We start from the raw sequence: 288,358 nt of genomic DNA on the forward strand, positions 1-288,358 counted from the left end.
TTAAGCACACAAATCCCACGCGTGCCCGTCTAGAAGGTATGTGAGCGTCAAGGAGAAAGGCCATTGCTGCCCATCGCGGGCGGCCAGCCCCGCCCTACTCTCGGTGGCTGGGGGGAGAATCGCAGGGCGAGAGCCCGGGAGTCAGCCTCAGCAAGCCCGGGAGCGAGGGGCGGAGACGGGCGGGGCCGCGAGAGCGCAGGCGCAGTGCGGGCCTTCGCGCCGCCGCCGCCGCCGCTGCTGCCGCCGCCCGCGCTGCACCACAGGCCCGAGACAGACAGGGCCGGGAAGAGCTGGAGACTGAGGAGGAGGCGGAGGCGGCGGCGGAGGCGGGGCGACTCCGGTGACCGGGAGCGCCGCAGACTGGCAGCTGCGGCGACTCCCCCCTTTGTGTCTGGTCTGCTCGGAGCCTCTGGAAGTGCTTCCCGGAGGGGCGCGGGGTGTTTCGCCGCCTCCCTAGCCACCTACATCCGCCCTCCCGCCGCCCCCCGCCCTCGGCCCGCGACACCCGAGCTCCGCCCGGAGCCTAGAGCTGCGGGAAAAGGAGGCGGCGGCGGCGGCGGCTTCCTCGGGGGAGGGGGTTGTGATTCGCTCACAGGAGCCCTTGAAGGGAGAAGACGAAGCTTTTACGGTGGAATTTACCTCAGGCAAGATGGAGCGGCAGCAATAAAAAAGAGAAAGAGCGAGGAGCGCACCCGGGAGAGCTAGAAAGGGTAGTGTGCCGACCCCTCCCCTCCCCCGCTTCCCACCGCCCCTCAGCCCTCCGGCCGGGACCTGCCCAACCCTCGCAGGATTGTTCCGCGAAGGCGTGAAGGCGGTGGGTTTGTCCATGGAGGCAGGCACCTTTTTCGATCCAGTCAAGGAGGAGGATTTGCTGTGCTCAAGATCGGAGTAAGGGAAGCACCGAAGCGAAAGTTAAAAGGATTCTTGCCCTCCCGGAGCACAGGCGATGCGCCTCGGGTCGCCGGGCGCCGCCGCCGGCCGTCCGGCTTCGCCCTTGCTGGCAGTCGGGAACTTGTTCTGATCCTCGGCGCCCCTCGAATGCCCGCTGCCCACTCTTCGGCACCCTGGATATGTTTTCTCCCAGACCTGGATATTTCTTCGATATCGTGAAACTACGGGGGAAATAACTGCGGGGCTTTTTTTTTTCTTCTCGTCTCCGTGCTTCTCCCCACGGACATGCCTTCAGTTTGGGGCGCCAAGGCACCCAGTCCTGGGCGAATGAACACCCCCAGCCGCGAGGGAGAGAAATGAAGGGAATTTGTGCAGCGGAATGAAAACTCTGCCGCTCGGTCCTCTCATCTGCCATTTGTCCTTTCAAACTGCATTGTAATACGGGCCGGAGAAGTCCGACGAGAGCGAGGACTAGCCTCCCGGCCGCGTTTCTCCGCCCGTATTCACTTTCCGTCTTTCTTTTTCTCTGCTCTCCTCGGCTGACCTAGGGATGACTTCGTCGCCGCGGCGGCCCCGGCGGGTGCCCTCGCTGCTGTGGACCGTCCTGCTGGTCAGCGCTGCGGCCGGTGAGTCGCCCCGGGTGGCGCGTCCGGGCCACTTCCCTGCGGCTGGCGGGGTGGGAACCCGCAGAGGCCGAGGCCTGCGCTCGCCCTTCTCCGCGCGTCCCCTGATCGGCCCGGACCTGCGCCTTTCCCGGTCCTCCCGGAGAGCTAACCTGTCACGTTTTCATGGAGTTTCAAATCCCCACACCTCGTATTCCCCACCCCCCACTCCCCCCACCGGGGCGGGGGGGAAGAAAGACACGTAGGGTGTGGTATCTTGACATTTTTAGCTGTGAGGTAATGCAGGGATTAAAAATAATATTTTAATCACCAGTGAACAGTGCCTATTAGGAGATCTTTGGGAACAGACCTGTAGTTTTTTTTTTTTTAATATAAAGAAGCAGAATTGGCTGTAAGTAGAAAGGACATCCACTGTAGAACACACACTTGAAGCTTATTTTTAGATGTAGATCACTCTTTGAGAATCCCTGGTACTTTGATTATTCCAAAAAATGTTGAGGAAGGCAGATCTGAGAGATTCTTAATACATTGTATACTACTGTTAATCGTTATTACCATTATTTTGTTTTGACGTATATTAATAATTTTCATTTTTTCAATCTGGACACATATTTTGTATACTTTTGGAATTACTTTTGGGCTTAGAAGTGTTTTCGGTTAAGTTTTCATTTAGTCATCTGGCTTTCTATTGGCTTTCCTGTCATTGAGGCAACTTTGACCTCACATCAAGACTTCTAGGAGATTTGAGTCCTGAAAGTCTTTTGACATTTTACTGAAGCTTAAAGGGAAGCTTCAGTAAATATCCTTTCTTTAGGATATTTTGTTCTTTAGTTCTCAGACACCTTTAGGAAAAAACCTCGTTTTGTTTGCAATTACTTTTCAAGCAGTCTTTTGGTGATTTGCTTTTAGAAATTTTAGGGAGTGAATTATGCATGTAATTCTTAAATTGGGTTTAGGATGGCCAGATAGATTATACATTTAGAAATGAATAGAGGACAACAACGCCTTTCCAGTTATTTTTTCTTAATAAGTATAATTTTCACATTCAATAAAATTCTCAATGCTGTGATAGATTCGGAGATTGCATATTTCCATTTAAAAACTGCATATTTTCACATTCAGTAAATTTCTCATTTCTTGTGTTAGATATGGAGATTTCATATTTCCATTTGGAAAACACTGAAAAAAATTTTGAACTTTTGTGCTTTTGATATTGTTGATTGATGTCTTATGTTTATGATAGTTGTGTTAAAATGATATGAACTGAATTTATTTTAACACTGATATTTTAATATTACTAATCATCACAATTCCTTTTGGGGAAAAGTGAATGATTTTTCTCTAGATTACTTTATATTGTGTTACCTCTTTAAATTCTCTAGTAATAAGCCATGTGGTTGGTCCCTGTAAAATAAGAGGACAGTAAAAGGCTTTAAATTTAAGCAGTCATTCTAAGAGCAGAAATCTCAGAGCGTACACTTTTCAGTGTTGGTTATTCTTGACTTTTGTACAACTCAGATTCTAATTTATAGTTGACAAAATTATTATTTTGTGATTAGAACTGGTAAAAGTAAGAGAAAGATCAATTGACTTAAAAAAATGTGATTTGTTTTATAAATGAAATATTAGAATAATGGTCCTTAAAAGGGATAGATTAATCACTCTTTAAAAGTGATTTTCGTCATCTTTTTTCCTTCAGTATTACTAATTACCAGATGCTAAAATTTGTGAAGTTGGATTTCAGATCTGTAACAATAATAGTAACAACAGTATTTACTGGGTGCTAGCTATGTGCCAGGAACTGTTCTAGTAGCCTTACATGTAATTTCGCTTTTGATCCCCATGACTGTTCTTCACTCCAGGTTCAGTTATGCTCCTTTTATAGAGAGTGAAGTACTCTGTTCATCCCCATGGACTTTAGCCCACCGGGCTCCTCTGTCCATGGAATTCTCCAGGAAAGAAGACTGGAGTGGGTTGCCATGTCCTTCTCCAGGGGATCTTCCCCACACAGGGATTGAACCGGGGTCTCCTGCGTTGCAGGCAGATTCTTTACCATCTGAGCCACTTGGGAAGCCCCGAGTGAAGTACAGAGAATTTAAATAACTCACCACACAGTAAATTGAGCTAAAATTACAACCTGCACCTACCATGTTACCTACCATGTTAATGAAGGCAACAACTTCTCAGTCTAATTGGGAACATGAGATAGGGTTAGTGTCTTCAGATTAACCTTTGAAAAGAAGCCGGGACTCTTGACACGATCTTAGTATAGCACTTGTTATAAATATCATGGTTCTAAATGTGTAAAACTTTGCCTAATATTGGAGTGGTTAGTGCAGTTTCATTAAGTGTAAGGTAGCTAGAGAGGACCTGTGTGAATTTGGGATGTACAGATGCAGTGATGTAACTAGACAGGTGCAAATGGTGCAGCTGAACAGGAAAATAACACTGGAAGATTGACATCACATCCCTCTGTGGGGTCATGGATAAATCCTATTTCTTTTGGGTCCCTCTTTCCCACTTATTCTATCTAGTTCTTGGATCCTTAATTCTAAGAACAGTTAGTATGCGGAAATTAGAATTTATAGAAAATACATGCTTGTTTGGTTTGTAAATGAAGTCTTAATTTTAATAAAAGGATGTGATACAATGCAGTACTTATTTAAGAGTCAGCTTCTGTTAAAAAATTTTTTTTATTTAAGTTGCCAAGCTGTTTCATTTAGGTTGTAACGATTACAAAAAACAGATCTAACCCTGTGTCCTTCTCCACCATATGAGGAACCAGACTCAGCTACTCGTTTTTCCTCCAGTCTTTGTACTTGTTTTCATCCTTCTTGTCCTTCCTGCCATCTTTGTTGGCCTCGGAGGCCAGGGAGTCCATGGTATTTCGAATGGTCTCATTTTTGGGATCCAAACCTGGAAGGTTCTCTAGGACCCAAAGGAGTTCAGGAGTCCTACATCCTTTCTTAATCCTCTCTCCTTGTCTGGCTCAGTTGTGTCCATGGCTCAGTTGGCACCCATGTTAGCTGATTCTGCCTCATCGGTGTCAGCTGATTCTTCCTGCATTTGAAATAGTTCACTTGACTAGGTTTCAGTTTTACATACATCTCTTCAGCAACACACACGTTGTCTACAAAAGCTATCATGGCATGTGGATTGTAGTGGTGGTATTGTTGGAGTGGGTGTTGGTGTGTGTGTGTGTAAAATGTGGGGCGAGAGATGTTTATTCCAGCTTTACTACATTAAAGGCCCAACTTTCCTAACCGTGAAAGATGATGGGTAAGTTTTAATTATAAAAGGTACAGAATGAAGTCAGTGTAAATCAGTTAATTTTATAACTGGCCATATCACTTTTTAAAAAAAATAGAAGTATAGTTGACTTACAGTGTTATGTTAATTTCTGATGTAGAACAAAGTAATTCAGTTGTACATATTTCATATTCTTTCCCATTATGCTTTATTATAGAATATTGAATATAGTTCCCTGTGCTATACAGTTGGACCTTGTTGCTTATATATTATATATATAGTTGTTTGTATCTGCTAATCCCAAACTCCTAATTTATCTCTCCCTCACTCACTGCCTTTCTCTTTGGTTCTCTAAGTCTTATCAATCTGTTTCTGTTTAGTAAATAAATTCATTTGTATCCTATTTTAGGGTCCACATACAAGTGATATCATATGGTATTTGTCTTTTTCTTTCTGACTTAAACTTCATTTAGTATGATAATCTCTAGGTCCATCCATGTTGCTGCAAATGGCATTATTTCATTCTATTACCAAGTAGTATTCCATTTGTATATATACCACGTCGTCTTTATCTATTAGTTTGTTGATGGACATTTAGGTTACTTCCATGTCTTGGCTATTGTAAATAGTGCTATGATCATTGGGGTGCTTATATCTTTTCAAATTATAGTTTTCTCTGTATATATGCCCAGGACTGGAATTGCGGGATTATATGGCAACTCTAGTTTTTTAAGGAACCGCCATATTGCTTTCATTAGTGGCTGCACCAATTTATATTCCCACCAGCAGTATAGGAGAGTTCCCTTTTCTCCACACGCTTTCTAACATTTATTTTTTATGTTCTTTTTAGTGATGGCCATTTTGACTGGTGTGAGATGATACCTCATTGTAGCTTTTGATTTGCATTTCTCTAGTAATTAGTAAAGTTGAGCATCTTTTAATGTGCCTATTGGCCATCTGTATATTTGTTTAGGTCTTCTGCCCATTTTTGATTTTTGTTGTTGTTGTTGTTATTGAGTTACATGAACTGTTTATATATTTTGAAAGTTAAGTCCTTATTGGTCATATTATTTGCAGATATTTTCTTCCAGTTCTTAGTTTGTCTTTTTATTTTGTTGATGGTTTCCTTTGCTGTACAAAAGCTTCTAAGTTTGATTAGATCCCATTTTTGCTTTTATTTATTTATTTTTTTGGCCACAACATGTAGGATCTTAATTCCCTGACTGGGGATTGAACCCAACCAGGGATTGAACCCACATGCCCTAGAGTAGAAGTGTACAGTCTTAACTGCTAGTTTACCAGGGAAGTCCCTATTTTTGTTTTTATTTCTGTTGCCTTGGGAGACTGACCTAAGAAAGCGTTGTTAGGATTTATGTCAGAGAATGTTTTGTGCATGTTCTCTTCTAGGAATTTTATGGTGTCATGTCTTGCATTTATGTCTTTAAGCTATTTTGAGGTTATTTTTGTGTAGTGTGAAGGAGTGTTCTAACTGCATTGGTTTACATTCAGTTGTCTAGCTTTCCTAGCACCACTTGCTGAAGAGACTCTTTTTCTCTGTTGTATATTCTTGCCTCCTTTCTCAGAGATTAATGACTATAGGTTTGTGGGTTTATTTCTGGGCTCTCCTTCTGTTCCATTGATCTATATGTCTGTTTTTGTGCCAGTACCATGCTGTTTTAATTACTGTAGCTTTGTAGTATTGTTTGAAGTCTGGGAAGGTTATGCCTCCATTTTTTTTCTTTTTCTTCAGGATTACTTTGGCAATTCTGGGTCTTTTATTGTTCCTTATAAATTTTAGGATTATTCTTTTTAGTTCTGTGAAAAATATCTTGGGTAATTTGATAGGGATCTCATTAAGTCTGTAGATTGCTTTAGGGTAGTGGCCATACCACTGATTTTGGTGCTTACTCATGTATTGCCTTGCTTTTGGTGATTAGTTTTGTGTATTTGTCTTGTCCTCCTAGGGCTTCCCTTGTGGCTCAGCTGGTAAAGAATCTGCCTGCAATGCAGGAGACCTGGGTTCAATCCCTGGGTTGGGAAGATCCTCTAGATAAGGGAAAGGCTACCCACTCCAGTATTCTGTCCTGGAGAATTCCATGGACTAGTCCATGGGATTGCAGAGTCCGACATGACTGAGCAACTTTGACTTCACTTCACTTGTCCTCCTAATTGATAATTACCTCTAGAAGACAGGGTTCATATCTTAAATTGTTTTGTAATATAGCATTTTGCTAGGCACATACAAGAATTTAAGAGTTACTAAATGAATTAATAATAAAAAAGAATTCTAAAATTGCTCAATACAGCAGATTATGTATTAGTAACATATTCTTTCTTTGTCTCAGGCCTTTTAACTACAAAATAGTTTAAATGATATACTAGGAAGAGTACTGTCTTGAGTTAAGGAGACTTGCATTCTGTGTGATTCTGGATAAATAGACTATTTAACATAGTATTCTTAGTTGCAGTATTATGGCATTGGACAAGATTATATTTGAAATGCAGATTCCTGGACACCAACCCAGACCCACTTAATATTGAATGGCATTGAGTTTTAAGAATCTGCATTTTAAACAGATTTCCCCCAAGTAAAATTTATGTACCTTAAAAGTTTGAGAACTACTGGATCTAAGATTATTTTCTGAGATTTTACTTTATTTATTTTCTTACTTTTTGTGCCAGTTGTAACCTATTCTGGACCTTCTAATCAGTCAGTACTGATAACCAAACTTTTCTTATTTTTATGCTCTCAGTAACTACCCAAAACCTTTTTCTTAAAATTTGCACAATTTTTTTTATTGATTATTTTTAGTCCTAATGTTCTTGCCTGGAGAATCCACGGATGGAGGAGCTTGGTAGGCTGCAGTCCATGGGGTCGCACAGAGTCAGACATGACTGAAGTGACTTAGCAGCAGCAGCAGTCTTAAGGATGATATGTTATTTAATTAAGTGTTTTACTCACCTCGTATTATATTATGTTTATTTAGTTTGTACTTTTATTTGGGCCGTTTTCCTTTTCCTTCTGCCAAAAAGGAAGAAAGAAGTGGTTTTTTTCCTAGTAAATTTAGGTGAGAACTGTTGATGAAGTTTAGAAAAAAGAACTAGTGCTAAGCTAAACTAGAATATATTAATATAACATTGTTTGGTTTCAGTTACAAATTAGTAATACATGGAGACCTTCAGGTGGATAAATTGCATATATTAAATTTCTGTCCACCAGAGAAGAAATATGTGATTGATATCTTCTGGAAGAAAGTAAGTATAGGTGAATATGAAGAAAATGAATATAGTATCTAGAAATTCATGAGATTTGACCGTCTTGCATAGCACTTACACATGCCAAAGAGACTCATATTATCAAAGTATTTCCCCCTCTTAGTTAAATAATCTAAATAGTTTTTTAATTGCTTTCTAAAAGGTGACTTTGGTAGACATTTGAGTGCAATAGACTTAACTTTGTTTTTTTTGAACTTTTGTTTGGTCTGTGAGATGGATATGACAGCTAAGATTACAACAAAACATATATATGTAGTCTATGTAAGGTTAGAAATAAGCCTGTAAATAAATGATATGAACATTTTGGAATACATTACCTCATCAGGAATACTAGAACACAACATTTATTGCTTGCTCTTAATTGCAATACAGTAATTGTTTGACTGGAAGTGTTTTGTGTTAGACCCAGTTTCTATTACAATATGCACTCATGGGAGCAGCTGGAAAGGTATGGGGACATTAATAGGACAGATACAGGACTTTCGGAAGGAGAACTAAAGTGTCCAGCTAACAAATATTTATTAGTGCTTCCTTTGTGCATAGTTCTTTTCTAAATGTTGGTGGAGTCAAAAATAAGAAACGCTGCTTCCCTTCTCCCAACTGTCTCATGCCATAACCTATATCACTTTATGAAAGGGAATTCAATCCCATGCTGTTGTAAGCATGGGTAGGTATTTCGCTATCTTGTAAACCCTTTAGCGTTGTATTATTTTCTCCCTCTGCCTGTCTTTCAGGATGAGAAATTCCTGTAGATATTCTCCAATATAGGAGAAGAGACTGTGTTCTTGTGTGTCTTCTAGCTGATCCACACTTCTTAATTTTTTTTGGTGAGTTTGCACTCTGCAAAATCTTAGCTTCCCAACCACTGAAAACTTGGAATCCTAGCCTCTGGACCACCAGAGAACTCTCCTTTTATGTCTATCTTCTCTGTTAATCTTAAAGAAAGAGCAGTGAACACTTCTTGATTTCCCTATCCTTAACTCTTTACTTGCCCTCCTGACCCCACACTGTATGTTAGGTGAGCAGTGACTTCCTAATTGCCAAATCCAGTCACTTTTCAGTCTTGTTCTCTTTGACTTTTCTACTGAATTTGGTAGTTTGATCACTCTTTGCTTACAGCTCTCCTCTTTTGACTAGTGACTTTCCTTTTCCTCTATTCTATATCTTTTCCATCTTCACTTCCCCTTCTAAATGGTTGTGAGTGTGTGTGTGTGTTTTAAATCTCCCTTAGATTGTTTTGAGTATACTTTTCTGTTATTGCTACTTCTGTCCCTTGTTGATTTTCTCTTATTGCTCCTCCTCTCCCAGGCTTTAATTATCCTTGAAAAGAGATGATTTCTAAGTTAAATAGGCAACCAGAATTGGAAACTAGAAAGACTTGAGTTCCTTCTTAGTGGTATTCTTGACTGTTCACTTTGTTTTATTTATTTATTTGGCTGCACCAGGTCTTAGTTGTGGCATACTCGATCTCCAGTGTTCATTACAGCATGCAGGATCTTTAATTTCAACATGCGAACTCTTTAATTGCGGCATGTGGGATCTAGGTCCCTGATCAGGGATCAGACTTGGACCTCCTGCATTGGGTGTATGGAGTCTTAGCCACTGGACCACCAGGGTAGTCCCTGGCTGTACTTTGGCACAGCACCTCTTTTTGGTCTCAGTATCCTCACTTGTGGGGGCTTCCCTGGTGGCTCAGATGGTAAAGAATCTGCTTCTAACGCAGGAGACCTGGGTTCAATCCCTAGGTCGGGATGATCCCCTGAAGAAGGGAATGGCTACACTCTCCAGTATTCTTACCTGGAGAAATCCATGAATAGAGAAGTCTGGCGGGCTATAGTCCATGGGGTCACAGTGTCTGCAGAACTGAGGGACTAACACTTTCACTTTCATCCTCACTTGTAAAGTGAGGAGGTTGGCCTCCTACTTATAACACTTTTGCTTATGATATGAGAAAAGCCAGTGTTATGCTTGGTTACTAGTAAGTGTGTAGCACTTTGAATGGTACATTTGGTTATTATGGAGTATATGGTACTTTTAGGTTAGGGGAAACTGGAGTATTCTGAAATTGTGCAGGTACTACTTTGAAGAAAATATAAAATTTTTTGCAGATGTATTTAATGTCTTGACTGTGTTGAAGTAGGACCACAAAAGTGGTGTAAAGAAGATCTCTTTAGGGAATTTATTGGTGGTCCGGTGGTTAGGACTCTGCCTTAAAAGCTGAGGGCAGGGGTTCAATCTCTTGTCTAGGGACTAAGATCCCACAAGCTGTGTGGCACCAAAAAAAAGTCTATAACTAGAGAGTGCTTTTTATTTATTTTTTGGCTGCACTGGGTTTTTGCTACTGCACGCATTTGTCTAGTTGCAGGTGTGTGGTGTGGTCTTCGCATGGTGGTGGCTTCTCTTGTTGTGGAGGACAGGCCTTGGGGCGAGCCGGCTTCAGTAGTTGTAGTTCTTGGGCTCAGTTGTTGCTACTCCTGAGTTCTAGAGCACAGACTCAGTAGTTGTGGTGCGTGGGCTTAGTTGCTTCGATGCTTGTGGGATCTTCCTGGACCAGGGATCAAACCTGTGTCTCCTGTTTTGGCAGGTGGGTTTTTTTTTTTACCAACGAGCCAGCAGGGAAGTTGCAAAGAGTGCTTTTTAAATAGTTGAAATCTTAGAATTTTAGAATTGGAAAAACCTTAGAGTAAAACTTTAAATAGGTAGAAGTTTAATTAAGAAGGTTAGACTTCTCTACAATCTTGAGTTTCATGTTAATTTTAAAATAAATTATGCCAAGGTCAATTTCAGCTCAGCCTTTACCCAGTTATCATACATGCTAAACTAGTGATAATGCCATTTTAATTTTAGGTTAGTAAGTTGTTTCTAACAGCTTTATTGGATATAATTCCTGTACCACATGATTCACCCATTTGACGTGTACAGTTCAGTTCTTTCGGGTGGTGGTGTTCAGTCACCCAGTCGTGTCCAACTCTTTGTGACCCCATGGACTGCAGCCCTCCAGGCGCCTCTGTCCCTCACCATCTCCTGACGTTTGCCCAAGTTCATGTCCATTGCATTGGTGGTGCCATCCAGCCCTCTCATCCTCTGATGCCTTCTCTTCCTTCTGACCTCAATCATTCCCAGCATCAGCTTTGGGTATATTGTGTTATTAACTATACAAATTGTGGTTAAAAAAAAAAAAAATATATATATATATATATAAAAATATGTATATATATAACAAGATTTGCTATTTCCACCATTTTCAGCTGTACAATTTAGTGGTATTATATTCAGAGTATGTACAGCTATCACCAAAACATTTTCATCACCCCAAACAGAAACTCTGTTACCATTAAGCAATAGTTCCCAATTCCCTCCTCCTCCCAGCCCCTGGTAACCTCTAATCTATTTTCTGTCTCTGCGATTTTTGCCTACTCTAGATATTTCATGTAAGTGGAATCATACAATATTTGTCCTTTTGTTACTGGCTCATTTTGCTTAGCATAATGTTTTCAGGGTTTATACTTGTTGCAGAATGGGTCAGAATTCCATTGCATTTTAAGGCTGAAACACATTTCATTGTATGTGTTCATTCATCTGTTGATAAACTTGAGTTGTTTTCACCTTTTGGCTGTTGATGGGCAACGAATGCAGTGAATACTGGTGAACAAGTATATGTTCTAGTCCCTGCTTTCAATACCTGTGCGTGTGTGTGTGTGTGTATATATATATATATATATATATATATATATAGTGGTATAGTCGCCAAGTCGTGTCTGACTCTTGCAACCCCATGGACTATAGCCCACTGGGCTCCTCTGTCCATGGGATTCTCCAGGCAAGAATACTGGAGTGGGTTGCCATTTCCTTCTCCAGGGGATCTTCCTGTCCCAGGAATCAAACCTGGGTTTCCTGCATTGCAGGCAGACTCTTTAGCGACTGAGCTATGAAGGAAGCCCCTATGCAGAATACCTGTGGGTATAATTGTTAGATCAAACGGTAATTCTGTGTTTAGTTTTTTGAGGAACTGCCAAACTTTTTTTCACAGTGGCTCTACCATTTTACCAGCAGTGTACAAGTGTTCCGCCTTTTCCACATCCTTGCCAATCTTTTTTTTTTTTTTCATTATAACCATCCTAATGTATGTGAAGTGTTGTCTCATTGTAGTTTTGATTTCCATTTCCCTTATGATAAATGATGTTGAGCATCTTTTCATGTGCCTGTTGACCATTTGTATATCTCCTGTGGAGGAATATCTATTCAAATTCTTTGTCCACTATTTTTAAAGAATTACTTTTTTTTTTTTTTTTTTGCTATGCTGCGTGGCTTGTGGGATCTTAGTTCCCCAACCAGGGATTGAACTTGGGCCACAGCAGTGAAAGCACTGAGTCCTAATCATTTGACCCCCAGAAAATTCACTAAAATTGTAGTTTCATTGAGATATAGTTGACATTTAACAGCTTGTAAGTTTAAGGTGTATGACATGTTGATTTGATACATTTATATATTGCAGTGTGATTTCCACTGTAGATTTAGCTAACACCTATTTCTTTGTGTGTGTTTGTGGTGGGAACAATTAGGACCTAGTCTCTTAGCAACTTTGAAGTTTTTAATATTTAATTGTCTAAATTCACTATGATATGCATTACATTTCCAGGAATACGTTATGAACTGATTGCCTGAGTTGGTACTCTTAGGCATTTGCCCATTCTTTAATCATGTTTGTCTTTGTTGTCAAGTGGTAGGTGTTCTTTATATATTCCCATTCCTTATCAGATAGATGATTTTCAAATGCTATGGACTGCATGTTCTCCTTCAAATTCGTATGTTAAAATCAACCCCCAAGGTGATAATATTAAATGGTGAGGCCTTTGGGAGGTGATCAGGTCATAAACAGTGTGGCTTCATGAATGGGATCAGTATCCTTATGAAAGAGAATCCAGAGAGAAAGCATCTTGCATTGGTCTGTATGTCTCTCTTTTTGCCAGTGCCATACTGTTTTGATTACTGTAAATTTATGGTAGGTTTTAAAATTGGGGAGTGTAAGTTGTCCAACTTCATTCTTTTTTTATTTTTTAGAAACATTACTTATTTATTTATGGCTGTGCTGGGTCTTCGTTGCTGTACATGGGCTTTCTCTTAGTTGTGGTGAGTGGGCTTCTCACTGAGGTGGCTTCTCCTGTTGGAGAGCATGGGCTCTAAAACTTGAGCAGGCTTCAGTAGTTGTGATGCATGGGCTTAGTTGCTCAGCTGCGTGTGGAATCTTCCCAGCAGGAATCGAACTCAAGTCTTCTGCATGGCAGGTGGGTTCTTATGCACTGTATCACCAGGGAAGTCCTTTTCGGTGTCTTTTGCACTTTTTGAATTTTGGCGCATTACCCATTAACTAATATGAAATTACAAGTTAAGAAAAATTTAAATACTTATATTTTTCTTATTACCAAAACTGTGTAGAGGGGGAAATTAACTTTAAAGTGGAGAAAAATGCAAATGCTACCTCAGTTAATCAAGATAAATATCATCAGTGATTAGTCATGTTGATAGTACTGATGTGAGATGAGAGAATGGCACATTACTTCTGTGGTTTTCCTCCACAAAACCCATAGTCCTAGTTTAACTAACCAGGAGAAAAATATCACTCTTAAAATGTACAACAGTCTACGAAATACCTGACTAGCATTCCTTAAAACTACCAAGGTTATCAGAGGCAAGGTTATCAGAAGGTTGGAGAAAGTTTCTTTAGGTCCAGAGGAGCCTAAAGAAACATGATGACTGATTAAATAATGTGCTACTAACTATCCTGGAAGAGAAGAAGGACATTAGGGGAAACTAGTAAAATCCTGATAAAATGTGGAGTTTGGTTAATAGTAATGTAACGTTGGTTTCTTAGTTGTAACAAATATACCATATTAATAAAAGATACTAATAATAGTGGGGGCTGGGTGAGTGGTGTATAGAAAAACCTCTGTATATTTGCAGTTTTTCTGTAAAACAAAAGTTGTTCAAAAATAAGTTTATGAAAAAATAAGTTTATGAAAAATGTACATGCTTATTTCATACAAATACAATAAAGACAATTTTTAAATTCATAATCATGTTTACTTGAATATAAGAATCTTAATACTTTTAAAACCCTTTTCCATACATAGATTTTAAAGTGATACTGTACCCTGTATACACAACACAAACACATAAAATTGTACCTTGAAACCTGCTTTTTTCCTAAAACTTGTTGAATACATTCTCACTGACTTCATATATGTTGAATATTTTTCTCAGGGTGTATTCAAACTATAGTACATTTTATTTATACAAAGGGCAGTCCTTTCATCTTTAAATTAGGGGCCCAACATCCTGTTTCTTTGAAATATTATGCAATCTATTCAATAAATTCTTTGTTTCTTTTTTGGCCACACCGTTCGGCATGTGGAATTCCCATACTGGGATCAAACCCATGCCCTCTGCATTGGGAGCATGGAGTCTTAACCACTGGGCCATCAAGGAAGTCCCAATAAATTCTTTTTAAAGAAATTCTATGTAAGGAACTGGTAGATATAAAGTACATTTTTCTACTATGGTATGATGTGACTTTAAGAGTCTATATGATATGTCAAATTACATAGCAATAAGATATAAGGGCAATTATTACCAAAAGAGATATAGAAAAGTTTACATACATACCTAGAGTCCTGTGTCCGACACTGTCCATTAACCTTGCCTTGACCATATTAAGAAACCCTGAAGGTGCATTGCACGGATTATCAAGCTGTAATGCAAAATTTGTATAATCTTTCTTACCTGAAATGTGTTGACTGTGGGCTTGATGAAGGAATTATGAAACATTCGGACTTCCCTGGTGGTACACTGGTTAAGAATCTGCCTGCCAGTGCAGGGGACACAGGTTCGATCCTTGCTCTGGGAAAATTCTACATGCTGGGGAACTAAGCCTGCGTGCCACAACTACTGAACCTACATGCTCTGCAACAAGAGAAGCCACCACAGTGAGAAAGCCTGTGCGCTGTAACTAGGGAGTGGCCCCTGCTCACCACAATATGAAAAAGCTGGCTTGCAGCATCAAAGGCCTGGTGCAACCAAAAAAAAAAAAAAAGGGAATTATGGAACATGATAAAACTGTGATAGAGGCATTGGCTATAATAGTTTTAGATGGAATTGGATGTTTGGGGTAAATGGAAGGACTAGTGGACTGCCAGACGAGTCTTTTTTTTTTTTTCACATGAATATTTCTTAAGCCTTTAATATATCCATTAAATGCCTTACATATTTACTGTGTTATCTCATCAGTCTCAAACTAGACTGATCACTACTATTATTTTCCTGATTTCATAGATGAGTAAATAAAGTCCTTTATACCTTCAAAGCACAGCATTAATATAATAGATACAGTGTTAGCCTGAAGGTATAAAATACTTGGAATATTTTAAGCATCTGAAAATCTTATTGGCATTTTAATAATTCAGAAATAATTGCCTTTGACTAAACTGTTTCTTAGTTATGATTTATTTTATTATATGACAGCAGATATTTTAGGTTTTGGTTGTATAGCATTTAGATATTGGTAGATAATAAAAATTTTCATTGAAGAGTCTAAGTTTTTAAGTTTTGGAAAGGAAAACCAGTTAGATCAGAAGAATGATGATAAAATATTTGGTTGAGGATACATTTTCAGTGTTTCCATCTGTTGTTAGTGATTAGAACCCCTAGGGGCCAGTCTAGTGTGAAGAGTAACTTTTTATATCCAGTTACCACACAAAGGGCCATATTATGGTGACAAGAGAGGCAAGATTAAGAACAGTCAAATGATGTCAATACATGAATTTATTATTTTACTTATTGAAACACTTTTTGGTGGGAGATAATTTTCTGGGGTATTTAATTATTTGTTTCTTTAAACCGGTGTGTTACCTTGATGAAATTTTATCAAGAATGTTAAACTATGAATTCACTTTAGTCTTTAGCTACCCTGGTGGCTCAGATGGTAAAGAATCTGCCTGCAATGTGGGAGAACTAGGTTCAGTTCCTGGGGATCTGGAAGATCCCCTAGGGAAGGGAAGGGCAACCCACTCCAGTATTCTTTCCTGGAGAATTCCATGGACAGAGGAGTCTGGTGGGCTACCGTCCATAGGGTCATAAAGAGTCGGATATGACTGAGTGACTTTCATTTTCACTTTAGCACCAACTTCTTCCACTTATCCAGCGCTCCTCTAGGAATTATTATTTTGTCCATTAGGTTTATGAGAAATTCAGTTTTACTGGTTCTTGCTAAGGCCTTTTAGGAGCAAGGCAATGCTCTTAGATTTGTAGTAAGTCAGTTTAGATTTGTACACTAAGTAGCTAATAAGTTTCATACTTTACATCATCCTGTTAATGAAAATAGGTTAAATTCAGTAACTGAAAAAGATTAAATTCTAGTTATGGAATTGTATCAGTGGATAATTTAGGTTGTTATAAAATAGCAATGGTTATTTCTTGCTCATGCTACCTATCCATTGAAGACTGGCAGGGGTATTCTGCTCATCATACAGGGATCTGGGTTGGTGGAGGGGCACCATCTTGAAAGTTGTTGGTTGCCAGAGGTAAAGTATAAGGTCTTTGTTGGCATTTAAATGTTCTGCCTAGAAGAGATTCACACCACTTCTACTTATACTACTTTCTTAACTTTTTAGCCTCATGGTCTCCCAACCTCTAGGAAATGTGATCTTTTCAAGTGTCTACAAAAGGAATTTGCGTAATAGTACATCAGATAGTGACTGTAGGAAGTAGTAAGATATACTTGTATTGACTTTGCTTTGTATTTTAATACTTGTTTTTGCTTCTGGACTTTGATTTTATTTCTTTAAAAGAATCTTTGTTTTTTAGAATTCTAAAGTTGTAACACAAAATCATTAAACATTTCTATAGGTAATAATAAAGTATAAAAAATAAAAAGATCCATTCCCTCTTTACTTTTTCTCTAATCCCATTCCCTTAATATAACTAGTGTTACTAGTTTGGTGTATTTCATACTTTTTTTGTATGTACTATAAATAAATATATGGATATAATGAGATTTTATTTTTTAAACAAAGGTAGAATCATTATGTACTGTATAACACAGATTTTTGTGATTATCATACAGGATAGTTCTAGAAGTAAAATCATTTGTTCAAAGCTTGTACATTTAAAAATTTTGGTACCAACTTTCAAATTTCCTGTTAAAAGCTGGTAGCAGTTTTCATTTCTACTAATGGTATATCAAATATACATTCTTATACTTTTTCCAACTATTTTACAATGTGAGTTTAAAAAAAATTTTTTTTGCCAAAGCATTGTGTATGTTTGTTTGCAGTGCTTTCATTGTTAGTGAAGCCAAGCTTTATGTTTGAAAATTTTTATTGCAGTATGGTAAATTTACAATGTTGTGTTAGTTTCAAGTGGACAGCAAAGTGAATACATATATCCAGTCTTTTTTCTTTAAGATTCTTTTTCCATATTGGAAATTACAGAGTGTTTTTTTCCATATAGGAAATTACAGGGTATAGGCCTTTACAGAGTATTGAGTAGAGTTCTCTGTGCCATAAAGCAGGGTCTTATTAGTTATCTATTTTGTATGTAGTAGTATGTATACATCAGTCCCAATCTTCCAATTTATCTCCTCCCCTTATCCCCTGGTAACCGTAAGTTTGTTTTCTGCACTCATGACTCTACTTCTGTTTTATAAAGAAGTTTATTTGTACCCTCTGGTTTTTTTAGACTCCACATTATACAATATCATGTATTTCTGTGTCTGACTTCACTCAGTGTGACAATCTCCATCCATGTTGCTGCAACATGGCATTATTTTGTTCTTTTTTATGGCTGAGGAATATTCCATTGTGTATATGTACCACACCTTCTTTATCTATTCCTCTCTTGATGGACATTTAGGTTGCTTAAGCCAAGTTTCTTTTTGTATGCTTACTGGACAATTATGTTTCTCTTGAATTATGTGTTCAGGTATCAGATTAATTTTTCTGATGATTTATTTCTTTTTCTTACTAGTTTTAGGGTGATATTAATATTAGAAAATGATTTTATGCGATTAGAACTGTTTTATTTTTGCTTTTTGAGGTCTGGATTTGTGTTATCTTAGAAAAGCCTTTAATATATCCACAATTTCCAAAAATTTTATCTTATAGTAGGTGAGTCTGTAGTTGTTTTCTTTTTAATGTTTAGATAATTTAATCCACCTGGAACTGTTCTTTGTGTTGTACATTTATTAACTCAATAACGTGGTAGATATTCTGTATTATCCTCATTTACAGATGAGCAGTTTTAGGCACAGAAAAATTAAGAAACTTGCCCAAAGCAATATAGTTAACAAGTGATAGGGAGAATATAGACATGGACAACTCATACTCTTTTTTTTTTTTTTACTCATACTCTTAACTGCTGCACTCTACTGCTGCTTATATAGCCAAATTGTCTTTTATTCGATGAATTCCAAGTAGAGAAAGTGTCTTGTTTGGGTAGTGAAGAGCATCATTAAGGGGCAGGTTATTTGGAATATATAAAATGTACTTCTGCTAACTTGTAGTAGATTTTTTTGCTTGTCCTGATAAATAGGTGACTAATAATCAGTTGCTTACAATGCCTCAGCATTGGCACCCAGACATTTTAGCTCTCATTTAGCACGTTACCTATTACTTTAATTTAAAAGTTTCTAAGAACTCTAGTTGTTTGGGTTTCTAACTTAAAAGTTGAGGGAGCATCAAATAAGTAAAATATATGACTGATATCAACGGCTTTAAATGCCTCAGCATGAATATTCATTTAATGTGTTCTGAACGAGTTTGAGTTAGAACCTGTTCTTTGCAGTACCAAATACATTGTCTGGAAATACATTACACTAAGTGTAATACTTTTGTCATTCTAGTTTTCCATTCCAGTGGTCCTATTTCATAGGAGTGGTACAAATGGAGAAAAGAATAGTGGTAGAAAAATGTGAAGGGATAGGTCTGGGGGGAGTCTGAGGGAAGGGAGAAAACGTAATTTACTTAATTTCCTCTTAAGTAAGAGGAAATTGTCTGTCTTTCTCCACCCAAACTTCCCCAGCTTGGTCTTGCTTTTTATCTCTGAATTAGTATAGACTCCAAAGCAGCATACCGTTCTTTGTGTAAGCTCCTCTAGGTTTGTGAATTCAAATATTTTTAAACAGTAGCTATGATATTGGAAAGTTTGGGAGCAAAGAATTGTATTTGAAAAGATAATTTTGAACAATTAAATAAATGACTATCAGAAGGAAGTTAATACAGTCACGAGTACTAAAATTACTGTGTTTGTATTTATCATCTTGTCACTTAGGTGAACTGATTGCTGAAATCTTTTCAGCCCGTTGTACTTATTTAGGTCACTAATTATAGAATTTGTTGTTTAGAAGATTGCATGTAGTTAAGGTGTTTGGAGAGAGAGTCCTGTGAGATTCAACTGAGTCATATCCTCAGTAATTATCTTGAGAATTGTGTTGGAGAAGCAGTGAATTTCTGCAGCTTATGAATATTTCATTATTGTTAAAGGAACCTGTTGTGTAAGATTTACCTCCTCCCAAAAATGTGACATTAATAATGTAATACTTGAATAAAAAGAATTATATTGAGAGTAGCATCTCTCAGTGACCAAATGTGTGGTAAACATAGGTGTGAGACAACTGTAAGGAGCAGGGACAGAGGCTCAGAAAGGCCTAGTCAAGTGGGCTGGACTGTACAAAAAAGAGGAAGAGGGGGAAATTCAGCTATCTGAGTAGTCCTTTGTCATTCCTGTGGCCACTGAGTTTTATATTTGATTGATGGTCATCCTCCTAAGCCCCTGGTGGTGAAGTGTGATGAAGGCTGAGGTTATTTGGTGCATTATATTCTTATTCACCATTGGCCCACGTGCTGTACTGAGCTCTAGTCTTGAAATCTGGCTAATGGCTTACCATCCCTTGTGGGGAAAGGGTTGTAAAAGGAGTATAGATGGTTAAGGAGGTAACAATAAAAGTAGCAATCTAGAAGAGAGAGACATACATACGCAAGAGCTCACTGATACTGTTTAGGATTGTATTTCCCACGTACATTCCTCCTCCTATTTTTATTCTTGACAGTTGGAGTTTTTGAGTTATCTAGCAACATTTGCTTTGATGACAGAATTTAAATCAGGTGAGAGGAAGCACTTAAAATGAAAAGCAAGTAGCAAAAGAAAGCAGAGGGTGTCATAAACCAATATAGGAAGAGAAGCCCCACTTTAATCATTCGGTAATGTATTATATGATAAATATTAAATAATTCATCAGAGATACTGTATGCTTGGTTTTTTTTTTTTTTTAAATAGATAGAACCACAGTATATCTCTTTGACTGGAGTGCCTTATAGTTTTCTTGAGCAAGAAATTTTTATTGATATTTTAAATCTTACTCTAGTGAGTAACACTTCCCTTAAAAAATACTGTTTCACTAAACCAAAGAACCTTTTTTAAAGTAATTTTTAAAATTTTAATTGAAGAGTAATTGCTGTACAGTACTGTGTTGGTTTCTACCAAATATCAACATGAATCAGCCATAAGTTTACCCATGTCACCTCTCATTTAAACATCCGTCCCACCTCCGTCCCCATCATACCTTTCCCGTAAACCTAAGAACTTTTGATCTGTAATTTCATGTAAGCAGGTAACAGTGGTAAGAAAAAATGATTTTCTGGTTTCAATGTTTTATGATGACATTTCTGTAGAGAAAAGCACTGATAATTTAAATTCAAAATTCTTCGTATTACATCTTTAGAGATTTTTCTTTTCATTATTTTTGGGGAAATGTTTCGTTTAGCTCTTTTCTAATTACATGTGAAAAGAAAAAACTGGTGCTAAAATAAAAGGGCTGTACGTGAAGCAAATTATATGCTGTAATGTACCCAGTGTTGCCAAGGAGGCCATTTAGCTATCCAGGGAGGCAACTCAGCCTAGTGCTGTGCTTTTCTATAGGGAAACTGTTAAAATAGGTTTGAAGACATCATAAGCTTAAGGAGAAGGCAAGTTTGAAACACTCCTGAAATGAACTAAGATCAAAGACTTACCTGCTGAGTTTTGAATATTCTTATGGTTTTCCTATATCTTCTGGCCTTTGAGCACTGTTTAGAAGTGTTGAAAGGAGATATTGAGCAAAATATGTAGGAGAGCTTACATTCTGTAATCTAGTTTTTACCTGTTATATTTATGAAGATTAAGTTAGGTTAAGAGACCATGAACATTTTTGATTGCTAACATAGTTGAATCCCTTTCATATTATTGGCACTTTGGATTTTCTTTCTTGTGAAGTGTGTAATTAAATCTTTTGCCTATTTTTCTATTGTGTTTTCTTTTTCTTATTAATTTATAAATTTGTTTATTTAAATTATATTTTGCATGTTAGTCCTTTGCTGGCTTTGGAAAATATCTCCTCCCATTCTGTGGTTTGCCCATTTACTCTCTTAAAGATGTATTTTAATGTATGTAAATTCTTAAATTCAACTTAGTTGAAGTTGAGTCTTTTACTTTATGGTAAGGTACTTTTTTTTTTTTTGATTTTTTTTTTTTTTTTTAAATTTCAGATATACACATGCTCCCCATCCTGAACCCTCCTCCCTCCCAACCTCCCCATACCATCCCCCTGGGCCTTCCCAGCGCACCAGCCCCAAGCATCCAGCATCGTGCACTGAACCTGGACTGGCATCTCGTTTCATACATGATATTTCACATGTTTCAATGCCATTCTCCCAAATCTTCCCACCCTCTCCCACAGAGTCCATAAGACTGTTCTATACATCAGTGTCTCTTTTGCTGTCTCGTATACAGGGTTATCGTTACCATCTTTCTAAATTCCATATATATGCGTTAGTATACTGTATTTATGTTTTTCCTTCTGGCTTACTTCACTCTGTATAATAGGCTCCAGTTTCATCCACCTCATTAGAACTGATTCAAATGTATTCTTTTTAATGGCTGAGTAATACTCCATTGTGTATATGTACCACAGCTTTCTTATCCATTCATCTGCTGATGGGCATCTAGGTTGCTTCCATGTCCTGGCTATTATAAACAGTGCTGCGATGAACATTGGGGTACACGTGTCTCTTTCCCTTCTGGTTTCCTCGGTGTGTATGCCCAGCAGTGGGATAAACCACAATAAGATATTCTCATACATCCATCAGAATGGAAATGATATTTTACCATTCCATCAGAATGGTGATGATATTTTAACAGTCTAACAGTCTAGGGTTTTAACAAATATGGAACAAAAAAAAAGCTTAGAAATTTCAAGGTGGAGGAAAGTTGGTAAAGCATATGGAAGATATTTGGCAATTCATAGGAAATTTGAAGATTCAGAAAAAAAAAAAAAAAAAAAAAAAAAAGAGACCATGAACAAGGCGTCTAGATTTCTGCCTCTAATGGCACTTGCTTGTCCAGAAGATAGATCATAAGTAAGTAGTAAACATGTAAATGCCCAAGGCAGAGATTATGGTGAATGTCAACAGGGCTGTATTTAAAGGGTTAAGGTGGTTAATGAAGCCTTCCGTACAAGATAACTTCTGAAGAATTAAAATGAGTCAAATTTGTGAATAATTGCCAGAAGAAGATCAGAAAGTCCAAAGGCTGGAAGGTGGGAAAGAGCTTGGTATTTTACAACCAAAAAGGAAACTGATGTGGCCTAGAGTATGGTAACTAGGGAGAGAGATCAATGACAAGGGGTTAGATAGGCAGCCAGGAGCTAAATCCTGTGGGGCCTTTTAGGCCATGGCAGAAGATGAAGAGTTTGAATTTTAGTTTAGGAAAATGAGAAATGATATTGAAAGAGTTTAAGCAGGTCAATTCATGATCTAATTTTTATTTTTCAGTGATGACTTTGGCTTGTGTGTGGAGAAAGATTAGAGAGGAACTAAGGAGAAGTCAGAATCCTGGTTAAGCAGTTGTAGTGATCCAGATGGACAAGGGAGACGGCAGGTTGCGTTTTTCTCCCTGGTATGTCGGCTTATATTTTGGTATCATCACATGTCTTCCTTCTGTTGTATACTGTTTTCTAAATAGCAGGGACTATTTCTTGGATTTGGAATGTACAGTTGAATTAGTTTTAAAAACCTATTTCCCTCAAACATTTATTTTAGAGATCTGTGTTGTTTAGAATTTTCAGGAAGCACTACAAATATGTATTAGTATTATCTGTATTTTTCATTTATTGGAAAAATGTAAACATGGAAAGTATTTTGCCTCAAGTAATGATTCAAAGAATAGGGGTAGAGTCCATCTTCCTGGACTCCTTTATGATGCAGAAAATACAGACTAGAAGAATAATTGCTAGTCCCATGGCCCTTTGAGATCAGGACTTTCCTGTTTGTCATGTTCTTAAAAAGTTTATTATTGCAATGTTTGAAGACTAGGGTCATGTCTCATTTGTATTCTCATTTAAAGCACGTGTAGTCTTTCTTTGCTCACATAGGTACAGAGTCCATATTTCACTTTGAGATTTTTTTTTTTGTTGTTGTTGTTGATATTCCTTCTGCCCATTATCACAGAGAAGTGCTCATTCATATGTCCCTAGTAGTTTTTTTTTTTTTGGTCAGGGTAAAGTTTTCTCATTCTTGGTTACTTTCAAATAATACTGGAGGCTTCTAGTTTTCTTACTTGGACTCTAGAATAGTTGGTGTGATTGCAGTCTATAGTGTCTCATCAAAAATTTTTTTCTGAACTAGACCTTAAATTATGAGAATTTGATAACAGAATTTGATCAGTGATTTTTCTTTTATAGTAGAGTGAAAACTCCATAAAGTAACAGAATAATTGGGGGCAGAATTAAGGTAGAATTTAAATGAAGTAAAGATTTTACAGCTAACTGCTGGAAGACATGACATAGCTGGCAGAGTCTATTTTTCTAATTTGATACTCCAGCAGCAGAAGTTTACAGTTAATTATTTTAATTTGTAGATGTCTAAAAATTCACAGGAGATGTATCTTTAGTTGCTTTGCTTTCTTCTATTATTTAAAAACTAGTGGATGTACAGGGAGTATACATTTAAAGAAAGGTTTTCCATCAGAGTTGTTGTTTTTTTAAAAAAACTTCTCAGAAGAAGCTTTTCTAGCTTACAATATCCCAATATGTTATAATTCTTTTCTTAGTTATTTTCTCTACAGGAAATTTTCATATGCTTTCTTTAAAAATGATCTTGAACTAAGAGAATTATTTATGAATTAGTACTTTTCTGTGGGGAAGGAAGCAGCCTTACTATTTGTTTCTCAGACTTTTAAATTTGAAAAATATGTTTTTTTGGTAAAGCATATTTAGACTCATAAAGAAAAACAGGTCTAAGCAAATTGCAAATTACCTTTTAAGAGTTACATGCTGTCCATATTTGACTTTCTAAGGTATATTGTAAATGCACAAATCGTTAAGTATGATGGATTTTCACCAAGAAGTTTTCGCCGACTGAAAACACACATCGTAATCAGCACCCTGTACAGTAACAGAACTCCAGAAGCCCTGTTGTGCCTTTTCCGTCACCATCCTGACCTGTGATCCTGTGGCTTAGTGTTTAATGTAGGCTGAATGGTAATTATTAACTTCGGCACTCATCACACTGTTCTGCACTTATTGAAGGACTAATGTTTCGGTTTTCTACTAATTTAGTCTTATATTAAAATTCTTCCTGAACTTGTATTAATAGGCAAAAGCAATTAACTTTTTCCTTAATTTTAGAATTTTTTTTGATAAGCAAGAGGTATATTTATTAATATAGGACATTTGTGAGCGATGTAAGTAGGCAGGCAGTGGGGCTCTGCCAATTTCAGGGTAATATTGACTAGTTATCCAGCTTTTTTCCCCTGATAACTTTCTTTTCTTTATTTTTCTATTAGCCTTACAGTTACTGCAGTTATTTCTGTACTTACTTGACAGTTGAACATGTTATTTAGCTCTCTTCCTGGGGATGAGGGACATAAACAGTTGCAGAGTTTCTACTAAAAGGAAACAAAATGGGCATAATGGACTATTGGATGTTTTTGAAAACATGAAGCAAAACCTGAAGGTTAGTAATTAGCATCAGATAGAACCAAGTAGATAGAAGAAAAAAAGTCTTGTTTCTTAAATTTCCCTTAGTTTCAAAGTTCCTGGAGATGCATGTTTGGGAGACTTCCGAGGGAAATGAAGCAGTAAGAGTAAAGAATACACAAAAATAGTTGTTGCTTAACAATGGCAACAATTTCACATTTCCACAGGGTATAAAAATCTGACAATTTTGCAAGTGAATAAAGCTTAGTTATTTTCTGTTTTAAATTGTTTTACTTTAGTCAGAAGATTTCCCCCTAATTCACAGTTTTAAAAAGACCTCAGATCCCATTCTCAAAATGATATTTCATTATGGTTTATGTAGCTCATTAAGTCACCCCATACCTGTACTGGGCTTCCCTGGTGGATCAGTGGTAAAGAATCCACTTGCCAAGCAGGAAACATGGGTTTGATACTTGTGTCGGGAAGATCTCCTATAGAAGGAAATGGCAACCCACTCCAATATTCTTGCCTGGGAAAGTCTTTGGACAGAAGAGCCTGGCTGGCTTCAGTCTATGTGGTTGCAAACAGTTGGACATAACTTAGTGACTAAACAACAACGATATGCCTATACTGCTCACCAAACAACCTTTGTATTTCAGTCAGGCAAGGTTTACTAGTGTATTTGTCTTTCTCTAACTTTTATTACTTTGCATAGTACCGTCTAAGTCCATTCATGTTGTAGCAAATGGCAAAATTTCATTCTTTTTTAATGGCTGAGTAGTATTTCATTGTATGTATTATCTATATATTTTTTTAATCCATTTATCTGTTGATGGACACTTACATTGCTTCTGTATTTTGGCAATTGTAAATAATGCTGCTATGATATTGGGGTGCATGTATCTTTTCAAATTAGTGGGTTGTTTTTATTTTTCAGATAGATACCCAGGAATGTAATTGCTGGCTCATATAGTTCTCTTTTTAGTGTTTTGAAAACCTCCATAATGTTTTCCACAGTGGCTGCACCAATTTACATTCCCACCAGCACAGGGTTCTCATATCCTTACCAACATATCCTTCCCAACATTTGTTACTTGTATTCTTTTTGATGATAGCCATTCTGACTAGTGTGAGGTGATGTCTCATTGTGGTCTTGATTTGCATTTCCCTGAGGACTAATGTGGTATTGAGTCTTTTTTCTTGTTCTTTTTGGCCATCAGCATTTCCTTCTTGGAAACCTGTGTGTTCAGGTTTTCTGCTCATTTTTATTGGCAGAAGGGTTTTTTGTTTTTTTAATGTTGAGTTGTATGAGCTGTTTATATATTTTGTATGTTAATCTCTTTTTGTGCTTCAGTTGCTCAGTCATGTCTGACTCTTTGTGACCCCATGGACTGCAGCATGCTAGGGTCACCTGTCCTTCATCATCTCCTGGAGCTTACTCAAACTCATGCCCATGAGTTGGTAATGCCATCCAACCATCTCCTCCGTTGTCCCCTTCTCCTCCTGCCTTCAATCTTTCCCAGCATCAGGGTCTTTTCTAATGAGTCAGTTCTTCGCATCAGGTGGCCGAAGTATTGGAGCTTCAGCTTCAGCATCAGTCCTTCTAATGAATATTCAGGATTGATTTCCTTTAGGATGGACTGATTTAATCTCCTTGCAGTCCCAGGGACTCTCAAGAGTCTTCTCTAACACCACACTTAACCTCTTATTCATCATATTATTTGAAAATATTTTCTCCCATTCAGTAGATTGTCTTCTTGTTTTGTCAGTGGTTTCCTTTGCTATGAGAAAGCTCTTAAGTTTAATTAGGCCCCATTTGTTTAATTTTGCTTTTATTTCCTTTGCTTTCAGAGTCAGATCTAAAAAAATATTGTTATAATTTACATCAAAGAGTGTTCTGCCTATGTTTTCCTCTTGGAATGTTATGGTTTCCTGTCATAAATCTTTATCAGGGTTGATCTTGGATATTTAAAATTTATTTTTACGAGGGTAATTAATATTTGAAGAAATAGCCATCATTTAAAATACTTAAATTTAAAAGATGATTTTTGATGAATAGTAGGCATGTATGCAGGTCAGGAAGCAACAGTTAGAAGTGGACATGGAACAATAGACTGGTTCCAGATAGGAAAAAGAGTACGTCAAGGCTGTATATTGTCACGCTACTTATTTAACTTACATGCAGAGTACATCATGAGAAACGCTGGGCTGGAATGAAGATTGCCGGGAGAAATATCAATAACCTCAGATATGCAGATGACACCACCCTTATGGCAGAAAGTGAAGAAGAACTAAATAGCCTCTTGATGAAAGCAAAAGAGGAGAGTGAAAAAGTTGGCTTAAAGCTCAACATTCAGAAAACTAAGATCGTGGCATCCAGTCCCATCACTTCATGGCAAATAAATGGGGAAACAGTGGAAATAGTGGCTGAGGTTATTTTTCTGGGCTCCATAATCACTGCAGATGGTGATTGCAGCCATGAAATTAAAAGACGCTTACTCCTTGGAAGGAAAGTTATGACCAACCTAGACAGCATATTAAAAAGCAGAGACGTTACTTTGCCAACAAAGGTCCGTCTAGTGAAGACTATGCTTTTTCCATTGGTCATGTATGGATGTGAGAGTTGGACTATAAACAAAGCTGAGCACTGAAGAATTGATGCTTTTGAACTGTGGTGTTGGAGAAGACTCTTGAGAGTCCCTTGGACTGCAAGGAGATCCAACCAGTCCATCCTAAAGGAGATCAGTCCTGGGTGTTTATTGGAAGGACTGATGTTGAAGCTGAAACTCCAATACTTTGGCCACCTGATGCAAAAAGCTGACTCATTGGAAAAGATCCTGATGCTGGGAAAGATTGGGGGCAGGAGGAGAAGGGGATGACAGAAGATGAGATGGCTGGATGGCATCACCGACTCAATGGACATGGGTTTGGGTGGACTCCAGGAGTTGGTGATGGATGGGGAAGCCTGGTGTGCTGCAGTTCATGGGGTTGCAAAGAGTCGGACACGACTGAGTGACTAAACTGAACTGAACTGAGGCATTTGGATCTTTAGTCCATTTTGAGTTTATTTTTGTGTATGGTATTAGAGACTGTTCTAATTTCATTCTTCTTCATATAGCTGTCCAGTTTTCCCAGCACCTCCTATTGAAGAGACTTTTTTTCTATTGTGTATTTACCTCCTTAATCCCAGATTAATTGGCCATAAGTGCATAGTTTTATTGCTGGGCTGTCTATCCTGTTTCACTGATCTCTATGTCTTTTTTTGTGCCAGTACCATACTGCTTTCATTATTGTAGCTTTGTAGTGTAATCTGACGGAGAAGGCAATGGCACCCCACTCCAGTGCTCTTGCCTGGAAAATCCCGTGGGCAGAGGAGCCTGGTGGGCTGCAGTCCATGGGGTCGCTAAGAGTCGGACATGACTGAGCAACTTCACTTTCACTTTTCACTTTCATGCATTGGAGCAGGAAATGGCAACCCACTCCAGTGTTCTTGCCAGGAGAATACCAGGGATGGAGGAGCCTGGTGGGCTGCGGTCTATGGGATCGCACAGAGTCGGACATGACTGAAGCGACTTAGCAGCAGCAGCAGCAGCAGTGTAATCTGAAGTCAGGGAGTGTGAATCTTTCTCAAGATTGAGTTTTTCTCTTTTGAACCTAGTTCTATTACAATAATAGTATTTATGTTAAAGGTGGGATTTAATTTAAATCCTTTACAAAAGTATGTTCTTATCCATAACCTTCATACATAATATTTTATTTATTTTTTGGCTGCGCTAGGTCTTTGTTGCTGTGTGCAGGTTCCAGAGCACATGTGCTCAGTAGCTGTGGCTTGCAGGCCTAGTTGCCCTATAGCATGTGGGGTCTTAGTTCCTTGAACAGGGATTGAACCTGCATCCCCTGCTTTGAAAGGGGGATTCTTAACCAGGAAAGTCCTAGTACATAATATTTACAACTAAGATGGAGAAGACAGTTAAAGTGATAGAAAGTAAATCTTTATCTTTTCCAAGGAAATTAATATTGAAATAAATAGTCATCACTTAAAACTGAATATTCATTGGAGGAACTGAAGCTGAAGCTCTAATACTTTGACCACTTGATGAGAAGAGCTGAATCATTGAAAAAGACCCTGATGCTGCCATCAGATTGAAGGCAGGAGGAGAAGGGGATGAAGCAACAGTTAGAACTGCACATGGAACAATGGACTGGTTCAAAATTGGGAAAAGAGTACGTCAAGGCTGTATATTGTCACCCAGCTTATTTACTTATATGCAGAGTACATCATATGAAATGCCAGGCTGGAATCAGAATTGCCAGGAGAGATATCCAAAACATCAGATAGGTAGATGATACCATCCTGATGGCAGAAAGTAAGGAGGAACTAAAGAGGTTTTTGATGAGGTTAAGAGAGGAGAGTGAAAAAGCTGACTTTAAAAATCAGCATTCAAAAAACTAAAACCATGGCATCCGGTCCCATTACTTCGTGGCAAATATTTGGGGAAAGAGTGGAAACTGTGTCAGATTTTATTTTCTTGGTCTCCAAAATCACTGTGGATGGTGATTGCAACCATGAAATTAAGAGACTCTCCTTGGAAGGAAAGCTATGACAAATCTAGACAGCATATTAAAAAGGAGAGACATTACTTTGTCAACAAAGGTCCGTCTAGTCAAGGCTATGGTTTTTCCAGTGTTCATGTATGGATGTGAGAGTTGGACTATAAAGAAAGCTGAGCATCGAAGAGTTGATGCTTTTGAACTGTGGTGTTGGAGAAGACTCTTGAGAGTCCCTTGGACTGCACGGAAATGAAAGCAGTCAATTTTAAAGGTAATCAATCCTGAATATTCATTGGAAGGATTGTTGCTGAAACTCCAATATTTGGGCTGCCTGATGCTTAGAGCTGACTCACTGGAAGAGCTGACTCACTGGAAAACATCTTGATGCTGGGAAAGAGTGAAGGCAAAAGGAGAAGAGGGTGCCAGAGATTGACATGGTTAGATAGCACCATTAACTCAAGGGACATGACTTTGAACAAACTCTGGGAGATAGTGGAGGGCCAGAGGAGCCTGATTTGCTGCAGTCCATTGGGTTGCAAAAAGTTGGTCACGACTTTACGATTGAACTACAAATTGGTCTCTGAGATACTCTGTCCTTTAGATTTGAAATGGTTGTTGGCGAGAAAAAAAGCCACACACACAAATATATAAACACAAATATTTTGAAGTAAAAATCAAATTATATAGGTTCAAAACAAATTCTTTCTTTATTTTTTTGACTGTGCCTTGAGGCTTGTTGGATCCCAGTTCCCTGACCAGGGATTGAATCTGGACCCGCTTCAGTAAAGCTCAGAATCCTCCCCACTGGGCCACTAGAGAATTCTCAGTTTATTTTGCTGGGTGGAGAGAGGCACGGGAAAACTCCTGTCTTGGCTGACATCAAAGAATAGAAGATAAGCAATAAACTCTCAAGTGTAGGTTTAAACAAGTCTATGTTAAGATCCTTGAACTGTGAAATTCTTTTTCTAAGAATCCTAACAAAGATGATTTAAATTCCATCAGTTTAAAAAATGAAAAACAAACAAACAGATCCAGAGAGGTTAAGTGACTAACCTGTGTCACATAGCTCATCAGTAGTATCACAGGTGTCATTAGAACTCAGGTACATGACTCCAGTGCTTTATTCACCTATCTTAAAAAGTAATAATAGCTATGTCTTGACTTCTGTAGTACTTAATAAAGTTAAAAAAAAAGCCCTTAACATTTTAAGTAAGTCCTCAGATCATAAATTAAATTACCTCTTTCATTTATTGATTTTCATTTAAAACAACCTTTCCCCACAACCACTTTTCCCAAACATCTACGATGGCCACACTGAAGAGTTCCTGTGTAAGGACAAAGGGTTGAAGGCAAAGAATTTGATTGACGTAGCAACTGTATTGGGAACCATTTAGTAATTGTTGCTTTTCTTTTGTAAGTAAACTATTTATTAAGTATGCTTATTGATGTATAACATAAATGTGAAAAAGCACACAGATCCTAAATATACAGCTCACTGAATTTTCATAAAGTGAACACATCAATTAATCATCATTTTTAAAATAGTCTTTAGAAGGTGTTAGTTTCCCCCCCAATCCATTCATTTATTGTGTTTTTGATTGTTATAATTGACATAATATTATGTAACCAATTATTTTTATTGTGGTAAAATACTTATAAAATTTACCACCTTAAGCGTTTTAAAGTGTACAGCTCAGGTGTATTAAATATATTCAGAATATTGTACAGCCATTGCCACCATCCATTTCCATAACTGTTTTCTTCTGGTGAAACTGAAACCAACTGAATCTGCACTCTATTTTCATTAAATGGTAACTCCTCTCTCCCTAGTCCTTGGCAACCACCATTTTACTTTCTGTCTCTAATTTTGACAACTCTCAGTACTTTATACAAATGAAATCATACACTGTCTTTTTGTGACTGGTTTATTCCACTTAGCATAATATCCTCAAGATTTTTCCATGTTGCAGCATATATGAGAATTTCTTTCTTTTTTAAGGTGTTAAGTAATTTTTTAGATCCTGAAAATAATATATAAATCTCAGAGTTGTTAGTCTTATTTGCCATCTGCCTTCCCTGTATTCCAGAAGAGTAGTAGTTTGTTTGCATCTTACTTCAGGAGGGCACAGAAGCTCCATTTAGAAACTTGGCCTGATGCCTGTCTGTTTGGTTCAGTAATTACTAATGGTGTTTGACTCTTGACTTGACTTCAGATTTGAAGACAGTGTTCTACACCATGCTCACTGTATGCGCAATACCTAGATGAAGAGAGCTGCAGAGTTCATTAGAAGATGCCAGACTCCTTCCAAGTTCTAAGCAAAATGCGTTTCAGGTATAATCAATCATTTGCCATATCCTTGCTATTTTGAACTCTTTTGCAACTTGCTGTTTGTCCATCTAAACTTCTCTTTTCAGTGCAAGCTATTGCATTTTTAGTTGCCACCAAGCCAGTCCTTTTTATTGTCTCATAATCCATTAACTACTGTAGGTTCAAATGTTGCTTGAAACTATCCATATGTATCCTGCTCTGTAACAGTATACCCTCCAGTATGCCTTTATTCTTGAGCCTTACTATGCACTGATTCCTTGATTACTCGCCTGACAAAGAGTGTTTGTTTCTGGACTAATGAGTCTCACTGCACTGGTGGAGGGACTGCTCTTTTAGGTCTAGCTATTAATGATGTTGTTGGCAGTAACATTTTTTTTAAGCTTTTTATTCTGTGACATAAAAACTTGCAGGAATAATACAAAGAATTCCTATATGTATGGGGAAGAATTCCTTGCTTCCCCAATTTGCTTTATTCTTTTCTCTATTTGTTCATATTCTCTCTTTCTGAAACACTTGAGAATAATTGTAGACATGATGCTCATATACCCCGAAATATGTCAAGCTATTTCCTAAAAAATGAAGACATTTTCTTATATAAGGACAATACAGTTTATCCAAATCAGGAAGTTAACATTGGTGAAATCAGTTCAGTTCAGTTGCTCAGTCGTGTCCTACTCTTTGCGACCCTTTGGACTGCAGCACGCCAGGCTTCCCTGTCCATCACCAACTCTTGGAGCTTGCTTAAACTCACGTCCATTGAGTTTGGTGATGCCATCCTACCATTGCATCCTCTGTCGTCCCCTTCTCCTCCTGCCTTCAATCTTTCCCAGCATCAGGATCTTTTCTAATGAGTCAGTTCTTCACATCAGGTGGCCAAAGTATTGGAGTTTCAGCTTCAGCATCAGTCCTTCAATGAATATTTGGGACTGATCTCCTTTAGGGTGGACTGGTTAGATCTCCTTGCAGTCCAAGGGATTCTCAAGAACCTTCTCCAGCACCCAAAAGAGTCAGTTCTTTGGCGCTCAGCTTTCTTTATAGTCCAACTCTCACATCCACACATGACTACTGAAACCACAGCTTTGACTAGACAGACTTTTGTTGGCAAAGTAATGTCTCTCCTTTTTAATATGCTCTCTAGGTTGGTCATAGCTTTTCTCCCAAGGAGCAAGCGTCTTTTAATTTCATGGCTGCGGTCACCATATGCAGTAATTTTGGAGCCCTCCCAAAATAAAGTCTGTCACTGTTTCCATTGTTTCCCCATCTATTTGCCATGATGAAGTGATGGGACTAGATACAATAATCTTAGTTTTTTGAATGTTGAGTTTTAAGCCAAATTCTTCAGTCTTTTTCACTTTCATCAGAGGCTCTTTAGTTCTTCGCTTTCTGCCATAAGGGTGGTGTCATCTGAGTATCTGAAGTTCTTGATATTTCTCCCAGGAGTCTTGATTCCAGCTTGTGCTTCATCCAGCCCGGCATTTTGCATGATGTACTCTGCATATAAGTTAAATAAGCAGGGTAGCAATATACAGCCTTGACGTACTCCTTTTCCTATATGGAACTAGTCTGTTGTTCCGTGTCCAGTTCTAACTGTTGCTTCTTGACCTGCATACAGATTTCTCAGGAGGCAGGTCAGGTGATCTGGTGTCCCCATCTCTTTAAGAATTTTCCACAGTTTGTTGTGATCCACACAGTCAGTTTTCATTCCAATCCCAAAGAAAGGCAATGCCAAAGAATGTTCAGACTGCTGCACAATTGCACTCATCTCACACGAGGGTAAAATAATGCTTAAAATTCTCAAGTCCAGGTTTTTATAGTGTGTGAACCATGAACTTCCAGATGTTCAAGCTGGATTTAGAAAAGGCAGAGGAACCAGAGATCAGATTGGTACAATACCACTTTCTAATACTGAGACCTTCAAATATCGTTAATTGTTTTAATAATGTCCATTATAACCAAAGAAAAAGTTTTTCTGGTCCAGGAGGCAAATCCAGGATCATGCATTACATTTCGTTGTTAATGTCTGTTTATACTCTAATCTGTGACAGTTCCTTAGTCTTTGTCTTTTATGACCTTGACAGTTTTGAAGGATACAGGTCATTTTGCAGAATATCTCTCAGTTTGAATTTAGCTGGTGTTTTTTCATAATTAAAGCTGCGTTATGCATTTTTAGCAGAAATTCTATAGAAATAATTTGGGTTCTGCCATTCTAGCCCATCCTATTGGGGGTATATGATGTCAGTTTTCCTCGTTACTGTGAATGTTAACTTTTATCACTTGTAAGGCGATAACCTGCCAGAGAAAGTTAGTATTTTCCCGTTTGTAATTAAAAAGCAACTTGTGAAGAGATATTGGGGACTTTGTGAATGGACTTTTTCTCAACAGACTAATTTCATCATTCATTGATGATTCTTGAGAATTAGTGATATTTTCCTAAACCTAATATTTTTTTACATTTATTAATTGTCATTCTACCATAAGGAAGAACTTTCTTTTCTTTTATTTGTTTTGTTCATTTGTTTATGTCAATGTGAATGATGGGTTTTTATTTTAGTCAGTGGATTTTGTTATGCGTTTCTAAAGTGATGGAAGAGAGACCTGCTTTTTAGGTTCTAATTAAATATGTGTGATGTTCACTTAACTCTGTTAGGCCTCAGTTCCTAAGGTGTTATAATGATTTAATGCAATGAAAGATGTGAAAATGCTAGTCAAATGTTAATTATTATAGGTTTACATTCTCTTATGAAACTATCAAATTAAAACTGTTTTTAGCTTTCACCATAATCATTTGGTGGCAAAATAAATTTGAAAACTATTACCTAAGTGTGAATATTCATACTTTTGCTGAAGAAATACTGATAGATTTAATTACTGGAAACTTCCCCAGACTCTGCTGGGAATGTTGTGGCATATGCACATGATACGTTGTAAAACCTGGAAAAGTTCAAAATTTAAATCACATTTGGTTATAAAGGTTTCATATAAAGGCTTGAGGACCTGTGGTACCCGAGAGGTTCTATTTATTTGTGAGTATACTTTGATACAACCCAACTAATCTAGTTGGAAAAATTGATGCTAATAGTTAACAATAGTAGTAACCAAGACTATCACACAATTAGAGTAGTCTTTTCAGCTTTGGGTAAAAAGCAAAGAATAAGGGGAAAATGCAACAGTGTCTTTGCTATAAGGTATTTTCTTGTCCTGTTTTAAATATAACTAGGCAGATCAGATTCCCTTGTGAGTTTTTCCATTCTTACTGCTGAGCTGGCTGCTCTTTCTAATGTATTCCTAATGCTCTTTCTCCTCTCTGCCTACTTCAGTTCAGTTCAGTTCAGTCGCTCAGTCGGGTCCAACTCTTTGTGACCCCATGAGTCACAGCATGCCAGGCCTCCCTGTCCAGCACCAACTCCCGGAGTTCACTCAGACTCACGTCCATCAAGTTGGTGATGCCATCCAGCCATCTGTCGTCCCCTTCTCCTCCTGTCCCCCAATCCCTCCCAGCATCAGAGTCTTTTCCAATGAGTCAGCTCTTTGCATCAGGTGGCCAAAGTATTGGAGTTTCAGCTTCAACATCAGTCCTTCCAATGAACACCCAGGACTGATCTCCTTTAGGATGGACTGGTTGGATCTCCTTGCAGTCCAAGGGACTCTCAAGAGTCTTCTCCAACACCCCAGTTCAAAAGCATCAATTCTTCGGTGCTCAGCTTTCTTCACAGTCCAGTTCTCACATCCATGCATGACTACTGGAAAAACCATAGCCTTGACTAGACAGACCTTTGTTGGCAAAGTAATATCTCTGCTTTTGAATATGCTATCTAGGTTGGTCATAACTTTCCTTCCAAGGAGTAAACGTCTTTTAATTTCATGGCTGCAATCACCATCTGCAGTGATTTTGGAGCCCCCCAAAATAAAGTCTGACACTGTTTCCACTGTTTCCCCATCTATTTGCCATGAAGTGATGGGACCAGATGCCATGATCTTAGTTTTCTGAATGTTGAGCTTTAAGCCAACTTTTTCACTCTCCTCTTTCACTTTCATCAAGAGGCAATTTCTCCTGGCAATCTTGATTTCAGCTTGTTCTTCTTCCAGCCCAGCGTTTCTCATGATGTACTCTGCATATAAGTTAAATAAACAGGGTGACAATATACAGCCTTGACGTACTCCTTTTCCTATTTGGAACCAGTCTGTTGTTCCATGTCCAGTTCTAACTGTTGCTTTGTGACCTGTATATAGGTTTCTCAAGAGGCAGGACAGGTGGTCTGGTATTCCCATCTCTTGAAGAATTTTCCAGTTTATTGTGATCCACACAGTCAAAGGCTTTGGCATAGTCAATAAGGCAGAAATAGATGGTTTTTGGAGTTCTCTTGCTTTTTCGATGATCCAGCGGATGTTGGCAATTTGATCTCTGGTTCCTCTGCCTTTTCTAAAACCAGCTTGAACATCTAGAAGTTCACGGTTCACATACTGCTGAAGCCTGGCTTGGAGAATTTTGAGCATTACTTTACTAGTGTGTGCTGCTAAGTCGCTTCAGTCGTATCCAACTCTGTGCGACCCTGTAGACGGCAGCCCACCAGGCTCCCCTATCCCCGGGATTCTCCAGGCAAGAACACTGGAGTGGGTTGCCATTTGCTTCTCCAGTGCATGAAAGTGAGAAGTGAAAGTGAAGTCGCTCAGTCGTGTCCGATTCCTAGCGACCCCACGGACTGCAGTCTACCAGGCCCCTCCGCCCATGGGATTTTCCAGGCAAGAGTACTAGAGTGAGTTGCCATTGTGTGTGAGATGAGTGCAATTGTGCGGTAGTTTGAGCATTCTTTGGCGTGGCCTTTCTTTGGGATTGGAATGAAAACTGACCTTTTCCAGTCCTGTGGCCACTGCTAAGTTATCCAAATTTGCTGGCATATTGAGTGCAGCACTTTCACAGCATCATCTTTCAGGATTTGAAACAGCTCAACTGGAATTCCATTACCTCCTCTAGCTTTGTTCGTAGTGATGCTTTCTAAGGCCCACTTGACTTCACATTCCCAGATGTCTGGCTCTAGGTAAGTGGTCACACCATCATGATTATCTGGATCGTGAAGATCTTTTTTGTACAGTTCTTCTGTGTATTCTTGCCCCCTCTTCTTAATATCTTCTGCTTCTGTTAGGTCCATACCATTTCTGCCCTTAATGGTGCCCATCTTTGCATGAAATGTTCCCTTGGTATCTTTAATTTTCTCGAATAGATCTCTAGTCTTTCCCATTCTGTTGTTTTCCTCTATTTCTTTGCATTGATTGCTGAGAAAGGCTTTCTTATCTCTCTTTCCTATTCTTTGGAACTCTGCATTGAGATGCTTATATCTTTCCTTTTTTCCTTTGCTTTTCACTTCTCTTCTTTTTACAGCTATTTGTAAGGCCTCCCCAGACAGCCAGTTTGCTTTTTTGCATTTCTTTTCCATGGGGATGGTCTTGATTCCTGTCTCCTGTACAATGTCACGAACCTCCGTCCGCAGTTCATCAGGCAGTCTATCTATCAGATCTAGTCCCTTAAATCTATTTCTCACTTCCGTTGAAAGGATGCTTTAATGCAACTACAGAGTAAAGAATATCCTGGCATTCTTCAGCTACCCAGTGACTTTAGCTAATATTTAATGTAGTATTCTATGACTGCAAAATTAAATTCATATTAAATGATGCAAAGACAGATTTTACCTGTGCCTTGACTGAAAAGTAAATTTTTTAGAGTAGTATCGGGAAGTGGTCTTACATCTTAGTAGAATATAATAATAGCAACATACTTTGTTGTATTTCCATGGTTAATAAACATAATGGTTTTACTATATGTAATGAGAATTTTAAAATTTGTTTTTATTCCTACATAGTGACTTCTGTAAAAAACAGTAGTTATGCCCAAGTCTCAAAATAAATTAGCTGAATAGTACATAGTTTGAAATAGCTTAAAATAGCTGAGAAAAGAAGAGAAATGAAAGGCAAAGGAGAAAAAGAAAGATATATCCATCTGAATGTAGAGTTCCAAAGAATAGGAAGGAGAGATAAGAAAGCCTTCCTCAGCAATCAATGCAAAGAAATAGAGGAAAACAACAGAATGGGAAAGACTAGAGATCTCTTCGAGAAAATTAGAGATACCAAGGGAACATTTCATGCAAAGATGGGCACCATAAAGGACAGAAATGGTATGGACCTAACAGAAGCAGAAGATAATAAGAAGAGCTGGCTAGAATACACAGTAGAACTATACAAAAAAAGGTCTTCATGACCCAGGTAACCATGATGGTGTGAGTACTCACGTACAATCAGACATCCTGGAGTGCGAAGTCAAGTGGGCCTTAGGAAGCATCACTATGAAAAGCTTGTGGAGGTATGGACTTCCAGCTGAGCTATTTCATATCCTGACAGATGATGCTGTGAAAGTGCTGCACTCAATATGCCAGCAAATTTGGAAAACTCAGCAATGGCTACAGGACTGGAAAAGGTCAATTTTCATTCAAATCCCAAAGAAAGGCAATGTCAAAAATGTTCAGACTACCGCACAGTTGCACTCATCTCACACGCTAGCAAAGTAATACTCAAAATTCTCCAAGCCAGGCTTCAACAGTATGTGAACCATGAACTTCCAGATGTTCAAGCTGGATTTAGAAGAGGTAATGGAACAGAGATCAAATTGCGAACATCTGATAGATCGTAGAAAAAGCAAGAGAATTCCAGAAAAACATCTGCTTCATTGACTACGCTAAAGCCTTTGACAGTGTGGATCACAATAAACTGGAAAATTCTTCAAGAGATGGAAATACCAGACCACCTGATCTGCCTCCTGAAAAATCTATATCCAGGTCAAGAAGCAACTGTTAGAACTGGACATGCAGCAAGGACTGGTTCACAGTTGGAAAAGGAGTGCGTCACGGCTGTATATTGTCACCCTGCTTATTTAACTTATATGCAGAGTATATCATGCGAAATGCTAGGCTGGATGAAGCACAAGCTGGAATCAAGACTGCCAAGAGAAATATCAGTAGCTTCAGATATGCAGATGATACCACCCTTATGGCAAAAAGCAAAGAGCAACTAAAGAGCCTCTTGATGAAAGTGAAAGAGGAGAGTGAAAAAGTTGGCTTAAAACTCAACATTTAAAAAATTAAGATCATGGCATCTGGTCCCGTCACTCCATGGCAAATAAATGGGGAAACAATGCAAACAGTGACAGACTTTATTTTGGGGGTGCTCCAAAATCACTGCAGATGGTGACTGTGGCCATGAAGTTAAAAGATGCTTGCTTCTTGGAAGAAAAGCTATGACCTATCTAGACAGCATATTAAAAAGCTTTGGTGACAAAGGTCTCTCTTGTCACAGCTGTGATTTTTCCAGTAGTCTTTTATGGTTGTGAGAGTTGGACCATAAAGAAAGCTGAGCACTGAGGAATTGATGCTTTGAACTGTGATGTTGGATAAGACTCTTGAGAGGCCCTTGGACTGCAAGGAGATCCAACCAGTCCATCCTAAAAGAAATCAATTCTGAATATTCATTGGAAGGACTTATAATGAAGCTGAAGGTCCAATACTTTGGCCACCTGATGTGAAGAACTGACTCATTAGAAAAGACCTTGATACTGAGAAAGAGTGAAGACAGGAGGAGAAGGCATCGGCAGAGGATGAAATGATTGGATGGGATTACTGACTCGATGGACAGGAGTTGAGCAAGCTCTGGGAGTTGGTGATGTACAGGGAAGCCTGGCATGCTGCAGTCCATGGGGTCTCAAAGAGTCGGACACAACTGAGCAACTGAACAGAACTGACATAGTGTCAAAAGTCTTCAGCTTTATCACTAGAAATTCTCAGTTATTATATTAGTTACTACTTGTGAGACTTATTTTTGATTAGTTTTTTGTGTTCTATTATTCAGGTAAATCAATTCAAACTCTTTCATATTTAAACTAATTCTACTTCTTTATTCTCTAATTCTAATACTGAATTTTAAACTCTCTAAATTAAGCTTGATTTAGATAAAATAGTTTTAAATTATTAACTTAAAAAGGTAAAAGTAGTTCAGAAGAATACATGCCATAATGAAAAAATTGGAAGTTAAATGAAAGAGCATACAATGAAATGAACATTTTATAATATTCTTATTATCTAAGCCAGGCAAAGGTTGGCAGCTTTATTTCAGTTAGATGTCACTGGACCTGTCCAGTATACAGATGTGTGTTTGCTTACCACCCATCACTCATCAGCAGTGAGGGAAGGGAAACTAGTGAAGATTGCCAGCAGTATCTCTCATCTCATCTCCCGCCATCATGTAATCATAAAGTTGGATGGCATGTAGTGGCAGTACCTGAAAGGATGATGGTTCTAAAAGTGAGTTAGAGAGTTTTGTTTTTTTTGTCAGTTGTAGATTTTTTAAACTATAGTGGGTGCAAATTTTTCTGATAGCTGGTACAGATAAAATGTACCAAGAATTTCAGTGGAAAAGTATTCTGAAATGAGAATAGACAGAAGTGATTTTGTTCTGTTAATTTTGAAGGTGTCTTTCAGTAAGATCACATTTACTCCAAGTTTTGCATGCCAGTGAAAATAGCTTCATCTTCTTTATTTTGAATAGGTTGCTAATCCTTAGAATACATATGTGTTTAGTCAGTGATTCCATTGGTAGAAGTCAGTAACATGATAAATCTTTATTATGTAACATTTCAGTTGATAGAAGTGAGCAGTATTTTCTAGAGTTTTATTTTTTAAAGCCAAAAGTTAAGCCAAATGTTAATCTTTAGCACATATAGTGTCCAAAAATCGTTTAAGTGCCAGTTTAAGAAATCATGTAGCAGCAACCAAGGAATCTCATATATATTAACCTAGCTTCTTAACAAATAAGTATAGTTTAGTTTTTGTTGCTAAATGATTTCAAGACTATCTACATTTTACTTTTAGGATTGTTCTGTAATTATGATGAAGTAAAATGTTAGAAAATAGAGTGGTTGCTTAAAATGAACATGCAACAAAAAGGATTCAAGAGTGGTTTTTTGTAAAATTCTCTATCATTAGCACAATTTGGCCTGTGGTTCCTCTCCTTTAGGGGAAGGCTGTAATGCCTAAAAGTTGCCAGGACTTCATTTAGCTAGTGCTGATTATAGCCAGACACTTAGTTGGTTGATTCCCCCAAGCCTTCTCTGAGTCTCAAGAGGAGCAGGTGGTACAGGGAATGAGGTAGAAGTGGGTGGTAGAAGAGACTTTTACACAGTAACTTATTGTTTAGTTTATTGTGTCAGATGGGTTTAGCAGACTTTTAGATTAAGTCTTTAAAGCTTTAAGTAAGGATCTCTGGAGAGTCTTTAAGACCCTTTCAGAGGATCTGTGAGGTCAAACATATTTTTAGCATAGTTCAAGGATGTTACTTGCTTTTTTCACTGTGTTGATACTTGTACTGTAAAAGCAATTGAAAGTAAAACAGCTGATTCCTTAGCACAACTCAAGGTGTTGACACCAGACTGTTCTAGCGTTCACTGTGATCTTCACTAAAAAAAGTGAAACACAACCACCCAGTTGACTTAATATCACTTACTTGAAGTTACAGAAATTAGTTTTATTAAATCTAGTCTTTTATTAAATAATTGCCTTTTTAATATTTTGTGTGGCAAAATGGGAAGCACAGGTATTTCTGTTGCATAACAAAGGATGATGATAAGTACTGGGATCCAGTTCTTCTAGAAGTAATGAATTGCTCTTATCAGCTAAAGGTTGTAGGAGTCTTGGAACATCATAAACCCTCAGTCCAATGATTTTTCACTTAGGCTGGTGATTCCTTCCTTTTCATTGAAAGTCGAGGAGGAAGCACAGGCTGGAATCAAGATTGCTGGGAGAAATATCAATAACCTCAGATATGCAGATTACACTACCTTTATGGCAGAAAGTGAAGAAGAACTAAAGAGCCTCTTGATGAAGGTGAAAGAGGAGAGTGAAAAGGTTGGCTTAAAGCTCAACATTCAGAAAACTAAGATCATGGCATCCAGTCCCATCACTTCATGGCAAATAGATGGGGAAACAGTGGAAACAGTGGCTGACGTTATTTTTCTGGGCTCCAAAATCACTGCAGATGGTGATTGCAGCCATGAAATTAAAAGACGCTTACTCCTTGGAAGGAAAGTTATGACCAACCTAGACAGCATATTGAAAAGCAGAGACATTACTTTGTCAACTAAGGTCCCTCTAGTCAAGGCTATGGTTTTTCCATTAGTCATGTATGGATGTGAGAGTTGGACTATAAAGAGGGCTGCTGCTGCTTTGTCGCTTCAGTGTGTCTGACTCTGTGCAACCCCATAGATGGCAGCCCACCAGGCTCCGCCTTCCCTGGGATTCTCCAAGCAGAACACTGGAGTGGGTTGCCATTTCCTTCTCCAATGTATGAAAGTGAAAAGTGAAAGTGAAGTACCTCAGTCATGTCCGACTCTTCGCATCCCATGGACTGCAGTCCACCAGGCTCCTGCGTCCGTGGGATTTTCCAGGCAAGAGTACTGGAGTGGGTTGCCATTGCCTTCTCCAAAAGAGGGCTGAGTGCTGAAGAATTGATGCTTTTGAACTATGGTGTTGGAGAAGACTCTTGAGAGTCCCTTGGACTGCAAGGAGATCCAACCAGTCCATCCTAAAGGAGATCAGCCCTGAATATTCATTGGAAGGATTGATGTTGAAGCTGAAATTCCAATACTTTGGCTACCTGATGCGAAGAGCTGACTCATTTGAAAAGACCCTGATGCTGGGAAGGACTGAGGGCAGGAGGAGAAAGGGACGACAGAGGATGAGATGGTTGGATGGTATCACCGATTCAATGGACATGGGTTTGGGTGAATTACAGGAGTTGGTAATGGACAGGGAAGCCTGGTGTGCTGCGGTTCATGGGGTCGCAAAGAGTCAGATACGACTGGGTGACTGAACTGGCTGATTCATGTAAGAATCTGATGAAATCTATGTACCCTCTTTTATCACATGACCCACACATATGTACTCAAACACTTACAGGGTCACATAAGCACACTGTCCCTCAAAGTTGTGAACAATTCAGGAGCTTGTGATTGGTCTCCTAGAGCACATTCATGGATTTCTAGTTAAAATTCTGTTATGGGTTCAATTTTGTCCCTTACTAATTTATGCATTGAAGTCCTAATGTCCTTTACCTAAGAGCATGCCCTTATTTGGAAATAAGGTTAATGCAGGTGTAATTGGTTAAGATGAGGCCATACTAGAATAAGGCCAACCTGTAATCCAATATGATTTGTGTCCTTATAAAAAGGGAAACTTTGGACACAGACATGTGTATGGGGGAGTACCATGTGAAGATGAAGGTAGAGATTTGTAAGCCAAGGAATTACTAATGATTGCCACGAAATTACCAGAAGCTAAGAAAAGCGGAACAGATTTTGCCCTAGTAGTCTTCAGAAGGAACCAAACGTGCTGATGTCTTGATTTCAAATTTCTACTTTCCACAACTGAGAAGACAATAAATTTTCTGTTGGGTAAGCCACCAGGTTTGTGGTACTTTTGTTTCAATGGATCTAGTAAATCAATTTAGATCTCTTTGCCAGGATTAAAGTTTCACACTACCTTTTGAACACTGGCCAGAGTAATTTCCATGGGAAACTATGCTTTAGCTTTGGGATATCTTATACTGTACTTGCTTGATACTTTTTCAGTATCAGAGAATTCAAAACTTTTTTCTGCTTATAGAAAATTAAAAGAATATAAAATAGTGATTCAGTTTGATTTAGCAAACTGTCTCAATTAAATTCACTACAGTGTATTGGGCAGAAAAAAACTTAGGATCCAAATGATCTACATTTCCATTCTTACTCTGTGAACTTGGTAAGTCATTTAACTTTTCTAGACGTCAGTCATTTAACTTTTCTAGACTTTGTTCTTTTAAAATGAGAAGTTGAAGTTGAGCCTTTCTAACTCTAAAAGGTAGTGACTCCTATCTGACTTGATGACTTATTTATTAGGATAGTATTTTAACTTTAAAATTGACATAGTATGTTTTAATATTTTATTATTGTATGGTTAGGCATGTGTTTCATGCTTGTAGGAGTATGTTTTGTAGAATGTGACTTGGTTAAAATTTTTACTCTTAAGAAAGTATTATAATAGATAGAAAAAGACTATTATAATTCATGCTGTGTCAAAGGCTGTCACCTTCCCTCCAGAGCTATCTTTTATCATGTCAGACTATGTCTGAATACTTACTGAACTAGATTTAGAGCATTGGTTCCCAGCTTTTTCTTATTATACCATGAATTGAACACTAATGAAGTTTGTGTTCCTGAAGCCTGAAGAGAAAATCAGATATGGTAGTTAGTACTGTTTAACTGTTAAGCAGTTTCCTCTGCTATCATGCTTTTATTCATTCATTAGAAGTCCAAACATGGAAAGGTTGAGGGTACTACATAATTTGTGGGACCAAGGGCAAAGTGAAAGTTTGGGTCCCTTTGTTCAAAAAGAACGAAAAAAAAGCCACTAAAGGCAGTAAAATATATAGTTTTTTCTTCCATATCTTTCCTTTGACTTGTCATAGGGTTTTAAATTTTTTCATTTAATGTCATTTTAAGAAAATAAAAATAAAAAATTTAAATCATCATATATTTTACCATTCATTTTTAATATTTGCATGATGCCCATTTAAATGAAAATAAAAGAGTATTTAACTTATTTGTGGAATCACTGAAATTATACAATTATATTTTATAACTTGTTCTTGCATGTGTAGTTTTTACCAAAACAGTAGAAACACAAAACTAACTCAGTTGTTTTTATTTCTTGATACATGCATATTGGCTTACTGATGAATAGAAGGCAATGGCATCCCACTCCAGTACTTTTGCCTGGAAAGTCCCATGGATGGAGGAGCCTGGTGGGCTGCAGTCCATGGGGTTGCTAGAGTCGGACACGACTGAGGGTCTTCACTTTCACTTTTCACTTTCATGCATTGGAGAAGGAAATGGCAACCCACTCCAGTGTTCTTGCCTGGAGAATCCCAGGGACGGGGAAGCCTGGTGGGCTGCCGTCTCTGGGGTCGCACAGAGTCGGACACAACTGAAGCGACTTAGCAGCAGCAGTAGCAGCAGTAAGAGAAAATAGAAATTATTAACTTTTTTTTGTCATCATATTCTGCATAAGTGGTTGCCTAAAATGGACAACTAATAGGAGTAAGAAAGGATATGATAGTGCTCTTTGGTTGTTCATGTTTCATAGAACACCATCGCCTTCTGAGTTCCAAGCAAACTGTGGCCTCTTGAGCGCCCTCTTCTCCAAATAAGAATTGTTAGAGTAGTCTTTGTGCTTTGTGGCTGGGGAAGAGACTTTTATTTTTCTGAGGATCCTTGCTAGTCCTTTTTGGTAGATAATTGTCAGAAGGACCCCAGGTTGTAACCAGTGAGTTAAGGAAATGGATATTAACCTTTTGCATAGAATTAAATTGTTTAATAGGAATCGAAGAACCAGAATACAAGTCCTGTTTTCTGGGACATGAGCATAGTTTCATGAGTGTGGAATATGTTTGTCAAATTAAAATTTCTCTCTACATGAAGTTAATTAATCCATTATAATTTGAACCTGATTTTAATGAAAACCAAACAAAATTGAACATCAGTGAGTAAGTAAATCTCTGTGCCAGAGATTCGGAGACTTTTTGGGTCATGGTGTCATGCAAACTTGAAGTTAGACATGGTATTAGAGGCTGTGACTTGGTAATTCAACTGTTTTCACTTTATCACCAGTGTGTGCTGATTCATACACAGGGGCAGCAACAGTGTTCTAACAAATTTACAGCTCTGATGATGCTGTAATTGGTATTGGTAGTGGCTGAGGTCTGGGATAGTCTATTTGAGCGGGTCCTGTGCAGACATCATTCTCCGTGCTAATATTTGTTCTGTCCATTTGGAATTGGTGTGTAAATATTGGTGTGATCCATCTAGTTCAGGTACTTCTCCTTAATCGTACTGTGTTCACATTGTATTCTGCATATATATTATACCTAGGAGTTACACAGCTAATGTTTTGAAGAGGTTCTCTGGGGAGGGAGTGGCACCATGCAGTGGTGCTTATGGGCTCTCAGTTCCCTAACTAGGGTTTGAACCTGGTCCATGACAGTGAAAACCCAGTGAAAATCCTAACCATTGGCCATCAGGGAACTCCCTTAAAGAGGTTTTTATTTATTTTTAAAGAGGTTTTTAAACTCAGAATTTCATAAGAAAAATAGAATTCACTGAGGGAAAATAAATCTGTTATCTAAAAATAATGCATAACTCTTGACTATAGTTATCTGGCATGATGAATAAAATGCTAAAGGATGTAATGCCAGGTCTTGGTGTCCAAAAGTCTGGATTGTGTTGTATAAAATACTTTCTAAAAAATGTTTTTTAAAAGCTTTGTAATTTTACGTTACAAAATAATTCCATATGTTCTTTTTCTCACAGAAATCATATATCTATGGGTGCTTCTTACTTCTAACTATCAAATATCCATCCATCTGCACTGGTCAGTTAAATTGCTTCTCATAACAAATTTTGTTGTTTGGTTTTTTTAATTATTGGATGTTAATTGTACTGGCACAGTGGTATATGAATCTAGGGAAGAAATAAATCAGTGATATAGGAAGTTAGTGGGTCTTCCCCAAAGCTTTCATTTAGTTAAATAAATAAATGTATGTGATGCACTTAGCACTGTGCCTGGCATAGAGGATGTGGGCAGCAAGTGTTTTTAAAATAAACAAAAATTTAGATTCTTGTAAGCATTAGTAGTAATTATATTAGGGACTCTAATCAGTCTTCTATCTTTTAGATTTGAAAGAAGCAGGAAATAGGGCGTCGGACCTAAAAGGAAACAGGAAGTCTACCCATGTTTTTATTTCACATTCCACTTGAAGTATCTTGGAAACACAGGGTAAAGCATCAGACAATAGTTGTATATGGATTTTTTTTTTCTTTTTATCTATCACTTTATCTACTTTGTTTTATATTTTTATTTTAGAATACGGGGGATGGAGCATTCTGTGTCTGGATGCCTGGAATGTCTTGAATTGATTCATTAATATCAGGAACATTATGTTTTTTTTGTCAAGGAGATAAGTTTTCTTTCCTTTCCCATTCATTAGTCAAAGGAACAAAGTATTCTTAAATCCTCATGCAAGCAGGTATGTGATTCAAAAACAAATCATTTAGATCAAACAGGATGTGGAAAGAACTCAAAAATATATGTAAGTAATAACTTAATTGTATTATAAATGAATAATATATACTCATAGGGAGGTTAGAGAGGAAAAGAATAAGCTTAAGTTACTTTGAAAAACCATAAAGTTAAAGACAAAAAATATTATACCCAGATACTGTACTGTTGGTTTCTTTCTACTTTTAATATATACTTGTATTGGACAAATAAGTAAAAATATTATCAGTAAATCAGATATAATAAAGCTCTACCTGGGTGGACATGTGATACTTTATATATAACTTCCCTTGTATCTGTACTGGAATACACTTACAAGTGTCTTTGTGCTGCCCCTGTATCATTTTAGGATGGCTTAAATTAAAGCTTTTGGAAACACCGTGCTTTGATATGGTATCTGCACAGCAGGAGAGTAATCTTCCCAGTATAAGATGTTAAAAGACATCTTTTTGGTGTTGGTTCTCATAAATCTTGGTGTCCTTCCAGTATGTTACTGATTTTACAGTTTGTAGCACTGTTTGGTGTGAGAGTCATTGTAGATACTGAATTCTGAGTTTACTTCATTTTCTGGTTTATCCTTGTTTACATAGGCTGTTTTCAGTTTGACTTGAAGTCTTAGGTTGAGGCTAAGGGTATCATATGTTTGCAAACAGAATAGTATTGTAGGGAAGAAAAAGCCATTTTCTCTACCTTTTGCGTCTTGACTAGGGCTGTGTTAAAAAAGACTGATTAACAGCAGAAAGGCATACACATTTATTATTTTTAAAAATTAAAAAAATTTTTTGGTGTTGTACATGACATAGGAGCTTTCATCAGGAAATGAGGCCCTAAGAAGCAGATAAGCCTGGGCATTCTTTTTTTTTCAAAGATGTCTTCTAGGTGTTTTTTTTTTAATTTTAATTTTTAAAAATTATTAAAATATAACATATTTACAGGAGACTGGGAAGATAAGGAACAAAGTTACATATATAGTTTCACTATATGTTACAATTTTTTTAAAGTAGATAAATTAAGATTTTTAGTTGGAGTTTCAGTATCAAATTCTCAAAAATTAATAGAATGAATATATAGAGAAGTAGAAGAGCTTGAGCAGCCTTACACTAGGTTTGATGAAGTGTGGGGAATTGTGAGAAATGTGATAGGACAATGGGATACGAGCTATGAAGGTAGTAAACTAGGGGGAAACAGAGTAAGACCTGTTCCTTTGGTGTCCCTCTGGCTTTGAGTCAAGGATGCTCTTTTTTCCTCCAGGTATGGGGGTGCCACCTCTCATCTAGAGGTTTTTTGACCTGCTTCAGAAGAGATGGGGGAGATCAGAAAGCCCTTCCTGCATCTGTTGTTAGTCAGATTCCTTCAGCTTAATATATTCAATATGCAGAGGTACCATATTTTAGAGTGGTGTTTTGAACCCCATGAGTATCACAAATACTCTTTATATTTATGATCAAGAACTTAGAACTATACTCTTTTCACTTTGGAGTACACGTCCAGAGATAGATCATTAGAGTATAGCTATTATTCTATAATTTATATATTACTAACTTAATGTTATATATACTAAAATTGTCCTATGATATATTTCTGTCTACTATCTTTGTCTTTAGATGAAGTTTGTCAGAGCCTGCCTGGGTGTACAAATGATAGTTTTCTGAATATTCTCCATAGTGGGCCAATGTATTTTACACGCTAAAATTTTTTTAAAGTGTCTGTGGAAATGAACTACAGCATACTTCAGGCTCCCACATTACTTATTAATCTCATTTTAAAATGGATAATTTACAACAGTGCTACTGTCCTATTGGCTTTGTGCCAAATGGAATGGATTTTCTGCCCTTATTTTAAGTCTTATAAAGAAAATATCCATTATATTTCTGAGGAGCTTTGCCAAGATCAACAATTATCACTTTGAATTTTAGTAGTATTTTATAGTATTCAAAGTGTTCTCGCATATTTCCTTATTTGCTAGAGGTTATATCAATACTTTTTCTATGGTGGGAATATTAGTCCAGTCTGTCATCACTTATTAAGGTATGTTTTGTCATAATTTGAAGATGTAACTTGTATGTGTCACCAATCATTCTCAATAAAAATACAGGCAAGAAGTGTTTTGTAAATTTTATAATCAGGAGATAATAAATCTTGAAGGAAAACTAGAGTTTATATAAGCACTAACCACACTATTTAAAATTTTTTTTCTCGAACTTACTTTTCTGTTTCTACCTATGATGGATCCAGTGTCTTCAGTAATTACTCTTTCATGGGTAGTTCTAGGATTATGTAATTGAAGCATGAAGAAGACTATTTTTTACATGTGTATTTATCATTTGCCTCTATGTGTAAGTATAGGACAGTTGATCCTCATTATTTGTAGTGATTTATTTGCAGATTCATCTACTCATTAAAATTTGTAAGCCCTCAAATGGATACTTGTGGCACTTTCGTGGTCACTTGTGGACATACGCAGAACTGTGAAAAATTTGAGTCATCTGATGTGAATGTTCCCACTTGAGGTCAAACAAGGCAATGCACTGCCTTGTTTCAGTTCTTAAATTATAAACAAATGTCCTTTCCATGGTCTGTTTATTTGCCACATTTTCTCATTTTCGTTGATGATTTCACTGCTTAAAATGGCCTGCAGATGTAGTACTGTGAGTTTGTCTGGTGTTCCTAAATGCAAGAAGGCTTTTCTCCTTGTGGAGAAAATACTAGATAAACTTCATTCAGACATTAGTTGTAGTGCTGTTGTCATGAGTTCAGTGTTAATGTAGCCACAATATATATTAAAAAAGGTTTAATATATATTAGATAAGGTTTATTAAGCAGAGACATACAGACACAGAACAGTATTATATATTTGGTTGATGAAAATGTTGTGACTAGAGGCTTTAGGAATCTAACCCTGATTTTCTTCCAGTTCATTATTTTCTAATTCAGTGTTTGCAGCAACTTTATAGAACATATAAGAATCAATTCTCTGTGTGTGTGTATTATGATACCTGTGTTCTGTATTATAAATTACATATATTATTAGTGATATTACATATTTTATATATTATAAATTATATATGTGTTATATGTGTTCTGCTCTCACCAAATCCTACAAAAGCATCCATATTCTTATGAATGAAAAAAATGTGTTTAGACACAATATAATAGCCAAAATTCATGGTCTGGCTCCAAATTCTGTTTTCTTTTTAGATTCTTACTGTCTGCTTTGCCTAAGAAATATCATATAAAAAACTGTGATTGTTAGATTCCAGGAATAGTGAGTTTTCCCCTCACATCTTTCTATTTGATAATTAAATTGCCTTGATTTTAAGGTAAAATTGAATATCATATACTGTTTTGTTTTAAACTTTAAATACCTTTTTCTGTAGTGATTGATTTATTTAAATGAATATTCTAATTAGGATAACTTTTTCTAGGTAATTTTTGTTGATTCTCTTCTGGGCTTTTTAAGTACAGCCTAGAGTAGAAAATGGGAAACATTAGAGTTTCAGTTTCTGTAAGTAAGGTCTTACATATTTAGTGTATCTAACGTTTCCAGAAGAAAACAGTATCTTGTTGATTCTTAAGCTTTTCACTACTATTTGTTTTCCAAAAAGCACAGTGAGACATTAGAAAACAATATATTATATAAATAAAAGAAGGGAATGATATGCATTTACTTCAAAAGGAATCAGAATATTTCTATTAACAATGCTTACTTATCCCTTTTCTTTTTCTCTCAGAGGTAGAATTGGTTAATTAATTGCCTAGTGCTGCTTATTGCTTACCATAAACAGAGGAATTAGGATGTCTCTAAAATAAGAGACTAAGAAAAAATAGAAGACTTACCATAGACAATAATGGAAAGGTCTAACCTCTATTTGAGATACACATATCCTAAGAAATATTGAGCAATTGCAAAATTAAGCTTGAAGAGAATATTTTTACTAAATAATATAGCACAGTTAATGAAATTAATTTTTTTTATTTTTATTTTTTGAAATTAATTTATACACAAACTTAGTGAATTTTATCGATTAGTCTTACATATCCAAAAACTCCTTTCAAATGTTGCTTCTAATTAAGTGTTCTGGGTTTAAGTTGAAGGATGGGACCTGCAGGATTTCCTGTGCAGTGGTAAAGAATCTGCCTGCCAGTGCAAGAGACGCAAGAGATGCGGGTTCAATCCCTTGGTTGGGAAGATCTCATGGAAAAGGAAATTGCAACCCACTCCGGTATTCTTCCCTGGCAGGCTACAGTCCAGAGGGTGGCAAAGAGTTGGATACAACTGAGTTGCGTGTGTACACATACCCACCCAGCCACACACAGATACACTCGGGGCCTGCTGGCATTCCTGAATGTGCATTTGTAACCCTACATCCTGCCTGGAATATGAAAATATTTATAGGAGAGTGAAAGAGTCGTAATGACAAAGTTTAGTTATTTTTTTAATATATGAGATACAATATAGAAGAAAAAATTAGCATTTCATTAAAAAAAAAAAAAGTTGCGTTTTTCTTTTAAAATCAGGCAGTGGTATATTTACAGACATAGTTATGTATCACTGAAGGGTTTCTCCCCCAGAATTTTAAGTCTGTATAATTACTACTGTTAACATTTTCTATAGTATTTAGTAGTAAAACTATTACCTTTAAAAAACTTTTTTAATGTGCTTAAGGGAGGGGAGTTTAGAAATTTAGAGGCAATAAGGGTGAGTATCACTAGAGGTCAGCCACAGAGAAGAAATGTCCCCTTTTTGCCACTGTCTTTCCCTAAGAAAAGAGACAGTTCCGCTTAGTTATAGATATTGGGAAAGCAGCAGTGGGAGCACCTGTTGATTTTTTGCCTGTTGGGTGGGGTGAGGAAAACTCAAGAATTTGAAAAGTGACTATATAGTGAATAACATGTATTGTCATTAAAAAAAAAATTTATTTATTTATATGTTTATTTATTTGACTACACTGGGTCTTAGTTGAGGCATATGGATCTTTAGTTGAGGCTTGTGAGATCTAGTTCCCTGACCTGGGATCTAACTCAGCCCTCTGCTATTGGAAGCTTGGAGTCTTAGCCACTGGACAACCAGGGAAGTCTTACGCTCACTTCAAAAAGCAGAAAATATCACTGTTAGTGAAGGTGTTTCTTACTTCATAGTTTGATATGTGACTTCTGTTCCAAAAACAACATTGACAGGTATAATATTAGAAGATAACATTCGTAAGCTCAAAAGCAAGTGTAACATCTCTGTGGAGTAGAAGAGCAAAGTGTTGTGAATAGCCAAGCTCTGGGACTGGAAGTTGGCAGTGATGAGTATAAAATAGGTTCCCTTAGGGTTGCTGCTGCTGCTGCTGCTAAGTCCCGTCAGTCGTGTCCGACTCTGTGCGACCCATAGACGGCAGCCCACCAGGCTCTCTGTCCCTGGAATTCTCCAGGCAAGAACACTGGAGTGGGTTGCCATTTCCTTCTCCAATGCATGAAAGTAAAAAGTGAAAGTGAAGTTGCTCAGTCATGTCCGACTCTTAGCGACCCCATGGACTGCAGCCTACCAGGCTCCTCCGTCCATGGGATTTTCCAGGCAAGAGTACTGGAGTGGGGTGCCATCGCTTTCTCCATCCTTCAGGGTTAGCAGGTTCCAAAAGTAACCATGTGACAACATCAGAACTAGGCTTGTCTTGATCCCAGGTGTTCTCTCTTGAAAGGAGGCAAAACAAGCGGCTTCTTTCTTCTCAGTGTTAAAATTTTTTTAATTTTTTCATTAACTGTGGACCTAAGGAGCACCAGAATGAAGACTTTCACCTTTATGGCCAGAACTTAGCCAGAACTTTATGGCCAGAACTAAGGTCTCTCTGATCTGTGACTGGATGTGCAGCATCCCCTTTATATTTGCAGGGTTGGAGTTTCAAAATGACATTATAGTTTTGGACTACAAGCAAAGTATAGGTATCTGGGGGAAAATACCTGAAAGTCTCCTGGAGATGAAATGGTGAGAGGGAGTTGGGAGAGAGAGAGAGGACAGACAAGAAGTCTGAGGCTGCAAACTCAAATTTCAAAACATCTGAGGAATAAAACCTAAGATTGAGGAAGGTCATTAGAAATGAACTTAGAAATGACACTTATATGTGGAAAAATAATCTGTGTGTGAAAAAGCTTGAAGAAAATCTGTTATCTTTTTGACTGTGGTCTGGAAAAGGATTTCTTTAAAAAGATATAAAAAACAATAAAGGAAAATTAATAAATATAATTACATTAAATTAAAAATTCTAGGGAACTTCCCTGGAAGTCCATTGGTTAAGACTCTGCTTCCAATTCAGGGGGTGTTGGTTCAATCCCTAGTTGGGGAACTAAGATCCTTCATGCCATATGGCGTGGCCAAAAAATTAAAAACAAAAAAAATTCTGTGACTTCCCTAATTGTCCAGTGGTTAGAATCCACCTGCCACTGCAGGGGACATGGGTTCAGTCCCTGGTCCGGGAAGATCTCACATGCCCACAAAACAACAAAGTCTGTGCAGTACCTACTGAATGAAGTTCATATGCCCTAGAGCCTGATCCACAAGAGAAGCCACTGCTTTGAGAATCCTGTGCACCTCAACTAGAGAGTAGCCCTCATTACTGCAACTAGAGAAAGCCTTTCACAGCAGGTAAGACCCAGAGTAGCCAAAGATTAAAAAAAAAAAAAAACTTAGTTAAAAATTGTTTATTTCTGTACAACTGGAGATACACAAAAAGTGAAAAAAGCAGCCTCAGGTTGAGAAAGATATTTGTGAAATATATAATCAAATAAGGATTATTATCTAAAATAAAAACATTAAAAAAGTAGTTCAAAAGGAAAATGGGAAAGGCTTTGCATTCACAAAATAGGGAACCTAGATGGCTAATCGGAGAAGGCAATGGCAACCCACTCCAATACTCTTGCCTGGAAAATCCCATGGATGGAGGAGCCTGGTAGGCTGCAGTCCATGGGGTCGCTAAGAGTTGGACACGTCTGAGCGACTTCACTTTCACTTTTCACTTTCGTGCATTGGAGAAGGCAATGGCAGTCCACTCCAGTGTTCTTGCCTGGAGAATCCGGGGGACAGAGGAGCCTAGTGGGCTGCCGTCTGTGGGGTCACACAGAGTCGGACACGACTGAAGCGACTTAGCAGCAGCAGCAGCAGATGGCTAATAAGCTTCTGAAAAGCCACAGGATTAATCAAGGAAATGCCAGAAAGAAGATAAAAAAAATTCTGGAGAGTCTGACAGCAATTCAAGTAAGTGGCTGGAAGTAATATATTACTTAGGCTCTGAGTTAGAATGTGTTGTTTAAGGCAATGGAGATTTTGGGATTATTACTGCATATAATCAAGTTTATTTTGGTAAAAAGAGGCAGTAAAATGGCTTTGGGACTAGGAAGAAGGGGAGACTTTATATGTCCTGGTATACCTTTATATTACTCTGTGCATGTATTCTATTAAAGTATAAAATTACTCTGGTATCATGTAGAGACTAGATGAGGAACTAGTAGGGAGTCTATCAAAGTTGTTTCAGCAGGAGATGATGACAGCCAAAACTAGGATGGTGCGTTGGGTACAGATTAACATAGATAGATGGAGTCAGAGCTATTTTGAGGTAGCATTCACTGTGCCTTGTGATGAATTGGACATTATGTATTTCTGCAGTGGAAATTTTACAGTGAGCATATAATACATTTATGGGCCCAAAATAAAGTGATTAAGTAAAAAATAAAGAAGTAGACCTATAACAAGCTTTAAGTAAAAACTAAAGAAGTAGGCCTATATCAAGCTTTCACTATAACATAACATCAAAATGAAGTTATGTTGACTAAAATAAAAAATGCACAATATGAGAGTTGTATTTCTGTTTTATTTGGGATCTTACTGAGGACTATTCCCAGGTGGCTCAGATGGTAAAGAATCTGCATGGAATGCAGGAGACCTGGGTTCAACCCCTTGTCGGAGGATTCCCCTGGAGAAGTGCATGGCAACCCACTTCAGTATTCTTAACCTGGAGAATTCCATAGACAGAGGAGCCTGGCAGTCGCAGAGTTGATTGACACAACTGAGTGACTAACACTTCCACTTTCACTTTCACTGGGGACTATAGCCTGGTAGGCAGTGTCTAACATAGGACTGAGGAGCTGTTCGAAAGAGGTGGAGGGTGATATCAGTGATTTTGGAGAAAGGGTACATGCTATCCAGAACACATCTCAGTAGAAGGTTGCTACTGGTCACGAGGAACACATATCTCAGTTAATGATTTTAGTGATTTTTCTAAGAATGAGAAGAAGGAACATTTGGGTTCATAAAATTTTCTCCTGGAAGTATTCTGGAGGTCTGTTCTACTAGTTTTGCCAGAGCACAGAATGCCTCATTCCAATCTCCTTCAGAGCTCCTTTCAGAGTGTGTTTGTTGAATGTCAGTGACTGCAGTGACTTAGTGATTTAATTTGTGTAGAACCAGCTGGCAAGTGACATTCTTTAGTTGGCAGTTGTTAAGTAAAAAAAGAATTAGGCCTATATTATAATAAGATTCCATTATTTTCTGAGCCTTAAAACTTTCTCAGTTCTGTATTATTGTCTGTCAGGTAGTTTGATTTCTTTATTCATTTGGACCTTTATTTCTGTTCTCATAGCACTTTTCTGTGAAAAATTTTATTTTGCACCCCCCCCCCCCCCGCCACTGCATCACTGTAAGAAATAACCTTTTACTGTTTCACACACCTTCTGTCTATTCCCTCTACAGTTCCTCCATATTTTGAGCAGTCTGATCTTGCGCAAGTGTAATTGCAGTGCAGTTTTTTTACACACACACCAACTGTAGTAGACTCTTATCTGTAAGCCAGTGTTTTATAGAACAGAGTATAACCCTCCACCTTACTGACCTTACCTTTTCCTGTAACTCCTTCCCTAAGAACACAGACATCCCCGCACACACCCCCACACACATCCACACCTCCCTTCTCTACATCCCCCTACTCACACACACACCCTCTCTCTCCCCCTCCCTCCCTCCCTCCTCTGCCTTTTCCTATAACTCCTTCCCTAAGACACACACACACACAGACACACACCCTCCTCCCTCCTCTCATCCCTCTTGTCCTCTCTTCCTCCCCCTTCTATCACATACATATACTTGCTCTCTGTAGTTCATAGTTTATCAGAACTTAATGATTTATATTCAGTTCAGTTCAGTCACTCAATCGTGTCCAACTCTGCGACCTCATGGACTGCAGCATGCCAGGCCTCCCTGTCCATACCAATTCCTGGAGCCTACTCAAACTTATGTCCGTTGTGTCGGTGATGCCATCCAACCGTCTTATCCTCTGTCATCTCCTTCTCCTCCCACCTTCAATCTTTCCCAGCATCAGGGTCTTTTCTAGTGAGTCAGTTCTTTGCATCAAGTAGCCAAAGTATGGGAGCTTCAGCTTTAGCATCAGTCCTTCCAATGAATATTCAGGACTGATTTCCCTTAGGATGGACTGGTTGGATCTCCTTGCAGTCCAAGGGACTCTCAAGAGTCTTCTCCAACACCACAGTTCAAAAGCATTGATTCTTCGGTGCTCAGCTCTCTTTATAGTCCAACTCTCACATCCATACATGACTAGTGGAAAAAGCATAGCTTTGACTAGGTGGACTTTTGTTGTCCACCAAAGTAATGTCTCTGCTTTTTAATATGCTGTCTAGGTTGGTCATAACTTTTCTTCCAGGGAGCAAGCATCTTTTAATTTCATGGCTGCAGTCACCATTTGCAGTGATTTTGGAGCCCCCAAAAATAAAGTCTCTCACTGTTTCTATTGCTTCCCTGTCTATTCACCATGAAATGCTCCTATTTCTCTGCTTCTATTCTTATTGTTTTTGAATGCCATTGTGCCTCTTGATATCTTACTGAATTTTTTTGAATCCATCACATATCCGTCATGATTCCTCATGCCTCTAACTAGAAGTTTTCGCATGTGTCTGTACCATTCTGTTTACTTCTGTCATGGCACTTTTCCGTGCAAAACTGTTCTTCCTTTATTTCCTGGATAAGTTACTGACACCACTATTTACCCTGTTGCCCAGGCCACATATTACAGGGGTTATCTTTGGTTCTTGATTATTCTCTCAGTTTCCATGTCCATTTCTACCAGAGCATCCATTTAGACACCAAGGTAATTGTATCATTTCTAAGGAAATAACTGACATTATCTAGAAACAACTGTAGCATATACAATGTAGAGAAATTATTTTCTTAGCTCTTGTCTTTGAGGGATTTTTCTTATTTCTACTATACAGGTGAGGGAACCAGGTTCAATGAGGCTAGGGTTAGATGTTAACATTTTTATGTGACTTCAAGGCCTGTGCTAGTTTTATTTGGCCCTATAAATATTTCTCTATTCTCTTCTCTTTATTTCTGTTACTGCTTTTATCATTTTTTCTCTTAATTATTGTAGTAGCTTTTTAAAAATACTTTTTCATTGTGGTTTATCACACAATACTGAATATATGCAATAGCTTTCTAACTGGTACAATGCCTCTCTTCTCTCCCTCCTGCAATCTCTTTTTCATACTCTGCCAGAGTGCTTCTCTAAAATACAAATCTGTTCATTTTATTCCCCTGCTTAAAATTCTTCAGTTGTTCCCTGTGGCCCACAAAATGAAGTTCAAACTCCTTATCGTGGAACATCCATCATCTGGTTCCTGCTTACATTTTCAACATCATTTCCTACTACTCTCCCTTCCCCAGTCTGCATTCCAGCAACACTGTACTGTTAATGGTTACTGGAACTTAACATGTTCTCATCAAGATTTTGCTTTTGGAATTTTCCCCTTGTATGCAATTTCCTTCTCTCTTGGTCTGCTGTGTAAATCCTTACTTTTCTTTCACAGTTCAGTTCAAGCTACAGTTCTGTGATGTGGACATTTAACAATATTCCTTGGCTTTCCCTGGAAAAATGAGGCAGTGTTAGGATTATCTGCATCCTTTTTTTTTTTTGCTTTCAGTAGCGCATTCAGCACATTGTACTCTGTTTCTCTCACCTATTAGACAGTGGCATCCCTAAGGGCAGAATTCTTATCCCCTTTAAGACAAACTTACAGGTATTTCCCATTAAAAAATGTACATATTCACCTCTACAAAATTTCACAGACTTTAGATTTAGGACCCCTGTAACAGAGATTGAGAATAAAGCTTAGTTTGTTAAGAAACAGTGTTTAATTATAGTGGTTGTGGTAGAACTGAAGATGGTAAGCAACTCCTTGAGGGAAGAACAAAGATGCTCTTTGTGATGATTTTCTTCTGATTGGGGCCATGGCTTAGGTCCTAAGGTTTTGTGTTTTAGGACCCAGACAACCCTAAATTAATGTCTTGACATTTTTAGTTGTTGATGTTTAATTTTTTTTTCCTGTTAGTATTGATTGTCAAATTTTTAGAAAAGGCTGAAGTTTGTTATTTTCTAAGGAAAAGTAGTATGTTGATAGAGATAAGATATTACAAAAGGGAGGAAGAATATAATTTAAGGGAAATTATTGACAAGTGAACTTAATGTTTCCAAAATTGATAACTGGTTGCATTTGTTTAACAGGAACTTTTGTAAATACGGTTACACACAGCTTATATCTACAGTCATAGACAACAAATATGTATAAGTTAATTGAAAGAAATATTAATTCTAGGGAATATCCTCTCATATGCACGGGCATATGCATTATTATTGTATGTGTGTAGGGAATAGAAGATAATTGTCCACACCCTCACCTGCCCTACCAAGTTCTTTAAAAATGAGCACAAAGATGGGAGTCGACTTTAATTTGATTAAAAAAGTGTGCAGCCACCTGCTGAAAAAGCGTAAGTGCAGAATCAGTTGCAGTTAACCCAGTAATGGGTTGGGAGCAGTCAGAATCCATGCTTTACTACCGTGTTTTCCTTCAAAAGGAGATATAGTTTATCCTGCACTGTACCTGTTGTGGTTTGGAGAATTTTGTCTTCTGAGCTTTTGAGTTATCTGTGACTTGCATTATAGTGCATTGTCCATGGTAAAAGTATTGCTTCATGAATTTTTTGTTTAACTTGCATGTGTATGTATGTGTGTACTAGGGCATATGGCTCAAAAAAAGCATTTCTTACACTGTTATAAGTTAACTATGTAAAATGACACATCATTTTTTAATAGTGTTAGTAAATTGGCTATTTTCATGAAAAATTTTATCTTAAAATACAGAAATTTCATTTGGTTCTTGGCATTGTCATTTGCAACAGTGCATGCCCTATTTTTGAATTAGCTCTGAAAACATCCAGGTAGATCATTGATCAAAGATGCTACATATAGGGTGAAATTTTGCCTTTTCTATGGGAAATTTGTTTGGTTCTTTCCAAGTAATATTTTGTGATTCTAGCTTATTTAAGGTCCTGTTCCTAGAAAATGATGTATTCTTTTTTTTTTTTTTAACAGTTTTTTCAGTTGTACTTAAAATAACCTCAGCCCAAATTGGCTATTTCAAACTTGGCAGTTTTGCAAGAAACATGACTATAGAATTCTTTACTAAGTCTTTGCAAAATATTTTGTCTTACTGGAGGAATTGTCCTTTACTCAGCTTGTGTTTTCTTATCTTCATATTTTCTCATATTATCCAAATGGGAAATTTTTCTTTTTAGTAAATTAATATCTCTTTGGAGAAGGCAATGGCACCCCACTCCAGTACTCTTGCCTGGAAGATCCCATGGACGGGAGGAGCCTGGTAGGCTGCAGTTCATGGGGTCACTAGAAGTCCGACGCGATTGAGCGACTTTACTTTCACTTTTCACTTTCATGCATTGGAGAAGGAAATGGCAACCCACTCCAGTATTCTTGCCTGGAGAATCCCAGGGACGTGGGAGCCTGGTGGGCTGCCGCCTATGGGGTCGCACAGAGTCGGACATGACTGAAGTGACTAAGCAGCAGCAGCAGCAGCAGCAGCAGCATCTCTTTGGGAGCTTCTCTCAAAAGCCTTATGTTTACCTCTCAGGAATTTCAACTGATTGTTTATGTCTTTGCTTCTTCTATTTTCAGTTGTTGCAAATAAATTTTCGCTTACTGTATACTGTTTCACAGATGTCATTTTATTCATATCTAATATTTTCTGTAGCAGCATATGAGTTGTTCAGTTGTCAGCACAAGCAATTTTAGAACATTTTTATCACCCCCCCCCCCACTCCAAAAAAGGTTCTGTGTGCATTAACAATAATTCTTCATTCATTCCTTCCCCCAGCCCTTGGCAACCACTGAATCTACTTTCTTGTCTCTAAGAAACTGCCTGTTCTGGACATTTCATGTAAATGGTATCATAAAATATGTGACCTTTTCTGTCTGGTTTCTTTCAGTTAGTACTGTCTTTTTAAGGTACATCCATGTTGTAACAGGTATCAATAATTCTTTTGTTTTTGTTCCCTAATATTCCATTATGGATATATCATATTTTGTTTATCCATTTATCAGCTGATGGACATTTAGGGTTGTTTACAGTTTTTGACTGTATGGATCACAACAAACTGTGGAAAATTCTTAAAGATATGGGAATACTAGACCACTTGACCTGCCTCCTGAGAAATCTGTATGCAGGTCAGGAAGCAATAGTTAGAACTAGATGTCCAGAACATTTGGAACATTGGTTCCAAATTGGGAAAGGAGTACGTCAAGGCTGTGTATTGTCACCCTGTTTATTTAACTTATGTGCAGAGTACATCATGAGAAACGCTGGGCTGGATGAAGCACAAACTGGAATCAAGATTGCTAGGAGAAATATCAGTAACCTCAGATATGCAGATGACACCACCCTTATGGCAGAAAGTGAAGAACTAAAGAGCCTCTTGATAAAAGTGAAAGAGGAGAGTGAAGAAGTTGGTTTAGGGCTCAACATTCAGAAAACTAAGATCATGGCATCCGGTCCCATCACTTCATGGCAAATAGATGGGGAAGCAATGGAAACTGACAGACTATTTTTGGGGGCTCTGAAATCACTGCAAATGGTGACTGCAGCCATGAAATTAAAAGGTGCTTACTTCTTGGAGGAAAAGTTATGACCAACCTAGACAGCATATTAAAAAGCAGAGATATAACTTTGCCAACAAAGGTCTGTTCTGTCAAATCTATGGTTTTTCCAGTAGTTGTGTGGATATGAGAGTTGGACTCTAAAGAAAGCTGAGCACAGAAGGATTGATGCTTTTGAACTGTGGTGTTGAAGAAGACTCTTGAGAGTCCCTTGGACTGCAAGGAGATCCAACCAGTCTATCCTAAAGGAAATCAGTCCTAAATATTCATTGGAAAGACTGATCCTGAAGCTGAAGCTCCCATACTTTGGCCACTTGATGCGAAGAACTGATTCCTTGGAAAAGACCCTGATGCTGGGAAAGATTGAGGGCAGGAGGAGAAGGGGACGACAGAGGATGAGATGATTGGATGGCATCACTGACTCAATGGAGATGAGTTCGAGTAAACTCGGGAAGTTGGTGAGGGACAGGGAGGCCTGGCATGCTTTTGTCCATGGGATCACAAAGAGTCAGACATGACTGAGCAACTGAACTGAACTGAGACATTTATGAAACATAATTTGAATTTTTGGGGATCATTCTTTTATTGTGTTTTCACTTTCTGGATGTTGTATTTTGAAGCATTAAAGCTTTTAATTTTGATGAAGTTCAAATTACCTGTTTTTTCCTTTTGTTACTGTGCTTTTTTGGTGTCAGTTAAGAAACTGTTGTTTAATCCAAGGTCACAAGCAAAATATGTTTTCTTCTAAGAGTTTTATGGTTTTAGCTCTCATATTTAGACTCTGTGGTTTGAGTTAATTTTTGAATGTGGTGTGATGTCAAAGGATCCTATTTCATTCTTGGAAATGGGAAAGGAAGGAAAAGTTCCCCCGTTATTGAAGTTGTCTTGGTACCCCTTGGTTAAAAATCTGTTAACCATACATGTAAGGATTTATTTCTGAAATCTCAGTTCTGTTTCCTTAATATGTATGTCTGTCTTTATGCCAGTACCATGCTGTGTTGATTAGTGTCACTTTGGTAGTGAGTTTTGAAACCAGGAAATGTGAGCCCTTCAACTATGGTATTTTTAAGATTGTTTTGGCTGTTTTGAGTCTTTTGCATTTCCGTATGATTTTAGAAGCAGCTTATCATTTCTGCAGAAAGAGGTTGGTATTTGATAAGGATTACATTGAGTATATATCAATAGATCAATTTGGGGAGTATTAGCATTTTATCTGCTGGGAAAGAATGATGGCAGGAGGAGAAAGGGACGACAGAGGATGAGATGGTTGGATGGCCTCACCAACTCAATGGACATGAGTTTGGGTTAACTCCGGGAGCTGGTGATGGACAGGGAGGCCTGGTGTGCTGCGGTCCATGGGGTCGCAAAGTTGGACACGACTGAGTGACTAAAAAGAACCGAGCATTTTATCACTATTGAGCATGACAATCCATGCGTTGGACATCAATGAGTTTTGATGACTTTTTTTTTTTTTTTTGATGACTTGGAAGGGTTTATTTCTAAGCACTCTTTTCTGTTCTCTTGGTGTATGTATCTGTTTTTATGCCAGTATCCTACCATTTTACTTACTGTAGCTTTATAGTGTATTGTAATCAGGAAATACGAGGCTTCTAAGCTCTGTTCTTTCTTCGGAATGTTATGGTTATTCAGGATTCTTTGAGATTCCATATGATTACTTCATTTTAAAAATATTATCCCAAAATCCATTGTATGGCTGAATCACATTTTGTTTATCCATTTATCAGTTGATAAAGATTTGGGTTGCTTCCAAGTTTGTTTTTCTTCTGGCTAATGCTGCTATGAATATTTGTGTACAAGTTTTTATGTGATACATATTTTCAATTCTCTTGGTACATACCTAGGAGAGTTTTGAGCCTCTGCCAGATTGTTTCTCAAAGCGGCTGCTGCATTTTATAGTCCCATGAGCAATATATGAGCGTTCCATTGTATCTACATTCTACTTAGCCAGCAGTCCTTTTCTTATTAAGCTTTTTATTTTATATTGGAGTATAGCTGATTAACAGTGTTGTGATAGGCCAACACTTATTGTTTGTTGTTTTCATTATAGCCATCCTAGTACACGCCATTGTAATTTTTTGGATGTTTCACATAGAAAGGTTTTTTGAGATTGGTGCAAGAAAGAGTATGATTTTTTGTTTATTTGTATTTCCAAATAGATAATTCTACTGTTGTTATATCTCTGCCCAGAAGATCTGTTGCATTGTAATATCCTTAGAGCAGGGCTTTTCTGCCTTGGCATTATTGACATCTTGTGCTGGATCATTTTTTTTTTTTTTTGCGTGAGGAAGTATTGTGAATTTTAAAATTTCTGGCAGGACTCTTGTCCTCTGTTGCAGATACCAGTGGTACCATCATCTACAGTTGTGACAACTAAAATTGCCTCTTAATAGTGCCGTAAGTCACCTGGGGGAAAATTGCCCCTGATTGAGAACTTTACTGCCTTAGAGGAAGAAAGAAAATATTATTCTTTGTTCATATCCTTTTTTTTTTTGTCAGTGTGGATTTTGCTGTTTTTGTCATTCACAGCATTTAATTTTGCTCAGCAGAATTTTAATCTTTCAAATAGGAAAAATGGATTGTTGCCTAAAAACGTGCTAGATAATTCTTGGGAAAGTTTTTCCTCAGTGAGTTTGAAGTTAGATTTGTAGGATAACGTATCTTCATTTTTTTTCCTTAGAATTATTTTCGAAGTAAAGATTTTGCTCGTGAAGAAATTCTTAGAATTACATAACCCTAGATACTGAGCTACATGAGACATTAAGGAAGGTTTAAGTTAGCATATTTTTTGATATTTAGAATGAAACCTAGAGAAATTACGTAGTTTGTTTCAAGTACCATCGTAACCTGACTGATGACAGAAATGAGATCAAAAGACATGCGGTGTTTTGTTGGTAGGGGGTGAAGGTGTACTTCTTTGTTTTTTGAGTTTTGTTCTGTTTGTTTTTTAGTGGAGATGGTAAATTATTTGATATATGGGGATGGAAGGATCAGTTGCCTTTAGGTAAAAGTTAATTTATAGTCTCACTTCATATCATACCTCCAAAATAGATGATAGATGGAATATAATCATAAACAGTTAAAAAACAATTTTGTAAAAAAAAGCGAGACAGTTAGTGATGGATTCATGTCATTTATGTGTCTGTCCAAACCCTCACATGTAGAAGAGGGAGCCCTAGGGTAACTATAGGGTTTGGGTGATGATGATGAGTCCTTGTAGTCTCATCAGTTGTAACAAATTCAGCAGTTTTTTTGAGGATGCTGATAATAGGGGAGGCGTGTGTCGGAACAGAGGTCATATGGAAACCTCTATACCTTCCTCTCAATTTTGCGTTCAACTTCTAAAGCTGATCTTAAAAAAAAAACAAGCTAATCAATTTTTTTTTTAAGTTAAAGACATATCTTTGGAAGGAGAAGGCTTTTCTGTATTTAGTGTGATGGAAAAATAAACTAAAAATAAAATCTTGATAGATTGAAAAAGTAAAAGTTGGGCCTCTTTGCTTTTCGACAAAACAAAACTTCTGTGCTCTATTATATCATTAGGAAGTCCTGTTCTTTTGGTTCCCAGTTTAGTACTTTCTCTATAACTCCATGTTTTATTGAAGTAATAAACTCTCTCTGACCAATTTAATTTGTTCTGGAATAGATCGTATTATGAAAAATATACTTGTGTGTATAAATAAGTGGTTTGGTAGAAATTTTTATATGAATGAAGAATTGGTTACAGTAAAAGCTTAGGACTTGCTTTTAAGAGTTTATCTTAGATACCCGGGCACATGGATATATGTATACTTAAGTATTCATGTGGCTATTGTAGATACACTTATTATTATATAATGACATTTGATCCAGTAGCATGTGTATTTTACTTAAGACTTTGGAGATGTTTTTGGTGGAATTTGTTTTGGCACGTAGTAAATAGTAAGTTATGGCTGAGTTGTCTGTGTGTGTAGTATTGTTGAAGTTTAATGTACATAACATTCTTTTAAGTACCCAGATTGATAAGTTTTGGAAAATGAATATGTTTGTGTGATTATCACCACAAAGAATGACATTTCATCATTCTCAAAATTTTCCTTCTTAACTGTTTACCATTGCTTTGTGTTCTCAACCCTTGCTCCAGATTACTATTGATACATTTTCTATGATTTTATCTTTAGTATTTAATATATGTGAAATCAATTTATTGATTAGTATCATAAATTTAACGGTTCATTCAGAAGTGTATCTTATTCTTTTTCATCTTTAAAAATAAATGACTCTGATAGTGATTAGACATTTTTTATTTGTCTCTAGTATTTCATACGGAGAAGGCAATGGCACCCCACTCCAGTACTCTTGCCTGGAAAATCCCATGGATGGAGGAGCCTGGTAGGCTGCAGTCCATGGGGTCGCTAAGAGTTGGGCACGACTGAGCGACTTCACTTTGACTTTTCACTTTCATGAATTGGAGAAGGAAATGGCAACCTACTCCAGTGTTCTTGCCTGGAGAATCCCAGGGACGGGGGAGCCTGATGGGCTGCTGTCTCTGGGGTCTCACAGTCGGACACGACTGAAGCGACTTAGCAGCAGCAGCAGCAGTATTTCATATGTGCTCAGTTGCTCAGTGTCTGACTCCTTGTGACCCTATGGACTGTAGCCCGCCAGGCTCCTCTGTCCATGGAATTTTCCAGGCAAGAACACTGGAGTGGGTTGCCATTTCCTTCTCCAGGAGATCTTCCCAAGATTCTTTATCGCTGTGCCACCGGGGAAAGACCCAGTATTATATATATATATATGTATATAGTGAAGTGAAAGTCGCTCAATCGTGTCCGATTCTTTGCGACAGATTCTTTTACCAGCTGAGCCACAAGGGAAGCCCAAGAATACTGGAGTGGGTAGCCTATCCCTTCTCCACCAGATCTTCCTGACCCAGGAATCAAACTGGGGTCTCCTGCATTCCAGGCAGAATATGAATATATATATATATATAATCTTTTATATATATATAAAAGATTTACCCATGTTATTGCATGCGTATGTAGTTCCTTCTTTATTGAGTAGTAGTCTTTAAACTGTTGTAGATAATGCTGTTATAAATGAATATCTTGAATACTGGTATGTTTTCCATTTCACGGAGGACAGATATTGCTGTGTACATTGGTAAACTGCTCAACTTTTCCAAAGTGACGGTACTGTTTTGCATTTCACCAGTAATGTATGAGAGTTCCAGTTGCTCTGCATTTTTTCCCAGGTTGTTTTTTTGGTGTGTCAGTTTATATATATCATGACTTTGAAGACCTTAGTATGTTCATATGTGAAACTCTTTTGGGTAGAAATTTTTTATGAAGGGTGCCAGTATTTGTTTTGTTCTGCTTTTTATGTGTGTGTTTTTGAGTACTAGAAATTTGATCAGTAAAATCTTTGATTGAACAATCCTTTTTTGTTTACCCATCTTTACCCCTATAATTAACTCTCCATTTAGAAATACACCTTAGGTTTTTTACGTTGTTTTTTTATTTTATTTTATTTTATTTTTAAACTTTACAAATTGTATTAGTTTTGCCAAATATCAAAATGAATCCGCCACAGGTAAGTTTTAAAAAGCAAAAGCAAGTAATGTTTGTAGTGAACTAGACATTTTTAAGAGTAGAAGTTAAGTGACATCCTAGTTACAGCCTGTCTCCATATACTTTAAAATACTATCTGTGTCCCTTTGTAAATAAGTATTTTTAAGATGAAAGTGAAAGTGAAGTTGCTTAGTCGTCTCCGACTCTTTGTGACCCTGTGGACTGTAGGCCACCAGGCTCCTCCATCTGTGGGATTTCCCAGGCCAGAATACTGGAGTGGGTTGCCATTTCCTTCTCCAGGGGATCTTCCCGACCCAGGGATCGAACCTAGGTCTCCCGCATTGTAGGTAGATGCTTTAACCTCTGAGCCACCTGGGATATATAAACATAATTGTGAAGAATTTTAAACTTGAAGATTAATATACTCTTGAGAAAATCCTTCATAATTAAAGATGTTCACTATAATTTTAAATTTCTGAAATACTGCATCTGCTTCTGTTTTTGCTGATTGATCATCTCTATAAAACATAATAATGGGTCTTTGAGGCCTCCAGTTTTGATGTCCTATTAGTTTAATGTAGTATAATGTGTTAACAATGCTAAGTCATAATCTCACAATATTTTGGAGTATATCCTTCCAGACTTTTTTTACATACACACATTCTTTCCTCCTCCTCCTCTTCCTGCCCACGTAAATTTCCAAAATGAAATTACGATACACCAATGTTTAATACTGTGTTTTCGACGATAATATCGTTAAATATATCATCGTCCCCCCCCATCAGGAAATCACATCTAAGTAATTTTTTATGTCTGCATAGTATTTTATTTTTGGATGTATCTGATTTTGGTAACTTAAATATTTATCAGCAGAGAACTGATTGTTTCCAATTTTTACTATTACAAACAGTGCTCCAGTAAGTTTTCTTTTTACATACTTACATACTGGTTCTTTATTTCCTAGCATAAAAATTTGAAAGGGAATTTGGTGGCTTAAGAACATCTGCATTAAAATTTTTTATGTAAAACACTAAATTGCTCTTTTGGAAAACTGGCAAACTATGTAGATAAAGACTACTTTTAGAATGTTTTAAAATTTACTCCTGAAAGAGTAGTTACTGAGAATGACCATTGATTGCAACTTAGGAGGAAAAACTGAGTCATTCAAAACCATCCTATGAAATTCTTACATATTTATTTGTTTATAGTTTTATGACTTTTATATTTCCATCACTAGAATATAAGCATCTTGAAGGTAGACTCACTATGTGTTACTTTATATGTATATACTCTATCTTATTCCTACCATATCTCCAGATTTAGAATAGTGCTTGGCATGTTAACAGGTACTAATAAATATTTGAGTGACTCTTTAATGACTGATTGTTATGCAGTCTGTGGTTTTCTGGTGCTGTGAATTAAAAGTGAAAGTGAAGTCGCTTAGTCGTGTCCGACCCTTTGGGACCCCATGGACTGTAGCCTACCAGGCTCCTCTGTCCATGTTGCTGTGAATTAGGGGAGAACAATGTATGTCACTGCTGTTCTGAAGAGCTTGGAATACCTGAGGTATTTTGTCAGTCCAGAGTTGTTGTTGAGGGTGTGTCGCATTTTTTTTTTTTCCCTCAGTCAGGTGGGCATCTTTGTGGACAGAAACTTTACTTGGGTTTTTTTCTTTTGGCAACCACCACTGCTACAACATTGAAACATTAATAAATGATGGTAATAATTGCAGTGAAGATAAACCTATTATTTCTTGCCTGTTTTCTGAACGAGAATTTATCTGAGATTCTCTATGATTTACCTTTAAAGTTAATATTTCACCTCAGCCATGTTTCACCAGGAGATTATTTGAATTAGTGACCTGGGGCCCCGTGTCTGATTATTTGAACTAGTGACCTGGAGCCCTCTGTCCAGTTCGACAGCTGGTCGATCCTGGCAACAAGGTGTCTTGAGGCCCATGTCTGTTCAGACAACTGGTTAGCCTTGCAACCCTGTACTCAAAATGTTTGTGTGTGTTTTAATCAGCGTTTGGTTGCCTTTCTTTTTCAGAATCTATGCAGAAAAGGAGTTAACACAGCAAGATTGCTGTGCTTAGAAAGATCTGCTTTTAAGATTGGCCCTTGGCCTGCATCTGAGGAAAAAAATATTCTGGGAGTGTTCTCACCATTTCATAACTGATAAGAGTGGTTTACTATGCTTGAACTCTTTGCACAACAATATGGTTTATGTCGAGCACCTCCTTTTCTTCTCAGAGTGTGGCATTTTTTGTGTGTGTCAGGCAGAGGCTGTGTACGTGACCGTGATAAAAACTTTGGGACACTGAGTCTCTAATGAGCTTCCTTGGTTAGACATTTCACACATGTTGTCACAGTTCGGTGCTGGAGGAATTAAGTGCATCCTCTGTGGCTCTGTGGGCAGAAGACCCTTGGAAAGTTGTACCTGGTTTCCTCTAGACATCACCTCATAGAGCTTTTCCCTTTGCTGACTTTGGTTCTGGATTATCTGCTTTAGTAAATTATACCCATGAGTACGATGATGTCCGAGTCCTGTGAGTCCTTGCGTAGTTTGAAGGACTCCCACCATAACATCAAATTCAGGAACATCCTAAAGAGGCACCTTTTGAAGACTGTAATCTTCCCACTCTGCTCTCTTTTTGACATTATGGGAATGCACAGCAGAATGACAATTTAATGTGTTGTAATCTGGATAAAGAAATGTGTAAGTTAAAAGGTAATTTTTTAACTTTCATAAGAAGAAACGTCAGTACTTGATGTATTATAATTCAGTTTAGAAATTTGAGTTTATACCAGATTTTTTAAGGAACATTTCTGTTAGGTTAAGACACTCTTTTTGTAGTAATACTCTGAAATCCCAGTTATGTTTGCCTTGAGAAATTTGTGTTCCAAGAACAGGATACTGTTGCTTCAGTTATTCAGTTATTTGCCCCATTACTGCAAGGTTCCTGTGTTGTTTATGTTAGATAGTTCATTTTGACACTTAGATAAACAGAAGCCAAACACACAGCATACCCAGAACTAGTCCCTGAACTTTGTTCCAGGGTAAAGATAAGGCATTTAGACTTTTCCAGTACAGATAAATATATTACAGCTACTGAAAAATGGATGTTATGTGACTCTTGGATTGTTTAGATAAGCAGTGAAGGTCTTAAAAAAAATTCCTGCCAACAACACCAAGGGAAAATTTATATTCATTCATAGAACCGGCTTTTAAGAGGATTACAGATTAGGCATAAGATTCTGTGACTCAGGAAAACATTTGTATATTATCATTTCACAACATGCCTGAAAAAATTCCTCTGAGCTATGTTGTCCTGTTCTTGTTCAGTTTTACTCTGTGTACTTGTCTTTGAAAATAGACCCAGTTGAGGAATTGCATGTCTTTAAACTGTACAGTTTGATGAAGTTTTATAATTGTGTATGCTTATGAAATCCCTCCCCCACAATCAGCATACACAAAATTGTCATCATCCCCTAAAGATTCCTTGTGCTCTTTGTAGTCATTTTTTTCCTTTACCACTAGTACCAGGCAAGCACTGCTCTACTTTAAATTTCTTTCATTTTCTAGGATTTCATATAAGTGAAATCATATGAAACATTATCATATATAGTATCTATCACTAACACAGTGATAATTGAGATTTATCCACATTACTGCATGTGTCAATAGTTTATTCCTTTTGCTTTTCATTAATATTTATTTGGATATATTACATTTTGTTGATCTGTCTACCAATTTATGGACACTTGGTTAGTTTCCATTTGGGGGCCATTGTAAACAAAGCTGATATTATACTTGTTTTTGCATAGGCATAGGGTTTCATTTTGCTGGTGTGCCCCACTTTTTTAAAAAATTTGTACTTATTGTCCTAGGTAAAAAATAAGGGAGGGAAACACATTAATCTTTCACCTATTCAATGAACATATATTGAATGCTTTTGATATAGTGCCATGTGCTGAAGTCACAGTGGTGAACAAGAACTCAGCCCCTGCTCTTATTTAGACCTTACAATTTGGTGAATAATTCAGGCACATACAAGGAATAAGAAATGGAGGTTGTGTAAAGAATGTTATGGAGAATATGAAAGCAGATCCCCCCACCCAGGTCTGGGTTGAACAGGGAGAGAGTCTTTGAAGAAGAAATGTAAAGATGAATAGCGGTTGAGTAAATGAGGCCTTCTAGGTAAAAGAAATAGACTGTGTGATAAGGTGAGAAAGAGAATGGTACTCTATCATTTCTGTCTGGATGAAGCTGGGAGTATCTGTAGTTACTCAGTCAAGAAGGTCCTTCTACATCATTTTAAGAATTTTGGAAATGAAAATCAAGGAAATGATAAGGTCAAATTGTAGGTACTGTGATCAAGTTTTTTGAGTAAGTACTTTATAATCTCCTCATTTCCAGAAATTCTACCTGCCATCTTTAATTCTGTTTACTTTTAATCAAGTTTTAGTCTAATGTTACTGTAAGTGTTAACCCTAAATTTTGATAAGGATTGCTATTAGATGAGCAGAATGTTAGAGTAAGACTGAGATGACTACTTATTTAATTTTCTTGGTTATTTCTGATTAAGTAGAATTTATCAAGATACTACTAGAATACCAATGTTGAAAACTTTCATATACATAACAAGTGTATTTGCAGGAAATCATTTTGGCAAGAGGCATGATTTATAAGAGGCTTGTTGACAGTCTGACCTTCTGTAATCTAGTATCTTGTTAAGACACTGAACACTTTTATAGTACTTGCTCTGAGGCTAGGAAAACAAAGTAAAAATCCACTATAATTAATCCTTTTAAGAAGTAGAGAGTTTTTGTTTGGAAGCAGTGGTTCGTTTCATTTTAAAGTTGATTTTTTAAACTTCTATTTGCTATATTATTATCATGGTGTGTTCTTTGGTATACTTTTTACTTAAAAGTAGTATTGCTAGTTACTTGTTTCAGATCTCTTCAGAAAAGTCATTTCTATATGTAGAATACTTTTCAAAGCTCTTTCACATACCTCTGTAAACAATGGTGGACATGAGTTTGGAGATTGTGTAAACTATACAGTATGTATAGCTTCACATGTGGGCATCTCTTGAAAGGTTCAGAGTAGTATAAATTTTCCTTTCTAATAGTAATAAATATAAAAATTGACCTGTATTCTTCCCTCGCCTCCCTCCCTCCTTCCCTTCTATTTTAAAAGTGTTAAATATCAGTTTGAAGTTTTAGAGGGAGAATATACTTTTCTAGTACCCTGTACACCAGTGTCTGCCAAATTGCTCCTATTTTCAGAATGGATTTATTATTTGTGCATCTATCTATAGACCCTAGTATTATTAGCATCTGATCCAAAATAATGAATGAGATTAAACTTCATGTTGTGAGATTTTGAGCTAGAATAATAGCCTTGGTATATTTGGGCACATGTGCCAATGGGTACATCCTGTTTCAGTTATTTATGATGGAAGTTTTTGTTCATCATTTCATCCTCAGTATCTGACACAACTTTTTCACGAAGAAAGTGCTCTGTAGTTATTTGTTGAACAAATTTTTAGCACGTGACAATTGTCTTGTAAATATTTTAAGATTTCATATGGCATGTAGTGTAGTACTATGTACTTATTGCCCCCAAATCAGTATTTGTTTATTAATGTGTGTTCCCTATATGTACTATAGTAAGACATTGATTTCAAGATAGATCATAAGTGGAGATCTGTTTTATAACAGTAGATAATATGTGAAAAATTTTAACCACTTCTTATGTAAAACTTTCAACATAATAAATTTCTATACTAAAGTCTCACTTAATGAATCTTGCTCTTGGCTCTATTATGTGTGGGTGCTCAGTTGTATCCTACTCTTTGCAACCCCTTGGACTGTAACCCACTAGGCTCCTCTGTCCATGGGATTGCCCAGGCAAGAATTTTGGAGTGGGTTTCCATTTTGTCCTCCAGGGATCTTCCTGACCCAGGGATTGAACCCTCGTCCCCTGCATTGCAGGTGGGTTCTTTACCGCTAAGCCACTGAGGAAACCCTAGCTCTATTATAGTGAATCTCTTATTAGTAAAACACCCTAGCTCTATTTTAGTGAATTTCTATTAGTATAGCTCATTTACATGGCTATAAGATAACTGTTTCTCAGCACAATCATATTTTTGTTAATTTCTTCAGCAGTGTGTATATTTAATGATTTTTTTAGGAGAGAAAGTAATACAAATAAATATTTTTGTTTTTAGCAAGCTTTGGTTTTATATATTTCTTAAGGCATTATAGATAAGCCATTGAGACCTTTGGGAAACACATGCTCATTCTTTTTCAAAGCTTTTTTTTTTTTTTTTAAATCTTTTTAGTGTCAAAATGGACATTTTTACTCCAAGAACAAAACATAGGCGACAAAATTTCAGTTAAAAAATCTTTATGTACTTGTTTTTGGCTGCATTGCGTCTTAATTGTGGCATTCAGGCCCTTGATTGCAATGCGTGGACTTCTCTCTAGTTGTAACTGGTGGGCTCAGTAGTTGCGTTGTGTGAGTTCTCTAATTGAGGCATGCAGGCTTAGTTGCCACGTGACAGGTTGGGGTCTTGTTCTCTGATCAGGGATCTCCCCCATGTCCCCTGCATTTGAAGGTGGTTTCTTAACCCCAGGACCACCAGGGAAGTCCCCAAATTTCACTTTTTAAAGTAAACTATTGGACACGTTTTGCTTATATTGCATGACAACACATGGTCAGTTCTATGTAATGATACTTTCTGCTGAAAGCATTCATTTGCCACATCTATAAAATTGAGTTTTTAAAAAAATTTGAATGCTTAATATTTGTTTTCTTTGTTACTATTTTCTTTAGAAGGTATTGACCTTGGCTTTGTTGTTTCAAACTCTTTTTATTCTTTCTGTATCTCTCTTTAAAAATGTTTTTGATCAGCTTCTTAGAATTTTTAAAAAATAATTTTATTTACTTATTTTTGGCTGTACTGGGTCTTCGTTTCTTCATGGGCTTGTCTCTAGTTGGAGAGAGCAGGGGCTACTCGCTAGTTGCATTGTGGACTTCTCATTGTGGTGGCTTCTCTTGCGGAGCTCTAGGCTGGCAGGCTTCAGTAGCTGCAGCACGTGAATGCAGTAGTTGTATCTCCCAGGCTCTAGAGCACAGGCTGAGTAGTTGTGGTGTATGGGCCGAGCTGCCCTATGACACATGGGATCTTCTGGATCAAGGACTGAACCCGTGTCTCCTGCATTGGCAGACAGATTCCTCAACCCTGAGCCACCAGGGAAGCCCATTTCTGTATCTCTGAGTTTAACAGATATTCAAAGTAAATGCCAACCAAACTAAATATTTCTTTCATGTCACAGTTTCCTCCGTTTTATTTTTAAAAGTTGCCTTCCCTTTCACTTGAGATGTGAATTTTCTGCATTATTCAAACTAATTTTATTTATTTTGTTCTCCAATATGTTTGTGCCTATAAAGTAGTCTGTTATTTATAACTACAATTTTCATGTCTCTCAAATCTCAGGGTATAAATTGGTTATCACTAGGTTCTAAAAAGCTGTTGTGGAGTTAATTTGAAAAAATTATTCTCTATATTGGTGTACAGTTTCTAGAGTTTTACATTTATAGACCTAGCTTGCAAGCTGTATCTTAAAGATAGAAAAAGTGTAGGCTGTTCTCAACATGTTGGACTGAGAAAGTAAGATGTCCTGCTGCCAGATATACTGTTGTGTTCATGTCTGTGCTAGAATTCTTGCTATTTTTCTTTAAGCATTCCCCTTTAAGTGAACTCTTCCTTTGTTTTCCTAAAGTTCTAGTTTTTTTGATTCTTCTTAATAAAAACTTTTGTCAGCTACCACCTGGCTACTCCGACTCCTCATACTCCTCCTTTTATCCACTTTTAGTTATTTGGCAAACATGCTTTATTAATAGAGCTCTACTTAGTTCTGGTGAATAAAACTAATAAAAACACATACTATGAAAAATAGAATATTATTTAGAATTCTTCAGAGGTTGATTCACATCTGAGAACTAGATAGAATTAAAACCACGACAATGTTTAAATTGTTTGGCATTTGGCATTAGAATAACTCTGTTATTAAGAAAAATAAAACCATAAGACTATTTGAAAGCAGAGAGGAAGAACATTCTTATATTTTAAGAGATGTAACTAAAAATTCAATAAAATTTGATGAGTCTCAAAAGTATAATGTTTTATAAGTTTCAGGATTCTATGAAGTACATTTTTTGCAAATTTAAAACACCCTTGAACATTGTCAAATATTGTTTGTGGATCCATATATTCATATATATGGAATAAAAATATTAAAAGATAAATTTGAGGGTTAAACACAAATTTCATGAATGTGGTTACTCCTCAGGAGATAAGATCAGGGAAAGATCAGGTAAGTTTCCAACATTTAGACTAGATCAAATCTAATATGGGTGAGTATTAACACTTGTTAAATCTGAGTGGTGAGTACTATGCTTTATGTTATACTTTTCCATGATTTTAAACTTTTTATAATAAAATAATTCAATAGGAAAAATAGTATTTAAAGGTAGTAAAGGATAGAAGTGGGGCTTCCCTGGTGGCTTTAGGGGTCAAGAATCCACCTGTCAATGCAGGAGACATGGATTTGATCCATGATCTGGGAGGACCCTGCATGCCATGTAGTACCTAAGCCCCTGTGCCACAATTATTGAGCCTGTGCTTTAGAGCCTTGGAGCTGCAACTACTGAGCCCATTTGCCTCAACTACTGAACCCATGCGCCCTGAAGCTCATGTTCTGTAACATGCTCATGTTCTGTAACGAACCACTACGTGCTCATGTGCTCATGTTCTGTAACGAACCACTACAATAAGAAATCCGCACACTACAACTTGAGAAAAGCCCGTGCAGCAATGAAGACCTAGGATCAGTTCAGTGCAGTTCAGTCGCTCAGTTGTGTCTGACTCTTTGCAACCCCATGAACCGCAGCACACCAGGCCTCCCTGTCCATCACCAACTCCCGGAGTTTACCCAAACTCATGTCCATTGAGTCGGTGATGCCATCCAACCATCTCATCCTTTGTCATCCCCTTCTCCTCCTGCCCTCAATCTTTCCCAGCATCAGGGTCTTTTCAAATGAGTCAGCTTTTTGCATCAGGTGGCCAAAGTATTGGAGTTTCAGGTTCAGCAGCATCCTTCCAATGAGCACCCAGAACTAATCTCCTTTAGGATGGACTGGTTGGATCTCCTTGCAGTCCAAGGGACTCTCAAGAGTCTTCTCCAACACCCCAGTTCAAAAGCATCAATTCTTTGGCGCTAAGCTTTCTTCACAGTCCAACTCTCAGATCCATACATGCCGTCTGGAAAAACCATAGCCTTGACTAGACGGACCTCTGTTGACAGAGTAATGTCTCTGCTTTTGAATATGCTATCTAGGTTGGTCATAACTTCCTTCCAAGGAGTAAGTGTCTTCTAATTTCATGGCTGCAGTCACCATCTGCAGTGATTTTGGAGCCCAGAAAAATAAAGTCAGCTACTGTTTCCCCATCTATTTGCCATGAAGTGATGGGACCGGATGCCATGGTCTTCATTTTCTGAATGTTGAGCTTTAAGCCAACTTTTTCACTCTCTTCTTTCACTTTTATCAAGAGGTTCTTTAGTTCCTCTTCACTTTTTGCCATAAGGGTGGTGTCATCTGCATATCTGAGGTTATTGATATTTCTCCTGGCAATCTTGATTCCAGCTTGTGCTTCATCCAGCCCAGCGTTTCTCATTATGTACTATGCATATAAATTAAATAAGCAGGGTGACAATGTACAGCCTTGACGTACTCCTTTTCCTATTTGGAACCATGTTCAAATAGGTTCCTGTCCTGTTGTTCCATGTCCACTTCTAACTGTTGCTTCCTGACCTGCATACAGTTTTCTGAAGAGGCAGGTCAGGTGGTCTGGTAGTCCCATCTCTTGAAGAATTTACCACAGTTTATTGTGATCTACACAGTCAAAGGCTTTGGCATAGTCAATAAAGCAGAAATAGATGTTTTTCTGGAACTCTCTTGCTTTTTCCATGATCCAGCGTATGTTGGCAATTTGATCTCTGGTTCCTCTGCCTTTTCTAAAACCATCTTGAACATCTGAAAGTTCACGGTTCACGTACTGCTGAAGCCTGGCTTGGAGAATTTTGAGCGTTACTTTACTAGCGTGTGAGATGAGTGCAATTGTGTGGTAGTTTGAGCATTCTTTGGCATTGCCTTTCTTTGGGATTGGAATGAAAACTCACCCTTTCCAGTCCTGTGGCCACTGCTGAGTTTCCAAATTTACTGACATATTGAGTGTAGCACTTTCACAGCATCATCTTTTAGGATTTGAAATAGCTCAACTGGAATTCCATCACCTCCACTAGCTTTGTTCATAGTGATGCTTTCTAAGGCCCACTTGACTTCACATTCCAGGATGTCTGGCTCTGGGTGAGTGATCACACCATCGTGATTATCTGGATCGTGAAGATCTTTTTTTGTACAGTTTTTCTGTGTATTTTTGCCACCTCTTCTTAATATCTTCTGCTTCTGTTAAGTCCATACCATTTGTGGGTCATGGTGGAGAGGTCTGACAGAATGTGGTCCACTGGAGAAGGGAATGGCAAACCACTTCAGTATTCTTGTCTTGAGAACCCCATGATCAGTATGAAAAGGCAAAATGATAGGATTCTGAAAGAGGAACTCGCCAGGTCGGTAGGTGCCCAATATGCTACTGGAGATCAGTGGAGAAATGACTCCAGAAAGAATGAAGGGATGGAGCCAAAGCAAAAACAACACCCAGTTATAGATGTGACTGATGGTAGAAGCAAGGTCCGATGCTGTAAAGAGCAGTATTGCATAGGAACCTGAAATGTTAGATCCATAAATCAAGGCAAATTGGAATTGGTCAAACAGAAAATGGCAAGAGTGAACGTTGGCATTCTAGGAATCAGTGAACTAAGATGAACTGGAATGGGTGAATTTAACTCAGATGACCATTATATCTACTACTGTGGGCAGGAATCCCTTAGAAGAAATGGAGTAGCCATCATAGTCAACAGAAGAGTCTGAAATGCAGTACTTGGGTACAATCTCAAAAACGACAAATCTGTTCATTTCCAAGGCAAACCATTCAATATCATGGTAATCCAAGTGTATGCCCTGACCAGTAACGCTGAAGAAGCCGAAGTTGAATGGTTCATTGAAGACCTTTTAGACCTAATACCCCGCCCCCTGCAAAAAAAAGATAAAAGACCTAGCATAGCCATTAATAAATAAAAATATTTTAAAAAATAGATGTGGTACCACAAAATTAAAGAGGTCTGGAATGATACCCCAATGTCATAGAAGAAAGTGGGAGAATTAGTGATATAGATTGTACTGAATTTGGGAATCATGGGTTCATAATATAACTGTCATTTTGAAAACAAGGGAAAAGATTGAAAACAGTTATTGAAACAGTATTCTTTTTCTGATCTGAATAAAAGACTGTACTGTTTATATTGAAAGGATTATCTGAGTGTCAATAAATGTATAATGAAAAGAGAACAGTACTTAGACTCATGCTAATAAATTTATTAAAGTAAAGAGAAAAAAACAAGCAGTTAATTAGTCTACCAACTTCCTAGGTTGGTGAAAAGGAAATATTAAAATCAAGCTTCATCTTTGAAAATCTGATATTCACTATGAAAAGTTTGACATAAAAATGATGCTTCCAGGAATCAGGGGAAGGAAGAAAATACGAGAATTTGAAATCAGAAGCAACAATTCATTTGGCTGAGAATAAGAATTGACTGCAATTGACTACCTAATGATAAAGCAAAGAAAAAGATTTCTTTTACATCCTCTTAGTTATTTGGCAAGCATATTCACATAATGTGGATTAATTGTCTGTGTTATACTTGTCTCCTTAAATGTCAGAAATCATATCAGCAATTCCCTTTGTACCTCCCTAGTGTGGGAGTGGGATTGCGTTTTGGAAGGGGTGATTCTTTTGCCTGCAGAGCTGTTTTGCATATTGCTGAATATTTAGCATCCCTGGCCACTGACATTAAAGCCAGTGAAAACCCCCCAATCATTTTGACAACCAAAACAAAACAAAATATACCTCTTTCACTTGTCTCTAAATTGCTACCCTCCCACCACAGGCCATCCTGCCCAAATTAGGAACGACTGTTCATCTGTTGATTTATATTCAGAGAATCCCATGAACAGAGAAGCCTGGCAGGCTACAATCCATGGGGTCGCAAGAGTTGGACACAACTTAGCAACTACACCACCACCGCCACCACTTAAAATACATTTAGTGGCTATCTAAATGTTTTTTAAAATGCACCTGTTTCAGTAATTCCGTCTTTTACCCACCTTTTCATGGTGCCATTCCATTCCCTATCTCCCATCCTTTTTTTTTTTTTTTTTTAAGAGACTTTTAGTTTTTAGAGCACTTCTAGGTTTGCAGCAAAATTGCCTGGAAAGTATAGAATTCCCACATACCTACTCCCCTCCCCCAACCCAGACTCCTTCATTATCAGAATCAAGATGAACAAGTTCCTCTGTATTCATGGCTTTTCTCTTGAGTAGTTGTTGGATTTTGTCACTTTTCCTTCATCTATTGATATTATCATATGAATTTTCTTCTTTATTGATGTGATAGATTACATTAATTGATTTTTGGATTTCAAACTAACCTTCTACACCTGGGATACATTCCCCCATTAAAAAAAATTTCCCCAAATGCTCAGCTGTAGATTGGCCTGGTGAGTCTTAGCCTTGTATGTTCAAAACTCTGTCAAGGTATTCTACTTTTATGCACTGTTTTCGTTTACTCCAGTTTTGAACTATTAACACCTAAGTTCTTCTCAGTGCTCTAGTTCTGTGAATCATGTCTAGAGCATTTAAGCTGTCATTGCCAAAAATCCCAACTTTTAAAGCTTAAACAGTTTTTTGTTGTGAAGTATTTTAAACACATTAACACTCAGAGAAATGACTGAATACCAAGATTTAATAAGTGTTAACGTTTTGTCATGTTTGTACTATGTTTGTTTAAAAATGTGTGTGTGCGTAGATCACATTGGTTAAAACTCCACTCCCTAATTTCATCCCATTTTCTGCTCCCCAAAACTAATGCTTTCTTGAGTTGGAATGAATCTGCTTTTTTTCCCATGTACCTATAGTTTTAGTACATAAGGTATGCATTGATAACCTAGAGTATTATTTTGGGTTATTTAACTTTGGAGATTCTCTGGGTTTGGTTCCAGAATATCACCAAAAAAGTAAGTCATGTAACTTACTTGTTTTCCTAATACATGTGTAAGTTATGTCTAAAAAAAGACATACACACCTTAATTTAAAAATACTTTATTGCTAAAAAATGCTAACCATCATCTGAACTTTTAGCAGCTCATAATCTTTGTAGTCATAGAGTCTTTCTTCCACGTTGATTGCTGCTGACTGATCAAGGTGGTGGTTACTGAAGTAGGTGACTATGATTTAAAAAATAAGAGTAAGAAAGTTTGCTGCATCAATTGACTCTTCCTTTCACAAACAAACTTCTGTGTTTCATGTGGTGCTTTTTGATAGCAATTTATCCACAATAGTACTCTTCAAAAGTGGAGCCAATCCTCTGAAACCCAGGTGTTGGTTTATCAACTAAGTTTATGTAACGTTCTGAATCCTTTGTTCCAATCTCCTGTTGAAATTTTTGACCTCTTTCCATGAATCACAAATGTTTTTAATGGCATCCAGAATGGTGAATCCTTTCCAGAAGGTTTTAAATTGACTTTGTGCATATCTGTCAGAGAGATCACTATCTATGCCAGTATACCCTTACAAAATGTATTTCTTAAATAAGACTTGAAAGTTGAAATGTCACTTTGATCTTTGGTCTGCAGAATGGATGTTGTGTTAGCAGGCATGGAAACAGCATTAATCTCTTTGTACAACACCTTAAGAGCTCTTGGGTAACCAGGTGCACTGTGAGTGAGCTGTAATGTTTTGAAAGGATTCTTCCTGAGCAGTAGGTCCAAACAGTGGGCTTAAGATCCTCAATAAACCATGTTGTAAACAGATGTACTGTCATCCAGGCTTTGTTGTTCCATTTATAGAGCACAGGCAAAGTAGATTTAGCATAATTCTTAAGAGCCCCAGGATTTTCAGAATGGTAAATGAACATTGGCTTCAACATCAAGTCACCAGCTGTATTAACTCCTAACAAGAGAGTCAGCCTGTCCTTTGAAGCTTTGAAAACTGGCATTGACTTCTCTAGCTCAGAGTCTTAGGTGGCATCTTCTTTCAGCACAGGTCTGTTTCATCATCTGCATTAAAAATATCTGTTGTTTAGTGTAGCCACCTTCCTTAATTATTAGTATCTTAGCTAGATCTCCTGAGTAACTTGGTACAGCCTCTACATTGGTACTTGCTACTTCACTGCACTTTTATGTTGAGAAGATGACTTCTTTCCTTAAATCTTATGAACCAACTTCTGCTCACTTCAAACTCTTCTTCTGCAGCTTCTTCACCTCTGTCAGCCTTCATGAAATTGAAGAGATTTTGGGTTAATTTACTTTAATTCTTGTAATGTAGAGATATCCCTTTTTAGAATTCAAATTGGAATTTAAAAAGGAATTAATATATTTATCTACTAATACATATTCAAAAATTATCTGTACCAAATTATTTTTAAGGTTTAGTTTTAAATTTCCTTAAGTGAAATTTTCTCTTTTGGTTATACAGTTCTGTGAAGTTTGACAAGTACATAATCATGTTAACTACCACCCCAATTAAGATACAGAACATTTCTACCCCTTAGAAATACTCTTTCAGTACCACCATAATCAGTTACTCCCTCCTGCTCCCATCAGGGCTCTGGTAACCAGTAATCTCTTCTCCGTTCCTGTAATTTTACCTTTCTAAAATGTCATGTAATACATCAAATAGTATACAGCTTTTTTAGTCTGGCTTCTGTCATTTAGAATCATGTATTTGAAATTCATTCATGTTCTTTCTCATGTCAATAGTTCATTCCTTTTTTATTGCTGAGAAGTTTTTGTTTATCTGGTTTTCAGTTGAGGTACATTTGGGTTATAAATAGTTTTATGTGGCTATAAGTAAAATCACAATAAGTATTCACATAAAGATTTTTGTGTGAACATAGATTTTCATTACATTTATATCAGTATCTGTAGGTATCAGGGAATGGGACTGCTAAGTTAATTGGTAAGCATATGTCCCATCTGTGTCAGCACCCTGATCAGTACTTGATACTGTCAGGAGTTTTTTGTTTTGTTGTTTTAAAATTTTAGTCATTCTAATAGGTGTGCAATAGTATCTCATGGTAGTTAAAATTTTTTTCATTCATGGTTTTAAGAAAGATGAGTTATAATTGACATGCAATATTATATTAATTTCAGGTGTATAACATAGTGATTGGGTATTTTTTATACATTATGAAATGATCACATGATAAATCCAGCTACTGTCTGTCACCATACTGCAATATTACTGCAATTACTGCAATATTATTAGCTGTAATCCCTATACTGTATATTACAGCACCATGATGTGTTTATTTTACAATTATAAGTTTATACCTCTTAATCTCCTTTACCTAGATATCCCACCCCACCATCCTCCATCCTTCTGGAAACCACCAATTTGTTATCTGTATCTGTGGAGCTGTTTCTGTTTTGTTCTGTTTATCTCTTTGCTTATTCCACATGTGAAAAGTAGAATCACATGGTATATCTCTGACTTATTCCATTTAGTGTGATACCCTCTAAATCCATGCATGTTGTTCCAATTAGCAAGATTTCATTCTTTTTTTTATATCTGAATAATATTCCATTGTGTATATATAAACCACATCTTATTTTTCTTGTATATCCATTGTGTGTATATAAACATCACATCTAAATTGATGGGTACTTAAATTGCTTCCATATATTAGCTATTATAAATAATGCCACAGTGAACCTAGGGGTACTTATAGTTTTTCAAATTAGTGTTTTCATTTTCTCCAGATAAACAGAAGTTGAATCTCTATCTTGTATAGTAGTTCTATTTGTAATTTTTTGAGGAACCTCCCTACCGTTTTCTGTAGTAACTGCACCAATTTGTATTCCCACTGTGTACAATGGTTTCCTTTTCCCCACATCTTCATCAGTACTTGTTCTTTGTTGTCTTTTTGAGAATAGTCTGACAGGTGTGAGGTGTCTGTCTCATAAGGGTTATGATTTGTGTTTTCCTGACAACTGCTGACATGTAGCATCTTTTCATGTGCCTGTTTGCCGTCTGTATGCCTTTGAAAAAAATATCTATTCAGGTCTTCTGCCCATTTTTAAAAATTAATTTAATTGGAGGCTAATTACTTTACAATATGTGATAGTTTTTGCCATACATTGACATGAATCAGCCACAGATGTACATGTGCCCATTTTTTAATTGTGGTGTTTGGGGTTTTTGGTGGGGTGAGGGGTATTGAGTTGAATGTTGTTGTTCAGTTGCTAAGTTGTGTTTGATTCTTTGACCAGGTAGACTGCAGCATGTCAGGCTTTTCCTGTCCTTCACCATCTACCTGCTGCTGCTGCTGCTGCTAAGTCGCTTCAGTCGTATCTGACTCTGTGCGACCCCATAGACGGCAGCCCACCAGGCTCTCCGTCCCTGGGATTCTCCAGGCAAGAACACTGGAGTGGGTTGCCATTTCCTTCTCCAATGGAGGAAAGTGAAAAGTGAAAGTGAAGTCGCTCAGTCCTGTCCGACTCCTAGCGACCCCATGGACTACAGCCTACCAGGCTCCTCCGTCCATGGGATTTTCCAGGCAAGAGTACTGGAGTGGGTTGCCATTGCCTTCTCCTAAAGTTTGCTCAAACTCATGTTCATTGAGTCAGTTATTCTCTGTTGTCCCTTGTCCTCCTGCCTTCAGTCTTTCCCAGCATCAGAGTCTTTTCTAATGAGTTGACCCTTTGCATCATGTGGCCAGAGTTTTGTAGCTTCAGCTTCAGCACCAGTCCTTCCAGTGAACATTCAGGGTTGATTTCCTTTAGGATTGACTCTGATCTCCTTGCGGTATAAGGGACTCTCAGGTCTTCTCTAGCACTACAGTTTGAAAGCATCAATTCTTTAGTGTTCAGTCTTCTTTGTGGTCCAACTCTTACATCCATATATGATTGCTGAAAAAACCATAGCTTTGACTGTATGGGCCTTTGTTGGCAAAGTGATGTCTCTGCTTTTTAATGTGCTGTCTAGGTTTGTCATAGCTTTTCTTGCAAGGTGCAAGTGTCTTTTAATTTCATTAAATTAATGCGATTTAATTGCAGACACCATCTGCAATTATTTTGGAGCCCCAGAAGATGAAGTCTGTCACTGTTTCCATTTTTTCCCTCATCTATTTGCCATGTAGTGATGGGACTGGATGCCGTGATCTTCGTTTTTTGAATGCTGAGTTTAAGCCAGCTTTTTCAGTCTCCTCTTTCACCTTCATCAAGAGGCTGTTTAGTTCCTCTTCTTTCTACCATTAGGATGGTATCATCTGCACGTCTGAGATTGTTGATATTTCTCCTGGCAACCTTGATTTCAGCTTGTGATTCATCCAGCCTGCCATTTCACATGATGTACTCTGCATATAAGTTAAATAAGCAGGGTGACAATTTACAGCCTTGATGTAATTCTTTCCCCGTTTTAAACCAGTCCATTGTTCCATGTCTGGTTCTAACTGTTGCTTCTTGACTGGCATACAGGTTTCTCAGGAGGCAGGTAAGGTGGTCTGGTAGTCCCATCTCCTTAAGAATTTTTCACAGTTTCTTATGAGTTGAATGAGGTCATTATATACTTTGGATGTCAGCTCCTTATTGGAGTTACAAATATCTTCTCCCACTAAGTAGGTTGATTTTTCATTCTATTGATGGTTTCCTTTGCAGTGCAAAAGCTTTTTAGTTTGATATTATCCCATTTGATTATTTTTGCTTTTGTTTCCCTTGCCTGAGGAGATATACCCCAAAAATATTAAGATTAATGCCTAAGAGCTTACTGCCTATGATTTCTTCTGAGAGTTTTATAGTTTCAATCTTAGATTTAATTCCGTATCCCCTTTTGAGTTTGTTTTTGTGTATGATGTAAAAAAGTGGTCCAATTTCATTCTTTTGCATTCCATTGTCTAGTTTTCCCAGCACCATTTATTTAAGAGACTGTAACCATTGAATATTCTTGCCTCCTTTGGCTTATATTGATTGAGCATATAAGCCTGGGTTTATTTCTGGGCTTGCTGTTCTGTTCTTTTGATCTCTGTATCTCTTTTTGTGGCAGTATCATACTGTTCAGATTATTAGACTTTTGTAATATAGTTTGAAATTAGGGAATTTGTTACTTTCAGCTTTGTTCTTTTTCAAGATTGTTTTGTTTATTGAGGCATTTTGTATTTCTATGTAGATTTAGAATTATTTATTCTAGTTCTGTGAAAAATGCTATTGTTATTTTGATAGGAATTGCATAGAATCTGTAGGTTGCTTGGTAGTATGGACATTTTGATAATACTAATTCTTCCAATCCATGAGCACTGATAAATGGATTTCTTTGCATTTTTTTTACATTTTCTGAGTATAGGTCTTTCACTTCCTTGGTTAAATTTATCACAAGGCATTTTACTCGTTTTGATGCAACTGTGAATGGGATTGTTTTCTTCATTTTTCTGTTTGTTCGCTCTTAGTATGTAGAAGTCCTGCAGATTTCAGTCTGTTAGAATTGTGTCCTGCAACTTTACTGAATTCATTCACTAGTTCTCATAGGTTTTGGTTTTTTGGTGGAATCTTTAGGGTTTTCTATATATAATATATCATCTGCAAGTAGTGACAGTTTTACTTCTTTCTTCACATTTTGGATGCTTTCTATTTTATTTTCTTGCCTAATTGCTTTGATTAGGACTGTGAATACAGTGTTGAATAGAAGTGTCAAGTAGGCATCCTTGTCTTAGTTCCTGATATTAAAGGAAAAGGTTTCAGCTTTTCACCATTGAGTATTTTGTTAGTTGTGATTTGTCATATATGGGCTTAATTATGTTGAGGTGCATTCATTCTATATCTACTTTGTTGAAGTTTTTGTCTTAAATGGATATTGAATTTTATCATTCATTGCAGTTTTAATTTGAATTTTCATGTTAGAGTCACATTCTTTTTTGTTTTGTTTTGTTTTTTTTTAGAGTCACATTCTTTTAATGTGAAAATTTATTTGCCATGTGTCTGTTTTTAATGTAGGAAAAGGAAATAAAGATGGATGGATCAGTGTTATTCTTGTATTTCTAGGAAAAGCTCACCAGCAGAGGCTTCCACATTAAAGGGCTCTGGGTGTCCAGGCATCAAAGGGACAGAGCTCTGCTGTATTTGTTGGACTTTGTTACAAAGAACTAGGCTTCCTTTAAACACCAGCATCCCCAAACTGGAATCTCTCATCTTAAAGACTTTGTGCCATGTGTACCTTGTATTTATACATATACATATAAAGAGTATACTACACGAATGGTTCTTTAGACCAAGATCCCATAGCACAACCCAGTTCTCCCCATACTAGAACTACTTGGTTAACAGAGGTTAGAGATTTTTGAATGCTCTGAAATAAGCTTTTAATGTATATAATGGCGTGCAGTGTATTTTGTTGGTAGAGCACATGGTCTTAGTGTCAAGTTTCTTTTTTGCTGATGTCATACTTTATTTTTCTAGGACTTTAATCTTATTTTACTCTAAACAAAAATCCTGATAAAATTGAACATATATACAAATGTTCATAACAGTTTTATTTCTAATAGCCAAAAAAACCTGAAAACTACCCCATAAGCGTCATAAGATGAAAAATTAAACAGATTGTACATCTCATCTACATCATGAAATGCTACTACATAAAAAGTAATTCACTATTGATTCATGCAGCAAATTGGGTGAACCTCAAGGAATTTTTCTCAGTGAAAAAAGTCAGTCTCTAAAGAATATGTACTATATGAGCACCTGTGAAATATCAATCATTGAGTTGGAGAGCAGGTTAGTGGTTACTATTGATTAGGAATGGGGGACGAAGGGATCATGATTTTGAAGGGTTAACAGAGTGATAATACAGTTCAATGTTTTGATTGTGATAGTATATGACAAAATTGCTTAAATTTTTTCTCACACAGATAGGTACGTGTATTGTTGATAAAATATGATTAAACTCTGTGGATTATGCTAATATTGATCTCTTGGTTTTGTTACTACTGTATAGTGATTGTGTGGGTGGGATGTGTGCATTGATGAGAGAGGGATTGGACTACTCTCTATTTTTCTTTTTCTTTTCTAGACTGGACTAGCATACATTTTATTCAGTGGCCAAAGAATGGAGAAGTGGGAACCTAGTTTGCAAATCAAATTCTCTTCCCTGTATTTCTTTTCAATTACCTATGGATATATTGATATTTAAAAGTAAAAAATCTAACATAAAATCATTCAAAAACTTTTGTCTTTGAAACATATAAGTAATCATGAATATATTTTCATGAAAGGTCAAATAATATGATAGTATTTGTTTGTTTTAAAAGGGCAAATAGTTAATAGTTTCACTTCCCAGGTGATGCAGTGGTAAAGAATCTGTCAATGTAGGAGACACAGGTTCGAGTCACTGGGGAAGATCCCCTGGAGGAAGAAATGGCAACCCGCTCCCAAGATTCTTGCCTGGAAAATTCCATGGACAGAGGAGCTTATTGGGCTATACAGTCCATGGGTTTTCAAAGAATCAGACATGACTGAGTACACATAGAGTTAATATTTTCAGTACAGCCTTTTTTTCCTTTCTTTTCTTCCCTCATAAAAGCAAGTGGGTAGTATTTTTCAGTGTAAGCATAATGATGCTGATTTATGTCTGTAATGACAGTTAACTCATGCTGACATGATGAAACTATGCCATACCTTTATACCCTGCATTCTTGATAGTGTTATGTCACAGAGTGGGAAATGTAAGACAGCTGAGTATTCTAGACATGCCACACCTGTTCCTGGAAATTAAATGCTGCATATGATTAGCAAATGCAGATCCCAGGAAGCTTATGTAAACAGAAAATGTTTACTTTATTTTCAATTTTATATGTATCTGGAGCGAAATAGTATATGTTGTCTTTATACTAATAGTATCTTTATTGCTTCATTTATAGTTTCATGGTCAAAGGACTGGATGATTATTGCCCAGATATATAATCTTTGAGTGGGAATATGATATTAAGTATAATTCATGTAGATACGAAAACTGCCCTTAACACTGTTGGGGATTTATGGTATACAAAATGAGTTAGGTAAATCTAATCTGACTCTGGGAACAAGTGAAGTCACCCTCCTGCTTGGTGGGGAAGATATGTATGTTAAATTGATAAAATATAGTACCATATAATGCTAAAGCAGAGCATCAAAAATGGCATTCTGGATATTGGGTATATTATGTGTAAAAGCCCTTGGCCTATTCGTGTGGTGGAAAGTGAAGAATGGAGAAATAGCATGAATGGCAAGTAGTAGATTGAGTCCTAGGGCTGACTTACCTGTTAGGCACAGAAGGCATAGAATCCAGGGCCCATAGTATTTTTGCAGGCCCATGAGAATGTTTTAATTTGTTTTAAAATCAGAAGGAAAAAAATGAAGTTTATTGTTAAAGAAAATGTTCTGATATTTAGTGTTAATGTTTTTCTCCCAATGCAGTTATAAAGTATACTTTTTAATGGAGGAAAGGTCCCATGAAAACAAAAGTTCCTAGGGCCACAAAATTGGTCATGTTCCTATTGGGTCTTAATTATAAATGGCCTTCAATGCTAAATGAAGTGCTTGAATTTCATTCTAGCAACTTCAGGGAGCTAATAGATTTTAAGCATGGTCCACTTTATCTTTTATGAAGATATCTCTGTTAGCACTTTGGATGTGACTATTTGCATTTTAACATAGTTAAGTTAATCAAAATTGTTTTAGTGCTTATTACAACCAAATATCACCTCTTTAAAATGAGGAGAGCAATTTTTAAAAGACTCATGTCTAATCACAGTACTTGGTTAAGGATGTCTCTTAAGAGAGCTAATTGACTATATTCAACTGATCAAGATTTGCCAGGCTGTTGATAAATTTAGAAAACCACATGTAAATAATCAGGTCTCTGTATGTGACAGTATAATGCTAGGCTAGACTCTCTGATAATACTGTTTATTTCATGCCTTTTTTGCCTACATGATTTATGAAGAATCCAAAACTTTCTATAGAGATACTGCTGAAACATTCCAACAAATAGCATTTAAAAAGCTATAAGCACTCTTTTATGAAACGGATTTCTTTTTTTTTTATTTGAGCAAAAGGTGATTTGCTAGACATCTTTATTTTATATGGTAATTTGCTGAATCAAAATTTGAAAGAGTTATTCTTAAAATAGCAAAGTAGATTTTCCCTATACTAATTAGACCTTTTTATTTAGGCTGTACTGGGTCATCAGTGCTGCGTGCGGGCTTTCTTTAGTTGTAGTGATCAGGGCCTGTTCTTCGTTGGGAGTTTCTCATTGTGGTGGCTTCTCTGTTGTGGAGCGTGGGCTGTAGAGCTTATGGGCTTCAGTAGTTGCCTCAGATGGGTGCAGTAGTTGAGGCTTCTGGGCTTATCTGCTCCGGGACATGTGGGATCTTCCTGACCAGGGATCAAACTCGTGTCCTGTGCATTGGCAGGTGGATTCTTAGTCACTAAAACACCAGGGGAGTCCAGGCTGAAGTAATTTTAAGAAAAAAATCAGTGAAAACTGAGAGACAATAAAGGTACGATTCAGTGTACCTACATTTGTACCTTTATTGCTTTGATGATATTGGGACGAAGAGAGAGGGAAACATAGAAGAGATTGGATTTGTTTATTGTCTTTCTCTATAAGGAGTCTTCTAGGTTTCATTCATTGAATTATTTAATAATGGCACTAAAAATTTATGCCGTTATGCTCATGCCTTTTGCTGCTTTTCTATTGTAAAAGAAATCCAGGAAGAGGAAAAAATTTTATTTTGTGTCATTTCATGATAATATTCATTTTCTTTTTATTTTTAAAGTAAATAAGGCATTTAATTCTACTTCCAGATATGGTTAGATCCCTATTCATCAACTCAATATTCAATACAAAATTCTAGACAAAATGGATAAGAACAGAAGAGGAGGAGAAAAAATCGATTATCTTGGTTGTGAAAAACTAGAGATGTTTAGTTTATAAATTCATTCTGACCTTTCTAACAATAATGGCAAAATTTCTAACAATAATGACAAAAAGGGAAGCAGAGTAGGTTATATAATTTCAGCAAGTGGTAGTAGCTAAGGAGCCTTTAACTTTAATCAAGAAACGGGGATAGGGAGTTAAAATAGGCATGCTTTTTTGAAAGGTCTATATTATAGAATTTTCTTTTTAGTTTACATCTTTTAAGTATCAGTCTCTGTGCTGTATGTACTTTATATGTAGAGATATATTTTATTTTGATCTTAATAATAATTTGTTCAGTTCAGTTCAGTTCAGTCGCTCAGTCGTGTCCGACTCTTTGCGACCCCATGAATCGCAGCACGCCAGGCCTCCCTGTCCATCACCAACTCCTGGAGTTCACCCAGACTTGCATCCATCGAGTCAGTGATGCCATCTAGCTATCTCATCCTCTGTCGTCCCCTTCTCCTCCTGCCCCCAATCCCTCCCAGCATCAGAGTCTCTTCCAATGAGTCAACTCTTTGCATGAGGTGGCCGAAGTACTGGAGTTTCAGCTTTACCGTCATTCCTTCCAAAGAAATCCCAGGGCTGATCTCCTTCAGAATGGACTGGTTAGATCTCCTTGCAGTCCAAGGGACTCAAGAGTCTTCTCCAACACCCTGGTTCAAAAGCATCAAGTCTTCGGCACTCAGCCTTCTTCACAGTCCAACTCTCACATCCATACATGACCACTGGAAAAACCATAGCCTTGACTAGACAGACCTTTTTTGGCAAAGTAATGTCTCTGCTTTTGAATATGCTATCTAGGTTGGTCATAACTTTCCTTCCAAGGAGTAAGCGTCTTTTAATTTCATGGCTGCAGTCACCATCTGCAGTGATTTTGGAGCCCCAAAAAATAAAGTCTGACACTGTTTCCACTGTTTCCCCATCTATTTCCCATGAAGTGATGGGACCAGATGCCATGATCTTCGTTTTCTGAATGTTGAGCTTTAAGCCAACTTTTTCACTCTCCTCTTTCACTTTCATCAAGAGGCTTTTTAGTTCCTCTTCACTTTCTGCCATAAGGGTGGTGTCATCTGCATATCTGAGATTATTGATATTTCTCCCAGCAATCTTGATTCCAGCTTGTGTTTCTTCCAGTCCAGCATTTCTCATGATGTACTCTGCATATAAGTTAAATAAGCAGGGTGACAATATACAGCCTTGACGTACTCCTTTTCCTATTTGTGAAAGTTTGCAAATTAGGGTATATCTAAGGAAATATTGATATTCAATATGCAAGATAATATAAATGTTTGTCATTAAAGGAATTTGAATATGTGACTATTTATGGTAAAATATGGTAGAATTATAATCAGGCTAATGTCCTAAGATTAGTTTTTATGAAAAGATATACTGTATTTTCTGGCCATTTATTTGGTATTAGTGGATATCTTCTAGAAGACTGCCTGAGGTAATTTTTAATTGTGGAAATCACTTTTGTGTTTTTTTTAAGTAATTACTCTCTGTCTCCAAGTAGACTTTAAGATGCTTGAGGGGTGGAACTCTATATTATCTACTTATAAATCCCCTATTTACTTAGCCCAGTACTTTGAATGTGGTCTGTTGTAATAAATATGGCAGGTCTGTGTTTCTGAATGGACTTGAGCCCACAGTTGTTGGTCTTTCATTTCTTTTCTAGGGTTTGGTCCTTAGTTTTGTATAAGAAACATTATTTTAATAGATCGTCTTTAGTGCTAACATGGGCTTCCCAGGTGGTGTAGTGCTAAAGAATTCACTTGTCAACGCAGGAGACACGGATTTGATTCTTGGGTTAGGAAGATCCCCCTGGAGTAGGAAATGGCAACCCACTCCAGTATTAATTGCCTAGAAAATTCCGTGGACAGAAGAGCCTGGCTACTAGCTAGTCAAACCATTAGGAGTGTCTGCTTTATGAAACCAAATAAAGATCAGCCGTTGCTTTTGATGACCATTTACTTCTTTGGTAGTCTCAGCAGTGTTGGTAAATGTTTGTTAGCTGATAAATTATGTGGCAAATGTGCTGAGATTAGTTAAATCGATTATGTATATGGAGAAAGCTTGACTGGCATTGAAAATACATTCGGGTGACCTTTAGTATAAGGGATTATTAAGCATTTCTTTTTCTGGCTATTTTATTGATATTTTTAATAATGGAAAATCATTTTCTTTTTGACCACTGATAGGCTTAATATTTAAAAACAGGTTTATTAAGGTATAATTTATATAATAGCATGAAATTCAGTCATTTTAAGTGAAGAGTTATTTTTTTTTCTGATAAATTTTAAAAAGCTGTGCAGACATTACCACATGTAATTTTGGAATAGTCCAGATAAAAATCATGTATCCATTTGCAGTCAGTCCTCATCCTTAGTTTAATATGGCTAATGATGTTAGGTTTAGCGTTTTACAATTTGCTGTAAAATATGGTAGAAGGGGATACTGTAGAATTTCCAAAAATTATTCAGCCTTCTAGGTTTGTTGATTTCTTTATTTTTAATTTTTAATAATTTAGAGCATGGACATTTTTCTGATGATATTTGTTAATTCAGACATTAATATTCCATAGAGTGATGAGAATAATTTGTATAAGAGGGTATTGCTTTTGAGAAATGTGTATTCAGGAAGTTAACAAACTAATAGAAAATATTACTAAATATGTATAAAATTTCTCAGTTACCCACACCTTGTTAGGAATTTAGTAGGGAAATTTAAAGTGGCTTTCAAAAAGACTATAAAGGCTTTTGTAATAATTTTTTGCAAAGATTATCATATAACGAATTTGTCATTTTTCCCTTTGTTTTAGCTTCTCAGAATCAAGAACGTCTCTGTGCATTTAAAGATCCATATCAACAAGACCTTGGGATAGGTGAAAGTAGAATCTCTCATGAAAACGGAACAATATTATGCTCAAAAGGTAGCACCTGCTATGGCCTTTGGGAGAAATCAAAAGGGGACATCAATCTGGTAAAACAAGGCAAGTAATACTTTTCTTACCTGAAATCACTGTTTCATACAATTGAAGATTATCTAAAAAGGGCATGGAGATAGAGTATAACACTGCAGGAGAATAGTACATTTAAAAGTATGTATTCATGTATGTATGCCCAAACAAGCTCCAAATTTACAAAGGGTAATTGATTTTTAGCTTATTTAATAGTATGTTATTACAATATTAATAATATAATGACATTCTATGAAGTTTAGAAACTACAGAAAACTGTAAGAGAATAAATGTCTACAATTCCATACCTATAAAAATTTTTTTAAACTACATTGGTTTATTCCCTTCAGGTACTACATTTGTACTCCTATGTTATATGTTTGTGTAATTTTTTTTCCAAATTATGGTAATACTATATAAAAAATTTAATATACAGTTTTCCCATTTTCAATTATATCATGGATATTTTCCTATCTTTAACTATTCTTTGAGAACACCTTCAACATCTATATAGTATTTCATTGTATACATGTATCTCAGTTTACTTACGCATTACTCTTTTGTTGGACATTATGTTGTTGTCCGGTTTTCATTGTAATATAATGCTTCAGTGAATATCTTTGAACATAATTCTTTGTATCTCAAATAGACCTTTTTTAAAAAAATGTTATTTATGACTGCATTGAGTTTCCTTTGCGGTGCATGGGCTTTTCTCTAGTTTCAGTGAGCCGGGGCTCCCGCTCACTGTTGCAGTGCGTTGGGCTTCTCATCGCGGTGGCTTCTGTTGTGCAGCATGGACTCAGAGAGCACAGGTTCAGTAGTTGTGGCTCATGTGCTTAGTTGCCTGTGTCATGCAGGATCCTCCCGGATCAGGGATCGAACCTGTGTCTCCTGCATTGGCAGTCAGATTCTTTCCCACCTAAGCTACTAGGGAATCCCCAGAACAGACTTCTATTTATTTTTTCTAAACACCAAAAGTATTTGTATTGGTATATAGCTGATTAACAATGTCGTGGTAGTTTCAGGTGAACAGCAGAAGGCCTTAACCATACATATGGAATAGACTTCTTGAAGTACAATTTTTAGATTATAAAACATGAATATTTTAAGGCTCTTCATAAAAACTACTATGTAACTTTCTAAAAATGTTGTATATGTTTACATTCCCTCCAGCACTGTATGAGAGTATTACTGAATCCTTGTTATCATTATATATCATTATTTTAAAAACCAGAACAGTTTAATAGATAAAAAAGTATTCCTATAGATGTTTTAATAATAAATTCTTCGATTAATTATGATGTGAAACATTTTATTAATGGCTTTTTCCTCCCACAAATGCCTTTTTATGCTCTACCTTTTTCTGTTATTTAAAAAAATGTGGTTTCCTTTTGGTTTGCAAGAGAGTTTTATAACTTATTTGTACTCCATCACATTGTTTGCAATTTGTTTGTTGTTTTCCTTTTAGTTCTTTCTAATCCTACAGACTCTTAACTTGTTTACATTAATATCTACTTGTAGGATGTTGGTCTCACATTGGTGATCCCCAGGAGTGTCACTATGAAGAATGTGTAGTAACTACCACCCCACCCTCAATTCAGAATGGAACATACCGGTTCTGCTGCTGTAGCACAGACTTGTGTAATGTCAACTTTACTGAGAATTTTCCACCTCCAGACACAACACCACTCAGTGAGTAAAGTAACATACTTTTTCCTGAAAATTCCTTTCTCCAAAGATTTTCAGAATTTAAATTATACAAATATTCCGGTTTGGCCAAAGTAAAAGGGAGAGAGTTCCAGCATAATGAGAATGGCTGAAATCGAAAAAAGGTACACCAGGATTTCCAAGATATGAATCAAAATATAATACTTTCCAACTATATTTTGAAGGGAGTGACAATATTAAGAATACAACATGTGTGCCTACTTTTTACCCAGCACTCCCATTTGTGGGAAATTGATCTTTGAAGACATACCCCCAACAGTATTAAATGCATATGCATAAAGTATCCGTTGCAGTGTTGTGTGTAACTGCATAGTATTGAAACCACGTAAAAGCCTAAGAATAGAAGATTGATTGAAATCCACTATGGTATGTACGTGTAATGGAGTACTAATTTTAAAGCTATATTTGGAGGTAATGTTAGGTGTGTAATAAGCTTATACAATATGCTGTCTTTTATGTAAAACAGAAAGCTTATCATTACAAAAAGAAGTGAAGAAAGGATAAACCAGAAAACAGTAATGTTGGTTACTTACAAGGGTTGGAGGGAATGGAGCAAAAAGGATACAGGGAAAAAGAGTCCTCTGAACATAGCTTTATGCATGTAGTTTTGAATTTTGGAGTCTTGTTGCTAATCTGTGTGTGTAAAAGTATAACTAAGTCATTAAGGATGGGAAGGGGGTGCAATTCCAAACTCAAAGCAAATGAGCCCGGCTGTATTTCACATAAACATTGTAATCACACTTAAGGGGAAACGAAAGAACTAAGCATTTTACTAAAATGGTATTTGACTGTATATACTCTTTGATGCAAGATGTGATGTAAGAGATAGTGGGGGTAATTGCAAATAAATACTAATCTCTTTAGAAGATTTTATATTCAGTAGTGTCGACAAAGCAGTTCTGAAGTTGTAGATATATTTGTATTATAGGATTAAGAAAATGAATGTAGGTGTTGATATTCTTGGGATCTCTTGTTCTCACTGAAGGAAATAAGGAAACATAGTTATAGATGTGGAAATAAAAGAGAATCCTATGTGAATAGATTGTAGTTTAAAATATCATTAGGGACATATGCCTTTAAAAATATCCACATATATGTGTTATATGCATTTATATGAAGCTGTGTGTGTGTGTGTGTGTGTATTTGTGTGTGTATACATATATACCTACCTAAATATATTTCTTCCCTTTGTTTGTTGACAAGAAACAAAAGCACTCCGGTAACTATAAGTGTACATAACACACAGATTTAGTTTCTACTATGACTCCCCACAATTCCAAACTGAAAGCAAATGAAGCCAGTTATATTTCATATAAACACTCAGCAAGGAGATCAAACCAGTAAATCCTAAAGAAAATCAGTCCTGAATATTCATTGGAAGGACAGATGCTGAAGCTGAAGCTCCAGTACTTTGGCCACCTGATTCAAGAGGGTGAGATGGTTGGATGGCATCACTGACTCAATGGACACACGTTTGAGCAAGCTCTAGGAGTTGGTGATGGACAGGGAAGTCTAGTGTGTTGCAGTCCATCTGGTCACAAAGAGTCAGACACAACTGAGCAACTAAACTGAACTGAACTGATGACTCCTCAGTCAATGAAACTTGGGCTCCTTGGAAAAATGACTTATTCTAGGATTGGTGCAGTATAGGTACAAAATAAGCCTGCAACATCTTGTAACACTAGAAAGTAAGGAAAGAAGTACCCCCTCAAAGAATGGAGACTTGTCACAGTAATCAGCTTGAAGGATCCTTCCATGAGCTACATTTGAGATCCTTGTAGTGCTAAAAAACTACAGTATTAAGTTATAAACCTTTGGAGGGAAAATGAATTAGTTCTCTGTTGATAGCAGAGAGAGAGAAGATAGGGCAGTTGTTTATAGTAGAATGCCAAGTGGTAAATCGAGAAGTTAGAAAATTATCATTATGCAGCTATCATTCCAAGTATTGGGTCAGGCAAGAATCATCAAATGATCTCAAATCTAGGGGGCAGTCAGTAAAGACAGAGGGTATTTGAGTTTAGAATTTCTCCAACATATATTGCAAGGGAAAATTAGTAATTATGGAGTGAGAAAATTGGACAGTACCTTAGACAAGTATTAATAGTGTCATTAATGAAGGGCAGATGGACATCCATGATACCCTGAGGACACAATGTGCTAATACAGTACTGTATTTCAACCAAGAATGCATATCCTAAATCTAATCACAAAGGTAAATCAGGCAGGTCATAAATTAAGGATGTTCTGTTACAAAAAGGGAGTTTGTTTCCCTTAAAAATGTCAGTTCAGTTGCTCAGTCGTGTCCAACTGTTCGTGACACCATGGACTGCAGCATGCCAGTCTTCCTGTCCATCACCAACTCCCAGAGTTTGCCCAAACTCTTATCTATCGAGTCAGTGATGCCATCCAACTATCTCATCCTCTGTCATCCCCTTCTTCCCCTTCTTATATAAGTTTTTGTAAGTTTAACATAACCTCTAATTTAAAGGTTAAATTTTTTTTGGTTTGGGGTCTGAAATATTAACATTTGACATTTATTGTCTACCAATATAATAATAGGCAAAAAGTTACAGGAATATCAGCTGTAAGTTAAGTGTGACTGGTTCCTAAAAAATTTAGTGGAGTAGGAAGTCCACTGATGCTTTTGTTGAGGCATAAATGAAATGTCTGTTTTAAAATAATTAAATACCAGCAGTTAATTATTAATGTTGAAAAAAGTTGTATGAGCATTGTTATATGCCATAAAAATTAACATTCTATTTGGACTATAGATCACCAATGATTTCTAGCTAGTTAGGACGCTAGCTCTTTGGTCTCAAGCATTTTTCCTCCAATCACAGCATCTGAAGTATAGTTTTCCATATGTATGTTTCTATATGTTGAATTATTACCGTTGAAAAAGAAAAGAAAAATAGCTTCTGATATTTAGAAATGCATGTCAAATATTTTGCTGTAACCCCTGATCTTGGGTTGTTGTCAACATTTAGCATGTGTTCAGACTGAGTCACATTATCGGATAATTCTCCAAAATAAAACTGGCTAGAGATAAGGAGATATATGGATTGATTGATAACTCATGTAGATCTTTGCTCCTCAGTCACTTTTTTCAAAGATTTTTCTCTTCTACTACTAAGTCTGTTTCAATTGTTTGTCTCTTTTAAGGGAATGGGTTCCTGATTTTGACTATTTGTATTTTAAAAATGAGAAAGTATGAGAATCTTAAAAAACAGTATCCAGTAGTTCTGTACCTGTTTATGCATTAATATAAATAAACCTGGTTCTAGACACAGTTATGGATTTCAGGAAGATTAGGTACTCTTCTTCCCTCAAGATCTCCTTTTCTGTGGCCCTTTCCTTTCTCTTAGGAAACCGTCCATGTTTTGTGCCCAGTATGATAGGTTTACTTTTGATGTACTTTGTTTCCTTCCCCAATCTGCATATGCTGATCTTAATTCTATTTCCTTTTGGCCTTAAGACATTAGTGTTAGATAGTTATTCAATGAGTATTGCTTCTTAAAATATTACTTGCAGTAAACTTTAGATTTTTAGAAAATGTTTTTTTCAGATAGGATACATCTACTAATAAAATTTCAATTCAGTCTATCAGGATTATACAATTGATAGAGCAGTTTCAGTAAACATATTAAAGGGACTCCAGGCCTTTATTACATAGGGAAATTGAAACTAGCTAAATAACATTTTTTGAGTACTCATTAAGGGCTCTGTATGCATTAAGCATTTACATTTAACCCTTACAGAAACATATGAAATGGTTCCTGTTACATTCTTGTTTCACATGGATAACACTGAGGCACAGATACATAATTTACCAAGTTACACAGCTAGTAAGTGGTAGAGCCAAGATTACAGACCAGATGTTTTAACTCCAGAGTATGTGTTACCAAACATTACTTTCTATTAGTTTTAACCATTACTGTCCATACTCAGTTATCCTTAACCATTATTCTCTACACACAAATGCAGACAAATTAATACTTGTTTGTTCATTCATTTGGTAGAATGAAAAGATTTTTTTGAGCATGCTTATGACTTTTTCCCCAAATTCAAGGACATCTATTTTTCTTTGTATCATCTCATTAAAAAATACTTACAAGTACTTTAAAGGGAAATTTCTCATCAACTGTAAATGGAAAGCCAGTATGGTAAGTAGAAGGTGTTGTAAGTATTATAAGAAAGAAGAACTTTAAAATCACTTATTTATATCACCTCACACCAGTCAGAATGGCCATCATCAAAAAGTCTACAAACAGTAAGTGCTGGAGAGGGTGTGGAGAAAAGGGAATGCTTTTGCACTGTTGGTGGGAATGTAAACTGATATAGCCACTATGGAAGATGGTATGGAGATTACTTTAAAAACTAGGAATAAAACCACCATATGACCCAGGAATCCCACTCCTAGGCATAAACCCTGAGAAAACCAAAATTGACAAAGACAGATGTATCCTATTGTTTATTGCAGCACTATTTACAGTGGTGCCAGAACATGGAAGCAACCTAGATGTCCATCGATAGATGAATGGATAAAGAAGTTTTGGTACATATACACAATGGAATATTACTCAGCCATAAAAGGAAATACATTTAGACAGAAAACAACAAAATTCTATAAAACGATTATCCTTCAATTAAAAAAAAATGTAAAAAAAAAACCAGCATGAAAAAAAAGGGAACGCATTTGAGTCTGTTCTGATGAGGTGGATGAACCTAGAACCTATTATACAGAATGAAGTGAGTCAGAAGGAGAAAGATAAATATCATATTCTAACACACATATACCAAATCTAGAAAAATGGTACTGATGAATTTATTTACAGGACAGCAGTGGAGAAACAGACATAGAGAATAGACTTATGGACATGGGGAGAGGGGAGCAGAGGGTGAGATGTATGGAAAGAATAACATGGAACTTATATGTAAAATTGATAGACATCAGGAATTCGGGAATTTGCAGTATGGCTCAGGAAACTCAAACGGGCTCTGTATCAACCTAGAGGGATGGGGTAGGAGATGGGAGAGAGATTCAAAAGGAAGCGGATATATGTATACCTATGGCTGATTCATGTTGAGGTCTGATGGAAAACATCTGTAAAGCAATTATCCTTCAATAAATAAATTTTAAAAATTACTTATTTAATTGTAAATAAGTTGAAAGTAAATTAGTTAATTAGCTAGATATTGTTGCTTATCAAATTGTCTGAAACTTCAGGCTTGCTTTCTTTGTGTTAAAGAAGAGAATAGCAAAGTTTGTGAGGTAATAGAATTAAACTGTCACCAAGTTGAGATTTTATTTTATAATAACCAGACAAAAAGAAAGAAAGAAACTTCACTAATATATGTCCATGTAGCACCTACAAAGTCTGACACTTTAGGAAAGTGAACTGTATTGAGTTTTTTCCAACTATGAGGGACTTTGTGGTACTTACTCTGTTTAAAAAGAAAGCCAGTCTTTTAAGTAAATGAATTTGTATCTACAGTATTCTTTTATTTTCTTAAACCCTCAGTTCACCCTTCGTGTGTTTGTAAATTCCAAGAGTTTGAAAGAAGTATATAATTAATGCAGTATTTGCAGTTATTTTAGAAAAGTTTCTTGATAACACTTCTGGAATTGGTATAATTAACCTCCCTAACTATAAACAAGATAATTAAGTTAGTAGAAAAGCAGGCAAAAATTTGTCACTTAAAAGAATTAAACTTTATTCACTGTGTTTAGTATTGGAAGTTCTTGGATGAAAATCAGTATAAAAATGTAGAATACTTTTCTTTTATGTATGTTATTCATTAAGTTGATGGTTAGATCAGGTTGATAATAAAGATTAAACTGCAAAAAAAAATAAAGATTGAACTGCATCTAATGCTGTGTTTAAGAAATTCTAATTTATGCTGTGCTGTTTGTTAAGATTAGAAATTCTAATTTCAGCATCTGGCAGCAAATGTCTTTATCTCACACTAAGCTAGAAATGAAAGCCTACATTCAGAGACACTGACATTGGCATAGGGCCACAGGTAGGTTTTTAGCTATTGTGAATTTATAGTGATTTTTTTCGGTTTTTACTGCTTCTGTGGCAGCATTAAAGCAATTGAGTAGACAGAAAATGGGTAATAAGAATGTCTTAAAATTTTTTTATGCTTAATACTTCATGATGCATTTTAGTAAGAATCAAAACAAAATATGCTGTTCCTTTTTATACTTACTAAAAATATTATTAGACATAAAACACTACCATATACACTACCATATGTAAAATAGTTTGCCAGTGTGAATTTGTTGTATGACTCAGGGAGCTCAAACCGGGCTCTGTGATAACCTAGACGGGTGGGAGGTGGGAGAGAGGTTCAAAAGGGAGGGGGTGTATGTATACCTATGGCTGATTCATGTTGATGTATGGCAGAAACCAACACAATGTTGTAAAGCAATTATCCTTCAAGTAAAAATAAATAAATTAAAATGTTAAAAAAATATTAGTGGAGAAGAGGTGGCACAAAAGAAATAGAGGAATGCATTCCTGTAGAAAATATTAATTCTTTAATGCTGTAGTTGTTGTTTAGTTGTTCAGTCGTGTCTGACTGTTTGTGACCCCATGAACTGTAGCCCTCCAGGCTCCTCTGCCCATGAGATTTTCCAGGCAAGAATACTGAAGTGGGTTGCTATTTCCTTCTCCAGGGGATCTTCCCCACCCAGGGATCGCACCCAAGTGCATTGGTAGGCAGATTCTTGACCACTGAGCCATGAGGGAAGCCCCCTGGTAAGAATATAATCGACTATAATGCTATAGTAACAAGATTCTATTTATACATATTATATGTTCTTGATCAGACAGTTTTGATTCTGAAGTTTTGCTACCATTGCTACCATTGAAAGTCCATCCCATTCCATGTTTATCAACTGGACCCTAACTCTAAAAAAGAATAGACTGATATTTAAAAATAAACGTCTTCTGAGATACAAATGTGGATATTGATCAAGAAATAATTTCCATGTCTTCATTTCAATAACTACAATAAATTTTCTTGTCTTTTATGATTTCCATGTCCATACGTGTTCTGTACCTGTTGGCCTGCACTAATTTGGCTTCATTTTCTTGTTGTATCTCTTTGATTACTGAGAACTTTTTGCATCTTTTCATATGGAAGAACTCATTATTCTTAAATCCATAAATATTTAGTGGTTTCAGATGCCAGCATATCATAAAAAGTAGAGTTATAGATACATGAAAATTTTCCAGCACATCCAAAGCCAAGATGAAACTGGGTTACAGGACTCTTTTATCAGTAGAAATTAATAAGAGGCCAGACACGAAATTCAGGCAAGGCTTTATTGGGACTTCTGTTACAGCAGGAGGGAGTGAAAATAAGTAAAATGTTGCCTTGCTCCTTCCCTGAGGGTCGAAGGATGGGAACTGGTCCCTTTTAGGGGTGGGTCCACAAGTCCTTCCAGGGGAGTGATGGGGTGGCTTACTCATCTCATCGGTGGCGCTATGTACAGGGGTCACTTGCAGTACCCTGCTTTTGCTCCTGCCTCCTCAGAAGTGGCAGTTAGGTTTTTCATCTTTTTTGTATCTTCTTATTCACAATTTGCCCCATCTGTGAATGCATGCGGTTATTTTTAAGGCCCTTTTGGTTTGTTTGTATTTTGTTGCTTGAAGAGACACTGGTCCAGTTGCAGGCCCTGCAGCAAAAGGTCCCAGGTTCCAGCCTGTCTCAAAACCAGTTGTGGTTTGTATAGCAGCTGTCTTTAAAATAATACGTTGGTTTTTAAAAATTGAGATATTATTGACATATATAACATTGTATTTAGTTTCATATGTTCAACATAATCTTTATAGTAATCTTGACATTCTCTATGCGTGCATGGTGAGTCACTTCAAGTTGTGTCCAACTCTTTGTGACCCTGTGGAACATAGCCCACCAGGCTCTTCTGTCCATGGGATTCTCCAGGCAAAAATACTGGAGTGTGTTGCCTTTTCCTCCTCCAGGGTATCTTCCCTATCCAGAGATTGAACCTGTGTCTCTTACACCTACCTACATTGGCCGGCGGGTTCTGTTTTTAATATTCCACATAAAAGGTCATATGGTATTTCTTTCTCTGTCTGATTCATTTTACCTTGCACAGTGCCCTCAAGTGTGCATCCATGTTGTTGCAAATAGATTTCCTTCCTTTTTTATGGTGAATATGTATGTGTGTTTGTGTGTTTATATACCTATGCCACATTTTTTTTTATCCATACATTCATCAGTAGATGCTTAAGTTGTTTCCATATCTTGGCTATTGAAAATAATGCTGCAGTGAGCATGGGGTGCATGTATCTTTTTGAGTAGATGTTTTCATTTTCTTCAAACATAAGTATCCAGAAGTGGAGTTGCTGTGTCATATGTTACTTCTAGTTTTAATATTTTCAGGAAACTCCATACTGTTTTCCACAGTAGCTGCACCAATTTTCATTTCCACTAACAGCACACAGCGTGTTCTTTTCTCAGCACTTCACCAACACTTGTTATTGTCCTTTTGATATAAAATGTTGGATAGTAGCATGGAGATGTAGTCACCCTAATATGTTTATCACTGGACCATTTTTTGGCTTTCCCTTTTTTTATTTCAATTATTTACTAACTACTATAAAGGCTTAACTAATTTTTTTAAATTAAAATTTTTTTTCATATTCTTGCCAGTTATTTCAATTACCTTTTAATCCTACATTAAAGGCTACATCCACAAGACCTCAGTCTTTTCCATTACATATCCCTATTTTTTTCTAGTTATTCTTCTGTATTTCAAGATGTTGAATAATTTGTTACATTAATTAAAAATCAATTGATAGAAAGAAAGACTGACATAGCTTGGTGAAAATGGCTTACCCAACAGATCTATTGGTTTAAAGTTATGAGAAAGTAATGTTTAAATGGTTATATGTATCCTATTGACCCCAATTTTGAAGTGTTTTATGATGGAGAAAAGTGGCATTTTTTTTTTTTTTTTAATTGAGCAGTAGTTGATTTACAATTCTGGTTTCAGGTATACACAAAGTGATTTGATTATATGTTTATATATAGTCATATATTTATATTCTTTTTCAGATTATTTTCCATTATAGTTTATTACAAGGTATTGAATATAGTTCCCTATGCTGTACAGTAAATCTTTGTCATTTATCTATTTTATGTATAGTGTGTATCTGTTAATCCCATACTCCTAATTTATAACCCCCCTTCCCCTTTGGTAACCATAAGTTTGTTTTCCACATCGGTGAGTCTGTTTCTGTCTTGTAAATAAGTTCATTTGTATTATTTTTTAGATTCCACATACAAGTGATACAATATTTGTCTTTCTGACTTAATTTACTTAGTATGATCATCACTAGCTCCTTCCGTGCTGCAAATGGCAATAAAAGATGGCATTCTTTAATTTCAGTTTCTACTAATATTGGCACAGAGATTAAAAGCCTAATGTTCAATTCAAAATTTAGGCTTTCTGTTTCAGAATTTATGGAGCGTTTTTTTCTGGCTGTTTTTGGTTTTTTTTTGTTATTGTTCTTTGTTTTTTGGTTTTTGTTGCTGTTGTTACCATGGAAAAGAATTTTGCCTGCTGATTTTTATGTGTGATTTTAAGAGAGATTTTTGCATTTTTTTTCCCAATAGAAATTTATACATATATTTAAAAGAGTTGTTTACAATTATTTCACTGTAAGGACTTCTCTTTTTCTATCTGTCCTGAGTTCCTCCATGCTAATTTGGGGACGATTTTGTCTGCCACAGTGCATTTTATTAAGTAGAGGATCACTTATTTTCCTTTTTTAAAAAAATCAATCAGACACATCTTAGTGCCCTTCAACCTAGCAAGTCACGTGGTATTTCTAGCTGCCAGAACTGCTGACCAGAGGTCGTTGCTTGGAAGTGAAGGAAAAGGAAATTGAGCTTATTATTTCCTTTATCATAGACTAAAAATATACTGAAATAAATGCTAATAGTATCTGTAAAACATTTTTATAACTTCTAGAAATTATGTTACTGAGTTCTGGTCTTTATGTATATGTATATGTCCTGGATTTTAAAAATAAAATGTTAACTTTGAAAAAAGTGAGAACTATCCTCGTAGAGTGGTTTTGTTTTAATTGTGGTAACATACACGTAACATAAAATTGACCATCTTAACCATTTTTAAGTGTATAGTTCCGTTCAGTATTGTTATTCAACCAGTCTCCAGATCTCTTTTCGTCTTGCAAATCTGAAGCTCACAAAAGTTAAATAAAATGTTGATCTTTGGAGAGTATTACATGTCTTACTCCAGAAAACAACCAAAGTGCTGTGTTTTAAATAAACAAATACCATTGATTTTTCCAGTTTTAATAGTTCAGTCTGTAGTTAATAGCAGGGTTATAGGCATTTCTTATATAGCCTCTTGTTTGTATGTTAATATGTCTATAATTGTGAGAAAAACAGGTAAAAGTAGAAAAATATTTTTTTCTAAACTATTCCTAAATGTCTAATTTTTAGATAACCAAAAGTTGTATATATTGCACACATTTATTTAATATGTTACAGTAGAAGGTGTACTTATTTATTTGTCAACTGTTGCCAATAATACTTCTTCAGTAAGCCACCTCTGAGTTCACTGGCCTTATCAACAAGCATTTATTACGATCACCATTCTTGAAGATCTGCTGGATTTGCCTGATACAGGCTGTACTCAGGTTCAGGATGTAGGGTCAGTTCAGGCCTTCGCTGTCTGGGGCTCAGGATAAAGGGGCAGCATTTTACTCAGAATGGGCTAGTTGATCACAGGGAGCTCAAATAGAATTGCCCAAGCATATTTTAGATCTCTGTTAGTTTTATATATTTGCCAGCCTTCTGTTGTCCACGTAAGTCACGTAGCCAAATTCAATATCAACAGGTGGGGAAGTACATTCCATCTATCATGAGACCATAGGAGAATGTCAATATATTTGTTACAGCAAGAGAGACTTTTAGAAACCAAGAAGAGTTACTTTCTAAACTTAAAAGGAAAATTTCTTTAGCACCTATATATTTAGTACCAGCTCTTTTTTTCCCTAATAAATTCCTCACTCCTTTTAAAATAAAATCTGTTGCATATAAGAATGGACATCCAAAATATACCCACAAGTGGTATAAATCAAAATTATTTTCACTCTGCTAGCTTTTACTACAGATACTCTAGTTAGGTGATTTTCTTCTTACTTTAAAATAGCCTATTAGTTACTGTACAGATCAATACTTTTAAAAAATTAGGTTGGTATTTTTCATTGATGATTCTTGAAGTGGATCTGTCAAAGGATTAAGAGCTACTAAACAAGTCACTCATTTAAAGAGTAATATGTCTTGCTTTCCAATTTGATAAAATACTAAGATATTTATAAAAACATAAATTGTTTTTATCTCACAGAGATTATATGATAAATATCTTTTGCTTTTGTTAGAAAACCTAGGTAGAGTTGTGGTGAAACTCCAACTTCTTACTTTCATTAGTGCTTCTAAGTGGGACAGTTCAGTTCAGTCGCTCAGTCATGTCCCACTCTTTGTGACTCCATGGACTGCAGCACTCCAGGCTTCCCTGTCCATCACCAACTCCCAGAGCTTGCTCAAAGTCATGTCCATCGAGTCATTGATGCCATTCAGCCATCTCATGCTCTGTCATCCCCGTCTCCTCCTGACCTCAGTCTTTCCCAGCATCAGGGTCTTTTCCAGTGAATCAGTTCTTCACGTCGGGTGGCCAAAGTCAGATTCAGCATCAGTCCTTCCATTGAATATTCAGGACTAATTTCTTAGGATGGACTGGTTTAATCTCCTTGTAGTTCAAGGGACTCTCAAGAGTCTTCTTCAGCACCACAGTTCAAAAGCATCAATTCTTCGGGGCTGAGCTATTTTTATAGTTCAAGCAGGAGATGTCAGTGCCTTTAAGACAAGTTTGCAGACAAAAATATGTTCAGGGAAAATAAAGGAATGTAAAAGAGAAGGAAAGATAAAAAGACAAATTGTAAAAAGGAAGAGTTGAGGACATAAGAAAGAGAAGTGTCTGTGTTGGAGAATAGTACAGTACCAGCCACAGTTTTTCTAAACTCCACTTTGGCTTTATCACTGCCCTAGGTATTGTGTCACTTTACCACCCTTCTCTCACTGTCTGAGGAGTGGGGTTTGTAGGAACTGAGCAAATATCTATAAACAGTGTGAGTGGGAATAATCAATGATGGATGAGCTGATGATCTTTTCATGGAAGACCAGCTGTGCTGTTTCAAAGGTCCCTTTTAAAGAATTGTCAGATAACATGGTAGGTGCTTTGAGGGATGAGGAAATAGTTTGGAAATCATGAAATAGGTAAATTAAGGTTTTAGATATATATTAAGGATGGTTTTCTGAATGGTGCTAATTACATATAAACTGTCCAATAAGACATATTTACCTCTGCCCCATCCCTGGTGGCTTAGAGGGTAAAGCGTGTGCCTGCAATGCAGGAGACCCAGGTTTGATCTCTGGGTTGGGAAGATCCCCTGGAGAAGGAAACGGCACCCCACTCCAGTACTCTTGCCTGGAAAATCCCGTGGATGGAGAGCCTTGTAGGCTACAGTCCACAGGGTCACAAAGAGTTGGACACAACTGAGCAACGACACGTTTATCTCAATTGCCAAGCTTTTGTTTCTTCTCTGTTCTGCCCCAGTTCATCTTTTATTAACTCTGGCCTTTTTGGTTTCTGCTACTGCCTCTGCTGCCAAAACAGTAGAAACCAATCGTTTTTCATTTGTCTGTTTGGTTTAATATTCTTCTCTTATTAATAAAATTAGATAGTTTAAAAGTACTAAATATAAGTGAAATGTGTAATGTTTCTATGATGCTTGATAGGGATTACCTACAATGATCTGTTCATTATTATTATCATAACTCCTAGGCTCGTTGCAAGGAAAAATAACCTGTTATATAGAAGAGCAGCCCTGAATGAATTTCATCTGCACGTATAGCACAGTTAAATCTTGAAAATGTACTATTGAATAACAGATTCAAGGCACAAAAGTTTTATTTATATGGAATAGAGAAATGGTCAAAACTAAGCAGGTAAAAAATATAATACTATTATGAAAGCAAGGAAATGCTTACCATGAAAGTTAGGATAATGGCTTTTTCTGGGAAGAGGGGTCATAGTAATGACCCAAGAGCAGGTAAGGGTTTTGGGGGAACCTAGATGTTCTATTTCTTGGCCTGCTGCTGCTGCTGCTAAGTCGCTTCAGTTGTGTCCGACTCTGTGCAACCTCATAGACAGCAGCCCACCAGGCTCTCCCGTCCCTGGGATTCTCCAGGCAAGAACACTGGAGTGGGTTGCCATTTCCTTCTCCAATGCATGAAAGTGAAGTCTCTCATTCATGTCCGACTCTTCACGACTCCATGGACTGCAGCCCACCAGGCTCCTCCGTCCATGGGACTTTCCAGGCAAGAGTACTGGAGTGGGGTGCCATTGCCTTCTCCGTTTCTTGGCCTAGGTGGTAACTATATGAGTATTTACTTCATAATAGTTCACCAAACACTACATTTGTATTATCAACAGTTTTGTGTATGTGGATTATGTTTTGTAATAAAAATGGTTTAAAAGAAGGAAGCCAATTATCAGAAAAACTAGGAAACAAATTTAATAGGAAAAAAGATAGCTTTTCTTAATACATCTTATTTTGCTTTCCTTATAAGAATGGGCACAAGTTATGATCATAATGAAAAGAACATCAGTCAGAGGGGTAGGAGTTATTTGTATAATGCAATTTATATTTTGTTGTCTGGTTGGCAAATGACTGGAAGATACAACTTCCACTTTTATAGTCAGGTTATTTTATGGTCATTTTCTGAAGGATCTTTAGTATGAATTCTGGATTTCGAAGTATCATTTATATGCCAGTTAGAAAAATTGCCTAGCGATCTCTTGAGTTATTTGACTTTTTGGTTTGATTCTGTATTGTGAGAATTTTAATTTGCTTTTGGTTTGTTTTACATAATGAATATTGGAATGATTGGATTTCTGTTGTAGGCTCAAATTATCTTTTCTCAATTAGGTTATTGATTTCTAAGAAATAGAAATAATTATTTTCAAAAGCTTTTGTGTGCAGTAATGATACTTTTGTTTTGTCATATCTACATGTAAAGCTGAAAAATAAAATCTGAAAAAAATAGAGACAATTACATCCTGGTAGAATTATACCAAAAATATTTTGAGAACATGACTAATGGTGTTTCTTTATACTTTTATGAAATTTTTTTGAAGGTAGCATAGTCTGCAGATTAATCTATATCTCCTGTTTAATTATATTTACTGAGAATTTTAACCTATTTATTTAAATGTTGATTTTAGACTTATTTAATGACTTTATTCCAGTGAAATATAATTAACTTTGTTAGTTTTAGTTTATTCCTTAATGAGAGAAGCATAATCCTGCAATTCAGTCTTTTCAATCACAAAGAAACTATTTTAAAGATATTAAAATTATTATAAAGACTTACAAATTAAGTTTGATAGATTTTACCTTTCCTTTGTTTTCTTTTAAAGTTTTTATAGGGAAGAGGGTTAATGCAGTTTGTTTCGCTTTCTGTCTTTAGTTTTCTGCTGTTCCTTTTATAATTCAGTCATAGAATGCCTAAACTCAACAGAATATGAAATGTTTTGTTTACTGTTGTGATTTGTTGTATTTGTTTCTTACAGGCTAGTTCTGTTTACAGTGATTAACAAGGCAAATTAAATTTAAAATGATCTTAAATATTCAAGTTTAAATACCATCTTGGGAAAAATAAGAAATCTGCCTCCACTCAGTTTGTTTTTGGGACATTAAACATAAACATTAATCTGATTATGATTATGGTATAGTTGCCATTCCAAACATAATAATTAAAACAAGTCAACATTGTTTATTCCTTGTAAAAATGTTTGTTCAAAACACTGAGCTGCACGGTATATCATCATTCCTGGAACAGTATTTAGCAATCTGAATTATTTTGCTAAGTAATTCATTTAACTCTGATCACATTAATTGTTTTGATTTTAAATGTTTTTCTCTGCTTTTATGAGAAGCACATGCTTAAATTTTTTTTAAAACTTAATCCCTAATTTGCCTTTCCGCATTGAAGTTGTAAAAGATTAAGGAGCCAACATAACCAGTTTGTGTTATGTTTAAGATTTCCTTTGTTGCTTATTGCACATGCAACAATGTTGTTCTTTCTTTGACACAGACCCAGACAAAGGCTAAGTGTAGCAAGGAAGCAGACAGCACGCCTCCAGTAGTGGCCCCTGCCTGGCTCCAGGATTTGTAAACAGAAACATCCCAGGCTCCAATGAGGCAGACAGCAGTTCCTTGTCTGTTATGCATTCAGGAAGCGCTTGCTTTTACAAGCCCAGACATTGCACACAGGCATACATAGCAGTGTTTACATTTGGCTGAGTATTTAACTGAAAAAGCTAATAGGGAAGAAGAAAAGGGTGTATTAGAACTAGCGGGACACAGCAATTTCAAAGATAGCTTATATATAGCATATATGTTTCTTTTAAATATATTTTATAAAAAGAAAAAAAAAGTTTGTAGTTTTTTTGGTAAACGCTTTTTTTAATTACACACGTGTGTGAATACACATATTGAAATATTTTTCCTGGAAGTTTTTCAGGGATTTCATATTTTAGATCATGTGACATATCCTGAAAGCTTTTAATTTAAAATATTTAACCATTAGCATGATTTTAACATGTTTTAAAATCTATTTTAACACCCTTTTCCTTACTATTATGTGGATTAATAATCTCTATTTTAGATTTTGCATTATTTTATGAAATGTTATGTTTAACTTTTTTGTGCAAATTTGAGAATAAAAGCAAAGAGAATGCTGAACCTTCAGAAAAAAAAAACTAGAGGAGTTAAACAGAATTTTGGAGTTAGAAGGACTTTGGAAGTCACCAAGTATAAATACCTTTTGAAAATGGTTTTATTTTAATAGCAAACTTATAGGAACAGCACGGAAGACAGACAACATTAAAAATCTGTTGTTGCATGTAGTACAACTCTGAAAAGTATAGTAAATGGGTGGAATATACTGTATGATGATAATGTTACAAACACCATTCAGTTGCTGTCAATAAAAAGTTTGCTTAGTTTAAAAAAACAAAAATCCAAGTGGTGGCATTGTCCAGAAACATTCAACAGGTTTATTTATAACTATTATGACATTGAACTGCTGAAACTTGTTCACTGAGACATTTTGACTTGCATTTGTGCTTTTGTGTGTCCACATTTATATTAAAAATTGACATACAGGTTTAAATGGAAAAACTGCCAATACCTGATCTGTCCTCTACTTTTCCACTCAGAATCCTATCTTTTGACTCCACAGGGGGAAATGTCTAATATTCAAAATTATGAATAACAGGAAGGAGAGGGGAAAAAAATTTTTTTTTAGAATGAAATGTTTTCTGTCAGAGTGGGTTCTTAAGCTTATTTTTCACACATGTAGCATACTGGTTGAATGTCTTTTGGCATAATTGTTACACATTTTTGGCATGGGTAACACACAGGTTTGTGTCTTCAGTAAAGGCCAAACACACAGGCTTCATTTGCTTCCTGCACTGTGAAAGTGCAGATTTGTTTTGACTTCCTGGGTAATTTCTCATACCAGATATTGAAAGGAAAGTTTGGAAATCAAATTTCAGTGAACTCCTAATAATGTCTAATTTTATGGACTGCTGCAGTACCGAGTCTCTATCAATTAATTTTCTTTACTATTAGTGGCCACAATAGATGCTACAAAATTTTTCTATTAAATTTTCTCTATTTTTAGAAAAGTCCCTTAGACTTTTTTAAAAGTGTGTTTTCTTAAAATTTATATTCACTTATAACAAATTAAGCTGTCTGTTTTTAAAACCTGAGCTAGATTATAAAAACCTTAAGGTAAGCATATTGACAACATAAAGAAGAGATTGCAAAGGATGAGATGGAAAAATTGGAAATCAGATGCAGTAATCCAGGAAAACTCAAAGGTGTGAGAATCCTTAATAGTCCTTGAGAATATCACCATAGACTAGTGGACATCCAAAATTATGGCCCAGTCATGTAGAAATTTGCTCCAGTATGTTTAGTTTGAGAAGGCATAAAAAATACACACTTTTTAAGAGCATTTTATACAAAATGCTTTAAGTTAAAAAAAATATTGTAGATACTATCTTTTTTAAAAATTGTATTTATTTTTAATGGATTGCTGATTGCTTTACAGTATTGGTTTGATTTCTGTCATACATCAACATGAATTAGCCATATGTGTACATATTCCCCTCCCTCTTGAATTTCCCTCACATGTCCCACCCTTTCCCACCACTCTAGGTTGTTTCAGAGTTCCTTGAGTCATACAGCAGATTTCCATTGTCTGTCTGTTTTACATAGGTTAGTATATATGCTTCCATGCTACTCATTGTCTTTTACTAAGATTTTTTGCTCTTCTGTACTAATCATTTTACCGTGGTGCTACTGGGCAAGGTAAATTGGAATCGGTAGAAATAAGGAGCTTAGTTCTAAGTATGTTGTTTAGATAGCTCTAAAATATTCAATTGGGAATATAAAGTATATTTGTTAAAGGAATGGTATGTACATCAATTGATTGTTGTTGTTGTTCTGTCTCTAAGTCATGTCTGACTCTAAGACCCCATGGGCTGTAGCATGCCAGACTTCCCTGTCCTTCACTATCTCCCGGAATTTGCTGAAAGTCATGTCCACTGAGTAGGAGATGCCATACAACCATCTCATCCTCTGTTGCTGCCTTCTCCTCCTGCCAACAATCTTTCCCATGATCAAAGTCTTTTCCAATGAATCAGCTCTTCGCATCAGGTGGCTAAAGTATTGGAGCTTCAGCTTCAGCATCAGTCCGTCCAATGAATATTCAGGGTTGATTTCCTTTAGGTTTGACTGGTGTGATCTTGCTGTCCAAATGGACCCTCAAGAGTCTTCTCCAATACCATAGTTCAAAAACAGCAGTTCTAAGGCACTCAGACTTCTTTATGGTCCAACTCTCGTATCTGTACATGACTACAAAGTTATGTCTCTGCATTTTAATACACTACCTGGTTTTGTTATAGCTTTTCTTTCAAGGAGCAAGTGTCTTTTAATTTCATGGCTACAGTCACCATCAGCAGTGATTTTGGAGCCCAAGAAAATAAGTCTGTTACTGTTTTCCATTTTTTCCCCATCTATTTGCCTTGAAGAGGTAGGACCAGATGCCATGATCTTAGTTTTTTGAATGTTGAAATTTAAGCCAACTTTTTCCTTCTCTTCTTTCACCTTCATCAAGAGGCTCTTTAGTTCCTCTTTGCTTTCTGCCATTAATTGAAGTCACTCAGTCATGTCTGACTCTTTGTGACTCCGTGGACTATAGCCTACCACGCTCCTCCGTCCATGGTATTTTCCAGGTAAGAATACTGGAGTGCGTTGTCATTTCCTTCTCCAGGAGATCTTCCCACCCCAGGGATTGAATCTGGGTCTCCTGCATTGTAGGCAGACACTTTACCATCTGAGCCACCAGGGAAGTCCATTCTGCCATTAGGGTGGTATCATATACATATCTGAAGTTATTCATATTTTTCCCAGTAATCTTGATTCCAGCTTGTGATTTATCTAGCTTAGCATTTCACATGATGTACTCTGGATGTAAGTTAAATAAGCAGGGTGGCAATACACAGCCTTGACGTACTCCTTTCCCAATTTTCAACTAGTCCATTGTTCCATGTCTAGTTTTAACTGTTTTTTTTTTTGACCTGCATATAAGTTTCTCAGGAGGCAGGTCAGGTGGTCTGGTATTCCCATCTCTCTAAGAATTTTCCACAATGTGTTGTGATCCACATGAATTGTTTAAAAAGTGAAAGTCACTCAAATGTGTCCCAACTCTGCAACCCCATGGAGTATACAGTCCATGGAATTCCCCAGGCCGGAATACTGGAGTGGGTAGGATTTCTCTTTTCCAGGAGATCTTCCCAACCCAGGGATCGAACCCAGGTCTCTTGCATTGCAGGTAGATTCTTTACCAGTAGAGCCTCAAGGGAAGCCCAAGAATACTGGAGTGGGTAGCCTATCCCTTCTCCAGCAGAATGCAGTTATTTAATGCATATATTCTAGAAATCAGCTGTTTATGTCTTAATCTAAGAGATTTTCAAGGTGCATTCACATAATTATTTGTACACAGCTAAATAGTTGTGTCAGATAAAAGCTTGTGAGTTCTAGCTCCTCAACATTGGTTTAGAGAATCCAAATTTTGACTCTTCCTACAAGTTTCCTGTTCAAGAATGTCTTCATTTAGGCCAAATGTGAAACATAGTGCCTCATATTTCCATCCTTGTGGTTTTTCTACATCTGGCCTGTTCAGAGGATATCACTTGCCTTTTATTACTTATAAATTCAGCAGTTATATTCTTATCAAGCATGTTTAAATCACACCCCTTAAAACATCTGTCAGTGGCTCAAGTACCATTTTTAAGACTGGGTACATAGATCTCTTCTCAGCTATTTCAGGTTTTCTTTCCATAGTAAAAAACATATAATGACTACAAAATCTATTGAATTCCACTACAGAATAAGATGGATTTTTATTTAGGTTTCTGACCCCTTTGTTTTTAAATCTTCTCCATTACTTAAAGATAATGCCATGTTTATTAATTTTGCTAAATAAAATGTGGATCTTTTGCAGAAGAAAACCTTACCTGATTATGGTTCTAATGGTAGCCATTGCTTTGTAATCTGAAAATGTCATTATCAAAACCATTTACATATAGATAATGCTGAACAGGCTGCTGTCTGAATAGATATACAACTGTGAGAAACATTTTTTTGATTTACGACTGCATTTGTTCCTTATAGAATCTGTTCTTTTTTTATTTCTGTAACATTCTTGTTGGCTTCATAATCAATGCCAAGCTTCTCCTCATAAACACCATTCCAAAACTTCTGATTTCATATCAGTCTGATCTATCTAGCAATGATTTTTCAACAGCTTACAGCTATGCAGAACAGTTTAATTATATTCATACTTAACATCTTTTAAATGGTTTTTTTTCTCCCTCCCCTTCTATAGATCATTCTAAATAAATCATTTGATTATCCCATGTCAATGATTCTTCTAAGATGTAGATAGCCCGGTTTATTTGATTTATTATGTGCCTATTTTCGGAGAAGGCAATGGTACCCCACTCCAGTACTCCTGCCTGGAATATCCCATGGACGGAGGAGCCTGGTGGGCTGCAGTCCATGGGGTCGCTACGAGTTGGATACGACTGAGCGACTTCACTTCCACTTTTCACTTTTCACTTTCATGCATTGGAGAAGGAGGTGGCAACCCACTCCAGTGTTCTTGCCTGGAGAATCCTGGGGACGGGGGAGCCTGGTGGGCTGCTGTCTGTGGGGTGGCATAGAGTTGGACACGACTGAAGCGACTTAGCAGTGCCTATTTTAGTAATCTTACAGTGTTTTTATAGTCTTATAATGTCTTGTAGTGTTTTTAAGACATTATTAACTCATGTATGTGTTTGAATTACACAAGAAAATAAATACCCATTTAAATAATTAGCCTTTCTAATTTGGAAATAGGAAATCTTTGTTTCATATTAGATTTGTGAATTTTATTAATCCAGTTAGAGAACAGCTTCATTCTATCAAAAATAAATTTTGTCTGTCACATTTGCTACTGATAATTTGTCTCTGTATATCCACACTGAATTGAGTCTCGGGGACAGAGTTTGTGTGAAATGGAAGAGAATAACTTTATTGCTTTGCCATGCAAAGGGGGCAAGAGCCAGCTAATGCCCTCAAAACTGTGTCCTAACCTGGGAGAGATGGTTTGTGAGGAGTCTCACAGTCAAGGAGTGGGGTTGCCTATAAGGACCTGGGTTCCTGCAAGGCCTGCATCCCTTTAATTTAGGATTCATCTAGTGGTCTCCTGATGGGATTCTGGGATTCTGTGGTAACTGTGACCTTCTCTCTGGAATGAAGAATGCTTCATCAGCTAGTTAACATGTTCCATTTGGTGGAGGTTTTAGTACTGTAGAAGAACTCAAGGATATTGATATGTATATTCCTTGAGGAGGAACCAGGACCCTGCTTCAGAACTGCACTATTGTTTCTTGACTGCTCCTCCATTTCTCTGCAGCCCTCTCATTTTATTGATTAGCAACTGTTTGGATCTATCCTTTGAAACTCAGGGGAAGTCTTAAAGGCTGAATGAAACCTATTTCCTTCAAACAAGAAACAGGGGACATGGGGTTTTGTGCCCAGAAACCCCACAGGGTCCTTCTTGGTTTCACATTGGTGCTAAGATTCTAGGCAGGTACTTCTTTTTAAATGTTACATGAAATTGGATTTAATTTCGTATGTCCTTTTATTATTTCATTATAAATTGTAGTGATTTCCTAAGTTTTTACCTTGGGAAACTGCAAGTAGAGGAGCAAATTAAATCCAAAGAAAGCGAAGAAAAAGAATAAAAGTTAGATGAGGGATCAGTTGAGTTGAAAACAGGAAATTAATAGAGAAAAAGCAACAAAACCAAAAGCTGGCTTTTTAAAAAGATCAATAAAGTTGATAAACTTCTAGCAAGGCTTCCAAGATAAAATTAAAAAAATAAATATCTAATAATCAGAAATGAAAAAAATGTCATACCTACAGATCCCATGGATAGTAAAGGAAAATTATGAACAACTTTTTGTTAACAAATACAATAGCTTCAATGTACTGGACCAATTCCTTGAAAGGACAATTGTACTGGACAATCTACCACAACTCACATGGGGAGAAATATATAATCTGAATAGGTATTTATCTATTAAAGAAATTCAATAAATAAATAATGCTTCCTTAAACCAAAAGTACCAAGCTGAGATGGTTTCACTGTTTAATTCTAGCAACTGTTTAATGAAGAAATGATGCCGGTTATCTACAACTTCTCCTAGAAAATAGAAGCACAGCTACCAGGCATTTCAGTGTTGTGGGTCTATATAAAATAATTTGTATGATTAAATATATGTGCAATTTTCAATTATTACAAATTTGTTATTAATTTTTCTTTTCCTTTGATGCAAAAACATTGCTGATTTGACTGTATATTGATATAGCCTGTCTGTAAGTAGTTAGCAAAATACCGGATAGAAAGGATGACTGTATTTAAAAATTTTACTTTCTTTTAGGTCCACCTCATTCATTTAACCGAGATGAGACAATAATCATTGCATTGGCATCAGTCTCTGTATTAGCTGTTTTGATAGTTGCCTTATGCTTTGGATATAGGATGCTGACAGGTAAAAATGCAGGTTTTTGTTTTGTTTATTATTTATTTTGTAATGTTTATTAAACATTGTGTTTAATCAGAATTGATTTTCTTTAAAAAACAATTTTTCATTGTAAAAAGCATCTGTTTGCTGCAGTAGCCCTGCAGCCATCCTTCTGTCTTAAACTTTTTCCCCTAGTTTTTGTGAAAGGTTTCAAACGTAACAGAATACTCATCACCCAGCTTCGATGATTATCACATCTGTACATCATCTATAGGCCCACTCACCCTACCTTTCCATGCTGTTGGATTATTTTGAAATAAATTGAAAGTATCCCTCATCTATAAATATTTTAGTATTATGTCTGGAGTATAAAGACTTAAAATATATATAAACACAATACCATTTTCACATCTAAAAATAACAGTAATTAAAAATAATTCCTAATCATCAGCTGTCTGCTACTGCTGCTGCTGCTAAGTCACGTCAGTTGTGTCCGACTCTGTGTGACCCCATAGACGACAGCCCACCAGGCCCCTCCATCCCTGGAATTCTCCAGGCAAGAACACTGGAGTGGGTTGCCATTTCCTTCTCCAATGCATGAAAGTGAAAAGTGAAAGTGAAGTTTCACAGTCGTGTCTGACTCTTAGCGATCCCTTGGACTGCAGCCTACCAGGCTTCTGTGTCCATGGGAGTTTCCAGGCAAGAGTACTGGAGTGGGTCGCCAGTGCCTTCTCTGCTTCAGCTGTCTAGTTGGTTCTAATAAACGTTTGATTTGATAAGCTTTTTAGGAAATGAGCACCCGTTCATTGATTTGAATAATTTTAATAAAACCTTCCTTAATATTTCTGTCCATTTCTTAGGGTTTTACACTGGGTGTACTGGAACCATCTCCCAGAGTTCAGTTTTCATGTTATTCATTATTTATCTTCATTTATAGATGATTGTTAGTTTAGTAAATAGTTTTAGTCCCTTTGATATTAGGTATAAGTTATGCTGTCTATCCTTCTGCAGATCTTCTATTTAACTGTAATATATAAAAATGTATAATAAATATTTTCACTTTTAAGAGAACCACGAATTAGGAAGTTCTTTTTCTAATTTCTGTAGGAGACCGCAAACAAGGTCTTCACAGTATGAATATGATGGAGGCAGCAGCATCAGAGCCCTCTCTTGACCTAGATAATCTGAAACTGCTGGAGGTAAGATTGCATTCAGATTATAGACTGTTTTTTTGTTTTTTTCTGTCCACATAGTACATCTGAGACAGTGATTAATTCATTTATTCAATGACCATTTATTATGAATTTTGTGTTAAGACCTCTTCAAGGCACTGAGAATGTTGGTGACCAATACAGATACATGAGGCTTATATTCTAGTGAGAAGGAGTCTACAAGAGGGTAAATAAATGAAGGTACAGTTGACCCTTGAACAACATGAGTGTGAACTGTATGGTTCCACTTGTACACAGATATTTTTTCAATAATAGATATTACTACACCATCCATATTTGATTAAATCTGTGGATGTAGAACCATGGACCAGAAGAAGCATGTTTGTATGAGGGTCACCTATAAGCTATATGTGGATTTTTGGACTATGTGGAGATTAGGTGTCCCTAACCCCACATTGTGGAAAGGTCACTATATATTTCAAGTAGTAGTAAGTGCTATGGAGAAAAAAATGCAAATGAGATGAGAAAGTTACAGAAAGGGGTTAGTAAGGAAAGTATATTAAGAAAGGAGATAATCTTTGAGTAGAGACTTGAACAGACTATGGGAATACAGATATACAGATTCTCAGAGAAAATGTACAGGCAAGGAATCCATGGTAGATGCCAAATAAACATTACTTGTTTGTGTTTTATGTATTGTATAGGTACATACAAATATTATGTTTTGCATAAAATTAAATTTTAATTTGGTTATATCTCAGAACCTGTGTTAAAAGTCTCACCATGATGAATGTTTTTATGCTGTTTATTAGGATAACTGAAGTATAATGTCTAAACCAGAGACTGTTAAATGATAGATCTGGTATATAAAACATTTTAAGAACTTTCTTTTTGGGAGGAAAATACAGTAAAAGTGAAAAGCAAAATTCAAAAAAGGTATTTCAGTGCGTAAAGAATTGATAAAGAGCTGGTAGAAATCAACATGAAATAAACAATCCATTAAAAATAGACAAAAGAGATGAATTGTCAATTCACAGAAGTATGCCTAGTAGTAGTAGTAGTGGTAGTCGCTCAGTTGTGTTCCACTCTTTGCTATCCCATGGGCTGTAACCCGCCAGGCTCTTCTGTCCATTGAATTCTCCACGCAAGAATACTGGAGTGGGTTGCCATTCCCTTCTGCAGAAGATCTTCGTGATCCAGGAATCGAACCTGGGTCTCCTGAATTGCAGGCAGATTCCTTACCATCTGGCTTCCCTGGTGGCTCAGACAGTAAAGCGTCTGCCTACAATGTGGGAGACCTGGGTTCAATCCCTGGGTTGGGAAGATCCCCTGGAAAAGGAAATGGCAACCCACTCCAGTACTTTTGCCTGGAAAATCCCATGGACAGAGGAGTCTGGCAGGCTACAGTCCATGGGGTCACAAAGAGTCAGACACGACTGAGTGACTTCACTTTCTTTACCGTCTGAGTTACAGGGAAGTATGCCTAGTAAATGTATAATAAGATGTCCTGTTTACTAAATTGGAAAAAATATGAATTAAAACCATTAGGATATTGTTCTGGATTGAGTAAAAGAAACAATCCAACCATTGCTTTTTACCTTTGCTTTGATACAGCCTTTCTAAAGGGCAATCTTATCTGTTTGTAAATATTTAAATTAGGAATAGTGAATGAAATATAACAAATAATCATTAAATAAATGGTGGTAAATTCCTAAGCTTTTTTCAGTAAAAAGGCAGAGAAGTTCCAGAAGCCAGAAATGAAGAGAACAGTTGTAAATTGCTGGGGGTTTTGAGTAATTTTTTATTGTATTATACTAGAATCTATAAATATTATGTTGTGAAGACTGTATTCTGTTCTATTCTTATAAAGTGTGTTCATTTCATTGTTGGTTTTGGTAGGCAGTTATCTTCGTTAGGCATATTACAAACTTATCTCTTGTTATTGATCCTTTACCTGGAGTCTGTCCCACGCATTAGTTGGATTTCCCACTCTCTGACTCTTCTTTTTGGGATTCTGCCTTCATTCTCCATCGGCAATTGTTGCCCTAAATTCTGTTCCCTGGTTTCTGAGGCCTGAAAGATTTTCTATTGCAATTTTTGATCCCAATAACAGTGCAGATTTCAGCCTGCTCACAGACTGAACACTATAAAATGAATATCTCAGGCTATGCCATTTCTTTCTTTTAAATGTTAACTCCCCTCAGGATCTACCTTCTTTTGTTCATTCCACCACATTTTTAGATTTCTTTTAAAAAATTTTGTTCAGAGTTTATAATTGTCATCTTTGGAAGGGCTGGGTATGGTACTTGTTTCTGAGCTGTGTAGGATGCCTAATTTGTTAGTTTATTGATAATGGAGTAATTCAGACTAAGCGTTAGAGACCTGTTGGATACATATGGATTTATACTTTAGTAAATTTGATTGTTCAGTTGTGAAGAAATAACATCTTGCTTTTTTTTCAAAACAAACTTACAGCTGATTGGCCGGGGTCGATATGGAGCTGTATATAAAGGTTCCTTAGATGAACGTCCAGTTGCTGTAAAAGTATTTTCCTTTGCAAACCGTCAGAATTTTATCAATGAGAAGAACATTTACAGAGTGCCTTTGATGGAACATGACAACATTGCTCGCTTTATAGTTGGAGATGAGAGAGTCACTGCAGATGGACGCATGGAGTATTTGCTTGTGATGGAGTATTATCCCAATGTAAGTTCTTCTTAAAAAGTTTACTGACATTTATGTTAATTGGATTTGTAAGAGGATCCCCATTACATAGAGAGTTGCTGTTTTGCAAACTGAGTATTAATGGTCTACAGTGAAATAAGGATTTTATCCCAGAATGTGAATGAAACTGTTTAGTGCCCTGAACCTCTGTCACTCTGTCTCTGTCTGTCTCTTAGCAAGACTTCTTGATGAAGGAGGCAGTGCTTTGATTGACATTTACTCTGATGCGTGCTCTTTATCTCAGCCTGGTAATAAAGAATTTATGGATGAGGACCTTGAGTAGCAATGACACATATATTTACAAAAGCCTTCTGATTGTAAAAAAGTTTTCTACTTGTAAAACATAATAGGATAATTTGGTTTTGTCCTGGTAAAATATACCGTGTAAAGAAACAGTTGTAAAGAAACCGTGTAAAGAAACAGTTTTTCTATCTTGTTGATAAATCAAAGAAGCCTTTAAAATGAAATTAAATAACCTTTCATAATTTTTAATACTGGAGGCATAAAAATTGATAATGTCTAAATTCTACTTTCCATTCTCTCTTCCTTTCTCTACCCACAGAAATGTCTTTTCTTACTTCAGTGTTCTGAAATGTCATGATTCATTAGACCTCCTTTGAATCCTGACATATGCAAATCCCTTTATACAGTTGCTCACTTACCTCCTCATGTTCAAATAAAGTAATTCCACTTTTTCTCCCCTTCCCCTTTTACTTTTTTCCCTCCGTATAGGGATCTCTATGCAAGTATTTAAGTCTCCATACAAGTGACTGGGTAAGCTCTTGCCGTCTGGCTCATTCTGTGACTAGAGGATTGGCTTATCTTCATACTGAATTACCACGGGGAGGTAAGACAATGACAAGACTCTGAAAACCATGTGGGGACACAATTCACAAAGGGAAGCTTTATTTGTGTCTTCAGAATAAAAGTATGTTTTATATTACAGCAGATAGTTGTTTAAAAGATCTAGTGTGAGGAAACGTATTTGAAATTTAACAAGAAGAATAAGAAAAAGGACTTCATTACTCTAGCCAAGTCATGGATTCCATTGAGATTTTAATTAAAGCTATGAACACTCTCCCTGTAAAGATACACGTATGGGCATACTTTAAAAAATATTCTTGTGATTGTAGGGGTTCTCAATCTTTTGAAGTTCCTCTCTGGCCCTAGTTTAAGAACCTCTTAGCTGGACTGCATTGTATTTTCCTTGTATTTATTTTGCTTATTTAAATGAACTACAAATGCATTGTTACTTCTTTAGGTACACATTCTGTAGTTTGGTTGGTCTTTAGTATAAAACCCAATTGTATCTTTTTATAAATCAGTGCTTCTCTTAGCTAGCATTGCTGCTGCTGCTGCTGCTGCTAAGTCGCTTCAGTCGTGTGACTCTGTGCGACCCCATAGATGGCAGCCCACCAGGCTCCCCTGTCCCTGGGATTCTCCAGGCAAGAACACTGGAGTGGGTTGCCATTTCCTTCTCCAGTGCATGAGAGTGAAAAGTGAAAGTGAAGTCGCTCAGTTGTGTCCGACTCTTAGTGACCCCATGGACTGCGGCCTACCAGGCTCCTTCGTCCATGGGATTTTCCAGGCAAGAGTACAGGAGTGGGGTGCCATCGCCTTCTCCATAGCTAGCATTAGGTTTGTTCAAATTTATCAGGGAGGAGAATAAAACAGATTTCAATGAGAATGACTATTTTTTTCCTTTCTCATGTAAGAATCTAGACAGAGACAGTCTTCACATTTCTTTTGGTAGCACCATAGTAGTTTTAGGGGCCCAGACTCATATATTTCTCCTCCATTAATCTTTATATGTAGCTGATGTTTTCAGGATCACCTCATTGTCCATCATGCTATATGCTAATCAGAGAAAAGAAAGAATAGAAGGAAATGCCCCTTTTTACTTCCAGAAGTCCCACTCTTGTGCTTGTTTTCTTTCCCAGAGGTTAGTCCATGCTTTCCCACCACACTTAGCTGCAAGGGATGTTTCAGTGCAGTGTATGTGTGTTTGTTAGTTTTAGCTAGGTGCATTGCTGCTTCAGATAACGAGAATGCATGGTGAGGAGTCAGTCTTCGCCAGTGTGTCAATACTGAATGGTTGTATTATGTCAATGAGTATAGTGCTATAACTACAGTTTTATTTAGCCTTTATGTACATTTTTGCTAGTTTTCCAAAGCATCTTTTTAAATATATTTGTTCTCTTCACTTTGTTTCAAAGTACACCTCATATCATATCACAGGCCCCTCAAAATTAGCTTTGCTATAAAACTGTCTTTGCGTTTACATCCCTTACAGCAATTTTCTTGCCATACATTCTTTTTTCACTTTCTCTGACCTCTGTAATGAAGAGAATTTTTAATGTATCAATTTCTTAGATCTTTGTTCCATTGTATAATAGCATGGATCATCATTTTTAGCTGCTGCTTCATATATAAGTAATTTCTCCTGAATAATTTATCAGTTCATTTATCTTGACATCTTGCTTTTCTTGAATACAGAATTGGTCAATGTTATTGCCTATGTCAGCAACTTGATGCACTTACTTTAGTGCGTTAACCATTTGTATTGTGTTTCTTTATTCTTAAATATTATAACTCCTTTAAAGAGCTGGCTTAAAACAAAAATTAAAATACCATCCTATCCTCCTTTTCAAAGCTCGCATGATTCAGAAAGTTTTCCAGTCAAACTTTGGCTGGAAAGAATGATTGCCATCATATAGGAGTTTTATTTAAACACAGATTCTATTCTTAAACATCACCTTATATTATTACTGAATAGTTAACCTTAAATAAAAAAACAACTGAGTATATGCTATTGTAGAAAACATCAGTATAATAGCTATTTAAATTTTTAGTACCTAATTATTTAAAAAATATTCCGCAAATCACTTTGGTCAGAATGGCCATCATCTAAAGGTCTACAAGAATAAATGCTGGAGAGAGTGTGTAGAGAAAGGAATCCTTTTATACTGTTGGTGGAAATATAAATTGGCACAGCCACTATGGAGAATAGTATGGAAGTTCCTTAAAAACCTAAAAATAGAGTTACCTTATTATCCTAAAGTCCCATTCCTGGGCACATATCCAGAGAAAACGATAATTCAAAAAGATACATGTATCCCAGTGTTCATTGCAGCACTATTTACAATATCCAAGGAACGTACATGTCCATCAATAGATGAAGATAAGTAAGATATGATATATATAAAAGGGAAATATATATAAATTATACACACATATAAAGGGAATATTGTGTTATGTGCTACTGAGCCATGAAATAATTTCATTTGCAGCAACATGGATGGACCTAGAGATTATCATACTAAGTGAATTAAGCCAAACAAATATCATATGGTATCACTTGTATGTAGAGTCTGCAAACAGAAAAAGATATAAATGAACTTATTTACAAAACAAAATAGACCTACAGACGTAGAAAACAAACTGTGGTTACCAAAGGGGAAGGGGGAAAAGGATATGGACTTCAGTAGTTGTGACTCTTGGGCTCTAGAGCCCAGGCTCAGTAGTTACTGCACGTGGGCTCAGTTGTTCCACCTTTTATTTCCTTTATAATATTATCACAAAGTATTACCCTAGTTTCCCCTCTTGCTGGCTCACTGACTCATTGCGTTGTATTGGTATGGTGTTATACAAACATTTTCAGGTATCTCTATAAATTTTCTTATATAAATATCAGCTCAAGATTAAACCATATATACTTATGTTCTGGTTTTATCCAGAATAAGAAATGTAGCTCTTTTACTAGTTGAGTGAGCCATGTTAGTACAAACTTTAGGAAGACTGGACCAGGAAGTAAGTAGGAAGGGGAACAAATGAGAAAGAAATCAACTCTTAGAAACCTAATAATTGCTATTTTTCTTCCAGTTGTGCTATTGCGTTTTCCTCCCCGTATCAAAGGAATCCTTTTTTTTTTTTCCTTTTGAGCTTTTATTTGGTATTGGGCTATAACTGATTAACAGGGTTGTGATAGTTGCAAGTGAATAGCGAAGGGTCTCAGTTATATTCATCCATTCTCCCACAAACCCTCCTCTCATCCAGGCTACCACATAACATTGAGCAGAATTCCATGTGCTATACAATAGTCCTTGTTGGTTATCCATTTAAAATATAGCAGTGTGTACATGACCATCCCAAACTCCCTAACTATCCCTCCCCAGCCCTGTAAGTAAGTTCATTTTATGTCTGTGAGTCTCTTTCTGTTTTGTAAGTAAGTTCATTTGTATCATTTCTTTTTGGTCAAAGGAATCATTATCTTCTGTCTTTGGTTTTATTGTTGGTGAAATTGCAGTTTAATACATGTTAATGAGAGTAATAAATGTAAATACTGAGTCTTTTTGTGCCTAAATGTAAGCATTCTGTTTGTTTTTATCATTGACTTTGTTCTCATTGCTCTATTTCTTTATATAACTAAGAAGTTATTTTAAATTTTGAGTATTGTACTATAGATTTTTTTTTCCTTTTAAGAGCTGTGGTTTTATTTCAATATAAGATTTATATAAAGTTTTTTTTTTTAATTTTATTGAAGTATAGTTGATTTCCAATGTTCTATTAATTTCTACTGTACTACAGAGTGACTCAGCTGTACACATGTATTCTTTTTCATATTCTTCTCCATTGTCGCTTTTCACAGGACATTGAATGTAGTTCCCTGTGCTATACAGTGGGACCTTGTTGTTTTTCTGTTTTATATATATAGCAGTTTGCATCTGCTAATTCCAAACTCCCAGTCCTTTCCTTCCTTCCTCCCTCCTCCATGGTTTTCTTATCAAGAGGAAAAGAATTATGATTTTAGTTAGGCTCCTTGATTGGATATATTCTTTCAGGCAGTGTGTGTGTGTCTGTGTGTCAGGCCTTTTGAAATCAGGCAGAACATGTCCTCTCTCTGCCTTCATAGAACATAAACGTCTCCTGATAAACAAGTAACAGAAAGAGTATAATAGTGTTTTGTTTTGTAAAATCAGAAAACAATCCATTGCAAAACTGTTTCTAGTTTGATTTGAAGAACTGTGGTGGGCTTAGATATATAGCTAAGCCTCAGTGCAAAACTGGGATTTTCTGTCATAGGTTATAAGATAACATATACCAATTTCAGAGCCATGCCAGTTTTATAGTGATAATTGTTTTAGATAAATTTACTTTTTGTTTTTACCAAATATTCCTTTTTTTATTGCCTCCTTTTCCTACTAGAGGGAAAAAAAAGGACCAAAGTAGTATATGTTAAAATTAGAAGCAAGATCCTATTGACTAGTAATTGCAACTGAATGTTTAAAGCTTAATTAATTATAGATGCAAAAGGAATTATGTTGTGAAATATAATGAAAACAGGATTGTGAGTTGAAATTTTTATTTACGTCCTTTTGTTATTAGAAAAGTATAGGGAACGAAAAAAGCAGTCTTCTTTATATTACCTTCTGCTCATTTTGTGTTCAGTAGTGCAACTGAAGCATTAATAAATATTTGAAAACTATCCAAACAGATCATTATAAACCTGCAATTTCCCATCGAGATTTGAACAGCAGAAATGTTCTGGTGAAAAATGATGGAACCTGCGTTATTAGTGACTTTGGGTTGTCCATGAAGCTGACTGGAAATAGACTGGTGCGCCCAGGGGAAGAAGATAATGCAGCCATTAGTGAGGTGAGTGCATACAAAGGGTATCAAGCTGACATACTTTTAAAACATAATAAATTGAATTTAAAAACCTACTAAGTACTCAGGACAGTTGTCCTTATCCAATTATAGCATATTAGGAATTACAGAATTAAGATATACAGAAAACACTGCATGAAGTTCATCAATTCATTATGGAGATCACTGCCAGTCAACCTTATTTTTGTCAAGCATTAGGAGGAATACTGTTGACTGGGCTTCTCTGGTGGCTCAAATGGTAAAGCATACCTGCAATGTGGGAGACCTGGGTTTGATCCCTGGTTTGGGAAGATGCCCTGGAGGAAGGCATGGCAACCCACTCCAGTACTTTTGTCTGGAGAATCCCATGGACAGAGGAGCCTGGTGGGCTACAGTCCATGGTGTCACAAAGAGTCAGACACAACTGAGCAACTAAGCACACATAAGCATAAGCACTATTGACTAGGATGACTAAATCACACCTTAATTATTTCAAGAGGGTTTTTTTTTTTTTTTTTTTAAGAAAAAATTGCTAAGATGAATTTTATTAAAATTAAAAACTTCTATGAAAGACAGTATTAAGAAAATGAAAAAAACAACCCTCAAACTGGGAGAATGTATTTGAAAAACACATATCTGATAAAGGACTTGTATCCAGAATATAAAAACTCTTAAAACTCAACAGTAAGAAGTCAAATAAGTCAATTAATAAATAGAAGATCTAAATAGAAACCTGACCAAAGATAGTATTTATATAGATAGATGGCAGATAAGCATGTGAAAGTTACTCAACGTGATTCATGATTCAAGAACTGCAAATCAAAACAGGATGCCATTGCCTTTGAATGGTTTAAAAAAAAACAATAATTTCAAATGCTGGAGACACTGTGGGGCTACAGCAACCCACTCCTTGCTGGTAGGAAAGCTGGATAGTATTCACTTTGGAAAACATAGTATTCCAGCAATCACACTCCTAGGTATATAGACCCTGTTGAGTTAACAATTTGTATTCACACAAACACCTGGACATCAAGGTTCATAGCAGCTTTATTCATAATTGCCGAAAACTAGAAGCAACCAAGATGTTCTGAAAAGGGTATTTTATATTTTAAAAAATGAGATCTAAAAAGGTTCAGTGCCATACTTAGGTTCAAATAAGCATATTGAGCTACTGTTGACCCGAATTTATGTATAACTTCTAGCCTAATGTATGCCCTTCATAATATGCTACATTATTTCCTGAAATACATAACACTTTTTTTTATCAGGTTGGCACAATCAGATATATGGCACCAGAAGTTCTGGAAGGAGCTGTGAACCTTAGGGACTGTGAATCAGCTTTGAAACAAGTAGATATGTATGCACTTGGACTAATTTATTGGGAGATATTTATGAGATGTACAGACCTCTTTCCAGGTGAGGGAATTGTTGTCAGAATTAATGTATGTTTTGAAGTGAAGCAGTTACATCTTTCTTCTACCTATATTAAGTCTACTTTTATGTGTTTGTGCTTTCATTTAAACCTTAATTTCATTGCCATCTAGTGTTCAAAAATATTATTAGCAGAAAGATGTCAGTGGGAAAAAACTTTTTAGAAAGAACTCCGGGTTTGCATCTGAGGGTGATTTAATTAATTGCTCATAATAGCTTACCTGTATTCAGTTTGGTCTCTGATGGCTTTAGCAGTTATCATTTCCTTATGCAACCTCTGAGCATTTTCGAAGCTGCACTTCATAGTGTTACCTGAATTGACTCAGTAAGGAATTAGAAGTAGTGAACTATCCATTGGATTATCTTTTTCTTCCTTTTTAAAAATTCTCCTTTTCTTCCTTTTTAAAAAAATTTCCCTTCTCTTGTCTTCATGCCTTCCTATCTGTCTTCCTTCCTTTCATGAAAGAACAACTCATTCAATGTAAATATTTATTTGAGGCTAACTTGAAATAGCAAAATGAGTATATATTTTTCTCCTTTTGTTATGATTATATCAATGACATTGTGATATATTAATAAAAATTTAAACTAATTACCAGTGTATTTACCAGTGCATTGCACTCTTTTAGGTTGCATAAAAATAATTTGACATCAGTTCAGTCGCTCTGTTGTGTCCGACTCTTTGCGACCCCATGAATCGCAGCACACCAGGCCTCCCTGTCCATCACCACCTCCTGGAGTTTACCCAAACTCACGTCCATCAAGTCGATGATGCCATCCAACCATCTCATCCTCTGTCGTCCCCTTCTCCTTCTGCTCCCAATCCCTCCCAGCATCAGGGTCTTTTCCAATGAGTCAACTCTTCACATGAGGTGGCCAAAGTATTGGAGTTTCAGCTTCAGCATCAGTCCTTCCAATGAACACCCAGGACTGATCTTTAGGATGGACTGGTTGGATCTCCTTGCAGTCCAAGGGACTCTCAAGAGTCTTCTCCAATATAAGTGGTCTCTATATTGTAGGAATAACAGCATTAATAGCATGGGGAAATGAAAAACAGTGAATTGACCCAGCATTAGACAAATGGAACTACTTAATAAAAACAGATTAGTAATGTGGTTGATGTTTTTGTTGTTGTTGTTTCAAAAATAGTGAGCATTTGCGCCTTCCATGGTGGTCCAGTGGTTAGGAATCTGTGCTTCTACTGCATGGGGCACAGGTTTGATCCATGGTTAGGGAAGTAAGATCCCACATGGCACACAGTGCAATTCCCCAGCCCCTAAAAAAGAAAAAACATTTATCGACAGCTTATAATTCTAAAATATAATGGAATAAATTAATAATTATTTAGATTACTGGCAATTCAATCAGTTATTATTTAGAAGTATATTTTCCAATTAAATAGAAGTATTGGGTACTAGACAGCATATTAAAAAGCAGAGACATTACTTTGCCAACTAAGGTCTGTCTAGTCAAAGCTATGGTTTTTCCAGTAGTCATGTATGGATGTGAGAGTTGGACTATAAAAAAAGCTGAGCACTGAAGAATTGATGCTTTTGAACTGTGGTGCTGGAGAAGACTATTGAGAGTCCCTTGGACTGCAAGGAGATCCAACCAGTCCATCCTAAAGGAAATCAGTCCTGAATATTCATTGGAAGGACTGATGCTGAAGCTGAAACTCTAATACTTTGGCCATCTGATGCAAAGAACTGACTCATTTGAAAAGACATTGATGGTGGGAAAGATTGAAGGCGAGAGGAGAAGGGGACGACAGAGAATGAGATGGTTGGATGGCATCACTGACTCAATGGACATGAGTAAACTCCAGGAGTTGGTGATGGACAGAGAGGCCTGGCCTGCTGCAGTCCATGGGATCGCAAAGAGTCGGACAGGACTGAGCTCCTGAACTGACTCACTGATTGGGTACTCAAAGTGTTTTTCTGGAAATAGTGATTACAGTAGTATCACATATTATTGGAACCTTATAAGTTTTAATTTCTATTATTGAAACTTCGGCCATAGTATTTTAAAAATCCTAATCCAGAACTTTTGTTTTTTAGAAGCATATGTGACTAAAATGATTCTTATATCAGCTTAAGTTAATACATTGCTATCAGCAATGTTTTTTTAAACAGTTACTACATTCAAAGAATAGCTATTCCTTTTGTACTGTTAAATTATAAAGTGCAATATCAAATGTTTGCACAGGAAAGGCAATTAAATCTTGTTTGCAGAATATTATTTTAATGGAGATATAAGATGAATTGAAATAATGTTAGAAAGAGTTTAAAAAAGGAAAAAGTGAGTGTTACTTTTAAATGTATACAGAATTTCAGTTTAGGAAGACAGAAAAAGTTCTGGACATGAACGCACAACTTTGTGAATGCACGTAGTGCCACAGAACTGTATATTCAGAAATGGTTTAAATGGTAAATTTTATGTTACGTACATTTAACCACAGTTTAAAAATAAAGGAAAATGAAGAGAGTTGTATTAAGATACCCTGTTATCCTAGATATGGAAATGGTGAAGAAGTATATGTGAGATAAAATGTAGAAAAGGACTACCATTTAATTTATAACTACCATTTAATTTATAGCAACATTTAATTTATCAAACAAAGACTGTTACAAGTAGAGCTTTTATTAATAATGCATGAAACCCAAAATGATAATAATAAATTTTATTCCTTTTTAAAAAAAAATTCACAGGTGAATCTGTACCAGAATACCAGATGGCTTTTCAGACAGAGGTTGGAAATCATCCCACTTTTGAAGATATGCAGGTTCTGGTGTCTAGGGAAAAACAGAGACCCAAGTTCCCAGAAGCTTGGAAAGAAAATAGCCTGGTAAGGAAAAACTGAATTATTAAAAAAGAGGACTTATGACTGAATATGTTTCAAATGTTGCCTGAAGCAAAAATAGATTGTTGATGGTAATAGTTTTTAGAGTTGTCTAATGCCAAAAATCTAACTTACTTGATTTGTATGATATTGTATATTTTCAAAGTTGGAGGTGTTTTAATTTGTTTTCTTCAAGTATAAAATACTCCTTAGAGAGACTAACTTATGTCTACAGTTTGCCGCATTGGGTAACAGCTGGAATAATTAACGTGATAATATTTCAAACATGATTGAAATTCCATTCCATTTATTCTCTTGAGAGTGGTACCAAAAATGTTAATTAGTTCAGACATATATATTCACTGACTGATAGAAATTTAAACTGCACCAAAAAGAAACCAAAGTACCATGTATAAATTCTGCTTATTAAAAATAAAGTTTACAATGCTGAAATATTTTCAGAGGCTCCTGCCATTTCAGTAAATTGTTGCTACAATTCTAAAAGCATCTTAACAAACATTTGCACACAACAGATATATTCACACACTCTTATATATTTTTTTAATGTGAGTAGGATCATCTCATTATCCACTGTCATTTCTGAAGCTTGTTTTTTTTACTAATTTTTCATGTCATTACATATATAGATTTATCACTTTCTCTCCATTTGATCAGTATTTCATTATATGTCATAATTATTAAATTGCATGATAGTACCCTGTATTTCTTATTTTAAAAACCTTTTAGAAGAATTAAAGTTATGCTTATATATGGTAAACAAAATCAAATTAAATGGAATGGCTAAAAGAGGAAATGGGAAAAGAAAAGACTTCTCCTGTCCTACCTTCAGAAGTAATTCATGTTAACAGTGTTCTGAGGTTTTGTTTTTGTTTCTAAACTTTCTCTTCTGGAAGTTCCCATTATAACTTTAAATATTATGTTTATTCTTATTTATGTTGTCTCTCATTTATCCTCTCCTAATTTTACAATACTGTATTTGTATAATACAGTATAATAATTTAGTATAATACTGTATTAATTTCTATTTTGTATACAGATCTAAAATTTTTAATAAAATAAAAACATGGGAATTTTGTAGAATTATGGTTGTGGAAACGTCCTTGGCACAATGTACTGTTGTGCTTGGACTCATAAATGAGGAAGTGAAAATCCTATGTTAGTCACTAGAAGCTACTGCCTTTTGAGGAATGATGTTTTAAAAGTCACCATCCCCTGGCTTTTCTGATTTTTTTGGCCCTAGGCTTACCTTCTCTTCTTCCCTCCCTCTCCCCTTCCCTTCCCTCTGCTGCTGCTGCTAAGTTGCTTCAGTCGTGTCCTACTCTGTGCGACCCCATAGACGGCAGCCCACCAGGCTCTGCCATCCCTGGGATTCTCCAGGCAAGAACACTGGAGTGGGTTGCCATTTCCTTTTCCAGTGCGTTAAAGTGAAAAGTCAAAGTGAAGTCGTTCAGTCATGTCCGACTCTAGCGACCCCATGGACTGCAGCCTACCAGGCTCCTCCGTCCATGGGATTTTCTAGGCAAAAGTACTGGAGTGGGGTGCCATTGCCTTCTCCGGTAGGAACTGGGACAGATTTTTTCTTAAGAGGTCCTTGATGTCAGGTAAGAGGCTGAATCCTTTCCTAGGGTTCATTAGATATGCCAGCCTCACAACAGAGTATGCTTCAAAGAAAAATCTCTTTGTGAAATTTTATCTATTAAAATACAACTTCATCTGCCATAAATGGTTTTATTTCACCAGAGAAATTGGACTACTTATTCTAAAGTATCTTTTGGCAACCCTGCCATTATGGGATATGCACCATATGCATATTTTTCTGAAAACTTTTTACTCTCAATTTAGATGAGGTTGCTAAGTAAGAAATAAGTAATATTTGGTTCACTTCCAATAAATCCATTTAAATCTAATGTGGTATAGTCAATAGAACTGCTGCTTCTGTGCAATGACAATCTAGTACTAGAATTAGATAGCAAATACATAGTTTCTGTATGAAATATCCCCCCTTTCTATGAAGACATTTTGCTTCATAGTTGCATTGAAATTACAAAACATTTTTGTAGTAACAAAACTCAAAATCTTCTAAAAATTAATGAATGTAAAAACCCATTTAAAAAATTCCCAGGGAACCAACCTAAACAGCATATTAAAAAGCAGAGATATTATGTTACCAACAAAGGTCTGTATAATCAAAGCTATGGTTTTTCTAGTAGTCATGTATGGATGTGAGAGTTGGACTATAAAGAGAGCTGAGCACTGAAGAATTGATGCTTTTGAACTGTGTTGTTGGAGAAGACTTGAGAGTTCCTTGGACTGCAAGGAGATCCAACCAGTCCACCCTAAAGGAAATCAGTCCTGAATATTCATTGGAAGGACTGATGCTGAAGCTGAAACTCCAATACTTTGGCCAGCTGATGTGAAGAACTCATTCATTGGAAAAGACCCTGATACTGGGAAAGATTGAAGGCAGGAGGAAAAGGGGATGACAGAGGATGAGATGGTTGGATGGCATCACTTACTCAATGGACATGAGTTTGAGCCAGCTCTGGGAATTGGTGATAGACAGGGAAGCCTGGGATACTGCAATCCATGGGGTCACAAAGAGTCAGACACGACTGAGCGACTGAACTGAAGTGAACTGAATTTTGAACTTACTGCAGATCATTAAGAAACCAATACAGTGTCATTCAGCTTATTTATTAATTCAGTTCAGTTCAGTTCAGTTGCTCAGTTGTGTCCAACTCTTTGCAACCCCATGAATTGCAGCAGGCCAGGCCTCCCTGTCCATCACCAACTCCTGGAGTTCACTCAAACTCGCATCCATTGAGTCAGTGATGCCATCCAGCCATCTCATCCTCTGTTGTCCCCTTCTCCTCCTGCCCCCAATCCCTCCCAGCATCAGAATCTTTTCCAATGAGTTTATTGGAGTTAATGGTTATTGGAGTTAATGAATTTGTTCATTGCTGCTGCTGCTAAGTCACTTCGGTCGTGTCCAACTCTGTGCAACCCTGTAGATGGCAGCCCACCAGGCTCCCCCATCCCTGGGATTCTCCAGGCAGGAACACTGGAGTGGGTTGCCATTTCCTTCTCCAATGCATGAAAGTGAAAAGTGAAAGTGAAGTCCCTCTGTCGTGTCCAACTCTTAGCGACGTCATGGACTGCAGCCCACCAGGCTCCTCTGTCCATGGGATTTTCCAGGCAAGAGTACTGGAGTGGGTTGCCATTGCCTTCTCTGAATTTATTCATTAACATTCACTAAATGAATCCTGTGTATTGTGTGCTTAATATAGAGAGCACTAGATACAGCCTCCACCTTTATAGAGCTCCCTCTTGTGTTAGATGAGAAAGTTAATGATTTTTACATAAATGCAGTCATCAAATGTTTTGATATGGGCTCTAGTCATATCAAATGATGATATGATATATTTTATTAAATTGTCTACTGAAAAAGGTCCTGATGCTGGGAAATATTGAAGGCGGGGAGAGAAGGGAACCACAGAGGGTGAGATGGTTGGATGGCATCACCAACTCAGTGGACATGAGTTGGAATAGGCTCTGGGAGTTGGTGATGGACAGGGAGAACTGGTGTCTGTAGTCCATGGGATCGCAAAGAGTCAGACAAGACTGAGTGACTGAACCGAACTGTTTATTTCAAGTGGCTTTTCTTGCTGCTGTCAAGATTCTCTTTTCTTCTTTGGCATTTTATAATTTGATCATAATGTGTCTCAGTATGGAACTCTCCTTGAGTTCATTGAGTTTCTTGGATGTGTAGATTCATTTCTTTTACTAAATTTGGAAAGTTATTGAATTATTACTTCTTCAAATATTCTTTCTCCATTTTTTCTTCTGGGGCTGTCACTCATTTTGTGTAGTTTGATGTGATTAATGGTGCCTCACAAGTCTTTTAGGCTCTATTCATTTTCTTCATTCTTTTTTTGTTTCTGCTTCTCAGACTAGGTAATTTTTATTTCCTATCTTCATGTTTAGTAATTCTTTTTTCTCTCTGCTCAAATCCTCAATTAACCAGTCTGGTGAATTCTTCATTTCAGTGTTTTTACTGTTGACCTCCCAAGTTTCTTTTAAACTCCTTTCTACAATTTCTATCTCTTAATTGCTATTCTCCATTTGTTGAGATGTTGTTTTCCCAGTTTCCTTTCATTCGTTATCCATGGTTTCTAGTTCTTTGAGCATATTTAAAGTCTTTGCCAGTAACTCCAATGTCTGTATTTCCTGTGGGACAGTTCTGTTCCTTTCTTCATTCCTGTGAATGGGGCATAGTTTCTTGTTTCTTCACATGCTTTGTAATTTTTTGTTTAAAATCACTTTTTGGATATCATTATGGACAAAAAGGTAACAAAAAAGGAAAAGACTCTCCGAGTCTTCTCATTGGCTGAGCCAGTCAGCTGTGAAAGCTTGTGGTCTTCTCTGAGCTTGCATCCTGCTCTGAACTTGTGTGTGGATTTTTAGATTCTTCAGTATATGCAGAAGCTTTTCAATGCCCTTATTCCCCAAAGTTTCTCACACCCAGTTTTTCTTCCTTGACTTTCAAGCATTTCTTTTGTGTGCCTCAACTATTACATTTTGCCCCAGGCTGTAGCATTTGTTCTTTGGTCTTTCAATTTTTCCAAAGAATGTTATGCACTTAGTCATAGCCACTTCCCTATGCTAAGAGAGTTCTGAGTTAGGTAGAACAAAGACAGGCCTATTGCATTGGATCTTCAAGGGAAGACATGTCAAAACAGACAGCATAATTCCCTTGGAAACAAGGTCACTCTGTTCCCTCTGGGAACAGGTGCCTGTCTTGGGAAAAACGGACTGCCATCTTCATATTTGCCATCACTCCAGGGGCAGCTCTAAATTAAAACACAACAGAGTCTCCTAGCCTGTTTCAGTGACCTTTCTCCTTCTATTTATGTTTTTAAGTTGGTTGCTATAAACATTTGACTAACATCCAGAGTTTCAGTAAAGTTGATTATGATATTTGCGAAGTTTTCAGTGCTTTTCCTCCCAAAGTTCCTTGCTCTGCTTTGTTTTGACTAATGTCCTCACAGAATGAATTAGGAAATAACCTTCCTTGTTTGATTTTCTGGAAGACTTGTTAAGACTTGGCATTATTATTATTTTTTTTAATGTTTGGTTGAATTCCTTCCTAAAGCCATCCAGACATGGAGGTTTTTTCATGGGTAAGTTTTAAAATACAAATTTACCCTCCAAAGTGATGGCACTCCCAATAATAATATACAAGTGCCTGTTTTCCCATCACTAACACTAGGTGGTATGCAATTTTGTTTTTGTTAATGCGCTCAGTTCAGTTCAGTCGCTCAGTTGTGTCCAACTCTTTGTGACCGCATGGACTGCAGCATACCAGCCTTCCCTGTCCATCACACGCTCCCAGAGCTTGCTCAGATTCATGTCCATTGAGTCAGTGATGCCATCCAACATCTCATCCTCTGTCATCCCCTTCTCCTGCCTTCAACCTTTCCCAGCATCAGGGTCTTTTCCAATGAGTCAGTTCTTCTCATCAGTTAATGTGTTAGGGAAAAATAAATCTTATTTTGATTTGCACCTAGTAAAAAATAAAGGCAGTATTTGAAAACAGGATCTTGATTGAGCTGGTACTAATACTACAAATTTGGAACTAATATTCTTAACTACTTCATTGTACTACCTCAACATGGTGAATAAGGTTGAGCATTTTAGCATATTTTAAAGGTGTTTGTTTTTCTTACTTATATGCACTTTATCTATATTCCTGTTATGGATTTACTATCACTTTTTAAATGTCTTCTTACTGGCAAGTGTCATAGAAATAATTGATTCATCCAAGAAACAGCAAGAGATGCTGAAGCCAATGGGTGAAAAGTTGAATGCAGAACAAGATATATACAGGAGCTTTGAGTACTCTCCCCCTCCCAAAACAGTGATTAATTATTAAAGGAAAAATGGAACTTTACAGGGAAGATACTTGGCAGACACCGACTTAGTCATGTGGTTAAGGTTAAGTTCTCTAGTAATGGGACAAAAAAAAAAAATGTGTACATGATAGGAAGAACAGTGGGAAGAACAGCAATCTCTCCTGTGATTTTCTGCCAAAGATGCAAACTTTGAATTTGGTCAGGAGGAAATATCAGATAAATTGAGGAACATTTTCAAAAGTAACTGGGCTACTTTTAGGTCTGCATAGTCTTTTAAAATGTCAAGATCATGAAAGAAAAGAAAAGTACGTTTGAAATTATTTCAAAAGGAAAAGAAAAATTCCTCTCTTCATAACTTACGACGAGTTCATTTTTTCAAACCAATATTACAAATATACTAAGGTAAATATATAACTAGTTTTTAGAGGTATATTTATCATAAAAAGTTAGTTATTCTTGAGTTTCTTGAGTTATCTTAAAATCCAAGTCTTTTTTAAATTCATTAAATATAGTCTTTCCTCATTATTCATGAATTTCATATTTGGCATTCAACTACTTGCCAGAGTGTGTTTGTAATCCCCGAATCATTAGTCAGAACACTGTCCCAGTCATTTGTGTATGTGTGCAGAGCAGTGAAAATTTTGAGTTCAGATGTACATGTTTCCAACTGAAGGTCTAATAAGGCTTTCGTGTTTCATATCTTGTATTGTAAAAAAGTATCTTTTTTGCAGTGTATTCACTGCCCTATTTTTCACTTTTTTTTTTTTTTTTTTTTTGCGTTTTTTGGTGATTTCACCATTTAAAATAGCCCTTAAGTATAACGCTGAACTCTTATGTGATATTCCTAAGCACAAGAAAAGTTTGATATTCCTTATGAAGAAAGGAAAACATGTTCTAGATAAACTCCATTAGGGCATGGGGTGTAGTGCTGTGACCATGAGTACAAATTAATGAAGTGATTTTATGTATTTTTTAACTTGTTTTTTTGTATTGGAGTATAGCCAATTAACAATGTTGTGATAGTTTCAGGTGAACAGTGAAGGGACTCAGCCATACGTATACATAAACCCATTCTTCCTGAAACTCACCTCCCATTCAAGCTGCCACATAACATTGAACAGAGTTCCTGTTCATAACATTGAACAGAGTTCCAGCAGGTCCATGTTGGTTATCCATTTTAAATACAGCAGTGTGTATAGGCAACCATAAGTTGTTTTCTAAGTCTGTGAGTCTCTTTGTGTTTTGTAATTTCATTTGTATCATCTCTTTGTGGATACCACATATAAAGGATATCATACAGTATTTCTCCTTTTCTATCTGACTTAAACTGATAATATATATTTTAAAAGGTGTCTTTAAACAGAAACACAAGTAAAACAAGATTATTTATTGATCAGTTGATGAAAATGTTATATTCAGAGACTCACAGGATTTCCTCTAGGATTAATGTTTCATCATTAATTCAGTGCACAGCAACTTTATAGAACATGACTGCTATCGATAACAGACTCAACCATACTTATAAACACCAAACTTTTACCTCAGGGAGATGATACACTTGCTATTAAACTCAAGATTATCATTATATATTCTTCCGGTTCTTCCATATCTTAAGAAATAGGTAGATTTTTATTGCTTAATGAAAAGATTGTTGGTGTTTTATGTCTATTGTTCATATTTTAATTTTTACTCAATAGAGCCTGGAACATACTTTTAAATAGATTTCAAAACTCAAAGTAAAGTTGAGTCTTAAAAGATACACTCTTTGATCTGTGTTCTGGGCAGGATTGGAGAATCAGCAGTACTGTACTGAGGCAGACAACTCAGAAGAGCCAGGGGAAAATGGTATTAAGGGTAGACCGTGGTGCGTGTACCCAGTGAGCCTGTATTCAGAAAGAACACTACCATGTTGCCCAGACAAACCTAGACAGCATATTAAAAAGCAGAGACATTACTTTGCAAACATAGGTCCATTTAGTCAGAGCTATGGTTTTTCTGGTAGTCAGGTATGGATGTGAGAGTTGGACCTTAAAGAAGGCTGAGCACCCCAAAATTTATGCTTTTGTGAACTGTGGTGTTGGAGAAGACTCTTGAGAGTCCCTTGGATTGCAAGGAGATCCAACCAGTCAATCCTAAAGGAAATAAATCCTGAATATTCATTGGAAGGACTGATGCTGAAGTTGAAGCTCCAGTACTTTGGCCACTGGATACAAAGAGCTGACTCATTAGAAAAGATCCTGATCCTGGGAAAGATTGAAGGCAGGAGGAGAAGGGGACAAGAGAAGACAAGATGGTTTGATGACATCATTGACTCAATGGACATGAATTTGAGCAAGTTCTGGGAGATGGTGAAGGACAGGGAACCCTGGTGTGCTGCAGTCCATGGGGTCGCAAAGAGTCGGATTCAGCGGAGTGAGTGAACAACAGCAACAACAGATGTTTCCCAGAGACCTAAGGTTCAAGTTGTTACAGAACACAAATTATTAGGAAACATTAAAAATGTTACCAAGATTCCTTACAGAAATTTTTAGCTTAAAATAGGCTTGCCAGATAAAATACTTTGATTTATGAATTGGCAAGAATATACCTACTCTAAAAAATGGTTTGTCCAATTATCTGAAACTAAAATTAAGTAAGTAGTATCCTATATTTTTACTTGTTAAATCTGGCAATCCTGGCCTTACTATTTTGAAAGTGTCTTGAAGACACAAGAAATGTACTGGCAGGTGAAGAGCTTGACACCTAATAAAAAAATCAGAGTACAAGTGTGAGTAAGAATTCTGGATGCCAGTCCATCAAAGTATATAAAGTCTGTCTTTTTAAAAGGGAGTTTGCACCAACTTTCTCCAAACGGAACACTGCTGTTCATTGCAGATATATATGAATGTTACAGAATAGGACTGATTTTGATACTACTAATGAAACTAGTTTAAATAAGAAGAAAGTGTCAGGCTTTTAAGATTTATGATTAGAATGAAGCACACTACTAGGAGTAAAGGAGGAAGAGCTTAGAGATTGAAGACAGTCTAGTGTCAAAATTTTTTAAACTCATTTTTGAAGTAGAATTAGTGGCTCTTGATTGAAATAACAGTGCTGTGGATGCACAACAACATAAACACACGGCATTGAGGATACGTATGACTTACTACAACTGCTTGCTCTTGTGGATAATTCTTCAATGTGTTCAATTAAAATTTTCTTACTGTACTTGTTCCTCACCTTTTGAGAATGCGGCCCTTTACAAATCTCTGATGTCTTAAGATATTTTATTATAGCTATGTAAAATATTGGTTAAATAAAATTGATATTTTTTCTTTCACCTCATGTCACTAAAAAAATTCAGTTATATTTTGGTAAGAGACAGTGTTTGACATATACTTTATTACAGGCAGTGAGATCACTCAAGGAGACAATCGAAGACTGTTGGGACCAGGATGCAGAGGCTCGGCTTACTGCTCAGTGTGCTGAAGAGAGGATGGCTGAACTTATGATGATATGGGAAAGAAACAAGTCTGTGAGCCCAACAGTCAATCCAATGTCTACTGCTATGCAGAATGAGCGGTAAGACACTAAGGGTTTGGAATCCGTCTGTCAGAATTTAAATCTGATACTAGAGAACAGAAAATAAATACTATTATAACAGTCTAAGCATACAGTGATTAACTGGTGCAGCCTAATGTCATAACTTTTCTTTCAGTATTCCTGTTCTTTTACTGAATATTCTTGTTTAATGTAAGTGCAAGATGAAATCCATAGGTTTTTATATCTAACAATACAGTAAAAGGTTAGTCTTTGTTAATGCACAAAGTTCCCTCAATAATAAAGGAAAAGCATTTTCATAGTTCCAAAAGTTTTATAAGCACTTCTGCGTACTATTTTGTCTTGATTATCCTTCTTGGTTTTTATTTCTTTTTCCCCTGAATTTTGTTTGTTTAAAGCAAATAGAACTGTGAACTTGCATATGTATCTAACCATTGCTTCACTGGAAACTAGGGTTTCCAGATTCCCTATCCAGTGGTCTTTCTTTATAGAATGCTGCTACTTTTACATGAAAGCAGTTCATAAGTCTTTTTGTCTCATCATGAACTTTGTTTTATGAGACATTTCTTTATTAGAACCATGATTTTTTTTTTTAAGCTGTCTTTATTAGAACTTCTTAGAAGGGCTTTTAGAAAAAATTCTAAAACTTGAAACTTTTCAGACCATGTAATCTGTGTTTCTTCATTCTGTGTTTAGGGGATAAAGTCTTCCCACAAATTTTCATTTTATCTAAATAAAACATGTTAAAATTTTTCAGAGAAGGATTCAGAAAAGAAAGAGTAAGCAGGGAAAATTGAGATAAAAAATAACTGAATTCTTGAATCATTTTCTTTGATATTTTCTGTTCTAATTTTTCAAGAAAATTTGTATTCTGAACTATGGATCCCACATTGGGTTTACACTGCTTGTGCTTGGACTGAATTACCTTCAGGGTATAAACCTTTATTTCTGTTATTAATATATCAGCAAGTTAAGGAAGATAGAAATTAGCATTTCTAAATATAAATTTCTCACCTTACAAATACCTTGAAGATAGTCTTCTGCTTCCATCACCCCTTATCTCTGTGTTTTCTGTGTGCTTTAGTATGCTATTTGTACGTCTCATAAGAGTCAGCTACTTTTACTTTAAGTGCTTTAACTTTCCTTAACTGGGAGGAGGAAATCCTTTTTTTTTTTTTTTTTTTTTTGATGCTTTCCTTTGCTGTGGCCATTTTTGCCTCCTGAGCCATTCAGTTGTACCCTGTGCTGCTTTTCATGTCCTGTGACTTTGGAATTTTCCTTCAAATAGTAATTCATCTCACATTCATTCTACTCTAGGGTTCATTATATTGACTCTTTCCCTCCATCCCTCTTGTGCAATACAAAAGCTTTTCTGTTCCTCCCCTTCCTGTCATTCGCCTCATAACTTCAGCAGTTTTTCTTCATAGCAGTTTTCCTTTAGTTGTTGCTTTTCTCCTGTAATGCTTGTATCTGTTAATGTTCCCATTGTCTATATTTGATTGTTTATACTTGATTTTAAACTACCCTTCACTTTTATGTTATTTTTCTTTTCAGTTTTATTGAGATATAATTGACATGTAGCACTCTATAAATTTAACATGTGTAGAATGATCATTTGACTTACATACGTAAAATGATTATTACAATGTTTAGTGAATATTCATCATTCTCATATAGATAAAAAATTAAGGAAATAGGTAAAAAACAGTTTTTCCCCTTGTAATGAGAACTCTTAGGATTTACTCTGTTAACAGTTTTCATTTTATTTTTTGTTTGTTTTATTTTTTGGCCATGTCAAGCAGTATGTGGGATCTAAGTTCCCCAATCAGGGATCAAACATGCATACCCTGCATTGGAAACTCAGAGGCTTAGCCACTGTGTCACCAGGGAACTCGGTCTTAACACCTTTCATATATAGCATAGAGCAGTGTTAATTGTTTGTATCCTATATATTAGATCCCTAGTACTTATTTATCTTACAACTGAAAGACCTTTGACTGCCTTTATCCCATTCCCCTTACCTGTTCCCCTCTGCCTGTGTTAACCACAGATCTTATTGCTTTTTCTGTGAGTTTTTTTAAAAAATATAATTAACCTACAACATTATGTTAGTTTGTGTTATACAACATAGTGATTTGTTATTTCTGTACATTTCAAAATGATCACCAAGATAAGTCTAGTTATGGTATATCACCATACAAAGATATCACATAGTTATTTGCTGTATTCCCCACAGTGTGCATTTCATACCTATGACTCATTTATTCTGAAAGTAGAATTTTATACCTCTTCGTCTCCTTCACCTATCCTTTTCTTCCCTCCAACCCCTTCTTCTCTGGCTCCTGCCTGTTTCTTCTCTGTATCCCTGCCTGTGTTTCTGTTTAGTTTTGTTTGTTCATTTGTTTGGTTTTTTAGATTCAACATAAAAGTAAAATCATATAGTATATTTGTTCACCTATCAGTGAACAATATTGGGTTGCTTAGGTATCTTGGCCTGGTTTTTATTTTTAAAAACATAACTAGATTACAGTATGCTGCCCAAGAACCATCATTCTCAAGATGTGACAGTGACAGTGTAAAACCCTTGGTAAACTGGAGAGCAGTTCTGAGTCTTAGATATTTTTTTTTTTTAATCTGAGTATCACATTCTGCCTTATACTCTAGGCTCTAGGACTTCCATTGATATGGCTCAGTCTCTACCTAGGAAGATATGTTCCTTTGCTAGAGTATGCCACTTAATGGAGCACTTTGGAACAGCCTAAAAGCTTGTATTCTTTTTACCATTTGGAACTTAATTGGTAATATATTTGTTGAGTAGCCACTGTGTATCTAGAATTACAGAAACACAAAAGACAAGTGTCTTGGTTCCTTCTTTCATGGACATTTATGTCTAATTGAGCAAATATACAATTCATAAAGACATATTTGCTAACATTACAAAACTATAGGGGAAATTTTTTAAAATTAATAACTCTTATAAACTAAAATAATGAGAATCTATAAAAATCATATAGGTCCCCATCAGTTTTCTGATAGGCTTAAATGGCATTAAACTAGCCTGTAACAAATTATTATTTCATATTTGTCAATACTGGATTAACATTTGGTTAGAATTTTTAAATAGCTTCAAGAATTAACGTGGGTTAGGAATAAAAGAGAGGGCAGTTTGTACTTTAAAAATCAGAGTTGTTAAACTTGAAGAGTCACTTTGTCATAAATGTATTCTCAATGTGACACTTTTTTCTTTCTTTAAGCAACCTGTCACACAATAGGCGTGTGCCAAAGATTGGCCCTTATCCAGATTATTCTTCTTCCTCATACATTGAAGATTCTATTCATCACACTGACAGCATTGTGAAGAACATTTCCTCTGAGCATTCGATGTCCAGCACACCTTTGACTATAGGGGAAAAGAACCGAAACTCAATTAACTATGAACGGCAGCAAGCACAAGCTCGAATCCCCAGCCCTGAAACAAGCGTCACCAGCTTGTCTACCAACACCACAACCACAAACACCACTGGCCTCACTCCAAGTACCGGCATGACCACTATATCCGAGGTGCCATACCCAGATGAAACAAGTCTGCATGCCACCAATGTTTCACAGCCAGTCGGGCCAACCCCTGTCTGCTTACAACTGACCGAAGAAGACTTGGAGACCAACAAGCTGGACCCAAAAGAAGTCGATAAAAATCTCAAGGAAAGTTCTGATGAGAATCTCATGGAGCATTCTCTTAAACAATTCAGTGGGCCAGACCCACTGAGCAGTACCAGTTCTAGCTTGCTTTACCCACTTATAAAGCTTGCAGTTGAAGTGACTGGGCAGCAGGACTTCACACAGGCTGCAAATGGCCAAGCATGTTTAATTCCTGATGTCCCACCTGCTCAGATCTATCCTCTCCCCAAGCAACAGAACCTTCCTAAGAGACCTACTAGTTTGCCTTTAAACACCAAAAATTCGACAAAGGAGCCCAGGCTGAAATTTGGCAGCAAGCACAAATCAAACTTGAAACAAGTAGAAACTGGAGTTGCCAAGATGAATACAATCAATGCTGCAGAACCTCATATAGTGACAGTCACTATGAATGGTGTGGCAGGTAGAAACCACAGCGTTAATTCCCATACTGCCACTACTCAGTATGCCAATGGCGTAGTACCATCTGGCCAGACAGCTAACACAGTGGCACACAGAGCCCAAGAAATGCTGCAGAATCAGTTCATTGGTGAGGACACTCGGCTGAACATTAATTCTAGTCCTGATGAGCATGAACCTTTACTGAGACGAGAGCAGCAGGCTGGCCATGATGAAGGTGTTCTGGATCGTCTTGTGGACAGGAGAGAACGGCCCCTAGAAGGCGGCCGAACTAATTCCAACAACAACAACAGCAATCCATGTTCTGAGCAAGAAGTTCTCACACAGGGTGTTCCAAGCACAGTAGCAGACCCCGGACCATCAAAGCCTAGAAGAGCACAGAGGCCTAATTCTCTGGATCTTTCAGCCACCAATGTCCTTGATGGCAACAGTTTGCAGTGTAAGTGGAGGGATTGTGTAAATGGAGGGATTTTGAGACCATTTAAATATACTTAGCTAGAAACAGATTATGTTTCAACTAGCAGTTATTTACTTTTACCACATTTGGTTGGATTTCAAAAGTAATTAGGCATTTGTTTTTAAAAAGGTAATTTTTTGCTGATAATTAAAAAGTCAATGTCACAATAATCAGAATAATTACCAACTTAATGTGTATCTTATGCAGCTTATAATGCAGCTCACATACTTGCTGTACATAGTTGAGATTTTATACTTTCTAGTTTAAAGCATCTGAGTAAAATGATAATCAATACAACTTTAGAAGCACTTTGTTGAGCATATTATACCTATTATATACACATTTAGGTTTTATCAGACTAATCTTAATAAATCTGAAAAGTACAAAGAAAATTCAGAAAAGTCACTGTAAAGAAACTACAAAGTTATTCTTGGTTTTTCATGTCAGTTTTTTCAGGAGCTGTGTGCCTGTAGCACGGTGCTATGGGGCCCTTAGCCACTTACACAAATAACCTGATGCTTGGTTTATGGCCGTTGAGGGATTATAACACAAGACAGGAGAGCTCACTAAAACAGTCATTATTGTACAAAATGACATTTCTTTTAGACTGATAGCAGTTATGAAGAAGTTGCATTTTATGTTTGTTGTCAAAGACTACAAAATGGGCTACTGGGATTAGATTGTCAAAAAATCTGTAGAATGTAGCCCCTTGCTTGAGTAGCTTGTATTGAAGAGTTGACATAAATTATAGCAAGGGTCCACATTTTTAAAATGTCTTGTTAGGTATGGGAATGGGAAGTTACTAGAAAATTTACACTCTAGTGTTTATGTCATTCTTCTGAAAAAATAATTATATTCTAGGTGCCTGCTTTGATCATGAAATAGAAATATTAAATGCATTTTGCCAAATTAGGATTTCTACCAATAACCAAAGGATTTGAGAATATAGTTGAGAACTTGGAATTTTTTCCTCTGTTTTTGCTTTTTGAGGTTTTTCTATATTTTCTTCCTTGCCTATAGAATAACTCAACCAATTATAGAAACATCGTGCTTAAAGAATCTCAAAAATAATTTGGTAAAGTTAGAAAAATACTATCTGGCATCATAAATTTTAAGAAATGTCTGGTAGCTTCTCCTGTAGATGTTCATTTGATCTCTTTTCCATTTACAACCCTAATTTTTACTTTTTAGTAGTTTCTTTATGTATAGTTCATTTTTCTGCACTTTTATTTTCAGTAGGTGACTCAACACAAGATGGCAAATCAGGATCTGGTGAAAAGATCAAGAAACGAGTGAAAACTCCCTATTCTCTTAAGCGGTGGCGCCCTTCCACCTGGGTCATTTCCACTGAACCACTGGACTGTGAGGTCAACAACAATGGCAAAGACAGGGCAGTGCATTCCAAATCCAGCACCACTGTTTACCTTGCAGACGGAGGCACTGCCACGACGATGGTGTCTAAAGATATAGGGATGAACTGTCTGTGAAATGTTTTCAAACCTATGGAGTGAAATTATTTTTTGCATCATTTAAATGTGCAGAAGACATTAAAAGAAAAAACTGCTTTATTCTCCTGTCAGTACCCCCTCCTACCCCTGCAACAAGGACTTGCTTTAAATAGATTTCAGCTATGCAGAAAAATTTAGCTTATGCTTCCATATTTTTTAATTTTTTTTAAGTTTTGCACTTTTGTTTAGTCTCGCTGAAGTTATATTTGTCTGTTATGACCACAGAATAATATGTGTGTGTATCAAAAGTGGTCTCAAAATATTTTTTTAAGAAAAAAAAGCAGAAACAATGTATTGCTGATAATCAGTTTGGACCAGTTTCTAAAGGTCATTAAATCAGAAGCAAATTAAGACAGGTTTGACTGCAGTGGTGTCTGGTATCCATGTTTTATTTCTGGGCACAAGCTAGTTTGTATGTTGATACGTTCCTGAACGCATCATCTGTTGGACATTCTTTTCTCTGTGTTTTGTTTGAATGTGCAATAGTCTATAGGCCACAAATAAGCTTTCTCGTAAGCTCTCTTCCTAACAGAGCACACATTCTTCCAAGATATGAACATTTTCCTTCCCCACCCTCCATACTTTTGGCAGGTCAGTTCTTTGACAGTGAGTTTTTGCACAAGAGAAAGCAGCTACCTGATTTCTTGCTTTCTCTCTCCTTATGGAGAATGCAGAAACGTCTCAAAGGGCTCTAAAGAAGGAACTACCAAAACCTAATTTGAAATGCCATTTCTTTTATCCTTCCAAATCCTAAACATTTCCTTCCGGGCATTTTAATAAACATACTTGGTTTCTGGTTTTGGAAGTTCGTAAGAGCACAGAACAAAGAGCAAGTCAAATATTAGCTGTTTTCCATTTTATTTTATATATATATGTTCATGTTCCATATTCATTTATTTAAGAAGCACATTTTTATCAGAAAACTTACAGAGCTTTCCTTATGGAATTTTTAAGTAGGTAGATGGTTAACACAATGTAGTATTATAGTCTTCATTCTCTGAATATGCTGTGTTTGACATAAATAAAATTACATCCTGTTCAAAATAACTTCAAAAGTAATTCATAGTTGTGAACCTGTAGTATCTTTTTATATTTTCCCAAACGAGGCCTAGTAACTTTATCTGGAAATTATTCCTTTTCCCATGACCTAAAACACTGTGTGGAAAAATCATTCAACTGGCATGCCAAGTCCCTGTGGAAGGAAGAATTGCTGCCAAACCTATAATTTTTGAGCAGACTGAGACTTACCTCTCTCTTTTCAAAACTGTGTTTCTTCACTAATCTTATTTTCATAGTTTTTCCATTTGCCAGTTTTTATATCTTTGATATGTGAGCATCGTTTTATGATTTTACATTATATTAGAATGTACCTTTTAGTGATAACATCATGTATATTCAGATCATGTTTTTTTTTTAAAGCTTCCTTTGCTTCTTTCATTACTGATAATCGTCTCTAAAACAACTTCTGCATGTTTTTTTTCTTTATAAATAAAGCACTTTATGTCAAATAAGGGCCTTTTTTATAAGCACAAATTATTTTCTATCAATTTGCAAACAATGAAGAGCTCACTTTTTCCCCCAGATTCTCAGATTACTTCATAGACTTTCAGTTCTTAGATTTCTCTGGAGATAAAAAGCTCACAGGAAAACACAAATTCCTGATTGAGATTTTTATCTCCTGAACAAAGTTTTCACACTCATATTCTTCTATCTGCATCACTTAGCTAAAGACAGACTCTGTCAAAAAAAAAAAAAAAGACAGACTCTGTTTCTCAATTTGCTATCCAAAATATGTATGACTTACTTGTGTATATAAGCCTTCTTTTGTTTGCCATCTATTGTGATCTTATGAAGAGAGATGTCACAGTGCTTAAACATTTATTCAGCTGGATTGATGAACACAGTTTTGAAATCTTAGAAATGACATTATTTTGCTAGTGCCCAAGATTTCCACCTTTTGTATTTTATTGGCCCTTCTATTCATTCAGACCCTTAATATATTTTTCAGTCATCTGGCATAAAAATTTTTCATTTATTTTTTTATCTATGTAATGATTTATTTATATTTTTTCCTGTAAAATTTCCCTTGGTTCTCTTAATTTTAAATGTCTTCCAACTGCATTTCAGGATATTATTTTTAAGTAATTGTAGAACACCTTTGAGTCAAAATAAATTCTATTTCTTCTTCAATTGGAAGCATCAAAGATAAATGACCATTTGAGGTCTAACTGATCTTTTCCAGACAGAAGAAGAGTTGCCTTACATTCTACTACACTGTGTTTGGGCCAGATGATTGTAAGTTTTTCAGGATTTTTTGGTATTTAATAGTAAAATGCTCTCAAAAATTGGTATACCAAATTAAAAGAACTCCTTATAGTTTCCCATTTTATGCAGGCATGCTTAAAACAAATAATTTTCTTTCTCTATGTTTTTATTAGCAGACTCTTGGTAAAGTAGGAGAAATAGAGAGTGTAGATCATTTTAATAAATTTTAAGTTAAATTTACCTCAGACTGATTTAGAATCTGTTTGCAAATATACAAGCGAGCAAAATTACATAAAACACTCATTTGCAAACTATTTAATAATAAATGTATCTTAAATCTAATATTTAACTGTATTCAAAAATTTTTGCATGTAGAAAATCATTTGGGCTCCTTTGAATAAGAGGCCATTCATTTAATTAAAAAAATACTAAAATTCAACCTTAAAAGTATTGTAACCTTAAAAGCATCATAATAGGTAATCAAAATAATTCCCTTAACTATCATAATTGTATATCAGAACTAAGTCTTTGAAAGAACTTAATTTGAATTGAATGTAGACAAAATGATTTAATGATAGCTCCTAAAAAGTTCCCTCTTTATAAATGCATAGTTGGGGAAAAAAAATACTGGTGTAAAAAGTTATGGGAAGGCAAAGATACAAATAGTAATTGGCCATTTATTACATACTGAATGCTGCGATACAAATACATTATCTCTTTGATTCCTCATGACAACCATATGAGCATTATGGGTACCATTCCCATTTTACAATAGGGGAAACTGAAGCTAAGAGAAGCTAGCTAGTTTGCCTGAGGTCTACACCTTGTAAATGACAAAGCTGTGATTTTTTTAACCTAGGCTTGTTCTCTTAACATCTCTTTCATCCACACCACACTGCCTACATGCTGTATGACAGAATGCATGATGGACTAACATTTTGTAAGAAATTTAGTCATTAAACTCCAGCACAATTGTGGCCAAATAAGCCAAACCAGATACCTTAATGGCTTTAGAGTTAGGAAAACATAAGAAGATGTACAGACATGTCTGTGGTGTTTGTTGCTTGAGAAATAATTACTAATTCAAGACGAAATTCAATCCCACATGTGCCATCATGAATCTTAAAATCATTTAACTTCTCTTCACTCCCGATATTCTTATATTACAAAACTAAATGGGAAAGGCAAAGGTGAATTGTGGGAACAGAGACCTTTTCCTAAACTGATTCCATTCTTGACCTGGTGGAATTAGTTTAATGTGTCCCATCAGTCCTTGCACTTCATTTTGAAAATTTCTACTTTTAATGACTTTAGAAAATTTTACTAATCCAGAGAACTAATAGAAGAGGCTGTAGGAAGAATAGAAGGAAAATACTGTTTTTATAAAGCAATTTGTATAGCTTCCTTAGGTGTATCCACTCACTCTGGAAAATGTGTTGGTTCTGAATGTGACAATAATTAAAGGTAGGAACACTCAAATAAGTATGTGTTTCAGTGGGAATTATCACAAAATTTGGCAAGTATGTTTATTTAAAATATTTTCCATCCTGGCTTCTAAAGCCAAATGAAATTCACAAACTCTTTTTTCTTATTTATAAAAATATTTCATTGGAGGTAATTAGCTCCTAGAATATGAGATTACATTCTATTTCTTTACAACCTTTTATAAATTTATGTTAAACTTACTACCAGTTGTATGCAGGCTATTACATATCAATAACTATTCACAGATTGCTATATATATTACTCTATCTTCCAAGCTAACTTCTTAAACTTGGAATCTGTACACACATGTTGGTTGATTATCTAGATCAATTATCCTAGAAATTATGTAATTCTCCCATAGACACCCCAGGAGTCTTTCAGAGTAAGATTTTTCTAAATATTCATACCTTTTACTGTCAGTTTGCTCATCAGCAAATAAAAGTTCATTTTAACTTTTAGATTCTGAACTGTGTAAACTTTAGCCAAAACTACCTTGTGTGATCCACTCCTAGATGATAATCCTTGATTAAGTAAATCTGGCAAATCACTATTTGAACTAGTTTACACAAATATTATCAAAAGTAGGCTTTTCTACAGGTTCCCTGATTAACATACAAGAAAAGAGGAAATCCCTGGATGGCACTCTGGGTCTACTTTATTTGATTCACCTGTTAGTTTCTGTCTTACTCTGTCCCTTGGTTATCTGACTTGCAATCTTCTGTGTCTGGAAGGTTTTCTTCACATTTATTCTGCTTCCCTCCTGTTTAATTTTGTATCTGTTTATCTTAACCAGCAGATAAAATAAAAAGGAGGGTGACCGACTGGTCATCCTCTCCAACATTGGTTATTCAGGATGCTTCAAGCTTCTCGACACTTAAGTCTCAGTTCTTCACACAAAATTTCTTTGGTTCCTTTGCCATTTTCTCCTCAGTTTTTACTATTTTCATACCTACTTATATTTAAGAACACCTAAAATTATGCTTTGTTATATTCAAGTTCATTACTCCATTTATGGTTAAATAGGGTAGAATTCAGAATTAAGATGTTTCCATTTGACAGTAGATCTAACCATCAGATTGTCAGCAAATAAGCACTTCAGTTTATATTATCTAACTTTTTTTTTAGTCAAATTGTGGAGTTCTGTGATTTTATACAATAGTTTATAACTAAAAAGCCATGCATACAGAATTGTATATCACTTTATTGTTATTTTTAACCTATATTGCCGCAGGCTTAACATTATGATTGAGCCACAACATTTTACATATTTCTTTGCATCAAATATTAAACACAAAATGCAAGATTAACTTTTGAAAGCAAACCCTACAACAATCAAGTATTATCTACAAACATTTTTGCAGACCACTTTTGAAATACTTGTCATTGTTTTTTGCAACATAGACTGGACTATAACAACTTTCATTTAACTTTTAAGTGGTTAAAATTGAGTGTTGTACATATAAAGAAAAGGTTTATCTCATGGCTGGTAACATTTGAAAAGTAAATATTTAAGAATTTATGCTGTGTATTAAAATTATGCCCCAAATAAATATATCTTGAAAATTCTAATTCCGTTATTACTGTGATATCCATCGTGTTACTATTAAATGTTATAAAATTATTTTTTTTAACTTAATTTGAGACCCAGATTTTAAAATCTGGGTAAGAGACAAAGAATCTTATCACCGATTAGCACGTCCAGTTTATGACAATATTAAGCAAATTACTGTATTTTAAACTGCAACTTGTTTTTGTCATTAATGTTTTAAAAGGCATCATGTAGGTTTTTTTCCATTTTATTTGTACTTTAAGATTTCAAAACCATCTTCCTGTTTTAGACTCACTCTATAGACATAATATTACTTAAAAACTCAGGGTCTCTTTCATCCCTTTGCACATTGAAAAACTTCAATTGATAGCAAACAAGCAATTAGATACAGTTGAATATTTAAGTTTTTGTTACACACAGAGTTCATTTAATGTTTCACCTTACGATTTGACTTAACTTACATAGATACCAAATTTCATTAATTGTAAAAACTTGCCCAGTTTTATAATTACTGAATAGAGGGAAATGACTCAACTAATTCGCTACATGTTACAGCATATGTAGGCCTTAGAGTTGAAGCACAGTCTTCAACCCCTTTCTGTTGTTTGGTTAAATAGTTATACATGAGACGGTTCATTTCGTTTCATTTTTTAATGGGGGAATTTGGTAAAGTAGTTCCTCAGAAATAAAATTTTTCAAGAGGTAATTTAACATTATTAAACTGTCTTCAAAAGTGAACTAGTGAGTTTATAGCTTTAGTAATAGCTTGGATGGTTTTGAGAAGGTAACCTACGGTAACCTATTTATCACATCATCACATCCAAATAGAATTTTTCTTCCAGACAAGTTCAAACTCCAAATTAGTAAGCTGTATATTTAAAATCCTTGCAGTGAAGTTACTTGTAACAAGTCTCTTGTCTCAGGCTCTCCACCTTATTACCAACCCTCTGAAATGTGATAGGGAAACACATTTTTAAAGCTTAACAGTAAGAAAACTGAAATACTAATAAAAGATGAACTTCAAAGATAAGTCCTGGTTTAATGCTAAATCGCTTAGAGTCTGTGGCTTTTCTTTTTCTGGTCACATTTATTTATTTAAGCAGTTTTTGTATGCCTTGTCATGTTTCCATAGAGATCATATTGTATAAGTGTTTGTATAAGCTGGAATCATCATTAATTTTCTGTTGATAATTTTTCAGATGAAGATAAGTGGATAATTGTAAAATACACTAACTCTTAGGGTGTTGTAGTAGCTGAAACATGGAAATGTGTAGCCACCGTGCTTTTTCTAAATGGACAGGAGAAACATAAGCTACAGAGTATTCATTTCTGAGGATGCTTTTCTCTAATGAGAAAGGCTGAAAAATATTGGCAATTCCTCAGAACCCTCTTTCTTGTTAACGGGTATCTCTTGTTGGTGTGTTTTGCTCTTACATTACCAATAGAATATCATATATGAATTTATGAATAATTGCTTTCAGTTATTTTGCTTTTGTATAAGCCGTCTGAGACCTTGCTATGCTGTGTAAGTTGTGTTTGATGGATCGGTGTGAGTATGAAATAAAGCAAATCACTTTTCTTTTGTATTATCTATGGATGCCACTATGAAAGCTGACATTAAGCCACTAAAGAGTTTTCTATGAATAATTGTAAGTAAATGCTTTGATATATATAAACCTAAATAAAAAGATTGTATTGATACAGAGACATTCGAGAAGGAGATTTTAAGGGAGTTCTTTAGGTTTAAAAAAGGCTTGCTGTAAAATGGTGCATTATTCCATTTATTAAAGATCATATTAATGACAACAGTGATTGTATCTTGATTTTATGAGGTTATCAACAAATATGATTGTTAGTATGATATTTTAGGTATTTTGCATCAGAATAGCAATTGTTTGATATAGTATGACTTTCATTACTCAGTATGATACATCAAAACAAAAATCAACTAACATTAGAATAATAGTTGCACACTCACTGTATGCCAGGTATGGTGTTATTTATTTTATGTATGTTGGTAATTCTTATAGCAGTTCTACAAAATGCATATTACTATTAACATTTTATATATAAAAAATGACTCAGAGAAGTCAAAGCCACAGACCTTGCCCAAAGCCACAGACCTTGTAAAGATGAGATTCTAATGTATTTTCCATTTTGCTTTGAACTATATAGTTTTCAGTTTCTGCTTATAGAAAGAGAAACTCAAAAATGGAAATCCGCTAGTGGCTCCAGGAACATAACATGAAGCAATTTGAGATTACTGAAAAGTTACCAAAACAACTATCTTTATTGGCTTGACAATGCTGTTGTGCTTCACAGCATCAAATAATCTTTTCAGTTAGACCTTTGTATTTTTAGAAGGAACTTTTGCTTGAGGAGAAGCATGGTCTACTCCCATTTGCTCTGTTGTCACCTTAAAAAAGATTGTAGGGGATAATAGGTGTGGGGTATCTTTTTCCTTTTGACTCACATGCCCAACCTTAACAATATAATGTTACAGGATGTTGCAATTCTCTATAAAACCCACTATGTAATATTCAAGATGATTAACTAAATGTCCCTAGAGAAAATATGACCTGGGGAAAATGTATAGTAATGAACTGCTGAACCTTTAGTAACGACTAGCCAAAAGTAAAATTACTCTCATTTACACCTACACCTGTGTGATTCATCTCCCCAGTTTATATACTTCTCTGCAAAGGGCAAACTTAGATAGTGACTAATCTTTTTTTATCTTCTCGTGCTGTACTCAGTTGCTAAATCCTGTCTGACTCTTTGTGACCCCGTGGGCTGTAGGCAGCCATGCTCCTCTGTCCATGAGATTTTTCAGGCAAGGATACTGAAGCAGGGTGCCATTTCCTCCTCCAGGGTGTATCTTCCCAACCCAGGGATCAAATCCACATCTCATGCGTTGGCAGGTGGATTCATTACCACTGCACTACCTGGTGTCTTTCAAACTTAAGGCCAAATTCCATATTAGGGTGGCCTTCATTTTATTGGTATAATGTAAATAATATGTTCACTTTCTTAAAATTGAATCATTATTGTGTACTGAGTGTGTGACATGATTCCTGCCCCCCAGGAGCTGAAGGCATCTTGTGAGGAGAGAAGGCTCATCCAAGAAGTGGTGACATCAAAGAAGATGACATGTAAGTACCCCAATAAGTGATAAACTACATATTCAATATGTGTTTGAAGAGCTAGGGAAGACTACAATGAGGGAATGATTATTGAGCTGGGTCTTGACAAATGGGATTTCAATAGGGAAAATGAAGGCATAATACTTGAAGTGACCAGAAATAAAGGAGCATAGAGAATATAAAGCAGAACATATAGAACCAAACAGACATTAAGACTTTGGAAAGCCAGGTTTTGGACTTGCTGTGATAGACAATACGGAGGTTGAAGTTTCTTAGGTAGGAAAGGCCTGGAAGTAATTTGGAGAAGTTTAGAGTCACAGATGGGCAGGATAAAGTAAAGGAGAGTGGTGGGACTGAGGGCATGAGAGAAACTTCAAGCCAAATGGAATTTCAGTTGTTATCAGTTCCTTTTTTGAAGGGTCATCAAAAAATTTTGACACCTGTTGTGTTGGAAACACTGTAGTAGAAGATAAAAGACACAGCCCACCCTTACAGTAGACTTAAAATTATAGTGCAGATTGTAAGTACTATGACGGAGTGAAAACTAGGGGTATTATGGATGTACATGGCAAGGAAAGCTAATCCAGTCTTACTGAGTCAGAATTTCTCCTTTTGAGATTACTGATTGTCTTAAAATATAAGGAATTAGTTAAGAGATGAGCAATGACCTTCTAGCAGAAGTTGAAGCATCCACAAAGCCCTAGAGGCTGGAAAGGGTGGAGCTTTTTCTTGTTTGTTGGGATGTAGAGTTTGGAATGCTAGCTGGAAGTGTGGAAAGAGATGACCCAAACAGGACTAGGACACAGAAACTCTAGCATACTATACTGAGAGTTTGGACCTATCTGGAAACCAATGGAAGAATTCAAGCAGGAAGGGTTCAAATTAGATAGCTCAGCTGGTAGTATAAAGAATGGATTGAGAGGAAGGGAGTGAAGTGTAATTGAGTATGGAGACTCACTCTTGAGAGAATATGAGAGCCTGAACCAAGGCTGAGTCAGTGATGGTAGGGAAGAGGAAGCAGATTGGGTCAGGATTAAAAAGGAATCTCAGGGAATGCACAGGCTAACAGAGGAGACTAATTTATAGGTTTTAAAATAGACATTTTTGACATTTGGAACATTGTTTTGACATTGAAAACAAAACATTTTCAAATTTTTGTTTCAAAAAATATATACAGATTCCTTTCACCTATTTTCTATAGAAACACTTCAAGCACAGTTCAGTTCAGTTCAGTTGCTCAGTCGTGTCCGACTCTTTGCGACCCCATGAATTGCAGCACACCAGGCCTCCTTGTCCATCACCAACTCCCGGAGTTCACTCAGACTCATGTCCATCGAGTCAGTGATGCCATCCAGCCGTCTCATCCTCTGTCATCCCCTTCTCCTCCTGCCCCCAATTCCTCCCAGCATCACAGTCTTTTCCAATGAGTCAACTCTTCACATGAGGTGGCCAAAGTACTGGAGTTTCAGCTTTAGCATCATTCCTTCCAAAGAAATCCCAGAGCTGATCTCCTTCAGAATGGACTGGTTGGATCTCCTTTCAGTCCAAGGGACTCTCAAGAGTCTTCTCCAACACCACAGTTCAAAAGCATCAATTCTTCGGCTCTCAACCTTCTTCACAGTCCAACTCACATCCATACATGACCACAGGAAAAACCATAGCCTTGACTAGACAAACCTTTGTTGGCAAAGTAATGTCTCTGCTTTTGAATATGCTATCTAGGTTGGTCATAACTTTCCTTCCAAGGAGTAAGTGTCTTTTAATTTCATGGCTGCAGTCACCATCTGCAGTGATTTTGGAGCCCAAAAAAATGAAGTCTGACACTGTTTCCCCATCTATTTCCCATGAAGTGATGGGACCAGATGCCATGATCTTCGTTTTCTGAATGTTGAGCTTTAAGCCAACTTTTTCACTCTCCACTTTCACTTTCATCAAGAGGCTTTTGAGTTCCTCTTCACTTTCTGCCATAAGGGTGGTGTCATCTGCATATCTGAGGTTATTGATATTTCTCCTGGCAATCTTGATTCCAGCTTGTGCTTCCTCCATACCAGCATTTCTCATGATGTACTCTGCATAGAAGTTAAATAAGCAGGGTGACAATATACAGCCTTGATGTACTCCTTTTCCTATTTGGAACCAGTCTGTTGTTCCATGTCCAGTTCTAACTGTTGCTTCCTAACCTGCATACAAATTTCTTAAGAGGCAGGTCAGGTGGTCTGGTATTCCCATCTCTTTCAGAATTTTCCACAGTGTATTGTGATCCACATAGTCAAAGGCTTTGGTATAGTCAATAAAGCAGAAATAGATGTTTTTCTGGAACTCTTGCTTTTTCCATGATCCAGCGGATGTTGGCAATTTGATATCTGGTTCCTCTGCCTTTTCTAAAACCAGCTTAAACATCAGGAAGTTCACAGTTCACATATTGCTGAAGCGTGGCTTGGAGAATTTTGAGCATTACTTTACTAGCGTGTGAGATGAGTACAATTAGCCCAAAGTAAGGCACACACAAGTTTCTATTTTTTTGACTGTGTGCCTTATTAGACCACCTTGTTGACAAATTTTTGTACTGGGATATTTTGGGGGTTATCCTGCCCCATAAAAAGAGTATTAAAAGCAGCCTTAAACTATGGCAACAAAAAGATATCCTAAAGTGGTGAGTGGTGGGAAGATAACTGCAGAGGTTGTGTTGATTGTAGTTACATGATCTTCCAAGGAGAGCTGCTCTTCTCTTGCCTGGTGCTTCCCCTTCCCATCACGTCCTCAGGCAGCTTAACTTCTCAACACTGGAGCTCTTCCTTCTCTACTTAATATGAAAAGAAGGTAGAAAACCCAGAAACTTTTCTATCCAAGGAAACAAACCCCCCAAATGGGTGTTTGTTTTTTGTAATTGTGATAAATAAGACAGGTAAGAGGGAAGTTTCCTTTGAACCCATACTCAGTGTAAGATGTCAGAGAAAAGATGACATCTAAAGAAATGTATGTAGGAAAGTAAGCTATTTTCTTTTAAATGTCATGCAGAACTTCAGAACTACCTGGGTTTTTTAAAGCACAAATTTTATTTAGTTTTTCAAGCAAACAAATACATTTATTAAACTTGCTTCTCTGTGACACTGGTGATGCCCTCTGTAAGTCACATCTTCTCACATTTAGAAAAGTAAAAAAAAAACAAAAAAAAGTAATTGAGAAAATTCTGAAATAAAACCTCTTACATCTCTGTCTCCTTCTCCTAACACCCACTGCACCTTCTTAACTAAGAAGGTGAGCTGTTTTGATAGGTCTTAAGTCTTCCCTTTTAAAATTTTCTCCCTACTTCAAGCAATTCTATACTCTGCTCCCAGTCATCTTGTCAGTACCCTTATCAGGTTGCCATTGGCTCATTCTCCTCGACCTGAAATTCTAAATTGTCTACAGTGTGTCAGCCAATTCCTTTCCAGCCTTATCATCCACCACTTGATTCCGTCTGTAGTCTATAGCTGCTTGTTGTTTATCTTCTTACTGGATTTTTATCTTTTTACTTCAAGGAGGGAGCCTTATCAATTTTTTCTGTCTCTGAAGTTCCAATTTTGATTGATATGCTGATACCTGGCATGCAGCACTCAGTGGGGTCACAAAGAGTCGGACATGACTGAGCAACTGAACTGAACTGATGCTGATACCAATATCATACACAAAAATAAACTCAAAATGGATTAAAAACCTAAATGTAAGACTGGATACTATAAAACTTTTAACGGAGATTATAGGCAGAACATTCTGATGAATCACAGCAAGATCTTTTGTGATCCACCACCTGGAGTGATGAAAATTAAAATAGTTTTAAAAATATTTTAGACTCTCACCTAACTTCTATTAATCAGACTTCTTAGTCCACCTGCGTTCTCTGTGTGCTCGAACTGCAATAACTTAACTGCAGGTCCTTCTGTAAGTTATTTTGTGAGATTCATGGCACACCTTTGGGGTTAAAATTGACCAAAATGATAAGCACTGAGAGAACATGTGGATGTGCTTTATTTTAATTAAGCATGTTTAAGTACAGAGAGATGTTAAAGATGTTTAAGATATTTAAGTACAGAGAGTTTTAAATAAACGAATACCAGTATTGCCTATAAAACTACATTCAACAGGCATGATTCTAGAAAAAGTGAGTTAGAGTAAGTGGGTTTGGGAAATAGGTCCTTAAGTTAAATGCTTTTATCTTTTGCTTTTTATAACAAGAGTCTTTTTCTCTTTACATTTTCAGTCATGTTAATAAAATAGTAAAATCACTCCCTCAGCTGCAAGCCTGTGCTTGCTGGCGGCTCTCTGATTTCATGTTGAACACCAGGAGGCTCTCTTATTTCATGTTCCAAGAACTAGAGGCCTCTCCATTGTTTTCAGTGTCTACACATCTCAAATTTGGTTCATAGTGTTTTCTTATTGATTATGAATAATAAGCAGTACAGGTTCTATGAACGCAATTTACATTAGAAGAGTCCAGTGTTGACTAAGGTTTGAGCTACTAGTCCAGTTTCCCTTTTCTCCAAAGCCTGGATTTGACAAACATGACCTTCTTTATGACTTCACTACAGCCCTGCAATGAAACATGGTGGACAATTCCTGAGACATTGGAAGAAGTGACTAATCGCAGGTTGTTCAAACATTTTCATGAAACAGTGGCATTTTCCAGAATTCTATCAAAATTTAGCAAAATTCTATAAAGGCATTTTATAAGCAAACTTAGCTTTTAGGTTTTTTTTAATTATTTTTACTTTGGCTTTCTTGATATTTAATTTTTTGAGGAAACAATTTTTGATTATTTTCCCTCCTTGTATTTTCTCTTCTCTGATTATTTTCTACCTTAAAATTTCATTCCTATCAGTATTCAGAATTGTTGAGCAGCTTTCAGTATTACTTTGTATAGTATCATAAGAAGGGGGAAATGGGTACAATTTTTTTCTTTTACTCTAAAGCTTTTGAGTCTTTAAGTTTCCATTAAGATGCCTTCAGATGTACAAACTGACAGGAACTTCCCCAATTCTAAGAACTTACTTGAAAATTTTAGATGGTAAATGAAGCTACTGATATCTCCTTTACTAAAAATGAAAATGAGATAGTGAGGGAAGGACGAGACATCACTGCCTCTATCCTGATAAACTGAAATACCCCAAATGATCAGAGCGTTGGGCTAGAATAGATAGATCATGCCTGAGTCAAATGTGACCTCAGTTACCTATTTCAGAAATGTTGGGTAATTTTCAATATTATTTTGTCTTTTATCTAAATCTGAGCCACTATTTTCTCAAGTTCTCAAAAGATAAATTATTTTCCCAATCTTTCAAATCTTTTTGGATTTGAGGGTTGTTTATTAAGACTTCCATTTGTTTACAAAGAGGATCTCTTTCAACATGAAAATCTTTAGCAACATCAAGAATGATATTCTTGTAGTGTAAGTTGGTGCAGCCACTATGGAAAACAGTATAGAGTGTCCTCAAAAAAATAAAAATATCAACCCCAATCCTGGGTATATATCTGGATAAAACTATAATTCAAAAAGATACATGCACCCTTGTGTTCATAGCAGCACTATTCACAACATCCAATCAACAACAGATGTTCATTGACAAATGGATAAAGAAAATATGGTACATATATATACAAAGGCATGCTACTCAGCCATAAAAAGAACAAAATAATGCCATTTACAGCAACATGGATGAAACTAGAGACTATCATACTAAGTGAAGTAAGTCAGAGAGAGACAAATACCATATGGTATCACTTATATGTGGTATCTAAACTATGTTACTTGATATTTCTCCCGGCAATCTTGATTCCAGCTTGTGCTTCTTCCAGCCCAGCGTTTCTCATAATGTACTCTGCATTGAAGTTAAATTAGCAGGGTGACAATATACAGCCTTGACTTACTCCTTTTCCTATTTGGAGCCAGTCTGTTGTTCCATGTCCAGTTCTAACTGTTGCTTCCTGACCTACATATAGGTTTCTCAGGAGGCCGGTCAGGTTGTCTCGTATTCCCATCTCTTTCAGAATTTTCCACCGTTTATTGTGATCCACATAGTCAAAGGCTTTGGCATAGTCAGTAAAGCAGAAATAGATGTTTTTCTGGAACTCTCTTGCTTTTTCGTTGATCCAGAGGATGTTGGCAATTTGATCTCTGGTTCCTTTGCCTTTTCTAAAACCAGCTTGAACATCAGGAAGTTCACAGTTCACATATTGCTGAAGCCTGGCTTGGAGAATTTTGAACATTACTTTACTAGCATCAGTTCATGGGAAATAGATGGGAAACAGTGGAAACAGTGTTAGACTTTATTTTGGGGGGCTCCAAAATCACTGCAGATGGTGACTGCAGCCATGAAATTAATAAAAGACGCTTACTCCTTGGAAGGAAAGTTATGACCAACCTAGATAGCATATTCAAAAGCAGAGACATTACTTTGCCAACAAAGGCCCGTCCAGTCAAGGCTATGATTTTTCCAATAGTCATGTATGGATGTGAGAGCTGGATGTGAAGAAAGCTGAGCACCAAAGAATTGATGCTTTTGAACTGTGGGGTTGGAGAAGACTCTTGAGAGTCCCTTGGACTGCAAGGAGATCCAACCAGTCCATCCTAAAGGAGATCAGTCCTGAGTGTTCTTTGGAAGGAGTGATGCTAAAGCTGAAACTCCAGTACTTTGGCCACCTCATGTGAAGAGTTGATTCACTGGAAAAGACTCTGATGCTGGGAGGAATTGGGGGCAGGAGGAGAAGGGGACGACAGAGGATGAGATGGCTGGATGGCATCACTGACTCGATGGACATGAGTTTGAGTGAACTCCGGGAGTTGGTGATGGACAGGGAGGCCTGGTGTGCTGCAATTCATGGGGTTGCAAAGAGTCCTACAGGACAGGACTGAGCTGAGCAACTGAACTGAAACTATGTTACAAATGAACCTATCTATGAACAGAAATGGACTCACATAGAGAACAAATTTGTGGTTACCAAGGAGGAGAGGGGCTTGGGTAGGGAGTAGATTGGGAGTTTAGGGTTAACAGATGCAAACTACTATGTATAGAATGGATACACAAGTTCCTACTATATATCACAGGGAACTATATTCAATATCTTGCAATAAACCATAATGGAAAAGAATATAAGAAAGATTATATACATATGTATAATTAAATCAGTTTGCTGTACACCAGAAACTAACATAACATTGTAAATCTACTATACTACAGTTAAAAATAAATTTTAAAAAATAAATTAAAAAATGAAGAATGTAAGCAAGAACCAAAAAGGGCAGTAATTGAGTTTTGAACTATTTGAGGGGGAGAAGGGGAAGCTCCATTCTTTCAGAAAGGTTTATACAAAAATATATTGCTCAGCCCAAAATTGATTTGAAGAATTAAAATAAGAAATCAGAACCAGGATTGGTTTAAATTCACAGTGTGACTAAAATTCTAGAAATAACCTCTCCTAAGCTATGCAAAAGTTCACTAAATTGTACTCTCCACCTTCCTCTTAATTAGTTTTGTTTCTCTATATCGTTTCCATATCTGACACACAAGAGGAGAATACTTTATTCTCTAGGGAAGGAATAAAAAGGAGCCAAGAACTGAACTCAGCCAACCAGCTGTTTGACCTGCATAATGTTTAAAATGTGTTTTAATTTAAATGTCTTTTAGGTGTGACCTGAACTCTCCCCAAATCCAGCAATTCCTTATTGTCTTATACCAAAGATTTACCCATTTATGTTTACTTCCTAATCTTTTTAACTTTCATCTGTGCTCCCTTTCCAAGAATTTCTATCCCAGGCATAACATGGAAATAAGGACCTAGACAAAATGCTTATAATATTGGGGTAAACTTGAGAGGAGTGACAGCCCCACCTTAAACTGTGAAGCAAGGCAACTCTTGTGCTCTTTCCACTGGTGAGCGCTCTTCTTCTGTAGCAAGTCCTCTGTTGTTGTATTTCTCCATTCTCCCTTCATCTCCCATTGAAACCTGAACATGAATATGGGTTTAATCCTCACTCATGGGATAGAGGACTACTTTTAAAGTATATATATTTTTATATATACAGCTGTATACTGTCCCAATATGGCTTCTTTAAACCCAAAGAAAATTTCATCAACAGTCACCCCTACTTGAAGCCTGCTTGGTTTCTGTAACAGCTTCTGTTTCTTAATCCTTTTTACTTTTTTTAACTTGGTAGGTGAGATGGTCAGGAAAAGTAGACAAGAAAGGCCACTCTTGAGAAAGGAAAGGTGAGACAGAAGTTTCACTTTAGCCTTTTAGAATGGGGGGACCAGAGAGAAGAGGCTTTCAGAAATTATTATCTCCAAGTCGAGCCCCGGCTTCATGGCACACTGAACCAGAGAAGTACAGAAACAGGGATACTGACCTCAGAAACTTACCTTTGTGTTGTTCTCCTTCATAAGTCAAGACCTACTGATGCTGTTGCTCACCTAATTTTTTTCTGGTTTTAACACTAGGATATTCTTTCAGTTGTTCATGTCAACAAAAATAATTGGTGATGTGCTTTTAAACAGCTTTCACAGTTAACATAAAACCTTCCCCATAGTTTTTTCATCTCCAGACTCTAAAATCCCCTTCCACTTTCCTGTAAGCCTCTTTCTCTCCTCATTTATTGCTAACCTTTCTCTGATTTGTTTTCACCTAAATCGTGTGGCCCAAATCAGACCTTTAGTACCTTCAACTTTAACATTCAATGGATAACTTAAAATTTCATCTTGGGGGAGGTTATTGATGACTAATCCTGCTAAACTGGATTTTCTAGACCAAAACTTGAGTGAAATTTAAGCTAGAATTCAAAAGGAGTATGTTTTATTATATAGCAGACAGGTGTGCCTCTCTAAGAGCAAATCGACTACCTGAAAACCTGGCTTTGTAGAATAGAAAGAGATTCTTCAATTAAAAGGATTCAAGGATTCACCAATCCTCCCCCCACCCTTTTTTTTTAAATAGGTTTTCCTCTGGTACAAATCATCTTTTCAGTAATACATTTATTGTGTGAATGAACATGCACTTGTATAATTTGAGAGGGTGAGAAGAAAACTATGTGCAAACTGAAGCAATGTAAGAACTGCTAATTTTAGGGAAAGAACCAATATGACTTTGTGTCAAATTATTCTATACTGCTCTTTCCTATACCTTTCTTTCTTTTTTTTGTTTTTGGCCACTTAATTTTTTAAATTGAAGGATATTTGCTTTATAGAATTTTGTGGTTTTCTGTCATACAAGAATCAGCCATAGGCACACCCATGTCCCCTCCTCCTGAACCTCCCTTCCATCTTCCTGCACCTTTCTTAATAAGTCTCTACTCAAAAGTGAAATTTAAAGGGCTTCATTTCTACTATCCTCTAGCCTAAATAAATAAGCTTCTCCCCTCAAAAAGTAATGGATAAACAGAAAGCAAATTAACACCTCAATTAAAAAAAAAAGTAAACATATTTATTAATTTCTCTTCCTTTATAAGTTTCAAAATAATTAAATTGATTTGGAGGCTTACTCTTTATTTTTTAAGATTACATTTTAACTAAACCAGACAAAGCAAGAACTTCCCTTTAACTCAAACAGTTCCTTGAATTTTTCAAATAAGCTCCACCCTTGGCACTGATATCTCAAAGGTGTGAGCCAACACCCAAAACTCCTATGAAGCTGGGATTAGGGAACTTTATTTCCTAGCGACTGTGTGTGTGTGTGTAAGAGAAAGAGAGAGAAAATGAAAACAGAAAACAGTATCAGTGGCTGGAATTTGTGAAGCTCAAAGCGGAGAACTCCTTTGATCCCTAGAGCAGTGGAAAATCCATTTCACTTACGTTGTTACCCAGAAGTTAGAAGTGATAAAACATAGGGAACTTACTGTCCTAGAAACAGCGGGTTACAGTCACAAAGGTAAAGGAGGTGGTGGTTTGAAAAGGCTGCCTCCTCTTCTCGTGGAGGAGGTGGGGGGACCCTCTTCCCACCTTTTCTCAGGGAACTAATAGCAGAAGCGTCAGTGCTCTCTCAGTTCTACACGTTTGTCTGGTGAGCGCAGGAGTCTGCATTTCCAAAATGGGTGGCTTACTTCACAGAACTTAAGGGTTGTTTTAAAACTGTTGCTTTGTGACTATGGTCTAGGTCAAACCTTGATGTCAGTGTCATGTTCTGGGTAGGAATGTTTTGCTTTGTCTGGGCTTGAATTTTCTGTAAGTAAATGGTTTTTACCAGATGGAAATAAAATTGTCACTGTCTTTAGGTATAATGTTAAATAGCGTGTAGTCTAGTTATATTGGAAAGTGATTAAATCATTTTATATGTTGCTGACATTTCAAATTGACTAATTCATACATTCTACAATATTTTTTTATCGAATCATGAAATGAAATGAGCAATAGTAGCCAGAAAAGAAATCTGAGGACAATAATTTTCTTTCATTGAATTTTATATGTGTGTGTATGTATATGTATATATACATATATACACACATATTTATATACTCTTGATATGACTAAATAATAAAATGCATAAGTACAAAAAAGAAAAGAAGTAATTGATAAAAGTTTTTTTTGGCTATGCCATGCAGCTTTGGGATATTAGTTCTCCAACCAGGAACTGAAACTAGAACTGAACCTGGGCCCTTACCCTCAGCAATGAAAGCACAGAGTCCTAACCACTGGACTGCCAAGGACACGACTGAGTGACTTCACTTTGACTTTTCACTTTCATGCATTGGAGAAGGAAATGGCAACCCACTCCAGTGTTCTTGCCTGGAGAATCCCAGGGACGGGGGAGCCTGGTGGGCTGCCATCTATGGGGTCGCACAGAGTCGGACACGACTGAAGTGACTTAGCAGCAGCAGCATTCATCTATTGATGAATAATGATATTTAGCTTATTAAATAATAAGAATAACAATTTTAAAGACTTTCAATTTCAAAGATATTATTCAAATTCAGTAAATTATTTCATGTATGAACTAAAACATACATTAACCAGATAAAATCTTACCACATGCACTGTTTCATTGTTGTAAATTTTAAGCACAAATGAAACTTTAAATGATCACATAGAGTGAGAGAATAGAAATCATTCCATGTCTTAATCTATATAAGCACAGGCTATCATTTATTTTGAATCTAATGTTTAAATTCAAGAATATGTTGTATTACAGGGGCTTGAAATGTGAACTGCTCCCGAAATAAGTAGAATAATTCTAAACTGTTATGAACTTACTCTTTTTTAAATTAATTTATTTTTAACTGGAGGATAATTTCTTTACAGTGTTGTGTTGGTTTCTGCCATACATCAGCATGAATCAGCCATAGGTATACATATGTATACCTATGTCCCCTCATATACATATATGTATACATATGATACGTACATGTCCCCTTGCTCTTGAACTTCCGGCCCGTAAATTTACTCTTGAAGTACCTATGTATAGCTGAGTCTGCATGTCTAACTGGGGATTCTCCCAATTAACTTTTATGTAAAATAAAATGTTTATTGAAGCAAAAGTGATACAAATATGTTAATTTGAAGCTTTCATCAGTGAAACAGTAATATCAACAATTGTGTGCATGCTCAGTTGCTCAGTCTTGTCCAACTCTTTGAGACCCTCTGGATTGTAGCCTACAAGGCTCCTCTGTATGTGGGATTTCTCAGACAAGAATACTGGAGTGATTGCCCTTTCCTGCAGTTCCTGCATTGGGAGGCAGATTCTTTACTACTGAGCCATCTGGGAAGTCCAGCAACAATTGTTACAGAATTTATGTCAACAAAAGAATTTTGGGGGTGGAAATCAACTATTCTCCAATAAAAATTAATTTTAAAAAAGAATTTGAGAGGGAGGAGTACTCTGTCACACTGTTTAAGACTCATGGTGATGATAAAAAGTAAACCAACTCCTAGTTGCCTTGAATTACTGTTTTTAAACACATCCTCTTATTGCTTGAGCCATGGAGGGTACTCTTCCCACTGCCCATCCCTGGTACACAGCTGCCTACTAAGCTCAAGCCACACTGTTAGGTATTAGAATGCCACATTAGGCAGAACTAATGAACTCTGGTCCTCATGGGACTTTCACATTAGTGGGAGAGGTCAAGAGAGAATAAGTAAACAAGCAAGTTATAAATTCCAAGGGCTGTAAAGGAAACAAACCATATTCAGAAATGGAGAGTAATGGAAAGTCTGTTAGACAACACGATGAAAGAAGGCTTATATTTTCAGTGCTTGATGATCAAGAGAGGGAGGGGAGTGAGTTGAGGTTGGAAGATAAGTGGACACCTGACCAGCTTTGAAGAGTTCGGCTTTTATTCACATTGCAGAAAAAAATCCTTTCAAATGTTAAGCAGTGAAATGACATAAGTTTATGTTTCCAAATGATTACTCTGGCTGCTGTGTGGAGAACGGATTAAAATCTGGCAAGAACAGAAGCTAGAAGAACAGTTAGACTGTCTCTAGTCTGGAGAAAGATAAGAGAGACTGTTTCTAGTCTGGCTTGGCCTATAAAGGTTGCAACAGTATTGGGGAAAATATTAAGATTATATTTTCAGCAAGAGAGGTTAAAGTAGGGAGTAAGGTAAGGGCAGTCATCAAGAATGATCCTCGGGTTACTGGTTTGTATAACTAGGAGAAAGGTGGTGTCTGTATGTGCTCAGTCATGTCCAGCTTTGCAACCTCATGGACAGTATCCGCCAGGCTCCTCTGTCCATGGGATTTTCCAGGCAAGAATACTGGAGTGGGTTACTATTTCCTTCTCCAGGGGATCTTCCTGACCCAGGGATTTTTTTTTTTTAATTTTTATTTATTTATTTTTTAATTCTAATTGGAGGCTAATTACTTTATAATATTGTGGGTTTTGCCATACATTCACATGAATCAGCCATGGGTTTACATGTGTTCCCCATCCTGACCCTCCCTCCCACCTCCCTCCCCATCCCATCCCTCAGGGTCATCCCAATGTACCAGCCCTGAGCACCCTGCCTCATGCATCGAACCTGGACTGGCAATCTATTTCACATATGATGATATACATGTTTCAATGCTATTCTGTCAAGTCATCCCACCCTCACCTTCTCCCACAGTCCAACAGTCTGTTCTTTACATCTGTGTCTCTTTTGCTGTCTCGCATATAGGGTCATCGTTACCATCTTTCTAAATTCCCTGACCCAGAGATTGAACCTGCAATTCCTGCATCTCTAGCATTGCAGGCAGATTTTTTTACCACTGAGCCAAGGAAGGTGGTGTCTTTTACTTAAATGGGAAGTTTGGTGACCTGTTTCCTAATAATGCATCTCTCAATGAGCTTTTAGTTATTTGTTATTTAATTAACTTTATCTTTTATAACAGTTTTAGATTCTTGGCAAAATTGAGTAGAAAATACAGAGGATTCCTTCTGGTGCCACACACAGCCTTTCCCACTGTCTGCATCCTCTCCCACTGTCCACATCCCGCACCAGAGTCATACATTTGTTAAAATCAGTGAATCTACATTCATGTGCCATCACCCCAGATCCGTGGTTTACATTAGTGTTCACTCTTTTTTTAAATTGAAGTATAGTTGACTTACAATGTTACGTTAGTTTCAGGTGTACAAGCAAAGTGATTCAGCAATATGTATATATATATATACACACACACACACACATATATATATATTCTTTTTCAGATTCTTTTCCGTTATAGGTCATTACAAGGTATTGAATATAGTTCCCTGTGCTATATACAGGGACTTGTGCTGGGTCCTTGTTGTTTATTTTATATATATATATATGCATGTGTATATACATATATATATGTATATATGTTTATATTACTGTGTATCTGTTAATCCCAAACTCCTAATTTATCTCTCCCCTACCTTTCCTCTTTGGTAATCATAAGTGTGTTTTCTATGTCTGTGAGTTTGTTTCTGTTTTGTAAATAAATTCATTTGTATCATTTTTTCAGATTCTACATGTAAGTGATATCATATGATATTTGTCTTTCTTTGTCTGGCTTATTTCACTTAGTATGATAATCCCTAGGTCCATTCAGTTGCTGCAAATGGCAGTCTTCATTCTTCTTTTAAGGCTGAGTAGTATTCCATTGTCCATATATATACTACATCTTCTTTATCCATCTGTTGATGGAAACTTAAGTTGCTTCCATGTCTTGACTATTGTAAATATGAACATTGAGGTTCACATATCTTTTTGAATTAGAGTTTTTGTCTTTTCTGGATATATGCCCAGGAATGGGATTGCTGGATCATATGGTAACTCTATTTTTAGTCTTTTAGGGAACCTCCATACTATTCTCCAACATAAGTTTCACTCTTCTTGTTGTACATTCCTTAAGTTTTGACTAGTATATAATGACATGTATCCAGCATTATAGTATTTAGCAAAATAGTTTCACTGCCCTAAAAATCTGGGCTCTGCCTACTCATCTCTCCCTTTTCCTTTTCTTTGCTAATCACTCCCTTTTTTTCACTGTCTTCCATGGTTTTGCTTTTTCCAGAATGTTATATAGATAAAAATATATAGTATATAGCCTTTTCAGATTGGCTTCATTTACTTATTCAGTTCAGTTCAGTTGCTCAGTCGTGTCCGACACTTGGCGACCCCATGAACCGCAGCAAACCAGGCCTCCCTGTCCATCACCAATTCCCGGAGTTTACCCAAACTTATGTCCATTGAGTTGCTGATGCCATCCAACCATCTCATCCTCTGTCGTCCCCTCTCCTCCTGCCTTCAATCTTTCCCAACATCAGAGTCTTTTCAAATGAGCCAACTCTTCACATCAGGTGGCCAAAATATTGGGGTTTCAGCTTCAACATCAGTCCTTCCAATGAACACCCAGGACTGATTTCCTTTAGGATGGACTGGTTGGATCTCCTTGCAGTCCAAGGGACTCTCAAGAGTCTTCTCCAACACCACAGTTCAAAAGCATCAATTCTTTGGCGTTCAGTTTTCTTTATAGTACAACTCTCACATCCATACATGACCACTGGAAAAACCATAGCCTTGACTAAACGGACCTTTGCTGGCAAAGTAATGTTTCTGCTTTTCAATATGCTATCTAGGTTGTTCATAATTTTCCTTCCAAGGAGTAAGCGTCTTTTAATTTCATGGCTGCAGTCACCATCTGCAGTGATTTTGGAGCCCGCCAAAATAAAGTCTCTCACTGTTTCTACTGTTTCCCCATCTATTTGCCATGAAGTGATGGGACCAGATACCATGATCTTCGTTTTCTGAATGTTGAGTTTTAAGCCAACTTTTTCACTCTCCTCTTTCACTTTCATCAAGACTCTCTTTAGTTCTTCTTCACTATCTGCCATAAGGGTGGTGTTATCTCCATATCTGAGGTTATTGATATTTCTCCTGGCAATCTTGATTCTAGCATGTGCTTCCTCCAGCCCAGCATTTCTCATGATGTACTCTGCATATAACTTAAATAAGCAGGGTGACAATATACAGCCTTGATGTACTCCTTTTCCTATTTGGAACCAGTCTGTTGTTCCATGTCCAGTTCTAACTGTTGCTTCCTGACCTGCATACAGGTTTCTCAAGAGGCAGGTCAGGTGGTCTGGTATTCCCATCTCTTTCAGAATTTTCCACAGTTTATTGTGATCCCCATAGTCAAAGGCTTTAGCATAGTCAATAAAGCCGAAATAGATGATTTTCTGGAACTCTCTTGCTTTTTTGACGATCCAGCAGATGATGGCAATTTGATCTCTGGTTCCTCTGCCTTTTCTAAAACCAGCTTGAACATCAGGAAGTTCACGGTTCACGTATTGCTGAAGCCTGGCTTGGAGAGTTTTGAGCATTACTTTGCTAGCATGTGAGATGAGTGCAATCGTGAGGTAGTTTGAGCATTCTTTGGCATTGCCTTTTTTGGGATTGGAATGAAAACTGACCTTTCCAGTCCTGTGACCACTACTTAGTTTTCCAAATTTTCTGGCATATTGAGTGCAGCACTTTCACAGCATCATCTTTTAGGATTTGAAATAGCTCAACTGGAATTCCATCACCTCCATTAGCTTTGTTTGTAGTGATACTTCCTAAGGCTCACTTGACTGCACATTCCAGGATGTCTGGCTGTAGGTGAGTGATCATACCATCATGATTATCTGGGTCATGAAGATCTTTTTTGTATAGTTCTGTGTATTCTTGCCACCTCTTCATTTATTTATTAATATGCATTTAACCTTCCTCTATGTCTTTTCATGACTTGGTAGCTCATTTTTTTTTTTTTTAACAGGGAAAAATATTCCAGTGTGTGGCTGTATCACAGTTTATTTATCCTTGGTTGATTTCTTGGTTGCTTTCAAGCCTTGTCAACTTATGAACAAAGCTTCAATAAAAGTTCAAATGCTGGTTTTTAGGTAGACATAAGTTTCTAATTATTTTGGGTAAATATGAAGGGGCATAATCTCTGGGTCATAAGGTAAAAATATGTTTAGTTTGTAAGAAACTGACAACTTGTCTTCCAAAATGGCCGCACCATTTGTATTCCCATCAGCAATGAATGCTGCTCCCCATCCTTGCCAGCATTTGATGTTGTCAGTATTTTGGATTTTTACCTGTCTAATAGGTGTTATATGGTATCTTCCTGCTGTTTTAATTTACAGTTTTCTAAGAAAGGAAATGCCAAAGAATGCTCAAACTACCGTACAATTGCACTCATCTCACATGCTAGTAAAGTAATGCTCAAAATTCTCCAAGCCAGGCTTCAGCAATACGTGAACCGTGAACTTCCTGATGTTCAAGCTGGTTTTAGAAAAGGCAGAAGAACCAGAGATCAAATTGCCAGCATCCGCTGGATCATGGGAAAAGCAAGAGAGTTCCAGAAAAACATCTATTTCTGCTTTATTGACTATGCCAACGCCTTTGACTGTGGGGATCACAATAAGCTGTGGAAAATTCTGAAAGAGATGGGAATACCAGACCACCTGACCTGCCTCTTGAGAAATTTGTATGCAGGTCAGGAAGCAACAGTTAGAACTGGACATGAAACAACAGACTGGTTCCAAATAGGAAAAGGAGTACATCAAGGCTGTATATTGTCACCCTGCTTATTTAACTTCTATACAGAGTACATCATGAGAAACGCTGGGCTGGAAGAAGAACAAGCTGGAATCAAGATTGCCGGGAGAAGTATCAATAACCTTAGATAAGCAGATGACACCACCCTTATGGCAGAAAGTGAAGAGGAACTCAAAAGCCTCTTGACGAAAGTGAAAGAGGAGAGTGAAAAAGTTGGCTTAAAGCTCAACATTCAGAAAACGAAGATTATGGCGTCTGATCCCATCACGTCATGGGAAATAGATGGGGAAACAGTGGAAACAGTGTCACACTTTATTTTTGAGGACTCCAAAATCACTGGAGATGGTGATTGCAGCCATGAAATTAAAAGATGCTTACTCCTTGGAAGAAAAGTTATGACCAACCTAGATAGCATATTGAAAAGCAGAAACATTACTTTGCCAGCAAAGGTCCATCTAGTCAGGGCTATGGTTTTTCCCGTGGTCATGTATGGATGTGAGAGTTGGACTGTGAAGAAGGTTGAGCGCCAAAGAATTGATGCTTTTGAACTGTGGTGTTAGAGAAGACTCTTGAGAGTTCCTTGGACTGAAAGGAGATCCAACCAGTCCATTCTGAAGGAGATCAACCCTGGGATTTCTCTGGAAGGAATGATGCTAAAGCTGAAACTCCAGTACTTTGGCCACCTCATGCGAAGAGTTGACTCATTGGAAAAGACCCTGATGCTTGGAGGGACTGGGGGCAGAAGGAGAAGGGGACGACAGAGGATGAGATGGCTGGATGGCATCACTGACTCGATGAACATGAGTCTCAGTGAACTCCGGGAGTTGGTAATGGACAGGGAGGCCTGGCGTGCTGCGATTCATGGGGTCTCAAAGAGTCGGACATGACTGAGCGACTGAACTGAACTGAACTGAACTGAACATATGACTTGAAATTAGAAATTCTGCTTTAAAATACGGAGAAGGCACTGGCAACCCACTCCAGTACTCTTGCCTGGAAAGTCCTGTGGACGGAGGAGCCTGGCAGGCTGCAGTCCATGGGGTCGCAAAGGGTTGGACATGACTGTGTGACTTCACTTTCACTTTACACTTTCATGCATTGGAGAAGGAAATGGCAACCCACTCCAGTGTTCTTGCCTGGAGAATCCCAGGGACGGGGGAGCCTGATGGGCTGCCGTCTATGGGGTCGCACAGAGTCAGACATGACTGAAGCGACTTAGCAGCAGTAGCAGCAGCAATGACATATGATGTTGAGCATCAGTCATATGCTTATTTATCATCATCACACACACATGTATCTGCTCTGGTGAGGTGTCTGTTCAGGTCTTTTGCTCATATGTTAATCAGGTTGATCATTTTCTTATTGTTGAGTTTTATGAGTTCTTTGTATATTTTTGATAATGGTTATCAGATATGTCTTTTACAAATATTTCTTCCCAGTCTGTGGCTTCTCTTCTCATTATCTTGGCTAACCTTCAATTTTGTCTCTTCAGACCACAATTTCATTGTAACTTTTATTTTAATTCTGTCATATGTTGAAATCATTTATATTGTATAGGGCTCTCTTTTCCTTTTTTAAAAAGAAATATATCTTATTATAAAAGCAGTATGTATTCCCAATGGAAAATTTGAAAAACACATAATTAGAAGAAAAAGAGAAAGCTGTGAAAAATTATGGAACCTTGACTAATATCCTTAGCAGTAAGTCGAAACCCAGCCTTGTCCTGGGTCATTTGACAATTCATATCGGAAGCCTAAAAATGCTATTCACCCTTTGACCCAGCAATTCTGTTTAGAAATGTATTCCAAGAAAATAATAGGACATGTGCCCAGAGAGTTAAATACAAAGAAAAAATTAGAAACAACCTATACTAGTTTGCTAGGGCTGCCCTAACAAAGCACCACAAACTGGGTGACTTAACAGAAGTTAATTTCTCACAGTTCTGGAGGCTAGAAATTCAAAGTTAAGCAGGATTGATTACTTCTACGGCTTCTGTTTTTGGCTTGTAGATGGCCATCCTCTCCCTATACCTTTATACAGTCTTTCCTTTGCGTATGTCTGTGTCCAAATTTCCTCCTCTTATAAGACACCCATCATAGTGGATTAATGCCTGTGCTAATATCCTCATTTTAACATAATTACCTCTTTAAAATCTAATCTCCCAAGTATACTCACATTTTGAGACACTGGTCTTTGGACTTCAACATAAGAATTTTAGGACATGATTCAGCCCATAGCATAACCTAATCCAAGAATTGGAAGTTAGGTAAATACTTTATGATTCATTCACATAATTATACATTCACATAATATATACATTCTATTTCATGTGCAAATTTTTAATATTGACATTAAAAATAGCTCTAGTAATCTATATGACATGGAAAGAATTTCATGATGTATGTTACTCAGTGAAAAGAATAGGCTACAAATTAATATGTGTAGTAGTATTCTCTTCTATGTCTGAAGTACATACACAAAAGCATAGAAATTACATTGAGGGTATGATGAGTGTTTTTCGTTTGTTTTATTTTTGTTAACTTATTTTTTGCTTAATTGTACATTTAAATTTTTTCCACAATAAATTTTTGCAATATTTAAAAACAACTCCTCCCTTCCTGCCCCCTCATCATCATCATCACACACACACAGAGAAGATGAGGAAATCTACCTTTTACCTAAAGCACGGTTTAGGGAACAGCTCTCTACTTAGGTAGTTTTCCTTCAGCTTTCTTGCTGCTAAAGTGAGTTTCAGTGGGATGTGAAAGCTCACTCAGTGTTCTTGACTGGTTCTGTTTGCCCCTATGTAGGGTTGGCCTGCTCATGTAAAGGGCAGTGAAGTGCTCAGTGTGCCCTTTTTCACTGTGCTCAGACTGTGCTCAGTGTAGTCTTTTTTGGATGCTGTTTGGAAAGGTTTTTGTGTAATCATAAGACGTTGCCAGTGACATTATAACTGAATGATTCATCTTGGTTTAGGGCTTATGATCAGACAGGCTCTGAACTCTATTTTCATACTTAAATAAAGAAGAAAAACTTTAAGAGGGTAGATTCCCAAAAAGAGAGCAGGGTAAATATGTTCAGAGCCCTAATGTCTATGATTTCTAGTTTAGGAAGCAGAAGGTGCTTATTTATATCTCATTCACCACGGGAGAATTGACTATAGGCATTTTTCTTTTAAAGTCTGCTATTTCTTATAGGCTGGGCCTACCACTCTACTTATTTTCTTATAGTCCTGTCTCTCTTTCCTTTCCCCCACTTCTGTAGCGTGGGCAATTTATGCTCCAAACAGGTACTACTTGAATAAAAGGACAACACACCTAAGTTAAGACGTCATAAAGTAATTCAAGGTTACCTATGCACACAACTCCACAGGGTAAGCTTTCACTTTGTATATAATACACCTGCATGGCCATGAAAATGCAGCTACTACCCTGGTTGTTACATGGAGTAGCAACGGATTAGCACACTATACTTGTATAAGTAGGTAGTGTGCAACAATGGCAGAACTTGAAAGTTTAATTTCACAATAAAGAGGGCCTCTTGAACTAAGCACCTTGCTTACACTTCTGACAAATCTTGAGACTACCTACCTCTAGAATTAAGAATCCTCTGCAGAGGTACACGTGTCAGAGACCCCTTCTGGCTCTCGATTTCCTAAACAGAAAGAGATGCTTTTGCCAAGTTGTCCATTTTCAGAGAAAAGTCATGTGTGTGCACTCCGAGTTCCTAGCATTTTGCTTTGATCCCTGATAAAATGTAACTTAATGGCTATTTACATCTATTGTGTATAGTACTCTCAGTGAACAGCTTTGACATTCCAGCGTCTGACCTACCATGCTACTGGCCAGTTAGCATGAATTAGGAATGCTCTTCAGGTGGGTTCCTGCCCCGACCAGGCAGCTCCTACTGCTTGCAATGCTTGGGAGTTGTTGGAGATGTAAGAAAAGAAACCAGGAAGTTGCCTACCAAGATGCCTCTGGCAAAACCTTCCTGAACAGACTGAATTTTGTTTGATCTTTGGTCAGACCCATAGTACTTAGATTAGAGATTATCTATGAATACAGAGTCTTAGAGGTGTTTCCTCTAGGCCAACAGCTCCTCAAGAGCATGGGTGGTATCTTTTTTGTCCCGAGAGTGAAAGCCAGGCATAGGGCAAGCAGATAAGAGATAAAAGGGATAATAATTATAATTATCTCTTTGGTTGAATTCACAATCAGCTATCTACCACCTTCTTTACATATATATTTTTGTAATATTTTTTGCTCACCACCTTCTTTACATATATATTTTTCTGTTACTAATCTGGGGTAAGATAAAACTGTGTTAGTGTTGTGAGGCTTGAGTGCTGTCCTAATATTATTTTAAAACATTAAAGATGAAGTAGACCTTAGAAATAACTTACTGTAGGGTACAGCCTTGAAAGCAAAAGATGCTTGCTCCTTAGAAGAAAGGCTATGACAAACCTAGACAGCATATTAAAAAGCAAAAACATCACTTTGCTGACAAAGGGCCGTCCCATCAAAGCTATGGTTTACAGATGTGAGTTGGACCATAAAGAAGGTTGAATGCGTAAGAATTGATGCTGCAAACTATGGTGCTAGAGAAGACTCTTGAGAGTCCCTTGGACTGCAAGGAGACCAAACCAGTCAATCCTAAAGGAAATCAACCCTGAATATTCATTGGAAGGACTGGTGCTGAAGCTGAAGCTCCAATACTTTGGCCACCTGATGGGAAGAAGAGTGGACTCAGTGGAAAAGACCCTGATGCTGAGTAAGATTAAGGGCAGGAGGAGAAGGAGGCAACAGAGGATGAGATGGTTGGATGGCATCATCAACTCAATGGACATGAATTTTAGCAAACTCTGGGAGACAATGAAGGACAGGGAAGCCTGGAGTGCTGCATTCCATGAGATCGCAGAGTCGGACACAACTGATCAACAACAGCCTTCGTTTTGCAGATGGGAAACAGACACCCAGAGGTTAAATGACTTTTCAAAGCTAGTTAGTGGCAGAAATAGAGGCAGGAGAATGCATATCCCCCTTGCTCCCAGTTTGCTACTAAACACTCCAACACCACTGAGAAGACTGCTTCCGCTTTAGGTTATACTGTTTCATTTTGATTTTTTCCTTTTTCTTCTTTCTTTCTCTCTTCACATGCTTTATCCCACTACTCGTACAATAGATCAACAGGCAAATCAGAGAATTTAGAACTTTTTATAAAAATCACGGCTGTTGTGTTGTGGCCCAGTGTGGTGGAGGTGGAGCTTTCTCTTTCTGGAAAGGTTTTGTATTTACTCATGTTCTCTGGGCCATAGTTGAATGTGGGAGCCTTGCCCAGGTGCAAGCATCTTTATTGTTCAGTAGAGGTGCCTTGCCCTGGAATGTCAGGAGACCTGAGCTCTCACCTTGACTTTGTCACACTTTTGTGGCTGTGGGAAAGTTAATGTTCCTCTCTAGGCCTCAGTTCCTCCTTTAAAAAGCATGAACTTGTACTATGTAAACTCTAAAATCCTATGAGTTTACCTGTTTCCACTTCTGAATTAGGAAGAATTAAAACTGTTTTCTATTTTTAAAGTAAAAGCCACACCTAAGCTCCATGGAATTTGATCACCCTTACATTTTTGTGTGAGTGTTGACAGGCCTTCTCTGCTCTGCTTGGTATAACTGGAATGATTTAATTTTCATTTCAGAGGTTTCAATTATTGGCTTCCATTTGTCATTCTACCAAGGAAGTAATTGGCACAATGGTTAAAGGTGATCTATGACTCAGTTCTTTTGGGTCCTGTTTCAAGTGTTACTTTGAAAATCTCTAGACCTCCTCCCCTTTATCTGTTTCTCATCCGGAGTTGGAAGATATCCATGGAACCTATCTTCTTTTTCTTCTTGTGCAATTGGGAGAGAGGGCATAGGGTCTCTTTAGGATCAGGGATCCAGGGAGATGCCTGGAAGTGGGAACATTTTCTCTAAGTAGATGGAGGGAAAGCTGCCAGGTTGCTGACTCTGCTATAGCAGGTGATAAGGAGTTAGTTGCAACCTGACTCCTCTCCCCGCTGTGGGGTTACTGACTTTGTGTTGTCTCAGCAAAGTCCCCTAGACATGTCATGGCAGCCTATCCCTTGCCTTCTTCTGCCTACACACCCAGGAATGGAGAATCAAGAGATCAGCTTTCTCGCTGCTGTTGAAAGGATGCCCTGTTTTTCAGAGGCAAGTGGCCTGCCTTACACTGAAAATTGTCCTGATGTGCAGAGCTGCAGAACGCATAGTTACGATACCTGCACTTAAAGGAACATGAGACTCAGTGTCACATTACTTTGTTTGCCTCTAACAGAACTTTCTTTTTTCATCGACTGTTTCACACCATTCATCACTCAACAGCATTTATGAAGCACTTCCTTTAAGCCTGAAGGAAAGGTTGGAAAGGAAGAAAAACCATAATTTCTGGCCTTGAGGACTAAAAACTTGCTGAGGAGAGACTTGAGAATGCATAAAAACATGAAGTACTACACAAACAAATACAAATTAACATAATGCAGAGTATTTCCAGACAGATTTAGGAGTTAATTGGCAAGTTCAAACTTGGGGGGAGTTAATCAGAGAAGGCTTCTTAGAAGAAGACTTCCCTGCAAATGTAATTGACTATACTAACATACTTACCAAAGAACCCAGGGACGGTTTTCCATTGTTTAAATGATTAAAGAAAGCCCCACAGAGTCATATTCCAGAGAACACAAAAGTTGCAAACATGGCAAGCTGTGTGGAAAGGGTTGAATAGACAGAGAATGAGGAAGCGAAACAAGATTTTGTAGAAATATACCTGAAGGCTGAGTTGAAGAATTTGGATCTGATAAAATTTGTGATAGAGAGCCTCTGGAGATTCTTAAGCATGGTAATGGTGTATGAAATTGTCTGAGGAAGATTAATCTTCCTCCTGTGTATAAACTAGCATGGAAAAGCTAGTAGAGGTGCTCAGATTAGAGTTGCAGCTATGAAAATGAAGGAGAGGTGACCTGGAGGCATAAGATGGACCAGTGGACAGAGCTTAACCATCACTTGAACAATTATCAGGACCACCCCTCCCCTCACTGAGTGCTTTCTCTGTGCCTGTCACAAGGTAACAGCTTGTTATGTGAATTAATGTGTTTAAACTTCAACAGAACTGTTTGAGAAGAAATTAAATAACCTGCTCCAGATCATACAACTATAAGCAAGGAACCAGAGTTTATATCCAGGCACTCTGGCTCCAAAGCCACTTAACAACTAGGCTACATCTCTGAATTCAAAAAAAGTTAGGAAGAAACTTACCCTACCGCCATGGTTGAGAGTATGACCTCTAGATTCAGATTCCCTGGGATTTCTGCCTATGGCTAGTAAGTGCGACTAGCCACAAATGCCTAAACAATCCACTTAAAAGTCTACCTTTCCTTTTCCTTATCTATAAAAAGAGATAATAGCACCCAAGTATAGGGTTGCTATAAAGTATAAATGTGCTATAGTGTGTGCTGTACTCAATCCAGTTCCTGACACATTGTGAGTGTTCAATAAAGGTTAACTATCAATAAAATGGTTTTTATCACCCCATGTTTTAGAACCTGGCAGGACAGTACTATAATTGCCAGAATAAGAAAAGGGAGACATTTGGTTACTTTCCACACACAAGTCCTTTGCTCTTGAGTTACAGAATATTTAGGGATCAGTAGAAATCATGCTGAGGGCAGTGAAGAGAAATTGAAAGATGTTCCAAAGAGAAGAATTAACTGAAAATGCCAGTCATTCAGAGCATTGGAGAAAAACCATATAGAAGTGAGAGAAAGGGAGGGAGGCTAAGACTTTGGTTGGTGTGGAGCCTCTGTTTTGTGGGCAGGAAGGAGTGGGATTGCTGCTTTATTAACTTACATATTGAGTGTGAATTTAACTTCCCTTTTGGTTTCTGCTTTTTTATCCTCACTGTTAATAGATGATGCCCATATTAAGAAGGAATCCATGCTGCAACTCTCTTTCAAAACTCTGAGTACTTAAAGGGAGTTACGAGTGGGTTTTAAAAGACATTGCTTTAAAATATATATATATATTTTATACACACACACACACACACACACACACACACACCCCCACCCACAATGAAGAGAACATGATAGGCAATTGTCATTGTTCATAGGTCAGAGCTGCTAGTTCTCTACCAGCTTTTCTCTCTAGAGAGATCTCTAAGGAGAAAGGTCTTTGTGCCCCATGTAATGAGTACTTGGGAGCTGAGTCAAACAAGCAGTCTGATTTTAGTTCTCTAAAGACCAAGTCTGGGCAGGCCTATGCTTTCACTACATGGGAGGGGTAAGTGATTAAGTTTATTCACCTGTGAACTGCCTAAGTCATCTCACAGGGTACCATGGCTCAATTAATTCTCCCAGCTGACTGGAGACACATGCATGGGGGGCTAAGCGACTCCCCACTGAATCTAACAGGAAGCAGTGATTTGGCACTCTGCTGTTTGGATTCGCTCTGTATTCTGGCATGACTAAGTGATACTGAGAAAAGATAGTGAGTGGTAATCATTGGTGAAATTAGTGACCTAAAATCACCCATCCACAAATATTTATTGACAATGATGAGTATAGAACACAGTACTAGTACCTAGTAAAATCTCACATTTTGTTGACTCCAAACCAGTGCTTGGACTGTACATTTGCCAATATACAGCTTTCAACTGCATTTCTTTCAGGAAAGTTCAACTGTATCTATAAAGTAAAAGCTTAGGTAAGAAGGAGTGATTAGGTACAATGTAGACTGACTATTTTCTCTCTTCTGTTTCCCTCTGTTAAGAAATCCAGCTCCAGTTCAGCAATGGTACAGTGACGATTCCATAGCAATGATTGGTAGCCTGTGAGCTCATGTTGAATGCTTGTTATAGAATTTGAAAGGGCAAAGCATATTTTGTGTACCAGCCCTCAACTATCTCCATCAAGTTGTCACCATAGAGACAGAAAATGTAAAGGCTTCCTTACAATCATTTGAGAAGGGAATTGTCTATTTCTGGCTGAGACTTGGCCTCTCCAGGGTAGAGTTTGTGAAGAATTTCTTACTGTCTGCCATGTAGTGAAGAATTTAAGACAAAATATGGAGCAACTTTATGGGGTAAGATGATCAGCAATTTTAAAAAAGGAAAAACCTACTTTGATTACCATAGAGGTAGATCCTACAGGTCAGTTATGACCTGGATGTAATTTAGCTACTTTAGAAGTTAGGGTTAGGGTTAGCTACTTTAGAAGTAGCTAAATTGGGCTTCTCAGGTGGTGCTAGTGGTAAAGAACCTGCCTGCCAATGCAGGAGACATAAGAGATAGGAGTGCAATCCCTGGGTCGTGAAGATCCCCTGGAGAAGGGCATGGCAAGCCCACGCCAGTATTCTTGCCTGGAGAATCCCATGGACAGAGGAGCCTGGAGGGCTACAGTCCATAGGGTCGCACAGAGTCAGACACAACTGAAATGACTTAGCACGCATGCACTTTAGAAGTAACTTATCTTCATGTTCTGTGGCCTGCCTCTTTCTGGAGTGTGGTTGAATAGTTTCTTGCCCTAATTATTCTTGTAACTTACAGAGCAATCACTGCCCTGAGATAGATCTCCCACAAATAATTAAGTCATAAACTCAAATATCAGTTACCAAAGATCATCTGGTTTAAACAGTTTTTTTAACTGCTACTTCCTTAGGTCCTTATAGATAAATAAGACCAAGTACCTCTTTATAAGTTTCCATTTTTGCCTCTATTGCAAATGGCCTTTATGGAGAATCTAATTTTGTTTTCTAGAAAGGTGAGAAATTCTAATCTTTCAAATAGCCTGTATTAGCACTAATTCTGAAGCCAAGTAGGACCCATGGAAAAAAAGAATGTATTTCAGTCTATTTTACCTCTTGGAATGTTAATTCCATAAGAAAAGCATTTTATTAAATTCTGCTGACATTTAAAACTTATAAAATGCATTTACTTTGTTCTTTTAAACTGCATTAAACTTTTTTCTTTGGATGCTTCTAAAATTGCATTGGAATCTATCAAATTTTAAAATGCATACCCGTAGATACCACAATTTCACCTCAAGGAATTTTTTCCAGAAAAATATTTCCATTAAATAAAAGTCTATTCTGAACTTGAAACTACTCAGCCTAATTTCTGCACTTGGCTCCAAGAATACCAGACAAGATATTGGTGGATTCTCTTTTGAAAAAATGTATCATCTCAAGAGAAATTATGTTTGGGGGCTCTACAAATGAAGCAGGTGGATTCCTGCTTCATGACCCTGAAGTAAAGCCCACCAACAGACAAGCACTATTGGAGTACACAGAGCTACCAATCAGCTATTATGTGAAAGTCACTTGACCTTTAAGGATTGCCTCCATCATGACAGGCACATTCCAAAACAAAAGGATTTAGAGGAAAAAAGAGACAATGCAGGAAAATAAATTATATCCACAAAACATGAATAAACAATGGTATGCTATAAAAAAGCAGGAATGATCAGAGAATAAAGGGAGCTTTTGGAAATGAAAAATATAGTGACTGAAGTAAGAAATCTGTAGAAGGGTTGGGAGATGAAGACAAGGAAATTTCCCAGGAGGTAGATCCAAGAGATGAGATAGAAAATAGAAGAGAACATTAGAGGGTTAGTCCAGGAAGTTCAATAATTCTTGGAAAATGGAAAGAGAGAGAGAGATTGAGAGCGGATTGTAGCAGTCAGAGTCCTAACAGCAAACCCAATTGACCCTACATGGTTCTGATGAAGTCATTTTTATAAATGGACTCCTTATGAAATGTGAGAAGGAAGGATTAAGGGAAAACGAGGGTGGTATAATGTCAAGGTTCTTCCCAAGTGGTGCTAGTGGTAAAGAACCTGCTTGCCAATTCAGGAGACCTAAGAGATGCGGGTTCTATTCCTGCGTTGGGAAGATCCCCCTGGAGGAGGGCATGGCTATCCACTCTAATATTCTTGCCTGGAGAATCCCAAGGACGGAGGAGCCTGTAGGGTTGCAAAGGGTTGGACATGACTGAAGCAACTTAGCATTGCACACATGCATAGTGTCCAGAGACTAGCAACAGTGAGAAGCTGTTACACTCCCACAGCTAAAGGGATGAGGTTGGAGGAGGTGGTATACACAGAGCCCAGCGAGAACTGTAGCCAAGGAAGTAGGCCTTCCTAGCAGGAAGAAATGTACCCAAGAAATGTGGCTCCACTTCAGGGATTCATAAGCAGGGAAGAATTACTCTGACTTCTCTCTTTGTGATCTGATCTCACATTGGCCAAGCCTAACCAGAAACCAGTTGATACAGTCTATAGTGTACAGGGGTCATTCTCTCAGAGCAGGACAGGACTAGCATATGAAAGGAAATAATTTACTGAAGAATAATACTGTAACAATTTCCCTTCTGAAAACCATTCGGTGACCATCCCAGAGAATGTGACCAAAAAAAAAAAAAAAAAAGCCCAGCAAAAGCACGGAATAATGAAATTTCACAACCCCATTAATAAAGAAAAGATCTTAAAAGCTTCCACAGAGGAAAAAACAGATCTTATATAAAGGATCAGAAATCACAATGGTGCTAGGTTGGATCAACACTGAATGCTGTATGACAATGGAGCTATGTCTTCAACTTTCTGAGGAAAAATTCTTTCCAAGCCAAATCTTCATTAATTGTAAGGATGGAAAAAAGACTTTGGCAAACATGCAATGTCTCAGAAATTTACCCTCTAGACACTCTTTCTTAAGAAGCTATCACACACACAAAAAAGGAATGAACAAGCAAAGAAACAAAAACAGAAGTTTCCTGGGTTAAGGGAACATGTTGCATAGCCAAGAAGTGAAGGGAAATCCCAGGCTGACAGCTATGCAGAAATCCTAGAATATTTCTAGGATTTAAACATAGCAGGAGAGAAGAAGCTTCCCTTAAGGCATCTTTAAGGAAAAAGACAAACTACTAATCATTTTCAGAGAGATTTAACAATTCTTTGGAGGATTTGGGAAGGGCAATGAAATCAAATGACCATTTAAGAAAATCAGCCTTCTAAAGCTATTTGACTTCTTAATTTGTGTATATATATAACTAAGATCATGGCATCTGGTCCCATCATTTCATGGCAAATAGATGGGGAAACAGTGACAGATTTTATTTTGGGGGGCTCCAAAATCACTGCAGATGGTGTCTGCAGCCATGACGCTTACTGCTTGGAAGAAAAGTTATGACCAACCTAGACAGCATATTAAAAAGCAGAGACATTACTTTGCCAACAAAGGTCCATCTAGTCAAAGCTAAGGTTTTTCCAGTGGTCATGTATGGATGTGAGAGTTGGACTGTGAAGAAGGCTGAGCGCCGAAGAATTGATGCTTTTGAACTGTGGTGTTGGAGAAGACTCGAGAGTCCCTTGGACTGCAAGGAGATCCAACCAGTCCATCCTAAAGGAAATCAGTCCTGGATGTTCATTGGAAGGACTGATGTTGAAGCTGAAACTCCAATACTTTGGCCACCTGATGCGAAAAGCCGACTCATTTGAAAAGACTCTGATGTTGGGAAAGATTGAAGGCGAGAGGAGAAGGGAAGACAGAGGATGAGATGGTTGGATGGCATCACCGATTCAATGGGCGTGAGTTTGGGTAAATTCTGGGAGTTGGTGATGGACAGGGAGGCCTGGCGTGCTGCAGTCCATGGGGTTGCAAAGAGTTGGAGACGACTGAATGACTAAACTGAACTGATTGCATTTATACAACATTAAATTTAAAATACCCTCACAAGAATGCAAAGTATAAGTGCAAAGATATCATTCCACCATTGTATGATATATCAAAAAGTTGAAAATAAATGAAATGTCCATTAGTGAAAGATTGGTTAAATTATGGTGCTGCCAAATGATAGAATACTATGTACCCTTGAAAAGGAATGAAAAAGAATCCAGATGTATACTGAGCAAAAAGATGTCCAGGTTATATGTGTAAGGGAAAAAAAGAAACAGATCTCAAAATTTGTATCCAAGATGTGACTCTATTTTTTAAAGTAAAAAACTTCTTCTATATATTACTTTATACATAGAAAAACAAAAGTTTGAGGAACTGTGGATTTTTATTTCCTAATTAAAAATTTTGGTGTTGAATTGTTGTTCATACTGAGGATGGACTTCATGTACTAAGAAAAATCAACACAGATGAATTTTTAGTCTTATTTATTTTCATTTTTATTAAATACAGTTGATTTTTAATGTTGTGCTATCTCTGCTGTACAGCAAAGTGACTCAGTTATACACATATAGATGCTCTTTTTTTTGTATCCTTTTTCATTATGGTTTATCACAGCATACTGAATATAGTTCCCTGTGCTATACAGTACAACCTTATTGCCTATCCATCCTATATATAATAGTTTCAGATTAATTTTTAATAAGATTACTTTGGAGCTTAGAAATCAGTTTTTCTATACTTTCAGTTATCACGATTCATTCATCAAAATACTGTGTTTGGTACTAAAAGACAGAGATGAATAAAATATCTTCCTTCAATTTTATCACAGTCTAGTGGAAAGGTTTTTAAATTGCCTAGTGCTTTAGGGATGGAGTAAATGTTTGCTCTGAATTTCATTTCAAAATATATTTAAATATTAAAACACCTATAATAAAATCAATTAGTATAATAAATATAGCTGTGTAGCTATCAGCACTGAATTTTTCCTGTTATTTCTGAGCATATATTTGAATTTATTGTAAACATGTCATTACTTAGAAAGGTGTAGCTTCAGGCTCCCCTGGTGGCTCAGTAGTAAAGAATTTGCCTGCCAATACAGGAGACACAGGTTCAATCCCTGATTCAGGAAGATCCCACATGCCTCGGAGCAACTAAGCCTGTGCACCACAACTACTGAGCCTGCGCTCTAGAACTCGGAAACCCCAGCTGCAGAGCCCACACGCCACAGCTACTGTGGCACACTCACCCTAGAGCCCATGCTCTGCGACAAGAGAAGCCCGCACACCACAACTAGGGAGGAGCTCCAGTTCACAGCAACTAGAGAAAAGCCTGTGCAGCAATGAAGACCCAATACAGCCAAAAATAAAATAAAACAGTTTTTAAAAAAGATTGTAGCTTTATATTGGTCTTTTAAAAAATCTAATCTGCATAAATGTGCTTATATAATAATTGCAATGAGACTGTGCAACCACAGCATATATGTACTGAACATGACTAAATACACAGCAAAGTTCAAGTTCATCTGCTTGATGGGCATTCTTATGTGCCATAACAGATAAATGTATAACAGGTAGGGTAGATAGGATTTTGCAGATCCTTAAAGTTTTATAAAGTTTTCATTGTTTGACTTTTGTAGTAAAGCATGTGAGTGGTGGTTGGCTATTTTTGTGAATCAATGTGTAAATCATTTTATTATGAACACTTTGAAATAGATACAAACTGAACAATACAGTAATCAACAACTCTACATTTATTGCCCAGCTTTAACAGCTATAGTCTGCCATTCTTACTTCATCCAAACCTCCATCTGTTCCCTACTTGATTATTATTTTTTTCTAATAAACATTTAATTATTCCTTTTTATCTGAATCTGTCCAGTTGAAGAACAATTAAAAGAACACTGTTACCATTTGTAATTCCCTATCTTTGTTAATCAGGATTTCCTCAATGTTACTCAATCAAAACAAAATAGAGAACTATTTTGGATAGTGAAGACTACAATTAAAAAAAAAGAAAAAGAAAAAAAAGAGACTTTCCTGGTGGTCCAGTGGCTAAGATTCTGGGTTCCCAATGCAGGGGCCCTGAGTTCAATTCCTGGTCAGGGAGCTAGATCCCACATGCTGCAACTCAGAGTTTGTGTGCTGCAACTAAGACCCAGCACAGCTAAATAAATAAGTTAAAAAAAAAAAAAGATAAAGACTGCAATTATCATTTATAAATCCTAATTTCAAACCTGAGTGTTTACCAAAATAATCTGGTTTTGAGAATTTTTTATATTAATTTTTTTGCTAAAATTAACACATAAAGATGCTTTAAAGGCTTCAAATATAGTACAAAGAGTACACATAAAAAAGAACATTTTCAAAAAAAAAGAGAACATTTTCCTCCTACCCCTACCCCTCCTAGTTCCTCTTTTCAAAGGCCAGTTTCTTGGGAGAATTTCCAGAAATATTCTATGCATGCACACACAAGCATGTGTGTAACTATAATCCTTAAAGAGAAAAGCGTTATTGGCAGTGTACACTGTTCTATACCATACCTTTGTTCATTAATGTTTCTTCTAATACACAGATCAAAGAGTTTCTGAAAAGACACAAAACTGCTGGTATAATGGGAACCATATCTCTGACAGCACAAGATCAAGGAACAAAGAGAGGAGGGAGTGAATACCTAGCTTTTGGGAAATGAAAAAGGCCATATGATGTTTTAGCTGAATCTTGACGGAAAGGCTCACATGGCAGAGAAGTACAAGAAGCTTTTTTAAAAAAATAATTTTATTTATTTAGTTAGTTATTTCTGGTTGTGCTGGATCTTTATAGCTGTGTGGGCTTTTTTCTGGCTGCTGTGAGCTGCTCTCCAGTTGTGGTGTGCAGGCTTCTCATTGCAGTGGCTTCTCTTGTGGCGCACAGACTCTAGGGCATGCAGGCTACAGTAGTTGGGGCTCCCGGGCTCTAGAGCACATGCTCAGTATTTGTGGAGCATGGGCTTAGTTGCTCCAAGGCATGTGGGATCTTCCCGGATCAGGGATCAAACCTGTGTTTACTGCATTGGCAGGTGGATTCTTTACTGCTGAGCAACCAGGGAAGCCCTAGAAGATTGTTTTAAGTAGTAATACTCACTGTTCCAAACCTGATTCCTTGGTTTTTCTTTTTTCTTTCTTCACAGCAAATGTGAATTAGTAGGTACAAAAGGCCCATCTAGTCAAGGCTATGGTTTTTCCAGTGCTCATGCATGGATGTGAGAGCTGGACTATAAAGAAAGCTGAGCACTGAAGAATTGATGCTTTTGAACTGTGGTGTTGGAGAAGACTCTTGAGAGTCCCTTGGACAGCAAGGAGATCCAACCAGTCCATCCTAAAGGAGATCAGTCCTGGGTGTTCATTGGAAGGACTGATGTTGAAGCTGAAACTCCCAATATTTTGGCCACCTGATGTGAAGAGCTGACTCATTTGAAAAGACCCTGATGTTGGGAAAGATTGAAGGCAGGAGAAGTGGATGACAGAGGATGAGATGGTTGGATGGCATCACCAACTCAATGCACATGAGCTGGGGTAAACTCCGGGAGTTGGTGATGGACAGGGAGGCTTGGCGTGCTGCGGTTCATGGGATCACAAACAGTCAGACACGACTGAGCGACTACACTGAACTGAACTGAACTACCCAGAGCAGCTGCTAGTCGGTTGAAAGTCATCCCTGCTATGTTGAAAGAATGCTGAAATTTGAGTCAAAAGACCTGGGTTCTGGTTTTAAGGAAGCACGTAATTTCTGTAATTTTCTATAATTTCTGTAATGGGGATACCACATTACTTAAATTTGTCACCAGGTTTTGAGACTGTCTACTGAACTAGAGTAACATCCTATGGTGAGAGCAGATTAGATTGTCTTTGGAGTCTAAGACTCATAGGTATGAAAAGACTGTTTTGAAGCTGTGAATGGATAGTTGCAAAATCATTTATTTCATTCACAGGACATTATTGAGCACCTGCTGTATGCTGGACACTGTCCTAAGTGTGAGGGTATAAGAGTGAACAACACAGACGGGAGCTTAAGTAGTTTTGAGCATTTATTATGTGCCAGGCTCTGTGCTAAGGCTGAGAAGTAGTGGTTAATTCTTTAGTTGTCTCGTTTGCTCACATGGCTACAGATAATATCTACATATGAAAACTCCCAAATTTACACTTCCAGGACTAATGTTTCTGAACTTGACTTTCATATATACAATGCCTTTTTTTTTTTTTTTTACAATGCCTTTTTGATGTTGTTGTTTAGTCACTAAGTCATGTCCGACTCTTTTGTGACACCACAGACTGCATCCTGCCAGGCTCCTCTGTCCATGAGTTTTCCCAGGCAAACTCCCAGGAGTGGGTTGTCGCTTCCTTCTCCAGGGGATCTTCCCAGCAGGGATTGAACTTGTGTCTCCTGCATTGTAGGGTAGGTTATTTATCACTGAGCCACAAGGGAAGCCCGCTCACCTTTTTGATGACTCCTTTTAAATAAAATTCATAAGAAACTCAATACATCCAAACCTAGACTGATTTTGATCCCAAAGTTGTTTGTCCCTCCTCTTGTCCCCATCTCTGTAAACAGACCACCATCCACCAAGGTGTTCAAGCTGGAGACGTGGGGGCCTTGCCTGACAGCTCCTCTCCCTGACCTCCCACCTGCAAGACAAATTAGTTCTACCTAGAAGGCAGATCTTGACACCATCTGCTGTTTGTCCCCCTGCAACCCTCCTTGCTTAGACTTCTTGCAATAGGTGCTCTACTATTTTCCCTGCTTCCTCTTGCTACCTTACAAGCCCTTCTCTATACAGTGGCCAGAATGGATTCCCAGTGTGAAAGCAACAGCTACAGTACTGGTAACAAACACAAAACACAACAAGTAAACAAAACTAAAAATATAAGTATTCTTCATTCCCACTCCTTTCTGGGAAGATTCTTACCCCTGGGCCTGGGGCTTCTGTTGTGTTGATGAGGGTAAATTGGTAGAGATAAAGAACTGATGAGATCAGAAAGGACAGATTGATTTACATGAGCAAGAGCAGGAGGTTATTCAAGGATCAAGAATGGTCTCTTAAAAGGTTAGAGAAGGAGGTCAAGGAAAGAAGAGTCAGGTCCAGGTCTGGTCTAGTTTGGGGGTCAAATTTAAAGAGAAGTGCAATTGCAGACTGTTGTGCTGTGATAGGTAGAACTTAAGAGAAATAGATAGATCAAGATTTTTAAAAAGTACTGTTTACTGAGACTCATACACAGAAATTTCCCTTTTGTGCTTATTTCATAAACTTCTATAAACATTGCTTTTCATTTTTATTTTTGGTACTTGCTGTTTCTTTTGAATGAGACAGGCTATGGTGATATAAGCAATGAGTGGGCTCAGCTTTATTCAAAATCCTTTACCAGGGCCTAAAGGATGGCACATTCTTATTTTAGGTCCTATCTTAAATGTCATCTTTTCAGAATGTCCTGTGCATCTGTCTTAGCTGGCTTTCCATTGTTGTTCTCTTTCATGGCCCTCTGTGGTTTAGTTCATAGAACTTTGTAATTGATAATTTATTCATGTGTGTGCGCACGCACGTCTGTGTTGTTCATTGTCTCTTTCCAGCAGATGTACGTCTAAGAGGACAAGGAGTTTGTGGCTTTGTTCACTGCTGTAGAGCCAATGCCTCTCTCAGTGCTCTGCACATAGAAGGCTGCAAATGAACACTTGTTAAGTGAACAGACAAGCTCTTGTAGAGCTTAAAATTTTGAGAAGACAGATACTGAACAGATGATCACGTTATGACGACCGCAACAGGGAAGTATGATATTACTGTTAACCTGGAGAGGATAATTTATGTAGGGAGCAAGTCAATCCAGGCCTCCCTGATATAAAAATGGGTTAGGAGTTGGCCAAATGACTAGAGTGAGGATTGTTTCAGGCAGAGGAAATAACACGTGTGAAAGCCTCAGGATACTCTATAGAGTATGGAATATTGGGGAGAATCAAAGAAGACCACTATGGCTAAAGCCTAGAGAGGAAGAGGCGGGCACATGTGAATACTTGCTAACCCTCAGGATTGGGAGCTTCGTCCTAAGGAAATGAAAATCTTCAGGCAGCAGAGTGAGATGATTAAGTTTGTGTTGTTTTTTTCTTTTAATTTTTATTTATTTACTCTTGGCTGCATGCAGGCTTTCTCTAGTTGTGATGAGCAGGGACTACTCTTCATTGTGGTGCTTGGACTTCTCATTGCGGTGGCTTCGCTTGTGGCAGAGGACGGGTTCTATGTGTGTGGGTTTCAGTAGTTGCGCCACATGGGCTCCGTAGTTGCAGCTTACAGGCTTAGTTGCTCTGCAGCATATGGGATCTTCCAGACCAGGGATCAAACCTGTGTCCCCTGCATTGGCAAGCAGATTCTTAATCACTGGACTACTAGGGGAAGTCCTAAGTCTGTGTTTTTAAAATACCACTAGCTGTGTGGGGAATGGATTACAGGTGGGGAATGGATTACAGGTGAGAAATAGAGCGCATGGAGGAGGGAGGAGCTTGGAGGAGGCCAGGGCAGAGATGATCTTGGTTAGAGTGGCTACGTAGGAGCACAGGCCAGAGAAGATAGAGGCTTGGCTAGAGAAGCTGGCAAGTTTGCAGAATAATGGTAGATCCATAAGAGATTTAGAAGCCAGAGTAGTTAAGATACGGTGGGTCACTGGACTTACTGTAAGAGAGCTGGAGGACCAAGATGATTTCTGAAGTTTTGATTTAGATGACTGAGTGGTACCATTGACAGGGATAAGTGAAAACTGGAAGAAGAGCCAGTTGTTTGTGGGTAAGTGGTGGGAGAATGATGAATTCAGCTGTGGACACAATTTGAGGCACGTGTGAGATACAAGGTGTGAGGTTGAGCAGACAGGGAAAAGATGGCAATATAATGGTCAGCCGGAGTCTGTGTACACATGAATCTGTCTAGGAAGTGAGTGGAGTGAAGGGCTTAGTATGAAATCCTGAGATCCTCTCACCATTTTAAAGATCAGGTTGAGAAGGAGCCAGCAAAGTGACCAAGGAATAGTCAGAGGGTAAAAGTAACACTGCACTGTGTGGTGCTATGGAAGGCCTTGAGGAAATGGCCTAAGACAAAGTTTCAGTGAATTAGCAGTCAAATTTTAAGTAGAGAACATCACTCAATAGTTTATGTTCTGATAATTCTTCCCTTTTGTTAGGAAATTGTATATCAACATTTCTTGGGGGAAAAAACACCTCCTTCACTCCCACCTTAAAATAACTATTTTCATATAAGTATTTTATCTTCCAGTATTTATTTATAATGCATAAACATTTTTGCATGGCTGTAGCTAAAATGAATGCATAAATTTTTTCCATTTGAAAGTGAAAGAAACTTAATGACTTCCTAATTGTCATTTTAGTGGCTGTGTAATGTTTCACTCAATGACATTTTAGAGATCTGTAAAGAGATATGGTCTAGACTATCAAAACTATAGGAAGAAAAAAAAATTACAGGATGATCAGCTTTTCTCACAACCCATCCTCCTTTACCATTAACAAGATCATTTACAATAGTTTAAAAACCATGGAAGCAAATGAGTCTATTGATAATCCTGTCTTCTGGAAATTAAATACCAATAAGCCTATTCAATGTATTGCTTCTTCAACTTCATACAGTTAACCTTGGAGAGAAAATGGAAAATTCAAATTATATCCTAAGAACAGGGTTAAACCACAGGGAGACATGTTTATTTCATCGAGTCTTGAAATACATGGACTGTGTTTGTAGATGAACTAGCAAACTGAATATCAGTGATGAGCTGGTTGGATGGCATCACCAACTCAATGGACATGAGTTTGAGCAAGCTCCAGGAGTTGGCAATGGACAGGGAAGCCTACTGTGCTGCAGCCCATGGGGTCGCAAAGAGTTGGACATGGCTGAACTGAACCTTGATGCATATCGTTTTGAATCTTTATCAACAGATAATGTAAGTCAAGGGCAAGAGTATATAATGCTTTTATGCATTGCCATCAAATCTTAAAAACAGAATGAAGAGTTCTCAGACATCCAAACAAGTATTTTTTTTAATAATATAAAATTCTATTATTGTAAAAAAACAACAAAAATAACAACATGCACATACTAATAGATAAACAGGTTTAACAGAGGTTTTTCTCCCAGGGTAGAACTATGGTTATTTTTTCTCTTTTTTCATCCGAGGATAGTTGCTTTACAATGTTGTGTTGGTTTCTGCCATACAACAATGTGAATCAGCCATTAAGCATACACATCTGCTCTCCCTCTTGAACCTCCCTCCCACCCCCTCTCCCCCATCCCATCCCATCCCTTTAGGTTGTTACAGAGCACTGGGTTGAGTTCCGGATTATATAGCAACTATGTTTCAATGCTACACTCTCAATTTGTCACACCCTCTCCTTCCCTTACTGTGTCCAGAAGTCTTTCTCTGTGTCAGAGTCTCTATTCCTGCCTTGCAAATAGGTTCATCAGTACCATTTTTCTAGATTCCATATATATGTGTTAAGGTATGATATTTGTGTTTCTCTTTCTGACTTACTTCACTCTGTATATCAGGCGATTCATCCACCTCACTAGAACTGACTCGAATTCTTAGTTCCATCTTTTAATGAGACTATTTCTTGAAATACTCCTTAAAAATGACATCTTAAGTATCCAAGGGTTTTGTCAATTTTGGAACAGATGAATGGATAAAGAAGATTTTGTGTATACAATGGAATATTGCTCAGATAATGCCATTTGTAGCAACATGGATGGACCTAGAGATCATTCTAACTGAAGTAAACCAGAAAGACAAATACCACATGCTATCACTTGGTGCAGAATGTAAAATATGACACAAGTGAACACACCTACAAACCAGAAACAGACTCACAGACATATAGAACAGACTTGTGGTTACCAAGGGGGAAGAGAAGTGGGGGAGGGATGGATTGGGAATTTGGGATTAGCAGATGCAAACTATTACATATAGGATGGATAAACAAGAAGGTCTTTCTGTATAACACAGGGAACCATATTCAATATCCTGTGATAAACCATAATAGAAAAGAATATGAAAAAGAACACACACACAGTCATTTTGTTGTATAGCAGAAATTAATACAACATTGTAAATCAACAAAACTGCAGTAAAATTTTTTTAAAAAGTAATTGGTCAGGAAGTCTAAGACATTAGGGCTGTGGAAATCCCTCAGTTTAACTCAGTGAATATGCGTTGGGTTACAACTTTTCTTCCTGATAGTTCAGTTGGTAAAGAATCCACCTGCAATGCAGGAGACCATGGTTCAATTCCTGGGTCAGGAAGATCTGCTAGAGAAGAGATAGGCTACCCACCAGTATTCTTGGGCTTCCCTTGTGGCTTAGCTGGTAAAGAATCTGCCTGCAATGTAGGAGACCTAGGTTCCATCCCTGGGTTAGGAAGATACCCTGGAAAAGGTAAAGGCTACCCTCTCCAGTATTCTGGCCTGGAGAATTCCATGTATTGTATAGTCCAGGGGGTTGCAAAGAGTCGGACACAACTGAGCAACTTTCACTTTACTACTCTGCATAGGATAAAGTACCAGATACAGCTTCCAGGGTAGCCTTGTGGCTTATCTTCTCTCTTACTCATTATTTTAAGACTAGCTTTAGCTGTCTGCATTGGTGTTTGCAACTTCCTTCTCCTTGTCTAGGGAGAAGTTGGTTTTGTCTTCATTCCAGGTTATTGGGATGAGTAGTGATGTTAGGTCTATCTAGAGCACCAGCCAATTTAAGGAAGGTCCTAGAATAAGGGCCTGGGGCCTTTCTTTCTGGTAGGGAAGAGGGGAGGAATGCGTGATAAGGAGAGACATGGGCCTCTGAATCACATGGAGACTCAAAGTACTGAGTACTTTGCACCAGGAAGTGAAGTGAAGTGAAGTTGCTCAGTCATGTCCGACTCTTTGCGACTCCATGGACTGTAGCCCACCAGGCTCCTCCATCCATTGAATTTTCTAGGCAAGAGTACTGGAGTGGGTTGCCATTTCCTTCTCCAGGGGACCTTCCCAACTCAGGGATCGAACCCGGGTCTCCTGCATTGCAGGCAGACACTTTACCGTCTGAGCCACCAGGGAATCCCTTGTATGCACCATACTCTCATTTAACTCTTGGTTGAAAATCACAATTGTATGAAAGAGATGGTATTGTTTAACTGCATTTTACAGATAAAGGAAAGTGGCTGGTGACTTATCCCAGCCACAGAGTATGTTGTGGATCTGGAATATGAATCTCTTTTCTAAGTCCTCAAAGGCTCTCCACCACAGTGTATAGGACCCAGCAGAATTTCAGGTCCAGAGCAAATCACACTGGGCCCTCCACTCCCATATTTTTACAGGATGAAATCTGTCTAGAATATTTATCTAATGAAGTAGTAAAGGGAAAACAGGTCATGCACAGGGAGTATATAGCTTGGGAAATGAGTATGTGGGGTATGGGTTCACTTTTTTTCTTTTTTTGTCTTGATGAAGAGCCTTTCAGGTTATTTGAGAACTAGTGTTACTGATTTCTTGCCCATTCTACAAAGACCTGTTTTCTCCACTAGACAAAAATACGAATGGCTGGTCCACTTCTGTCTCAAATAATGACTGTGAGGATAAAATAGGCCCTTTGAAAACTATGGCACTTAACAAACTTGTAAGGCAACAATCATCTTTCCAAGGTATCGGGGAACTCGGAAGTGGCTGATTGAAATAAATTCTTGATTACTTGAGATACAGGAGATGTAGCAATAGCATTTGGTTACTGGGCTTCGTTGATACAATCTAAAACAGCATTCAAACCAGCAGTTTTAATCTTTCTAAGATTTGGCTCTCTACAGAGCTTTAAAAAAAAGAGAAACAAGGTGTAAAATGCCAGTAACATTAAATTTCTTTTCCTTTGAGCCCTGTCAAGACGTTGATGGAATTAGGACAGAACAAAAAGATCAAGGGAAAAAAATGCCAGAAAGAGACTCAGGAACACAGACTGTGCCAGTAAATACTGAGTTAAGGAAATGAGTTGGGGGGAAAAGACTTGAGACATCCCTGGGGACCGCTCTGGTTCGGGGGCAATCCCTTTGGCAATATTCCAGAATCTGAGTCCCCAGGGCTCCCCTCAGTGGGAAGGGAAAGATTGCGCGTGGCCAGGCGCAGGCGTACGCGTGTACACTCACGTGTACACTCACACGCGCGCGCGCGCACACACTACACATACACACAGCCTGTTTCCTCCGCTCCCCCTCCCCCCGGGGGGGCGGGTCTCTTTCTCTTTAAAGAGCAGACGGTCTCCGCGCAAACCCAGGTTCTCTAAGGCCCCGGGGCCCGGGACCCGAGCTCCTCGCAGCCAATGGGCACGGTGGAGCGGCTCGAGCGCGGCTGACGCTGCACCAATGGGCGCTCGCGGGGGGCGGGGGCAGCGAAGGAGACACTATTGTTGATGAGGAGGAGCAGCGGCGGCGACGGCTGCACCACCTCGTTGCTGCCGGCCGCGGCCCGGGAGCCCCCAGCACCCCAGACTCCGGCTTCGTCACCCCGTCGCGGAGGCCTTCCCTCCAGCCTCGAGAATCCTCCCCCTGCCTTCTAACAACAAAACCACCCCACGTCTCGCCCAGTCACCAGGGAGGGGGGGACCATGTCCCAGCGGGTGAGGCGCAATGGGTCCCCCACGCCGGCCGGCTCCCTCGGGGGCAGTGCGGTCGCCACGGCCGGGGGATCCGGGAGCCGCCTGCAGCCCATGAGGGCGACGGTTCCGTTCCAGCTGAAGCAGCAGCAGCAACATGGCAGCCCCACGCGGAGCAACGGCGGCGGCGGCGGCGGCAACAACAACGGCGGCTGCTGTGGTGGCGCCTCAGGCCCCTCGGGCGGCGGCGGCAGCGGCGGGGCCCCGCGCACCGCCTCGCGCAGCACGAGCCCCACGCGGGGCGGCGGGAGTGCGGCCGCGCGCACCAGCCCCACGGTGGCCACGCAGACGGGCGCGTCCGCGACGTCCACGCGAGGCACCAGCCCCACGCGCGCCGCCGCGCCAGGGGCCCGCGGAAGCCCCCCACGGCCGCAGCCGCCGCCACCGCTACTGGGTACCGTGTCATCGCCCTGCTCGTCGCCCACCCACCTGTGGACTGGAGAGGTGAGCGCGGCCCCACCCCCAGCCCGCGTCCGGCACCGGAGGAGGTCCCCGGAGCACAGCCGAAGCTCCCCGGAGAGGAGGAGCCCGAGCGCCCCGGTTTGCAAAGCAGGTACGTGCTGGGGGCTGCGCGAAGAGGGAAAGGCGGCGGCGGGAAGGGGTCCGGGGCGCGCGCCGCTACCGCGCGGGGACTGCGGCGCTACCGCGGTGCCGGGGTGGCCGTGGGCGGGGCTGGGGGCGGGACCTGGGCGGTGCGGCCCCGCCTTCCCCGGGCCAGCCCCGCGTCCCCTCCGCCGCTCCCGGCCGCCTCATTCATCCCTCCGTCCGCCTTGAGTTGGTCCTGGTCCGTGGAGATGCAGTCGCTAACCTTGTGCCTAAGCAGATGTGTTAATGATAAACCTGGGGTTCTGGCCGCCCGCTGTCTATCGCTTACCCTCTCTTGGGAGTGAGGCTAAGAGTAGTTTGTCACTTTAGTGACATGGTTGATGTTAGTATAGTGCATGTTTGTTGCTAAGCCTTTCTCTTTCACAAAACAGTGTCAGATTTGGGTAACTTGAGTGCACTAGCATAGCAGGTTTGGTTGGATCCCTGAAGAGACGTAAGGCTGGGAGTGTGTTAGCATTTCCTAAGACTAAGTGGGTAGCAAGAAGTGAGAAGTAAGTTAAGCAAGATTCCTTTGGAAGGTTTATGGGCTTTGAGGGTCTGGTATATTTCTGATATACTGATTTTGTGTTTAGGATATAAAACCATTTTTTTTTTTTTTTTTAAGAACAAGATCTAAAGCTTTGTCTCCTTCTTGTTATTTTAGGGACCTAAAAATTGTTTTCGGAGAAGGCAATGGCAACCCACTCCAGTACTCTTGCCTGGAAAATCCCATGGACGGAGGAGCCTGGTAGGCTGCAGTCCATGGGTCGCTAAGAGTCGGTTATGACTGAGCGACTTCACTTTCACTTTTCACTTTCATGCATTGGAGAAGGAAATGGCAACCCACTCCAGTGTTCTTGCCTGGAGAATCCCAGGGACGGGGGAGCCTGGTGGGCTGCCATCTATGGGGTCGCACAGAGTCGGACACGACAGAAGTGACTTAGCATCAAAAATTGTTTTTCTCTAGACCTGGGAGCTTTTTTGGGAAAGGTCCTGAATGGAGCTGTTGAATTCCTCAGTAGTCATTCATAAGACAAATTCAGATTGTAGACATTGAAAGAGATAATATTTATCATCTGATTGTCTTTGTAGAATCTCCTGAAAAGAGGCGTGTGTGGTTTCTAGCTTGTGTTTTAATACTGCCAGCATCTACCGTTGTCTTACCCTGTTTGGGAAACTTGTTAGAATTTTTAGGCAGAATGGCTGATTATTTCAGGAAACTTAGTACAGTACTTCCTAACCAAATAAAAATGATAATGAAATGGTTTCAAGGGTTCATTCAGAATTGCAGGGAATGGGATGAATCTTTTCTACCATTTATTTTATCAAAGATTTTAGATGGTGGATACTTTGAGGGGAGAGAATTGTCCTGAAAAATGATTGATAGTGAAACAAGAGTACTGTTTTAAAACTTCCAACATGCAAAATGCTTTATTCTAAACTTTGTTGAAGAAAAAATCCCTCTCCCTCAAATAATAGCTCTTATTTAGCTCCTACTTTGAGTGACTTACTTCCTGGTTCTTACTTTAACTCTCACAGGGGATTTTGGAGAGCAAGCAGTGGAGTGGATATTTGAACTCTGATGAGTGGCACTCCAAAACCATGTCTTTTACATTGTATCAAGGAGGAAGCTTCATGGTGTGTAAGATAGTACAGGGGAAATATGTAGCACACCAAAAATGACATGTGCTTAGTTTTCCAAGCAGCTCTTAGAGGTATATGGTGAACATAATCTATTCAGTTTGCTTTCAACCTTCTGGAGCCGGTGTAATGTGGCAGGTGGAAAGAAAGGAGAACTACTTAGGTAGGCAGTTAAGATGGAGGAAGCAGGTGGTGATCTGATGGTCTGATAACAACATCTGACTACTCTCTGAACTATTTGACCCTTAAAAAGCAGCGACCTGATGAGAGCCGGGTTAAATTAAGTATTGGGAATGTGTGGAGGAAGGTGCTCTTTTCTTATCTTTCTAGAAGGGCTCTATTTTCCAGGATCTCAGACTCCCATATGCCCACTTTTCATGTTTCCCAAAGCTTCTTTATCTCAGATCTGTCATTTCATAGAGTATTCATGCTGTAAAATTGACTCTTTTCATTAGCCCTCTCCTCCCACTCCCCACCCCCCACCCCCCACCCCGCCCCACACACAAACAAAACAGAAAAATAAAACCTTTTTCTTCGAATGGAGCGCTCTCACTTGGGTGTGAAAAAGGGATACTGCTTGTTACTGAGTTATACCATCTGAGTATCTGATAGCTTCCTTCCCAGGAATGTGCTCTTGTTTTGCTCTGCTGCTGCTGCCGCTAAGTCGCTTCAGTCATGTCTGACTCTGTGCGACCCCATGAATCACAGCCCGCCAGGCTTCCCTGTCTATCACCAGCTCCTGGAGTTCACTCAAACTCATGTCCATTGAGTTGGTGATGCCATCCAGCCATCTCATCCTCTGTCGTCCCCTTCTCCTCCTGCCCCCAACCCCTCCCAGCATCAGGGTCTTTTCCAGTGAGTCAGCTCTTTGCATGAGGTGGCCAAAGTATTGGAGTTTCAGCTTTAGCATCAGTCCTTCCAGTGAACACCCAGGACTGATCTCCTTTAGGATGGACTGGTTGGATCTCCTTGCAGTCCAAGGGACTCTCAAGAGTCTTCTCCAACACCACAGTTCAAAAGCATCAGTTCTTCGGTGCTCAGCTTTCTTTCAGTCCAACTCTCACATCCGTACATGACCACTAGAAAAACCATAGCCTTGACTAGACGGACCTTTGTTGGCAAAGTAATATCTCTGCTTTTCAATATGCTATCTAGGTTGGTCATAACTTTCCTTCCAAGGAGTAAGTGTCTTTTAATTTCATGGCTGCAGTCACCATCTGCAGTGATTTTGGAGCCCCCCAAAATACTGTCCTCTTAGCACAAACTAAATCTGGAAGGAAAGGGATAAATCATGAGACTTCCTTTAAAATTTTTTTATTCCTTTTTTTTCCCCTCTGGACGCCCTACATGGCATGTGGGATCTCCCCTGACCAGGGATCCAACTCATGCTCCTTGCAGGGAACGTGTGAAATCTTTACCCCTGGGCCACCAGAGAAGTCCTTTATTATTTTTCACTGAAACATAGTTGATTTACAGAGTTTCAGGTGCACATCAGATACTCCCTTTTTGATTGAAGGAGATTACTGCTAGTATTCAGCTTCAGTGAAATGCAGACATCCTTATTGGTAGAGGCAAGGGTCTACCTTATTAAATAAACCTCATGTAACTCAAATTCTGGGGTCCATCTAGATCAGGCAGTCAGCTTGTAGGTGAGTTGGATGCCCTAATCTTTGTTAGGAATCCAGTCTGAAAGTCCCCTGTTTGAAGGTCTCAGGATCTTTTGAGGGGTGTCCCTATTCAGTCAGCTCCCTCCCCACTTGCTTTATTCCCCCAGGGTTACAGTTAATCATTGGCTAATTGAGAACTTCCTTCTCTTGAGGACTATAAGGTAATCCAAACACCTGTCCCTGACAGATAGCTTCAACTTCCCACCTTCAATGCCTGCCATTTCCAGGGCCAAGTGGTTTGTCATTAGAAGCTGAGATAGGCTTAGAGAAGATAACTAGGCAGCAGTGTTAACTGTAGATAAAATGGTGAAGAAGGTGAAGTTTTTGTTCCTTCCCTCCTTTTACCTGACTTTGTCTTACTCTGTATAATGTCAAACGGATGAATTACAAATAGAGAGGCGGCACAAAGAGGGCAGGAGCACAGGCTCTGGGTAGACATTCTGTCCTCTACCACTCAGAAGCCACATGATACAGGGAAGTGATTAACTTTCTATCCCTTAACTTTCTCATTTGTATTAATATAATCGGTGATGATATTTACTTCATATGGTAGTAAGGATTAAATGTAAGAAAAGTGAAAAATACCCAGCACAGTACCTCAGTATAAAAGTGAGCTGCTGTGTGTCATACTAGTTTTTGCTTCTGGTTGTAGTGGATATAGCATGAATTGCCACTGTAGGCTTAGTTTTCATGGTGGTATGACATTTCAAGTTGCCAAGAACATCCAGAACTGTTTGGAGTGCGATCTGTGGTTCATTTGTATCAGAATCATTTAGGGTCTTTGTTAAAAATGCAAGTTCCCAGGCCCTACCTACTCCAGATCTTGAAAGTACCTTGCACCTCTTTGATTTTGCTGAATTCTGTGTTTGAAAAACAGTTACTAGAAGCAAAAAAGGGAAATAGTTTGAAAACTCCTCTTTAGAGAAAAAGGCATTGGTACAGTATGTGTAAAAATTATTTTTGCAGTATGGCTCACTAATAGGTAGACAGCAAGTTGTGTTTTTGCTCATTTTTCCATTACTTTGGATGCATTTGTTGTGTATGAATATGGTTATTAATTGAGCTGGGAGTGTGGCAAGAGCAGCAATAAGAGATGGACTTCTCTGGACTAATAATAAGGAAGTAGTGAAAGGGAACTTAATATTGGTGCCATCTTAGACGTCTGCTTTCTAGTACTTTGTGAAATATGCAGCTTAGAGACTTAGGTGTTTCTAACCATTTGGAGGATTGCTGGTAATCTCACACTTTCAGGGGAATCCTTTTGGTTTTAATATCTGTATTTTACAAACATTGAAGATGAGGCAACTGGAACCTTATTATTAGTTCAGCATCTTGGCTAATAGAATTTATATTGAATTAAGTTCAATTCTATAATCTTTGAACTACTCTGTGTTAGTAACTGTGTGGTGTGCTTAGTCGCTCAGTTGTGTGCAACTCTTTGTGAACCCATGGACTATAGCCCACCAGGCTCCTCTGTCCATGGGGATTCTCCAGGCAAGAATACTGGAGTGGGTTGCCATGCCCTCTTCAACTGTGCAATACAGGAATGTAAAAGAGAACTCCAAAGACACAAACCAGCCTTGTAAGACAGGTTCCTAAGTATGTAATATGAGAGCTTTGGGCTCATAGAGAAGTGAGTAATTCTGTAGGGAGTGGGTATAGAAATTCAGAGGAGATGGATTTTGCTTTGAGTTGGAAAGAGAGGACCAGCATTTTACAGCTGGATCATAGAGGTGTGAACATATACATGTCATATTCAGTCCTATGTCTTAAAATGTAGAGTATAGGATGTGTGGGGAGGAAAGAGAGCAAGCAGTCGAAAAAGAGAGTAGGAAGGTAAGTTTACAGAATGGCCTGGAATAGAATGTGTGAATTCAAATGTATCCCATGCATAATACCATTGGAGCTAGACTGTCAGGTTCAAATCTTGGTATTACTGCTTACTTAGTAGCTGTTTAACTTTGGGCAAATTCACTTCACCTGTAAAAATGGGATACTAACTAATATTTAGTAATAAGTTGACCCTTGAACAAAGCAGGTTTGCATTGTCCTGGTCCATTTATACGTGAACTTTAAAAGTCTAAATCATGCTACAACATACCTGATCTGAGCTTGATTGAATCTGGACATGTGGAACTGTGGAACCAGATGGCCGACTCTAAAGTTATATTTGAATTTTCTTCTATGCAGAGAGTCAGTGGTCATAACCCCTTGTTATTCAAGGTCATTGTTGTTCAGTTGCTCATTCATGTTTGCCTCTTTGCAGCCCCATGGACTGCAGCACACCAGGCTTCCCTGTCCTTCACTGTCTCCCAGAGTTTGCTTAGATGCATGCTTATTGAGTCAGTGATGCCATCCAACCATCTAATCCTCTGTTGCTCCCTTCTCCTCCTGCCCTCAATCTTTCCGCATCAGGGACTTTTCTTTGCAGGTGAGTCAACTCTTTGCACCAGGTGGCCAAAGTATTGGAGCTTCAGCTTCAGCATGAGTCTTTCCAGTGAATATTCAGGGTTGATTTCCTTTAGGATTGACTGATTTGATCTTCTGTCCAAGGGACCCTCAGGAGTCTTCTCCAGAATCACAGTTCGAAAACATCAATTCTTTGGTGTTCAGCCTTCTTTATGGTTCAGCTCACACACCCGTACATGACTACTGGGAAAACCCATAGCTTTGACTAGATGGCCCTTTGTCAGCAAAGTGATATCTCTGCTTTTTTAATATGGTGTCTAGGTTTGTCGTAGCTTTTCTTCCAAGGAGCAAGCATCTTTTAATTTCATGGCTGCAGTCACTGTCTGCAGTGATTTTGGAGCCCAAGAAAATAAAGTCTGTCACTGTTTCCATTTTTTCCTCATCTATTTGCCATGAAGTGATGGGACTGATGCCATGATCTTAGTTTTTGAATGTTGAGTTAGCTGACTTTTCACTCTCTTCTTTCACTTTCATCAAGAGGCTCTTCAGTTTTTCTTCACTTTCTGCCATTAGGGTGTATCATCTACATGTCTGACGTTATTGATTTTTCTCCTGGCAATCTTGATTCCAGCTTCAGTTTTATCCAGCCTAGCATTTGTTAGAAGGACAAAATGTTTTGTAATTTCTGTGTGGGAATAATAAGGAATCTCTTGATATTAGCTATTTTCACATTATTTTTATCATCCTCATCATCCAGGGGTTTAGGCATTAAAAATAAATTGATTACATTAGTGGTGTTTACACTCTTCAAATACACAGAGTTGGTAAATATCTCGGATGAGTAGACTGCAAATGTGAGATGGGAGAGACTGTCGAAGGCATCAAGCACATGAATTTAGTTGCTTTGGCAGTGGGAATGGTAAGGATAAAGGAGACTGAGGAAACTTGGGTTCAGTAACCTGTTGGATGTAGGGATGGAGAAAGGAGGAGTTGAGGGTTGGATGTACTAACTGAGACAACACTGAGTAATGCCAGTTTGGGAAGAGAAAAATGAGTTCAGTTTTGGGCATACTTAGTTTGTGCTCTCAGGAAATTCAGGTAATTTTCTAAATTGTGGCAAATACAGTTTAGAACTTGGGGGTACAGTTTGAACTGGAGGCAAAAAATTGGGACTTGTTTACTTCAGCTCAGTAAACATTCATTTAACCCACACTTCATGCTAAGTGTTTGCGTGTGGGTGGTAATTGAAATGATTAGTTACTAGGATGGATAAGATGATAGGAGAATGCTGAGGATACAACGGTGGGAGAATACAAGCATTTTAGCATATTACTGACTGGGGAAATTTTTGTAGAAGCTAATGCCTGTGGCTGTAATATGTCTCCGGTCAATAATGTGTTAAGTGAAAGTTGCTCAGTCGTGTCCGACTCTTTGTGACCCCCGTGGATATACAGTCCATGGAATTCTCCAGGCCAGAATACTGGAGTGGGTTATCTTTCTCTTCTCCAAGGGATCTTTCCAAGTCCAGGTTTGAACCCAGGTCCCCTGCATTGCAGGTGGATTCTTTACCAGCTGAGCCACCAGGGGACGGTAGATAGAAAAGCCAACGAAGAAGCCTAAGAATGTGGTGGTAGAATAGTTAGTGTCGAGAAAGCCAAGAGAAAGATTTGGATTTCAAGGAGGAGATGGTAAAGATTTTAAAATTCTGTGGTGGTAACAAGTAGGCTGAGCCTGGAGAATAGGCTTTTGAATTTGACATTTCAGTCCAGTTGTTAATGTTAGAATAGCATGTTGGGGACACAAATCAGGTTAAAGTTTTGGTTGAGGAAGTAGAGGTAATGATTATAGATTGCCCTTGCGGAGTATTAATTACTGTCTCACTGTAAGGAAGGTGACAAAACAGGACCAAGAGGTGAGCTAAAGTTCACTTGTTTACTTATAGGATGGGGAGAACTGCGGCATGTTTTATAGGTTTGGGGAAGGATTCACAAGAAAATGAAAGACTGCAAGTTCAAGAGGAGGAAATAATAGATGGAGCAAGGTCATGGAAAATGAGAGGCAGTGGGCCAGCACAGGGTGTAGTCTGGAAATCTCAGAAACAATTAAGGACACTTCTTTCTCTGAGGATGGAGGGGAGGTAAGGGTGGGTTAAGATGATAGATGACTCAGCAATAGACAGGAAGGGAGTAGATAAAGTAAGCTATTTCCATTGCCAAACTACTTGAAGAAGAAATAGTATGTTTGTCAGATACCATATTTTAAAATTTAAATTTTATTTTTATCAAAGTACATGTATGTAATTTAAAATGTCAAGTAACACTAAAACTCCTAATCAAGTGAAGTGTCTCCCTGCCACATCTCTTTCCACTCCCGCTTCTTGCCACTTTGAGACAGCTGCTTTCACCTCTTGGTTTCTTCAGGTGTTCACCTACATATTTCTAAATGACTGATAACTGCTGCAGGATTTCTTTGTTCATCTTCGTGTATTATACAGTGACTTCCTACTTTGACAGCTGTAGACTTGGTCCTTTATTGTCCTTCCCAGTCTTCCCGTTGTAGTTACAGCACTCTCGGTTAAATTATTATTAATGTTTATATTATTATGACTGTGTAAATACTATTTACAGCAGAACCTTGTGGTATGCTACGATTATATTTCCTTTCTTTTATAACTTTTTAGGCTCCTTGAGATTGAAAAGGCTTTTGGTTTGCTTTATTTTCTGTGTGCCTCTGACTAAGTCATCCCCAAAGTTTTCATAACAAACTTTCTTTCAAGTATTTTAAAATGCATCCAGTACTTTGTCAGTTTTAATTTTTTCTTGAAGATAGCCTTTCTGGAATCTCCTATCCTCCTATTCCCAACTGTCACATTGTTTCCAGATTGATGGCATGGCTTTTGCCTTGGAATGTCTCTGGAAACTCCTTCTCCTCCTGTTTTTGGACACCCTGATCTCTGGAACTTGTTTTACTAGAGCATAACCTCCAAAGTGTTTTTTAAGACCTTGAATGTCTGCACTTATCTGTCTTTGCACTTAATGGTTTAACTCAGTATAGAATTCCAGGTTGGAAATAATGTTTCTACTGATAATTGAAAGGACTTCATTTTTTAGGCTCTAGAAAAGCCTTTGGGAAGTCTGGTCGCCATTCTGCTTCTTAGTCCTTTGTGTATGGTTTGTGTGTGTGTGTGTGTGTGTGTTTCTTTGTGAAAGTGCTACCACTGTTCTGAAGTGATTGCCTTGGTGTAGGGTTGTTTTCTCCCATTCAGTGTGCTGGTTACTCTGTGAATTTTACAGACTCTTTGTTTCTGGGACCTTTTCTTCTCTAATTTGTTCTTTCTGTTATCTTTGTTTTATCTTGTTGGAACCACCACTATGTGGAACCTCTTGGATTCAATCTATAATTTTCTTATTTCTGTCCTAGTTTCCATGTCTTTTGTTGTTGTTGTTGTTCTTCTAGCAGATGTATTTTCTATCACTTCAACTGAGTTTAAATTCTTTGGACATAATCATTTTTGGGAAGGATTTAACCTTACTTTTTGTGTTAGTATCTTTTAAGTTATTCCTTGTCTTGTCAGTGTCTTCTGAAAACATTTATAAAAGGTATAAATACCCTCCAAGTTTTCTTTGCCTTCTTCGTTGTCCTGAGAGACCTTTTTGTCTTGAGCCATGTCTTTCTGGTTGGAAACTTTCCTTAGTTTTCTATTAATATTTAAAAAAGATACAAAATTGCTGGTTAGGTTTTCAGTCTGAGTGCAGGTCAGTCTGGTAGACTGGAGGATCTCAAAGTTGAATGATGATGCAGGGTCTCTCAAAAGTAGGGTTTTTTTTGTTTTTTTCTCCTCTTAGGCCAGATTCTCCTGGAAAGAGTCCTACAATATCATGCCCGAGGATCTGTCTTGTGTCCTTAAATACAGAGCCGGTCTAGTTAATCTCTCAAGCAGTTTCTCCCAGTCTTTTTGCTCTGGAGACACCCTTGGAATAATTTTCATTTCTCAGGGAACCCCTGCATGAGTAAGTTGAGATACGATAAAATAATATTGTTCTGAGTACAGACTGGTTTCTCTGTGGATCTTTTTATTTGGCCAGTTTATAAGCCTATTCATTTTATAGGTGTTTAGGTGTAAACAGGTAGGTGTATAGATTTCACCTCTACCCTTCTTAGACACAAACATAGTTAAGCTTAGCTTACCGTTCTTGGTATTAATCCCTTTTCATAGATTTTTTTTTAAAGCTCAAAGGCAACCAAAGTACATTGTGATTAAATAATTGGCTTAAATAAAATGAGGTTTAATTTTTCGAAAGGTAGGCTCAGTAGTTTTAATGGGGCTTCCCTGGTGGCTCAGATAGGAAAGAATCTGCCTGCAACGTGGGAGACCTGGATTCGATCTGTGGGTTGGGAAGATCCCCTGGAGGAGGGCACGGCAACCCATTCCAGTATTCTTGCCTGGAGAATCCCCGTGGACAGAGGGGTCTGGCGGGCTACATTCCATGGGGTTGCTAAGAGTTGGACACAACTGAGTGACTAAGTACAGCACAGCAAAGGTAGACTCAGTAGATTTAATATAAGTAAAATTAGTAAATTTATCCTTTTATAATGTGAAAATTTATTGAGAAGATTGTACAGTAAAATGACAGAAATTTAGCCTGAAATACAATTTTGTTTAAATTTGAAAAACTTCCAGTTACACGTGCCTGCTCAGTTGCTCATTTGTGTCTGACTGCAGCCCCATGAACTGTAGCCCACCAGGCTCCTCTGTCCATAAGATTTCTCAGGTAAGAATACTAGAGGGGGTTGCCATTCCCTCCAGGGGATCTTCCCAACCAGGGATTGAACCCGCATCTCCATCACTGGCAGGCCATTCTTTACCACTGAGCTACCTGGGAAGCCCCCTGAAGTAACATCCCCTGTCTCAATATAGGTTTAGCAGAATTACTGGCACATATTGACTTTGTGACCTCATTTATAGATCTATACATAAAAAAATGATATTTTAAAATTTATATTTTTAAAGTGAAATGTGTTCTTGAGGTTTTTGTGTGTATGTGTGTGTGTGTTTTCTGTACAAATAGTCAATTCTGAGTTGAACTGAAAATTGAACATTTCAATTTTCAAATGAAATGAAACATTAGTTTCCTAGCTCTTGATACTTGTTAAACAATTAAGTTTGTTTATTCATGTAAGAAGTTGAAAATGCAGCAAATTATTCATTGCTTTCCTGTGAATGACAAGATACTTTTCTTGCCACAGAAATCTAGAACTTGTGTCAGGGCAGATCAGAAAGTCTTGATTTAAGTTTATAGTCAGACCGCAGCTAAGTTACCACTTAGACATCTGCTTTGGAAACTTCATTGAAACCTCTTTTCTGCTCTTGCCTCCTTCCCTGTCTGTTGTCTTTGTGAGTAACATGTTTTTATTTCTTCAGTATTATTTTAATTGGAAATCTTTGCTACTTTTTCTGATAAAGGCTAGTCAAGGTGAAATTAACTATAGTTTATTCCAAAATGAAAATACATATAACATTTTTAAGTGACCCACTTTTCTTTATGAACTAGTATAAATTTCTTTTGGAAGTAAATTTCAATTTGGTGGGATTTCTTGCCTCCAAGGAGCTAATTCTGGAATTGTGTATTTTACAAGTTTACCTCCCGGCCTGTATTCCTCTTTCCCTCCTTCCCTCTTTTCCTCCCTTTCTTCCTGCCTTCCCTCCTTCCCTCCCTCTCTCTCTCTTTTCTTTCTGTGCAGTTAATATATGCACATGATAAAAATTATAGATAATAAAAATAATACAGTAAGTAGTCTTCCCCTACTTGTCTTTAACATCACTCTTCTCAGAGAAATAGTTAGCTGCTGCTTTTGTATTATTCTACAGTTATTCTATGCACGGCTTCCCTGTGGCTCAGACGGTAAAGCGTTTGCCTGCAGTGCGGGAGACCCAGGTTTGATTCCTGGGTCAGGAAGATTCCCTGGAGAAGGAGACATGACTGAGCGACTTCACTTTCACTTTCATTCTATGCACACATACATATATGGGTGTGTGACTTTATGATTAGGGCTGCTGCTGCTGCTAGTCGCTTCAGTCTATAGACCATATGTTATTTCCCCAGCCTTCTGTTTTGAACGTTTAGATCATTTTCCAGTCTTCTGTTGTTAAATGGTCCTATGTTGAACGTTCTTATTTATACTTCTTTGTGCACTTATACATATAAATGAGCTTATCTGTAGATAATTTTTAGAAATGAAATTCTTGATCAAAGATGTACATTTTTTCTTTCTATTGTAAAATATATTTCAGGAGTCAATATCAGTTCAGACTTGAATTCTAAGATCCTGCTTCTTTTTTCCTATCTTTGTTTGGATTATTTTTATATTCATTTTATCTCTACTGTTAGTTATCAGTTACACCTCTTTTCATTACACTCTCAGTGGTTAATGGTTACGCTACAGCAGCGCTGTTCAAAAGAACTTGGTGCAGTGATGGAAATGTTCTGTATCTGTTACCTAATATTTTACACTAGAACCTTATAGTAATATACTTCCATTTCCTGCCTTACATCTTTTGTGCTGTTGTCCAGTATTTTGTTTTTCTGTTGTAAATTCCACAGTACATTGTTACTCTTTGTACCTTAGATGGTTATTTTTTATCTTTATTCTCATTTTCATCATTCGTAATTTCTTTGTGTGAAATAGGGTGGTTGTAGTGTGAGTGAAAAAAGGATTATTTGAGAAGCAAAGAAATAACAGGACTTGTTACCTGATTAGATTTGCGGGGTGAGAAGATGAGAAGTCATCATTTTGACTGAGATTTCCAACCTACCTGGGTGGTTAAGTTAATAATGCTGTCGTTATTAACTGGTTTCGTAAATGCTGTTATATTCAGAATACATACAGAGTAGGCCATAAACTTTTGAGGCATAATGCACTAAAATTTTTTAACATTTCAGAAGAAATAATAATAATATGGAAATTTTGGAAGATAAAGCCTAATTTTTTTTCTGCGTATACTCTTTCCAATTTATTATTCTTAAAAACTTGTAATAGTTATTTTACTTACTGTCCTACTGTGTTTACTGAGATCTATCTAGTATTTTCTGAAAAACTATTTTGCATTAATTATGTTTTCCTATTGTGCATGTATGCTGATATTTTTAAAGATAAGGACAAATGGTATCTTTTTTTTTTTTATTTTTTAAGACGTGTGCTGATCTTTGTTCCTTTTCTCTAGCTGCAGTGAATGGGGTTACTCTTTGTTGCACTGCACAGGCTTCTTGTGGTGGCTTCTTTTACGGAGCACAGGCTCTAAGCACCTTGGCTTCAGTGCTTGCAGCCTCAGTTGTGGCTCGCAGGCTCTAGAGCACAGGCTCAGTAGTTGTGGCGCCTAAGCTTAGTTCCCTGGCACGTGGAATCTTCCCTGACCAGGAATCGAACCTGTGTTCCCTGCATTGGCAGGTGCATTCTTATCCAGTGCACCACCAGGGAAGTCCAAGGGATGTCTTTGTATTCTTTTAGAATCCGTGCTCACTCTGTGCAGAACAACATGTAAGCCATTGAGTCGGCATCCCTGACCTTATGGGCTTTAGAATTAAAGACAGAGACAGTGTGGATTTTTGTACTATTCAAGGATTAACAATAAAAGTAAGAAAATATATAGTATTACTAAGAAGAGTATTACTTAATTGCAAAAGCCTGCTCTGGCCCTGTGGGACTCTCTTGATTCTGAGTGGTTTGTGTGCAGTCAGGAATTGCTAGGTGACTTGGAGGATGGACATTCGTCACTTCTCTAGAAAGCAGTTGCCGTTAATACTGTCCCTGGAATTCTTGGAAAGTCTGCTCCTGGAAATTGATTTAGTGTCACAGGAATGCTGTTGTCCTACTTCAGAGATGTCTCTATTGTATTAGGAAGAATTAGGATCCACAAGTTAAACTTATATTCTCCCAGATAGCCCATCCAAAACCTCCTTTGTAATTAAATCTGTTACTCTCTCCCCTCAGTTGGGGTATTAGTAAAATGCAAGATTTAAATGAGACCCAATAAAAACTTTGAATGAATGGATGGCTTCCTATTTTAAAGCAGTGTGAGCCTGAAGACCCATGCCTGTCTTCTGTGTGTCTTTTGTCTGTTCCCTTGGTTTGGAGTCCTTGCATAGCACTAGGTTTTAAGTGCTACTGTTTTCTTGTAATTGAGCTTTGCTTATGAAGATTGTACTGCTAGCTCAATATTGAGTAGAATATCTTCAATAATCCTTGGAAGGCCTGTTGGACATCCTGTTGGATAGGGAAGTTACATATTTCTGGTAATGGTTGATGAGATTATACTGATCCATCTATTAATACATACTCTTGTCTGATACATATATTTTTTTGGGGGGAGCCTGTCCTGGGTCTTTGTTACTGTGTGGGCTTTCCTCTAGTTGTGGAGAGTGGGGACCACTCGGTAGTTGTGTGCAGGCTTCTGATTGCTTCTCCTATTGTGCAGCACAGGCTGTAGGGTTCGTGGGCTTCAGTAGTTACGGCCTGCAGTCTGCAGAGTGTGGGCTCTGTAGTTGTGGTGTATGGGCTTAGTTGCTCCAAGGCATGTGGGATCTTCCTGGACCAGGGATTGAATTGATGTTCTCTGCATTGCAAGGCAGATTCTTAACCACCGGACAGAATCCTGATATATTTTTTTTTATTAATAGTATACTTTTGACTGATAAGTGGGTTTAAGGCTAAGTATAGTGAGAGGTTATAGAACAGCTTCCCCTTTGTAAAACTTTATAAACTTTGGCTTAATCACTCTCCTTTTCAGTGGATTTCTATTTTCTTTCCTATAAATTACCTTAGTAAAAATATATTTAAAAATGTGTGTGTTTGGGGATTGGTATAGATAAGTGTACGTTGATATGTATCCTCTTTAGGAAAAAAATATTCCCAAGATTGAGATTATTTAGTTGTTTTAAATAATTTGCTGCTTTGTAGTGCTGCTTACCAAAAAAGTAATTGAGTCAGTTTACCCTGCAAACAGAAAGAAGTGTGTCTACCTGTTGCTGTGAAGCCTTATCAGAATTAGACTTCATATCTTTTCTTTAGTTTTATCAATTCAGTACGTGTAATAGAGTACCTCATTGCTTCCATTGATATTTCCTTAATATCTATTTCTTGGAGTCATAGAGAATATTTGAGATAATATATTTAATAACTTCATGTAGTAGCCATGTAATGCCATTTAATAAGAAATAATAGTTGTTATTAATTGGACATGAAACAACAGACTGTTTCCAGATAGGAAAAGGAGTAAGTCAAGGCTGTGCATTGTCACCCTGCTTATTTAACTTACATGCAGAGTACATCATGAGAAACGCTGGGCTAGATGAAGCACAAACTGGAATCAAGATTTCCGGGAGAAATATCAATATCCTTAGATATGCAGATGACACCACGCTTATGGCAGAAAGTGAAGAAGAACTAAAGAGGCTCTTGATGAAAGCAAAAGAGGAGAGTGGAAAAGTTGGCTTAAACTCAACATTCAGAAAACTAAGATCATGGCATCCGGCCCCATCACTTTATGGGAAATAGTGGAAACAGTGAGACTTTATTTTTCTGGGCTGCAAAATCACTGCAGATGGTGATTGCAGCCATGAAATTAAAAGATGCTTACTCCTTGGTAGGAAAGTTATGACCAACCTAGACAGCATATTCAAAAGCAGAGACATTACTTTGCCAACAAAGGTCCATCTAGTCAAGGCTATAATTTTTCCAGTGGTCACGTATGGATGTGAGAGTTGGACTGTGAAGAAGGCTGAGCGCCGAAGAATTGATGCTTTTGAACTGTGGTGTTGGAGAAGACTCTTGAGAGTCCCTTGAACAACAAGGAGATCCAATCAGTCCATCCTAAAGGAGATCAGTCCTGGGTGTTCATTGGAAGGACTGATGTTGAAGCTGAAACTCCCAATATTTTGGCCACCTGATGCGAAGAGCTGACTCATTTGTAAAGACCCTGATGCTGGGAAAGATTGAAGGTGGGAGAAGAAGTTGACAGTAGAGGATGAGATGGTTGGATGACATCACCGACTCAATGGCTGTGAGTTTGGGTAAACTCTGGGAATTTGTGATGGACAGGGAGACCTGGTGTGCTGCAGTCAGTGGGGGCTCAAAGAGTCGGACACGACTGAGTGACTGAACTGAACTGAATATTCTTTTTATTTATTCTATTTCTTTTGATCATGCCACAAGGCTTGCAGGATCTTAGTTCCCCATACTGGGATTGAATCTGGGTCACGGCAGTGAAAGCTCTGAGTCTTTTAACTATTGGACTGCCAGAAAGTTCCCACATGTGGTATAGAGTACTATAGGTATATAATACTGTACTGTGGTGGTTTAATTGTTAAGTCGTGTCCGACTCTTTGCGACCCCATGGACTGTAGCCTCTGTCCATGGGATTCTCCAGGCAAGAATACTGGAGTGGATTGCCATTTCCTTCTCCAGGGGATATTCCCAACCTAGGAATCGAACCTGGGTATCCTACATTGCAGGCAGATTCTTTACCAACTGAGCTATGAGGGAAGCCCAATACTGTACTGTAATAGGTTTATAATATTTTTCACACAAATAATACATAAAAAACAACACAAAATTAAAGAAGACATGTTTAATCTCACAGTACACTACCTTGAAAAGTATAGTAGTTCAGTACAAATGTTGGTTACAGGGGCTGGCATTGAGTAAACACGCAAGAAAAGTTACTGACTAGAGGAGGGAGCGGAGGTGGGAGATGGTAGAGCAACTACGTCACCATGCGTTTACGCTTGCGTCCAGACATCTTGGTCTTGAAATAAAGACACTGTACTGTTGTACTCTATACAGTGCTGTACACTCAAGTACACAAAAGCACAGCCGGGTGTAGAGGATGCGTGCATATGACAGTGTACATGTGTGAACTACACAATGGGACATGCAAATGCACATTCACATCTTTGAGAGTTTGCAGCTTGGAGGTTCGTAGGGGACTTAACTGTATTCTTTTTAAGTGCTTGTTCCCTATTTATATGAAATATATAATTCTGTTCGTATCTGTTGAGTGAACATTTTACTCATTGAAAGTTTAACTTTTTTAGCCCTTACTGTTTTTAAAAGATTGTCTTCATTTGGTAGTTGTGTGGAGTGTTAGGTTTATTGAGGTATAATTTACATACACTAAAATTCATCCTTTTTAAATATATACTGTCGTATGAACTTTGACAAAGAACACAGTTATATAATCTCAACCACAATCAAGATACAGAACATTTCTATCACCCATAAAGTTTCCTCATGCTTTTTAAAGTCATTCCCGTCAGTGGTTGCTAGGCCATAGCAACTACTGATTTGTTTTTGGTTCCTGTAACTTTTACTTTTTTCAGAATATTATGTAAATGATTTGTATAGTACTTAGCCTCTTTATTCTGTCTTCATTTGCTTAGCATAATGCATTTGAGATTCATTCATGTTCATGCATATATCGGAAGTTCACTGTTTTTTATTTCTGAGTAGTATTCCATAATATAGCTGTATCCCAGTTTGTTGATTTATTTCCTAGTTGAAAGATGTTTGGGAATTTTCATTTCTGATATTGGAAATTTGTGTCTTTTCTTTTTTCCTTAGACATTTTAACTATAATTTATGATTTTTATATACCTTGTCCTAGAATCAGCTTTTAGTTTAATTTACATTGTTACATTTGTTTCATTGCCGCTCCTATCTTTATTTTTTTCTTTGTTCCACTTGCTTTGTGTTTAGTTTATTCTTTTTCTAGTTTTTCTCAGATGGAAAGTTAAATTATTGATTCGAGACCTTCTTTTCTAATAGAAAAATTTAATGTTGAATATTTTTCTTTAAGCAGTTGTTTAGCTGCATCCCACAAAATTTACTGCATTTTATTTTCATTTTAACTCATTCAAAGTATTTTCTAGTTTCTAGTTTCTCTGAGGTTTCTTCTTTGATTTATGGATTACTTAGAAGGGTTTTGTTCAATTTCTAAGTATTTGAGAGTTTTCCACATAGCTCTCTTTGATTGATTTTTAATTTGATTCCATGCCAGAAAACATACTTTCTATGAGTTCATTTCTTTTAAATTTCTTAAGAATTGTTTTATGTCCCTGAACATGATCTACCTTGACGAATCTTTCATGTGCCCTTGTGTATTCTGCTGCTGTTGGATGGAGTGTTACATAAATGTCAGTTAGATAAAATTGATTGATAATGGTTTTTAGGTCTTCTCTGTTCTTTCTGATTCTGTTTTCTTTATCAATTACTGAGAGAGGAGTGTTGAATTCTCCAAATATATTAGTGGGTTTTTATTTCATTCCAGTTAGCTTTTGCTTTGTGTATTTTGAAGGTTTTTTTGTTTATTTTTGTTTTTTAATTTGCAGAACCATTTAAGAGTTGTTATGTCTTTTTGGAATTGAGCTTTTTATCATTATGCATTTTTTTGGGGCTCTGGTAATTTTCTTTGTTCTGAAGTGTGCTTTGATTAGTGTTGGTATTACCTATTTTTTTTCTATCTTTTCTGTATTATTTTATATTTCCATCCTATCTGCATTGTATTTGAAGGGCATTTCTTACAGACACCATATACCATCTTTTTGGATTACTTGAGTATTTTTTAATAATCTATTTTATTTTATATATTGGCTTTTGACTGTGTCTCTTTATATAGATTAAAAAATTTTTTTTTTAATATTTGTATTTATTATTTTTGACTGCGCTAGGTCTCCCTTGCTGTGCTTGGGCTTCTCATTGTGCTGGCTTTTCTTTGGGAAGCACAGGCTCTAGAGCGCGAGGGCTTCAGTAGCTGTGGTGCCGCTCAGTAGCTGCGTTTCCCGGGCTCTAGAGCACAGGCTCAGTAGTTACGGTGCACTGGCTTAGCTGCTCTTTGGCATGTGGGATCTTCGTGGATCAGGGATCGAACCCATGTCTCCTGCAGTGGCAGGCAGATTCTTTACCACTGAGTCACCAGGGAAGCCCTAAAAAAAAATTTTTTTTAATTGAAGTATAATTGATTTACAATGTTCTGTTTAATTTCTTTTTTTTTTTCTGTTTAATTTCTGTTCTTTGTATACTTTTTCGTTGTCATTGTTGGTTGCTATGGGAATTATAATATATATACCTAACTTTTCATGTAATCAGATAAAATGTAGAAATTATATAATCAATTATGTCTTTCTGTCCTCTTCCCTTTATATTAGAGTCTTCATGTATATTATATCTTTAGACATTGAAAATTCTGTACAGATCATACATATGACCATATGTATATGCCTTTACAATTTTCCCTTAAGAAATTGGGCATGACAGTAATAATTTTTACAAAGGAAAACTCTTGATGATAAAGGCCTTAATTGATAAAATTTGACGAGTCAAAAGCCGATTGCATCTTTTCTGTAAGCTTTACATTAAAGGCGATTGAAACAAAAAATTATTTTAGCAAAATAAACACGAAAATTGAAAAAAATTAGAAATAGTCTACCTATCATCTTTAGTAAAGTAATAAAAAATTAATGGACTCATTAGAATTTGCACTGAAAGAATACTTTGTTGATAAAAGATGAATTAATGTTGCACATTCAAAAACACATACACGACATACTATACACACACAGCTTTGGTCAGGATGGACGGAATGAAGGCTTGAAGAGTCAGAGAAGCTTACACTGCCATATCTGTTTTTTAAAAAAATTGTATCTGAGTGTGTACATATGAACATTTATATTCTGAAAAATCTCAGACTCTACTGCCTGTTAGCTGGGCTTCCACTGATGGCATGGGGGAATGCAGCACAAATAACTTTGCACTTTCTACTTTATCCAGTTCCATTTCTTTTAATATTTTGATATAGCATGCTTCATTTCTATAATAAAAAGCTAATCAAAATTCTGTGTTAATAGCACTGACTTACAATGGAATTAACTGTTGAAAAAAGAAAGGATAAAAAACAGTAAAAGCGTTACCTCTGGGATTTGCTCTAAGGTTCTATTTGGGCTGTTTTGGTAGAGTTTTCTTTATAACACGGTCCTAAACAAGCTGCTTCTGTGTGTGTCCTCTATTTCCATAAGAGAAGTGATATTCTGTATTGGATCCAGTTCTTATGATGAAAATAATTGCATCTAGAGGGACCGTTGTGTCAGGATGCCCTCAGATGGTATTCCTTGTGTTATGTTTTAGACTAATCTCAAAGTGAACCTTAGTCATTGGGCCCCACTGGATTATTTCAGGATGTAAGCTAAACTAAGTAAGTTGGGTTACAAAGTTAAGTAGAATTCTGGGTGTGTTGATTTCTGCTAGGTTTCATTCTTTCTGAGGCCTTTGGAATAGTGGCTGGTGAGAAGATAAACGGGTATGTAGTGAAGTAAATTAAAAGACGCTTACTCCTTGGAAGGAAAGTTATGACCAACCTAGACAGCATATTAAAAAGCCGAGACAGGGAGGGAGGTGGGAGGGGAGGTTCAGGATTAGGAACGCATGTACACCCGTGGCAGATTCATGTTGATGTATGGCAAAACCAATACAATATTGTAAAGTACTTAGCCTCTAATTAAATAAATAAATTAAAAAAAAAAATCCGAGACATTACTTTGCCAACAAAGGTCTGTCTAGTCAAGGCTATGGTTTTTCCAGTGGTCATGTATGGATGTGAGAGTTGGACTATGAAGAAAGCTGAGCACTGAAGAATTGATGCTTTTGAACGGTGGTGTTGGAGAAGACTCTTGAGAGTGCCTTGGACTGCAAGGAGATCCAACCAGTCCATCCTAAAGGAGATCAGTCCTGGGTGTTCATTGGAAGGACTGATGTTGAAGCTGAAACTCCAATACTTTGGTCACCTGATACGAAGAGTTGACTCATTGGAAAAGACCCTGATGCTGGGAGGGATTGGGGGCAGGAGGAGAAGGGGACGACAGAGGATGAGATGGTTGGATGGCATCACCAACTCAATGGACATGGGTTTGGGTGGACTCTGGGAGTTGGTGATGGACAGGGAGGCCTGGCATGCTGCGGTTCATGGGGTCGCGAAGAGTCAGACACGACTGAGCGACTGAACTGAACTGAAACATCTGGCATGGCTAAACCACAGAAAAGTGGATAAGGCTATAGAATGATAGTGCTGTTAGAACTGAAATCACTGTAATAGCAACATACATATGCCTGGTCAAAACAACTAGGTCCTAAACATCAGTGGGCAGAACTGCCCTACACACACACACACTTTGGTTTATCTAGAATCTAAAAATATAGAGTACAATTTTTTAAAAAGTCTGTTTTCTGTTTCTAAGGAGAGGTTAGTAATCAGAGCAGATCAGTCGCTCAGTCGTGTCTGACTCTTTGCGACCCCATGAATCGCAGCACGCCAAGCCTCCCTGTCCATCACCAACTCCCGGAGTTCACTCAAACTCACGTCCATCAAGTAAGTGATGCCATCCAGCCATCTCATCCTCTGTCGTCCCCTTCTCCTCTTGCCCCCAATCCCTCCCAGCATCAGAGTCTTTTCCAACGAGTCAACTCTTCTCATGAGGTGGCCAAAGTACTGGAGTTTCAGCTTTAGCATCATTTCTTCCAAAGAAATCCCAGGGCTGATCTCCTTCAGAATGGACTGGTTGGATCTCCTTGCAGTCCAAGGGACTCTCAAGAGTCTTCTCCAACACCACAGTTCAAAAGCGTCAATTCTTCGGCGCTCAGCCTTCTTCACAGTCCAACTCTCACATCCATACATGACCACAGGAAAAACCATAGCCTTGACCAGACAAACCTTTGTTGGCAAAGTAATGTCTCTGCTTTTGAATATGCTCTCTAGGTTGGTCATAACTTTCCTTCCAAGGAGTAAGCGTCTCTTAATTTCATGGCTGCAGTCACCATCTGTAGTGATTTTGGAGCCCAGAAAAATAAAGTCTGACACTGTTTCCACTGTTTCCCCATCTATTTCCCATGAAGTGATGGGACCGGATGCCATGATCTTCGTTTTCTGAATGTTGAGCTTTAAGCCAACTTTTTCACTCTCTACTTTCACTTTCATCAAGAGGCTTTTGAGTTCCTCTTCACTTTCTGCCATAAGGGTGGTGTCATCTGCATATCTGAAGTTATTGATATTTCTCCCGGCAGCCTTGATTCCAGCTTGTGTTTCTTCCAGCCCAGTATTTCTCATGATGTACTCTGCATATAAGTTAAATAAACAGGGTGACAATATACAGCCTTGACGTACTCCTTTTCCTATTTGGAACCAGTCTGTTGTTTCATGTCCAGTTCTAACTGTTGCTTCCTGACCTGCATACAGATTTCTCAAGAGGCAGATCAGGTGGTCTGGTATTCCCATCTCTTTCAGAATTTTCCACAGTTTGTTGTGATCCACATAGTCAAAGGCTTTGGCATAGTCAATAAAGCAGAAATAGATGTTTTTCTGGAACTCTCTTGCTTTTTCCATGATCCAGCAGATGTTGGCAATTTGATCTCTGGTTCCTCTGCCTTTTCTAAAACCAGCTTGAACATCAGGAAGTTCACGGTTCGCATATTGCTGAAGCCTGGCTTGGAGAATTTTGAGCATTACTTTACTAGCGTGTGAGATGAGTGCAATTGTGTAGTAGTTTGAGCATTCTTTGGCATTGCCTTTCTTTGGGATTGGAACGAAAACTGACCTTTTCCAGTCCTGTGGCCACTGCTGAGTTTTTGCAAATTTGCTGGCATATTGAGTGTATCACTTTCATAGCATCATCTTTCAGGATTTGGAATAACTCAACTGGAATTCCATCACCTCCACTAGCTTTGTCCGTAATGATGCTTTCTAAGGCCCACTTGACTTCACATTCCAGGATGTCTGGCTCTAGGTCAATGATTACATTAATCATCGTGATTATCTGGGTCATGAAGATCTTTTTTGTACAGTTCTTCTGTGTGTTCTTGCCGTCTCTTCTTAATATCTTCTGTTTCTGTTAGGTCCATACCATTTCTGTCCTTTATCGAGCCCATCTTTGCATGAAATGTTCCTTTGGTATCTCTGACAGAATGATCTCTGTTTGTTTCCAAGGGAAACCATTCAATATCACAGTAATCCAAGTCTACGCCCCAACCAGTAACACTGAAGAAGCTGAAATTGAACGGTTCTATGAAGACCTACAAGACCTTTTAGAACTAACACCCAAAAAAGATGTCCTTTTCATTATAGGTGACTGGAATGCAAAAGTAGGAAGTCAAGAAACACCTGGAGTAACAGGCAAATTTGGCCTTGGAATACGGAATGAAGCAGGGCAAAGACTAATAGAGTTTTGCCAAGAAAACGCACTGGTCATAACAAACACCCGCTTCCAACAACATAAGAGAAGACTCTGTACATGGACATCACCAGATGGTCAACACCGAAATCAGATTGATTATATTCTTTGCAGCCAAAGATGGAGAAGCTCTATACAGTCAGCAAAAACAAGACCAGGAGCTGACTGTGGCTCAGACCGTGAACTCCTTATTGCCAAATTCAGACTTAAGTTTAAGAAAGTAGGGAAAACCTCTGGACCATTCAGGTATGACCTAAATCAAATCCCTTATGATTATACAGTGGAAGCGAGAAATAGATTTAAGGGCCTAGATCTGATAGATAGAGTGCCTGATAAACTATGGATGGAGGTTCGTGACATTGTACAGGAGACAGGGATCAAGACCATCCCCATTGAAAAGAAATGCAAAAAAGCAAAATGGCTGTCTGAGGAGGGCTTACAAATAGCTGTGAAAAGAAGAGAAGTGAAAAGCAGAGGAGAAAAGGAAGGATATAAACATCTGAATGCAGAGTTCCAAAGAATAGCAAGAAGAGATAAGAAAGCCTTCTTCAGTGATCAATGCAAAGAAATAGAGGAAAACAACAGAATGGGAAAGACTAGAGATTAGTAATAGGATAGTGAATAAATAGACTGATAAATCAATGGATGGGAGGGGTCCAGGAAAATTGGTAGAAGAGGTTAGAAAACAGGGCATTTTAAGTAGAAATATTAATCTCAGCTCTTGATTTCGTAAATACAAATATTATGCTGTGATGTTAGAAATTTTCAAAACAAATATAGTTTAAAAAATAAAGTGATTCTAGGAGAAAAAAATTTTAGTTTCTAAAAAATAGATACTCTTCTGTATCAGTCATGTAATGTCAGTATAGATGGGTCTGCTTACTTGCCAACAGGCTTGTCAATCACACATAATGTGGAATCCGAGTTTTTAATTTTTGGAAACCTGATTTTATTGCCAGAAGTACAGCAAGAAATATCAGCTTTGCAAAATAAATTATATAGGGAGGATAAAGTTTGCTTATTTTTGAGGGGCAGCAAACTAGAAGACATTTCGCCCTGAAATTCTCCAGACTATTTTTTGAAAATTACTTTGTTAACTGAGACAAGCTTAAATTATAAAACCTATTCTTAGAGATATTTTGGCCAAGCAGGAGCATAACTAAGGGAAGTGTTCCTCACATTGTTTCAAGTGGAATTTTGAGACATGTCATTGTGAAAGTATTTCCTTAGATCATCCTTTAGAGGAGTATTGCTTTTTTTTTTTCTTTGAAATCCTTATTTTTGAGTTTTTTATTGGGTCAAGAATGAAGGAATATTAAAGCACCAATTTGATTTATGCCGTTTTTCCTTTGTTTGCTTGAGGTAGTTTTTTCTAGCCTCTTGGTTGTAAATGACAAACCAACTTAAATTAAGTAGAATGACAGTAGATTTGGTGAAATTCTGAACAACTAAGAGCTTGGATAGATCTGTCCACAAGGATCAAATGCTTTCAGGATACTTTCTGAAAATCCTTTAATTTTTCATCTTTGTCTATCTCTTAGCTTCATTCTGTCCTGTTGACTCAAATCAGTAGTCCTTTATTGAATATGTAGTATGTGCTAGACATGATTTTAGTTGGTGGAGAAGCAAGTGATAACATAAGACAAACTAAGTCTGTGTCCTCAAGAAGCACTCTTTCTAGTGCAGGGACTTGTTCTGCATAGCAGGGGACAAGGCCAGAGACCATTATGGACTTGATTTTCATCTGTAAGACCCATGAGGCAAGAGGGCGTCTTCCCCACCTACTCTCCTAGAAAAATTCCAGGGAAGGACTGTGGTAGGTTGTGATCCCATTCTGCAATCAGTAACTGCACCCAGAAGGGTAAAATATTGTTACTAAGCCTGGGTCATTTAAACTCAATATTCAAGGACTAGACTCTGTTACCACAAGGAGGAAAGGCAAAGATACTAGCCAGGCAAACATAGTAGCTCTTCTTGGCATTTGCATTATGAAGTTTGATTTCTTGTATTTGTGCTTCAGATAAATGTATCACATATGCCAAAGCTTTACTGATTTTGAAGACTTTAAAAAAATGTTAGTCTTTCTCCTCATTTCTAAATCTAAATTGTGAACTTCAGTTTGATATGCGAAGAGCCAGATAAATAATTTAATATGTTGCTTCCCACATAATTCGCCACATTGATAGGAAAGTTGTTGTCTTGTAGATTATAAAGACATGGTTTTGAAAGCTAATGTTGCATGGTGTTTTAGTTTGGTTTCTCCAAAACATGGACTTGTTTGGTTGATTCCAGGAAGAGATGTAAAGGAAGTAATGAAGAGATGGGGAAAGGACAAAAGCCAATATGAATGTGTTAATAAGTAGTATACCACAGTGGAAAACAGGAGCTCAGGCCTACTAAGCACCTCTGATTGATCATGTGGAACATACCTCAGAATTGTCTCAATGAGGAGATAAGGAAGCTGGGGTATTTATCCATCACCTTTTGTCCCTCAGTGGTTGGAGGTTTAAGGGATGTTGACTTCCAGCCACTTCCTGTTTGGCCTGCTGCCTATTGAGTGTGTTCCTTCAGTTTGCAGAAAGCTCTGAGGCACAGAGGGACAGATGCTTGAGAATTATTCAGAGAATTATCCATAGAAACTGCAGGTGCTCTCCATAGTGGCTGTGAATGGATATGGGTAGGGCTTTAATAGTTTCTTTCCTTTATTGAGCCCATCTTTGCATGCAATGTTCCCTTGGTATCTCTAATTTTCTTGAAGAGATCTCTAGTCTTTCCCATTCTGTTGTTTTCCTCTTATTTCTTTGCATTGATCGCTGAGGAAGGCTTTCTTATCTCTCCTTGCTATTCTTTGGAACTCTACATTCAGATGCTTATATCTTTCCTTTTCTCCTTTGCTTTTTGCTTCTCTTCTTTTCACAGCTATTTGTAAGGTGTCCTCAGACAGCCATTTTGCATTTTTGCATTTCTTTTCCATGGGGATATTCTTGATCCCTGTCTACTGTACAATGTCACGAACCTCCGCCATAGTTCATCAGGCAATCTATTTCTCACTTCCACTGTATAATCGTAAGGGATTTGATTTAGGTCATACCTGAATGGTCTAGTGGTTTTCCCCACTTTCTTCAGTTTATCTGAATTTGGCAATAATGAGTTCATGATCTGAGCCACAGTCAGCTCCCAGTCTTGTTTTTGCTGTCTGTATAAAGCTTCTCCATCTTTGGCTGCAAAGAATATAATCAGTCTGATTTCGGTGTTGATCATCTGGTGATGTCCATGTGTAGAGTCTTCTATTGTGTTGTTGGAAGAAATGGTATGGATCTAACAGAAGCAGAAGATATTAAAAAGAGGTGGCAAGAATACATAGAACTAAAAAGAAAAAAAGAAGAGAATACATAGAACTGTACAAAAAAGAGCTTCACGACCAAGATAATCACGATGGTGTGATCACTCAACTAGAGCCAGACATCCTGGAATGTGAAGTCAAGTGGGCCTTAGAAAGCATCACTACGAACAAAGCTAGTGAAGGTGATGGCATTCCAGTTGAGCTATTTCAAATCCTGAAAGATGATGCTGTGAAAGTGCTGCACTCAATATGCCAGCAAATCTGGAAAACTCAGAGTGGCCACAGGACTGGAAAAGGTCAGTTTTCATCCCAATCCCAAAAAAGGCAATGCCAAAGAGTGCTCAAACTACCGCACAGTTGCACTCATTTCACACGCTAGTAAAGTAATGCTCAAAATTCTCCAAGCCAGGCTTCAGCAATACATGAACTGCGAACTTCCAGACGTTCAAGCTGGTTTTAGAAAAGGCAGAGGAACCAGAGATCAAATTGCCAGCATCCGCTGGATCATGGAAAAAGCAAGAGAGTTCCAGAAAAACATCTATTTCTGCTTTATTGACTATGCCAAAGCCTTTGACTGTGTGGATCACAACAAACTGTGGAAAATTCTGAAAGAGATGGGAATACCAGACCACCTGACCTGCCTCTTGAGAAACCTATATGCAGGTTAGGAAGCAACAGTTAGAACTGGACATGGAACAACAGACTGGTTCCACATAGGAAAAGGAGTACGTCAAGGCTGTATATTGTCACCCTGTTTATTTAACTTATATGCAGAGTACATCATGAGAAATGCTGGGCTGGAAGACACACAAGCTGGAATCAAGGTTGCCGGGAGAAATATCAATAACCTCAGATATGCAGATGACACCACCCTTATGGCAGAAAGTGAAGAGGAACTCAAAAGCCTCTTGATGAAAGTGAAAGAGGAGAATGAAAAAGTTGGCTTAAAGCTCAACATTCAGAAAACTAAGATCATAGCATCTGGTCCCATCACTTCATGGGAAATAGGTGGGGAGACAGTGGAAACAGCCTCAGACTTTATTTTTCTGGGCTCCATAATCACTGCAGATGGTGATTGCAGCCATCAAATTAAAAGACGTTTACTCCTTAGCAGGAAAGTTATGACCAACCTAGATAGCATATTGAAAAGCAGAGATATTGCTTTGTCAACAAAGGTTCGTCTAGTCAAGGCTATGGTTTTTCCTGTGGTCATGTATAGATGTGAGAGTTGGACTATGAAGAAAGCTGAGTGCCGAAGAATTGATGCTTTTAAACTGTGGTGTTGGAGAAGACTCTTGAGAGTCCCTTGGACTGCAAGGAGATCCAACCAGTCCATCTTAAAGGAGATCAGTCCTGGGTGTTCACTGGAAGGACTGATGCTAAAGCTGAAACTCCAATACTTTGGCCACCTCATGCGAAGAGTTGACTCATTGGAAAAGACCTTGATGCTGGGAGGGATTGGGGGCAGGAGGAGAAGGGGATGACAGAGGATGAAATGGCTGGATGGCATCACTGACTCGATGGACGTGAGTTTGAGTGAACTCCGGGAGTTGGTGATGGACAGGGAGGCCTGGCGTGCTGCGATTCATGGGGTCGCAAAGAGTTGGACACGACAGAGCGACTGAACTGAACTTGATAGTTTCAGCTGTAAATGGTGAAAGATATCCTCAAGTATATCCTCAAGTAGGTGGGTTATTCCTTTGATTTTTCACCAAGATTCTTGTGTAGTGCTAGAACAACATAAGTACCTATACTTACCTCCCACCCCAGTTCAGCTCATTTTCTCTACATTATGATTGTTGATACTGTCGGATGAAATATACCGCAGAAATTTCAGCCACTCAACAAAGGTTTATTGTGGCTAGTGTACATTTGGTGGCTTTCTGGAAGAGCTTTCCTCCAAACAATGGATGACTCAGAGCTCCAAGCTGAAATTCCACTGTCCCAGAGTACTCCCTGTCAACCAGGTGGACAGGAGAAAGTGTGGAGAGGGGACATGTCACTTCAATCATATGTGTGGCCAGAACCAGTTACAGGGCTCCAGCCTAATTAGAAGGAAGGCACTGTCTCTGACCCATTTTGCAATGAAGAATTTTCACTCAGCTGTCAAGATTTCATGAATTTTAATGGTGGTCTCCAAGATCCATAAGTCACATTTCTTCTTCCTTAATAGTATTCATATATTGCACATACACAATCAATTAGTTTCCTTTATTGATGGTTACATCACAAATGGTAAAAATAAAGAGCAGTTATTTACTTTTCACAAAACTGAAAATTCTTGCTTTGTCATTAATTTGGCACCCGGCAAAGAATTGCAGCAGAATTTCTTAGTTTCCTCTTTAAAGTTTGGCACCACTTTTCAAAAGGATTGTTTCAGTGGCTAATTTATTCTACATGAACAAATGGTAGCAGAGTGTAGGATGGGATGGTGGGAGGAGAAGCCAAAGCTGATTGATGTAATTGTCAAAGCAGGAAGTGATGAAACCTGAAATTAGGACAGATGGTAAAGAATCTGCCTGTAATGCCGGAGACCCAGGTTTGATCCCTGGGTTGGGAAGATCCCCTGGAGAAGGAGATGGCAATCCACTCCAGTATTCTTGCCTGGGAAATCCCTTGGACAGAGGAACCTGGGGGGCTACAGTCCATGGGGTCACAAAGAGTTGGACACAACTGAGTGAGTGACACTGATGGATATGGAAAGGAAGGAATGATAAGGAAGTATTGTCTTGGTGAATCTTACAGTTTTTGTTCGGGATAGTTTACAGGAGGGGAAAAGGTAAAGTGATTTTGGAAGGTCAATAGTGCTTCTCCCACAGAGCTTTTTCCCAAGCTGCTCTTCTCTCCAGCTGGGCCACCCCTCCTATACTCTTTCCTCTCTTCTGTGTCTGTTCAAAGGCCTTCCTAAGTTCTGTCTAAAATGGCAACCTCACACAGCTCGCTCCTCTGCTGCTTTGCCCTACTTTCTCCCTGTTATTAGCACCTACCATATTGGTTTTATGAACAACTTCCCCTATTAGAATACAGGTTTTGCAACTGCAGGCATCTTTTCTCTCGTTCATTCCTGTATCTTTAATAGGTACGCAATAAATGTTTATTGAATGAAAGCCATGGAAGGTAGGCCACTCAGGAGATGAATAGACGTGGTAGGTTTAAAATTGCTTTGTAACTCACCTCTTTAGACATATATGGCAGGCAGTTCTAAAGTGTACTTCTTAAGGGATAGAGAATTGAAGCTAGTGGTGTAGACGTTAACAAGTACAACATGACGCATGTACTGATTGATATTAAAATTCCAAGTACCTCCTGAAATAGGAAATTTAAATTCCCTTTTGTTTTTTGTATTTTATTTATTGTTGCTCTTTGAAGACTTGTATTAACAAGTTTTTATTGGTTGTAAAAGGATCTGTTTATTTTAGTTTTTTAAAAGAATTATTTGCAAGAAAAGTGTTAAGACTGCAGTGGAAGCCCAGAAAGGAGCTGTGGCATGCTGTGAACTAAGATAGCATGAACTTTGGTTACAGCTGGCTGATGCTGAGAATGCTCGAGGGCTAAGTCCTTGCTTCACTGTTCAGTATTTCCTCTTACTGTTTGTTTAGACTTGAATTTAGTGTAAAAAAATTGCTAGCGCCTGCTTTAGAGTGATGAATTAAAGGCCAATTATTCCTTCTACTCCATTTCTTTTTAAAAACTTTATTGAAATGTAGTTGCTTTACAATATTTATTCATTCTGCTGTATAGCAAAGTGATTCAGTTATACATTTATATATTCTTTTTTATATGTTCTCCCCTTCTCCTCCATTTCTTAAAGCTTTTACTTTATACTCCTTTACCAGGAACCTTCTTTAAAGGGTCATGTGTGACTTCTCACATCCTGTTTATGCCTCAGACTGTACAGTATAACCTCTGCCTGTTGACTTCATTGACGTATCTCTTGAAAGGGAGGGAGTACAGTGTTCTCTACATGCCAGGTGCTTTATGTATTTTTTTCTGTTTAATCCTCACAGCAATCCAGAGACAACCTTTCCCCCAAACATCTCTTTGCAGGAAACGTTCTTGTTTCCCAAGATCCCATTCAGTACCTGCTTCTCTTAGGCTTCATCCGTTGTGTATGCGTCAGTGGCTTTAACCTGTATAGGCAGATTACTTTTAAGTTTCTCCTTCTGACACAGAACTCTAGACAAACTCACCAAAGTGTAAAACTGACTTAAGTCTCAATTTAATATCCTACACCTGTATCAAACCCAGAGTTTGAAACTGAATTATAGACAAGTTGCCTAAGCCTGCAACTTGGGGAAATCGCCATCATGCTAGATGCTATTTACGAGATTTGCATTCTGTACAGAAATATTCTCTTTTAATCCTCACAACAACCCAGTTTGTTTTACAGAAGCACTAAGAGAGATTTAGAACAGTTAAGGAGCTTAACCAGTCGGCAGTACAACAGATGGAGTTGGGTTTGAACAGAATATGTGTAGTTGCAAACTCCATACTCTATCCGTTCTGTGGCACTTCTGGTCCCCCTCCCTTCAACATGAACACAGCACACTTACACGCCCCTCTGAGCACCCACTACTGCTGACCTTTTGAATTGCTATGAAATATTTCATGTTTCTTGATTCTGTTTGCCTTGCTTACTTGGATTATTGCAATAGCCACTTAATAAATCTTTCTGACTCAGTTTCTTTTACATCCATACTGCTATCAAAAAATTTCTTCTAAAATGCAAATCTGATTATGTCATTTCCCTTACTGCTTTTGGGATAAAATACTTGGCACGGTATTCAAGCCCTTCTTTGCTCATGGTCATGTTGTGTGCACGGTCCTTTTGTTTCAGCCATTATAAGGTACATTTACGTCCTAGAGCTATATTTCAGGATTACGTTTTGTTCTTCGGGCATGCCCTTTAGTTGTTTCATCACTGTCAAATTCCCATTTTTAAGAGTTGCATCAAGTGGCAGCTTTTTCACAAGACCTCTGCACTTTCAGCATTTCCTCTCCCTTTGAGTATCCTCATTTGTGATCACTAGGACCGTGGTCCTTATAGGTATGACCTCTTACAGGTGGGGAAAGGAAAGATGCAAATGATAATGGAGAAATTTAAATTTTGACTATGAGGAAGCTGTAGTTGAGAGCTCAGAAGGAGATGAGAGAGATGTTGAAACTTGAGAAAGGGGCATCCTTGTTATGTTGAGGCAGAAAATTTAGCCACACTATTGAGATTAGTAGGATAGAAAGTAGGAACTATGCCTAAAAAACAGGATGATCTAGCTAAGGAGATTTCTAAGCAGAGTGTAAAGGTGCCAAGAAGTTTCTTCTTGCTGCTTATAGCAAAATGTGTGAGGTGCCCTGTGACCTCTTAACACTGTGGACTTATCACTCGTCTCATTTGTGTGTGTGTGTGTGTGTGTGTGTGTTTTCTTAATGGAAGTAATAGTTAATTTACAATGTTGTATTAGTTTCTGGTATACAGCAAAGTGATTCAGTTATACATACATCTCTGTATATGTGTATATATATTCTTTTCATATTCTTCCCCATTATGGTTTATTGTAGGTTAGTGAATATATAGCAGGACTTTGTTTCAATCCCAGTCTCCCAGTTTACCTGTCCCTTACTCCCTCTCCCCTTTGATAACTGAAAGGTTTTTTCTGTGTCTGTGGGTCTGTTTCTGTTTTGTAAATGAGTTCATTTGTGTCACATTTTAGATTTCATACATAAGTGATAAGGTAAGTCACTTCAGTCGTGTCTGACTCTGTGTGACCCCACAGACGGCAGCCCACCAGGCTCCCCCATCCCTGGGATTCTCCAGGCAAGAACACTGGAGTGGGTTGCCATTTCCTTCTCCAATGCATGAAAGTGAAAAGTGAAAGTGAAGTCGCTCAGTTGTGTCTGACTCTTAGCGACCCCATGGACTGCAGCCTACCAGGCTCCTCCGTCCATGGGATTTTCCAGGCAAGAGTACTGGAGTGGGGTGCCATTGTCTTTCTCTTTGTGACTTCACTTAGTATAATAATCTCTAGGTTCATCCATATTGCTGCAAATGGTATTATTTCATTCTACTTTATGGGTGTATATAGGTACACACTGTATATATGTATACAGTGTATATATGGACCACACCTTCTTTATCCATTCCTCTGTTGATGAATATTTAGGTTGTTTCCATGTCCTGGCTATTGTCCATTAGATTTTTACATTTCTAGAATAGACTTTTTTTTGATAACCAGTTTGGTTAATTTGATTATTTAGTTCTTATTAGGGTTAATCATTAATTTGGTACTGCTGTGCCTGCATCAGTTCTTGATGTTATCTGTTAATGTTTCATTGAAAACTTAATCAAAAAACTAACTGAAACCTGGAGTAACTGAAGAATGTATGAAGTAGAAATAAATTATGGAAGCATATACTTTTCCCCTAAATTTCCCTTAACAGATTATAAATAAAGTTCTCATGTTTATCGTTTTAAAACATAATTTTTAATAATTTTACTATTCCATTATATTTTTCATCAGTTTCCTTAACCTCCACTATTGGCTATATTATTTATGGTTTTTACTATTGTAAATGTTATGAATGTCTCTGAATTTAAAACCCTTTCCACATTAAAAAAATATTTAATTTATTGGCTGCATCTAGTCTTATTTGCGGTATGCAGGATCTTCGCTGTGGTGTGTGGTCTTCTCTTGAGTTGTGGTGCGAGGGCTCCAGAGCGTGTGGGCCCCAGAGTCTGCGGTCCACAGACTGTCTAGTGGAAGTGCCTGCGCTCAGTAGTTGCAGCACACAGGCTTAGCTGCGCTGAGCTGGGTGGGATCTGAGCTCCCTGACCAGGAATCGAACCCACATCCCCCGTACTGGAAAGCAGAAGCTCAACCATTGGACCACCAGGGAAGTTCCCCTTTTCTACATTTGATTATTCTATTTACATGTCTAGATAGAGAGTCATTGAATCAAAGTTTATGAATTTTTAAAATACAGGTAGTAAGTTCACATGTAAATTTTAAAACGTATAATTAGAAATACAGTGAAATAACTCCCTTGCCACCTCTCTTGTCTGCCCACCATCCAGTTCCCCTTTGTGGAGGCAGCCATTGTCATCAATTTTTTATATTTCTTTCCAGAGACATTTTAAGTATGTGTATGTCTGTGTGTGTGTAGGAGGTGGGAGCTTAGACAGTGGATGAATAGACATACACTGTTGTAGGCATTTAATCATACTACATGTACTATTTATGAAGTAGGAAATGGCAACCCACTTCAGTATTCTTGCCTGGAAAATCCTATGGACAGAGGAGCCTGACAGGATACAGTCCATGGAGTCATAAAGAGCTGGACATGATTAAGCGAGCACATGTGTACTATTTAAGACAAAATCAACTACATGTAACTTTACTAGAATATAATAAAAGAAGAGGAAGGTAAAGTGAAATTGAAGGAATTTCTTTTGATTTAACTATTTCTTGGGGATTCCCTGATGGTCCCATGGTTGGGACTCTGCTTTCACTGCCTAGGGCCTGTGTTCAATCCCTGATAAGAGAACTAAGATCTCTCCTGCAAGCCACACAGCACAGCCAGAAAAAAACACAAAAGCATTCTTCATCAGAAGAAAATAAAATACTTACAATACTAGTAACGTACGAGAAATATAAATTAGCAGTGAAATTAAAATTTTTAGAACTCAATAACAATTGAAATGCAAATAAAGTGATATTTTTAATCTTTGGGAAAATTGAGAAAAATTAATGAATATACTTAAGGATGTGGTAAATGAGTGTTGTTGTAAGGGCAAAATTCTTTCTAGTGGCAGGTAATTTGGCAATATTTAAAATTTTAATATGTGTTTACCGTTGGAGATACAAAATTTGATGTCTAGAAATTTTTCATAAAGAGATAAATAAGCATAAAATGATATATATCTGCCGCTGAAAATGTCCATCACTATAAGATTAAGTTATGATGTATCCGGTCAATTGGATACTGTACAGCTGTTAATATTAAAAATGGTGATGAAAGGAGGAGGGGACATGTATACCTATGGCTGATTCATGTTGATGTGTGACAGAAACCAACACAATATTGTAAATCAATTATCCTTCAATTAAAAATAAACTTTAAAAAATGGTGATATAGATTCATATTTATTACAGTGGAAATAGGTCCTTGACATGCCCTTCTTCTTTCTCAACAATAAATAATAGTGTGCCTAATGGGACCTCATTTATATAAAATTGTACATGTGTGTAAATGTAGACAGATTTCTGGAAATAAATACTGATTAAAATGATTATCTCTGAGTGGTGGCCTTTTGGGATTTTGTGGGTTTTTTTTTTTTTTTTAGTACTGTTTGGTTTCTTTATATTTAATCTTTATCATTTTTATACCTGAAGAAAGAAGAGTATTTTTCCCCTTTCTGAACAAATAAATATGTCTAATTTATCCCTTCTGCTTGTTAATTAACTTTGTGGATAACAAAAAATACAGCTTTTAAACTAATACCTGATAAATTCTAGAAATACCTAACTCTACCAGTGTCTGTAGAAACATTCTAATGTGATATCTGGAGCCATGGTTTGGGATGCTGTACCACTGCCATTGAAACTACCCAAGCACTGGTGCCGGTAGTTGGGGAGTTCTGAACTCCAGACCCCAGGGCATTTACTGAAGTTTTCATTGCCACACCCTGCTGTAAGTGCTTTAAGACTTGATTTTTAAAGAACAGAGTCAAGTTTGAACCTTTGTTTCTGTTGCTTTGATTTACTTTTTCTCAGCTTTGTTTATAAATAACAAAGAAATTGTTAGATATATAAAGCATAGCTCATAATGATGTAATATATGTATACATTGTGAAAGATTCCTCCCATTTGGTTCATTAAAGCATCCATCACTTCACATATTTATCTTTTTTTCATTTATGTGAGAGAAAACATTAAGTTCTACTCTTTCAGTGAATTTCACTTGTACAATATAGTGTTACCAATTGTAGTCACCATGTTACATATTACCACCTCAGACCTTATTCATTCATTTATAGCTGAAAACTTATGCTCTTTCATCAGCCTTTCCCTGCTTCTCCCATACCTCTGGCCGTCACTTTTCCTACTATCTGTTTCCATGAGTTTGACTTTTTAAAAAAGATTGTACATGTAAAGTGATACTGTGCATGCAGTATTAGTTTTTGTTGATTTACTTTGGATTAACAAAGTATCTGAATTTATTGCACACACCTGTTCTTGTTGATAAATGATAGAAATATTAGAAATCATTCTCTTTTCTGCATATATGTCAGGTATTGTTTAAATCATTGGGTTGAGGGAAAGTAAAATTCCTGCCCTCCAAAATCTCACTCTGCTAGAGCACTGGTACAGTCAGGAGAGCGTATCGGTGAACGATGCTAAGGCAGTACACAGGAGGGCTTTTGACCTAGATGCTGATGTATCGTTTTTTTTGGGTTTGGATGACTATTCAAGGAAGATTTTTTTTCAGAGGAAACATTTGAACTGAATTTTGATCTGAAGTTTCAAAGATTAAATGTAAATTAGCCAAACCCAGGAAAGGGATATGAGGGTAATGTAGGGTAGAGACAAATTCTTAGAGGCAGACAGGGCATGGCACATGTTGGGAACTGTAAGGCCTTCAGCATGGTTGGGATTACAGGCAGTCCAGGCAAGAAAAAGGGAGGCTGGAGAAGCCAGATCATGAAGGGTCTTGTCAGCTGTCAGCGAGTTTCTTTCTCTGGACTTCCATGTAAATACAGCCTTTGTTCACATAGACGGGAATTCTTTGAGTCATCTTTGACTCTTAAGTCTTCCTCCCTTCCCTTAAACTTCCTCATAATTAGGCACCAAATCTTGTCAATTTTGGGAACTTGGATTGAAATAGAATAATGACAAGCTAGATGTAGACTCTGTGTTCTTTATGGCAGGCTGTAACTTAGTCTTTTTAATTTCTAGGGCTTAGCACTGGCTCCCAGACCCTTAGTAAATATTTACATGAAGGGAGTTCAAAAGAAAATGTTTAGTGTTTTTACGTGTGACCATGTATAACTTTTCTATTCTCCATTTTGTTATGGAAAATCTAATAGTCTTAGAAAGTCTAGTTGAAAAGTCAGTGCTTGGATAATTTAAAATCTTGATGATGAAATCAGACCTATTTGATTAGTGCACTGAACAGTGATGGAAGCAATGTTGTAGTTAAGGAAGAAAAGGGCCAGCTTTTAACAATTGGATTTTAATGAATATACCCCAGTTTACATAGTCGGTGTCCCTTTTTTGTGGACAAGAACAATATTTTTGTGACTTTCCCAATAGAGATTCATTTTTTAGTTAAAGGAAAAATCATGTACATGTATATTTATTGCTTTTCACTTGTTACAGGTAGTTACATGAGTACATGCTTCCTTGAACTTATGGATGTGTACTGTATTTATTTTGTGTTTATAAAAGGAAGACACTGCAGAGATATGGTTAGCATTTGCAACATTTAGGCATTGTTTTAGTGAAATAATTGTACCATTTTGAAAACAAATTATGTATCTGAGGCATATCTTGTGAGGCAACTTTTTTTTTTTTTGTGAGGCAACTTTTATGATTATCAACAACACAGCTGCTAAAACTATTATCTTGGTGGAATTGAATCTCTTGTTATTTGGGTCACATAACCAGCAACTGAACTTTTATACTTGTAACTATATAAGACCCTTGTCAAGAAATAATGTGATACGATTAGAAGAGAGGCGTCTTAAAATGTTTTCATATATGGCCTTAAGAAAAACAAGGTATTTGTTATATAGAGAGAGCTAGAATGGTAGCACTATAATATAATCTACTCATGCCTATATTCAAGTTTCATATTTTTAAATCCTTTAATTTTTAAATTTTTGTAATATAATTAGCTAAGCCTATTACTTTCCCCCTTCAAAAAAAAAAAGGAAATAGAGTATTTTTTCTGTATCACTTCTAACTTCCCATTACCTCTAGTTTCTTTTTTTTTTTTTTTTATAGTTTTTATTTTTGGCTTATATCTAAATACATATCCTGTATCTTGAAATGGAAAATATATTTGCATATATGTCTTCAAGTATAGCTCCTATAGGCTGGTTAGTTTGGTTTCTTGAAGTCTATTTAGTATAACAAAACTCAGTAAGACATGTGCCTGACTGAGCTGATTAAAGTGGAATTTTACCTGTAACTTTATCTTATCTGCCTTATTTCCTTTTGAGTGAGTATAGGTGGTATAATAATAAGTGATATTTACCTATTACACCTACTTAATCTTAAACCCAAGGTGAGCATTTTGAAAATGGGTAGATAAGGATGGTGACCTTTCTTATTATGCCTTTTTATCTCTCAGGACACGGTAAGCTTGTAAATCCTCTCATGGATAATATTGATACATTTGTCTTATTTTCTGTTTTTTTTGTAGAGATTAATTGTAGTTGTAAGAAATAATACAGAGATCTTTTGTACGTTTAGCCTATTTTCCCCAGTGATAACATTTTTGTAGGATTACATAGGATTTTGACATTGTACAAACCACTGCCCTTACTCAGATTTCTTCAGTTTTTACTTGTACTTGTGTGTGTGTGTTTTAAATTCTATACTGCTTAATCTCCTTTTTATGTTTGTACATCCCCACTACAGTCAAGATGCTGAATAGTCTCCTGTCACCAAAGGGTCCTGCACGTTGCCCTTTTGTAACACCTGCTTCTCTCTTGCCACTTCACCTTCCCTCTTCCTATCTACTAGTGGACCCCTGGCAACCATTAATCTTTCTTCCATTTCTAACATTTTGTCATGTCAAAAATGTACAAATGAAGTTATAAGTAGCCATTAGAGAGTGACTGTTTTTACTTAATATACCTGGAAATGAAATGAAGTTGCTTCAGTCGTGATCAACTCTGCAACCCTGTGGACTATAGCCTGGCAGGCTCTTCTGTCCATGGGATTTTCCAGGCAAGAATACTGGAGTGGGTTGCTATTTCCTTCTCCAAGGGATTTTCTTGACCCAGGGATTGAACCTGGGTCTCCCGCATTGCAGGCAGACTCTTTATCTTCTGAGCCACCAGGGAATCCCTTAATGTGAGAGCCATCCAAGTTTGTGTGAATCAATAGCTTATTCCTCTTTGTCACTCACTTTTTATATTTAAGTTAGAGAAACTCTACCTAGTTTCTGCTTTGTTTCCTTCCTAAGCTATTTTAAAATAAATGTATCTGTCTTAAATCTAGGGGACAAAACGAGACCGCCTTCCTCCAGCCCCTCTAGCATCATCCGCCGTACCTCCTCCCTGGATACACTCGCTGCTCCGTACCTCGCAGGGCACTGGCCTCGTGATGGTCATGGGCAAGCTGCTCCTTGCATGAGGGACAAGGCTACACAGGTAGGTTTATTACAGTTCTTATCTTGAAGTGTTTCACTCTGAAACCATTTCTCATAATATTGTTTATTCTACTCTGCTCTCAAATTCTTAAAACTAGTGTGTATTAGCATTATCTGGGAAGCTTATCAAAAATGCAGATCCCCAGGCTTGACCTTGAATGTTCTCCAGTAGGTTTTGATTGAGCCTTAAGAATGTGCATTTTAAACAGTTCTCAAAGGAATTCTGATACATGCAGTAATTTATGGACATGTTTTCTCTCACTTTTTTACAGTTTAGAACATCACAGTAAATTTAACTTATGGAAATTGGACTTAAAAATTTGTTACAGTAAAGGTTACTTTTTCATCCAACCTTATATTTTTGTGCCAAAAATCTTCATGTTTTGGGGAATGGATATTATTTTATATTGCTGATAGAGTCTATAAATGTAGATATCCTGACAAAGGGAGTCTGGAAGCAAAGTTTTGTACTTGTAGATTTATGAAAAGTTTTAATTAAAGGGATCTTAAAGGATCATTTGATCTAACTCCTAGTTTTACGAGTGAGGAAACTAAGGTCCAAGATCATAAAGCCAATTGTTGACTGTGTCTTAGTTGGGTGTAGTTTCTGTCACAGCAACTTAACTACAGTTATAACTTAATTAAATCTTTGTATAATCATTTAATGTTTCTCATAATCATTAGATGGCAAGCCCATGAAGGCAGGAACTGTGTCTGGCTTGCCCATTTTTATATTTTCATCCCCTATCTATACTTGATGGAATAAGTACTCCAGGAATATTTGCAACGGATTGAATGAGCAGAACAGTTAAAGCTTTATGGCTAGTGAAGAATGAAAATCATTTTAAAGAGTTAAAAGATCTTTGATACTGATTGTTGAAAATCAGCTAAGGTACATCTTGATTTAGACTTTAAATTTACGTCACTTGATGGTTGCTTGATCTCAGCACTTTATGAGAGAGCGTCCTTTTACAGGACCAAGTAAATACACTTTGCAGTGGTTTTTAGATTTACATATTGGCTTCCAGAATTCCATTAGTTTGTTTTCTGTTTTTTTGTTCTGATACTCTTAAAACTGAGCCCCACTGTTAGTGTAGATACTTAGGATTCGAAATTACCTTGAGGGTTATACTCCAGTTGCAACTGCAGAAATGAAAATGCAGAGTCTGTACTCTGCGTTGAGTCTTGTACTCATCAAAAGTAATGAGTCTTTTAAGGAACTGTGACTCTTTAAGCCAAAGAGTTCTGTGGTGGTTGGTGGTTTAGTGGTTTAGTCGCTAAGTTGTGTCCAACTCACTGCGACCCCATGGACTATAGCCAGGCTCCTCTGTCCATGGGATTCTCCAGGCAAGAATACTGGAGTGGATTGCTATTTCCTTCTCCAGGAGATCTTCTCAACCCAGGAATCGAAACCGGGTCTCCTGAATTGCAGGCAGATTCTTTACCAATTGAGCTATGAGCGAAGCCCTCTGCATTTATTCTAAATCTGTAACTTTACTGAGATTAGGGCATGGTCGTATAGAAAATGAGTAAAAATTCTTTTCCCATTTAGGTTATTACAGAATATTGAGCAGCATTTCCTATCCTATACAGTAGAATTTGAAAAATAGAAACCCATATATGTATAACTGAATCACTTTGCTGTATACCTGAAACTGACACCTTATTAATCAACTGTGCACCAATATAAAATTAAAAAAGGAAAATGAATATGGTCTCTACTTGCTTTAGCTTCATCCACATGTGATGTTTAAAGTAGTGTGAGTGTATTTCCTTCAATATTTCTGCAACCTTCTTTATTTCCTCTACAGTTTCAGATTCAGTGGGTTCAGATATTTTGCCTTACCAGTAAGAATGTACAGTTTTATAAATCGCTGGGAGCCCCTTGTTCTGTGGAAGTTCAGTAAGTCTCTTCAGCAAGTTGCTGTGATCTAGCTCTAGCTACCACTTGACTTGTGTTCCTGGCTTTCATTTTGTTTGTAATGCTTTCCCACCATTTGCCTGGATAGTTTACACTCTAATGCTCACAGCAGCTGCCTCTGATCCCATAGAATCTTGCCTGCCTACTTTTCCTGTCCTTCCAGGTTTGGATTAGGTGCCTTTCTTAGGGGACCTCAGTCATCACATCATATCCAAATTGGCTATTTATCCTTTCTCTCCTAGAAAAAACTCTTTGAGCATAAAAACTGTATTTTCTCTCTAACTCCAACACCTAGTCTAGTACCTGATATGTTAGAAGATACATATTGCTTTCCAGTATACAATGCAAAATTGAACAAAATTGATACATACTTAATTAAAACTCAATTTTACTTTGTATTAATTCCTGAGTGTCTTATAATAAAGGCTTGGCTTCTTAGTTGAACAAAGAAAGCAATTATCTTTTGAATTAGGAGGTTAAGTAAAATTAACGACTTTTGCTGAATATTTTTTCCTGCCTGAACATCTTATCACTGAAATTAACAATGCTGTCTTTTGCTCTTTATGCTTATTTTTATTTGTTTTGCTAATTAATACTTTTTATCTTTACTTTGTTCTTAAATCTATAAGAACCTTCTATATTCCTTTGCTTTTCCTTGAGTTTTTATACTTATATTGAATATCTTTAGTAATTTCTCTAATTTTTAAAAGCTTTTTGTTTGGAAAAGTCTCAAATTTATAGAAAAAAATCACAAGAATTAAGATTGAGCACCAGGGTACTCCTCACCTATATTTACCAATAAACATTTTTGCATATTTTGTGTTCTTTAATATATAATTGTTATTATCATTGATGTTATTATTTGCTCTTTGTAATTTACAGACATTGTGACTCTTCTCAAATACCTCAGAAAGTATATACGAACACAGACTTTAAAAATTTAATTATCAAATTCAGAAGATTGAGCATTGATGCAATTCTGTTCTTTATTATGTGGATACATAGACCCATTTTTTTTGGTGTGTTTCCCCAATTATGTTCTCTGTAGCAGTTTCTTCCTTAAGCTAGGATCCAGTGAAGGAGCGCAAGTCAACGTTTAAGTGTCATATTTCTTTAGAATTCTTTAATTTGGAATAGTTCCTCAGCTTTTGTCATTTGTGACATTGATACTTTCTAAGGATGCAAGGTGGTATTTTGTTGAATCTCAGCCCGGGTTTATCCATTTTTTAAACAATTCGATTCAGTAATAACATTTTTTACAGAAATACTGTAGTTGATGTGTGTTCTTTGTGCATGTGCATCAAGAAGTGCCCAACGTCAGTAATGTTGTTTCACCCACCGGGTACCCTTTGTAACTGTACCTGCACAGGCTGTGGGGAAATATTTGAGACTATAAATATCCCATTCCCCAACAGACTTTCACCCATTGTTTTTAGCATTTGTTGATGATTCTTGCTTAAATCAACAATTACTGTAGAAGTTCCAAATGATGACTTTCTAACTCTTGTCATTCTTCCTGCCTTTCTTTGTTGGTCTAATACTTTTTGATAGAAATGGTTCTTTATGAAATTGTCCAAAATGGATTTAAAATGTCGATTGATACGACTTAAGATTTATTTTTCCCCCTCTTTAACTTTTTACTAAGAGAATGTTCAACATATAAGAAAATGGGAAGGACATGTTAGCTGTCCTTAGATTCAGCAGTTTTAAACATAGCCATGTTTGTTTTATCAACCTTTGTGCTTTTATGTATGTATTTGCTGTACTTTCTCAAAGTGTGTTGCAGATTTCACATTTTATCCCTAAATCTTTCAGCATATATCTTCTTGTATAATCACAGTGCCATTAGCTCACTTAGGAAAATGAATAATTACATAATATCATGTAACGTCCAGTTTATGTTAAATTTACACAAGATTTCTTTCTTTTTTACCAGGATCCATTTGGAGAGTCAAGCATTTTACTTAGTTTCTCTTAGTTCCTTTTAATTTAGAACAGTTCATTTTCATTCTTATACTTTCTTTCAGTTTTAATAACATTGTTATTTTATGTTTTATGAATGACATATTTGTAAAGGAGATACTTTATCCTTTTTGAATTAGGAAGTAACTGTAGAATATGTCTCTGCACCAGTGAATATCCTGTTCCTTAGTAACTTTTCACCTAATGTTTTAGTGTCCATTGATAATCCTTGCCTAAAGGTGATTTTTTTTTTTTCCTTAAACACAAGATAGCATATTCTGTACATTCTTCTGCAATTTTGTTTTCACTTAAAGGCATCATTTTATCCATATAGAAAAGTTTCCCCTGGTGTTAAAAGTTTTTTTACATCATATATGTAAAGAGGTATTATTTTGAATAGGCTATACATTTTTCATATAGTACAGAATTTGAGAGACATCTTCCCCTGAGGCAGCCACTGATACCAGTTTCTTTTGTTACCATGTATACTCTACATGTGTATATATTCTTTCTAGCAGTCCTATCTATAAAGGTCATTGCTGTACATACTGTACTGAGCCTTGACTTTTTCATTTAACAGTATCTCATGGAAATTATTTTGTGTAAGTATATTTTAGATTTCCTTATTAATTTTTATAGCTGCATATTATTCTGTTGTAATGATATGCCATAATTTATTTGGCCAATCCTCTGTTTGGTTATGGTGGTGATTATAGTCGCTAAGGTGGTTAAAATCCCTGATTGGGAAGAATTGAGAGCAGAAGAAGAGAGCGTCAGAGGATGAGATGGATGAATGGCATCACTGCTGCAATGGACATGAACTTGGGCAAACTCTGGGAGGTGGTAAGGCACAGGGAGGCTAGGCATGCTGCATTCCATGGGGTTGCAAAGAGTCGGACACGACTAGGTGACTGAACAACAATAGTTGCTAAGTCTTGTTCGACTCTTTCAACCCATGGACTGTAGCCTGCCCGGCTCCTCTGTTCATGGGATTTCCCAGTCAAGAATACTGAAGTCGGTGGCCTTTCCCTTATTCAGAGGATCTTCCTAACCCAGGGATTGAACGTCTCCTGTATTGCAGCCAGAATCTTTACTGCTGAGCCACCAGGGAAGCCCAGTCCTCTATTAACATTTTTCTAATCTCTTGCTTGCACAAATGGTGCTGTAGGGAATAATATATGTCATGTTGTGCATAGAGGCATAAATTTGTAGATCTGTGATATAAAGTACCAAAAGGTTATTGTGTCAAACAGTGTGTACATTTGTAACTCTGACAGCAGTTGCCATGTCACCTTCACTAAAGACTGTACGAATTTTACATTACACCAGCAATGGAGGAGAGTGTATGTAATCAAATTGCCTAGTCTTAGTAACCTTAACTTGCATTTCTCTTATTATGGGGTGAGGCTGAGCAGTATTTTCATGTGCCGAGAATGACTTTTTTCCCCCCGATACAGTGTTTTTAAGTTCTGGATTTTGTGTAACCACTAAGAATGTAACATTTTTGAAGCTGTACTCTGCAGTTATTTAAACCAAGAAAAGACATAATTTAGAGATTAAGATTATAAACTCTGGAATTTTAGGTTTATATCTTTGACTTCACCATTTCCTAGCTGTGAGACCTCAGGCAACTTCCCTAACCTCTCATTGTCACAACTTCTTTATCTACAGACCTTGAAGAACTTTGTGTATGTATTAAATCAGATAGCACAGTGATGACCTTTCATTTACTTTCATAAAGCACAGTATATAGCACATAATAAGATCACAGGAATGTTGCCTATTATCAGTATGCATTTGCTCAGTAAATGGTATGCTTATAATTATATAAAAATAGTAATTTTTATCAGTAATAGAAATGAAAGAAATAGGCTAAAGTATTGCAGTTAGGTAACTGGTGCTGAAGAATTATGGGTAATTTGCGTTATTTTAAGTATTTTGTAATACCTAATTTTTCTGTAATAGGCATGTATTTTGTAATAGGAAAATATGGTATACTTTTTTTTTTAGAAAGGAAAAATGTTTTCAGGTTTATTGAGATATAACTGACATATAACACTGTAAAGTTTAAGCCATACAGCATAATGATGTGACATATGTGTAGCAAAGAAAAAAAAAAACAAAACGTAAGCTTAGTTAACATCCATTACTTCATAGTTACCAGAAAAATCATTTTTCCTTGTGATGAGATCATCTAGGATCTAGTCTCCTAGCAACTTTCTAATACACCATACAGCAAGTGTTAACTATAGCCATTGTGTTGTATGTTATATCCTCAGTACTTATTTATCTTGTAACTGGAAGTTTATACATTTTGACCACCTTCATCCAATTCCCCCTCTGCTAACCACAAATCTGATCTCTTTTTCTATGGGCTTTTTTCTTTCTTTTAGATTCCATGTGTGAGATCATACAGTATTTTTTTTATCTTTGTCTGACTTATTTCATTTAGCATGATGCCCTCAAGGTCAATCCATGTTGTTGCAAATATGGCATTCACTATTGTTAAATGATTTACTATTTTATTAAAACCTCTTTCTTCTCTTTCCCATTATAGACAGAGAGTGCATGGGCTGAAGAATACTCTGAAAAGAAGAAAGGGTCTCACAAACGTTCAGCATCGTGGGGCAGCACAGATCAGCTTAAGGAGGTCAGGAAAATGGTTCCAAGGAAGTGGGTGTGAAAGTTTGATCCCTTGGTTGACTAGTTCCCAGAAACCTGTGAGCTGCAGAGATTTGTCAGTTCCAATGTTTTTTAATTTATTTCTTTTTTTTTTGGTGGTGGTTTTGTTTATGAGAAATAATACCAGAAAAACAGAAAGATTTGAATAGGGAAATATACATGTAACTTACCTGATTATGTGGTTTTTTTATTTTTTAATGAGAATCCATAGCTGTTAATATAATTAAATATCAAATGTATGAGATTGTAGTGATACAACAAATTCACTCTTATTATTTCTATATACAATGGTAAGTATTTTTGATATTTAGTAACCCAGTATAACCAAGTTGATTATGGCCCTATGTTATGATTACCATTTTTTGTGCCTATAATTAGCATATTTGTGTTTTAAATATAATGTAGCCATAAAACAGAAAAATTCAGTCAAGGAATAATAATATTAATCATAATTAATAATCAGAGATTAATCAAAATTATATTTGTTATTTAAAGATTGTATCTAAATGCATTTCATGGCTTGAATTGATTTTTAAATAATACTGTTTACTTTTTTGGAGCTGTTGAAGGTAAGGTATTTGATAAATCTAATTCTGAATAAAATGTGACTTACTGTAAGGAAAATCAGAGAATAATTATCATTGTTTTTGAATTGTTTGTGAAAGCTATAAGGTATAATTGCTAAAAGCTTCATTTGTTTAATACTTTTGGGAAGCTTAAAGGTGCAGAACAGTGTTGGAACATAATTTTTTCTTTGAAAGAAAAATATACATTTATACATAGAATAGATATGTGTATATATACATATAAATTTTTAAAAGGAAATCAGATTTTTGTGGTATGGTTTAAAAACTCAAAAGATATAATAGGGTTGAGTTTTATTGGTTATTATTAAGCAAGGATATGTTTTATGTGATGTGGAAGACACTCTGACGCACTTATTTTCCCCTTTTCAGATTGCAAAATTACGCCAGCAATTGCAGAGAAGTAAACACAGCAGTCGGCATCATCGAGATAAAGAAAGACAGTCTCCATTCCATGGCAACCATGCAGCTATTAACCAGAGTCAGGTAGGAGCACAAGATACCACAAAATCCAGACAAGGGATATGTAGTTTTCCTGGTGTTATGTTATTGCATAGGTAAAGGGTTATGATAAAGATGTTCAAAAGCATGTTTGAAACAGTGATTAAATACTGAATCACAGCCTTCATTAAAAAAAAACCGCAATACTAAGTTGACAAAAATGATATTTTCCTTTAATGATATGAGTTCTAGGAGATATAGCTGGTTACATATTTTGAATTTCGTCTTTGTCAGTGTGGTATATTGGAGGCAGAATAACACAGATGAGCGTTGGCTGTGGAGCTAGAGCCTGGATAAGTAACCTGTTCAAAGTCTGTTTCCTCATGTGACAACAGAGGATGATAATGATACCTGGCACATGAAGTCTTTTAGTAGAAAAGGTCTTTAACTGCTTTGATTTCTTAATTGAACCCTATGAACTGCTCTTGATTGCTCACCCAGGGAGCATTTCTCTTCACTGAAATTGAATTGAAATTGGATGGCATCCCTTGGCAAAGAGAGAGCAAGAAAAACTTTGCCTGTTCCTTTTTTAGGTTGATAGCTTCTGATGATTGTCAAGTATATGTGGATTGTTTTCAAGAGAAAGTATGAGTGAAGGTGTATTTTTTTTTCAAACTAACTGATCATGTCTTAAAATATTGATAGGTGGGTCAAACTTGATTTTACAGATTTATAGTTTGATTGCAGTTTGGCTTCCAGTAACGTTTTTCCATATATAAGCCATTTTAATTATAAAATATGAATATACATTGACACATTTAAAAGCCTAAACAAATTGCATTTATATTTGGAGAAATGGAAAATGCAAAATTGACCAAGTAAGAAGTGAAAAATTTGAATAGACTATTGGGATACTAAATATTCCACTCACAAAAGGCTGCAGACCTACCTGGTTTTACAGGTGAGTTCGCCAACCTTCTGCTCCCTCTAATTCATCCATAAATAATTTAGATGCATTTCTAAGAGATAAATCCAGTTCTTATTTCCTATTCATATTTTTATTCCAAGTAGAATAGAAGTTAAGATTGAGTTTTATTGAATTTTAATTGATGGATTTTAGCAGTTTATAACTTTCTGAAGTGGTTTTTTAAAAAGTTGTATTTAAATTAACAGTTACAGTGGTAAAATTATCCAAAAATTTTTTTCCCCTGCTAGTTGAATTTGCTTAGTAAAGACTATTGAAGTTCACATGAACTTCACAAAGGTGCCTCTTTGTGGAGAAGGTGAGGACTAGAAAATACAGTAACTTGAAAAATAAATTCATGTGGCTTGACTTTTGTACACTTGACACACCAATCATCTTGACTACTTGACTTGCTTTATTGAGTGTTAAAGCCAGTCAGAGATCAAGCACGTGTGTATTATGATAGCTATGGCAGTAGTATTCAGAGTTAACTGAAACTTTAAGACTGTGAACATGAAAGTATTATTCAAGTCATGATTGTGGCTTTGTGTAGTGGATTCTCTCTCTAAAGGAGAAAGTACCACTTGGAGATATGTGTGCTTTGAGGCCATTCCTCCATCCACGCAACATTTATCAAATATCTGCCATATGACTGGTATTGTAGTACTCATTAGTGGATGCAGTGATAAATGAAATGTTGGGGCTTTCCCCCCACCAAATCTCAGATAATAAGTAAACAGTTAATTTTTATACAGTATAATGAGTATGTTGATCAGGAAGTGTTCAGAGTATTGTAGAAGGAGCATTTATCCTTGAATTGACAATGAGCCATCTAGAAAGACTTCTGGAGAAAGTGGTGTCTAAGTGATCCATGAAGGATAGGTAGAATTTAGCCAGTTTTGGGCTTCCCTTGTGGCTTAGCTGGTAAAGAATCTGCCCACAATGTGGGAGACCTGGGTTCGATCCCTGGGTTGGGAAGATTCCCCTGGAGAAGGGAAAGGCTACCCACTCCAGTATTCTGGCCTAGAGAATTCCATGGACTGTATAGTCCATAGGATTGCAAAGAGTCAGACAGGACTAGAGATCTTCACTTTCACTTTCTGGACGCAGAAGAAATCATGGCTCTAGGGATGGTTGATAGTAAGAGATTAGGTTAGCCAGAGCTGAAAGTCTTCATGTCTCAGTTGTTAAGAAATTTGGACTTTGTCCTTGAAGCACCTGAGAACTATTTGCTACAATGCAGGGGGTTGACAGGTGATCAGATATGCATTTTGACATGATCATTATGAGTTCAGAGTAGAGAATGAATTTGGTACAGGACAAGATTAGGGACAGGAAAATCTATAAATAGATTTATAATCCATGTAAGAAATGATGGTGACCTAAAGTAAGGTAGAAGCTATGGAACTGGAGAGAATGGACAAACCTGAGTCATATTTAGAAAGCAATAATTAATAGTTGAACTTGAGTAAGTACTTCAGAGAAGGCAGTGGCAACCCACTCCAGTACTCTTGCCTGGAGGGTCCCATGGGCAGAGGAGCCTGGTGGGCTGTAGTCCATGGGGTCGCACAGAGTTGGACATGACTGCAGTGACTTAGCAGTGAGTACTTACTAAGTAGCGACTTAGCAGTGAGTACTTACAATATGGGAACACTGTACTCAGCTTTTGTATATTTAGCAGTGACTTAGCAGTGAGTACTTACAATATGGGAACACTGTACTCAGCTTTTGTATATTTAGCAGTGACTTAGCAGTGAGTACTTACAATATGGGAACACTATACTCAGCTTTTGTATACTAAGCAGTGACTTTGCAGTGAGTATTTACAATACGGGAACACTGTACTCAGCTTTTGTATATTTAAGCATTTAATCCTCATCTTTGAGATGGAGATTGTTACTATTCCAATTTACAGGCAAAGAATTAAGGCTCAGAGAGTTCATGTATCTTGTTCAAGGTCATATGAGACAGAGCTGGGATTCTAATAGAAGCATTTTGACTTCAGAGTCTGAGTCTTTAAACTTTTTTAGCTTATGGTTGATGATATGGGAATGATGGACATATAGGAGTAAAAGGTAAGGCCAATTCTAGCCTTTAAATATGATTTAAGAAATATATCGACCTACCTCACACCATGTACAAAAGTAACTCAAAATGGATCAAAGACCTCAATATAAGAGCCAAAACTAAAAACTCTTAGATGAAAACATAGGCATAAATGTGATGTTGGATTAAGCAATGGTTTGTTAGATATGACACCAGAAGCACAAGCAACAGTAGAAAAAAGTACATAAATTGGGCTTTATCATAGTTAAAAACTTTAGTGCTTCAAAGATAAGCTACAAAATAGGCAAAAATATATACAAATCATATGAAACACTTGTATCTAAAATATATGAAGAACTCTTGAAACTCAACAATAAAAAGACAAGCAGTCCAATTTAAAAATGGACAAAGGATCTAAATAGAGAGTTCTCCAAGGAAGATGAGCAAATAGCCAATAGGTGTGTGAAAAAGATATCTATCATTATTTGTCTATAGGGAAATGAATACAAATTCCAGTGAGATACTACTTCATACCCACTAGAACAGCTAAAACTAAAAAGACAAATAGCAGGTTTTAGAAAGAATGTGGAGAAATCGAAACCATTATATATTGCCGATAGGAATGTAAAATCCTGTCAGCACTGTATAAGCTGATAGGAATGTAAAAAAGTCTAGTAGTTCCTCAAAAGGCTAAATAAACATAGAGTTACTGTATGACCCAGTGCTTCTTCTCCAAATTATGTACTAAAAAGAGTTGAAAACATATGTTCATAAAAAAACTTGTACACAAATGTTCATAGCAGCATGGCTCACAGTAGCCAAAATTTGGAAACAACCAAATTGTCCTTCAACCGATGAGTGGATAAATATAATGCAGTATATATCCATACAATGGAATATTCAGTTCAGTTCAGTTCAGTTACTCAGTCATGTCTGACTCTTTGTGACCCCATGAATCGCAGCACGCTAGGTCTCTCTCCTGCTAAGACGCTTCAGTCGTGTCCGACTCTGTGTGACCCCATAGACGGCAGCCCACCAAGCTCTGCCGTCCCTGGGATTCTCCAGGCAAGAACACTGGAGTGGGTTGCCATTTCCTTCTCCAATGCATGAAAGTGAAAAGTGAAAGTCAAGTCGCTCAGTCGAGTATGACTTTTAGCGACCCCACGGACTGCAGCCTACCAGGCTCCTCCATCTATAGGTCTCTCTATCCATCACCAACTCCCTGAGTCTATCCAGACCCATGTCCATTGAGTCGGTGATGCCATCCAACCACCTCATCCTGTCGTCCCCTTCTCCTCCCGCCCTCAATCTTTCCCAGCATCAGGGTCTTTTCAAATGAGTCAGCTCTTCGTATCAGGTGGCCAAAGTATTGGAGTTTCTGCTTCAACATCAGTCCTTCCAACGAACACCCAGGACTGATCTCCTTTAGGATGGACTGGTTGAATCTCCTTGCAGTCCAAAGGACTTTCAAGAGTCTTCTCCAACACCACAGTTCAAAAGCATCAATTCTTTGGTGCTCAGCTTTCTTTATAGTCCAACTCGCACATCCATACATGACCACTGGAAAAACTTTAGCCTTGACTAGACGGACCTTTGTTGGCAAAGTAATGTCTCTGCTTTTTAATATGCTGTCTAGGTTGGTCATAACTTTCCTTCTAAGGAGTAAGCGTCTTTTAATTTCACGGCTGCAGTCACCATCTGCAGTGATTTTGGAGCCCAAAAAAATAAAGTCAGCTACTATTTCCAGTGTTTCTCCATCTATTTGCCATGAAGTGATGGAACCAGATGCCATGATCTTCGTTTTCTGAATGTTGAGCTTTAAGCCAACTTTTTCACTCTCCTCTTTCACTTTCATCAAGAGGCTCTTTAATTCTTCACTTTCTGCCATAAGAGTGGTGTCATCTGCATATCTGAGGTTATTGATATTTCTCTCAGCAATCTTGATTCCAGCTTGTGCTTCATCCAGCCCAGCATTTCTTGGTGTACTCTGCATATAAGTTAAATAAGCAGGGTGACAATATACAGCTTTGATGTACTCCTTTCCCTATTTGGAACCAGTCTGTTGTTCCATGCCCGGTTCTAACTGTTGCTTCCTGACCTGCATACAGGTTTCAGAAGAGGCAGGTCAGGTGGTCTGGTATTCCCATCTCCTTCAGAATTTTCCACAGTTTGTTGTGATCCATAGAGTCAAAGGCTTTGGCATAGTCAATAAAGCAGAAATAGATATTTTTCTGGAACTCCCTTGCTTTTTTGATGATCCAGTGGATGTTGGCAATTTGATCTCTTGTTCCTCTGCCTTTTGTAAAACCAGCTTGAACGTCTGGAAGTTCACAGTTCATGTATTACTGAAGCCTGGCTTGGAGAATTTTGAGCATTACTTTACTAGCGTGTGAGATGAGTGCAATTGTGTAGTAGTTTGAGCATTCTTTGGCATTGCCTTTCTTTGGGATTGGAATGAAAACTGACCTTTTCCAGTCCTGTGGCCACTGCTGAGTTTTCCAAATTTGCTGGCATATTGAATGCAGCACTTTCACAGCATCATCTTTTAGGATTTGAAATAGCTCAACTGGAATTCCATCACCTCCACTAGCTTTGTTCGTAGTGATGCTTTCTAAGGCCCACTTGACTTCATATTCCAGGATGTCTGGCTCTAGGTGAGTGTGAGTTACCACACCATCGTGTTTATCTGGATCATGAAGATCTTTTTTGTACAGTTCTTCTGTGTATTCTTGCTACCTCTTCTTAATATCTTCTGCTTCTGTTAGGTCCATACCATTTCTGTCCTTTATTGAGCCCGTATTACTTGGTTACAAAAAATGAATGGAATACTGATACATACGACCATATGGGTGAACCTTGGAAACATTATGCTAAGTGAAAGAAGCCAGACACAAAGGAACACATGATTTCCCTCATATGAAATGTCCAGGAGAAGCAAACCCATAGAGACAGATTGTAGACTGGTGATTGCTTAAAGGTAAGAAAGTTGAGGGAAGATGGAGAATGAGTGCTGATGTGTGAGGGACTTGTTTTTTGGTTTGATTCTAAGATTAATTGTGATAATAGTGGTACATTTCTGTTCAATTACTGTTCAAAAGCAGAAGTTGTACACTTGAAATGCGTGAGTTGTATGATACTGTGAATTATTTTTCAATAAAGTTCTACCAAAAAACGTGTACTAACCAACATAAAAATGAATAGATAAAATGCAAATGTAATTGTCTGGAAATAATAGATTAGATGCTAACAAAGAACCCAGAAGTAACCCAGGAGGTCTTATAACTGTAGAAGGTGAGCACAGGTGCTCTGAGCTCAGATTGTTTAGCGTAAGATCTGAGTCATGCTGCTTGCTAGCTATTTGAAGTTCCTTGGGTTCTCTGCATTATATTACCTGTTTGTTGTGTTGTTCTGAGGATTAAATGGTGCATGTGTGTGTGTGTTAGTCACTCAGCTGTGTTCGACGCTTTGTGTTCCCATGAACTGTAGCTCTCCAGGCTCCCCTGTCCATGGAATTCTCCAGGCAAGAATACTGGAGCAGTTAGCCATTCCTTTCTCCAAGGAATCTTCCCAACCCAGGGATTGAACCTGGGTCTTCTGCATTGCAGGCAGATTCTTTACCATCTGAGCCACCAGGGAAGCCCACTAAATGGTATTCAGTTTAGTCCAGTCACTCAGTTGTGTCTGACTCTTTGTGATCCCATGGGCTGCAGCATGCCAGGCCTCCCTGTCCATCACCAACTCCCAGAGCCTGTTCAAACTCATGTCCATCGAGTCAGTGATGCCATCCAACCATCTCATCCTCTGTTGGCCCCTTCTCCTCCTGCCTTTGGCTTTTCTCAGCATCAGGGTCTTTTCCAATGAGTCAGTTCTGCACATCAGGTGGCCAAACTATTGGAGCTTCAGCTTCAGTCCTTCGAATGAATATTCAGGACTGATTTCCTTTACAATTGACTGTTTTGATCTTGCAGTCCAAGGGACTCTCAAAAGAGTCTTCTCCAACACCATAGTTCAAAAGCATCAGTTCTTCGGTGCTGAGCTTTCTTTATGGTATAGAGTATTATAAAACAGTTAATGTAATTCTTGGCATAGAATAACTGCTCAATAAATCTTAGGTTGCCTCCAGTTGGATTTTTCTTTAGGCTTCTCTGCCAATTCATATTTAACTTATTTTCTAAAACTTTAATTATCATAAAAATATTTACATGCTTATTACAAGAAACTTTAGAAACTAAAGTCAGTAGAAAAATTATATCTCTATACTGTACATTTTAAACTTATACAATGTGGTATGTCAATTATCTCAATAAAACTAGAAGAAAAACTAAAAATAAGAAATGTTAGACCTCAGTCAAGCTGTTACTTTAAAAAAAAAATCAAATAGGAAAGAAAAATCATCCAGTTTCACTCTATAAAGACAGGTATTCCTTAAATTCTTTCTTTTTCCTTTTTCATTCCTTGTGGAGATCATACCATGTATTAGAGTATGTATTTTTAAAAATTTATTTAGTGTGGAAAAATGTTTGTTATTCAGAGGGCTTCAGAAACATTTTTAATGTTCCAGATTCTGTAGAGCAGTTCTCTAACTTTGGTCATTTAGTTGGGTCCAGTTACTGTGTGCTTAAAGCTTTTTTCTACATTATACTTTTCTAGGGTAGAAAATAACTTTCCATTATTTGGTTAATAAGTTTAAATATCTGGGGGCTCTTTGACTTTCCTCTTCATAGGCTCTCCAAGTTATTACAGTTTTTTTGTTTGGAGTTCATGATATGTAGATGATTATTTTGGGGGGGGGGCGGTTTCAGCTTTTATCTTTACCCCTTTACACTAAACAAAACAGAAGAAATTTTATTGGATTAAACTGCAAAAGTAGTTAATTGGTGGAACACATGCATAAAAAGCCAGATAGGAAGACAAGCTTATTTATCATGGGGGACCCAGTGCTCTGTGACTACCTTGAAGGGTAGGAGGTGGGAAGGGGAAGGCAGGTTCAAGAGGGAGATGACATTTGTATGCCTGTGGCTGATTCATGTTGATGGATGGCAGAAACCAGCACAGTATTGTAAAGCAGTTATTCTCCAATTAAAAAAAAAGGAGACATATGTGAATGACAGTAGTTTGTAGTTTTTGGAAAAGACATTAAAAAAGAAAAGTCAAATTACATGTTACTGTTTGTAGCACACTGTTTACATCAATATTAAAGGGGAGAAAACACTAATCTAGGGACAGATAAACCACATGGTCCAAGTCTTGAGGAAGATTATTGGGAAATTCCTTTAGCATCCTTTAATGATCAAGGACAGTATTGTTCTGATAGTGGATAGTCTGTAACCACTGGCTAACATGAGATCTTTTTCTTGGGCTTGCAATGGATTTTTTACAGTTAGAGAATTCTGACATACTTTTGAGTGATTCCTTCCCTGGAAATTCAGGAGGGGGGATTATTTATTATGAAGAATAACTGCTGCCAAGTTCCTTAGGAGAGAGAAACTTTTCACATGTCATTGGTTTCCAAAATTGACAAAACTCTTGGATACTTAAGGTATCATTTTTAAGGAGTATTTTAATAAATACCCTCATTAGAAGATGTGGCCAAGAATTCCAGTCAGTTCTGGTGAGGTGGATGAACCTAGAACCTGTTACACAGAGTGAAGTAAGTCAGAAAGAATAAAATATCGTATGTTAACACATATGTATGGAATCTAGAAAAATGGTACCAATGAATCTATTTGCAGTGCAGGAATAGAGACGTAGACATAGGGAACAGACCTGTGGACGCTGCAGGGGAAGGAGAGAGAGGGATGAATTGAGAAAGCAGCATTGACACATACACATTATCGCATGTAAAAGAGATAGCTGGTGGGAATTGCTGTATGATGCAGGGAGCTCAACCTGGTGCTCTGTGACTACTCAGAGTGGTGGGAGGGAGGTTCAAGAGGCGGGGACATACGTATACTGGTGGTTAATGCATGTTGATGTACGGCAGAAACTGACACAACATTGTAAAACAATTATCCTCCAGTTAAAAAAAAAATTTTTTTTCCAAAAAGATGTAGCTAACACATTTCAGAATTGTTTGATGATTAGAGTCAGATGTTAGTAACAGAAGAGCTGGAGATGCAGCATAAACTAATTTAAGAGTGCACATTTTTAAAATCATGCAGGTGTTTCTGGCTGTGATAGGCTCAAACAAGAAAGCCCTCCCATAGGATTTTCTTATTGCTTCATCTGGGCTGGGCACACGATAGTTTTGTAATAGCTTAGGAGGGTTTGAGAGCAAAGGGATCATGAGAAAGAAAAGGGGAGGAAAAAAAAACATATTTTCATCTGAGAAGTGAGAGAAGCATTGCACTTTAAAGAGAAAATTGCTTCTTAGCACTGGAATCTTTGTGTGCCTGTCCAGGACACGATTGCTGTTCTTGAAAGTTTCAAGATTTTGCCACTGAGAAATCAAAACAGTAGGTGCTTCAGCTGTGACCTTCATTAGAGAATATAGCTATAGCTTAGAAGAGCTAAAAGGGGGATACACACCAGAGGACACTGATCTCTGGAGGACAGAAATAAAGTGATGCTGACGGGACAGGAGGAATCAAGGCCCCCCTACCAAAGCCCCTATGATGGGAAAGCTTTTTTCCCCCAGTGCTTTCTAATTTTTTAAAAAATCCATTCTAAACATCCGTTGTGGCCACCGTTTTGTTGTATTAGGGTTTCTGGCTCATATTTCTCTCCTAGATTTCTGTTGAATTGCTGAACAGACCTTTTTCTATCCTACACAGTTTTGTTCCTTTGAAAATTTAGCTCTCTTTGTCTTTTCCCCTGCTCAGCTACTACTTCAGTAGGTATTCTTCCCATCTTTCCTGAGTCTGCTTGTCTTGCCACAATTTTATCCCCATTCTTTGAAACAGATATTTAAGTTATAGTGTAGATTGGATTCTTATGAAGCTTCAGGGTTAGCCAAACCGTCTCTTGGAGTTCTTTGTTGGTTAGTTCACAGCTTTAATGCAGTTTGATCTTTAAGCTGTAACGTAATATATAGATAGACGGAGAATGTAAATAGCAAAAAGAAAACTTTAAAACCGCGATTCACCTAATTGAAATCTTACTTGAGTGGAAAACTATGATTTGAAGAGAAAGAATCAAGAACTGAGAAAAATAAGAGATCCTTGTTGTTTCCAAAGGCCAAATCTTAGGAGAGAGAGATTTTTCCTTAATAATGGAAGGATTTTTAACCTTTCAGAGCTGTCTAAGGATCAGATCAGTTCAGATCAGTCGCTCAGTCATGTCCGACTCTTTGCGACCGCATGAATCGCAGCACGCCAGGCCTCCCTGTCCATCACCAACTCCCGGAGTTCACTCAAACTCACGTCCATCGAGTCAGTGATGCCATCCAGCCATCTCATCCTCTGTCGTCCCCTTCTCCTCCTGCCCCCAATCCCTCCCAGCATCAGGGTCTTTTCCAATGAGTGAACTCTTCGCATGAGGTGGCCAAAGTACTGGAGTTTCAGCTTCAGCATCATTCCTTCCAAAGAAATCCCAGGGCTGATCTCCTTCAGAATGGACTGGTTGGATCTCCTTGCAGTCCAAGGGACTCTCAAGAGTCTTCTCCAACACCACAGTTCAAAAGCATCAATTCTTCGGCGCTCAGCCTTCTTCACAGTCCAACTGTCACATCCATACATGACCACAGGAAAAACCATAGCCTTGACTAGACGGACCTTTGTTGGCAAAGTAATGTCTCTGCTTTTGAATATGCTCTCTAGGTTGGTCATAACTTTCCTTCCAAGGAGTAAGCGTCTTTTAATTTCATGGCTGCAGTCACCATCTGCAGTGATTTTGGAACCCAGAAAAATAAAGTCTGACACTGTTTCCACCTTTTCCCCATCTATTTCCCATAAAGTGATGGGACCGGATGCCATGATCTTCGTTTTCTGAATGTTGAGCTTTAAGCCAACTTTTTCACTCTCCACTTTCACTTTCATCAAGAGGCTTTTGAGTTCCTCTTCACTTTCTGCCATAAGGGTGGTGTCATCTGCATATCTGAGGTTATTGATATTTCTCCCGGCAATCTTGATTCCAGCTTGTGTTTCTTCCAGTCCAGCGTTTCTCAAGTTAAATAAGCAGGGTGACAATATACAGCCTTGACGTCCTTCTTTTACTATTTGGAACCAGTCTGTTGTTCCATGTTCAGTTCTAACTATTGCTTCCTGACCTGCATACAATTTCTCAAGAGGCAGATCAGGTGTTCTGGTATTCCCATCTCTTTCAGAATTGTCTACAGTTTATTGTGATCCACACAGTCAAAGGCTTTGGCATAGGACATCTCTCAGTTAATATGATTGCCCACTTGTATTTGTATAGGCTGACTTATATTTAGAAATACAGATTTTATTACAGAAAGCTATGTAGATGTGGGAAAAATAAATTATATATACACACACAAAATTCCTTAAGAACCCTTGAAATGAAGCATAAAAGTTCCAAGTATAATCATTTTTTTATTTTTAAATATTTTAGAGCATAGTTTATGTAAGGAGTAAAACCAAAGGCCTATTACTTTTTATTTATGGAATAATAACACTATGCTTAATGAAGAAAATATTTCCCAGACAGCTTGGTAGATTATTTTTCTTCTAATCGTACAACTATTTGCTGGTTAAATGAATTACTGTTGAACCTTTGCTTCATTTACCTAAAACGGTGTGTTGACCTTAAGAAAGTGGGCATTTTCTTTTTTTTTCCTTCCTTTCTTTCCTTTGCTTTAAATAAATTAAACTATTGACACTTGCCGCTATTTTAGATTACATTTGAGAAGAACTTCTTACCAATTATCTAGGATATGACTTCTGTAGCTGCCTGGAAAGGCAGTAACAAGATGTCCAGTTATTACACTGGTGGGTTCCTGTTGTGTGCATTTCTCAACATGACACCCAGCAGACTTAAGCTTTCTGTTCTTAGAGGACTTACTAACAGATCCTTATGGTTCCAAAATCCAGAAAGGTCAACATTTTGCAGAAACCTTGACAGATCATCTTCCCCTTCTAGTCTTCTCCTTCTTCATTTTTGTAATGTTAGCTACAAACCAGATGCAGCCTAAAAATGGCATCCAAAGCAAGCCATTATTCATGTTGTTTTGTGATTTTAGGAGAGAAAATTAAGTTTAGAATTGAGTACCTTTCACTCAATATAAAAAATAAAATCAAAGTTCTGTTTGTAGTATATATACTGATAACTCCTGAAATCTTAGTCTGTAGCAGTTCTCTGTTACCTCATTAGTTGTTGACAGAGGAAGAGCCCAGGCACAGGAAGGATGCCTGCCTGACAGAAATGCTCTCACACGCGCTCCACTGCAGACTAGTGAGCTCTGGGTTCCTTTTAACCCATAGGTGCTTCCGTCCAATCAGTTTCCTTTCGTCCCTTCATTCGTTTTTGTTTTCTCTTGCCACCGCTTTGAGAAAGGTTTCTTTCCTTCCTTGACCTGTCATGAACCAAACCATATTCTTAGCTTCATTCTCCCACTCTTATCCCAAGAGTAAGTACATATCTAATTGGAGAGAGTTTCTTTTCTTTTCTTTTTTTTTTTTAGGCCTGTTTTAGATTATTCTTTGGGATATTATTCTGTTGCTAAGGAAACAAGAGGGTGAGAATAGGTAAAAAAAGAAAAAAGTACCCTTCAAGGTGTTAGTGACAGGTCTTGGGATATAAAAAACTGATGGGAAATTGCCAGTTTCAGTGGCTGTCTTAGGCATTGTTTCACTGAAGTAGGAAAGTGAAGACCTTGGGGTGAGAGTAGGGTGGAGGGTGGAGAATGCAAGTTCTTGGAAGAATGGAGGGGAGGGCTCTGGTGTTTACTTTCCTCTTCCTGTCCCGTCTTATCACAGTCCTGTCACAGGGTGAACCAGGCTGGCCTGCTGATGAGGCTTTCGGGAAGTGCGGGAAGTTACTGGCTTTGTAGCACTAAGACGGAAGGATTGAAGAATAGGGGATCTGAAACCTCCCTGAAAGAGAGGTTTCTCAAAGAGGCCTCCCTAAATGAAGGATGAATTAATCACATTTCTTTACCAGACAGCAGGACAATACTAGATGACCTTCTGGCACACTGTTGCTATGAACTTTGGCAGATACCTTGCAATTCTTGTTTCATATTTTATTTTGAGTATCTTGTCAGGAAACCAAGTGATATCCTGTAATATAATCAGTTATTTTTTTTCAAAAGTAATACTGTGCCAGTGGGAACATTTTTTTTAAACTAGAGATAAGCTTTGAAACAAAACATTAAAATAATTGCAGTTGAAGTATAAATAAATTTCACAGGGAAGTTACTCTATCATCTTGCTACTGTATATGGACTTTGGAAGTGATTTTGTTTTTCCTACCAAATTTTTTTTTTTTTGATAAATTACTTTTTGTTATTTATTTTCTGGAATATAGATAATTATGGCAGTGGAGGACTTTAAAGTTATGTTCTGAAATCTGAACTCCTATAATCATAAAAGAATGTCTGAGGTTAAGATTCTTTTAGTGTTTTCCTGTATCCCTCTTCTCTTTACAGTCCCTCATAGATGTGAATTAATTTCTGAAATTCTACCTTGATTGTCTGGGATTTTTGCTTGAAATTATATTTCATGTATACCAAGGAGCAGGTTTCGTTATTCACACTTTTTGTGAGGTCTATAAATTTTGATTTATTTTAGAGTTACCCAGATCAAATAAGTATGTTTCCATCTAGAGAATGTAAAGGTAGTAATAAATGTTTCTTCTCCCCACTCCACCACTTTTTCTTAAGGCCCCTGTTCCAAAGAGTGCACTTATTCCAGTAATTCCCATCACCAAATCAACAGGCTCCCGGTTCCGGAATAGTGTGGAAGGACTGAATCAGGAGATTGAAATAATAATTAAAGAGACTGGGGAAAAGGAAGAGCAACTTATAGTAAGTAATCTTGTATCTTAAAATCAGCCTTATACATTAATTCTTCTAATTATTTTTTAAAAATCACAATTTTGGTTTCCATATTTACATGTTTCTTGCTTCTTGTTGAGAATAAAAATTTATCTCTTTTGAAAAACTCTTGACCTTTGCAAGTGAATGACAGTTTTTGTTTCTTGGCATCTCATAGAGACAACTGATAGGACTTAAATTTGGGTCCTTGAACAAAAACTATTTTTTGTTTTTCTGTATTTAAAAAATCAATATCACTTCTTCTCATTATCTGTAACTCCATTTAACAAAAGTTCAGCTTACTGGTTTGTTGGTGGTGGCGTGGAGTATTTTCTGAGTATGAATATATATCTTACGGTTTGTCAGTTACTGTTTGGTTGACTGTATCATTGTGAAGCACAGGTCTGTTTACCTATAACATACATAGAATGTGTATTCTATTAACTGTGACATACAAAAGTATGGTTTATATGTAAGACAGAAAATTTCCTGTTTATATTTAAAAGCATGTCACAGTATCCTGAAGCTTTCATTCTCCAGTGAAAGAGGATTTGGGGAGTTTAAAGTAGTATTTTATTGATGCCTGAGATTTCTCTCCCTTAAGATGAAAGGCTGGTTTAGCTTAGAGAAAACACCACTGCCCACACCCTACCCTCCTTCACTGCATGATGGTGAAACTTCCCCTGATGGATAATAAAGGTAAACGCGGCAAAGGTGTCCGGGGAGCTGGTTTCCCTGCTAAGTGAGTCACACAAGCCTTCCTCTGAACATTCTCCTTGATTTCCCTCTATAATTAGCACTGCTGTGATTAACCGTTCTCTCATTTAGGAAGGTTTTGAGAACACTGTTTGAGGAGGAAGTGAGCAGGGGGAGAGGGCGGCAGAGGCTATCATCAGGTATTACTAGTTCACACAGTGCACAACCTTTTCTTCTCATGTGGAACCTAGAGTTACACCTAGGTTTCTCCTCTTTTATAATGGTGTGTCTTGTTCATTTTGAAAATAAGTTAGCACGTGATAAGTAATTCAGTGTTGTTTCATCCTTCAGCGAGCACTGACCACTCATGTGCCAGACCGCTGTGAGTTCAGAGGCCCTCTTCTGCCAGTCGGTGTCCAGCGGCAGGGGGGGCGGGCAATGAGACAGGAATGGCTGTCCCCACAGCCAACACAGAGGCTTCTCCCTCTATCGTGAGCCCGATAAGGAGAGGGTTTCTGACTTTTGAGTCTTCAGCAACTGCAGGGGAAGGTTGAACCTTGGGTGCCTTTCCAGGGGAATTTCAAAATCAGTGACCAAAACACATACATTTAAAACATTTTTTTAACAGCCCCAAGACATTCCAGACGGCCACCGTGCGCCTCCGCCCCTCGCTCAGAGAAGCAGCAGCACACGCAGCACCGACACGCAGACCCCCGGCGGGGCCGAGCGGGGGAGCAACGACAGCAGCCGCTCCCAGTCTGTGTCCCCCACATCCTTCCTCACCATCTCCAACGAGGGGAGCGAGGAGAGCCCGTGCTCGGCTGATGACCTGCTTGTCGATCCCAGGGATAAAGGTACAACACGGGAGGAGTTTGCTACCACGGGATAAGCGACACCACCGCTGTATCCTGCTTTCTGTTCATTTTCTAGCAGAACACATACACTTAGGGCCACTAAGATCATGACTTTGAGATGTGTTCAAAATACAGATTTTAAAGAATTGTAGTACAGAACCATAGGTTTTACTGTGGTACTCAGGTGATGGTCAGGTTGGCTGGGTTTATGGGCTTTTGTTTGTACACTTTTTTTCCTTTTTGCATTTACTAATACAAGTTCCTTAATAGTGAGTAACATTGTTTTTTGGTATAAATGAGATAAACATTTGTCCTGAAAAGCATTTGTTTTCTGTTACCTTAGTTGTCATGTTTTTACTATCTTACTACTTTTTAATTGAATGTGAAGCCTTCAAGTTAGTGTGTTTCAGGATCTATATTTGTGATATTTCTAATAAGAATTAAGCTGACTTATATCAGTGCAAGATGAGTATTCCAGGCAAACCTGGAGTAAAAGGGGAGGTGGGATACTTATAGTATTAAACCACTTGCATGATTCAGAAAGTAATTGGAGACATAGCACTTTGAATATTAGTTACTGATAATGTTTTACTTTTAAAACAAATATGATCTTTCATCTATCTTTATCAAGGCAATCTTTTCTTAGCCTAAATTCTAGTTATTACTGCATGAGCTTGAGAAAAATGATAAGATAAATTCTATGGCTCAGTTCAGTAGTCATTTATTTAGACCCTCCTACTTGCAATGTGTTGACTGTCCTAAAATGTTCCACGTCTGATGACAGCTGGTCATTAGTGCCAGTCATCTGAAGTACTGAGACTATAGCAAGTGCAAAAGACCCAAGATTTACTGAAGAAGTCACTTCAGACCATGGGCAATTGTAAAATCATACTATTTGGGCCCTTATTTGTCATCTACAAGGTTAAATAAAACATGGCTATACCCTAGACCAGTTATTAATAAATCACACCCCCTGGGGGCAGGACACAGGCACCAGCAGTTTTCCGTGCTCCCAGGCGATTCACATGCACAGAATTTTGACGCCACTGAATTAAATCCTTTGATTGGGCCTTGTGTTTCTTGTCAGTTGACATACTTAATTACTTCTGATACTTGCTAAAGGATTAAAAGAGAGAGTGAATGCAGCTCCAAGTACTTAAGCTCAATCAGGTGCACCCGCCCCCCGCCCCCCCCCCCCGACTAACCACAGCTATTAAAATCTGCCCTTCATTTTCCGTACTTTCTACTTTTACTTCAGCAGCATATAAGGAACTCTGTAAGTTTTGTGTCCTGTTCATTTGACTTCAGGAAACTAGTGACTGGTTAACTTCTCTGGATTTCTTTTGTAATCAAGTGCTACTGTCAGCAAGGAGTTGTAGTTTAGTTGACACACACTGTACATTTAGAACACACAGGTTACATATCAAGAATTCTAAGTTAATGTGGTAGAAACTGAGGAAATCAGCACTGAACAGAATCACCAGAGTAAAGAAGTGTTCCCTTGGGTAGGGTTAATTTAGAAAGATAACAAAAACTTTGAGCCAGACTTTGAAGGAGGTTTTGGAAAATGAGCAGAGGAGGACCTCTTAGGTACAGAGAAGTTTGTAGGCAAAAGAAAGTCTCTGCCATACACTGTGCATAGACTCTGACTACCCGGAGCAGAGACTGCAGCCAGAGGAGTAGAGGAATCAACTGAGAGATTCTGAGGGGCAGCCAAGAGTGAATGATAAGCCACCAGTGAGGAACCATTTTAGTTATTTGTCTTGGGAAGAATGGAGGTGGCATTTGAGCCCGTGTGCTGTGTATAGAATAGAAATAAGGAGCAGCATACCGCAGTATTCAGTGCTGAGGAGTAAGTTATACAGGCCTAGGCTGTGGTAATTGTAAGTAGAAAGGAAATCTCTGGTTTATGCATTTTTTAACAATTATGTCTTTTTTTACCAGGAATTGTGTTAGATATTGGGGTAATGTGGATGAGTAAAGCCTTGTTCCTACCCTCAAGTAGTAGCTCATGGTGTACGGGAGGCCAGGAGCAATCAAATACAGTAGGACTATGCACGCATGTGCTAGTATTGCTTAGTAATCCAGCATGTCGTTTCTTGCAGAGAATGGGAACAACTCTCCTTTGCCCAAATATGCAACCTCACCAAAACCTAACAACAGTTACATGTTCAAAAGGGAACCTCCTGAGGGCTGTGAGAGGGTCAAAGTCTTTGAGGAATGCTCGTAAGTATCCCCCCATCCCTCCCCCACCCCAAACTTTTATTATGAGAAGTATTAAAAGAATTTCAAACAGGCTGAAGAACAGTACGGTGACCACCTGTATATCCAACACTAGATCCTATGGTTAACATTTTGCTTTGTCTCTCTGTGTTTTGGTGTTAGTTTTTACGGAACTGTTTGAAAGTAAGTTGTAGTCATGACATTTACCCTTGAATACAGTTTACTTATTTCCTAAAAGCAACCACTCCTACATAACCACAGTACCATTGTCACACCAAAGAAAATTACAGTTGTGCTTAACACCAACTAGCATCCAGTTATTATTCACATTTCCTCAGTCATCCCCAGCATATCACCCGTGGTTATTTTTGAACCTGTGAACAGTCAGCGCCACACATTGAATTTAGCAGTGTATTTATTCAAGAGAGACCACAGATCTCAATGCAGAGTGGGTTTCCTCCTTTCAAGGATCAAATTCCCTTCAGTTTTTAGTCTCTGGTTCTTTAAACAATTAAAATATTCTGCTGCCAACATGGGGAAGAGAATTCTATTACTTTGCAGAAACGTGTTGCTGTGATAAAGATCATAGAAGAAGCAGAACTTTAAACAGCATCTGGTACCCTTGGTATGCAATCTTCTGTACTCTTGTATTTCTGTTGGCTTTTACTCTAGCCAGGGACTCTTAATTTTAGACTCAGAATCTGTTTAGAAGGTATTGCAGCCATGGCCTGTTTTCAGCAGCTGTGGCCCCTTGCTTGTAAGTGATGGCTACAGGGTTGTAGGTATGTATGATGCTGAGCAAATTAGGTGACAAACATTATTTGAAGAGAGAATGATGGTACATATATAAACCTCACTTTTCAGTCTCGTTGCAAGACTAAGAGACACCTTCTGGCTTTTTCTCACTATGAAACTAAAAATACAGGGTGGAGATTGTCTGCCCTTGTTTGGTTCACATAACTTCTTTGTTCCATCATGAGTATCTTAGAATCGTTCTGAAACATGGCATCCTTTTGTTCTGTGCCCCTCCTCTCAGTGCTTCCTTTAATGTCAATTCTAAACAATTTTCCACACAAAGAGCATTGTCTTTGAATCCCTTCACCTTCTCTACTAGGAGATCCCAGCTGTCAGTCTTTTTGCTTTTGTGACAGTAATTGAAAACCCTGTTCTGGCAGCTTCTTCTTTACTCTTTGCACCATGTAAGTCTGAAGGCATGCGTGGTGCCAGAGAGTTTAAGCAGTATTTCTGCACACATGTGTTTCATGGACTCCTTGCACCATAATCATCCAGGAAATCAGCTCAGACTACAGAGTCCCAGGTCCCACCCTAGCCCTAAGGAGTGAAACAATATGGAGCTAGATAGGACCTGGATTATGCATCTTTAACAGATCTCAGAGGACTTTTATGCTTCCCTTCAACATGCTGGCTTAGACCTTTTCATGAGAGTTCTTCAGAAATGGAGTCATTCTAATAGGTAAAAGTTAGATGGTCCACGTGGAACCTTTTGGAGTATTTGACTCATGGCTGATGGACTTAAAAAGCAATTTGAATTTCTGTATAAATGACTTTGAGTGAATATTAGTTGTGTAGGTTGGTGTCCTGTGGCATCTGCCTAGACTGTTATATTTGGAAAAGTTCTCAGTATCTGAACTGTATACATACAACTGTGTTGGTTGTTTCTAAAGAGAGGGAAGAAAGGATGGGGAATATGTATGTATTGTGTGTGTATGGATGGATGGATAAATAAAAGGTGAACCATGACATATAAAATGTTTTATGGCATATCCATCTGTTATTAGAAGGTAAATCTCTTTTTTGAATGCACATAGTTTATTATAAATTTTACTGACATAAAGGATGTGTAGCACACAAAAACCTATTTATTTTTAAATATCTTAATTGTATTCCAAAAAGAAATGAATGGCAGTAACCCAAGAATGGATTTTTTAGAGCTAATTTTAACCTTCTATCAATAAAACAAGTTACTCAAAGTCTAAAATATTGGTTTCTTTTTGCCCCAGATATGTATGTCATAATTAGAGCAAAACCCACTTTATGCACTAGCATTAAAGCAAGGGTAATTATTGGCCCTAATCTTAAAATTTTAGCTTATTTAATCATTCATTAAAGTATATTTTTCTAAGTCTTCATTTTTGCTTAAAGGTAGACTTAAAGATCTGAACCAGGAGTCAGGTGAGGGCTTAGTCTCTTATTTGCATGTTTATTTGCCTGAAAGAAAATAGGTAGTTGGATTTGGGCCCAGAAAGGACAAGACCAGATTTAGCTTTTTTTTTTTTTTGATACAGCAAAGACCTTAGCCATTCCTTCTGCACTTAGCAAGTCCTTTTTAATGAAGTCACATAGGCTCTTTCCTGATCCCAGTTAATGAACTCCTTGACCTTAGTTATCTTAGGTTCCTAGATATTATGGCCTCTTTGCAGTATAGAGATTTTTTTAAAAGTATGACAGAACTGCTTCCTCTCTTTCTTCCTTTCTTTCCCTCTCTCCCATTCAAAGTAAATTGGAACCACCATTTCTTAGCTGATAATTTATTCCTGAATTTGAAAAGAAAATTGCATAAGGCTTTTAAAAAAATAGCAATTCCTTACATCAGTATGAAAATACCTATAATAATTATCTAGTCTGACCATTTATTTTTCAGAAATCATCTAGCAAGCAGTTATATCTGTTTTTGAGAAACAGTAACTTTTGGTATAACTTATGGAAAAATAAAATATTTACATTAGTTCTGAGGGTTTCTGTGTGTGTAAGTGTTTTGGTTTTTTGACATCCTTGTTTCTTAAATTGAAGAAAGCTTTGTAGTAGTATTAGAACTTGCAGCTTCTATTAATAGTGGCATAAGTATTATACTGGTTGTGGATAACGAATTTCTTGGAGAATCTTCTCCTAAAAGTTAAATGGAGTGAAAATTGATTGCTTTTGGTGGGCTGCAGTCATGACTCGGGGGGAGACTGGAAGAGGGGTGGGGGCCTGATACTTTTTTTTTTTCACTGTTAGTGTTTTGTTTCTTGATCTGTGCCCATTAGACAAGTTATGTTTTTTTATGTTATTTTGTGTGAGATCTGTTGCTAAGTCTGTTTTCATGAAAGCAGAAAGGGAGTTAAACTGATTTTAGGTTCTGTCATTTAAAAAGTCACAGTTATCAGATCATTAGTTGAAGAAAAACTGAACAGTTTTTTTGACTCAAGTATAAATATATGTAATTTTTAAAAGTGTATTTTTTGTGCTGATGGGATGTAGGTGAGAGGGAATTTTAGATTCTCTTTTAGCAGTACAGAGGCTGAGAAACTTATTGATAATAATGATGCTATATAATTAATGTTGTGTTGAGAATTCATTTGAAATGTGATCCCATTTAGGCTAGAGCTGGAACTTGGAGTAGCTACCTACTTAATAGCATTAACAAAACAAATGAATTAGCCTTAAAAAAAAAAAAAGGAAGAAGTTTGTTTGTATTTCAGAAATACGAGGTTTCATCCTCAAGATCCATTAGCAGCATTGTGTCTTACGTGATTTTTAGCAAGATAACATCAAACAATAAATAATTAAAAACCTAAGCCTCATTTGAAGGAGGGTATAAAACTTGATTAGCCCTTTTTCCCCCTAATATAAGAATGAAAGTTATCTTTACTAATTCTTCGAAAAAAAAAATACAAGCATTATTTAATTATAGAAACATAATATCAACTTCCTATCTGCTTTAAGGAATTGAAAACCATGTTGTCAGTAAAAATAGAGGGGTGTATGCCCTTCTTACAGTATACCCAAATACACATGTGACCCTAAAAGTACTCACCATATAAAGTTTCCATTTTATCCAAGAATAACAATACACAAGTAAAACAAATTTAAATGATGTAATTTCTTTCTTCTTAAATTATTCTTGCCAAAGATATCCATGGGTAGTATTCACTATTAATAAAATATGCCTGCCCAAAACACTGCCTATATGGAACATTTTTTTTTTTGCACCTACTCCCCAGGGTTGGTGTTTATTCATTCTTTAAAACTCAGCTCAGATGTTCCTTCCTCTGGAAGTTATCTTCTACCAAACTCCCCCTGTTTCTTTGTGCCAGAGGTTATTCACTCGCTTGTTCTACCTCTAAACAATTTACAGACCATTTTTATCACATCTCTCAGACATGCTTGTGCCAGTTTTTAACCTTTTTTTTGCTGTGGACATCTCTGGCAGTTTGGTAACGCCTTTGAAGTGATTCATAGCTTCTCTGAATTATGTTTTAAAAACATATTAAAGATTATAATGGAGACTGATAATACTGGAATGCAGTCTGTCCCTTATACCTCTCTCGTCCCAAGAACTACATATTTAGTATGTCTCCATGTACGTCACTCTATCTTTAGGTCTTCAGAATCTAGTGCAGACGTGGCACACTTGTATTTTTTTTTTTATTAGGAGAGATGAGAACCATACTTTTATCGTATGATCATACTACCTTTCCCCACCTGAATCATGATTTATTTAGGTTCTTCCATTTGACTTTCTTCTTAATTTTGTGTCACCTCCATGTTACTTTAACAGTTTAAATTTTATATTTTTACTTTTAGGGAATACCACTAACACTTGTATCCTTTTCCAACCATTTGGGTTAATTGTCAAGAGCACCTGAGGAGAGGGAAGGATTTGGCTTCAATAAAACCTTTAGAACACAGGACTGTCGTTAGTTTTACTTTGATTTTACATTTACATTATATTATTCAGGAAATCATTATGGCTGTTAACTCAGAACTGTTTCAAAGAGATTTTTAAGCACACTTGGAGAAGCCAAGCCCAGCAAAGTTTAGTCACGCAGTGGCAAAGCTCAGCAAAAGATAGACATCTTGGGTCATTCATTTCTTTGCCTTTGCCCTTCAAAATAGTACAGACTTTGGAACAATCATAGTGGAACATATTTTTGTCTTTAAACAGCTGGAATATCTTTTGCTTTAGGAAATTCTTTATTCACATTGGCTGTCTTAGAGCTTCACTGAGATGCCTGAGCTTCCTGTGTGGAGCCTGGGCTTGCCAGGGAGCTGAAATCAACAGTTAAACTCATGTCCTTCCAGCATTCTGAGATGCATAATTCAAATCATGTGTCCTTTGGTTGATGGCATTTGGAGCCTTAGACATAGCTTGAGTTTTGTTTTCCTTTTTTGTGTCTATAAGTTGTTGTTTTTAAAGAAAAAACTTCTAGTGTTTCGTGACTTAAAAGTCTTGGGTTATTTATTCTGTGTCTAGGCCAAAACAACTTCACGAAATCCCGGCCTTTTACTGTCCTGACAAAAACAAGGTGAATTTCATTCCTAAGAGCGGCTCTGCTTTCTGCCTCGTCAGCATCCTGAAGCCACTCCTCCCCACACCAGATCTTACCCTCAAGGGCTCTGGCCATAGCCTGACCGTCACCACTGGCATGACCACCACTCTGCTGCAGCCCATCGCTGTGGCCTCCCTGTCTACAAACACAGAGCAAGATCGAGTCTCTCGAGGAACAAGTACAGTCCTGCCCCCCGCCTCTCTCCTCCCCACACCAGAACCCATTGAGGAAGCAGAAGGATAGGTCCCAGTGCTGTGAGGCTGGAGTTCTGGGCAACTGAGAACCTCCTCGACCCCTTGGCAGCGATGGCATCGTGGCTCCTGGTTGGCTGTGAAGTGCCCCAGCTCTTCCACACTGATGCGGCGTGGCGTGGCTGCTGGAAGGGAGCGGCCCCTCTGGAGGCCGGCCCTCAGCGCCGAGCCTGCCTTTGCTTAAAGCACCGGTTGAAACAAGAAAAAGGTATCATTCTTTGCTTTTGGAGGGCCAATATCACGTTTTTTGTTCTCAAATTAGACTTTTTTGAAAAAAACAAAAAACTGATCCCTGCAAACATGATTCCTGAAGGGAGACGTGAATGATGCTGCAAGAACCATCTTTTCTATGAAAATGACGATTTTATACCAATGTTACATTTTCTGGAAACGTAGCAAACAGGATGTTCTTTGGTGGCCTCTGTTTCTTGTTTCCCTTTCTAGATGTGTGCTTTTCTCAGCTGTTTTCAGCTTTGGGACCAAAGGGATTGTTGACATTTTCCTAGCAATCTTAATCTCATGACTGTGTTCTTTCTCCCAAACAAGAATTGATAGGTTAATAATACCTTGAACCAAGTACATATATAAAAAAGATAAAAAGCAATATGAGTACATTATGTGACTTATGTTTTCTGATGTCAGAAGTTTGTGCTTTGGGTGAAATATTTGTAAAACTGCTGTTTTCTTCACTACTCTTGTATACATTTCACCACGTTGTCAGAAAAATTATAATCTGGAGACAAGTGCTTTAATATTTTCTCACCCATCATTGGAACTTGGTTTAAAAGTCAGCGAGCCAAAAGGAAACTTAACTGCCCAGTGTTGACTGCTAGCTAGGAGTAAGGAGCCCCTTGGATTTTCTGCGCAGTATTTATCACAGGAACACCCTTCTGTCCCGTGGGTGTCATTCTACCTTTAACCGTCACTGTATCATAGCCCCAAGAGATCCTGAAAATGGCTGTGCATGGATTTCCTCCTCTGCTTTTGTGATGTTGTCGTCTTGTGGATTTGGTCTGGGTTAGTAGTTTGCCAGGAGTGTGATCCATTGAATAGCAACCCTTAGTCACAGAATCTTGAGACTGACGTTTCCTTTGTGGTGGCTGGCACTGAGATATGTTGCCTATAGATTTTGCTAGTTTTTGCTCCAGCATTCCACACAGAGGGGGAAAAACAGGCCAGAAGGGCTTTGGAGCATAAACAGCAGGAATCTTTGAAGAATTGGGGATTTAGTCCGATCTTAACACAAGCACTGCCAGTATCACGTGACAGCAGGCTTCATGTCTGGATATGTGGTATTAAGGAGCAGCACGTTTTAAAGTTACAGCCTTGATGATAGAAAGCATCCTTCTAAGATCTTCGTAAACTACCTTATGATGCAATAATTTAATGTTCCTATACATATTATAGGAAGAGAACATTTAAATACTGTAAAAGGGATTTGGTTTAGAAGGTTACTATGTCAGTTTGTCCAGATATATCCCATCAAAGAAAACCTAGTGGTAGCAATAAATCTTCTGAAAGGACTTCTTATATTTAAGTACCTTTAAAACATCTAAATAATTAAAAATATGCCCTGTTAAAAATGGAGATGGATTTAGGCAAGTTAGGTAAACAACATTTGAACAGTCTCAGGTTTCAGTTGGTAGGCCTGATGAATTTTGGTTCCTTTTCCACCCAAAACTGATTTAGCTGGAATTAGTACATTGTGGCTTCCAAATTGGAAAAGCTCAGTTATTCAAGGTCTAAGTGTTCTCTGGTGGGTTGGTTTTTGAGAACCTTGATCATTTGACGTTACCATTTCACCACCAAGAACCGTTCTGTGAGAAGTACAGAAAAGGGCAAAACAGATCAGGTGAGCTGGTGTTGAAGGTTGGAAGTTAAAAGTAAGGTTTCAGAAAAATCCCCCATCAGTTTTTGGATTACCTGAATTCTGTTAAATCTCTGTTCTTTTCCTTGCCTCAGACTTACTTCTTTTCCCACCTGGACGTGGTCACAAGGGTGTTTTACCAAAATGCCACTTTGTAATACAGTTTCTCTTCTTACTGTGTTGTGCACGTTTGTCTAACACATCTTTCTGTAGAGTATTCATATATCCTTAATCTACAGTAATTTAAAATCAGAATGGGAGACAGTTTTAAGATACTATCATTTTCATAGTCTTATAGGTGGAACTTTTAATGTTTGGCTGTAAGGAGAATGTGAATTTGCAGGTAAATGAATTATATGGCGACCGGACATAGCCCTCGTGTTTGGGAGAAATAGAGCCTGAGGTTTGAAGGAAGGAAAAAAGGTACAAGGTATAAAAAAACTCTTAACTGCCAGTGCCAAAGGGCTAAATTTTAAGTTTATGAGCTTTATGCCGTCTTGAAAAAATATTGATTGTAGTCCATTTAGCTTTTATTTAACCTTGGTGCACAGGTGGTTGACTTTTTTTTTTAAATGGGTCTACTCTTAATAGAATGCATAATATTGTTTTCTAAAATTACATTCCATAATTATCTTGTTATTCTGTAGAAAACTGTACAGAAGGTAAGTAAATCAGAATAGCTTCAATGGAAATACAATTTAAATTTTTAAAAAATTTTGAATAAATGTACTTCCATTGCGGTAAAAGAAACAGGTGGCTTGTATATTTCAGCAAAAGGAAGCTATTCTCTGGTTATTAACTTTGTCAGTGTTGTTATTTTTACTCTTAAACAGTTTCTTCCTTGCTGTGATAAAAATATATACATTTACTGTTTCTGATCATGACCAAGTCTGTATTACTTGTCAAATTTAGATCTTAAGTTGTCATGGCTTTTGTGAACAGTTATGTTTTTAAAATACCTGTTTTGCTTCTTTGATTAATACGGTGAGCATGGATGCCAAAATTATTTTTTAATTAGATTCATTTTTTTAAAACTATTTCTGATGTTTGTGACAAGCCAAATCAGCCTTTTAGAAGGTGCTACTGCTAACTGTGGAGTAACTGGCAACAAGGAAGCCCCCACCCCCCTTTTTTCCCCTAATGGTTGGCTTTTACTGGGAAAAGGTATTTTAAAAAATAGCAGAGTTTATAGCCTCCTCTGTGTCCATGATTAGGACTGGATTGTCAGAATTTTCTTTTGTTAAAGAAAGTAAAAGAAAAATCGCCACTACTGAATTTATTAAATATAACTCTGAAGATTCATTCCTTAATGCTTAGAATTTTGATGTTTCAAGACTAGACCAGTGGAAGTGCTGAATTTGCATTCAAAAAGCTAAAATACTTAATTTCGCACTTTAAGGTTTAAGTTTTACTCTTCCTAAATTAGGGGTAAGCAGATCAGCCCTGAACAATATTTTGTTTATACAATCCTGTTGATGGATATAATTTATGTTTTTTAAAAGTCTTTATTTTTCATTTCTGTTAAAGCTGTGTAAATCTTTTTCAAATGCAATTTTTAAAGTTTTGTTTTTCTAACAAAATTCTCTCCCCAAACTGCATTTCCAATGGTGATATTGTTACTGTGTACTTATGTATTCCCTATATCTGAACACTTGTTGCTGCCTCACAAGAAAATGGAACTTTTATGTTAAAAATAAAGTCTGTTCTTCTTGAGAGTTTTTTTCTGTGTACTTTTATGAATATTGCCTCAAATGCAAATTTCTTTTCAGATATTTCTAACTTGAAAAAACTTTAGTATATTTTCACAAGTAGAATAATGAATTTGTATTAAGTAGCAGGATATATAATATTCTCAGTTGTTCTTCCTTATTTCCTTGCTACCTCCTCCTCCCTCTAGAACTGAGAGTGCCTGGTATTTGTGTTAAGTGCTAAGCAGACATTAAAATATCAGCAAGCGCACTGAACGATGTACCTGTAATTCAGTACTTTACAGGTTAAGAGATTTAGCTGGGGGCAGTCACTTAATTTCATTCTAAATTACACATAAAGGAGTTTTTTCCCTTTTGGTAATTCGTTCTTGCTAAGCCAGGTATATTCTTCCTGGTTTATAGATGCAAGGCAGTTGTTAGCCTGAGGGTTTAGTCTGTATGAAGATTGTATGCAGTATAATCTCTTAGAAAGCAGGGTCACCTTTTAAGTGAAATAAGTGTCACCATGGCTGCCTGTCATAAAAAGTGGTCACCAAATTACTTTGTAAGAAATTCTAAAAATTATTTCTGGGGGGAAAACATTAACCATAATTTGGATATATATATATGTGTGTATATACATACATACATAAACACATAATGTAACATAGCATCAAATATGAAGAGAATCTCTCAAACTGGTGTAACATTTTCTTCCATTTTTCTTTTTTTCTGTCTTTTCCCTCCACCTTTAAAGAGGTTGAGAGGAGAAAATTTAGATCTTAAGTTGGGTGTGCCTAATTTTCTCTGTTTTTTTATTTTTTTGCTTTGATTCATTAATATTAAATATACCCCCTCTCCCCAAAAGTTTTTAGGTCTATAATGATTCTTTCCCTTTAATTTCTTTTAAGTGGCTGGTTGTGAAATACTTAGCATCCCCTTCCTAGGAGTTCCCTGCTGATGTATATCACTTTTTCCCTTGCTAGACCTCTATTAGAATGGGCTTCCCTGATGGCTCAGACAGTAAAGAATCTGCCTGCAATGCAGGAAACCCAGGTTTGATCCCTGGGTCAGAAAGTTCTCCTGGAGGAGGAAATGGCAGCCCACTGCAGTACTCTTGCCTGGAGAATTCCATGGACAGAGGAGCTTGGTGGGCCACAGTCCATGGGGTTGCAAAGAGTCAGACACGACTGAGCGACCCACACTTTCACTTCTATTAGAACATGGCAGGATAATGTAGGTGACTTCACAGGTGGCGCAGTGGTAAAAGAATCCACCCGCCAATGTAGGAGACTCGAGACGTGGGTTTGTTCCCTGGTTCAGGAAGATCCCCTTGAGTAGGAAATGGCAACCCACTCCAGTTATTTTTGCCTGGAAAATTCCATGAACAGAGGAGCCTGCCAGACTCCAGTCCATGGGGTTTTAAAGAGTTAGACACAACTGACTGATGATATAAATAACCTTTGTATCTTTTTAGTTCAGTGTTTTCAAACTGTTTGGGTCTTGAAATGAATTATATAGGTCTAGCTAACATTTTTTTTTAATGAAATATAACAAAAAATATAAGTATATTCAGACATGAGGGGAATAGTATTTGTATGTAAAGCTTTTGCTTGCCTTGAAAGTGAACGTGAAAGTCAGTCCTGTCGGACTTTTTGCGACCCCTTGAATATATAGTCCATGGAATTCTCCAGGCCAGAATACTGGAGTGGGTAGTCATTCCTTTCTCCAAGGGATCTTCTTAATTTAGGGATTGGGAAGGGATCTGACCAAGGGATCAAATCCAGGTCTCCCGCATTGCGGCCAGATTCTTAACCGGCTGAGCCACCAGGGGAGCCCTTAGTAGCCACAGGGATACATATGTACTAGGTTGTAAAGTAAAATACATTTCTTATTGTGAGTTGTCATCAAAAATGATTTGAAAAATACTGTTATAGATACAACTTTTATATATATGTGTTTTGGGGTTGGTCTGCTATCTTAACAGGGAGACTGCAGTCTTTAAGGATACTGTTTCTACTTTTTAGTAACTATCTCCAAATTGCTGGTTTTATTTAAAAATTTCTCTTTAGTGGTTTGCATCTTCCTCACATGGAGTGTTTAACTCCATATACTCTTTGATTTTATACAGGAGTATGGGTACATCATACTAAATCATTGTTTTGGAGAAGACTATCACGGAGCTCAGGGCTTCCCTGGTAGCTCAGTTGGTAAAGAATCCGCCTACATCGGAGGAGACCCCAGTTCAATTCCGGGGTCAGGAAGATCCGCTGGAGAAGGGATAGGCTACCCACTCCAGTATTCTTGGACTTCCCTTATGGCTCAGCTGGTAAGGAATCCACCTGCAATGTGGGAGACCTGGGTTCAAACTCTGGGTTGGGAAGATCGCTTGGAGAAGGGAAAGGCTACCCACTCCAGTATTCCAGCCTGGAGAATTCCATGGAAGTATAGGCCACAGTGTCGTAAAGAGTCGGACGTGACTGAGCGACTTTCTATCATGGAGCTTTGATGGCCAAAAACCAGGAGTATGACCATTCATCTCAGTTCCATGCCTTAAGCAGTTATTTTTGAGATCATTGGGATCATTCAGAGGAGATCCAGGAAAAGCCCAAGATTTAGGGCCACAATTCGGGAACTAGTTCTGGCTCTGCAGCTTAATGGTCATGGGATCTTAAGCAAAGAAGTCACCTCTTTGAACTTCAGTTTTCTGATGTGATTTCAGGAAATGCTGATGACAATGCTAGTCAGTTAGATGGCGAGTATGAAAATAACAAAACTGGAAGCAAACACATGTTATCTTCTCCTTTCTCTTTTGTTGGGTAAGTTTATTCATTCCTTAGAAAAGCCACAAGTTGTTGATCAGGGAAAATGATCCCATGAAAATTCATTTTACCTTGTAAAGTATAATACAGTCAAGGGTGTTTAGCTGAAATCATAATAAAGGTAGGTAACACTTTCTGATAGCTTTCCACGTGCCACAGGCTTAGTGCTTACAGAACCCTAGGAAGCCAGATACTACTAGTTACTATCTTATAAATCACAAGATCAGAATTAGATTAACTTATCCATGGTCATATATCTGAAAAATGTCAAAATCTGGCTTTGAACCAAGTCTGACTCCACAATTTAGACTTAACCACAAAGCCTTACTGCTACTTCTCCTGTAACAATGACATTAATAAAATATAAGTGTCCGGTATCATTGCAGATTATGTGCCCTTGGGTCATTGCCTCATTTGTTCTTTGTGGTATTCATTGGTTCAACTGCTGGCAGTTTGGTTTGGAGGGCAAAGAGAAAGTAAGCTGGTTAAACATCAGTTCCTGACCAAGCAAGTTAGTGACACAAATCCTCAAGCTCTGGTTTTTAATGTTGCTACAGCTGCAGAAATTCAAAAGAAATATTTTAATTTGAGAAGCATATCTTTTAGGGGCTTCCCCGGTGGCTCAGATGGTAAAGAATCTGCCTACAATGCAGGACACCCAGGTTTGATCCCTGGGTTGAGAAGATTCTTTGGAGAAGGGAATGGCTACCCACTCCAGTATTCTTGCTGGAGAATCCCATGGACAGAGAAGCCTGGCAGGCTGTATATAGTCCATGAAGTCTTAAAGTGTCAGAAACGACTGAGTGACTTTCACTATCTTTTTTAGAGAGGCAAAAAGTGGGGCTTTCAATCACATTTTTGGTGAGTTTTTTTTTAATGTGACTTTTTGAGGTAAAGACTTAGTAATTTTTAGTCTGTTACTTTGCATGCCCATTTCAGACACAGTAAAATCACCCAGATGACAGTTTAGTTCCTATGTAACATTAATAGGAGTTACCCCTAGATGGTCAGGCTGTGGAGGATTTCTTGGTCTTCTACTTTTCCAGACTTTTTAAATGAGAGAGCATTATTTTGAAATGGGATAAAGAAATTTTTTTAAACGTAGTAACACGCCCTTCAAAATCTTACCTGTTAACACTCACCTCACCTTCATCTCCAGTTTGTACTTACTTTTTGGATGCTGAATGGTTTTATTTACATCACTGAGTACAGAACCATGTCTTGAATTTAGATGCCAAGGACAGTTCTTAATGAACTCCGTGTGTGTGCATGCTTAGTCGCTCAGTTATGTCTGACTCTTTGTGATGCAATGGACTGGAGCCCACCAGGCTTCTCTGTCCATGGGGATTCTCCAGACAAGAATACTGGAGTGGGATGCCATGCCCTCCTCCAGGGGATCTTCCTGACCAAGGTGTCAAATTCATGTTTCCTGTGTCTCCTGCATTTCAGGCGGATCTTTTACCCACTGAGCCATCGGGGAACTCTTTAGTCTTCTTTTTTTTTTAAAAAATTTTATTTTATTTATTTATTTTAATCATTTATTTATTATTATTTTTTTTTACTTTACAATATTGTATTGGTTTTGCCATACATCAACATGAATCTGCCACAGGTGTACACATGTTCCCCATCCTGAACTCCCCTCCCACCTCCGTCCCCGTACCATCCCTCTGGGTCATCCCAGTGCACCAGCCCCAAGCATCCTGTATCCTGCATCAAACCTGGACTGGCGATTCGTTTCTTACATGATATTATACATGTTTCAATGCCATTCTCCCAAATCATCCCACCCTCTCCCTCTCCCACAGAGTCCAAAAGACTGTTCTATACATCTGTGTCTCTTTTGCTGTCTCGTATACAGGGTTATCGTTACCATCTTTCTAAATTCCATATATATGCATTAGTATACTGTATCGGTGTTTTTCTTTCTGGCTTCACTCTGTATAATCGGCTCTAGTTTCACCCACCTCATTAGAACTGTTTCAAATGTATTGGCTGAGTAATACTCCATTGTGTATATGTACCACAGCTTTCTTATCCATTCATCTGCTGATGGACATCTAGGTTGCTTCCATGTCCTGGCTATTATAAACGGTGCTGCAGTGAACATTGGGGTACATGTGTCTCTTTCAATTCTGGTTTCCTTGGTGTGTATGCCCAGCAGTGGGATTGCTGGATCATAAGGCAGTTCTATTTCCAGTTTTTTAAGGAACCTCCACACTGTTCTCCATAGTGGCTGTACTAGTTTGCATTCCCACCAACAGTGTAAGAGGGTTCCCTTTTCTCCACATCCTTTCCAGCATTTATTGCTTGTAGACTTTTGGATCACAGCCATTCTGACTGGTGTGAAATGGTACCTCATTGTGGTTTTGATTTGCATTTCTCTGATAATGAGTGATGTTGAGCATCTTTTCATGTGTTTGTTAGCCATCTGTATGTCTTCTTTGGAGAAATGTCTGTTTAGTTCTTTGGCCCATTTTTTAATTGGGTTGTTTATTTTTCTGGAATTGAGCTGCAGGAGTTGCTTGTATATTTTTGAGATTAGTTGTTTGTCAGTTGCTTCATTTGCTATTATCTTCTCTCATTCTGAAGGCTGTCTTTTCACCTTGCTTATAGTTTCCTTTGTTGAGCAGAAGCTTTTAATTTTAATTAGGTCCCATTTGTTTATTTTTGCTTTTATTTCCAGTATTCTGGGAAGTGGGTCATAGAGGATCCTGCTGTGATTTATGTCGGAGAGTGTTTTGCCTATGTTCTCCTCTAGGAGTTTTATAGTTTCTGGTCTTACATTTAGATCTTTAATCCATTTTGAGTTTATTTTTGTGTATGGTGTTAGAAAGTGTTCTAGTTTCATTCTTTTACAAGTGGTTGACCAGTTTTCCCAGCACCACTTGTTAAAGAGATTGTCTTTTCTCGATTGTATATCCTTGCCTCCTTTGTCAAAGATAAGGTGTCCATAGGTGCGTGGATTTATCTCTGGGCTTTCTATTTTGTTCCATTGATCTATATTTCTGTCTTTGTGCCAGTACCATACTGTCTTGATGACTGTGGCTTTGTAGTAGAGCCTGAAGTCAGGCAGGTTGATTCCTCCAGTTCCATTCTTCTTTCTCAAGATTGCTTTGGCTATTCGAGGTTTTTTGTATTTCCATACAAATTGTGAAATTATTTGTTCTAGCCCTGTGAAAAATACTGTTGGTAGCTTGATAGGGATTGCATTGACTCTATAGATTGCTTTGGGTAGTATACTCATTTTCACTATATTGTTTAGTCTTCTTTTAAGTTGCACATAAAACATGGGAGAAGATAGACTGTGACCCATCCTAACAATAAGCATTTTTCTTCCCATCCTGCTCTTTAGGTTTTCTTTGGTATATTTAAACGAACCCTTATTGTTGTGTGTTTTAAATGCATTACTTTCAGTACTGCTGAATTGGTTAATATGTTAAAGTTTGTAGTTTAATGTAAAGTTAAAGTTTCCCAGTTTAATGTCTACATCCCAAGATTCTGGGTGTGTTTCACTGCTCAAGGTAAGGAAATGCAGGGCCCTGCCAGTGCTGTGGAAGATAGAAGTAACTGGATCAGTTAATCCTGGCTTTCTATTCCTCCTGTCAGCAAATCAAGTTAAATAATATGGCTTATATTTCACTGGTTATTGCGTCCAGGCTCAGAACTTTGCTGTTTAGTATTCTGTATTTTGTTACTAACAGTATTTACACAAAGAACACACATTCTGTTATTTCCCATATCTTACAAAGTCCCTCCTGCATGAAATAGAAAGAATCAGTCTCACAAGGATATTAATTGCCCTGGTTTTATTTTCATTCTGTGGTATCTGTATCATTCAAACTACCTTCTTACTACTATGGTCCTGAGGTAAAAACCAACGTTTTTGAATAGGGAAACAACAACTAGATTTGTATTGAACACTTTAGAAAATAAACTTTTTAATGCCATCTTATAGTTTTATTATTAATAAAAGAGGCTCAGAAAAATAGCACATTCAAACTTCCTTTGTTCGTACACAGTTAAGACCTTTACATTTCCAGATGGTCTGAAATACAAACACTTTTTCATTGTGCAAATACTGAAACCTGTTTTGTTAAAACAGGTTGTTTCTAATCATATCAGAGTTATGTTTTACACTTAATGAAAGATTTCAAAAAATACAAAGTCACACCAATTTGATCTTAATCTGCCCTAAAGTTGGTTGAAGAAAGATTAGGCAAATTTTAGTTCTTCTGGGGGCTCTTCTAAGTTTAAATGCATTTTTGTCTGCTATTAAAAAGTATAAGATAGCTATCCCCCCCCACTCAACATAAAAAGCATTCATTTATTTTGATAAGAGTTGTTCTCAGCTCACCCTTGGTTAAGGTTAATTCATTTATTTATTGAATGGTGGTTCTAGATTTAAGCAAATAGCAACTGACCACCTTTCTGTTCTGTGTTTATCCTGTCCTTTCCTTTCACTCCCAACTGAATATGTGCTTGGTTTGCTATTATACCTATTTTAAGTGTAATACAGCCAAATTTCTGTTTCTGGCTCTTAAATTAATGATTGAGCTTCAAATAACTAACCTTGAGGAAAAATAAAGTTTTAAATGTGCACTTCAAAAATGGAGTCATTAGACTTGCTGAAGTTATAACTGGACTTTCTAAGGCAGTGTTGCTTTTGGGTTAAAGGAGAAAATGGATACTCTGTTGAAAGCAAAAATGTTAGAGAAACTAAGAACTGAATAATAAAAATTCTGATATGTTTCTATTTTTTGATAACCTTTGCTCTTGGAAAACTGGGGGGCAGTATCCCCCCTACATCCACTGTCAGGGATTTAGGCCTAGGGAGAGTACTGGTTTTCCTCTTTGTTTACGCCATAACAAGGACTGCTCTGCATGGATGTGAGGGAGCTATTCAAGTATTTTTTAACTAATGCATTAGTGAGAATTAATAAGAGAAAAATGGCAAAACTCAAGACAATTAACACTTTCTGAGGTACTCCCAAAGTTGAGAGCTCAGAGTGACCATGGGTATAGACTTCAGATTGTGATTCATAATCATGACCCTGGTGATGGATTTTGGTGGAACAATGTACTGCACTGGCAAATGTCACTGAATACAAAGGGAGAGTTACAAAATGCTTAAAGGTTAAACCAAGTAAATATGAATAAGCACGTGAAAATATTTTAAGGAAAGTTTTACAGACTCTTTTAAGTCCATATTCCTGACCCTCAGTTAAGGTCTTTCTAGCCAGCCACTACTTGACCACAGTTGTGGTTTTCCAAAGACCCTGTGGGCGGTTCAGATCGTAGTTAGGCCAGACTGCTATGGATGGGAAGTGGACTGCGATTTACCTGCCCTAGTCACTCCTAAGAAAATGTTTTTTCTATATACAGTGACTCAGAGATTACAAGCAATTCTCCTGTAAATAATAGTTAAGCTTGCTTGGAACTAGGAGTATAGTGAAATCTGCTGTGAACATGTTCGTGAACACGGTCACTTATGCAGATACAATGGACTGGACGATGATGAAACAGGACAGTGGGTGAACTGCCTCAGAACTAAGGCTGGGCAGGAAGAAAGAACAGGACATACAGTGACTGTGTCTACAATGGCTGTGCTTGTATCAGCATATACTTCAACTTCCATTAAAGGACCTGCCTTCTGATACTTAAGACTCTAAACCTTCCAAGGGTAAGTTTGTCCTTAGTAATCAAACAGAACCTCAGCTGATGTCACCCACAGAAAAGTGGAAAAATGAAAGACTGCTTTACTGATGGTATAGAGCTTTCTGTAACTGTGCCAGAAAGTATTCTGGGTTATATCATGTTAAGAAATACTGGGTAAGTATTGCACATCTGTTCGAGGGTGAGTTAATCAGATTTTTCCCTCATTCAAGTAGACGTTTCCGGGTGGTTGCAGGAATACGACTGCCAGTTGCCCAGGGAGTATCCTCCCTGGTCTTCTTTCAGGCAGCGTGTGAATACAGGGCACTGTGACGGCAGTGTGTGAAGACTTAGGCCTGAAGACAAAATGAAGTACAACGTCTGAAATACTGTTGGACAGTCCTGTAGTTTATAAGATGGGAAGAGAATTTTCTGTTTCTACAGAGGGTGGACTTAGCAAATAACTCGTCCTGCTACTTTCCCCAAAAAATTCAATAATGAAATTGGAGGGTGTCCATGATTTTGTATGAAGGAAAAGAACTGAGATACTACATTTTAGCCTCCAAGTGGAGAGAACAAATACCAAGTTTCTCTGTGATTTCATCAAAGAAAACTGAGTTCTCAAATCTTATTCTACCTTTCTAAAGACAAAACTAGTCTTGTTTCTAGTGCTATGTTCCACAACAGAAAATCCCCCCTGCCAGTGTTTTATTTAAAAACCAACCTCAAATCACAACCCAGTTTACATGCTGTCCTTTATCTATATATAGAAATCTCACAGCCAGCAAGGCAACTCATACATAAAAGATTTTCCAAATAAATAAACCCAATCCCTACTAAGTTTTGGTATCAATTTCAGACTCAATAGTGTTGTAAAGTTTTACATATATTACCAACTGCTGCAAATCCAAGATATTAAATAGACACTTAATGTATAAAAATGTGGTTGGTCCTTACCATCTGTCTAAAGTTGGCTGTCAAGTGTTAAATTTGCAAACACAATGTCTTCATATGTGAGTGACAACATAAACTCCTTTTCACTAAGGCAGTAAGTTGCAAAACTGGTGTCTCAAGGCCATTGAAGTGGCATCGTAACTTCAGTCAAGCATTAAGAAGTTCATCATCTGAGTGTCCGATAGCATCTGGGTTTGAAAGTGGATCCAAGTCTGCAAATAGATTGAACCAGGCTGACATGTCTTGGTTACCACTGTTGGGAGCTAGTAAAAAAGAAAAAAAAAAAAACAACACATTGAAGAGTCCCAGATTTTTAAAAAATCACATCACTGTACCACATTTATAATTTTAAAGTAGATGCTGCTTCTTTTGAATCAAATTTAAGACAACTGACAAGAATAAACATCGATTATGTCTCCTTGAGGATAATTTGGAAAGCTAATTGCATGTTGCTCTGAGAAGGACTTGATTAAAAGTGAAAAGGCAGGAAGTAATAGAAGACTCTCAGATAAGGCTCAAGGTTAAAAGTAACCTTTGTTCCTACACTTGCAAACTTAGTGCTTGGAATACATATTTATTATCAAAGTAATCTTAAAATATAGACGTAGGGAGGAAACAATCCCCTAATCCTGTCTCTCAGCAGTTGTCCTTTTCATTTACAGTTGTTTTGTCTTTTCCACGTGTACTTTACAAATTTTTGATAAATATGGAGTGAATTATGTCTCAGATACAACTTCCTGTTAACCAACTCTCTCCCTGTGGAGAATGGAAAATTGCATATATGGATAATCTACAAGTAATGGGCAGATAGTCAAGAATAATACATTTATGCTGAAGGCTGGGGCTAGTGAAAGACTGTTCAGTGGCATGGACAGTGGGTCATCTCAGAAGGCCAGGGGGTCCAGAAAGCAGGGCTGAGACCCAGGGGACAATCCGAAGGTTACATATGAGACCAGAGACGCAGTGGACAGAGGACGGAAGGCAATCCAACTCACGAGGCTAAAGCAACCCTCTCTTACAAGCATGGCTGTCACTTTACACAGAGGAGGGGGCTGGAGACTGGGCTGTGGGGATCCCAAGCCTCAGGGATCTGGACAGAGTGAAAGGCAGCTTTGTGTATCCAGTTCTGTTTCTGGGAACCCCAAGGTAGTGTCAGTGATGCCCACACAAAATTCTGGCTCTGAGTCCTGGGTGTACCTACTAATAAGTAATAATGAGCAAGTCATTTAACCTTGGGTCCTCTTGCTTCCTCATTTGTAAAGATCATATAATTTATTATTAAACCAGGATACTTGAGAGGAAGTAGGGCGGGGCGGGGCTTTTAATAATTAAACTTGAAGAACAGTGTCAAGCAGGACATTTGATCATTTCATTAACACCTGAACTCCCTCTAACAGCTGTTGAGAGGTTCTGATGAGCATACAAAAATCGTACAGTATTCTACAAATGTGGCATGGTTTTATATTTATCTGTCACAGTGGGAAATGAAGGTCTTAATTACGTTATTTTCATGGGGGCTTTCCTTGTGCACTTTTCTTGCCTACAGAGATTCTTAGAGGACAACAAGTAGAGGGTGAAGGAGTGAGTCAGGTGGCGCTAGTGGTAGAGTCCAGCTGCCAGTGCAGGAGGCATAAGAGACGTGGGTTCGATTCCCTAAGTTGGGAAGATCCCCTGGAGGAGGGCACGGCAACCCACTCCAGTATTCTTGCCTGGAGAATCCCTTAGACAGAGGAGCCTGCTGGGCTATGGGTGGCCCAGAGTCAGACATGACTGCAGCGACTTAGCACGCACACATGTACAGAGAAAAAGAGCCTAAATAACTAATTTTCATACAGTAAAAGCAACCATAAAAATACCAACATCAAGAAACAGAACATGACCACTCCTTAGAAGCTGGCACCCTCCGGTCACTACTCACACCACCCTCACCCAACCTCTCACCCAGCATCACAGATAAAATAAATACCATTGGGGCTATTAGCAACAGTGCTGTCAAAACATCCTTTTGCATCTATTTTGGTTAACAGTTGAATGCATTTCTGTTGGAAAAGTACTTAGGAGTGGAAAGGTACATGCATCTTGTGGTGCGTGTATTTCAGTTTTAGCAGAAACTGCCAGTTTTCCAAATGGTAATGCTAATTTACACTCCCACAAGTAGTGTCCAAGTTCTTCCATATCCTTGTTAGCATGAGTGGTTTTCAGTTTTTATTTAAGCTGTTCTGATAGGTGGGTAATGGTATTATTGCATTTTTGGTTTTAGTTTGCATTTCCTTAAGGTGGATCAGCTAGTCAAAGAACTCACCTGCAATGTGGGAGACCTGGGTTCAATCCCTGGGTTGAGAAGCTCCCCTGGAGAAGAGAAAGGCTACCCACTCCAGTATTGTGGCCTGGAGAATTCCATGGACTGTATATAGTCCATGGGGTTGCAAAGAGTCAGACATGACTGAGCGACTCACCTCACTTCACTAATGACTAATGAAGTGGGGGGTACTTAATGAGTGAATTTTAAAATTGTTAAGAACTTTAATTTTTGTTAAAATTCTAAGGTTTAATTTTATTGTAGCTTTTTGCTGAAAGCTTTTTCCCCCTATTTTCCCCCCACTAAGCCTCAAGGATTATAAGCAAATAGCAGTATTCTCAGTATCTCAGCTTTTTTCTGTTCAGTGGTAAAATTTACTCACTTTTTTAATGATTAAACACAATTAAGTTTTAGTGAGTTTAAAAAGAGAAAACTAAATAGTCTGAATCCCTAAAGGTGTCTGTATTCAGAATTGGCTGCTGTGAATCTGTGATTTGCTTGGAATTGACAGATTCCCCAACTGATTTATCCCAAAGTATTAGGAAGAATAAAATAGGATTCCATGAGTCCACAATGATACATATCAACAAGTAAGTAAAAGTGAGGACAAGACAAAGCTTTTCTGTACAGCAGAACGCCAACTAGTAAACGTAGAAGGAATGACCAAACAGAAACCTATCATCTGGTAACAACCACAGTAACAGACGTTTCATGCAGGAATTATCAAGGAATGCTGAGTTAGTGGGAGAAACTTTGGTAATGAGAAACAACCCATTCTTACAGTTTCAAAATATTTTTCCACATGATAATTATTCATCACAAAGGAAAAAACAGAATAGTAATTTGATAGTGAATAAACCTGGCAGACACCGCCTTAACCAAGTGATCGAAGTTAATAACATCGTGAGCAACGGAGCACAAGAGGCACCGTGTGCCTCCCGGTATGGTTTCCTAAGAACACACAACATCATTCCTGTGCTGCTAGTCCTGACAAAATGCATAACCTGAATCTATGAGACAGCGTCAGATAAACTCAATTCGAGGAATATTCTACAAAATTAACCACACACACACACACAAAAAGCCACAACAATGGAAGGCAAAGACTGAGGAACTGTCCCAGATTAAGAGGCTAAAGAGACCTGACGACAAATACAGTGTGATCCTGCATTGGATCCTGGATTGGTCTAGGAAAATATCTTTTTCTCTTGTTATAAAATACATTATATAATTTGTAACACTACTGTATTTTATAACAACTGAAATAATCTGAATAAGATCTATAGATTGCATAACAGTAGTAAGGTAATGTTTAATTTCCAATTTTGATCACTAAATTGTGATTATGTAAAAGGATGTCCTTCTTAGGAAACAGATGCTAACGTTTTTAGCGGTGAAGGGCATTACGTCTGCTATTTAAGTCTCAGAATAATTTCAGTTCACAAGAAATTACATATACTGCACACACAGAATAAGGCAAACATGGTAACATTTTTTGAAATCTAGGTGGGAAAATATGGGAATATTTGGTACTATTTTTGCAAGCCTTTCTGTAGGTCTGAAATGGTTTGAAAATTTTAAAATATTGATACTACAAAGATTTAGATGTCAGCCTAAAAGTGCTCCCACTGGTCAACATGGGGACAATTTGAGAACCAAAATGATTAAGAACAGCAGTGATTATAAACCACAGAAAAAGTATGAATCCATTCTGACAGTGAACACATATGTAAATAGGGAATAAGAGATAGTTTTCTGCTTACAGCAGAAGGGATAGGCCACTCATTCTAGTATTCTTGGGTTTCCCTGGTGGCTCAGACGGTAAAGAATCTGCCTGCAATTCGGGAGACCTAGGTTCAATCCCTGGGTTGGGAAGATCCCCCTGGAGGAGGACAATGGCAACCCACTCAAGTATTCTTGCCTAGAGAATCCCCACGGACAGAGGAGCCTGGAAGGCTACAGTCCATGGGGTCATAAAGAATTGGACACAACTGAGTGACTAAGCACACACAGCACCGGGCAGGTCAGTCAGTCAAATCAGTCGCTCAGTCGTGTCCGACTCTTTGCGACCCCATGAATCGCAGCACACCAGGCCTCCCTGTCCATCACCAACTCCCAGAGTTCACTCAGACTCACATCCATTGAGTCAGTGATGCCATCCAGCCATCTCATCCATCCTCTGTCATCCCCTTCTCCTCCTGCCCCCAGTCCCTCCCAGCATCAGAGTCTTTTCCAATGAGCCAATTCTTCGCATCAGGTGGCCAAAGTATTGGAGTTTCAGCTTCAGCATCAGTCCTTCCAATGAACACCCAGGACTGATCTCCCTTAGGATGGACTGATTGGATCTCCTTGCAGTCCAAGAGTCTTCTCCAACACCACAGTTCAAAAGCATCAATTCTTCGGTGCTCGGCTTTCTTTAGGAGACGGCAACGGCACCCCACTCCAGTACTCTTGCCTGGAAAATCCCATGGACGGAGGAGCCTGGTAGGCTGCAGTCCACAGGGTCGCTAAGAGTTGGGCACAACTGAGCGACTTCACTTTGACTTTTCACTTTCATGCGTTGGAGAAGAAAATGGCAACCCACTCCAGTATTTTTGCCTGGAGAATCCCAGGGATGGGGGAGCCTGGTGGGCTGCCGTCTATGGGGTCGCACAGAGTTGGACACGACTGAAGTGATTTAGCAGCAGCAGCAGCAGCTTTCTTCACAGTCCAACTCTCACATCCATACATGACCACTGGAAAAACCATAGCCTTGACTAGACAGACCTTTGTTGGCAAAGTAATGTCTCTGCTTTTTAATATGCTGTCTAGGTTGGTCATAACTTTCCTTCCAAGGAGTAAGTGTCTTTTAATTTCATGGCTGCAATCACCATCTGCGGTGATTTTGGAACCCAGAAAAATAGTCAGCCACTGTTTCCACTGTTTCCCCATCTATTTGCCAAGAAGTGATGGGACCGGATGCCATGATCTTAGGTGGAAGAAGCCAATTGTATGGCATGTGAATTATATGTCAATAAGGCTGTTTAAAAAATGTGATTAACAGATGAGTGGATAAACAAAATGTGGTATATCCATACAATGAAATATTATTCAACTTTAAAAAGGAAGGACACCCTGTCACGCACTACAACACGGATGAACTTGGAGGACAGTACGCTAAGTGGAATTAGCCAGGTACAAGAAGACAAGTACTTGCAGGACTCTGTTTATATGAGGTGTGAAGGTAGTCAGATTCATAGAAACAGAAAGTAAAATGCTGGTTACCAGGGGCTGGGAAGAGAGAACAGGAAGTTACTGTTTAACGGGTACAAAGTTTCACATTTTTCACAGCAATGTGCATATACTTTACTGAACTATACACTTTAAAATGGCTAAGATGCTAGATTTTGTTCTGTGTTTTTACTACAATTTTTAAAAAAGTGTGGAGAGAGTGCTAGGGTTGGAAAATCATCACTTTTCACCTGTAACAGGACAGGCTGAATCAGGCAAAAAGCAAAAACAGATGCTAAACCTAAGTGGAAATTCTGACAAACAGAAAAGCAGGACGTGTCCCAGGTTTCAGTGTCTTCCCACAGACTGCTCAGTAACTGTCAGGGAGGACAGAACGAAATAGTGATCATATAGGAGAAAACCTGGACAGCTCCCTGGGTGAGTGGTCGACGTGACACCCCTAAGGGAGAGAGGGACAGCTCTGAGCTGTGAAACACTGAGAAAGGAACATCACCTACGTGTGTTCTAGTCAGGATAATCTGACTAGATATTCAGGAAAACGAACAACCTAAATTTAATTACAAGGAGACCTCAAATCAAACTGAATAAGGAGCCTTCTATTAAAAACAACAGTGGAGCAGAAAGACAATATTCTTTTAAGATGCCCATGTCCAAAAAAATCAAAAGTTGTGGAAAAATTTCAGATTAAAAGAGTCTAATGAAATATGGCAACTGAATACATTACATGACCACAGACTCCCCCTACCCACTGCCCTGCCAGGCAGACTCAGGACAGTGCTATAAAGGACATTACTGGTCAACTCAAACATAAGATACAAATACTTAGTAGATTATAGAAACGCGTGTTAACATTTCCTAACATTACAGCCATGTTGTGGTTGTGCAAGAGAATATACCTGCTCTCAGGAAACACAAGCTGCAGCGTTTAGGAGGAAAGGGTCATGGTGCATGTAACTTACCCACAAGTGGTTCAGATAAAACAACGCGTGCATTACACACACACCTGTATAAAGCAAATGGGATAAAATGCCGACAACAGGGAAATCTGCATGAAGGTGTTCTTTGTGCCATTTTCATTTGTGAAATATTTCTGTGTGTCTGAAATTCTGTCCAATTAAAAAGTTAAGTCAACGTCAGTGACTAGGATTAATATGTATAAGATCCTGTAAGACAGGGAATGGGTCTATTTTCTATGTATATCCTACATGGTAATTACAACATGAACCAGCTCTGCAGACAAAATACAGTGAGTACTCCATATATGAAAGCAATTACTATGTACCCGGTCCTGTGCTATAAGCCTGAGTGCGTTCTCTGTCAACAGGCATCCTGTGCACACAGAGCATGTTCTATTCTAATGGCATTATCCATTATCAATAGACTTTAACACAAAACATAAAAGACTGAAGTAGAGGATGAAGTTTACCATGGCAAGCCCACAAAGTCTAGTCACTGCTTTCCACAGTGAGGGACAGCCAAATACAGCTTTCATTTTAATTCATTATTAACAAAATAATTTTTTGGACAATATGAGGCAAAGGCTATAAATTGATTCTTTTCTAAATTTACTTGAATTTGACTTATTATGATGGCAGATAATGTAAATAAGTAACTTACACTTTGTTAATTTCTTTGGACTCTGTGAAGGCACTGGCTGGTTATCAATGTGTGACAGAGGAAATTCTAATCCCCCATGGGAGGCCCAGCCTGGGGAGAGAAATAATGAATTATGCATTGTTAATCAAGTGGGAAATAACAACAGAAAAACAAGGGGAAAATATCTAATAAAAGTCCTCCAATCTTTGTACCAGGGTAATATTCCATAATATAATTAGGGTTTGGGAGACGTTAGGTGGAGTCACAGTAACCCAGGAAACCAAACGACGTTCTAAATGGAAGAGGAGTGGGAATCTGAGACACAGGTTAGAAATGTAATTGATAGGACTTAGGAACCATTATCCAAGTGGGGGACAGTATGATTCCTAAGGCGTCGGGCTGGACACAGGACGGTGGAACAGCAGGTGAGTGGAGAGACTCCCTGACATGTAAACAGAGCAGGTGGCCCTTTCCTGCTCCCAGCTTTCCACACAGCCCTCCACTCCCACCGCATTGCCCCGAAGGCTGTCATGGAACCAGCTCCGGAGTTGTTCCCTTTTCTTTTGTCATCTCTGAGCTCACAGGAAGAGAATGCATCAAGTTTTGCTAGGTGGAAGAAACAGTGTCACCTGCCCTAGGCAGGGATAACTTCACAGATCAAGAATTTTTAAACAAGACACTGGTTTTCTATGTAGAGAAGATACCTGGAAAAATCAATGAAGAAAATATGGGGTTTAGGGGAGGTGGCAGGAAAACAGCCTTTGTTTCACTCTCCTTGACAGACGCCAGTGATATCTGTTGTTTTTCTTGTTGACTGGTGTGACTGAAGATTTTATCTAGCAGTACTGAAGCTAACTTTGTTTCCTTGTTGATTTCAGCATCCACATGTACCTAGTTTTGCTTCACAAATATACAGCAATTCAGGGGTATCCAAATATTGCACAGACACTTACTGTTGAAAGCTCCAGCAGCATGAAGGCCAAGGTCAAAGAGCTGTGAAGGAAGGAATCCTGCGGAGTGAGCAAGAGGCTCAGAGCCCCCAGAAGGCTCCTGGCACGTGAGACTGGCCTTGGGGCTTCCAAAGACAGCCTGACATTCCTGGGAAGATTCACCAGCACTCCAACAACCAGGACTTAGAAGGCTGTTCAGAAACGAGAATTCCTTCTCAAAATCATCTTCCAATGAATCTACTGGCAAATCTTTTGCAACTGTTGAGTGAACATAAAAACAAAATGGCTTTTATCTTTTCAAGGAAATAAGAGTAGGATATACAGCAAATCAAGTTTGTTTCATTCTCATATTTTATTAACATAATTTTAACAAATAAAGTGATTAGAAGTTTATGTGAAGACAATTTCTAATTAGGTAGGCTACATATCAAAATTCTTAAAGAATTCTTAAAGAAATTTGTGGAAAATTCTTAAAGAAATGGGAATACTAGACCACAACTGGAGAAGGAAATGGCAACCCACTCCAGTATTCTTGCCTGGAGAATCCCAGGGAGAGAGAAGCCTAGTGGGCTGCCGTCTATGGGGTCGCACAGAGTTGGACACGACTGAAGCGACTTAGCAACTTAGCAGACCACATTACCTGCCCCCTGAGAAATCTGTATGCAGGTCAAGAAGCAATAGTTAGAACCAGATGTGGAACAACAGACTGGTTCCAAATTGGGAAAGGAGTACATCAAGGCTGTATATTGTCACCCTGCTTATTTAACTTATATACAGAGTACATCATGCAAAATGAGCACAAGCTGGAATCAAGACTGCCAGGAGAAATACCAATAACCTCAGATATGCAGATGATACCACCCTTATGGCAGAAAGCAAAGAGGAACTAAACAGCCTGTTGATGAAAGTGAAAGAGGAGAGTGAAAAATCTGGCTTAAAATTCAACATTCAAAAAAACAAAGATCATGGCATCCGGTCCCATCACTTCATGATAAATAGACAGGGAAACAATGGAAACAGTGACAGACTTATTTTCTTGGGTTCCAAAATTACTGCAGATGGTGACTGCAGCCAGGAAATTAAAAGATGCTTGCTCCTTGGAAGAA

At 37.6% G+C, this 288,358-nt stretch overlaps 3 protein-coding genes across 10 annotated transcripts in view; 2 read left to right on the forward strand and 1 right to left on the reverse strand.

The window, feature by feature from the left end:
• The first annotated feature begins 566 nt into the window (after positions 1–566).
• On the forward strand, positions 567–153,269 carry BMPR2 (bone morphogenetic protein receptor type 2). The gene is made up of 13 exons (NM_001304285.2): positions 567–1,517; positions 92,673–92,843; positions 94,332–94,502; positions 116,734–116,844; positions 117,925–118,016; positions 120,465–120,695; positions 121,446–121,560; positions 126,208–126,368; positions 127,628–127,775; positions 130,499–130,635; positions 139,951–140,123; positions 143,357–144,636; positions 145,891–153,269. Exons 1-13 carry the CDS (start codon positions 1,442–1,444, stop codon positions 146,139–146,141), a joined length of 3,117 nt encoding a protein of 1,038 aa, NP_001291214.1. The 5' UTR covers positions 567–1,441; the 3' UTR covers positions 146,142–153,269.
• Positions 153,270–195,766: 42,497 nt separating this feature from the next.
• Positions 195,767–269,772, forward strand: FAM117B (family with sequence similarity 117 member B). The gene is made up of 8 exons (XM_024981311.2): positions 195,767–196,566; positions 235,150–235,301; positions 241,741–241,833; positions 242,822–242,935; positions 256,681–256,824; positions 258,158–258,383; positions 260,489–260,609; positions 265,864–269,772. The coding sequence occupies exons 1-8, from the start codon at positions 195,966–195,968 to the stop codon at positions 266,180–266,182; spliced, it is 1,770 nt and encodes a 589-aa protein (XP_024837079.1). The 5' UTR covers positions 195,767–195,965; the 3' UTR covers positions 266,183–269,772.
• A 6,589-nt stretch (positions 269,773–276,361) lies between these two features.
• Positions 276,362–288,358, reverse strand: part of ICA1L (islet cell autoantigen 1 like) — a 57,945-nt gene continuing 45,948 nt past the window's right edge. For 6 of the 8 annotated variants that reach the window (XM_059878817.1, XM_005202687.5, XM_005202691.5 and 3 more), the window contains 3 exons: positions 287,256–287,510; positions 286,324–286,413; positions 276,362–279,439 (listed from right to left, as the gene is read on the reverse strand). In XM_059878817.1, the coding sequence (XP_059734800.1) occupies positions 279,324–279,439; positions 286,324–286,413; positions 287,256–287,510 (461 nt within the window). In that variant the 3' untranslated portion in view covers positions 276,362–279,323. The remainder of the gene's footprint in view (positions 279,440–286,323; positions 286,414–287,255; positions 287,511–288,358) is intronic. The other 2 variants (XR_233653.5, XM_024981334.2) reach the window with 2 other exon arrangements.

The sequence above is a fragment of the Bos taurus genome, chromosome 2 (assembly GCF_002263795.3).
Source record: "Bos taurus isolate L1 Dominette 01449 registration number 42190680 breed Hereford chromosome 2, ARS-UCD2.0, whole genome shotgun sequence".
Lineage (NCBI taxonomy): Eukaryota > Metazoa > Chordata > Mammalia > Artiodactyla > Bovidae > Bos > Bos taurus.

What these genes read in the sequence shown, in the direction of transcription:
- BMPR2 (NM_001304285.2), top strand. Translation starts at nt 1,442, where the DNA reads ATGACTTCGTCGCCGCGGCGGCCCCGGCGGGTGCCCTCGCTGCTGTGG. An exon ending in ATAATGCAGCCATTAGTGAG is followed by an intron (nt 126,369 to 127,627) that starts GTGAGTGCATAC and finishes TTTTTTTATCAG; the next exon opens with GTTGGCACAATCAGATATAT. An exon ending in ATGTACAGACCTCTTTCCAG is followed by an intron (nt 127,776 to 130,498) that starts GTGAGGGAATTG and finishes AAAAATTCACAG; the next exon opens with GTGAATCTGTACCAGAATAC.
- FAM117B (XM_024981311.2), top strand. Translation starts at nt 195,966, where the DNA reads ATGTCCCAGCGGGTGAGGCGCAATGGGTCCCCCACGCCGGCCGGCTCC. An exon ending in TGTCGATCCCAGGGATAAAG is followed by an intron (nt 258,384 to 260,488) that starts GTACAACACGGG and finishes CGTTTCTTGCAG; the next exon opens with AGAATGGGAACAACTCTCCT. An exon ending in AAAGTCTTTGAGGAATGCTC is followed by an intron (nt 260,610 to 265,863) that starts GTAAGTATCCCC and finishes TTCTGTGTCTAG; the next exon opens with GCCAAAACAACTTCACGAAA.